The 241,578-nt window shown below is 28.7% G+C and overlaps 14 protein-coding genes across 22 annotated transcripts; 7 read left to right on the top strand and 7 right to left on the bottom strand.

The window, feature by feature from the left end:
* Nucleotides 1-3,521: 3,521 nt before the first annotated feature.
* Nucleotides 3,522-22,018, top strand: LOC109594375 (uncharacterized). The gene is made up of 39 exons (XM_049964634.1): nt 3,522-4,113; nt 4,317-4,622; nt 4,673-4,856; nt 6,005-6,161; nt 6,333-6,414; nt 6,491-6,653; nt 6,739-6,931; nt 6,984-7,449; nt 7,506-7,676; nt 7,731-7,874; nt 7,935-8,013; nt 8,065-8,520; nt 12,125-12,134; nt 12,193-12,787; nt 12,844-13,164; nt 13,234-13,417; nt 13,472-13,628; nt 13,718-13,799; nt 13,856-14,024; nt 14,077-14,263; nt 14,320-14,600; nt 14,651-14,829; nt 14,891-15,064; nt 15,116-15,259; nt 15,316-15,394; nt 15,450-15,673; nt 18,085-18,639; nt 18,927-19,232; nt 19,288-19,477; nt 19,532-19,685; nt 19,796-19,877; nt 19,934-20,081; nt 20,196-20,376; nt 20,437-20,711; nt 20,773-20,963; nt 21,018-21,191; nt 21,248-21,394; nt 21,450-21,528; nt 21,598-22,018. The coding sequence occupies exons 1-39, from the start codon at nt 3,527-3,529 to the stop codon at nt 21,901-21,903; spliced, it is 8,562 nt and encodes a 2,853-aa protein (XP_049820591.1). The 5' UTR covers nt 3,522-3,526; the 3' UTR covers nt 21,904-22,018.
* LOC109594430 (aminopeptidase N-like) lies at nt 22,003-30,906 on the bottom strand. 2 transcript variants are annotated; one of them, XM_049964058.1, is made up of 11 exons: nt 30,517-30,906; nt 30,026-30,427; nt 24,994-25,699; nt 24,677-24,835; nt 24,315-24,608; nt 24,079-24,262; nt 23,138-24,025; nt 22,892-23,085; nt 22,528-22,839; nt 22,394-22,475; nt 22,003-22,337 (listed from the first exon to the last, which is right to left on the bottom strand). In XM_049964058.1, exons 3-11 carry the CDS (start codon nt 25,665-25,667, stop codon nt 22,188-22,190), a joined length of 2,937 nt encoding a protein of 978 aa, XP_049820015.1. In that variant the 5' UTR covers nt 25,668-25,699; nt 30,026-30,427; nt 30,517-30,906; the 3' UTR covers nt 22,003-22,187. The 2 variants fall into 2 exon arrangements, with proteins under 2 accessions (XP_049820015.1, XP_019865205.2); XM_020009646.2 differs by lacking the exons at nt 30,026-30,427; nt 30,517-30,906 and adding an exon at nt 27,260-27,329.
* A 1,348-nt stretch (nt 30,907-32,254) lies between these two features.
* Nucleotides 32,255-51,395, bottom strand: LOC109594419 (V-type proton ATPase 116 kDa subunit a1). 2 transcript variants are annotated; one of them, XM_020009636.2, is made up of 14 exons: nt 51,249-51,395; nt 37,049-37,187; nt 36,789-36,965; nt 34,782-35,126; nt 34,551-34,727; nt 34,276-34,488; nt 34,073-34,223; nt 33,647-34,017; nt 33,478-33,587; nt 33,294-33,421; nt 32,983-33,236; nt 32,709-32,928; nt 32,478-32,652; nt 32,255-32,423 (listed from the first exon to the last, which is right to left on the bottom strand). In XM_020009636.2, exons 2-14 carry the CDS (start codon nt 37,163-37,165, stop codon nt 32,324-32,326), a joined length of 2,538 nt encoding a protein of 845 aa, XP_019865195.1. In that variant the 5' UTR covers nt 37,166-37,187; nt 51,249-51,395; the 3' UTR covers nt 32,255-32,323. The 2 variants fall into 2 exon arrangements, with proteins under 2 accessions (XP_019865195.1, XP_049820267.1); XM_049964310.1 differs by lacking the exon at nt 51,249-51,395 and adding an exon at nt 38,375-38,472.
* A 228-nt stretch (nt 51,396-51,623) lies between these two features.
* Nucleotides 51,624-53,875, top strand: LOC109594422 (putative lipoyltransferase 2, mitochondrial). Its single transcript, XM_020009638.2, has 3 exons — nt 51,624-52,005; nt 53,263-53,477; nt 53,528-53,875. Exons 1-3 carry the CDS (start codon nt 51,801-51,803, stop codon nt 53,831-53,833), a joined length of 726 nt encoding a protein of 241 aa, XP_019865197.2. The 5' UTR covers nt 51,624-51,800; the 3' UTR covers nt 53,834-53,875.
* Nucleotides 53,876-56,254: 2,379 nt separating this feature from the next.
* On the bottom strand, nt 56,255-58,107 carry LOC109594423 (peroxiredoxin-6-like). The gene is made up of 4 exons (XM_020009639.2): nt 57,950-58,107; nt 56,815-57,189; nt 56,681-56,756; nt 56,255-56,628 (listed from the first exon to the last, which is right to left on the bottom strand). Exons 1-4 carry the CDS (start codon nt 58,039-58,041, stop codon nt 56,497-56,499), a joined length of 675 nt encoding a protein of 224 aa, XP_019865198.2. The 5' UTR covers nt 58,042-58,107; the 3' UTR covers nt 56,255-56,496.
* A 2,043-nt stretch (nt 58,108-60,150) lies between these two features.
* LOC109594424 (uncharacterized) lies at nt 60,151-61,931 on the top strand. 4 transcript variants are annotated; one of them, XM_049964229.1, is made up of 4 exons: nt 60,151-60,254; nt 60,313-60,419; nt 60,480-61,417; nt 61,644-61,931. In XM_049964229.1, exons 2-3 carry the CDS (start codon nt 60,327-60,329, stop codon nt 61,206-61,208), a joined length of 822 nt encoding a protein of 273 aa, XP_049820186.1. In that variant the 5' UTR covers nt 60,151-60,254; nt 60,313-60,326; the 3' UTR covers nt 61,209-61,417; nt 61,644-61,931. The 4 variants fall into 4 exon arrangements, with proteins under 4 accessions (XP_049820186.1, XP_049820185.1, XP_049820187.1 ...); XM_049964228.1 differs by having other exon boundaries at nt 60,158-60,254; nt 60,302-60,419; XM_049964230.1 differs by having other exon boundaries at nt 60,166-60,419; nt 60,480-61,218; nt 61,341-61,417.
* Nucleotides 61,932-62,900: 969 nt separating this feature from the next.
* LOC109594420 (ras suppressor protein 1) lies at nt 62,901-64,798 on the top strand. Its single transcript, XM_020009637.2, has 6 exons — nt 62,901-63,081; nt 63,621-63,671; nt 63,724-63,963; nt 64,015-64,097; nt 64,155-64,402; nt 64,458-64,798. The coding sequence occupies exons 1-6, from the start codon at nt 62,934-62,936 to the stop codon at nt 64,540-64,542; spliced, it is 855 nt and encodes a 284-aa protein (XP_019865196.1). The 5' UTR covers nt 62,901-62,933; the 3' UTR covers nt 64,543-64,798.
* Nucleotides 64,799-64,884: 86 nt separating this feature from the next.
* On the bottom strand, nt 64,885-66,823 carry LOC109594412 (nuclear envelope integral membrane protein 1a). Of its 2 annotated transcripts, XM_049964994.1 has the most exons (9): nt 66,639-66,823; nt 66,465-66,583; nt 66,204-66,408; nt 65,965-66,131; nt 65,762-65,912; nt 65,476-65,665; nt 65,261-65,422; nt 65,164-65,203; nt 64,885-65,094 (listed from the first exon to the last, which is right to left on the bottom strand). In XM_049964994.1, exons 1-8 carry the CDS (start codon nt 66,712-66,714, stop codon nt 65,170-65,172), a joined length of 1,104 nt encoding a protein of 367 aa, XP_049820951.1. In that variant the 5' UTR covers nt 66,715-66,823; the 3' UTR covers nt 64,885-65,094; nt 65,164-65,169. The 2 variants fall into 2 exon arrangements, with proteins under 2 accessions (XP_049820951.1, XP_019865193.2); XM_020009634.2 differs by lacking the exon at nt 65,164-65,203.
* A 144-nt stretch (nt 66,824-66,967) lies between these two features.
* Nucleotides 66,968-68,877, top strand: LOC109594442 (tubulin epsilon chain). Its single transcript, XM_020009660.2, has 7 exons — nt 66,968-67,016; nt 67,066-67,271; nt 67,320-67,624; nt 67,674-68,054; nt 68,107-68,180; nt 68,231-68,487; nt 68,539-68,877. The coding sequence occupies exons 1-7, from the start codon at nt 66,992-66,994 to the stop codon at nt 68,695-68,697; spliced, it is 1,407 nt and encodes a 468-aa protein (XP_019865219.2). The 5' UTR covers nt 66,968-66,991; the 3' UTR covers nt 68,698-68,877.
* Nucleotides 68,696-69,968, bottom strand: LOC109594443 (charged multivesicular body protein 5). The gene is made up of 4 exons (XM_020009661.2): nt 69,790-69,968; nt 69,414-69,731; nt 69,127-69,357; nt 68,696-69,070 (listed from the first exon to the last, which is right to left on the bottom strand). Exons 1-4 carry the CDS (start codon nt 69,856-69,858, stop codon nt 69,017-69,019), a joined length of 672 nt encoding a protein of 223 aa, XP_019865220.1. The 5' UTR covers nt 69,859-69,968; the 3' UTR covers nt 68,696-69,016.
* A 51-nt stretch (nt 69,969-70,019) lies between these two features.
* Nucleotides 70,020-72,881, top strand: LOC109594440 (polynucleotide 5'-hydroxyl-kinase NOL9). The gene is made up of 5 exons (XM_020009659.2): nt 70,020-70,059; nt 70,112-71,713; nt 71,792-72,244; nt 72,346-72,470; nt 72,534-72,881. Exons 2-5 carry the CDS (start codon nt 70,122-70,124, stop codon nt 72,764-72,766), a joined length of 2,403 nt encoding a protein of 800 aa, XP_019865218.1. The 5' UTR covers nt 70,020-70,059; nt 70,112-70,121; the 3' UTR covers nt 72,767-72,881.
* Nucleotides 72,882-73,441: 560 nt separating this feature from the next.
* On the top strand, nt 73,442-75,226 carry LOC109594404 (recQ-mediated genome instability protein 1-like). 2 transcript variants are annotated; one of them, XM_020009626.2, is made up of 4 exons: nt 73,442-73,460; nt 73,522-74,228; nt 74,311-75,044; nt 75,099-75,226. In XM_020009626.2, coding segments are annotated over exons 1-4 (1,545 nt in total). In that variant the 5' UTR covers nt 73,442-73,458; the 3' UTR covers nt 75,201-75,226. The 2 variants fall into 2 exon arrangements, with proteins under 2 accessions (XP_019865185.2, XP_049820170.1); XM_049964213.1 differs by lacking the exon at nt 73,442-73,460 and having other exon boundaries at nt 73,473-74,228.
* Nucleotides 75,227-75,434: 208 nt separating this feature from the next.
* On the bottom strand, nt 75,435-107,480 carry LOC109594445 (uncharacterized). The gene is made up of 4 exons (XM_020009664.2): nt 105,140-107,480; nt 83,829-84,011; nt 76,368-76,497; nt 75,435-76,307 (listed from the first exon to the last, which is right to left on the bottom strand). Exons 1-4 carry the CDS (start codon nt 107,186-107,188, stop codon nt 76,126-76,128), a joined length of 2,544 nt encoding a protein of 847 aa, XP_019865223.1. The 5' UTR covers nt 107,189-107,480; the 3' UTR covers nt 75,435-76,125.
* Nucleotides 107,481-129,654: 22,174 nt separating this feature from the next.
* LOC109594399 (FMRFamide receptor-like) lies at nt 129,655-240,962 on the bottom strand. 2 transcript variants are annotated; one of them, XM_049964925.1, is made up of 6 exons: nt 240,733-240,962; nt 229,142-229,168; nt 211,855-211,891; nt 138,343-139,263; nt 133,386-133,791; nt 129,655-130,535 (listed from the first exon to the last, which is right to left on the bottom strand). In XM_049964925.1, the coding sequence occupies exons 4-6, from the start codon at nt 139,117-139,119 to the stop codon at nt 130,387-130,389; spliced, it is 1,332 nt and encodes a 443-aa protein (XP_049820882.1). In that variant the 5' UTR covers nt 139,120-139,263; nt 211,855-211,891; nt 229,142-229,168; nt 240,733-240,962; the 3' UTR covers nt 129,655-130,386. The 2 variants fall into 2 exon arrangements, with proteins under 2 accessions (XP_049820882.1, XP_049820881.1); XM_049964924.1 differs by lacking the exon at nt 211,855-211,891.
* Nucleotides 240,963-241,578: the final 616 nt, after the last annotated feature.

The raw sequence follows: 241,578 nt of genomic DNA, 5'->3' as shown, positions 1-241,578 counted from the left end.
TATTTTTTAATAAAAAAATTGAAATGAAAGTAAAAAAAATATCAACAAAACCAATAAAAAAATTGAGTTCCAAAATATCCGACCCACCATTCAAAGTTTTTTTACCAACATTCGATCAAGTTTTCTAGAAACTTACTGAGAAATGTTGCATTATTGTATATTATTTGTACAAATAATGAAAAAGGAACTGAAGTGTTAAATATTAATCAAATCTAGTTGGTTAAAAAACTGGCCCCCAATAAAACGGAGTATAGAATAAAAGTTAATAGAGAAAAAGTTCCAGCAGCAGAACCAGAAATTGTTAAAGCTACAAAAATCAACAAATAATAATTGAAAATAAGACAATTTGTGCTATTTTTGACAGTTTATTCCAGAGATTACTTAATTAAAAAATAAATTTCTTAAAAGGATATGATTAATTTTTCTACAGAATTACGAATATGTATATTTTTTATCAAATTAGGTACCTACATACTCATTTCAGGGGATACTTAATCTAGTGGTATAAGTGGTTTTTTATAAATATTTGCATGTATATTTTTCATACTTAAAAAATTACCCAGCATGTTTTCTTGCTTTACAACTGAAAAAAGTCAAAATCGGACAAAAAATACAAATTTTATGGGGGTATCCTGGTTTCAACGGGCCATGTATGCCTGTATATCTGAAAATGCAGCAAAACTTCATCTACCAATTATGAATATTAATTGAATATATAAAATAAATATATTTTAATAAAGTTTATCTTCATTTTTACACTTCATGTTATATCTAATATCAACATATTAACAACATTTTATCAGTTTCTGGAATAAAAAAATACTAGTTTAGATTAAAAACTAATTAATATGAGGAAGACAGAAATCCTTCCGCGTTGACTATTTCGGAGTTAAAATGTTCACTGTTGGAACTTTTTAACAATTTTAAGTGTCCTGAAATTTTTATTAAATTATTTAAATATCGTTATTTCTAAAAATGTGATTTATTTGGCATTGTGTATAAAAAAAACATTAAAATCAATGAAAGTAAAGGGCAAATGGTATAAATGGTGTTGTTGTTATAAAAAACAACTGAATAATCCTTTTGGAGCATAAATTAAATGCGTTGAATAACGTTAATGCCTTTTTTAATAATATTTCAATGATAGAGATAACGTATTAATTAATATTTAATTAATCAATAACAGCATCCTAACTTCTTGGTTTTTATTAATAAAAATATGACATTGCTTAAGTTATTGCCTCTAAGGACATTCAATGATCTTATGTGAATTTCTCAGGAATGTACATTCATTGATAGAGGCTATTCACTCTATTTATAAGTACTGCAGGTATTTGCGCAACAAATATTTAAACACTTTACTGGATTGTAAATCAATAAATGATTATTATAATACTTTGGTGCTATCAAACAATTGCGACAAAGTATAATACATAGTGATAATTTAGTTTAAAATGTATTACTATCGGGAATAATTCCGATAAAAAACTTAAAAACATTAATAATATAAAAATTTATATATATATTTATATATTAAATTTAAGAATTTAATTTGTTCCGATTAAATATAAAATAAAGCTTAATTAATTAATCTAAAACAATTAAGTTGATGTTTAATAAGAAAATTTTATGAAACTGATTTTTATAAATTTTAGTTGTTTAAATATAATATAAATTTAAAAAATAATTGATTCAATATATACTAACTATAAAAATGAACAACGTCAGGAACGCATTCAGATATTTTCATAAAATTTGGTATACAAGTAGGTACCTATTCAAATAAGAAATGATTAAAATTTGAGGTCAATCGGAAAACGGTTTTTTGTTTTTTTCTTGTCTTCATATCTTTAAAATATGTCAAGCGAACGTTTACTTAATTTTTGTCACAATTTGTGTTATTTCGTAATTTATACTAAATGGGGGCCTAGAGTTCGAAGAACAAACAGTTTTAACCAATTAAGCGAGTTTGATAGGTGGAATGGTGGGCTTGGATGAAGCAGAAATTTCATTTCGAGAAATAGTGCGGTGTTTGAACAGAAATGAGTGTTGTAATATGATGTTGGCAGTCGTGCAGTGAAGAAGGCAGAAGAGGTAGAGCAAGAGGTTCCGGAAGATCCAGAGCTACCACAGACACACTAAGAGGCAGGAGTTCAACGCGGATGTTGAATTTTTTGCCGATGGAGGTAGGCCAATTGGTATTCGATCTCTTTAATTCCGTATAAGGTCTTTTGGCCTACGAATTTTTCGTCCATTTTTGCACTTACTCCTACCAGCAAACCAACAGTGACATGATGAATGGAATCACATTGTGTTTAGTGGTGAATCACGCTTTTGCTTGGGCACTTACGATGGTCATGTGTTAGTAAGACAGCGTCTTGGTTTCTCGTTTTTCTGTGGAGAGTCATATTCATATCATGATGAGTTTAATGGTAATGGGTACTGTTGCTTATGTTAGTAAGACACCATTAGTTTTCATTAGTGGCAATATGACGTCCCAGCGATATGAGGTTGACATTTTGGAGCCTTATTTTCATAGCTATATAAGAAGAGATATCGGACTAATTTTTCAGTAAGATATTGTCCATCCACATATTGTCAGGAATACATTAAACTCACTGCCTTGGCCATCTAGATCTTCAGATCTTTCCCCAATCGAATATGTGGTGGATATGATGAGGCGACGCTTAAGGACTAATGAACTAAGACGTCAGATTCAGCTCGTGTGGGATGAGATACCACAAGAAAAAGTCGACAATCCCATCAGATCCATGCCACGACGCGTCAATAAGTGTCTTAATCAAAGAGGGGATCCGGCCCATTATTAGATTTTGACAATTTATGCTTTAAGATTTTTGTTTAATTTTTATACAATTATTATTCTGTAATAGGTTAATATTTTTCTAAAAAAAAATTGAATAAATCAATTATATATAGGTTTTGCCTTTTTTTTTGCTCGCATTATAGATATAAAAAGGCAAAATTTTACTAAAAAATCTAAAACTTTGTTCAAAATACAATCACAAAGAGTTATGGTTGATTTATATTTGAACTACCAGAGATCAGGATTAATTATTGTCGTCAGATAAGATAAAATGTTAATATAAGACAGTGTTGCGGTTCCATAAACGTAGTATGCAGTCCTTTCGCAAGGTAAGTAGTAATTTTTTTCATTTGTATATGTTAATATGTAAGGAAGTATTATTTTATATCTAGATTGATTTTTGTTGATTTATAATTATTTTAATTTTAACTTGATAATAAAATTCAAGAAATAATTCTCAGAGTCCCTTTTTGTAAGTTTAGTTTGCGTTTTTTGGATAATTAATTTGATAAAATAAGTACACTTAGAAGCTTTCAATTTTATTGAGTCACGTTTGTGAAATAAATATGGATGTAAATTATATTTTTGTAATTTTCATGTTGAATTATATACTGAACATTTTTACTTATCGAAGATTATTAGTGATATATAAATGAAAATAAAATATTAAATAATTTCCAGGGACAATTTTGCAAAATGGCAATGGGACATATACTTTTAGCACTACTTTTTGCAGCATTTGTCCGTGCTCAAGAAGTGGAGTACAGGCTTCCAAAAATTTTTGTTCCTGTCAGTTACGAGTTAGAACTGACTGTGCTTGAGCAAACTTTCACAGGGGAAGATAATAAATTTGAGGGAAGAGTAAAAATTCAAATAAACAGAGTTGATAATACTAACAGTAACGAACTTAAATTGCACTCCAGTTTTAAATACATTTCGATTAATTCTTTAAAACTTAATGAAACAGAGATTACAGAGGAAAATTATTCAGTCGATAATGTAACAGATATCTTAACAGTAAACCTGCAAGATATTGATACAGGAGAAGAATTTTCTTTGGAGATTGAATATAGAGGAACGCACGGAGACGATATGTACGGATTTTATCTGAGTAATTATCTTGAAGGTGAAAATAAAAAATATTTGGTGACCACACAATTTCAACCGACGCATGCCAGGAGAGCTTTTCCATGTTTTGATGAGCCAGAATTCAAAGCGACCTTTCAAATAACTATCAATCTTCCTGAAAATTTAAATTTGACAGCCATATCAAATACTGAATCTACAAAGTAAGTTAATTAATTTAATATTAATATAAAGGCACACTACAGTGTATTATTTAGCAATAATTAATTAGTTATTAAATTGTACAAACAATAAAGTCAAATGGCAATTTATTGAATCATTTAAATGTTAATTAACATTATTTTAAGTCTTTTTGTAGTAGTACATAACAAAGACATATTCTATTACCGCAATTATTGTTTTTCAGAAAAGGCACAAAAATTCAATTTAAAGAAACTGTGGAAATGTCGACATATTTAATTGCATTTATTGTATCTGAATTTACTTGTGACCAATCTGATGTAAACTTATCCTCGGTACCCCATTATGTTTGTTCTCGTCAGGAAATGCAGAGCTCAAGGCAACTGGCGTTAGAAGATGGGCCGAAAATTTTGACTAAACTCAGTGAATACACTGCTTTGGACTACAATAATTCAATGTCCAAATTACATCAATATGCAATTCCAGACTTTTCAGCCGGTGCCATGGAAAACTGGGGACTTGTCACTTATAGGTACTGGCATTAACAAATTATTAGCTGTCGTATTAAAATTCGTTTTTTAGAGAAACTGCATTATTATGGGACGAAAAAGAATCAACGAACAGATACAAACAAAGAGTGGCAACTGTTATTGCACACGAACTTGCTCATCAATGGTTTGGTAATTTGGTGACAACAAGATGGTGGGATACTACGTTCTTAAATGAGGGTTTTGCTACTTTGTTTGAATTCTTTACCACTAATGAGGTAAAATTCTTTTTTATTATTTATTTAGGTCTTATTAATTAATTTATTTAAGAATTTATTCATATATTTTAGAACACAATCTGTTTGATTGTACTGAATATAATATTAATTATATTATTTGGAAATATTTTCTAATTGATTTATGATTGGTATTTATGATTAATATTGGATCATCCTGATATTGAAAATAATTTAGGTTTATGACTATAATAACGGTATATAAAATCCATCTTTGATAAAAGAATGGATTAAAAGATTCGTTTTACATTTATTAGCACGTTATCTAAATCTATATCTATGCTCGTCTTTGTTCAAATAATAAGAAATTAATATTTGTATTATTTTTCTATATTTTCTATATTGTACAATTTTTATAGACTTATAAGATGTTTCTAAAATAGGTGGTCAAAATTTGAGAGCAGTTAGAACACGTTCAATAATGAAGATAAATCTTTTTTCTCCTGAAGAGAATACTGTCTCTCAAATTTAAATTTCTCATCTTTCCGTTACTTTTGAGCCAATCGTGTTAAAATTTAGTATGTGTTATCCTAAAATATATACCTAGGATACAGTATAATATAACTTTAATAAAAATACAGTAGAGCAGCTTCTGGGGGTTTCCCCTCTTTTCTACACCCCTCATAAATTTTTAAAATCATAAAGTTTTTATATAATTTACATACAATTTTGAAGAAAAATAGTGCTCTTGATTAATTTTGATTAACACAGTCATTATTGAAATATTTCAATTTTAATGTTTGATAAAAATTAAAGTGAACATTAATTAAATCTGAATATCTCTAAAACGGTTGTGTTAATCGAAATTAATCAAGTGTCTGTTTCGTTCCAAATTGTGCAAAGAATATGAAGCTTAGAAGTTTTAAAAAATATTCAGTGGCACAGAAAATAGGGCGAGGAAAAGAAGAAAACATTTCAGAGTCTACGACACTGTAACAATATGGAAAAAGTATATTGTATTGATATTGATATACTTAGAATAGGATAGAAATAAAACAATTTTTGAAATGTAAATTTGAGAGAGTAGTAATTTCCTTTGGAGAAAATTTAGGAAAAAAATATTTAGATTTTCTTCATTTTTGGAGACTTTGTACATCTGTAACAAAAAACTGACAAAAAAATTGTTTTAGGTGCATCCTGATTGGGAACTATTGAATCAATTTGTACTCGAAGAACATCAAGTTGCCCTTGAAACAGATTCATTAATTACTGCAAAGGCCTTAAAATCTGAAGCGTCCAGTCCTTCTGAAGTTAGTGGGAAATTCGATACAATATCATATTCGAAAGGTAACTTATCTTCCTTAGTAGATTTTAAAGGTTTTTAAAAAATACCCAAAATATTACTTATATTATTTATTAGAAAAATAATAGACAATGACAGATTGGCAGATATTATCCAATGCCAATGAAATTAAGAGTTATTTACAACGTAGTTTTCATAGATTTATCTTTTATTAGGAGGTAGCATACTGAGGATGGTGCAACACTTTATGGGCTTTGATAGTTTTCGAGAGGGATTACACAATTATTTGGAAGAAAGGTATCTCACAAAATTTCAAATAATAATATTAATTATAAAGTCAAAGACAATGTTCAATTTTTATATTTTCTTCCAGACGATACAATTACACTGAACCTGAGATTCTTTGGGAGCACCTTCAGTTAAAAACGTCCGAGTTACCTGTTACTCTTAAAGACATAATGAACAACTGGGTTAACAAAAATGGATATCCATTAATTACTGTTACTTTAAACGATAGCACAGTTTATTTAAAGCAGGTAACGTAATGGCATTTTAAAATAATATTATGAAATTATTCGTATGGACAATAATAATAAAACGTAAATTAATGTATTTCTTTAGGAACGTTTTGTGTTTGGCGATTCTGGAAATGAAACGGCTATTAAATGGTACGTTCCTATTAGTTTCACACAATCGAATCAACAAAATAAATTCTACAACACCAAGCCAGATTTGTGGTTGACACCAGATGCAGACGAATCAATAAACCTAAAATCCACTGACGCTTGGATTATCCTTAATAATCAGGCAACTGGTACTGCATTAAGACAAAATAAAGAAAACAGTCAAATTAATTTGGTATTTAGGTTTTTACAGAGTAAACTACGATGAAACATTGTGGAACAGAATTGCAGAAGCTTTGAAAAAAGATAATTTTGATGGAATCCACGAATTGAATAGGGCTCAAATCGTTGATGATATTTTTGCTTTAACTAAAACGGGAAAAATGACATATGGAGAAGCATTTAAAATATTGGAGTTTCTAAAAAATGACACTTCTTATTACTCGTGGTATTCGGCGTTCTCTGGTTTCAACTATTTGCAAAGAAGAGTTGGTACAGAGTCTGAACTGGGTCAAGCTGTAGTAAATCATATTAAAGAATGGATAGGAAAATTGTTTGAATCTGTACCTATCAGTGAATTAAAACCAGATAATCAAATTTACACTCACAAACAAGTTCTGACATTAGGATGGGCTTGTAAGTTAGGAATTTCGAATTGTACTGAAGAAGTTAAAACCCAGTTTAAACAATATCGTTTGACAAAGGAAAGGTAAGAATAAAATTTTGATACTTTAAGTTTACCTACTTTATTATTTACTCCTGCAGACCTTCGCCAAATTTGAGGTCACTAGTGTATTGTTATGGACTTCGAGCAAGCGACGATAAGGAGGATTGGGAATTTTTGTGGCAGGAATACACTAATACCACTATTGCAACAGAACAAATTACCATACTAAATGCCCTAGGTTGTACCGAAGATGTTGACTTGATTCATGAGTAACAACAGTTATCTGAATCATGTGAATGATCATTTATATTATTTTGTTTTAGTTTCTTGAATAAATCTATTGATTCACCTCATATTAGAGCCCAGGATAAATCGTCTGTATTCTCTGCTGTTTATACTGGTAGTGCCGTTGGAATAACTGAAGCATTTAACTTTTTGGTGGATAATCACAAGAGGATTGAGGAAAGGTTGGTTAGAATAACACAACACAGCGCCACTACTAATAATAACAATAATTCACTTTGCAGTTATAGTAGCATGAATGCCCTAGGAAACATTGTGAGGGGAATAGCTGAAAGATTCACATCTCAAGAACAAATTTCACAGGTACATCTATATAGAATTTAACAAACGTTAAATAAAAAAATATATTTTTAGTTGGAGTCACTCATAAAGTCATTGGATGAGGGAACCACGTTTAGAACAGCTGCTGAGAGCGCCCTGAAAACGGCCCAAGCAAATTTGGAGTGGGTCGAGTTACACCGAAATGAGTTGCATGAGTATTACCAAAACGCCAGTACTTCAACTTCATCCTCTAGTTCAACGACTTCAACTCAAACCCCCGTTCCAACTTCAACCTCTACTTCAACCCCTGCTTCAACTTCATCCACTATTTCAACTATTACAACTCAAACTCCCGTTCCAACTTTAACCTCTACTTCAACCTCTGCTCCAACTTCATCCACTAATTCAACTACTACAAATCCATCCTCCAGTTCATCAGATTCAACTACAACCCCCACAACACCAACTGATGCACCCGGTTCAGCTATCGATATAAGAAATTCGATTTTGTTAACAACGTTGTCATTTGCTATTATTAAAATGTTCTACTAATAGTTTGAAAGTTAATATAAGTTAATATATTTATTTTGTATAGGCTAGTTTTAAGTGATTACTGAAGTGAGTATTTAATAATGTATTTGTAGTTTCCGATTTATTACTACGCAGTAATCATTTGTTAAAATTAGTGTGTTACTAAAGATTTGTTACATCTCATATGGTTACTCAATCTTAATTGTTAACAAACAACCTTATATAAGAAGATATTAAACTGTTTTATGTTTATTGTTGCTTAATTTATCATCTACCGATATCATTGGCAGTTTGTAGGGTAAGAGTGTGATAAAGTAAATTATATAGAACAACTGTAAAACAATTATGGAGCTTATTTAAAGATATTTTTAAAAAGTCACAAAAATTGTAAAAAATGTTATTTTGGTGTATGTACCGTATTTATATTGATATGCATGTAGTAAAAAACGGTTATTTCAATATTACAAACAGACACTCCAATTTTATTTATATGTATAGATAAGTAGATATTTCAAGTTTATAAGTGGCATGTAAAATGAGATTAACAGTTTTATTAATTATATTTTTATATATAAACTATAATTAATTGATTATTTATAACTTAAATGCAGTGATAAATATGAATTTTGGCTAGACAGCTTGATTACAAAAATCACCAATACTAATAAAAAATATAGATAATATTAAAATACTATAAGTACATATCATGCTTTACAGTTGAAGATATGAGGGTGTCTCGATTTCAAATGGACACATAATTAATAATATCACTGACGATTATCATTATATACACGTTGGGGCACTATAATGTCTTGTTTATGTATTTTATTATCAATTAACATTGTTATCTTTAAACGCCTTACATAAAATAATCTAAAAATTAATTTTATAATAATGTGTAACAAATTAATTACTACATTATAACAACTTACAGAATTAAAACTATAGGTGACATAAAAGTCTAAATAACGTAGAATCAAAATAAACATTTTTGTACTCTCTATATGTAGGTAAGTTGTACACTATCGCTCTTATGTAGAGCAATTTTAGACATTTTCTTGATAAATGTGTACGTTTAAATATCCATATTATCGAGTTATACAGTTTGTTAAAAACAATATAGCAATATAATTGTTTATTAGTGGGTTTAATTAGGTGTTTATTAATATTTGACAAATATTCAAGTTTCTGTTTTTCTGTTGATGATGATCTTGGAAGTAGATACTTTAATAACCGCTTCAGCAATTCAGTAGAATTGTTCTACTCCATATGATGTGAGCCAAAAGTTTGACGCAACCCAACTTGCAGTAAAGGTACGACAATTAAATATTAAAAATTTAATATTTTCGGGACGACCGAACACCATATATAATTAATGTGTCTACAACCTACATTTAGCTTCCTCGTGTTTTCACATTGCTCTGTATGTCAAATGTTCTCGAAATTTTTTAATCAAAATCTTGACTAATTCATAAATTTTGAAAAATCCTGCGTTGATTCAGTCCACCACTATGAAAATCTAAGATTTCTTCCGAAGTCTTCTGAAAAATATTTGTTTTTACCCATCTTTGTACACTAAAGTTTAACAAAAACTGAATTCTTGTAAATTTGGTAATTTACAAGCAACGGTAGAAACAGAAGTTCTGTTGAGATAACACAGAAGCACGCGTCGATTAAGTAATTAATTAAAAATTTTGTGCATTTTTTATTTTCAGAAATGATTCATATCAGGTAACGATAGAGAATATACCGAAAGGTATATTCCATTGATCTATACTTTATCTATCGACCCTGATACATTTATTAATAGAACTCCAAAAGTTGGAATTGAATCAGACAAATCAGCTATCATAAGTCTGACAAAAAATGTGGAATGGATAATATTTAATAATCAACAAATGGATACAAATATCGACTAAATATTTAAACATCAATTTTATTAAATAATTTAATTTAATATTTTGCAGAGTAACTTATGATAATAATTCGTGGAATAAAATCAATCTGCTTAAGTAAACCTTTGAAGGAATAAATAGAACTTAAATTATGTTCAAGTATTCAATATATTTGAGTTCTTGAAACAGGATGACTCCAATCCATCTCTGTGTGCCGCTTTAGATGGATTATTATTATTGTAAGAATATTGAATAGCGATTCAACATTGGGACAAACAGTATATGTAAAGTAACGATGTACTAAGAGCAAAATATTACTTCAAGAATCCCTGACTAAAGTACAATAGTTGAATCCGTACCACTCCAATCAACGAACACATCCAATCAAATTTATACTCTGAGGTATAGTGAGGAGCTACTTCTCATTGCTCAATCGAGCATGTTCGGAACCACCTACAGAGACGCATAAGAATCCATAGTACCACTTCAGACAGTCTTAATAAGCTGGGAGACGTTTTAAGAAGAGAATGGGATATGGACTACGATAGAAATCTTATAAGGAGCCTCCACATAGAATGGGAATGTCATTAGAATCAGAGACGTTAATGCCATATTTTAAAATGATCCAACTAGTGTTAGAAGTGTTTTTTGTCATCCTAATTTTTCTCATTTTTGATGATTTACTGTTATTTTATTGTTTTGCTAGTTTTTCTTTTATTTTTATGCAATAAACCTTTATTAACCATTCCTAAGTTGTGTTACTTGACGCTCCAAAAATCAATTATACTGTATTTATATTAATAACAGTTCTACATTTTTATTGTTTCACTTTTAAAATACAAAAGCCACAAATTACTATATATGGTATTCTCCTCTTTTGAATATTCGACCTTCAAGTTAAAATGGATAAACATGTTATCTCCAATTGTTAAAAATAATCAGCCTAATTTAGATAAAAGTAAATTTATTAACACTTTTGTTGTTATTTTTGAGATTAGGTCATATTTTGTTATAGAAGGAAAAATAAATATGCATGAACACTTTTTTTAATATACCTCCTGTCCTGTTTTTAACTCATATCCACCGTAAATAAAGAAAATAAACTTAACCTAAACAAAATTCTACCTTTATAGATCAACTAAACAATCAATATTAAATTGAAAAATATTGTTGCTGATATTATAGTTTTAATTAATGATCCACAAACTTGTTAAGGTAATGTACAAATTTTGAATGATTAACTGTAAAAAATAATAATTTAAATAATACCACGTAGACACTTCATCATTTTGATCATTTTTTTTAATTTAAAGACAATTATAGAATTAGTTTTTTTTGATTTTATGCCTAGTCATATATCAGATATTAACGAAACATGTAAGAGTAATTTGATATAAACGGTTATAAATGTAAAAATGTCTGAAGATAACTAATCCATTTTAAGCCAAACAATATCCAATGAATCTAATACCACGTTGATTTATTATTTACATTCGTTATATTTTCAAATTATTTTACTTGTGAAGTATTGAAATACAAATATTTTGTAATAAAGTACAGATAAAAGGTTAAAAACTAAAATTTACTTAATTTTGATTAATTCCATCTATCATAAAGTAATAAAAATGTTTTATGAAACTGTTAATTAGAAGATTTAGATAAGATATAAATTTAATAAAAGAATATCTGTACATAAAATCCCTTTAGTCGCTAGTGAATTTTTCCAGATATTGTCCAGTAATTTATTTTACTTCTCTTGTAAATTCTTCAAATAGAAGTAATTTTATTTTTTTAGATTTCGAGATGAGACGTGGGGAATGTTATTTATTAATCATATCTCTTTGTATATTTATTGTCAATAATGTACAAGGAGAGTACAGACTTCCAAAAACACTATATCCAGATAAATACATTATAGAATTAAGTCTAGAAGAAGAAGCTTTTACAAATTCCAGTGACGATTTTTCAGGTATTGTTCAAATAATTGGTACAGTGAAGGAAGATACCAAAAGATTGAAACTGCACACATCATCTTCAATAAATATTAACCAACTTTTGGTTAATAACGAAAAAATTTCCACCTCCAATTACACAGCAAACATTACCACTGAGATTTTGACGGTCAATCTTGCTTCTGATTTAAAATCAGAATCGGCTTTTAATATAACAATATTTTACGATGGACGATTAGCCGACGATATGTATGGTTTTTACAAAAGCAGTTATAAGGAAGGTTCTGAAACAAAGTTTCTGGCGACAACACAGTTCGAGGCTACCTATGCGAGAAGGGCATTTCCATGTTTTGATGAGCCTGAATTTAAAGCCAAATTTTCAATAAAAATCACGCACCCTCAAACTTTAAATGCCTTGTCGAACACTCCAGTTCAACAGTAAGTGATTCTAATTATTATTCGACTAGAACATATTAATTATTATTAAATTTTAGGGCGGCCACACGAGACAATAGAGTGATTACACAATTTGAGGAGTCACCAATAATGTCCACTTATCTGGTTGCCTTTATAGTATCAGAATTCACCTGTTCTTCTTCGGGAACTGGGTCCACATCGGTGCCTCATAGTGTATGTTCAAGGAAGGGCTTTGAATCGGAGAGAGACTGGGCTGTGACTGATGGTCCGAAACTTTTAAACGCGCTTAATGAATATACTGGTTTTGACTACAATAATTCTATTATTAAAATGGAACAGGTTGCCATTCCGGATTTTTCTGCTGGTGCCATGGAAAATTGGGGATTGGTGACTTATAGGTATGAGCAACATCAACAAAAATTGTTACCCTTTGCTTCAGAACAAATTAAACTAGTGTTATTTTACAGAGAGACTGGGTTGCTTTGGAGTGTAACCGAATCGTCGAACAGGGACAAACAGAGTATTTCAGCAGTAATTGCTCACGAGTTTACACACATGTGGTTTGGAAATTTGGTTACCACTCGTTGGTGGGACACAATTTTTTTAAATGAGGGCTTCGCTAGATTATTTCAGTTTCTAATTACAGGAGTGGTAATTGTTCATGTTATGTTCTTTTTAATAGATACTTTAATGGTTGTTCCACAGGTTCATCCGGATTGGGAAATGGAGAAGCAGTTTGTGATTGAACATCATCAAACTACCTTAGCTTTGGATGATGTTCAGACAGCACAAGCTTTAATTGAATATGCTGAGACTCCTTCAGCAATTAGCGACAGATTCGGAACCATATCCTACAGTAAAGGTACCAAATAGTTTACATTTAGTTGTTATATCTCTGATAATAAGAATTAAATAGTTGATGTTTCTATTCATATTTCAATACTCTAATAGGAGCCAGTATATTAAGAATGGTTCAGCACTTCCTAGGCCATCAAAATTTTCGGAATGCTCTTAAAGACTATTTGCAAGATAGGTAAGTAATACACAGCGAAAATGCTGTCAATTATGTATTAATGTTCCCATTTTTAGAAAATATAATTATTCTGAACCATCAATGTTATGGACACACTTCAATAACCATGCAACGGATACTGGAATACAGACGCCCATTAATACTATTATGCAAACATGGACTGAAGTGAATGGTTATCCCTTGGTCACAGTTAGTTTGAAAGATGGAATAGTTACTTTAACCCAGGTATTAGAAATTAATATATGGAATGAGTAGGTTTTAACAAGTGCTTTTACAGGAACGTTTTCTAAAAAGTGGCAGTGAAGAAACACCCAGGAAATGGTATATCCCAATTAGTTACACACTATCAAACGAAACATCCAAATTTGAATCAACCAAACCCGGAGTTTGGTTAACTCCGGAAGAAGATAAGGAGATTGATATTGGAAATGCTTCCTGGATCATTATTAATAACCAAGAGTCAGGTAATTTTATTGTTGTCATTATATTGTTCACATAGAAAACTCATTAATAATTTCAGCGTTTTACCGTGCTAACTACGATTCAAATTTGTGGCATCAGATTGCACATGCTTTGTCGGCAACGAATTTTTCGGGCATTCCTGAGTTGAACCGTGCTCAAATTGCAGATGACATTTTCAATATTGCTAAAGTAGGGAAATTAACATATTCAAGTGCTTTCCACTATTTGGAATATTTGGCCAATGATACATCATATTACACTTGGTACGCAGCTTTGAATGGTTTCAGCTACTTGGAGAGGAGAGTGGGAAGGTCTACAGAATTAGGACAAGCTATATCTGTAAGTATTTGGTAATACAAATATTACAATGTACAAAATAAACGTTTCAGAAACATATAGTGAACTGGATGACAAAAGTGTATGACACAGTTGATGGACTCAACAATGACGACCAAATATATACTCACAAACTAGTGTTAACCAACACATGGGCTTGTAAATTGAAAATGGCAAAATGCGTCGACTATGTCTTAACGGAATACAAAAATTACATATCCACCAACAAAAAGTATGTAAATTTCAATATTTGTAACTTAAATATTCAAATTCATGAAAAAAAAATGTTACAGACCTGATCCAAATATGAGATCCATTATTTACTGTAACGCACTAAGATACAGTAACCAAACAGAAGTTGACTGGAACTTCCTTTGGGAGGCATATTCTAAGGCCACTATTGCTACTGAAAAGACTACCATTCTGTCAGCGCTTGGATGTACGGAAGACGTATCTTTACTTAAAAGGTTTGCTTAATAACCGTAAATGGGTCGCATATCTACGTTTTATTTTTATAGATATCTTGAATATTCCGTCGACGAATCAAAAGGTATCCGATCTCAAGATGCCTTATCAGTATTCAGTGCGGTTTATGCTAATCCTGTCGGCGTTGATGTGGCGTTCGAATTCCTGCGACATAACTACACAGTGATTAAAGACAGGTAATGAACTGTAATCGTTGTAGACACAATTTAGACATAAACACTATTATTTATAGTTACAAAAGCCTAAACGCATTAGGAAAATTGATCACTGGGTTAGCAGACAGATTTACAACTCAAAATCAACTTACTGTTGTAAGTATTAGTAAATGATAAACCTATTCATAGATTTTAATTAATTTTTGTTTAGCTGCGAGATTTTATAAAGTCACTTGACGACAATACGCACGGCGATTTTAAGAAGTCTGCCGAAAATGCTTTGACCAGCGCCACAGCCAACATAGAATGGGTCGAAAAACTGAGCTCTGACTTGTACAGTTATTATGGTATAGAAGACGGCAATTCAAGCAGCAAACACTTCATATCATTTTATGTCCTTGTCCTGAGTGTAATATCATTACTTTTTTTTAAATAGGCTTTAGATTTTAGCAAACGTGTATTGTTTCTAATAAAAACCCCAAGATAATAACTTGACAAGTATTGATTGATTGTTATATATTTGCTAATGCTAAATTGTGAAATAAGATAAGATTAATTTTTAGTATTTACATTAATCCTATTTTAATAAAATTTATTGGAATATTTTTATTGATTTACGTTGTAACTAATTAATCGAACTAAGAATAAATATTAATTAAAATAATTATCAGTACTGAAATAAAATATATTTTGTATGATATATGTTTAATAAATCTGTGTTTCCCATTAGTTAATTTTAATCCATATGTACTCAGTGACAAAGAAATTACAACACCAAGGGTGTTCAAATTTAATATTGATTTGGTAAAACATGAATGTTATAGCAAGGAGTAAACGATTTAAATTTGGAAACAAAATATGAAAGATTTTAGATTATTTTTAATAATTTAGTCAATTTAGTTAATTATCCATCCATGTTATCTAAACACTCCCCATCAGGTCTTGGTATTGATTCAATGAGGTAGTCTATTTCCTCTTGAGGTGTAGTATCCGAAGCTACCTGTACTTCATGTTTTAGAACCTCCAGTCCGTGGGGGCTGCGGAAAAATTTCGTAATTTTCTACTCATCTGGTTGGTTGGTCATAGCATCAGATTCACATGGGTCTCTTCAAAAAGTTTGAAGCTAGCCCTGGCAACAGGGGTTAGAGCATTATATTGCTGAAATATTTTAACGATACTAGACCCAACCAAACAGTTAAAATAACAAAATAAAACGAATATCAAAATTTATTCGAATTGTGGTAAAACATAAGTTTACATGTTTTAGTTTAGTTTACCAAATTTTAATCTTGGGATACCCCCATAAAATTAGAATGTTCGTATTTTAATTTTTTATAAATTAAAGAAATGATACCAGAATTTTTTTTATAAATACACCACTGGATTAATTCATAATTCTATGAAACAATTAAAAATCATATTCTTCCTATGAATTTATTTTTTATTCAAGTGGTTTAGGGAATAATCAATCAAACAGGGCACTATTTATCTTTTTTTGATACTACTAATTAAAAAAATAATTTCATAAGAGTTTTTCATCAAAATTATGAATTTAAAAATGTAGTTATATTTGTTATAAAGAATTGCTAGTATTACTTCTTTAATTTTCATGTCCAATAAAGTATATATTTTCATGACATACAGTTGAAAAAAATGTCGAAATGAGTCAAATAGGTATATAAGACATGAATACACTTAATTTTAATTGTTCATATTATATACATTCTTATCGCCCGTCCAAGTACCAGTTGTATAATGATTGTGTACTGTTGTTAATGTAAATGTTCTTTTAGGCCAAATTTAACTTATATTTACCGAGATTATTCTACCGCTATTAAATAATTAAAATAAAATGTATAACAAAGAGTAATTTGTATTACAACCTAACAACTGTTTATTTACTAGAACAGATATTTTAAAAATTTATATTTTATACAAGGCCAATGGATCGTTGGAAATATTTAAAATGATAGCGGAAAAATGACGATATAATACAAAATAAGTTAAGTATATCTGAGTTTATCAACGAAAAAAGGTAAAGGTAAGTCATATTTTACAATTATTTGTATTAATTGCAATAATAAACTACTCTGTAAATTTGTCATAACCGAAATTAAACAATGTATGTAATTACTCTGTTGTATTATAACGTATCATGTAATGTAAATTGGTTATATTTTAATAAAATTATTAATTAATTAATGGATTATTTTGTTTTCATTATTACGCCAAATTAATTAAAATACAAGCATTCAAAATGAGGTTTATCTATATAGATTTTATTGACAGATAATCATCTAGATAAAATTATATAAACGATTTTCTCTTAAAAAGTTATTTAGTTGTTCGTGGTTGGTTAAGTAACATGTAAGTCTAATTTATGTTTATATATTAATGTGTGTTTATTTTACAGTTAATTACGTGTTATTTGTAGTTAGTTTAATTTTTCTTCTAATCTTCAGTATTTAGATTAATATTTAAATTAAGAGAAATTTTAAATTTTTTTCAATTTTATATTAAAAAGGATATTGTTACCAAATTTTCAAAAATTTTAATATTTGTATTAAGTTAACAATGATTAGTGTCGTGTGTCATATTAAACAGCAAATTAAGTCTAATTTAGTACTTTTTATGAGTTTTAATGTTTCAACACTATCTTAATGCCAAATAATATAATTAAATAATTATTTTAACGGTTTAGCCTAATTTTTTATACCCTTCTGTATATAAAAACTTTATATTCTCTTAATTATAACAACAATTTTCTTATTTTATTACGATTTATTATTCACATTAAGTACACTTTTTAATACTAAATAATTATTTATATATGTATCTCATTTTAGTGGCACCATGAAGTCGATTGCCTTTACCTGCATATTACTATGCAGCCTTCTACTTGTTAATGTTAACAGCAGAAAATTAAGTAGCAATTTATTAGGAGTAAATAGTTATGTGATAAGTTTAAGCAACTTAGATTTAGAAAAAAAAACATTTGACGGAAGTGTCAGCATAAATTTTGCGCATGGAAGTGGAGTCATAGAAATGAATGCGGACTTAATTGAAATTACCTCAATAAAGATGGGAGATAAAGACTGCACTCATAAGATTGACGAACATAAAATAGTTCAAGTTGACTGTGGGTTAGAAGCCCAGAATGATGTAAAATTGGATATAAGTTACAGTGGCACGATCGTCACTGATGAAATGTATGGGTTGTATTTAAGTACTTTTGGAGAAGATCAAAAAGTTATATCCACTCAATTTGAACCAACTTATGCTAGAAGGCTCTTCCCGTGTTTTGATGAGCCGGAGTACAAAGCTACTTTTGAAATAACAGTCGATATCAGCAAGCTTGGTCAAGGATATTCCGTTTTATCGAACACCAAAGCCACATCAAGGTACGTATTTTTATACAGTCGTCTCCCCATTATTTTGGAAAAATCACTCAGACTTAATCGATAAGGAACAGTTTTTGATAACGTTAATCCTTAATTCTATTGATCATCATATTTAAATAAATCAAGTTGTTTAGCTATTTTTGATTATATATCTTGTCAGTATAAAATTAAATGATTGATGGTGTTTGATTAATGCTTCAAAAATGTTTGTTTCTACCCACATATATTTAAATAAATTTAAGCAATTACAAAAGTGTTGTACATAAAACAACATTATATGTTTCCAGTGAGAACTTTAAATATGTATTCGCAAAAACTCCAGTAATGTCCACATATTTGGTCGCTTTGGTTATCTCTAATTTTGAGGCGAAATCTCCTACAGAAAATGAAGGCTATGAATATTTAGTATATGCTAGACCAGACGCAAAAGATTACACCACTACTGCAGTGAACTACGGAAGGAAATTGATCGATGAAATGGGAACATACACAGGCATTAAATACCAAGATTTGGGAATCGACAAATCGTATCAAGTGGCTATTCCAGATTTCGCTGCTGGCGCTATGGAAAACTGGGGCCTTGTAACTTACAGGTATTAAATAATTCGTACCCTAGTAGCAACGATCAACATAATTATATGTTCAAAGGGAATCGACACTTTTAGATGAGGGTGACAAAACAACGACCGCTGGTAAACAAAAAATCATCACAGTTATAGCGCACGAATTGGCTCATCAATGGTTCGGAGATTATGTCACCCTGAAGTGGTGGAGCGATACATGGCTAAACGAAGGGTTCGCCACTTATTTTGAATCGCACATCGCTACTAAAGTCGAAGTAAATCTGTGAATATATTTTAAATGACATTTTTAAAACTGTGAACTTTTTTAGGACAATTTGGATATTGACAAACAATTTTTGGTTGATGTGATGCAACCAGTTCTTATCACCGACTCCGCCTCAACGGTACAGGCATTGTACACAGAACATGTGGATAGTCTTGCTGAAATTAATGACAAATTTTCGACCATTTCATATGATAAAGGTATATAAAATATATTTATATATATATATATATATATATATATATATATATATATATAGCGTTAATGTAATATTTGTAATATTTTAATTAGTAATTAATTAATGTGTTAGGTGGCAGTATTATAAGAATGATTCGATTTGTCCTGGGTGAAGAACTGTTTAAGAAAGTTTTAAATTATTACTTAACTTATTTGTAAGTACCTCAAAAACATACTATTACAGGAAATGTATCAATGAACTCTTTTTTAGTAAGCAAACGAACGCTGACCACAACAATTTATTAAATGCCATTAAAGATCATTATGAGCATTCTGAAAATTTTAAAAAGTGGATTGAGCAACCTGGTTATCCACTAGTTTCTGTTTCTTTAGACAATATGAATTTAGTTTTAACTCAGGTATGATTTAAAACGACTTAACTTCAATTTAATATAATAAAATTTAATTTTTTTATAAATATTACGTTATAATTTGAGGTTTTGAAAATGTAATTCACACTTGTAATATTTTAGACTAAATACGGAAGTAAGGAAACTAATATTGCATGGGACATTCCAATTACTATTACCACTTCATCTAATCCTCAATGGGATATCAGCAGCATTGACAATTGGTTCAAGAGTACTGATGGAAATTATATTAAAGCAGTTTCAGGAGACGAAGACTGGTATATTGTAAATGTAAAAGCATCCGGTATACAAAATGAACATATTAGGCATAACAGATAAAAAGCTAATACATATAAAATTTTAGGTTATTACAGAGTGAAATATGCATCTGATTTATTAGAAAAATTAATTAAAGCTTTGAAGAACAAACCAGATATTATAGACGAATTGAACCGTTCGCAACTTATTGATGATGTATTCAATTTGGCTATAATTGGAGGACACACTTATGAACAAGCTTTTGAACTAGCAAATTATTTGTCTCAAGAAAATTCTTATTACCCATGGGCAACAACATTTAACGTCATTTCCGCGTTGTTGGATAAAATCGGAGATGAAACTGTTGTGTCTGGAATAAAGGTAACAAATTTTTAAATCGATTCATAATTCATATTAATCATTATGTCTTATTATACATTAGGAGCGCATGATAACTCTGATGAAAAACGTTATCGTAATACCTGAAGCAGTTGACAAACTCGACGGCAACCCAACGCATATTGAAATTCTTAAAACCGTGGCAGTTCTAAAATGGGCTTGTGATTTCGGTCATCCAGAGTGTATTAAATTCGCCACAAACGTTTTCAACAAATACGTTGAAGACAAAACTAGGTAAAATCGTCTTAGGTTATTACTAAAAATAATACTAAATAAACTTACTTTTAGTATTGAAAACAACTACAGGGGCTTTTCATTGTGCTCCGCAATTCGTCACAGTTCGTCGATCGAAGCAGATTGGGAAAAGCTATGGAACCTGTACGGTGATTCGGAAACATCCCACGAGAAAGATGACATTCTCTATGCATTAGGTTGTGCTACTGACAGTAGTACTTTGGAAAAGTAAGCCATATAAAGAAATTTGACAGATACAATTGTAAATATGTCGATTGTTGCAGATTCCTTTCTTTGAGTATTGATGAAAGCTCTGGAATTAGGAAACAAGATGCTGTTAGTGTCTTTAGAGCTGTACTGAAAGGAGGTAAAGAAGGAGTTGAAGCAGGACTTAAATTCCTTGAAAATAATTTCGATAAAATACAACAATAGTAAGTTTTTTCTAGTATTATATTAGTGCTGTAGTTAATATTATTTAATTTTTAGCTACAAAGGTATGGGCTCAATTGGTGACATGGTGACACGGCTGTCAGCAAAGATTGTAACAAAAGATCATGTTACTAGGGTAAGTTTATAAAATATGTGATATTTTTAAAAGGAAAATGCATATTTAAAAAAATTTAAATTATTGCAGCTAAATGATTTTCTGACCAAAAAAGCTGATGTAGAAGAAATTAAGGTAGTTGCTCAGCAAGCCCTAGAAGTAGCTAATTCTAATCTTGTATGGAGTCAAACACATCTAGAGGAATTGCAAAACTTATTCCCCACTTCTGGTTCTTCTACTACTACGACTACCACCACTGACTCTAGTACTACTACGACCGGCCCCACTGGCCCTACTAGTCCTGATACTTCTACGCCAAGTCCCGGTGGTGCTAACTCAATCTCATATTCAATGGGAATTGTATTACTGACTTTAGGTCTTTTATTGAAACTCTAATGTCTACATACTTAGGAAGATATAAACCATATAATATTTATAGAGAATACAAAAACTTCTTCCAACTCTTTATATTTAGCTTTAAGCAAAAAAAATATAGTTATATAAGTATTTATTTATTGTTTTATTTCATGAATATTTATTTATAACATTACAAATAATTAAATCCTAAATAAATTAGGTGCATTACACTTATTGTTAATTAATACGACTATTGTCGAATTAAATATATGTTATTTATAATAAAATAAATATTAAGTATCTACATTTTTATCAGACTCCAGTTATATGACTGCTTTTGATAACCAGTTCACCACACTATTAAAATATTTGTTCATCCACTTGACATTGGCTTCACATTCTTCTAGGGTCTGTAGAGTTGATCTGAGAGCTAGTCCTAATTCATCATATTTGAGATTAAGGAATGCTTTAAACTGAAAAGAAATAAAACATATTATTCAACAATTTTATTTAATCAAATTGTACATACGTCATTTACTTCCATTTCGGTATTCATGTGCGTGATAGAAGTTGATATAATTGTTCCCAAAAATGGAGACAATGGGCCAAGACTGAAATACATAAGCTAATTAAAAATAGTTACTTTACATTATAAGAACTTACTAGGTCCGTATTCTATCCCAGTTGGTTTTAAGAAATCTGTAAGTTAAATCAAAGCCAATAGGATTTGCAGAAACGGAAACGAAGACCAGTGAAGTATCATGTTTTCTAATACCACTGTTTTCTGTAATGGACCATTCCAGGTAACGATGTAATAACCAAACCTCTTTAGTGCAACCTAATGCAGTTAATAAAAGTTCTTTTTCACTAGCAACATTTGTTTTTAAATATCTTTGCCACGTGAAATCCCATTCTTCTTGTCCTCCGTCACCAATAGCTGTACAATATACTGTTGATCTTAAGTCGCGAGGAATTCTATAAATGAATAATTAACCAATTGTTTTTGTAAAAATATTGGATCTATTACGTATTGTCAGCATCGGGATTAGCAGAGTTTTTCCAGTTTTGGAATAGTTGTACTGCTTTAATTATACATTCTCTCATTCCTAACTCACAAGCTAAGTTGATAAGTTCTAACTGATTTAACATCATTATTGGATCTTTGATTTCATTAAAACCAAGTTCTTTATAGAAACCTTTAGTTAAACTTAACATGTAGTTCTAAAAACAATTATAGTTTTTATATTAATTTTGATAAATATAATGAAACTACCTTATACTTATCAAAATGGACAGATCTCTGAAACATTAAATTCAAAAATTGCAAATTGTTCCACCCAGTTTTCCAAGGTAGATACTCTCTTTCCTGATGCAAATATAAAGTAGCGTTCAAGGCTAAATCGTAGCTGACATAACCTGAATACGCCAAATTGAGTAAATCATTTATAATTTGGGCACGATTTTTTGGATCAAATACTAAATGACCGTCCTTTTTTCTTAATTGGTCTATTATGATTTTCCAGTTGTTTATGTCATAGTTTACTCTGTAGTAACCAGTTTGATTAACGTTTACAAGTAACCAATCATCACTACTTATGTCAGTGTTAGTTATAACTGTTTGTCTTTGCTTTTCAAGCCATGTTCTTTTGACAACCCCAGTTTTATCAGTAAAAGTAATGGGAACCCACCACAGAACACTATCATTTCCTTTGTTTTCGTCATTTTTGTAAAATCGTTCCTGTTCGAAAGTAACCCTATTCTCTTTATAATTTCTTTTAACTGTTACAACAGGATAACCGGTTTGAAGGGTCCATGTATCCATTATATCTTTAACAGTTACGTTCTTGTGCAAAATGTTATCTTCATGACTTTGCTCAGTGAGACTCCTCCATAGATCATCCTGTTCTGCTGCCTTATAGAGTCTGCTGGTTAGATATTTCTTTAAACCCTTGTGGAAGACTTCATCTGTCAAGAAGTACTGCATCATTCTTATCACTGAAGCTCCTTTGGAATATGATATCGTGTCAAATATATCATTAATCTCAAGTGGGTCATTTACAGGAATTGAAATCTGGTGAGAGGTTTTTAGAGCATCTAATGAGAGGGAGGCGTGTAATTCATCCGTTACAAAAAGGTCAATGTTTTTCCATTCTGGAGCCACCTAAAATATAAATCGAAATAATTTTGGTTGATGTAATTCTATTAAATACTAACAGCATCAGCGCCCAAATATTCTACATAAGTCGCAAATCCTTCATTAAGCCAAAGATCAGTCCACCAGGTAGGAGTTACTAAATTACCGAACCACTGATGTGCCAACTCATGAGCTACAATGTGGCCGATTCTTTGGAGGCTTTGTCTGCTGGAAACTCCTTCCTTGAATAATAATAACGATTCTCTAAAAAATATATTGTGAAGCTCCCAATGAAAATTTCATTATTGTAACTAACCGATATGTTATTAATCCCCAGTTCTCCATGGCACCAGCGGCAAAGTCTGGAATTGCTGCCATGTCAACTTTCGGCAGAGGATATTTTATGCCGAAGAATTCTTCGTAGAATTTCAATACTTTTGGCCCAATACTAAGACTGTGTCTTGCTTGACTGACAGCACCAGATCTGGCCCATACTGAGAATGTACCGTTCGATATGCTCTTGAAATCCGTCACCATGAAAGCCAGAAGATATGTAGACATGGGTGGCGTTTCCTCATAATGATCCACTTCGTAATCCGGAAGGTTTTGTCTAAAATAATTATAAAATATTAATTCAACGTAATTTTATATTTTGTTAACACCTAAGTTAACACTTACACAGTTTTCGTTACTTTAGTTCTCCTCATATTTGAAACCGACGTCATATTTTTTAATCTCACTATGTTGATCTGAAAGCGGGCTTTCAGTGCGGGTTCGTCGAAACAAGGGAAGGCTTTTCTCGCATCGGTAGGTTGAAACTGGGTTGACGCTATCCACCTGAATTTCATTAAGTTTTATTGAAAACGCAATTCAAGGACGAATCAGTTTAATGGGCACAAAGCGGGAACGCGGCAAACGAAATTCACGCTTCATGTGGATTTCATGGATCTATGTCCGTGGTGAATTTACATTTTATTTGGATTCTAAAAGCTTACCGTTTTCTGTTATTTTCCGTGTAGGAACTCCTATAAAATCCTTCCATCATGTCGTTCAGCACTCCTTCGAAGACGATGGTCAGAAAGTAGTGACCTGTCTGCAACTCGGTGTGCAACTCAACAATCAAGAACTGGGCTTTTGTTATGTTTCTTGTATTTTTGATGGACACGTTTTCTTTGTTTGAATCGTGCAAAACAACAGATTTGATTTTCAAATCTTCGGAATGTAAAGTGATATTATCACAAGGTATTAGAACGTCCACCGTAATGACGACTTCTCCTTTGAAAGTGAAGTTGCCTTCCTGCAAAAACGAAACAAGTTCGAGTTTGTAATGGTGTGGAGCTACAGATTTTGGTAATCGTATGTCGAAATGTTCAGTCTTCTGTACACTACTCTCACTGGTGCTCGTGGTGGTAGTTGTGGTCGAAGATTCCACATATTGGGTTGATGTAGACACATCACTCTCTTCTTTTACGCTAATATCTTCATCAGTGTCACAATTTACAACAGGAGATTTTGATTCAGAGTTTATGTACGTGTCGCATGAGGATATATTGTAGAATAGCAGTCCTGTAGCTACTAAACAAACTGCGAACAACACCAGCAAAAATACGGCCAAGTTCCGTGATATCGTAACCGAACTTTGTTTCCTGAATTTTGTAACCGTATCCATAATTTTTTGATTTTACACCATGTAATACATGCCTGCAAAAAATACAAATTGTTGGTAAATGATAAAAGACAAGTAAGAAAATATTGATGAACTGATTTCTTCGTTACATGCTAAAAATAATAATTAAAAAGATGTTGTTTGGAATGAATTCTGATTAATTTGAACTAAAGCATATGTTAAAATTTCAAAATAAAGACTAAAAATACTTCAGATAATTTATTTTGTGACCCAGTAAGTGTTGAATTTATATTATACAGGCAATGCGCATGTTTATTGTATAAATATCTTTATCATAACTGAAACTTTGCTAAACGAAATGTTCATGACTGGCTTCATTTTAAAATTAATTAATACTGGCAAAACATCTGCTGTTCAAGCAATTAAAGTGCTATTTACCCCAATTCAGTGTGTTGAGGTCTAATGGATTAATAAATCTTACTCATTTTGAGGAAGATATTTTGGTTTTACAACATCGCCATTTCTACAATATGTTCTAAATAAATTAAATGCATTGAACGCGTTGAATGTCCTCTATTAGTTTAACTAAAAAATTTGTTTGTGAATCGCATGTGCATCCACTACGTAATACACTTATAACTGATTGTTTCCTCATTTCTTTTATGGTTAAACCTAATGTAAGACAAATGGATGATATATAGGTATAAGATTTCCAAGATGAACAATAAGTAATTTAATATTTTATCTATGAGGGTATGCCCACCCGCATTCAAACTCTGAAAATTTAAATGGGATTTAACTGCTGCGTTGTTCGACAATAAAGTAATTATAGTGCAAGTGTTCACATAAAAATATTCTCAATCAATGTTGTCTTTCAAAATAGTATGTATTCTTTACAGTATCCAGTTTTATCATTAATAAATATGAAAAACTGATTAATTAACGTAATGAGTTCAAAATTACAATAGGAAGTCCCCAAATCTGTCAACCAAAACACTATTTTAAACAAAACTGCGGATATTTATTCACACTTTCTAGTGCATACATAAAAGTGTTAAAAATAGACAAAAAAATTAATCAAACAAGTGGTTATATATTACATAATTATCGGGTAAAAAAATATTAAACTACTTTAATTTTAGACTAGTGTGTGGGATATAATAAATCACAAAAGGGTTAAATTAATCAATTTCCTTTCGGTCATTTTATAAACCACATGATTCGATTATGTGTATGCAACATCATTGAATTACGTATTAATGAATTTTAAATCGATTAAATTGCAACGTAAGATTATATATAATTTAATGTTCATTACTGACAAACTTGTCTTTTTTTTTACTGATTCTCATGTGTACCGACAATTGAATCAATTAATGAAATGAACTAGTTTCAATAACAAATTATACATTTGTAAAGTTGTGTTGGAACAATTTAAGACAGTTGTTTGTCTGTTACAATTATATTTTACAAAGTGCTGGAGGTTCGTGTTACAGATGACCTTATAAGAATAATTGTTTTAAACATTTGCATAAATGTTTAAGGGTCATGAGAATAAGACTCAAAAAATGTGCCATATTGTATCACCATTTGGCACATTTGTCCTAGTACAAATAAATGTTTGCTTTACTTACCCGAACACAATGAATTAGAGTATCTTATAAGTGATACGTTTTAAGGGTGGCACCCCAAACACAAATATCGGCTTGTACAAATTGTATAATAAGATTACTTATGGGCTAAACTCGTTCATGAATAATAAATGCCATATTAATTTTTTGAAATTACATATACTTTTTAACGTGGTGTTTATCAAAATTAAATGTACTGTATGATTGAATCATTTACAATTTATAAAAATAAATCAACAGCAATCATAGTTAAAAATAATCACATTATATGATAAAGAAGTGCGTGCAAATCTAACATTTGACCCTCCAGAATATTGAGAGAATAAAAAAAAATTAATTGAAATTAAACTACGTGTTAATATTTCTTGAGAAATATTTTCCTAAATATAAAATTACTAACGGAAAATCGATTAAGATGATTTTGAAATGCACCGGTTTGGTTTGGAGGGGTAGCTTTGTTTACTAAATTACTTGTGGAGTTTAAATGAGGAAACTTCGTTGGCATAATTGAACAGCTTGTTCGAGTACGGTCAGTTAATTTAACTTGGGAAATAGGTTAGAGTTTTGATAAGATAGTCAATATTAGCTAATTTTATTAATTATTTAATCTACATTATTACTAACAAACAATTTAATAAGAATTTTATTAAATTCTTTATTTCTGAATATAATTAATAAGTGTATGTAATTTCATAATTTTAGTATTTTTTGATTCAATTTTTAAATTTTAAAATAATAAATATTGTTTCAAATTTAATTTGTAAAATAATAAATTTATCAAAAATCTGACCATAATTAGTAAAAAATTTTCAAATCAATTAGAGGTAAAACTAAAATTTTAGAATATAAATAGTTAGTGTAAGCAATTTCATAATTTAAGTAAGTTTTTAAATGTTAATATAATAAATATTTTATTCAATTTAAATTGGGGACTCACTGTAAAATTAATAAATTCATCAAAAACCTGACTAAAATGAGTAAATATTTTCAAATCAATTAGAGGTAAAACTAAAATTTTAGAATATAAATAATTGATGTAAGCAATTTCATAATTTAAGTAAATTTTTAAATGTTAATATAATAAATATTTTATTCAATTTAATTTCGGGATTCACATTGTAAAATTCAAAAATCTGACTAAAATTAGTATATAATTTTTAAACCAATTAGAGGTAAAACTAAAATTTTAGAATATAAATAATTAGTGTAAGCAATTTCTTAATTTAAGAATGTTTTTAAATGTTCATATAATAAATATTTTATTCAATTTAATTTCGGAATTCACACTGTAAAATTAATAAATTCATCAAAACCCTGACTAAAATTAGTAAATAATTTTCAAATCAAATTAAAACTTCAGAATATAAATAATTACTGTAAGCAGTTTAATAATTGTAATATAATAAACATTTTATTCAATTCATTTTTGGGATTCACACTATAAAATTAATAAAATCATAAAAACTTGACTAAAATTAGTATATATGTTTAAATTTAAAAATAAATTAAATTTTAACAAAATAAATTTTGTATTCAATTCAATTTTGGGATTTACACTATAGAATATTAAATTCATCAAAAACCTAACCAAAATTAGTAAAAAAATTTCAAATCAGTGAGAGGTAAAACTAAAACATCACAATATAAATAATTAGTGTAATCAATTCCATAATCTAAGTAAGTTTTTAGATTTTAATATAATAAACAAATATTCTATTCCATTCAATTTTGAAATTCACACTGTCAAATAATAAGTTCATCAAAAGCCTTAACAAAATTAGAAAACAAATTTCAAATCAACGTGAGGTAAAACTAAAACTTCAGAATAAAATAATATCTGTAAGCAATTTCGTAATAAGTTTTTAAATTTTAATATAATAAATATTGTATTTAATTCAAATTTGAGATTCAAACAGTAAAACTAATAAAATCATCAAAAATCAGACTAAAATTAATAAATAATTTGAAATAATCAGAATATAAATAACTACTGAAAGCAATTTCATAATAAGTTTTTAAATTTTAATAAACATTTTATTTAATTCAATTTTGAGATGTAAAATAAATAAAAATATCAAAAACCTGACTAAAATTAGTTAATAATTTTAAAATAAATGAGACGTAGTGTAAGCAATTTCATAATTTAAGTAAGTTTTTAAATTTTAAAGTAATAATGTATTCAATTCAATTTTGAGATTCACACTGTAAAATTAATAAATTAATCAAATACCTGACCAAAATTAGTAAAAAAATTTCAAATCGATGAGAGGTAAAACTAAAATATCAGAACAAAAATAATTAGTGTAAGTAATTTCATAATTTTTCATATAAAATAATAAATTTATAAAAAATTAGAAAATAATTTTCAGAGATAAAACTATTTTAATTTATGACTGTTACAAAATATTTTTTACTTGTATTATTTATTAGATGTGTAAATAAAATTTAAATAAAAGAAATACAAATTTAATATAAAATAATCCATAATTTTAAAAAACATATTTACGAATAATTTTTCAATTGAAAATGTTTTACTTTTATTTGTTCAATTTTAAATATGTATGAATTCTTGTAATTATTTCAATTTAAAAAATTAATAGAACATACAACAGCATATTTTATATATTACTGTAAATTTCTGAATTGTGACGTTATAAAATCATTTAAATAAAAATTATATAATTTAATCTTAAAGAAAAATTTATATAATTAATTGACAAAAAAAGCGAAAAAATATTTAATACAAAATCCTAATTATTGTTGACTTACGTCGAAAGTTTGTAAGGGTAATCACTTCATGTCCGCGTATTTCGAACCACAACAAACGAAAACGTGATCCAACGGCCGGGGCCCTTGCAATACTGGATTCAAAGCTTGGCGCTTCGCGGCGCATGGTCAGGGCCGGATTAATTTTCGGCACCGTCAACCATGGGGGTACGTTTTCGAGCAGAAGACAGGATTTAAATAATGCGACGACGGATTTCTACACGCTCCGTGTTCGATCACACGCAGCTGCACAAAGTTCACCACTCTGTATCAACGTTCTAATAGGGTCACGTCGTAAAAATCTATCTATATCTAGCGTTTTATTTAATCACATTTCGTGTAAATTTCCAAGGCCCATAACTTTCATTGGACATTTAACAACCCATTGTGTCGGTCGGAGCGAATCTGAAGGAAAAAATATCTCCTCAGAAATCAAATATTTACGGACGACTTGTTAGGGAATTTCCGTAATCATGGCAAAGTTTACTACTTACTACTTAATTAATGTTAGCTCCTCAACAAAAGTCCGTTTCCTATAATTATAATTATGAGTTAATTATTAGTGGATCGATCAACATGAACAACTGGAAGGTCGGTTGAGTTAAATCGTGCTGACTCAGAACGTGTGAAACTAAAAACTGAATTAGAACCCCTAAACACATACGGTAAAACAAAAAATATGGTTTTTTGTATATAGTACGCATTACATGACCCTCCTTTGTGGTCGTAGGACCCCCCCTAGGTAACTAGATGCACCCCATTCCTTTGTGTTGGTCTAGACTTGATTTTTTAAGGTACATTGAATTCTGCATTATGTTTCAATTTCGATGCTATTTGGCACTCCTGAAAATTGTTAAAATATCATCACAACAAATTTGATTTTGAGTCTAAGACTAAGACGTTATTCAGTTAATTCAAAATGTTTTGTATCCAAATAATTCGTGTAAATATTTATAATTTACGTGTATCTAAAAACGTGTAAACATAAACACGAATTTATAATATAGTGACAGTTTATATTCCCATTTAGATGAGTATATCTCTGGGTCAAGGATTAAAAACAAAAAAATGGCAATTAATGTTCTTAATTGTGTATACACAAAATCATATTTATATTTGCTTTAATTAAGGAACCAAAATTATGGTATGACGTACGAAAAATTCTACTTATTTTACTTATTTTATTTGTGGATTGTTCCACATGTTGCAATATTGTGCTCTTAACGACAAGATTTTGAAAATGTTTAATATTCAATGTGGGAATTTGAAATTAAACATGCAATTATATGCAAAACTATGAGTGTGGGTTGCCATTTTAAATGATATAAACTGTTTAAAATATTTAAGACTTCAACGAACATGGTTCGTATAATTAATTTAATAAATTACAGTTTACATAAAGTCTATTTTTAAATATTATTTTTTTAATTTAGCACCCAGGTTTCAACTGTCACCAATAAGTCAAATTCTTAAAAAATTGGGTAGTATTTTTTGTAATATTTTAGTTTGATTTCTTTATATTGGAGTAAAAAGGTAGAACAAAATTTTAATCCATCATATTTCGTATCTTCCTGATATTAAATATCATAAAAAACAGATTCATTTTACTGAAACAGTGTGTTTTTCGTACATATTCCTTATTTCTAAATAAAACTAAATCATAAAACTTGAAATGCCATTCTCTTCTTATATTTTTACACTTTCATGTTATATTTTGATATACCAAAATCTTCTTTTTTCCTTATCACTAAGATTACTCAATGAGCAAAATCAAAATATTATATACAATAATTTGGCCAATAACAAAGAGGCTAATTCAGCTCTTATTGAACCAAGTTCAATAATAAACTAAAATTAACATAAATGATGTACCACATTGGTTGTCATTTAAGAGTGTGGTTTATGTTTTTTGAAAACAAGAGACTTAATAATTATGATATAATTGTTACAAATTTACTACTATCAAAACCACTATGTCTTTAAAATTCAGGAACTGAAAATTTAGTTAAGTAACTGAATTTATTGAAATTCTAATAATAATTCCTGGACATTTGTGAGATGCACTAAAGATCACATAAATTTCAAAAACATTTGAGAATATTTTTAATCTTTTTAAAATATCAGTTACACAATTAAAACACTGAATTTATTCTTATTTATTATAATAAATAATGATAATTAATTTTTTATATAAGTAAATAATTTATTTCATTTGTAAATAAAAGGCATATAATCTGTGAAACTATTTTAATGAAACTAAAAAGGCACAAAGGCAAACATTTTGTTTTTTAATCTCTGCTTTTAGTCTTCACTTTCACCTTCTTCATCTAAAATACTATTGAACGAAAATGGGTGGAATGGATGTCCAAGGCCACTGTAGAATTTGCTCATAAACTCCACCCTGTAAAACATCAAAAGTTAATCACGTAACTAATTTTTAACGCGACCAACATACCAGTGCAAACGAAGTGTGTGCAAGAAGGCTGACAATCCTTCCATAAGCACCAAAATTGCGACTGTCAGGACAGCCCATGCGGAGAATATAATGTAAGTCATAATGCCTCCGATGTAATCGTTTTGCAGTATGAAACTCTTACTCATTACCATTTGCCACAGTACCTCAGAAAGTTCTGAAATTTACCAAATTAATCCAAACTAAACGTTCAGCAATGGATGAAGCACTTACGGGCGTGAGCCAGAGACAAAGCCCAGAGACGGAGATAGGAGGCTGTGTGTGATACTGTACTTAGGACGTATTCAATTGTGTGGATTGCTTGATGAATGTATATTTCACTCATCGGCTCTTCTTCTTCCTCATCGTGATGAGCTACGGACTGACGCGGCTGTTCTGCATTTGCAACTTCATCAAGTTCCATACCTTGGTTAACATCTCCGTTGCTTTTTTCCTAAAATTTTATGTAAAATGTTTATGATCATGAGATGAATCAACAACCACCTACTTTTGTCACAACTTTTTGTGGCTTCTTCTTTCTAGAGAACTGAATGTACAGAGGTTTTCCCAGTAGCATCACTGGAATACACAATAGGGCACCATAGACCAACAGACGTTGAAGATCTTCTTGGAACGAAAACATATACACATCGCATTTCTCGAATGGTTGCGTATTCTCTTTGAACAACATCATATTAATGAAGTAGATTAAAACTGACGGGGCACAGAAAGATCCAATTTTGAGATCCGGGGAGCTTTCAACTAAAATTTAAATTGTGTGAACATTCGAAACCTCGAACAAATCGACAAACAACTTACCAACGTGATTGGAGACGTATTTCAACCATTTAATGAACATCATCACAACCATGTACAGGAAAAGGAAACAGAGCAGAATGACTTGGGGTGCAAATTCAAGTAGTAAACTGGATGTTTTTTTGAAGTGGCTAAAATAATTTAATGTAATTGTTATACCGTATTCTTAGGTTCATTTAATACTTACACCATGTTGATTGTGCTCACGCATACTCCGAATATCATGTGTGTAACACCAATGATAATGGAGAGTTTCATCTTGAACGAGTTCAAGAAAATAATTTTGTTTTTGGCAGTCTAAAAATTTTAACACAACTTTAACATTTAAGAATTAAAAACAATCATTTGTGCATTACCTGCCAAATAGGGTCGATACCCAAGAAATATGGATAACCTACGTACTGATAATCAGGATCAATTTGAATAAGCTCATCAGTTTCGTGAGTTAAATTTTCAAAATTATGGAAAGATGATCCAAATATGTTCATTGACTTGGAAAATATATCATTGTACAGGAAGCCGGTGTACATGGAGAAGATACCCATAAGTAGAATAATGTAACGGCCGCCGAAGAATATGGAAAATATTTCGCTCTTATTTTTCTGCGCCCCGATTTTCTTTTCTGACAACACCATCCAAAGGCCAAACGACAGCATTATTATGGCGTGGCCCAAATCGCCGAACATTACGGCAAACAAGAATGGGAAGGTGATAATTGTGTACAGTGCTAAAAATAATCGAAAATGTGTATCCAACATATTAAACTAGAATAACTGAATTACCTGGATTAGCTTCCCTGTACGAGGCAACTCCATATGCGTCGATCAAATTTTGGAAACCTCTTGTGAACTTATTAGTCCTATTGAAAGTTGGAGGAGCCTCATTTGTTTCGATGATGTTTAAAAATGATGGTATTGAACTTCCACATGCACTCTAAAAGAATATGTGATTTACTACGTAAATGTTATTTGTAGGATTATCTTACTGATCCATCCGATAATGCTTTTTGTACAATGGGGATATCTTGGGAAGGAACCCAACATTCGCCAATCAAACATTTTTTGGTAACATCCATATTGAAGAAATTCAATGTATGATAGATGGCCTTCATTTTGCTGACCATGATGCTCCAATTCTGCAATTCCTTAGCAACATTTACCAATACTCTCTGACGATGATCTCTTGTTTGGTTCAATACCTGAGAAAAACGTAGGCAACAGCGTCAAAAAATATTATAATATTAAATGATTTTGCACGTACCAAGTTAAGATCCTCCAACCTGGTTCTCACACCCTTCAACATCTCATCACGCTCTTGAAGAGTACTTGGACAGGGATACAATGATGCATGGAAACCAGCGCATACTTTCTTAATCCTGGCCTTCAACTGGTCTCCTTGGAAGAATGCAACGAATACTGTTTTATAGATTTCATTGCCCTATTCAAATTATAGTTTAATCCATAATACTCAAAATAGTATCCAGTAACTTACGGTGCTTGGGTCTTCAAGAGGTTTGGCGATTTCAGCCTGCCTAAGAAAAACATTACCCCTCGATATACGCCACAACATGCGTTCAAAAGCTGGAACTCTTTCCCGGTTTATCACTCCAGCGACGAATCCCAAACGTCCTCGGACCGACAAGTTCTGATTGTCTTCGGTGATCAGTGCCTTACTGTGACTGGTATCAACTCCGTTGACTTCATCTTGTTCGTTAAAGAACGACTGAGTTTTTTCAAGTACCTGTCTAAGTTCGGTCAGTTCTAAATAATTCACCTTTAGGTTGACCGCGCTCTCCGACAACTCCTTAATGTCACTTTCAGTTTTTTCCAGATGTGCCTAGTAAGATAAATTATCCAATAAGATTTTGATATATTCAAGTGGTAAAATAACAGAGACATTACTTAAATATTTAATATTTTCCAAAAATTTATGTCTTGTTTAACAAAAACAGATGAAAAAATTTATTTTTGGATTACACATTTTTTTAGTTACTTAAAAATACGGTAATTGTTTAAAATGTCGTCTTCATCTATTTTAACTCAATAAACCGAAAAATGAGCTATTAACAATTTTTTTTCAAAATATTCTACTCTTCAGCGCATTAAAGAGTTTGTTTTCATCGAGTAAAAAAATTAATATTTCTTAGAGAAAAAATATGTATAAATTTTTGAAAATTCAACATCTTTTATTAAAATAAGGTTTCATAAAAATATCATAAAAAATAAAAAAATCAATATTTTTTCATATAAGTTTTTTTAATATTTTATTTTTAGGCGTAATCAGATCTTGCTCAATTGAAAAAAATCAAAATTTTTTAGAGAAAAATTAATTTGAAATTGGAACAATAATGATTTTTGACGTTTTTCCTTGAAATTTTTATGAACAAATTTTTTAATACTGCATGACAATTTTTTAATAAAGCTCATCAAAAATTGAATATTTTCAAAAAAAAAATTTGTTATTTCAATTTTAAATTTTTTATGAATTTTTGAAAATTTTGTAATTTTTAAAAAATTTAATAAAAAAAAATTGAAACACTCTTTACCCTATTATTAATTTTCAATAATTTACGAAATAATTTGATTGAAAAAAAATTCTAATTTTTAATATTCCATTTTATACAATTTCTATTTTACCATCAACAAATAAAGTTCTATATATTATCGACTAAATTTACTCAAAGTTTGCGAGATATTCATTGGCGCTAATTGTTTTTTCAATTTATATCATATATATTTGAAATTTTATGATCTTGTTTATTTAAAAAAATTGTGAAGTTGTTATTATTTAAATATTTGAAAATCTTATTGTTAAAATATTTACAAATTTTGAAAGACCAAAAAAAATTGAATTAATAAATGTGTTCACAAAAATTTTAAGAAAAAACCTTAAAAAATCTGTATGTTTTTGTTGAAAATTATTTTTTTCTTTTTTGAAAATATTTTAATCTTGATGAATTTTCTGAAAAAAAAAGGTTAGGTTAGGTAAGATTAGGTTATGTTCGGTTAGGTTAGGTTGGTTAGGTTTCTATTTAATTTTTTTCTAAATATTTTATTTTTTATGAACTTTCTGAAAAAAAAACAAGCAAACAGTATAAAGAAATTTTTTCATAAGAATTCATAAAAAGTTGAAAATGTGCTATTCTTAATGAACTTTTTGAAAAAAAAAATATTAAAAAATAGCAAAAAATTTGTGGATCTTGCGATTCTAAACAATTACAATGTAATCGTTACGAGAAATGCTGAAAAATCCGATTAAAACTGACCAATATAAACCTATCTAAATACATGTTGATGAGTAATCTACAGATGTACATTTATTACCTCAACTAATCCAACCACTTATAAAAATATTTACACCAGTAAATTACGAATAAGTCAATCAATAAAATAGCAATAAATGCGCCAATTTATCTAACAATTTATTGCAAATGATTCCTAAATCAAATTAAGTTAAACTGTGATCAAGGCTCTTTATTAGCTATTAATTTAAACCTACCTCCAAGTTAATGATCTCCCTTGGAATTGGCGCTTTCGGAAGTTCAGAGACGTCGGGAATGTTAACGTTGTCTTTTTTCACTTCAGCTTCGATGTACCTGAGCTTTCTTTCCATTTCATCACATCTTCTCACTTCGTTTACGAATTTCTTTTGGAATGCATTTATATGTTCATTTAGCTGAAGTAAAACAAACAATTAATTTAATCAATAATTCGGACTTTATTGTGAAACGATTGATTTTTAATAATAATTAAACTTACATCTCTAAATTGAACACATCCGGCTTCACCTAATTCAGAAATTGAGTAATATGCAGCTTCCGGCTGAATGAAGAGCTGGGCCAAGGCCATTTCTTCACTCCGAAACATGGCCCCCATGATGGCAGGTATTTATCACACACTGAAAATTTAAAAATTAACCATTTTAATTTTTCTTAAAATTGTCTAATTAGTATTTTTTTTTAATTGTTTTTATGTACACAAAACATGATTTACAATTAGATATAATTAGATTTTGATTTATCACATCCACAGATGTTCTCGTGATCCGATAACAGATTTATACAATAGTTGTCAGGGTTTTTTTTACTAGTCACTGTTGTTTCCTGTGGTTTCAGTTTGATATTCTTATTGAAAGTTTATGGGCTGATAGAATTATAAATATGATTTCCTTAAATATTTAAACAAAGCCAAATAATAATTGTTAGTAACGAAGACTAATACAAAAGCAAATCGATATATTTCATAATCTCCTTAGAGGTGTTGAATAAAATGAACACAAACATTACAAATAATTTGAAAAAAACTGTATGTTTGAAAATGATAAAACAAATTTGCAACACTACGTTATTGTAACTGTGTAACTTAAGTATACAAACCGCATTATTATTTAAAAACATATAGTTTTCCGGCTTAATTATTATTATTAATATTGTAAAAATTTAATTTAAAAACATGGCCATTTTATTGGTGACAAAAATTTCATTACACACACCTTTTTAATTACAAATATATTTTCATAAATCTAAGGCAACGCCTTATTAAATAATTAATTATTTAATAAAAATTCCTTCAATATTCTAATTGAATATCTAAGCTCTCGTAATTCAGTTTAAAATTACTTGTAACCTCATCTCATAACATTTGTACAAGAGAAAGTTGGATCTATCACGTGAGTAAGATTTTAAATAACTTCTTCAATCATATGACTTGAATTAAACACATGGGTGCGGTAATTTAGATTTATAATTTATAAATGACAATAATGAAAAAAATTACGTGAGAAACTGACACGCTAATCACGAGACACATCACGAGTGCACCATAAGACTACAGACTCACTTCTACGCACAAATTTAATCCAATTTATTAATTTAGGGCAAATAACAATTACTACAGTAGTAACTGAAGATTTTAACTATAGATTTATAGTTGTAGCCTTTGATGTAACTAAGAAATAATGAATAAAATGTAGTAAATACTACAAATGTTCAAAAATAATTAACATTTAAATTAAATTTTCCTAATAATTATTGATTAATTAATCCTAAATCGTTATGGAAATTAATTACATAATTAATAACACACCTTTCTAAGTAAATTGCAAGAGTCTGTTGTTACACCCGCGTACAGCACAACACCTTAAACAACACTAACCGTGTATGCGATTGTTCAGTAAGTCTTGTCACATGATTTTAATAATAAATTGTGTGCTTTAAACGAACTTTGTCGAATTAGAACAATACTGATAAGGGGACCACTTGAAATGCCATTGTCTCGGACGTAGAGTAATTAAATCAAAATTCTAATCTTAAGTATCTATCAATCAATGCTTGTTTTGCTTCGATTTAACTTAATGCGTTGGATTATTGGTGTTTAAAGAAATGCAAATTACAATGTTTATCCAGTGTTACGGCTGATGCGTGAGAAAATTGATATATCCCATGGGATATACTGCGGTCCGCATTGAATGTAAATATTACTTTGCCCGTTTTGTTTTAACATATTTTAATTATAGCCACGATTTACGTTAAAGCCATCAAATGGGACCGACATGCGATGAAAGTTAATTAGGTCACTGAAGGTTAATTAGCTTAAATTGTCGTTGTATATCTTGACGCATATGGGAGTTGAACTTTATGTTTGAAACTCAAGTATTTTTAGGGAAGGAAATTTTTTATTGATTAAACTTAAAATACATGCAAGGATTATTTGATGCATTTCGTTAACTTTTAAAAAAGCGAGTTCATTATTTATTTTTTAATTAACAATGTTAGTGTATATGAAAAATTAAACATGTGTCATGTGTCTTATTTACCAGTAAGAGTTTACATTAATAATAAACATCTCGGACGAAAATTTACATAAATAATTCTCATGTATTTTAAATATTTCTGACCGGTTAACTGCAACAATTTACATAACATTAATCTTATATAATATGCCTTTGTTTTTCTAGTTTTTAAAAACAAATTATTAATTAATTGAAGAAGAAGAAGAGATGATAAATATCAAATACATAATAGTTCCCATAATTAAAGTTAACTGATTAAAATGCATTAAACTGCTACTTGAATTGCATACCAATATAATATTTATTATTGTGTTCACTCAGTAGGTGGTCAATACAATTGTATTCTATATTTTTCATTAAAAATTTTTAGCATCTAGTTAAGTTAACAGTTTCCCGAAATATTAAAAAATTTAGAGGAACTGGCCATGTGGTAGCTTCGAAAAATATTGGAAAAGTTGGATAAATTAGATATGTATTTCAACATGATAAGATGACAAAAACAATCCCAAAAAAATTATGACGGATTAACTATAGTAAACATATGAGGTAATGAAGATAACCAAATTTGATATAAATATTATACAAATTTAATCGAATTATTCACAGAATGCACATGATATATACACACAACCAAACTTATATGGAATCATCCAGAATTCACAAAAAAGAATTGTTTTCCATGTCTTTTTGATAAAAAAAATGTAAGTGCGCCCTAAGATTTGTTCCTGCAGTGTCATTTTCATTGTTCCCATGTATAGTAGTGGTGAAGTTACATAATTTTTAAATTTAATTTTAATTTTATTTAAAATATCTTATATGGGATCGGAGGGCAAAATTTGTGTTTGGAACGTCATTCTTATTGGTGAAAAGACTCTTTTGATTCCCATTAAACAACCACTATCCACAACTTTCGGGGATTATTTCCTATTTATATAGGATAATGCTCTTCTACATACTAGAAGGGTTCCCAAAAATTTTTTTGGATATGGAAGGTGTGCCCGAATTAGAGTGGCGTTCTTGTTCGCCGGATCTTAATTCCATTGAGCACTTGGGATAACCTTAAAAGAAGAATCAGGGCTCATCAAAATAACCCTGGCAACACAGAACAACTTAGACAGGCAGCTTTAAAAGAATGGGGAAATGTTTCTCAAGAAGCCATTAATAATTTAATAGAAAGCATACCACATCGAATTCGTGCTTGCATTGATGCTAGGGATGGCAACACTGATTATCAGTTTAGCAAAACCTTTTATCTCTTAAAATCTAATTTCACATTTTTGTTACTAGCTCTATATAAAATTTGTTTTAATGGTTTTGTCTATAGCTTTGTAGTAAAATTGGAAGCTTTAATGGTTCTTCTTTTCTATTGAAGTTGTTTCCATGTCTATGCATTTCAATTGTGTATTTTGGAATTTTATCTTTTGATTTCCATCTAAAAGTGTATGTTCAGCTACGGCAGACATGCCTGATAGTCCTAGTTTACAGTTTCGTTTGTGTTCCTTAATCCTAGTCCCTGTGGTACAGATATATAGTTTTCCACAAGAGTATGCGGTATATCCCAGAATCTGTTTTCTCCTATCTTTGGCAGATCTGAGACTGTGTTCTTTCTTCCTTGATGGTATAAAAACAGTGTGGATGTTATGTTTTTACTTAAACTATAATAATGATCACTACTGTATATTTAGAATTTTTCCAGAAGTAAATTTTATGAGTATGAGTGAAAATCCATGCAAATTTTTAATATGAATAACACCACCAACACTTTAGACGTGCACCAGCTATTGAAATTTGTTCGACTGCATCTTATCAATAATTAAATAAGATCAGAATTAAATTTTAATGCAAATTGCCATTGATTTGATAAACACGAACATATCTCGTTAATTATTGATTTGGTATCGATCTAATTGAACAGTTTATTGCGAACTTTGAAAGATTGATACTTTGATCATTAAACAAAATACAATTTTTGTGTATACTGTCGAATTGAGAAAACAAGAAGTACGACAACCTCTTCCTTTTGTAAATTTACTTCCGTGGTAAAATCCTCGACGACCAACATTAAATCATGGACAAGTGTTTTGCCTCGTGACTTTTATTAGCAAGGTGAAAATATTGAACGTAGTGGCCACAATAAGTCTAATCGATGGTCCTTGACATACAAATTTAAAACGGTCAATGCCTCAATAACTTATGCTCACTTAACATGTCCTGCAGCACTTTTCATTTCATGCGGTTGTCTTGTCCGACAATTAATTAATTAGTTAAAATGACTAACAGCCATAAAAATCTATTTCTCTAGAAATACCAGCTGCTTGAAACTTTTTAATGTTGAAGTAAATAATTTATTTAGTGATAAAAACGAAATGGTAAAGATAATGCGACATTAATTCCAACAAAACATGGTATAGTGTGTAAAAATAGATATAACACAAAACGAGCCTTTAAAATTCAACAGTTACAATATTAATATGCATTAAAACTTTTAATTACATACCTTCTATACCCTTTACGTAGTATTAGTCATAAAACTATAATGAAAGTAAACGTAATAAAGATAAACACAACAAGAAATCAGGTATTAACAGAAATCGCGGGCGTATAGTAAGGTAAGTTTAAAAATAGTGACCGATTCTCGGAATAACAATATCGATCTTTTATGTGTCGTTCATTAAATTTAACCGAACCAACCTTGCAGATTGGTTTGCAGTAAGTAAACTTTTCATGTCAAGGTACGTTTAATGTTTGGATTATTTATCGGTGCATGTACAGTTTCTACATTATAATTTTCCACCCATTCCTGATGAAACATTACGGTTATTCAAAATCATTTTGATTTATCGTACGAAAGTGGCAAGTAGTTTGTTGATAGTAAATGAAAATTTCAGTTTTTAGACCGTGATGCTTGCATATGTGGTTATATTTAGAAATAGTGTATAGCTTGACATGGAACAATGGACATTATACAGTTGCATCGAACAACCAAGTCGATTGGAATTAAGCCAGTAAAAACTTATTAGCAAGACCGTATCTAGTTTCATTATCATTTTAAAAATAATTACGTATTCTATTTATGAATGCGTTAACAAGCCAAAATAAAATGCACAACCTTCACAAGCGACAGTTACTAATTTGTTTTAAAGTTTTTGCTACAATTATAATACCAAATAATGTTCGAGAATCGAATTTAAACTAGTCGAAAACGGGTTTATTAATATTTTCTGGCAAACTAATCGTGAATGAATAAACACCAGACAAAACAAATACTTTTCGTCTGCGAAGTCGGTCAGTATTAATCACTGTCAACGAAATATTTTACAGGAGTATTTTGTACTGCGTGTGAATTTTTCAAAAAATTTAAGTATTTAAGTAACACTAATAAAAAATCTATCATATTGGAATTTGTGTACATAATCATTCAGTTAATATTAAAATCAAGGTTTGCTGATTATTATCATTATCGATAATTATCGCCATACTTATTTGTGCTTTGATAAATAACATGTGATAATTATCATAACAACCTATCAAGATTTTTGTATTACCACAAAATACCTTAAAATATATTCAAAAATGACACAAAATACAAATGAAATATGCTTTCAAATTTATTATTAGTGATATTTGACATTTAGTGTGTTAACGTCTGAGGAAATCATATGGGCAATACCAAAGTACAGGACCTGGCATCTCTTTGGTCTCAAGTTTTTGTCATGCAATAATAATAGCACATAGTGCATTTGGTATAAATCATGTGGCTTATGTTAAACCATATAATGTATATTAAATGGCGCCAGGCATAATAAAACGTTCAAGTATTATGTTAACAAAAATATTGAATAAATAAACTTGGTCGAGTCTCAAGTTTTAAGACGCTACATTAATTTTACAAACATGGAAAAGCTTAGTGATCTCCAACCAATTTCAAAAGCAACTTGGATTCTAATGTGAGGTAGTCTCTTCCTTCATTAACCACAGTGTAATATTGGGTGGAAGAGTTGAACAAGTTATGAAGATGAAAAGCAAGGCTAAATGAGGTAACCACGTCTGATATTGTTTAAAAAATCACAAAATGGTTCGCTTTATCTATTATTGGCCTAACAAAAATGGTAGGCTTCTCAAAATGTCCTGTACCTACACTCCTGGACAAAAGTTTGGAAACCCTAAAATTAAATTGTTTATTATTCGAAAAATAAATTATTTAATAAGATTTCCAAACGCATGCCCAAATAAAACAGTTTAATTTTATATAAAATTCTATTTTTATTAATTCCTTATACAGGATATCGATTAGTAGTTTTATTTAAATCATTAATAATTCGAATAATAAACAATTTAATTTTGTCGGGACAATATGCATATGCAAGTGTATGCGTATTGAGGAAAAATTTCGATAAAAACGATGTCCTTAGTCGATTGTTTGGCAATATGTTGCAGCAATAAAAACGAATAGGTTCATCATTTCACACCTGAGATGGAATAACAAAATAATGAACTAAAAGAGAGGAACCCAGCTCCAAAGAAGGCAAGCACAGTTTTATCTGTTTAGAAATACTGGTGCCAGTTTTTGCGAATTTATTGTAGTGTTTGACAACAATTTTATAAAAAAATAGCAACATTTGGTGAACAAAAAGGTACGGCCCCATTTCTATAATCAAGAAAATACAGAATTAACTGCCTAACCTACCCTATTCACTAGATATAGCCCAATTGATGCCAAAAAATTTGTTATGGAGGTGAACTTTGAAGATGATAGCGTCGTTTCTCATCATAAACAAAGAACCTAAGGTATTGAACAGGATTTAGTATATCGAGCTAAAAGGAATTATGAAAGATTTCGTCTTCATTTTATTCGTATTATTTTATAATTACGTTTTTGTTTATTTTTTAGAATAAATTTGATTTTTATTAATATTGATTGTATTTTGTAGTAAAGAATATTTTAGAATTCCTTGACTATAGCAAATAATGGTTCAAATTTGATTTGATAATTATTCAATTGTTATTCTACACTCAGATATTTAAGGACACTGATTAGTATTAATATTTTAATTTATATAATTAAAATTGACCGACAATTTTATTATATTTATTACAAACTGGAAATTTTCTTGTTTACCTATGACACGACAAATGTAAACATAAATAAGTAAATCATTTCCTCCTGTATCAACAACCTTTATACAATGTAACTACTATAGTGTATTATCAAAGTTAACAAACATGTATTTTGCTTTAAACCTTGAAACCACAGTTCTATTTTATTTAGCTGCACATAATTCTAGAAATGTTTTATTATTATTTGGGCAATTTATCACTTTGCCTCTGTTCTATTAAATACCAACACACACACAATTTTTCAAATAAATTGGCCTTCTTTCGTATATTAGTACCTCTGATTTTGCGTTCAAATATTTCCCACAGATTCTAAACAGGGACTTTGTTCCGATCACTTCATTACTTTCCGTTTTCCGTTAAAAACCAATTCTTAACCAATTTTGAATTGTGTTTTGGATGGTTGTCGTGTTGAAAGATACGTCTTATAGGCATTTTTTCAAACAAATACGACTCTAAAACATTAGGATGCCTCTATAAACGGACCGATCCATTCTGACCTCTATACGATGAAATGGACGTCGTACGAAGAAAAACACCCCCATACAATCACAGATCCTCCTCCATGTGTAACAGCTGGCTTTATGTATTGTTATTTAATCGTTCACTTTTCGGACGTCAAACGTGAACAATACCATCATTGTTGGACAGGTTAAACTTAGGCATATTTTAATCTGGCTGCAATGTTTTTCTTTCGTAGAAGTGGTTTGGTCTGTTATGAACCAAACTGATGGCCCAGTTTGGTTCATAACAGCAGAGGTTTGGGTCAATGATAAGAATGGACAACAAATTTGCCTTTACCCTTTTTAATGAATTTATTAACACATTCGTATAAATAAAGGTTTAAAACAAGTATTTCCCCTTAGCTTTTTTATAAAATACGTTTTTAGTCCAAAAAAGTATATTTAACTACAACTTATTTAAAATTACTCTCTGTCCCATCTGAGGAGTGGAGGAAAGAGTACTAACAGCATCCAGCATTTCCCCTGGGAAGTCTTTTTCTGTAGTGCTTGTTATACAAGATGATCATATCCGTTTAAATTATCCACAAAGAAACTTACAGTTCTATTTTAGAAACAGCAGAAAACACCACAAAACAAACAATAATTTTCTTGTTTTGTTTATTTAATTTGTGCCAAATCCAATTTACATTGTTTGTTTGTCAGATCTTGCAACGTACACTCATGCAACGTTTAAATAATTTCCTGAAGCGTGGTCATGGTGGATGGGTTCACGAATGTTGTAAATCAAGGATAAAATCAATCGTTTTCCACTGGAAATTCACGTAATCATATTTTAAACACAACTAATCAGCATATTATACTCGTAATTTAAATTTACATTGTAAGTTGAGTTATATAAATGCTACGTGATTTTCGTATTAACACGAGGACCCATTAGAGATTTTATGTTTCCTGGGCACAGTGAATTTTATGGTTTCGAATAGTGATATGATGTTGAGTTAAATAGACGTTTTGTTTCTTGATTGCTGATTAAACAGAACGGTGCGGTTTCAAGAACGGAAGATTTATTTTTATTTGCGATTCATGTTACTTGAACAAGTGTGTTTGTCATCGAATTTCTTATCAACCGCAACCGCACGTATATCTATGCCATGCAATAATAATCGCATAATGTGTCTTTCGTACAAACAATGTGGCTTTAAACCATATTATTTATATTAAGGCGCGACAGGTATAATAAAACGAAGTAGTGTCAACAATAATATTTAGTAAATGAAATCTTTAAATTTACGAGTTTCCAGAAATATAATACAAGGGACAAGATTAATCCACTAAAAACGAATTTAAATTATTATCACAGCATTTATTAAGCCAGAGATTTAAATAATCTCTGCCTTAAAACCGTGTTCAGACAGTCTGATAAAAAGGTAATAAACAAATTCTGAAATATAAATAAATATGTACTTTTTGTTATTAATTAATAATAAAAATTGTAAATAATTTATAAATAAAATGTTTGTACGTATACAATCTATTAACTAAAAAAATGTATACATACACAAATATATATATATATATATATATATATATATATATATATATATATATATATATACAAATAAATTTCCTTAATCATTTTATTTGGGACATTTATTTTTAAAAATTGATAATTAGTAATTATACTAATGTTTAATTCTGTTTGCTTTAATATTTTATATACATGGTTATTCATCTCACTTATTGTGGGGAACGAAAAAGGTATTGATTTGAAAATTTTATAGTAATTATAATTGGATTTTCATTTTTATTTAATGTAAATATGTATTTTATTAATTTTTTAAATTTAAATTAAATATAATTTTTGTTATTTAAATTAAACATTTTGATTTTTTCAACTTAAATATTTTATTATTTTTTTTTAATTTTAAATTATTATATAATTATTTTCTTTTATTAAATTAAATATGGATTTAATATTTTTTTAAATTTAAATTCAATATTATAATTTTTTTAATTAAACATTTTAATTTTTTTAACTTAAATTAAACCTTTATTATTTTTTAAATTTCAATTAAATATTTTATTTTATTTTTAATTTCAATTAAATGTTTTATTAATTTTTAATTTTAATTTAAATATATTAATTTTTTGTTTAAATTAATTTAAATTAATTACTTTTTTAATTTTAAATTAAGCACTTTCTGCATTTGTTATTTTCAATAGATCACCTTGTATATTATTATATATTTTTTTAAATTTAAACATTCTACATTTTTTTATTTTAATGAAACATTACAATTTTTAAATTAATTTTTTGTCTAAATTAATTTAAATTAAATATTTTATTACTTTTTCTATACCTAAAACCAATAGTAGCCAGTTATTATAATTTTTTTTTCCAAAAATTAATAACTTAATTAATTTTGATGCTTGATTAAATTTTGGTATTCACGTCAACCAAAGATCATCCTATAAGAAACATTATTAGTACCTATTTCCAAATTTTGTGTTTGTTAGAACCTCAATAACTTTGTTATTTTCAATGTATGTTTTACCTATTCATAAAATTAATTTTAACTGAGATTTTACATACAAGTTGTCATGTAAATTATTTTTTTTTTCAAATTATAATTACCATAAAAAATTGAAATCAATACTTTTCCTTCTTCATAAACTTCTAATGAATAAGTTAGATGAATCACGTTCTATAATAAATTAAAATATTACATACAATTATCAAATAAATGTCTCAAATTAATCGTAGAATGGAGAAAATATTTCCAAATCCAGTATTTTGATAAAAACTGATTTAGTCGAGGACATGATTTGTACTAAGATATCGAATTGTTCTGGATAATCATGTATTATAAACTTATGTGGATTACATTCCTCTTTAAAGTTAAAGATTTCAAATGTATTTATTGTTTTTTTTTTGTGCATTTTATGATGAATTGCTAAGCAAGATAATATTCTGAGCAACGTATTTTTTAATTTAGAAATCAAATATTTCTACTAAACATAATTATTTTCACATGATTTTAAAATAGATAAGATACGTGATTAAGGCGGGACTTGTTATTACCCTATACACAACATTAGTCAAACATTTCCTTAAAAACATGTTACCAAACCAAAATTTACCAAAGCATTAATAATACTACGTATAACATTTAAAACGCTAATAAATAAATATAAACTAATTTAATAACTTGTTCCCAGCAATAATCAAAGTATACTGAGAAAATGACTCATAAAATTTGCAATTTTTCCTTGACCTGCGTTACAGATACAATTTCATTTCAAGTTAGTTTTACTATCGCTAAATTAAGCAACAATATATTCCTATTAAATTGCACCATATAAAACTGAAAACTATATTAATCAATATGTCACGGCATTGACCAAACTGAATTAGTGCGATCTGTATATAATCGTGTTTAAATAAAATTATATTTTCTTGTTATCAAGTTAATTACGTTATTGATCAAGGCGAAAATTTCCATGAAATGGATTTTCCAAGTGATGAAGTAAACCGATAAAAATAGTTATGTCAATGTTTGTAGCATGCTAAACTCTATTATTAAGTTCTTTGACTTATGGTAATTGTGTGATTTTTCCGAACAACCACTTTACCATTACATTGTTACTTTTTATTCACACAAAACAAAATAAATTTTTAGTCTGCGTCTGTGAATATGGCGGATGCGCCAGGAAATTCATAGAAATTTAAAATCCTGGTTAAAATTAAGATACAAATAATCCTATTAGATGTTAATAAAAGTAATAGAAATTTAAAAATACGTTTAAAACTGTGCTTACATACACCTCATGGCAACCTTGAATAGTTTATTACATTTAATAATTATCGGCAGTGCTTATTATTCTATTGTGCTATATGGTTTCATGTAAGGAAAGTTATTCCGAAATAATTGTAATTTCTGGATAATGAGAAAACAAAGTTATCATTACAAATAATTATTAACTATGAAAATTATGGCTACAGTTTCCTGTACAATATTTATTAAAAAATATTTTGTATTTGGATTTTAATTATGCCCATGTCAATATGCTATTAACAACTAAGGTAATTTTTAAGCTGTTTCTGAAGTTTCAACTATTTAAAACTTATAAATTCATGTGAATAAGTTATAGATATTTAATTTAAACATAATTTTATGAAAAGTATGCCTTAAACACCCTGTAGAAATATAAACGAGCCCACAAAAGTCTTTATTTAAACTGTGATATATAAATTTTATCATTTATGACTTTTAAAATTTTCGAAAATTTCATAACCTACCCATTTTTAATTTCTATTAAAAATTAAATAACTTTTTAACACTTGCTTTTTTATATTAGGTTGGGTTTGCCATGGTGGTAATTTATCCTAATTACTATGTGATTCCATTAACCTGCCAAAATTACATTGTTGAAACAATTGAAAAACTGGAGGGTCATTTTACACAGAAATATATTTAGAAATAATCTGCTATTCCAGGTCCATATAATTCACCTTCCTCTTCTGCAAAAAGCGTCTGCCGAGCTGAGGGAGCTCGTTGGCTTAACTCCGTTTATTCCAGAAACCGAGAATTGAATACTTACTTGGTTAAGTTACATTTTTGTACAAATTTTACACATCACTAAATGTTAATTACATAAACAACCTAAACAAACTGAATAATGCAATATGCATGTTATATTCGATACCCAACTAATTATTTGTTTATATTATATGCAATTTTATATTCGCATTAGTATTAGAATATATATTATATATATATTGTACTTCCTTTTAATTATTTTATCATTTTATACATTTGTTTGTAGAATTATATTTTATCTTCAGTTCTTTGTTAAGTTAGTTTATATATAGGAGTCCCTTGCATTTTGTAACATTCGATTCAATTCCATTCATTAATTCAATTCAATTCAGACAATTCGACATTCAACATTTATTGATTCACTTAAAGCTGTTAGAATCATTTAATATTTTAATTGTATTAATTGTATTTGTTTAAAGTTAAATAATTTTTAAAAATAAAAATAAGTGTTGTAATTCCCAACATCCATCAATCACAATATTTTCTTCATTACAGCCCAAACAATACTCCTAGTAGTCCCGTAGTAAACATATACACCTGGACAAAAGTTTGGAAACCCTAAAATTGAATTGTGTATTATTCAAGGAATTAATAAAAATGCTTCTAAAAATTTTATTCACTTTATAAGATATTATAAAATAAAATAGAATTTTATACAATATTAAACTTCTTTATTATGACATGAGTTTGGAAACCTTATTAAATAATTTAATTTTCGAATACTAAGCCAAAATAGAAGCATTAATATTTTGTTGCATAACCATTAGCTTGTATAACTGGCGCACATCTTTTGATCTTAGAGTCAATCAATTTTCTGGTAAATTTTGGATATATTTTTTGCCATTCCATTCGAAGCTTTTGCAGTAGCCCAGACTTATTATACCGTTATGTTGGCTGACAAATTTTGTACATTACCCAGTAAGCAGTAATTCCTGATATATACCATTGGCTGTTAATCTGGAATACGCTCTTTATGTCCCTTTCAAGATTTGTATCCTTACTGCGAAGTCTGCCTGCTCTGGAACGATCCACAAGTGTCAAATTTATTCACAATTTTGAATATAGTCACTTTATTGATGTGCAGAATATCAGAAATTCAAAGGCACGACATACCCTCATTTCTAAAGTCTATAATTTGTTTTTGTAAGACCATTGGTATTTGCTTTCGCTTTGACATGATTAAAACTAATATTTTTAATTCGTACATTACGGTGAGAAGCTAAACAATACTGATAGATAGTCAAAATAAATAAAACTTGAGGGATTTTCAATGGTATATCTTGGTAAAAAACTGGGTCTTTGTCTACTTCTTATAATATTAATTATAATATCTAAAATAAATAGATACAGTATACATTGTATATTATTATTATTGTTTTTATTATTTTTATAATAATTTTTTATTTACTATTTTCAACAATTATATCCTAGGGTTTCCAAACTTTTGTCCAGGAGTGTATCTTTCTAACTGTCGAGTGGATACTTTTTAGAAGGCTGTAACTCAAAAACTATTTAAGACATTCATTTAAAATTTTAGTATGTTATTTTTGAAGTTACAGTCGGTGGAAATATGTGAACAATGTTTGACAATTTTTCAAAATTTCTCACTAGGTGTGTCCCTCAATTCCTTATTCAGGTAAATTTAAAATTATCTAAATAAATATTTCAAGTAAACAGACTATTGTCGCACTCACCGAAAACGGTGGTAAAACGACGGTTAAAAACCGACCACAACTATAACCAATGCAAATATTTGTAATAAAGCTGCATACATTCTGGATACCATTATAAAATAATAAATAATAGGAAGTAACTCGTCGTTTTAATGGAAATAACCTTGCGTCCGTATTAAAATCATTTAATGACCGCGACACGTTCAGAAAACTGGACCGCGTCAAGTCAACTATGTAAAAAAATAATTGCAAACGATAACGCCAGCGACACAGAAAAAAATAACGCACACAACGTTGGGTATTCAACAATCTTACCGGACGAAGGTGAATCTGTTGCACCGTCAGTAAGAACAAACACGTGAGACCGCCAGCGGATCAAACATTACACAATACAACAACAAATCAAACGCACAACGGAACGAGTTATGCGCGTACCATCAACTGAAACCGAGACTGAATTTGGATCCCACGTTTCGACACACAATCGAAACGATCGCGTCAAGTTTGAATGTCGAGCGAGACGCTCGGAATAGAAAACCAACACGCGACGAGACTCTAGAAACGCGATAATAATAGGAAACGCATGCGTTTTACTCCAAATATCATTCATTGTGCCCCATCGTGGTGTGTGAACGGACACTTGTTCGTTTGTTGGGGCTACACACACGCTAACCGGACACCTGCTACACTTGCGTGGCAGGCAACTCAGATTACACCCAACGATTCGGTGTTTGTTTTGGTTTTTACAAATCTATTCGTTTATTAGAGCGAATTTGAATTATCATTTAATGTTCCGACAACGTGATCATTGAATAACGCGATTATTAATTGCCCAGACATGTGCGGACATAACCTCAATGAGTTAAAATGGAAAGATTGGTAAAGATTTGGCGTGTCGGTAAAATTGATTATGGAAGAGCTTTGCGGCTACAAAAATATTTGGCGAAATTGCACAATGGGGACACGCGTATGAACAACACATTATTGTGTGTCGAACATCCACCTGTCTACACGACCGGAATTAGAACAAAACAATATACGGAGGAAGAGGAGAATAAATTGAGAGGGACAGGTAGGTGCTCCCTTCCATTGTTTATATTTAACTAAACGCTTTCAATTAAATAATTAATTAATTAGTAAGTCTGTATTTAAAAGCTATTCTGGTAGCGATAGGCTATTGTTTAATAGCGGGAAAATTAAAATATCCTAGTAATCATTATGACCAAACCTTTTTAAAATGTTAATTATTATAGACATAAATATATTATTTATTTAAAGTGAACTGTTAAAATAATAATTTTCTAATGTGGTAATTGTTTAGAATCGCGGTTTCACCTATTTTTGGCTATAAAGAAATCGAAAAAACAATATTTTTTCGTATTTTATTTTTTAAAATAGTCAACTCTTCGGCACATTAAGTAAAGTAAAAAAATAAAAATATATTCAAAAGAAAAAATCATTGTCAATAACGTAATTTTTTAATTTTTTATGAAATGAGATCTTTGTGCAAAAATAATTTTAAATTATTTTGTTTTGATAATATTCTATTTTTGATTAACTTTCTGAAAAAAAAAATGATTGGTTAAGTTTCCATTTCTTTTTTTTTTTAATATTCTATTTTAATAATCCATTAGACAAAGCATAACTTCTAGGACACTCAAAATGACATCTGGTATACGCAAATGGATGAAGAAAGGAATTTTAACATTTGTTCACTTTTAAGTCACTTCTGGTTTCACTGGCAATGGTTCCGTTTTGTAATTTTAAATGTAATACACAGTATATTTTTAGATTTTTGGATTTCTTAGACAATAACTAACTTCAGCAGACTTCCAATAAATATATAATTTTATAGCGAATTTGATTAACATCGTGTCTCCACATATTTTTTATACGGGTGATGTATGGAGATTACGTCGGTCAAGGCAAATAATTGATGCTTTGATCTTTTAACCAATCTATCACAATGTATTTGTATTTAGAATCATTATCAACATATGGAAGCATATTTTAATTTAATATCTCTCTGCAGAAGTCCCATCCTCCAGGTTGGTTTAAGATAATACACGCCAAATTTAAACACGGTGGAACCAATGATTACTGAAATGTGAAAAAAAATCAAAACAATTTTTTAAACTTAAATTTAAGTGGCCGTACTTTCTTCAAAAGAAACTTAATGTTATTTATTTAGATTTTCCAAACGTGCAATTGCTTATTACTACTAAAGATCTACTACCGTATTGAAAGTAACTTAAAAAGTATATAATTTTCTAAATTAAAAAGGTTAATTTTAATTATTATTAACTCTAAACCATTTTACGAGTTTCAGGCGCTGAGTTTTTCAGAACTGACAGGGGTGGACTGATAACGTTCCACGGCCCAGGCCAACTGATCGCTTACCCCATCCTAAACTTGAAACATTTCAAGCCCAGCATACGTTGGTATGTGTGCCACATTGAAAAGTCCATAATAGGTGTTTGCAAAAAATTCGGCTTGAAAGGGGAAACGTCGCCAAACACTGGAGTATGGATTGGTGATAATAAGGTTGCATTGTTCACAGAATATTGAAAATATTTATTAATAATTTCTTTTAGGTTTGTGCTATAGGTGTACATGGTAGTAGATTCGTTACTACTCACGGTTTGGCTTTAAATTGTACCACGGATTTGGAATGGTTTGAACACATTGTACCATGTGGGATTGAAGGGAAAGGTGTTACTAGTCTTTCAAAGGAACTTAACAGATCTGTAGAGGTGGATGATGTGATACCTACCTTTTTAGATTGTTTTGCTGAAACGTTTAACGCGGAGTTAATGGATTTTCCTCAGAGTGAAGCTGATGAGATATTAAATAAAATTGACCTAGAAACTCAGTCTTCCAAAACTCATAATATTATGTAATTATGCTATTTATTTATATTTATTATTAAATTATTAATTCTATTACTAGTTTTATTGTGAGTACATACAGTTTCATACATCTAGCAAGACGCATGAAAAAAGTCAAACCAACAAAGATATATTGTTTTTTAAAATAAAACTTAACTAATTAATTAAAAATAATATTTTGTTACTTGAGTTACCGATGATAATGGTTGTATTTATTTATAGTTCGTTGTCGTTCTAACCTATACGATTCCTGATGGCATCGATACTCCGTCCACCCCTCCGGGGAAAAGTTTCTCAACTTCTTCTTCCTTAACCCTTGGGAGAATACTTTCTCGCCAGACTGAAAAAGAATGGTCAAACTAATTGTTTCATTAATGCTTTATAAAACTTACAGTCCAATTTGCTAGAGTGGCTACTTGAGGAAGCCAGTCTACCAGTTGCAGAGAGTCAATCACTCTTAAGATTTCACTAAAAACAAATGGTAATTTTAATTTCCTAAAATTTTACCATTTTTAGTTTAAATATTGTATATTTTCTTTATTTATTTCTAAGATAAAGAAATAATATATAATATGTGTATTTCTTACGATAAAGCTTTGAAAATAAAAAATCGACAAGAATTTTACACCATGTAAAGTATAAATTTATAATATTCTGAAATACAAGTGAAAGTAACTACTTTTTTAGGGAAATGAGTTTTCCAGATAAATAGACTCATTTTTGAAGAACAGAAGAAATCCGAAAAATAAAAATTTAATAAGAAATTTGTAGCCCTAGAAAACAGAATAAAAAGGTAATGCATTAAAAGGTTGCATCAGTCAAAATAAACAATTAATGACCTTTGATGACTTGAGTTCTTTTAAATTCGAGGCTTGACCTTACACCCAAAAGTTATTTTACAGATGAAAAAACTGCATACAGAATATTGAGGAAAAATTACATATTTTATGCAGACATATTGAATTTCTAAGTATTAAAATATTGTTTAATAAAATATATAATATGTTTTTTTTATCGATCTCTTTGAAGTTCAGAAGACCAAAACATCATTGCCATTTGTTCGTAGTCTTACTGATAGAAAATATATTAAAATACATAAAAATAATTCTATATTTTTATTATTTTTATTGATTGATTATAAATTATAATAAATGATTTTAGACAATTTTATTAGACTATTGTTAATGTATCAACTATGTCAATAAAATTTATATATGTGAATGTAATATTTCAGTAAAACAATAATTATTCATATATAGTAAGTAAGTTAAATATTTATTTTAAATTATTAAAAATATTTTTCTATTTAATATTTTATTTTGTATTTAATTGTTAAGGTTTATTTTAGCATTACTTTTATATTTCACAAACCTGATATGTTATGTTGAATATTACTAGTAGGACATTTTATTAATAATATAAATATATAATATATATAAAATTAATAAAATTAATAAAGATGTTTATTTTTACTGATCTTGTTTATATCTTATTTATTATTTTCTAAAATTTGTTAAAAATGATATTCGCAATTATTTAAATTAAACCATTAATTTATTTTTCGATTTATTATATTTATATTAAACAAAATTAACCTTTTCGCTTTCACAAAAAGGAAAGTTTTCCTTGGTTAAGGGACATGATCCCCCATGGATATGTATACCTCGTTTACGTACTTTCATTTTTAAAGAAGACGATGATAGTGATAAGCCGAGATTAATGACAATATTATTTTATATTTCTAGAACAATCTTTATAAATTTTAATTTTAACTTTGCTTTTAAAATTTTTTATGGACATGCTTTATATAGACTTAAGTTTTTACTCAGATTACATGTGTGGATTATTATCTATTTATTTATTAGACTCATTTCAATTGTAATATCTTAAATTATTCGTGGATCAAGAACTTTAATTTTAACTCCAATCTAAAAACAAAATAGTGATTAATTATAAAAAATAAATATCATTATATATATTATATTACTTATTGTTAGTTGATTTAAGGAGGGGGAGGACCAATGTTTTAAATTTCAAGTGATAGGGATTGACTGATATTGTTTCATGGTCCTGATCAATCCCATCGCAAATTTTAACATTTTAACTCAAGCATTTTTTGTTATGTGTCACGTATTAGAGTCAAATCGTATTAGATGTTTTGCAAAAAATTCGTCTTGTAAGTATGGCCGAACACATGAGAATGAATTAGGAATAAAAAGGTTAAATTATTTAGTAACTAATAAAAAACACTTGTTAATGATTTTTTTAGGTTTTTTTTATATGTATAAATAGCAATAGATTCATTACAATTCATGGTTTTAATTGTACTATGTATTTGCAATGGTTTGAACAACTTATATCTAAAGGTAATGAACATATGAAGGATTTGTAGAAGTAAATGAAGCCATTCACTAAAGAAATTTAAAAAAAATGTTCAACTTATTTTTTAATTTTATTTATTATTAAATTATTAATTAGATTGTTCTACTAACAGTCTTATTTTGAGAACAAACTTTCATACAATTTGTTTGACGTTATATTACATAACTAATCTAATCAAATTCTAATTATAAAAAATGAAAAATTAATAAAATGATGACACTATAATGGATTTTAACTAATTAATTAAAAATAATCTCTTGTAACTGGATGAGTTACTGGTATAATGGATATATTTATTGATAGTTCGTTGTCGTTCTAACATATACGATTCCAGATGGCATCGACACTCTGTCCACTCCGCCGGGGAAAAGTTTCTCAACTTCTTCTTCCTTAACCGTCGGAAGAATCATTACTTTCTCGCCGGGCTGAAAAAGAACGGTCAAACTAATTGTTTAATTAATGTTTTATAAAACTTACAGTCCAATTTGCTGGGGTGGCTACTTGAGGAAGCCTGTCTACCAGTTGCAGAGAGTCAATCACTCTTAAGATTTCGCTAAAAACAAATGGTAATTTTAATTTTTAATTCCCTAAAATTTTGCCAAACGACTTACTCAACATTGCGACCGGTGGAAGCCGGATAGTGCATGGACAGTCTCAAACGATGTTTGGGATCGATGATGTACAAAGCTCTGACTGTGAGTGCGTGATCCTCACTGTTCCTGTTATTTTCATCAATCATGTCCAATTGTACGGCCAGTTCCCTAGTTTCATCGGCAATAATGGGATAAGGGAAATCCCCGGGAATGTCCCTGCAGTACGACTTGATGTCATTTACCCAGTCTACGTGGTCGCCGAGCTTGTCGCAGGAATGTGCCAGGAGTTTTACGTTCCTCTTGGTGAAATATGGTTCGTGAACGGCGATACGGCCCAATTCGGTGGTGCATACTGGTGTGAAGTCAGCGGGGTGGGAGAAAAGTACTACCCATCTAATGAAAAACAAGGAGTTGATAATAATTTTTGTGATGATCATCAAAAGGAAATGCGTATATATAGTATAGAGGTATTATCTTTTATCAGTATTGCATCTGGTAATTACATTCGTTATTCATTTCAAATAATCTTATGATTTCATTTTGAATATTGATATATTAGCTTGAACTAGTTTATATCAACTAGATATAGTTGTTTATTTGAAACTATGTTCAACGTAAAAATACTATATCTATAAGTTATGTAACATATTAACACATTCGTATTTAAACTCTTGAGCATACATAATCAAAATGTTTATTTAATTATATTCAAATTATGTTTTCAAATTTATTATTCTTTAGGCATTCCTATGTATTCATACGTAAATTGAAATAAACAAACATATGTAAATAAGCAAGTTATATTTTCTCATTAATAAAATTAAATATTTTAATTTTGTTAAGAAAATTCAATTTGTTTATTTGCAAACAGGACTTAGTTTGTTTTTAATTTTGATTCGTACCACAATATATATTTAAGTACTAGTTAAAATATCTAAAGAAACATATGGTATTATTTATTATTAATTCTAAATCAATAATTGACCCGCATTCGTGTATTTTTTTATATGTTGGAACCAAAACATACATTGGTACCGGTCAAACCACATTTTTAAATTCTAATCCTAAGGAATGTGTCTGCTTACGTATATAAGAATTTCAACAAAAATGAATGAATTTAAACAAAAATATTCAAAAATAAATAAAAACTCACTTGTCTCCTTGCCAGTCGTAAAATTTAATAGGCCCTTGGGTAGTTTGGGCACTGAAATTGGGCACCAGATCTCCAATTCTGAGGGAAGGCATTTTGTTAGTTGTTTCGAAAGCACGGTTCTCAATGCACTGGATTAATACCCAAGAGGTCCCTACGTTTTATATTCATTGTGAACGTCAACAATTAGCATGCTGATAACGACACTAGTTACCGAACAGTTTGGAACTGACGAATCAAAGGGGCGTTTAAAATTTATTTATATTATCTTTTTCATTTTTTCTCACATAAATAAATAAATATATATTTGTTGTAAATAAATTTTTAGAAAAAGAATCACCCTCCAGAACTGCATGATGTCAAATTAAAACTATTATTCACTAATGCAATCTAAACTTTATCAAATTAAGTATAAAGTTTATAAATAATTAAATTACTTAATTATAGTTCCTTTTTTAAATATAAATGTTATAGCATTCTGACATACGAATGACATCTTTTTAGAAAGTGAATGCTTTCAGGTAGTTTTATTTATTTTTTAAGAATTGGAGAAATCTGAAAAAAACAAAAATTTCATGACTGAAGTATAAAAACTTCTTTCAAAATAAAAAAGTAGTTGACTGTAAGGTTGCATCAGTCAAAATTTTGATAGATGTTGATAAAAGTTTTCAGTGTCTAATAGTTAACGACTACGTGATGACTTGCGGTCTTTCAAGTTCGAGGCTTGACCTTATAAACAAAAATATGTTTTAGAAATAAAAGATCGTACCAGATTATTGCAGAATAAATGAGTTTATTATGAGTTATTGAATAGGGGGATCGAACCATTCATTTTAAAATAGATTTTTTCTACAGTTTGTCCTTTTGAAACTAAAGAGATCTAAACACATTTTTAGTTGTTTCATTACATAAAAATGAAATTTTATTTTAATTTATTTATTTAATTTATTCTTATATTCTACCTCAAATCAGATAACACTGATAATAATAATCTGTAGACTGATCCACTAGTATTATTAAATTATAAGAAACAATCTTGTTTACATATTGATATAAAAGTTTAAATAAACTATTTTTATTTGTTAAGTATTATTATGTAACTATTGTTGAGTTCTTGTGTACCAATTGCATTAAATAAGATTTCATACCTCGTCTAAATATGTGGCATATATTACCATATGTAAAATAATAAATGTAATCGGTATGCATTTGGTTTAAAAAAGTAAAAAACATTTAATGATTGTTTCATTTTATTTTCTTATAATCTTGTATTTATATGTAGCACATTAAATAAAATTAACGTTTTCACTACCATCAAAAAAGAAAGTTTTATTTGGTTAAAAGTCATGATACCCCCTGGATACGCACCTTGTTTATGTACTTTCATTTTTAAAGCAGACTATCGATAAGATAGTGATTTAAAAGTGATTCTATTTATGGAAGAAATAATAAACGCTGACAAACGGAGATAAACAACTATATTAGTTGGAACTTCTAGAAAAATCTTGGAATTCTATAAATTTTAATTTTAACTTAATTTGAGTTGACTTTCATGGTAAACTTAAATGAATAAGAACTTATGTAAACATATTTTAAATGAAGTTATCATAAATATTGTAATAGTTTGTCTGCGGATATGACTAAATATATTATAATTTGTAAATATATTAAATTGATATAAATAAATTTAATTACTTGAATTGATGACATTTTTGCCTGATAATACTTCGATTTTTACAAATTAAGTATAGTTTTGTGTTTGTTCTTTTATATTATCAGAAGTAGTTAACGCAAATATTAATTTATAAATAGTGACACTTAATAGCACTCCGGTTGAGAACAAAACAACTGCGATATAATTATAAACAATATAAATATTTATTGCGAGTATTCAGTGCAACCAAGGCAACAAATATAGTACAACCTTGAATTCAATATTGCTAATGGTTTAACTTAAACTTTAAATATTTTGCTACTAATTTGTTCTACATATTAAAATAATAATATTAAACTATAAGAAAATGTTTTTTTAAAGTATGGATAATAATTCATACATAATAATTAATTATTATAAGCTATACATTTAGTAAAAATGTTTTAGACAAAATATATTACATATATATTAAATATCCAAAAAATTAGTCTTCATTAGTCGCATTAATTCAAATTTGCCGCCATGTTCTACGGCTGCCTGGACGCACATGCGCAGAATCATAATTCATATAGTAGTATGCTGCGTAATTCTTGTTTGTAAATTAAGAAATTACGTGCAAAAAACAATAACTAGAAGTTTAAAACATTGCCACAGGTGTTTTATATATCAATAGTTTCGAGTAACAATATAATTCCGATTGGTGTTCCAACAGTTACTTGCCAAGAGATGTCGACCGCCAAACGTTTCAGATACGTTTCTGATGACATGTCATCAAGCGACGAAGATTTTGATGCTGAGTACAGCCCCAGCAGTTCACAAGTAAGAGAGAAGGCGAAAACAACGGTCCCGGTGGGAGGTACTAAATTGTCTGCATTTCAGAAGGAAAATTCCAGTTGCAACGGTTACAGAAGAAACCCAACAAGGAAGCCCAAAGTGTTTTCCAAGAATGCTATGATGGCCCGTGAGAATCGTTTAAAAAAGAAACTTTATTTGGAAAGTCTGGAGAATGATTTAACCAAAGCAAGAGAAGAAAACAAGAAACTTTCCACAGTGGTTGACAACCAGTCATTTTTAATAGCTGACCTCAAAAAACAAATTAAATACCTAAAAAGTGTTGTTGCAAACAGTAATGATTTGGGCAAACTAATTAGAAATATACATCACAGTACAGGTATGTCAGTATCCACATCTCTGGATAAAACTTTGTCACTGAACTCTCAATATGTTCCAAAGCGAAGTCCTCCAATAGCAAGAAAAACAGCTCATCCTTGGGATGAATTAGATCAGCATCCAAACTGTATGACTCCAGAGTCAATTGAAAACAGCCCACCAGTTGATTATGGTCTGAGTGATGATTTTTCTTTAGACTTTCTCAACAGTGATGTTCCTTTGGGAATGCCAACAGATCTGTCTTGTCAAGATATGTTTAACAGTCTAGAAGACACAAATGAAAATACTTTAAAGGAACATGACTATGTGCAAAATCCCACACTTGAAGAAGATGATGATGATGATGTGGGTGTGTGCCTACATGTGTCAAAACACCGAGTTTCACTGGAATTCTGTTCAACATGCAGTGATAATGCCCAACTGGCTTGGTCATCATAAACAGTAAAATGTCTGTATCATGTGTTATTTATTGTATTATTTTTATTTTTGTATTTGACTCTTTCCTTACGCTGTTAGTTACTTAGGTTTATTTGTAAAACCTGAATACTGTTGAGTTTTTTAAATTTTCAGGAATCTACTGATTCAAGAGAAGTGCGCAAATTCAATGGAAGGCTTGCAGTATACCTTCCTTGGAATCAATTGAAAAGGTGTGGTAGATTTCAATTTTGGTTAACTTGGTCTCTGAGTTCTTTAATTAATGTGTAAGATATATATAGTAGTTTTAAGCATAAAATAGCATTTGTAAATATTAATACTATGTATTAAAATATTATTGTAATATATTATTTGTTCTAAGATTATGTATTGCTCAGAGGCTAAGGCTTAAAATCAAATTATGTTTGCTACCTACTTTCATGTTCGGTTTGGTTTCAGTCTGACCATTTGCAGTCTTTGATGATACAATTTAGGATCTACAGAATGAGTATAGTATGATGAAAATTGTATCGTTCCATTTTTCAATGAAATTTTTTTTACAGAAATCCAAATTGTGTGTTATTTAGTACACTTTACTAAATAAGTTTGATTTTGTGTTTCAGCTATCCTTAACAATGGACCAGTTGGGTGATAGTGTTGCAGAATTTAATTTTAGTTTTTAAGTTTAGTCAGGTAAAATATTTAGGTAGTGTAAGGAAAGGGTAATAAATATTTGTTATTTTGTAATTTTTGTTTTATTTATTATGTTATAATTATAAACTGAAGGCCACATCAATAAATTATTTATTTTTTGGCAGGGTTAACTCCTTATGACTAAATGTGTATCGTTATACAGATGAATTCACCTATAGTATTCGTTAAAAGTTTGAGAACTGAAAAATTATTAATTAAAATTTTATTGCAATTATAACTACTTGAAATATGTTTTTTATTTATTTTGAATGAAATTTATTTCCAATTTCTGCATATAATTGCATATAAAATTACTATACCGTGCCCTATATATAAACCCAATAGATTTTGAGTTAAGTTTTTTCCAAAAACTTTGAAAGATTGATTTTCTAAATAAAACGTCTGTAAAGACACTAATTTTGATGCTGAAAACTTCTTTTTTGGCATACACGTTAACTTAAGACTATCCTATAAGAAATCATAACTTTCTCCCTAATTTTATACAGGGTTTTCGTTATTTATGATTAATTTTGTGCATCTTAAAATATTATTAAAATTGTTAATTTGAATGGAATATCATGGATGTTTTAGTATAGTTAAATTGAATAAAGATTTAAGCTAAAATATTAAAATATCACTGGTTTTCCAATGATAATTAATTGAATAATATATAAAATTTTAATTCTTATGAAAATGATAAACCCTAGATAAATAAATAAAATATATATTATCTTTTAAACTAATGGAAATTCTGTTTGCTCCTTTTACTTATTCATTCACTACAAAAATGATGTTACTATTACGATACAGACGTCTAAAGAATTTAGGCCAATCGCCATTGATACATCTAACGCACGGTTTACATCACCGAAAACAAGAGGTACACAAACATAAATTGGTGTGTTCTGCACGGAAAAAAGTGGTAAAATTAAAAATAACCTGGCAGCTGGCCAATAGATGTATATCAGAAGAACCGGTCAGTCATTTCAAACCAGTCCGCCAAGAAGGACGGACTTATTTAAATTTGACGGGCGTCGGACGGAATTTGCGCGCGCAATGAATCAGGCACCAGTTTCCTGTTTGCCTACCAATTCTAAAATGTCGAAGGCGAAAAAGGTACTGGAAGAATCAAAGGAGATCCAGAATCCCGAACTGGATCTGGCCGACAAGGGTGTGTCCACGTTCGAGGAGATGCCCGGCTTATGTAAGTTGCCACGATCTTTTTCACAGTCTAAATGCTTTTTACCAAATTTGGTAGCTTGTTCGACGACCTCGGGATGACGCGGTGGGCGTGGTCCACAACATGTGGCTTTATTTTGTTTTCAAATGTCATAACAAACCGAACATGTGTGCCCATTTTTCCTTCTTTTCGAAATTACATAAGAAATATTAAAATTTTCTTTTCGTAGTTGAATTTTATTTTAGTGAAATAATGTTATTAGATAGTTTTTAACGGTTATATGACAGGATGTGGTCATATGATGGAATATTTAACATAAATTAAGACTAACAAACCATTTTCAGCATTCATCTAAATTAATAAATATTTTTAAATTTAATATTAAGAGAACAATAATAATTTGTTCATAATTTTGTTTATCAATTTTTAGCTAAGTATATTTAATTTCTAAAAGAATAAATTAAGACTTAAGGAACTTTTATAAAATTTGTTATTAAAACATTAATTTTTTGAAGTATGCTAAGATAAAATTATACAATTACCATTTACTTTTTTCATTTTAGTTACCATGAACTATGTTACAAGACTTACATTGAGTCACAACAAAATTAAAAGTAAGTTAATTTTCTAAATTTCTTGAGCACATTAATAATAAAACTTATTTAGGTGTTCCTCCTGGTCTTGCAAATCTTACCAATTTAGAAATTCTCAACTTGACCAACAATCAAATAGAAGAGCTTCCATTGTCATTATCATCAATGCCCAAACTGAGAATTTTGAATTTGTCAATTAATAGATTGTACACATTGCCAAGAGGATTTGGTGCTTTTCCTGTTCTTGAAGTTTTGGACTTAACATATAATAACTTAAGAGATGATTCATTGCCAGGAAATTTCTTCATGATGGGTAAGTCATTTTATGACTTTAATTTAATTAATAACTAATATAATGTTGCAGAAACATTACGAGCATTATATTTGGGTGATAATGACTTTGAACATCTCCCACCAGAAATTAAGAACATGAAGAACCTGCAAATTGTAAGTAAAACCAAAGAGTGGAGCACGTACAAAGTTATAATTAAAACATTTTTACAGCTTGTTTTGAGAGAAAACGACATTTTGGAATTACCTAAAGAATTAGGTGAATTAACTCGTTTGAGGGAGTTACATGTTCAAGGCAATAGGTTAACAATTTTACCCCCAGAACTTGGTAACTTGGATATGTCATCCAATAAATCTGTTTTCAAGTTTGAAGGCAATGAATGGGTAGAGCCTATAAAAGATCAGTTAAGACTGGGTCTGAATCATTTAATGGACTACCTTAAAAGTGATACCTACAAAATGTAAGAAATTATGGCTATGTGGTAGATGTAATTTTTTTAAATTAATTTGTTTTAGAATGTACAAGAGATATCAGACAAATAAGCCTCCACCTCCTCCTCCATGTGTGGACAAGAGCAAAAAGATTTCTAGAATTCGTTAATTCTATCAAAATTTTAATATGAAAGCTTTAATATGTGTGCCTAGAACTGCCTTATTAGTGGTTAAGATAATAATATTATAGATATGAATATTTATATTGTATTGTAAAATCTCTTTTTTTATACTTACTGTTTGTTTTGTCACTTAATGATAATAATGTCTATAATTTTGAAAGTATTAAATTACATTACTAAAATATTAAATTTTAAATTGACAAAATTTATTTATAAAAAAATTAATAAAGTATTTACAAAGTATATATTAACTATTTTTATTATAAAATTTACAATTCATTTTCATATTAAAATACATTTTATATGTTGAGAAAGGACAAAATGTGAAGTCAATTTTTTTACAATTTTATATTCACAATAACAATTTTATATACAAAGTTTGAAAATAAATATTTAACTCTTAAAATAATCAGTCTTCATCTTCATCCGTAAGATCGTCATCGTACTCTTCATCTGTTAGTTCCCCGTGAATGGACGTTTCATATTCTAAAATTTCTTCATCACTCAAATGTGAATTTCCTTCGATGAAAGATGCAAATCTTAAAAAGACATGAAAAATCATAGAAGACAAAATCGGTATTGTTTGGAGGGGTCTTAGGGGCACTTACATTAATTTAGTCAGTTCTATTCAATATGAATTTGTTTAAACTAAAAGTTATTTAACATATGGATATATTGATACAACAATATAAATAAGTATTTTACCGTTTTACGTTTTGAAGTTTCAAAGCCATTTTCCATTGGTTACACTCTGGACTTGAGCAATATTGTCTTAATTCTTCTAAAGCTTTCTTAGTTTCCCTTACACCTTCTTCATAATACTGATCATTGGTTAAAAGTTTAACTTTAGGTGGAAATCTTCTGACCCTATATATTAATATAAACTAATTAAGAGAATTCAAATAGAATTATCTACCCACCAATATGACTTTGGTGCAGACAACCATTTTTTAGGAATATAATGGAATAGAACCAATAATACTATTTGTCCCATGGCAGCTTCCTGGAAATGACTGCTAAAGAACACCAAAGTCAAACCAATTATTTGTAAGGTCCATTTTATTAAGTTTTTAGTTCTATCATCTTGGACTGGTCCCCAACGATAACACACTATAAGTAAACAATTTATTAGTTTGGATAATTTTGTAACCTTGATAATTATTATATATATATATATATATATATATATATATATAATATACTTACATATAAAACTAATTAAGCCTGTAATTAATGTATAACCAAGTAAATATTCTCTGTAATTTTCAATAACCATTCTTAAATTGTCCCAGAGAATCTGGGTCAAATACAATACAACTGTCCATCCACAACCAATAACTCCATACATCAATGGTTTCTAAAAACAAATTAATTGTAGATAAATATATTTCATGTAAAATATGTCTTACCCTGGGAATAATTTTACTCAACAAGTAGATCAATACCAAAAAAGATGCACAAATTCCAACAAGAATTCCACAAGAATAGTAAAACAAAGCATTTGTACTAAGCTTGTTAGCAGATAAGTACAACAGAATTCCACATGCTAAATACAATAACTTCCATAAATCAATTCCTATAAAATACAAATAAATCAGAACAGATTTTAGAATTTATATTCTTTATAGTTTATTAAATATGTACTTACTAATGACATGTAGACTAATATCATATTCATGTTTTGTTTCTAGTCCAACACATGTATCATTAAATGGATTTAATTTTATATTTTTATCTTTTGTAAAAAAGTTGAATGTCCAACTATATTGTTTGTTCATATACTTCCACTCAACTTCCTCAGGAGTTGAACCATCATAACGTACATAATCGGAATTTGGATGGTTTATTTTTAGCTAAAAAAGTATATGTTGAATATTGAGATTTTTAACACTTATTTAATATTAATTACTAAAACACTTTGCCAAAGATGTATTATGTATTTTGGTTTACTATCATAACAAAATATAGTCAAATGCTTTGAAAAATGCGGATGAAATCTGTCGGTTCTGCCTTCCTCTAATTGAAATACTAGAAAATTCAAATTTATTTATAAATATTACACACTTATAACCTCAAAACTTACCGGGTGCAGTAGTTTTGGCTGACGATGAGTGTAAATGGAGGAATAAAACAATTGGTAAAAAATATATAAACTGCATGATAAATAAAGTTTTATGCAATAAAATTAATAAATTGAAAACACTACTTTAAATTTTGAACGACATTTGTTTTGATTTAAGTCAAACATACAGTTCTTCTTCTACAAAACGGTTTATACCAGTTTGTCCAACCTAATAGGAAATAATTCTTAAAATGTTCATGACGTAATTGGTTACAAAGTCACTTTTAATTTTTTAAATGTTGGTGTCATTTTTGAATTTAGTCAAGATTTGTTTGTTATGTTGTTGGTTTTCTGTGACTTGTTTCAGCTTATCTATGAGTGAATTTATTATAATACAAGGTTTGTCATAAATTTTAATTATTTTTGGATACATTTATGCATGTTTTAGTTGGACAGTGTGGAAATCAAATTGGCAGTGCATTATGGCCATTAATTTTACAAGAATATAACATAAACTTACACGATAATGTGGAATCAAAGGGAAATTACGACATTCAAAAGTCTATATCCAGTTTTCTCAGTGTCAGGTCGAATAAAATCCAACATCCATATAGAACCTTAAGTGATTTACAAGCAAATAATGTTAAAGCAAGGGTAAAAATTATTAATTACTTTTGCTATATATACTTACTGAATTTTTAGGTAATTTGTATTGATATGGAGGATAGTGTAGTGAGTCGTTTCAAACATGGCATTTTAAAGAATATATTTGACAGAAAATCCTTTATCACAAATTATCCGGGATCAGGAAACAACTGGGCTGAGGGATTTTGGGAACATGGACCCAAATATAAAAATAAAATACTAAATGTAATTCAATATGTAGCAGATCAGTGTGACAGTTTACATGGGTTTTTCCTTATTTATTCTACTGGTGGTGGAACAGGTTCTGGTCTTGGTTCATATATTTTAAATTTATTAACTGATTATTATCCTAATATTGAAAGGTATTTAGTTTTTATAAATTTTAGCTGATATATAACTTCTAATTTCTAGATTTGTGTCATGTGTGTATCCTACTGGAACTGAAGATGTGATTACATGTCCATACAATATGGGCTTTGCAACTCAAGAAATGGCCTCTTGTGCTACCTGTATTTTCCCTGTAGAGAATAGAGCTTTACTTGATATACATTCTAAAATAAAAATGCCAGTGAATTCAAATAGCAATATATCAATGTTTAGGCCTTTTGAAGACTTAAATAGCACTATTGTTCATATGTTACTGCATTTAACCAGTGGTTCCAGATTTCCTGGTTCTTTGAACTTTGATTTGAATGAACTTAATACAAATATGGTGCCATTTCCAAAAATGAAGTTTTTGTCAACTGGTTTTAGTCCTATAACTTATAATAACAATACTTCCAGACAATTGAGGTAATTAATTAAATATTATTATATCTGATTTTTTTATGCTACCAATTTTCAGCAAGCAACCAAAAACTGAACATTTCTTGTCTTCATGCAGTAGAAATAACCAACTGATTAAAGTTGATCCATTAAGTAAATATGTTGTTATTTATTATATCATTTCCATAACTGATTATTTCCAGGTAGTAAATCAGTTTTGTTGGGTACAACTTTAATAGGAAGAGGTGATTATACAATCACTGACATGAGGCAATATGTGGATAAAATTCAAACAAAGGCTAACTTTACTCAGTGGTCTAAAAAGGCTGTGAAAATTGGATTGTGCAGTGTTGCACCACAGAAAACTAACATTTCAATGTTTTCTGTGTTTAACACAACTTCTATTTCATCTCTTTTTGAATATCTTCATAAACAGTTTAATAAACTATACAATAAAAAGGTAATTCAGAAGTATTTTTTTAGAATTAATTCAAAATTGGAAATTTTTTAGGCTCATATGCATCACTATCTTAAAGTTTCTGGTTTTCCTGAAGATTCATTCGATGAGTGCCAAAGTACTTTGATGGACATTATTGAAGTTTATAAAGATATTGAGCAAGCAGAACCCGTGGATATCCCAAGATTACCATCATTACCTCAAATATTTTAACATAAGTTTTTATTCATTGCTATAAAATAATCACAGTGACATAAAAAATAGTTATATATAATGTAAAAGAAACATATAATGCCTACAGAGAACCTAGGTAAAATTTACATTTTTGTCCACATGCAAAACTAAATCTAATTTCATATATTTTACCTAGGGCACCTTGCAATAAATTGTGGTGTACATACTTCAGTAAAAAAAGTTAATGTTAAATAGATATTGCAAAGGCATAAACATTTTTATAATACTATTACTAGATTTAGCTCAAACACTGAATGGCTGTGTTATTAATAAATTGTTTTTTATTATATTTGTGTTTTCAATGACGAGTGGGTATTTGAGGCAAACCAAATTCATCAACTTGAATACCATCCTGAAATGTTAAAAAACAAATTAGTAAATTAAATTTGTGATATTAGGAAAAATTACCTTATTTTTATCCTTCTCAGCATCCGGTTTGTTGGCAGAAGGCACCTCAGGGGCATTAACAATGTTATCCAAGTAACTTTGATCATCATCCAAGGCAATTTCATCACCTAATGCATCCAATTCAGCAGCAAGTTCATCATCATCAATTTCTGGAGTGTTGTATGTCCTTCCGAGGGCTTCTTGAACCTCATCAGCTTGTTCCATCATATCTGCCAGTTCATCTTGAACATCCTAAAACAATTTGTTTTATTTTATTATGCACTAGGAATTGGTTGTTTATATATTGCCTCAATTTCATCAATGTTGATTTTTTTAAATTCTTTTTTCATTTGTTTCATTCCATCTCTCATTGCTACAACAGTAGTATGAGTATCCTTTAGAGCCTGATGAGCAAAGTTTGCTTGTTCCATGTTGAAAGATTGGCCCCTTAAATTGTCCAATTGGTTCTCATACATTTTCTTTTGCTTGAGGATTCGAAGTGCTTTAGCCTTGACTGCATTCTTTGCTGGACCTTCTCGCATTTTGGACATTTGCTCTCTAAACTTCCTTAAGTCATTTTCTAAACCTTGAATTTTCTTTTCGACACCTTCAGCCCTTTGGTCCACCTACGTATGAATAATATGAGTAGTTATTCATTTCTAATTAGACTAGGTGGTTACTTACACCTTGAATGCAGTCCGTTATGCTCGGGCCAGGTTCTTTAGGTTTTGATTTACCGAATAATCTATTCATTATGTTTTAAATCACGAAGTTTACAAATAACAAATATGATGAATAATAATTTCTAAAAATATCCTAATGTCAAAGCAATTATATCGAATTCCTAAAATTTACATACAAGTAGGCCAAATGATATAAAACGTAAATGTAAGTTGGCAATTCTGTACTGCAAAGTTTTGTAAGGATATCGCGCGACAATTCGTGTTTGTAAAAGTGAGGTTATTTAAGTATATCGTGTGTGTGTTTATCTGAACATATTTTTTAGGTGACCAAAAATGCAAAGTTACATTAAAACAGTTCGGAAGGAGATATCGAAACATTCCAAGAATAAAAGTGAATCAAAAGTCAAAATACCTTTTGACAACTATAAGTCAGAAGACGTTTTCACTGCAATTAATGGAAAGAATTCTAAACCAGAACGAGCCCCTCGTAAAAAGATTTCTAAAAATAAATATAGCTTGGATTTATATAAATCAGAGGAGGCATTTGTAAATAATGATATTAAACAGAATGGATCCAATAAGTCACATAATGTGCAAAAGTCAAAAAAGAAATATTTATTAAGCCCTTCAATATCAGAAAATGACAGCATCAGTTCTCCAAAATTAAAGCTAACAAAAAAGAGGAAGCTTCAGAAAATAAACTCCATAAACTTTTCTTCAGAATCAGCAAATGAATTAAAACCAAAAAAATTAAAAAAGAAGGCTTATGAATCTCCATTTCAAACAAACAAAAATGAATCAATAGACTCTGATTATGGTATAAAATACATGTATGATGATGAATGGAACAGTGAGCAAGAAGATTTCAGTTTTGAAGAGTTTTCACATAACTACTCTGTAAGTGAAGACAATTATGATATATCACCAGAAGACACATTTAAAGATTACATAGAATCTTCTTCAAATTTTGGTAAAGTTAAAGGATTGAGTAGTTCATCAGGCCTACTTGATTGCTCTGATAAGTCATTGTCTGAACAAGAATCTGTTGATGAAAGTGGACCTGAAAAGCCATTGACTGAACAAGAATCTGTCGATGAATGTGGGTCTGAAAAGTCTTTGACTGAACCAGAATCTGCTGAAGAGAGTGAACCTGAAAATTTACCTGATACTAATGATGATGCATCAGAAATGCGGGATCAGAGTCTAGAATTACCTAGTAATGTTTTCCCTGATAGTGTACAATCATTTGATTTACACAATGCAACATTGTTGATAATCAAGAAGGAACAATATTTAAATGTTCATGGATATGGAAAAGTTGAAGTGATCTATGGATCTATAAAAGTATTTGGAAATGTTTTAGGTGTAAATAAGATCATAAATTTATTTTCACCAAGGGGAACTGCTTTATACTCATTAGAAAATGCCAGTGAATCAGATAATTTCACTGTCATGTCATTGCAAACCCTAGTGCCAATATTACAAAAATACTCCAATTTAGATGATATAACCATACATAAAAATGATGCTGTTGTATTAATTACTAAGATAGATAGTCCAAAAGTAACTTTCATAGAAGAACATATATCACAACAAATATTCCCAACAGTTGCACCAGGTACTCCACAAGTTTCTTTCAATCCAATAGGAAATTGGAACAGTATTAAAATCAGTCCAATATGGGATGAAAAATTAGAAAAGATAAATACGACATCCAAATGTATGCTGATAGGTGGAAAAGGAGTTGGAAAAAGCACTCTTCTCAGATATGCAATCAATAAATTACTAATGTCTTATAAGGAAATACGAATAATAGATTTAGATCCTGGACAATCAGAATTTACTGTTCCCAGTTGTGTTTCTATTGTCAAGATAGATAAACCTATCTATGGACCAAATTATTTCCATCTGACCAGTACTGAACGGTAACTAGATTTTTTATATTGGCATATAAATTATTTACTTTTTTGATCATTATCATAAAATTAATTTTTGTGCTTCAGATCAATACTGTCCAATATAAATGTTGGAAATAATCCCAGCAAGTATATAGAGGCTGTAGAATCTTTAATGACCTTTTATAACACTCTATCTCCTCTACCAACACTAATAAACTCTATGGGATTCACTACAGGAATAGGCATAAATATTGTATCATCTATAATTGCTGCAGTACAACCCACAAGTGTGGTGCAAATTGTAAGCAGGAATCGAAAAAAGAATTTCCCTTGTGTTTTGACTGTAGATAACGTTCTTGGAAATTTAGAACTGTTTTATAGGCAGAATTTGCCTCATTTGAGTTATCAGCTAGACACTGTGCCATCAATGACTGATATTAATGATGGCTGGAGTCTTGAGCCCAGACAATTGAGAGAAATGTGTATTTTGAGTTATTTTGGTCAGTTGGTGAAAGATGGTAATAAGCCAATTACAAGCTCTGATGTTCTCAAATACCAGTAAGTTAGTTGGATTCAATTATATCCAATTTACATGATTTATTACATGAGTATAACTTATGCACTTTTAAAATGTTAAATGAAAACATTTTTATTTTTAGGAGACCTTTATCATCTTTACAGATTGTTGATAGTCAGGGTAAAACATGCCCACCTTCATCTGCCAATGCTAATCTGGTAGCTTTATGTGATATGGAAGAATCAAAATTTATATGTTATGGGTGGGGTATGTATATTAATTGTTTAAATTTGTAGTGTAACTTAATCCTGATTGTGTATTATTTTCCAGGAATTGTTCAGGGAATAGACCCACTGAAAGACAATCTAGTATTGATCACACCAGAGCCAGTCAGTGTTTTAGAAAAAGTTGACTACCTGGTTGTTGGCTGCATAAATCTTCCTCCTACAATGTATATGAATATTAAGGGTGTTTCAGGACTGATACCATATGTAATGAATGGAGAACTTGAAGCCCTATCACAATTTACAAAGCGAGTGTATAAGCCGCCAAATAATCGTTAATTATTATAGGATATTCATCATGTATCCAGATTTTCCTATGTTTATGCATATAAAAGTTGTAACGCGTTTAATTTTTGTTATTAATATCTTGAAATTTAATAAATTGACAAAACAATTTCTTTTTTATTATATTCTATTGCCATACCTTTATATAAAAATATTCCTCAATAAATTAGAAATTTAGAATGTTGTTAAAAAATATTAAATCACACACTCAACAGAACATATAATATAGACAGATAAATTGGAAGAATCTGTAAACAAAATGCTTTCTTGTCTTCAAGGTAAATAAAATATGACAATCAAATATCGACTGAATGAACAGAACATATACATATATATTACTGTATTTCAGTATGGAAATCAATGACATCAAAAAACAATATTCATCGTCAATTATTTCTTGTTTTTTTAATTATAAATTTGAATTAGAAGGGAATAATGGTTCCACAAAAATCTTATTTTTAATGAAAGACAATGACAGTCTGTCACTAATTACAAGATTAATTATTGAATTCATTTAAAAGTTCTATTTATTTCGAAATATTATCAAATCCATATATATTTATATTTTTCCTAAAAATTCAGGTTAAGCAAAACCTAAAGTGAGAAGTATTTGAATATGCGCGATTGGATGCGCCAACCCAGTTGTCAACGAAGAAGTTTCCTGTTTTATTTTTCTCTGGTATTGAATGTAAACAATATGAATATAAACATATGAATTTGGTAAATATATATTAGCTTTAATATCATAGGTTATGGAATGTTACATGTATAGAAATGAGTGAAATTCAACAGATTAAAAGTTTCTTTGACTCACATCAAGTAATACTGTCTCCAGAATGGTTGGAAAGCTGTATTGAATGGTGTAAAACTGAAGGTCTGGGTCACAATTGGACCATAAAAGATTTACAATTTAAAGTTTATGAACAATGGCTTCTCTTGGATTTGAGAGATGTAGAACTTGCTGCATTACCACCAAACATATCTGATCAGAAAAAATACACTCTGACTGGCAGTTATTCATTACAAATTATGCAAATAATTGATATATCTAAACCAAAAATGTGGCAATTACAAAAAATAAGAAATAACCATGCTTTAACAAGGAATCTAGAAAGTGATAACCAAGAAGTTGGTTCGGGCAAAAGGGTGTTATTGCTCACACTTACAGATGGTGTACAAGAAATTGAAGCAATGGAATACAAACCCATAAAATCGCTAAATATTAATAGCAAACCTGGTATGAAGTTAAGAATTACTGGGCCAATAAGTGTGAGACGTGGCCGATTAATGTTGGAAGAGCACCATGTAAAAATTTTGGGAGGTGAAGTTGAAGAAATTCTTGTTACTAATGCTGCTGAAAATATTCTTGCCAGGGCACTAGGAGTAGAAGAAAATCCTAATCCTTTTGTGATAGCAGAAAATATGTTGAGTACTAATAATGACATAACCACACATGGTGTGTATTTCTTTCGCTTTTTATTTTATAAAAATCCATATATTTGTGTAGTATTTGAAGGATAATGGTTTTGACTTTGTAGGAAATAGAGAAAATAATCCGCCTTCAAGAAGAAACCAGTCAACTACCATCTTGAATCCAGTTCCAATTCAAAGAAATATTCAATCAAATAATATGAATCTCAACAGTAACAAACCTCAAATAAAGAATGATTACCCAAGTGAAAAAGAATTGGAAGAAATGGAATTAGATGCTGAAATAGATATGCTCATGGAAACTGAAAGAGAAATGACCACTACCCACACAAAAGTACAAACTCCAGATATGTTTGATGATGATTTTGAAGATATAAATGAGGAAGAGATTCTCAGAAATGCCAGAATGGAAACAAATCCATCAAAATCAACAGTTTCACATAAACCTGAATGTACTTCAGTTGTGAAAAGTTCTTTAGAAAATGACTTATATGAATTAAACGATTTATGCGATGACGTATTTAGCGATTTTAATTTAGATGCTACCATAAATAGTCCTGACGAGTTTATCTCTATAAAACGACTGAATGAAATTAATAGAGAAAAGAAAACTGGTATTTACAAAGTTAAGGCCAAGTTCAAAGCAATTGTAGAGAAATTAACAGTGAATGAACATGAGCTCCTTCTGGTTATAAAAATTGAAGATCCAACTGGAGATTTTGTAGTAAAAGTGAACAGTGAAATTATTACAGGGTTTGCTGGTTATACCCCTGCTGCTTTTATGAACCTGAAGGGAAATATACAGAACAAAGATCAAAGTGCAACACTTAAAGTTATTAAGGTATATTTTTGATGTTAAATATATAATTACAAATATATTTGCGTCAATTTTTAGGCTCTAAAAGAGATAAAGGAAAACTTAATGAAACTAGATTCAGGAATGGAAATTAAATTGGAACAAAATGGAAATCAAGCATGTCTTGTGAAACTGTTGTGATACTATTTAAAATTCAATTACATTTATTTTTTGTTTTAATTCAACTTAAACCTTCCAATGATAAATAAATTTATTTTATATTATCAATAACTTGTTGCTAATTATTTTTTGGAATGTAAATGTCAGAGAATCTGTAAAATTATACAGAAGTCTTATTATGTATACTGTTATTTATTGTATATTGTTTGTAGGTTGAAAAGTTTGAGTAATATGAACTTGTAAATAAAACTTAAATTCAGCTTAAATATTCAATACTGTATATTATAAAAAAACAAGTTATACAATTGACAATACATACTAAGAATAAGTTTTTAGAGGCATACTGTCACAGAATTAATCCTATTTTACTTAACATTAGAGCTTATTAAGAACAACTTTCTGATAATTGTTCAATGAAAATAATTTAAGCTTTTAATCATTTAAATTGGCTGCTTAGACAATACATTATGCAAGTAAAAATAATATATGCAATAAACTGTTCTTAATAAGTATCTTTACAAAAACATGCACTTAAAATTGAATGGATTGAATTTTACAAAATTGGTCCATTAATAATTTCAAATCACAGTTATATAAATTAACATTAACTAAACACTAAATTCCTAAATCTAAAATATATATAATACAATTGTGGAATATATTCAGTACGATTAGCTCCATTTCAAAGTATACTACAAATTGGCAAAAACAAAAAAGTAAATAAAAAATAATCTAATACCACAGTATAATGTATATATAGTACAGTGAACTGTAATTCCAAATAACAATAACCAACGTTATTTATTAGACATTTGTTATTGTTATTATTAATTACCTCTTACACAGCACAGTTAAGGATTTACGACAGGTCTAAAATAAATCTTTGACTGTACTAATACACCTCATAATACTAGAAAAATGTATATCGCAATACTGGAATGCATGATTAAAAAAGCATGTCCGAATTAGTACCCGCGCTAAAAACAATGGGTTCCTGGGCTTCGGTCATAATTTCATTTTTCTCCTGATCCTCGGCGTCTATCGTTTGAGGGATGCTAGGTGCGGGACGTGTAACACCCAACTGGAAATCTTCAGTGCTTTTTGGCGTGTAATTAGCCAATGTCGACCCTATAAAAAAATTTAATGTTAATTAACCAATAAAAGATCACTCAAGATTGATGAACTTACCTGCCAAATTAGGAACTGTGTGCCCCAACGTTGAATTGGACGTCGGTGATGGAATGTCATCTAATAAAAGGGACGTTTCCGAAGCGTATTCGAAAATTTCGGGCTGGGAGTCCACGAACGACAGGTTCAACTATCAAATGAAAACAAGCAGTCAGTAATCGCAGAAAAATATACATTTTTAGAGCAAATAGCATTAAGAATGTGTTCGTATAGTGTAATAAAATGGGAGTTCCCGTATGCTGCATGTATTAAAGGGTAATAGCATTCATAAACAACGAAAACTGCTACCGACATATTGCTGTGGAGCGAGCATTAATCAAGATAGTAGCCACGAGACACGATTGCGTGAGTTGGAATGAGGGAAAAAACGAAGAAAAACGTTGTTTACACTGTGGAATGCCGGCGGGCCCGGAGGCTGCAATCCACTCGTGGTCTATTTGACCTACCTAGAGGAGAGTCAAGGAGTCATCTACCTCGTGGTATGTGACAAGTTCACCTCTCTGGTCACTGAGGAGATGTCTTAAAAATTCATTTTCATTATAAATACAAGAGTACTATAAATCTGTCTTTAACTGTGGTGTGAAAACACATGTAATTCTCTGTAAAACTCATAATACACATATAAGTATGTAGTTTCTTCGTTATTAGTTTCTAATTTCTATTTAATACAAATTAATCAACGGAATGTTAACTGGGAGAAACTAACGTTTTTAATAAAGAGTGCATCTAACACTGTTGAAAAGTGAATGACTTTTTTAAAGAAACAGTTTAAAGCTAACTTTTAAATAATTGGCGAGGTACGTAATCATAATTACAATAACTGTAATATTAATAACAGATTTTTACTCTCCGTTGCTGATGAAAATAATCATCGCAATTTACTATTGCCGCGAAGAAACCAGGAAATCGACCACAGCAAGAAAATATTATTAAAATAAGGATTAAAAAGACAAATCATTTAATAGCATGAATGGATATTTAATCAGATTGTGCAGTTCATTGATTTCTCCATAATTGACTCTTCTAATTGTTTTTAAAAATGACTAGTCCCATTATATAAATGAATATTCTCTATTTATTACATCACAATTATTTCCTGTTAAATTACAAAAGACATTTTTTTAGTTTGGGAAACGTTTAATTGTTTGGTTAATGGAATGAAAATAATTGGACAGACTCTGGTGAAATACAATTAATAAAAGGGTTTCGATATGTTTTGCTGATCAATTTCAGTTACCAGAACACATTAAGATTTATCTTCCGTGATTCATTTATTTAATTTACGTACCATGAGTAAATAGTGTCGAAATTCGAATATTTTGTTTCACTTTTACTCATTTCCTCCATCGAAATAAAAGTTTGCATGTATGCACGTACGTACGAAAAAAATAGTTTCCGCAGGAATGCAGTTGTTGCAAACGCGTAACTCCGTTTAATTATTAAATTTCTTATGGTGTTTAACATTCCACAAAATTACATTATCGGCGTTGCTCGTTAGTTATTTGTAAGTCTGTTGTTTTCCTTATGTGGAAATATTTCGATTAAAAAACTTTTTAACGATATTACACATTTTTAGTGAAACTACATTTGCTGGAGAAGTTTTTATGTATATATATCTCTCGCCACGACATAAGTATGTATTGCGACTTTGTTATTTCAATAAAAATTATTGGAAAAACTATTTGTTGTCGGTTTCCTTACTGATTATTTATTCCATGATTAAATAAATATATGTATTTGTCACCAATTTATATAGAAATACTTAAAGATTATATTTATCACTCATTCAAAGTGACTGAGCCATTAAATTGATTTTTTTAGATAAAATGGTTTGTTGTCGCAAGTTAGTAAATAAAATATTATTGAAACTGTCAAATTAAATGGTCATTTTGAACATTGTACAAATAAGTGTAGGATAAAAAATTGAACTTGGCATTAAAAATTAAGCAGATTTTTTTGACCTTATCTTATAGTTTCTTCTAAAATATAAATTCATAATAAATTGTGTCATTTCTAATTTTGATGTATTTTATGGTTTACTGACCAAAAAATGTAAGATTATAAGAACAATGTGATTTTCAATTTTAGTACGCACTTAATTGTGTATATTATACTAATAGTAATATATTATTTGTATATACAGTGTGGTCCATTTGAATGCGGGACATCCCCCATAAAATTTTTATTTTTTGACCGATTTTAACACTTTTTTTTTCAATTGTGTTGTCAAGTTTTTTGGCTCTGAAGTGAGTATATACCAAATTTCATAAAAAATTATGTATATTTATAATTTATGAGCCACTCTTATATTGCTAGTTTTATATTTTATATTATGATTATTAATTTGTCGAATTAATAGTATACTTTTCCAAAAAGCAGTCTAAATTTGGCGAAACCTAAATAATAACCACAAAAATGGTTTCTCAAATTTCATCGTGCACAAATAAATTTTGAGTGAAGACACAATTGGAAATCACAACTAGTAAAAGTGTTGAAAGTGGCGACGACAATATGTATTAATATTTTTATACCACAAACGCCTCATTAAACATCAGTCTTTACAATAAATGGTACAATTTTCTTGAATACAAAACAGTGTTGATGAAACTTATTCAAGCGTTAAACTCGTTAACTTTTCCTCTAGATTAATGCAATCATAGTGAGAAGATTGCAATGGACATGTTTTTGTTCAGTTTATTTAACTGCGTATATTAAAACTAATGTGATTTCTATCGCATATTATTATACGTACAGACATTTACATTTTATGACTAATATAAGATAATTTCTGTTCATTTTAGGTAATGTCAAACATCAACAAATATTATACAATCTGTTCGGCAAAATTAATTATAACTCGAGTGTGTAGGTAATGTGTAGGAATGGGATTACTGGCGTTTTCATTTGGCACAAGTGTGTCCCACATGTACTTAATTTATGTGTCTCGCTTTCTATTATACTCACTAAGCATTTTGCGTGATTCACTTCCCCGAGGTATAAAGTGAATAAATAATTGTCACTATCAAGAACCGTAGTTTCCTATTTACGAAATGAGGTTTATCAAGCCAAATAATTGTTAATACAAATAATGCATTTTCGGCTCAATTCTCTAACAAGAAAGAAAAACCATATGATATTTAAGCCGTTAACACTTCCTGCTGCTTTTCGATTGACTGCGTGAATTGCGTCATAGACAATAAAAAAATCCTTTTTTAACTAGAAAACGGTCGATTAAATAACGCAAATGAGTAACGTGCATCTAAGCGATTCGCTTGCGGTCATACGGTTCAACACATTTAATATTCTTGGCCATAATTCACAGACAAATTATTTATGGAGTGTCACGCAATGAGCCAGCAAACATGTGTTTGATTCACGAACACGAAATACAAGACTGGCTTTGAATAACAACCGAGACACTGGGGGAGTGATGGGAAGATTCAGATCTATTAGATATCAAAGCAATGCGAATTATTACGTCAGTTTATTGGAAAAATATAGAAACTTTTATTTACATATTTTTAGGAAGTGTTTAAATTTTGTACGAATAAATCCAATAACCCAAGTTTTATATTTTTAATTGTTTGGTTTATTCAATTATAAACATTTCAAGCTCTGGTAGACCAAGATCTGATAAGATATGAAAATTTTGTTATGGAATGTTTAGATTTACTGCTATATTTATATATACAGTACTGGCTATAATTATTAATTAATTTATTAAAATATATTAAAAATATGAGATAAACTACTTGAATTGAATATAAGTACCTATCATATTTATTCTTTTTTCCGTTATTATTGTGGTCGAAGTAAAACTGTAAGAAAATTACAAGGACTGAATTTGATACTTGAAAGAAAATAGAATCGAATATCAAAAACCAATCCAATCTTATCGTTAACTAAAATTAAACTAACCAGGAGGAACTCGAATTTGCTGAAATTAGTTGAATGACTGTGAGAAGATGGTTAATGGATGGGGCCCCAGATCTACATGAGAAACATGGATTTTAACAAAAATATGTAAGCCCAATTGTGACTTGCTTATGATCACAATCACTGGATCACAAAAGAGGGGATGAGTAGTTTTTTGTGATGGGTCTAAACATAAAAGAATGATATTTTTGCTTATGTTAAACATTCTGAAGGGACAAAATTACAGTTTGTTATATCCACAGAGAAACTTGGTGGCACTTCAATTAAGTTATGGGGATGGTTCAATTTTTATGGCATAGGTCCTCTTAGGCGGATTTATATATAGTGATATATTAAACAACAAGTTGTTTCCATATATTGAAGAAATGAAGTTCGTAATAAATGTGTATCAACATGAAAATAATGTGAAAATATAATGAATTAATAAAACAAATGCTTTTACTAATTAAATAAAAAATATGTTGGAAAATGAGGTTACAACCCCTTCAAAAATTAAAATAATATTACCCATCAAATATCCAAAATTCTACTGTGGCCTGGATGCATATCTTTCACGTCATTATACTCATTTTAACGCGTCTCCTGTGTTCATTTAACGAACCACTTTACGTTTAAAGATTCACCCTCTATCTTTCCTATTGCTCTTAATTTTTATTTGTTACTTAGATGGCGCCATTCCATAATAATAAAAGTATGTTATTTTACAGAATAGAATATATAGGCGATCACGTTTATAACCAAACTCGTCATAAAAATTTGAACTCATCACAACAATTAAAGAAGCTTGAAGGAAGATGGCTCCTAGTTCTGCTAGGACTTAAAATGTTTATAACTGAATAATCTATCGATTAGAAATGTAAAATTTGGGATATTGTTAAGTAAAGTTAATTAAAAATTACTTAAATGGTGAAAAAAATTGAAATTCGTCAATAATTGCTTAATTATAATCTTTTCACAGCTTGAACCTTTCCAACGAATAGTATAATTCATCTCAAATAGGCTTGTCGTTAATTGATAAATGTGCAGAAAAACTCTAATTAGCCATGATCTAGGTGATTGGCCTCAATGAAAAAATGAATGCGATTTTCGTGTTCAGCACACCCGAAATTTAAGATAAAAATGTCTGTATTTCAAAACTTGAAATTTCAAACCGGCGTTATTTATTGTCACGTTTTACCATTTGATATGTTTTTAAAAGAACAGACACCATATAGGAGGAGTTCACTAAATATATCTGATAGAATTAGTTGGCAGTTTTATTGCAAACTCACGACCGTACCGAGAAGGAGCCAAATGAACGGTTGTCGTGAAATTAAAAGAAAATAACGGTTCCTCCGGAGTTCACATTCCTGATGTCGATAAAAATTCGAGTTTGTGTACCGCCAATGGAATTCACATTGGTACGCGTGAATGGGCTACCACCTATTAGTGGACCAACACGTTTTATTTATTTTGATTCCGACGCTAAATGTGGAGCGTACGATTTGACCGACATTTGTCCACTATCACCGATGAGTTTTTGTTACACAATTTCACTGCGCCAACGATAAATTATTTATCCCGAGGACAGTATTTTTCGAAAAATGCAAAAGTGAACGGTGTCAATTTCACTTAATATGCAACCTTAATTCAGTCAATAATAAAAAAATGAATATTTTTCGTATCCTGTATAAATTATTGTGTGCGTACGCGTGAGTGCGTTTAACGGAAATTGTAATTTTATCAGAATTTAAAGATAATCCATGACACACATATTTTAATAATCAATGTTATTTTACGCTGTGGATGTCGTGTTTATGTTTTTCCTACAAATTATACAGTATCATTAAACATGATATGTTATTAAATTGTTGTGTGTTGCATAAAATTTGGATAATTAATTACTTGAGTACACAATATATCTATCTACAATAATAATTTAAACTTAAACTAAAATATCTCAGTGACTAAAAAAAGACAAAGATTTTACAAAGATTTTAGATTTTAAAAAATTCCCCAACACGTTTTGGCATTGATTCAATGAGGTGGTCTATTTTCTCTGGAGGTATAGTATTCTAAGCTAACTATACTTGTCTTAGAATCTTCAATGTCCAGGGGGATTGGGATAAATTTTCTAGATTTCTACTCATCATATCTCAAACATGTTCTATGGGTGAAAGGTCGGAGGATCTGGCTATCTAAAAAAATCTAAATTAACTCTGGTAATTTGGACAGAGCATTATATTGCTGAAATATTGGAACCTTGTGTCGATTAAGGTAAGCAAATACATATGGCACCACTACTTCCTGAAGATAACGTTGCGCTGTCATGTTGCCTCTAATAAAGACCTGTAACACCCCATAACGCCCGTTATCCAGTGTACATCTCGCTCAACATCAAACTGAGGTCTTTCTCCCCGACGACGTCTGACTCTTTTTCGCACGTGATATTCACCCAAGCAGAATCCAATGTTGTCGTTCTCTACACCACTCTAGTCGTTGTCTTCGGTGCTCAGCGGTCAGAGGTAGCAAAAGATTGGGCCGATAATGCTGCAGTCCAAATGACGTGATACGGCGGTAAACCCTTTGGACACTCTCCTAACCACTCAAAGTCAAAGATCTAGTTGTCAAAAAACGGTCTCTGAAGGCCATAAATCTTAGACGTTCGACCTTGAACGACATCTGTGTCCCTTCGACGTCCGGCCGAACATCTCAAGAGTTGTTTTGGACATTCTAGAAGAGCAGGTCCAAAATTTCTACTACTGCAGGATAATGCACGACCACTTACAAATCATTTTGAACAATATTATCTTGCTGACGTTGGGATGTCTGGGACATACTTCAGAGACTTTCAAGGGACCATACTAACCGTCCGAATAACTTAGAGGATGTGGAACGAATTCTACTTGAAATTTGGGAGAATTTGAGTATGAACAGAAGATGTAAGACTATCTGTCATTCGTAGTAAAGGTGGAAATACCTCATATTAAATTCAAATTTTTATTTTTTATTAACATTAAATTTTGTTAACTTTTAATTTTTTTTAGAAAAACTATATGTTTTAAGATTTTGTGTAAAAATTATAAAAAAAACCTATTTTTAAATAAATATTCAAACAGTGTATATATTTGTTTTTCCCTCGTTTTCAGAAAATATTAATAATAATCAATTATTATTGGTGTGATGCGTTAATTTCTTGAAGTTTTTTGAGGTGCACGTTATTTAGCTGGTATTATATGTAACAATTAACATTTATTAATTTCCATAACTGTAGGATATAATTAAAAATTTGTTAATTAACAATCAACGGTAACAGTATTTTAATAAAACCGCTACCAAAAAAGTATACAATTAAAAAGTCAATTAAAACAGATAATTATCCATAGAGCTTTTGTTTACTATAAACCAGGTGACAAAGAACAAACAAAATAATAAGAAATTTGTTCAAGAACTAATTACGTATTGAGAAAACGCTAAATGGTGAGAGTGAGAAATTGTTTGATTTTGGCAAAATCTTTCATTACCAGTTCTGAAATGTTTACTTACTTTCTTTCGCTTCTGCTTTTTACAGTTGAGACTAGATTTTCCATTGATTAGAATGTTGTCGTTGATAAAAACTACATCACACGGACTAGGCGGACCTTCCAGCAGCCGAAGCTCTTCCTCCTCGTCTGCGAAATCGTCCAGTATGGTGGCTCCGGGTATAAGTATGATGCCACCTTCACCGCTCTGTAATTAAAAAATATATATGTATAATAAAACAATTGGGACATGTTTACTTAAATTTAAGGAGCAATACATGCGGAAGAATTGGAACCTTATTTGCATCAGATTCTTGCAGACGAAGCATTAGTCACGATTGTTTTGTAATCTGCATTTGGTTTATTTATTGCTTGGAAGTAATTATGAGTAATGTTATTGTTTATTTATGCCCGGGTCTAATTTCCATTCATACATTAATTGCTGGCACAAGTCGACTTCCACCTCCGATTTATCTAAACGATGACAAGCACTGTTTATGAAGTAATATGATTAAAAGATTTGTTTGCAGTATTTTTGTGTCGTCAATAAACGTTTATTAATAAACAATGACGAGCTTGCATAGACTTTATTTTATTATTCCATGGGACCAGAGTCCACGTCTAATCGAAATAACGCAAACGGACAATTATAGTTTATCATAACAATTGTCATTAATTTTCAATTAACAAATCGTAATCTATATTTGTAGTTGGAAATATGTATGTAAATAATAATGCTGATTCTAAGTTTCCACTAACCCAAGGCGAGATAACAGAACTATAAATAAATATATTGACTGGTTTATTATTTATTTTCTCTTCAATTATATTTTAAAAAAATCGCAAACAAGTTGTAAAATTTATGCAGCATTCTTTCGTTTTAGTTGTATTGCACAATTGTCTTTGCATTGGCGATGCGGTGAAAGTGCAAAACCGAAATAGAAATGAAAAATGATCGAATAATAATGGATGATGCGGTCTATTTCTGGTACCGGAACGATGTTTCCACCGTGGCAATCGTTGTAGCGAATACGATTTGTAAGGTCGCGAGTGTTCGATGGCGAAGACGACGAGTGAAAGCGTCGCGCAAAGCTCCCATTGTTTTTGGTCGTGAATTTGAATAATCAACGTTCTTCACAGATTATCGATTTGTTACGTAACCGGATAAACACACTCCACGGAGTTAATGACATAGAATACTAAATTGGCCAGACATTGACATTATGTTGTTAATTGGATGGACGTCATTTTGGTGCTTCTATTCTTCAATTCAAAAAAAAATATTAATGTATATTTGATGGACATAGAGTCTAATTAGTTTATAGATATGGCAGTATAATATAAAATAAGTTATTAACGTTGCTAAAAATATGAATAGTTCATAGTACAGGTGGGAAAAATAATAGGAAAACAATTACATTGTTTAATTGATAAACTCAATTGGGTAAACAAATTGATTCGATTCGATCAGCAAATTCGTTGCTTTTATTACTATTACATAAAACATTTTTCTACAAATTACAAACTTTATTCGCATTAAAATCGTAAAATACTCATTACTTAAGTATCTGCGCAGGTTTGTTTATAAGATTATACTGCACAGACTGTTAAAAATTGCCTCAATAATTAAAAGTTACTTAGACTTACTTAGGAAAAAAGTAATTATGTTTTTGTTCGTGTATTATTTTTGAACACATTTTTATCCTTTAACAATTTAGTCTTAAATTATTTGAAAACTTAGCATGTAGCCTTTGTAACTAGCTATTTATTTTCATTATAATATAATATTTTTTGGAGAAGACGTTGAAAGTGATGAGGTATTGTCAGCAATGTAATTTAAGTTAACAGTTCAATGGTAAGTTTCAATTAGATGGCTAACAGAAATATTTATAGAAAAGTTATTGGATGACTCAGAAGATTATTTTAATCATTATTTTATCTGGTTTAGTAATTTGCAAATAAAGTCCTTTTTAATTATATATTTATTTTCTTCCTACGTTGCATTTAATATGGTACATATTTATTGGACAAGGTCACCAATGATTTAAGTATAATAGTTCAATGGTAAGTTTCAATTATATAGATGACAGAAATATTTGTTAAAAAGTTATTGAATGATTTAGAAGATTATTCACATCATTATTTTGTAGATAAGTAAGTATTGCCTTTCTCAACTATATACTTATTTTCTTTCTACATTGTACACTATTTTTTGGAGAAGATGAGGTTACACCATTTTGGTTTTGTTACCAATGTATTTAGTCTAATGGTTTATAGGAAAATTATTGGATGACTCAAACATTATTTACATCACTTTACTCTACTTTAGTAATTTGTAGTATATATTTTTTTATATTCTATTTAAAATGTATTTTTTATGAGATGTTGTAAATGATGAGGTTACAGAATTTTATTTTCGTCACCAATGTTTTTAGTACAATGGTGTTTATTAATTAGATTGTTGACATAAATATTTGTAGAAGAATTATTGAATGTCTTAAAAGATTATTTACATCATTATTTTATTTTGTTTAGTCCTTTCTAACTATGCATTTAAAATATATTTTTTGAAAAAGATGCTGTGATGATGTTACACCATTTTAGTTTCGATGATTTAAAAATGGCAATGAGTGCATTGAACATGAAATCTATATCGACGCAGAAATTAATTAATAATCCTCGTATTTAGATGTAGGTCAGCCATTAAGTTGTGATGCATCAACCTTTAGAATGAGACTATCATCGAAAAATTGGAAAAATAGATTCCACATAAATTTAGTGAGAATAACATCCTTGCACACAATTCAAATCAACTTTTTCTTGATCGTATTGTTACGTGGGATGAAAAAACGGTAAACCTGGTGGAAAAGATCTTAAAAAAAGTCTTAATCCAACAAATATTTTGATGATTATGGTGAACTGAGCTTCGCCTACATATGAATTACCTACCAAGAGGCCCAATGATTAAAGCAAAATGAACAAATTTGTGAAAATTTACTCAAATACGAAATTATTTATACAATATACCATTTATTTTGGTATGCAATATTCTGCTTTATTGCGAAGATAAGGTCACAACTGAGGTCGATATTTTCAGTCATTTCAAAAACCTAAGAACTAACAAAAAATTGCTGATTATAATTATGAACATTTTGTTCAATACTCGTTAATGTAAAGAAATAAAGAAAATGGTGAAAAAGTTAAACGTTAGGAACATAATTATATACATAATACTCCATACTCAAATTCAGCATCGTTACATGCTTAATGAGCACGTTTAACATTAAAATAAAGAAAAAATATTTTTTGCAGACTTAATGATAATTAACTGGCGTCACCTAAAACCACTTCGTGATGTATCTTCTGCGAACGAAACGAATCATTTCGCTGCGGAAACGCGAAAGATTGTATTCAAATGAAATGCGGAGGGTCGATTTTGCAATTGAATAATTAATCTCGGATTTTTACGACGCGACCTAATTTAATATTACACCGGAAACCGCACCGTTTTGTTTCGACGATGATAATTCGCACGTCCACGTATGTGTCAATTTTCCTGTCAAATATAAACAACGCGATTCCAATAAATGGTTGTTTACATTACATTGCCCGTTCGTTTGTGTATTTAGCCTTAATCAATCGCACGAACAATGTGTGTTATTAATATTATTGGGCGAGTTGTAATTGATTAATAATTAATGTGTTATGCGTTCCATCAAGTTCATTAACTCGGAGTCGTCGTTGTTTTTAGTTTAATGGTTCAATGGTGAGTTTCAATCAGGTGGTTGACAGGAATGTTTATAGAAAAATTGATATTGGATGACTCAGAAGATTATTCACGTCATTATTTTAACTGGTTTAGTAATTTGAGGGCAAAGAATGTATTTTTTTTGGAAGACAAAATCTAATCTTAGCCTAAGTTATATTTAATGGTAATTGACCTTATTTTGAGAAAAATAAAAAAACTATATTAACGAGAATTAACATAGTATGAAACTGACTAAATCAACAGAAAAATATGTAAAAATTGAGATATTATGATGATATGGTTTGAAAAAATGGTGAAAATGAGTAAAAAGTCTCAAAAATTACTGTAAATTTAAACATTCTACATTTGATTATAATAACATTTTTTAATAGTTCCTTCCAATTACACCCTAAAAAATGATTCCATCGTATATAACATGAAGCTAAATAAGTGATTTCCAACAACCTGTGATGGTTGTGTGCAGGATCATAATTAAACGGCAACCGTGGTCGATTATTCGGGCGGGCGCCCACAAAAATTGCGTCGCTTAGCGGCGTCAGACAGGGTGACGAAAGAGGCAGCATCGTGTGCGACATGTCGCCCGTTGTGCCGCGATGCGACCGCGTTAATTAGTTCCTGCATGGCGGTACAGTTAAGTCTCATTTCTTTTTACTAACAACACAAGAACCGACAGAAAAGAAAGCGCCCCTCCGGTCGACGCACGTCGGTGACCATTGTAAACACCCGGACGATTATTCGGCGTTTCGCTTTTTGATCCGCAGACAGATGTGCAGTTCAAAAATGTTCAGTTTGTGATTTATTGTCTAATTAATTAATAATTAATTATTTAAAATCATTTAGTCCATTTTTGGAGATACACAGATAAAATCTTAATTATTTTATTACATTATATTTTTCAAAATTCGTCCAAAAATATTCAGAAATAACAGGAAAAATTAAAATAAATTTCGTTTCAATTTTTTATTATCGAATTACCTACTAAGAAATGTTTGGAAAATAATGTTTCCTATTACATATTAAATATATATAGTATAGTATATAAATATATTAAAATTTATATAGTTGTTATTATTTAACAATTAAAAACGAAATCTCACTAACTTATTTGTAATAATCAATGAGAAAGCTTAAAAAGACATAATGTTATTTATTTCATAATATAAAGTATTTACTCTATTATCTATATTTTTTTCGTTTTAAATTATTTAATTTCATAATAATAGTTTTAAGGATTATTTACAAGATTTTTTATCTTATAGTTCTTTAAAACTATATATAATATTTTAGAAATAAGCAAAATAATAATTTATTATCCAGACAATTAGGAATTTTGGATATCTATTTAATTTCATAATATTACTTTAATAAATTTGAAAAAAAAAGAAAATTTAAGATTTATTTTTATCTAAACATAGTAGAATATTTAAATTTCTTAAATAATAATTTATTTTTTATTAATGAAACTAATTTTAAGGAAAATTAATTTAAGAATTATTTAAATCTTACACTTTTTTGATAAACATGTTATAACTATTAGATCTCTTTAAAATGAGCAAAATAATAATTTATTCTTTATCTTATCTTATTTCTGTTGATTTTTTAAGATAGCATTTTGTTTTTATTCATAATAAAGTTAATTACAATTTTAAAAACAGAAAATTTAGAAATTATTAAAATGATTTTTTATAGTTTCTCACTATGCTGATAGTTAAAATTTTATTTTATTGTTTAATTTTTTAACCTTTACATTTTTAGTAATTTAGTGTTAAATGTTTAAAGTAATAGTTTATTTTTAGTAATATCTTATAACCATGTAAGATTTCAATAAAATGAGCAAAACAATAGTTCATTATTTGGAAAAGTAAATTTGTAAATTTCTTTAACTAAGCCTGTTTTTTGTTGATGAAACTGAATATAATTTAAAAGAAGGAACATTTAAAAATTATACATTTTATTATTTAAAAATTATTTAAATTTGTTTTTTCGTTAAAAATAAATTAAAAATTATTAAGAATTATTTAAATAATATTTTGTTTCACAATTTCTTATAACTATGTAGATTTTCCTTGAAATGAGGAAAATAAGAATTTATAATTATGATTTTCTTTAATATTTATTATTTAACAATTTAATTTAATTGATTTTGTATTTATCTAAAAAACTAAGCCTGCTTTTTGTGGATGAGACTGAATATAATATGAAAGGAAGAGAGGAAAATTATTTAAAGCATTCTTTATAACTATTTAACTTGATAACTATGTAAAATTAGCAAGATAATAATTTAATATCTATATAATTATGAATTTTTGATATTTATTTAATTTCATATTATTTTTGTTGAATTTTTTAAATAACAATTTGTTTTTTTTTGTTAATATTATAGCCTACTATAATTAAAGAAAAAATAAAATTAAAGAATTATTTAAAATTTTTTGTCTTCTAACTATGTAGATTTTTCTTAAAATGTCCAAATAATAGTTTTTTATAGATAAAAAACTATTATGATTATAAAACTTTAATACTCATTCAATTTTTTAAAATAATTATTTAATTTAATTATTAAGGCTAATTGAAAATTGAAAGAGACAAAGATTTATTTAAATGAGCTAAATAATAATATTTTTTGGATAATTATGATTTTTAAATAATTATTTAATTTAATAGTTTTATTCCTGTTATTTTAAAACTTATTTATGTAATGTTTCAATTGCTTTTTATCAGATATTTACACAATCTAATCATTATTCTACCATAGCTCAAAAAGAAATTTGATCTTCCTCCTTCCTCAATTACATCATTTGAAATATCTGTGGAAATTAAAAAAAAAAAAACGTGAACGCAATTGAATTATATCTCCGACAGCTTCAACTGAATTCACAAGCAGAAATTCGATCGATTCACTTTCATCGACCAAAACACATAATTCCATTGATTAACATAAATTTCAAATAAGGAAGATCAACGGCGTACATTCTCCCGATATAAAATGCAGCTCCGGTCACCTTTGGGCAATAATAATTGACAATACTTTCACTAACGAAGCAAACACTAATTTGACACTTTGATTGATACCATCGCAATTTCTAGAGTTAATCAAAAATTCACCGAGCGCATTACAAGAGTGAATCTCTCACGTGTTACGTGTACGAATAACCAGAGCCTGACAGCCAAATAATCAATTATTTAGTAGTGCTTGCGCAACAACTATTTATTTGCAATATTGATTTAGGGTGTGCAAATTTTTACGTGCCATCAAATCACGACTAATTTAAACAATTTCTTTATTGGTTGTTAAATGGTGTACCTGCAGGGGTTAATGACAACTATTATTATATCACTAGAGAAATGGAAAAGCAGACGGAAATGCGTTTGTTTACATTATAAATAACCGCATATAAAATACTCACGATCCAACGCCCGATACCTACTTAATTAAAATGTATTTTCTACTATTGTAACATATTTATGATACACGATTTAAATAGAAAGTCGCTAATAATTGTTTTAATGAGATTTGCAGTATTTATACAATTAATTAATCAAATCGGCGGAATTATATGATAATTAGTTATTTTACTTGTTAAATTTGCAAATTCACTATGTGTGTTATTTCAATGGGGTAACTGACATGAACAATGAAAAGTAAACTGTTCACATGAGTTTTCACTAAAACTTATTCAACTCCATTTACACATATTTATAAATGAAATTAGTAATGTTTCTGTAGGATTATGTTAAAACTAATTTGGTGTGTTCATAAAAACAATGCAGGCCAATTAATTCAGTTTCTGAGGGTGACTCTAAAATGTGTGATCAAATTTGGGAGCAATTAAACAATGTGAAAAAATTAAAAAATATAAAAAAATAAAATATATAAAATATAAAAGATATGAAACATAAAAAATGTAAAATATAAAAAATATAAAAGATAAAATATGTAAAATATAAAATATGTAAAAAAGTAAAATATAAAAAATGTAAAAAAATAAAAATTGTAAAATATAAATAATGTAAAACATAAAAAATGTAAAAGATGAAACATATTAAATATAATAAATTAAAAATATAACAAATGTAAAAAATAAAAAATGTAAAATATAAAAAGTATAAAATGTAAAAAAATATGGAAGATAAAAAGTGTAAAACATAATGAATGTAAAACATAAAAAACGTAAAATATATAAAAAAGTAAATTATAAAAAATATAAAACATGTGAAAAAATAAAAATATATAAAAAATGTAAGAAAAAAAATATAAAAGAAAAGAAAAGTAAAAAAATAAAAAAATGTAAAATATAAAAATGTAAAACATACATAATGTAAAACATCAAACGTATAGAATATAAATACAATAATATAAAAGCTAAAAAATGTAAAATATAATAAATGTAAAATATAAAATATGTAAAAAAGTAAAATAAAATATAAAAAATATAAAACATAATAAATGTAAAATATAATAAGTGTAAATTATAAAAATGTAAATTATTAAAAATCAGGTATATAAAATGTAAAATATGAAAAAAAAGTGAAAAATGTAAAATATAAAAAATGTTAAACATGAAAAATATAAAAAATGTAAAATATATAAAATGTACACCAAATTTACACACGATTGAATAAAAGATTATAAAAATAATAGAGAAATTTTTGAGGGGCTGTATTTGATTCCGGAGAAACCCCTAGAGAAAAAAATTATTATATTAAATTTGGACTACCCCCTTTACAAAATCCTTTGTATAAATTAGATTGTCATTAATTAGACAGAAGAAAGTGGACGTTAAATTTCAGAATACAGAAGACAATAAACTCTTGTTGGTACAGCACAAAACGTCTCGGCATAATCATAATGATAAACACGTTAAACGCACCGCTGCGCATAATTAAATTAATTAAATTAATTTCTCGCACATCAATCTCTCAAACATAAATCGTTTGGCGGAGTCAAAATGTTTAAAGTAACGGACCCGATGGAATAATTGGTTATGGTTTGTTTCTTATGGTGAAATAATTATTGGTCTTTTACTTGTGGTCGATAATATTCGATTTCGATTTGACCGAAAAAAATTGAGGTGCGTTTAATGAACGTGATAAATATTCAAAGATTCCGTCCTGTTATTACGGTAAACGCCGTTAAATCTCTTATGGTAAAATGTGTGCCACAAATTCCAAACTTACGCGGACATAAATAGGAATATTATCTGTTTATGGTAATTCGTACATAAATAAATATTATGCTGTCACTTGTGAAAATGCAGCTGCTGTTTCTGAAAATCGTGCTGTGAATTTGTTGTGCAACAGTTTTTTTTTTTTCGTACACGATCTTGAAAATAATGTTCATTCACTGTCATTGACCATATATAATTTAATGATCATAGCGGAAGTCAGCTTCACGATCATTTTGTCCCGTTGGTCCACACTCATGCAAAACGAAGGTAAAACAATGAGTCAGTTCCAGAGTGAAAATCCTTATTGCCAAGTAAAAATTTATTATAATGACCTTCCACCCAAATATGTCAGTGATGCTGATGAAGTCAACTATTACCAAATAAATCGTCTATAATTAACAATAAATAACACCTGGTCAGTAAAATTATTATTCCAAAGCTGAACCTAAATATTAAATACTATTTGCGGTCGCTATTAGCAATGTTTTGTTGAATTTTATTTGTGATACCTTATGTAAGCAATGGATTTAATGTAACGGAATCATATGTAAATGACATTTGGTCTTAATATCTATTAGTTGAAAGTAGAGAAGGAACTTATGAGCATAATATTGAGGCCAGCCTACAGATTTATTGATTATAAAACGACTTATTCGATTTAATAACATTGTACTATTTTAAAGCAAAAAAATTATATTAATTATCGAAATGAATTAAAATAATGGGAAATAATTATTGCCTTTTTTATTGATTTTTTATACCATATAACAGAGGTGGCCAAACTGTTGCTCACGAGTCACATGCGGCTCTTTGAAGGATTATTTGTGGCTCTCGATAAATGTATCCCAGTTCCTTTTTCATTCCAGAATTATCAAGCAAAGTAAAATAAAAGTGTTTAATTTTTAATATTTAAATTCAGTACACATATTTTGTACTTTTATTTATGTTTTCCATAAATATAATTTCTTAATCAATTTTTTTAATGCTTTTTAAATACTGCGGCTCGTAAAACATTTCAAATTTTGAAAAATGGCTGGGACTATCAAGGAGCTGGCCACCCTTCTGACGACTCTTTCCCATGTTTAACAGTTGTCGTTATGTATATTTTTTATTCAATTGTTCACCTTTCGGTCGTGTAACATAAACACATTACTGTTAAACAGGTTAAACTTGGATTCATCACTCCAAACAATTCTTTTCCAGTTATTCACTGTCCACCCAATGTGCCCTTTGGCAAATTTTAGTCTGGCTGCGATGTTCTTCTTTCGTAGAAGTGGTTTCTTTGCTGGCCTACAAAGCCAGAATCCAAAAGTCTTCGACGTATTGTCCTAGTAGAAATCCTAGATGGCCCAAATTCGTTCATAACATCAAAAATTTGAGACGATGATAAGAATGGATCGACCTCAACAATACGTACAATTTTTTTATCCTGACGTAGGGTGGTTTTTCGTGATCTACCTGAATATTTACCAGGTCACTGACTTTATGGAATAATCTGGGGCCTTACTTAACTCCAAATACTTCAAAATTTCCACTTGCTTAACACCTCTTTTATAAAAATCTAATGCTTTGTTACTTCAAAACTCTAAACCAACAAATTTGCCTTTACCCATTTTAATGAGGTTATTAACACATTCAGACGTACAAATAAAAGTTTAAAATATTTATTTTGCTTTAAATATTAGATTTTGTCCAACCAAAAAATTTAAATTTCATACAATTCTTGATATATTATACAGAGTAGGTGTCAATCATTATAGAATACAATATGTCAATTTTATTTTAAAACATACATGTACAAATTTTTAAAATATAAAAAAATAAAGAATTCCAATTATTATGGCCAATACTGTATATATTTTTGGAAGCAATTTACTAAGAAATATTAAATATGAGCTGTACTATTTAAATTGGAAGCAGTATCTATAATGTTAATTGTTTTTTCTGTTATTGCTGTATAAATAACATTAAAAATTCCTTTCAAAATTAATGTAGCTCAATTAAAAAAAAAATACTTGTAACATTCTATAGAATGAGAATATACTTTTTATAATACTGTATAAAACAATAATAGTAAATTAATATTATATTAACAGTTCACATTAAATAACATATAAATGGCTAAAATTTTTAACATTTTAAAAAGTTGCTGTAATAATGACTATTACTGTATATATTTCACATAGATAATTGAATAAATTGTCAAATTTTCTTTAATACTAATTATATTCAGTTTAATTAATAAAAAACAAACATACAAAGATTTGTAAATAAGAAAATAAAATGATACAGATAAAATATAATAATAAAACTAACTGTTAAGGAAAATATAAATGCAGTACTGTGATCAGAGTAAATATAAATAGTGTATGATAATTTTATCATTTATATTTAATATATAAATCTAACATTATCAATATACTCAAACACTATTGAATATTTGTGATTATGAAGTTGAAGAATAACAAATATTGATGTCACATTTTTTCATTTTTATCCTTATAAAGTGATGCAATAAACTGAACTTTACAAATAGGCTAACGCATTATTATCGATTGTTTATAAAGATAAGTAGAATATCATTAATATGAGAGATAAACCAGTGAAAGTGGTTATTAGAGAACAGATTGTAGTGCGATAAGCCTTAAATTGAAGCCGTCTCTAATTGCACGGTGCACATATGAATCATAAAAGCTGCGTGATTCACTTGCAGGGGAGCATTTCCCTCCGCGTTCGTTTGTGAGCTTGAAACAAATCGATGTTTTAAAACTTCACAAACGAACCCACGGATCGTTCAACTTTCCATGCAGCCAAACACGGTTTCTTGAACTAAATAAATCACGAACGCACAAACACACGATGATTAATAAAATGACACGGTGAATATTCGGTCCAATGCCAAATAAACAATCGGCCGGCGATTATCATAATAATGTACGGACAAAAATGTAAGCGAATATACCATACACGCATCCGGTCGTGTAAAACGTATACAGCGATGGGTTTGTAAAAGCCGAACGTGTGTGTTTTGTACGTCGCACATATATATGTGCAAGGCAACCCAATTTTTTTGGCCATCACGAAATTCCATTGTGTGAAACCTCTGCTCACGCATAAAACACAGGATGCGAGGTGTTTGGTTGTTTCGAGACAATGATTGTAAAATTTTATTGTTAGTCGTTTAATTTTCTCTTCGACTTGGAAAAGTATCTTGATTTTTGGCAGGTTGCTCAAGAGGTTCCTTACGTCGATTCTGTTACACTACATAACAGTAAACTTGTAACAATTATTTATGTTAATCGGGTGTTTTGAAGACGAAAATAACATTTTCCATTTGGACCATTTACCTAGTAGATAATAGTAAACTTAAAGAAACTGAATAACCGTCTGTAAACGGCCAGGCATTGTCTAGTTTGAAATTGGCCATAATCAGAGTGATCAAGTTTTTTGTCCAACTACAAAATTTAAATTTCATGCAAGTGGATAAAATACCTAATTGTTATAATATTTTACAACCTTAATTATATTGATAATATCGTAAAAATTTTCAAAATTAAGAAATTCCAAGTATTATGGTCAATACTGTAAATGCTACGAACCTTCAATTAGTAACCAGAATTCATATGGAGTGCCTTTACTAAAAAATGAAACAAGATAATGAATCGTAATGTGAACACAATGATTTATTCACATTCACATAAACACAGCTTTCTATTTGATCAATTTATCATACAATCCTCATATTTATTCTGATCAGAGTATTGAATTTGTATTTTCCATTTCCATTTCATTTATAAATATTGTCTTGTAGACTCTACAGGAATGAAAGTATTCGTTGCTTAAATTAAACAGAATTTAATTGAGCAAACAATTTTACTTTTAAATTAGTATCTTTCAAACTCAAATCACTGATTTGAATGGAATATCGAGCAACTAAATATTATAGAATAATTGGACACAAATCAACCATAAAGTTTATTGTGGGCGTCAAAAATATCGAAAGTAATAGAAAGGTAAAATAATTGCTGTTTCTGGAAAGTGTGATAATTTACATACACATCCTCGTTTTGTCAATAATTGCTCTATTTTATAGTAAAACCAATCAAAAACGAGTCCCAGGTCGTATTTTATACTTGCATTTTCTATTGAAAAATTTATTTAAATAAAACCGTGTGTATTTATGGTACAATGAATAATATAAATAAGCGAGACAAATTTTCCCAAGTACTTGCACTGCTCGTGCCTCAACGTTATACAATGCCATTGAATTTCGCAACGTCTTTAGAAAAGCTATAATTTATAAAGGAACATGACAAGTGTCTGAAATGGGCAAATATAAAATGCAAAACGGATGTTATGTAAGTGAATCTTTGAAAAAATTCAGTGGCTATAACAACAGTTAAGTTCCAAATTGTTATTTTCTATTTTTATAATAGATTTAAAGTGAAAGAAATTTCTTAAATTTTTTCATGATGATACTAACTGAGAAACTATTTCACGTTTTTGTTAGCCACAGTTAAGTGAATTTATCATTGGCTAATTTTTTAGATCCTAAAGAATAAGAATTTAATGTGAACTGTTAAAACTATATTAATTTACTGTTGTAATTTTTCTTGCAGACGTTGGGATTAATGCTATGGCCTGGCTATCTCACAGTACAGACGTGAATCCACTTGGACACATCTGGAACATTCTTGGGTGGCATTTAAGGGACGATTCTAACCGTCCGAATAACTTAGAGGATGTGAAGCGTCTTCTACTCAAAATTTGGGAGAATTTGGACCAAAATGAAATGATATTGAGTATGAACAGAAGATGTGAAAATGTCATTCGTAGTAGAGGTGGAAATACCCCATATTAAATTCAAATTTTTATTTTTTATAAACATCAAATATAGGGTGTATACATTTATTTTTCAGTTTTAAGAAGATATTAATAATAATAATCAATTATTATTGGTATGACGTGTACATTTTTTGGAACATTCTATATTCTTTCAAGCTTCTTCAATTGCTGTGATGTGTCGTTTAAACTTGTAAAATTTTTAAGATTCTATTGTTTTTTGACAAATTTTTTCGCAGCTTCCACTTAGCCTTGGTTAACTCTTAGCCTTCTTGTTTCTTTCGGTCTTGGTAATGCTGAATTATAATTTTCTTACAGTTTCACATCGACTAATGATTAAATAATTATGATAAGTGTAATATAGCTAGTCAATAATCGACTTAATTTCACAGAGAGCAATGGAAGACCATAAATTAAAAAGATGCTATAATTTTGTCCATTGTAGAATAAAAAAGTACAAAATTTTTTAAAGAAGAAAATTAAGAGAACCAGTTGCGAAGTAGACTCAACAATAACAAAAAAAAAAAAAAACAATAAACATTAAAGTCAATTCAATTATATATTTTAATAAGTTTCTATAATTATGGCCACTATTATAAGTTCCAAAATGTTATACCAATTTTTATAACAAATTTACATTTTGGAAGTTGTTACTTAAAAGTTCTCTGGTGTTATAATACCAATTAAAGAGAAAAGTCACGTTTTTATTTATTATAGCTTACTGTTTTTATTTTATTTATAATTAATTTTCTGAATACTGGAGAACATGGGACTGGAAATTGTTTTTTAAAATTTCTCTTATATGACCAACTGAAGAGCAGTGTCCACTTTTTTGTTTGTTTGCTCAGTATCCCACAAATAGTGTCAGAACACCAAGAAAAATGAACATTTTAACTGCTTATCAAATCTTATTCATATTAAATTGTTTTAAAAATAAGTGTGTCGCACGTTGTTAATTGTTTTTACAGCAATTTCTTCAAATCCTAAAAAACCACCAGCGGTCGAAACCGTGCACTACTTAAAAATTAAATTTATGCACATGTTAATTTCATGTCGGGCAATTTTAAGACATTTAAGCCAATTTAGACGAAATATTTTAACATAATACTTCTGACGGCCGTGAATTTTAAAACCAGGAAAACCGGTCTACATAGCCGGCAAATCCGGTGTCGACTCTTTCTTGTTTTGTGCATTCTATTTTTGGCTTGTTGCTCGGCGAATGGTGGAAAATGAGAGAAACTAACGAAGGTGTACATCGACGAGATGGATGGAAAAAATCGACTTTCATCTAAAAATAATAAATTATGGTCCGTAATGCGTTATTAAAAACTGACTTTCTCGATAACACGGCATCAATTACAGACGAAGGACGCATTGAAAATGTAAACAAGAGTTGCTCTCTTACGTTTCTGAATAAAGTCAAAGATTTCTTTCAATTGAACACGTCTTAAATCCACAAAATAAAGTGGAAATAATGTACACTTTGTGCATTCATTCAAGTGTACACCACGTTAATGCGATTACACTCGTACTCTTGGCGAAATTGTGTTAGTGGTCAGCATGTCTATTGTCCTAATAGAAAATCTAGAGCAAATATTTTGGTGAAACTCATCAACGCTTTTACGTTTTTGGTAGGTGAAAATTTTAATATTTGCACGGGTGAAAAGGAGTAAATACTAGTTTGTAACAGCTCGGACATGGTTTTTTTAATGGTATTGACCTTTTTCGGATAATTAATATTTTATGGCATTAACCTTTAATTGACTGCCAAAAACTAGACTAGAAGTAACCTTGGCGTCATATCACAGAATAACCTTCCGGTAGAAGATTCGTACAAAGATAAACTGCACAGAACTAAGATAATGCAATTATGATTCGAATTCATTAAGTCCATTATATCATGTTGATTTATAACTGTGAGTGTTTTCTAAAAATATATGCGTAAATTTAATTTCAATGTAATAAACAATTTAAAATTAAATTTAATGAGTGAACAAGGAATCATATGATGATAAGGATTGCAATTAAATCAGGGATTTTCTTATTTTACAACTTAACAAGTTGTTTGTAATTGGCATTGAATTCTCTCTCGGTCATAAATAATCTACGAATTGAACAATCAAAGTCGTTAAGCTATTCATTTTAAATTTTCAAAATTGTATTTGAATACTTTTTTATAATTTTAAAAATTTTAGAATACAGAAACTTAATTTAAAATAAAAATATATAAATTATATTCAAATATATAAATTATATGTAAAATTGTTAAGTGTACCATAAGTAACTATTTTAATTAAAAAATATATTTATTTGAATTTATTGCAATTTTACATTATTTTTTAAATTGACAAAATCAATCTAATAAAATAAAATTTAAACATGATTGTACACTCCAGTTTTATTTTGTATAATCTGAATTAAAATTTTCATTATTACTATAATTGACAGTATTCTTAATAATTGAAAAACAATGTAAGAATAATCAAATTTTATACGGGGTGTTAGTTATTTACGTTTAATTTTTTGCATCTTAAAATTTCAATAACTTTGTTATTTTTAATGGAAAACTATATCTTTTAGCATAATTAAATTAAATATTAAAATATATTTCGTTTATAATAAGGATTCCCTATAATTAAAATGAATACTAACAGAGATTTACCAAAAATTTAAGTAACTACATTACATTTTTTGAAAAATATATCGAGTTCTCCATTGAAAATAACAAAGGTGATGTCACTGGAAACAAAATTTTGTTCAACATTAAATAGAAAAGTAGTTCGAGTCAAGTTATAATTGCTGTAAAAATTTCCATAAATTTCTAATGAAAAAGTTAGGTGAATCGCCCTGTATAATAACAAAAGTAAAGTGATTTCCTAATATTTTATGCAATTATTCAAAAACGTAAGTAATGCATACAATTATCAAATAAATGAGAATCGCATTTAATAAAATGTATTATACAACTGAAAAAATTTTTAAAAATCCAGATTTTTATAAAAACTGGTTTAGTTGGAATGATTTATATTAAGATATTCAGTTGCTCTGGATAATCATGGTTTATAAACTGATGTGGGTTAGATTCACCTTCATAGTTAAAAATTGCTATTTTTAACGAAACACCCTGTATATTTTTTGGGTTTTTAAATTCTACGTGCAGTTGCAATTAAAATGACCATATCATGTCCTATTCCTAAAGCTAAGAGTTTTTGAGTTATTAATTTTTTTCCAAAAATTTTGACAGATTGAAGATCTAACTAAAATGTCTGTAAAGTCACTAATTTTGATGCTGAAAAATTCATTTTCGGCTTATGCGTTAATTAAGGACCATCCTATAAGGAGTTATTATTAACACTCCCAAAGTTTATACGGGGTGTTCGGTATTTACATTTAATTTTGCGCATCTTAAAACATCAATAACTTTGGTGTCTTTAATGGAACACCATATATGTTTTAGTATAATCAAAATAAATATTAAAATTCCTTTCTTTTGGTATAAGAATTTTCTATACAGAAAATAAATATAACAATTGTTTTGTATTTCTCAAAGTAACATTACATTTTTTGAAAAATATAAAGGGTACTCCATTGAATATATATAATGAGAAATAATGAATTGATGTCTCTGGAAATAAAATTTTGTTAAAAAATGAATGAAAAAAGTAGTCAATTTATAATTGCTGTAAAAATTTTCATAAACTTCTAATAAATATTGCTATTTTCGAATAGAATACCCTGTATATTTATAAATTTTTAAATTCTACATGAAATTGTAAATAAAATGGCTACATCACATTAACAATGTCATTTTTTTTAAATTCTAAAGGATTGTCTATAAAGCCACAAATTTCGATGCTGGAAAGTTTACACGTTAACCAAAGACCACCTTAAATGAGCCATAATTAGTACTCCAAATTTTATACGGGGTGTTTGTCATTTACGATTCATTTTACGCATCTTAAACCACCAATTACTTTCTCATGTATGTTTTAGCATAATTAAAACGAGCCAATTTCAAATTTGCAAAGTACAGGTTCTCAATTTAACGTAAACATGTCAGTTGTGTAAACTGTCCATCAACCCGGTAAACAAACAAGCCAGCCAAAAAATAATCGCCACATTAAACCATTGAAAAAAATGTACAGTTTCACGTTCCATATTTTCGTGTCATTACCGACGCGAGACGCGCTAATTGCGGCCAGCACGCATTTCTTCGCGAAACGGTAAAAGCGGTCCATATATAATATTAAATGTGATGAAATAAAGTCGCATTTCGGCTGTTCCGTTGTCCTAGCGTTCCGTCGTAACGAGATGCACAATGGCAGTTTGGTTGGCAGGTAGCGATGTTTGCCACCGCGTAAAAACAGGTTACTATGGCCCCGAGGGGCTCTCGCCAAACCTCGACCACGGAGGTTGGTGGGAAGGACAGGTGGTGGTTCTGGGTTTTGAAACGAACCTTGGAACAATGAGGACCAATTAACCAAATCCTCAACAAGGATCAACGCGACTGGCTTCTTGGGTACTCGGAGTTTTTGTTTAAAATTTTAACAATGGTCTAAAGAAAGGGTAATTTTATAAGCATGCATTCATCAATCATATTTGTTGAATATTTAATTGTGCTCGTAAAATTAAAAAAGACTTGGCATATAAGAAATAATTTGACGAACAACAATATTATTAATTATTGGCATTATTAAAATAATTCAAAAATAATTTATACAATTTTTTGAAAAAAGAATAAAAACTTTGAAATCTATGTTTTTCTAACTCATAGTAATAACTTGTTTATCTCTAGTATTAATATTCTAAACAAGAAGGACCCTTTTATGATAATAATATAATAATAGATAAGATAAACGATGAGTTAATTGCTTTGAAATAGTTTTCTCGAATATTGATTGTATTAGCAATTCTTGTATTCTAACTCGAAGTTATTAGTTTTTGAGGATATAAAACTGTACAAAACGATCATTCATAAAATATGTTAATTTCTGTAATAAAATTAAAGATAAACAATTTTTAAATCAAATTAGAAGAAATAAAGCTGTAGTGTAAAACATGTTTAAGATTTATTAAAAAGTAATTAATACTATTTGATTTGATTTTATCAATTAAAAACGTTAATTATTGCAATAAAATGAGATAAATATAAATCTTTAATTAAAATAGAATACTTATAATAAAAAAATTTACAATTTAGATATTGCCAAAATACATTTCTTAATGTAATATAAATTAAAAATATTTTTAATTTATATATTATTATTTTGAATCATAATATTTCATATTACATGTGATTTGGGATTAGAATTATGTATCTTATATAATGATTTAAATTAATTAAATTATTTTAAATATCACTTCTGTGTGCTTCGGTCTCAAGAAATGAGAAATTGACTAAAATATATTAAAAATCAAAATATAAGCTTTTATATGTTAAAATGTTAAATTTTACAGTTAAAAAAATAATTAATAGAAAAAATGTTTTTATATATTAATTGATTTCAAATTTTCAGTATATAAGGTAACATATATGATGCAGCTATTTTATTTGCAATTTCATGTAGAATTAAAAATTTATAAATACATAGGGTGTTCTAATGAAAATAACAATATTTATTAGAAGTTGAAATAGAGTTGAACTACTTTTCTAATATACTTTAAAAAAAATTTTATTTCCGGTGACATCAACTCTGTTATTTTCAATGGAGTACCCTTTAATTTTTCAAAAAATGTAAAGCAATTTTGACAGATACAAAACAATTGCCATCAATGACACACTACTATCACTACACATAAGAAAATGGGAGTTACTTTTACAATTTTGGTAAAATCTCTGTTAATATACGTTTTACGTATAGGGAATCCTTATACCAAACGTAAGGTATTTAATTTAATTATGCTAAACCATATATGGTGTGAAAATAGCAAAGTAATTGATGTTTTAAGGTGCACAAAATTAAATGTAAATAACGAACACTCCGTATAAACTTTGGGTGTGTTAATAATAGCTCTCTAAAGGATGGTCCTTGATTAATGTGTAATCCGAAAATGCATTTTTCAGCATCAAAATTGGTGACTTTACAGACATTTTAGTTAGACCACTTATCTGTCAAAATTTTTGGAAAAAAATTAATAACTCAAAAACTCTTAGTTTTAGGAATAGGACATGGTATTGTCATTTTAATTGCAATTGCACGTAGAATTTAAAAACCCAAAAAATATACAGGGTGTTCCATTAAAAATAGCAATTTTTAACTATGAAGTTGAATCTAATTCACATTCATTTATAAACCATGATTATCCAGAACAATTGAACATTATACCAACAACTAAATCAGTTTTTTAAAAAATCTGGATTTTTAAATATTTTTTCAGATGTATAATACGTTTTATTAAATGCTATTGTCATTTATTTGATAATTATACCAACAACTATATCAGTTTTTATAAAAATCTGCATTTTTAAATATTTTTTCAGATGTATAATACGTTTTATTAAATGCTATTGTCATTTATTTGATAATTGTATACAATACATACGTTTTTGTATAATTGCATAAAATATTAGAAAATTAGTTTGCTTTTGTTATTATACAGGATGATTTACTTAACTTAGAAATTAGAAATTTATAGAATTTTTTACAGCAATTATAACGTCAACTTCGTTATTTTCAATGGTGTATCCTATATATTTTTCAAAAAATGTAATATAGTCTAATCAAATATAAAACAAATAACACGCACTACTCTCAGAACACATGAAAAAATGAGAGTTACTTACATCTTTGTTAATATTCCTTTTAATTATAGTGAATCCTGATTACAAACGAAAGATATTTTAATGTTTAATTTAATTATGCTAAAATATATATGGAATTCCATTGAAAATAGCAAAGTTATTCATTCAACACCCCATATAGTAGTATGGTCCTTGATTAATGTGTAAGCTGAAAATGAACTTTCTAGCATCAAAATTGGTGGCTTTACAGACATTTTATCTAGACTATCAGCATTTTTACAAAAAAATTAATTCAAAAACTATTTACTTTAGGTATAGGATGTGGTATTACATTTTATTTTAAATTGCATGTAGAATTTAAAAATCCAAAAATATACAGGGTATTCTAGTTATAATTGCCATAAAAATTTAATTTTTATCCACAAACTTTTAATAAAAAAGTTGAACAACCAAATTGATTATAAAAATATTGTGACTGGTTAGGTTAAGCATAAATCTTGATATTTAGTTTTGAGGACATAATAGAAAGAGACATACTAAATGACTTATATCACGAATTTATCTTATCAAATTACAAATGTTAAGAAAATTCTTTAGATTAAATCAATATGTAGAAAATTCTTTCTTAGTGTGACGATAATCCAAGTTACTTCCAATTCATCACGTTTGCATTTGAACCCAATTATTTATCTAATTCATTTCTCGACATAAATTAAACCAATTAATTATCCAATCCAACAAGAGTCATCCTTCCACCGGCAACGGTGGCCCCATTTCGTTTAAACAAACTGAAATATAGGTCGCAACAAAATTACCTTGGGTAACTCGGGCCGTCCTGGGTTCCGCGACATGTCGTTTGAAATGTAATCGGGAACATCCTTTCGGTTCGTGAAATTGAACACACTGGTAGTGGATACCGGTTCCTTTGTTCTCTTCACCTTCGGCACCACAACTTTACTCACTTCCGCACTGCCATTACTGATAGCACTCACACTGGCCGGTTTCGCCTGTTGCTGCGTTTTCGCCGTGTTTTTGAGGTTCTTTTCGATTTCAGTCGTTGTCAGATTGACTTTGGGCTGCGGCGGATTTGGTGTTTGCGCAATCGATTCTAGTTTTGGTATGGGCGAGAGCTTAGGTGATGGGAGGTCTTTGGAGATGGGAGTTGGCTTGGGTGATGCTTTCCTGACTTCCGGATTGCAGAAGCCGTTGACTTCGATTTGTAGTGGTTGAGATGGTGGCGTCTTCTTGTTGGAGACGTTCTTGTTGACGGGGAGGTGCGATTGGTCGACTTGAGTATTGGCAAAGTTGAAGACGGCAGTCTCGGCTGATTTGGTTATGTTGTTTAGGCTGGTTGGACTTACTCTTTTGATGCCGGGGCTGTCTGGAACGTCGTCGGGGAGTTTGGGGCTTGACTGGGATGTAGGGTAGAATGAGTGTCCGTTGGTGGAGTTGTTTAGGATTTCGTTCTCGATGAATTTCTCCGTGGTTTTCTTGTGGGTGGGTGAAGTCGGTACGAGGGTAAGAATTAAGTCTGGAGTTTCCGAAAGGGCGTTGTCCTTTTCGGACTTGTTGTTACTTGGATCTATCCTAGATACGTCCGGAATGGGACTGAGCAATTTGTTGTCTTTCAAGGCAGGTTTAGGCACTTTGTTGACGTCGAGTTTTTTCGGTGAAGTTTTATTGTTTATCACTTGGTCGTCGTTGTTAATAATTACGGGTTTAGCAACGCGACTCACTGGCGGTGAGGGTTTCTTCTCGTTATTAAGTACAGGTTTGTGCTTGATAAGAGGTTTCTTACTCGATTTCGTTTTTCCTATGATGCTATTGTAGGTGTCGACTTTGGCAGCCACATCACCGGTAGAAATCGGAGCCTTGGTCCGCGACTCTGGTCTCCTCTCGAAAATCATTTTCTTCTGCTTGACCACGTCGGCGGGTGGCTTCTCCTTATCGTTCATGATGGGCGCAATTCGTTTCGGCCTGTTGATGCGACCGACGTTCGCGTATTTGTTGTTCTCGTTCGCAGTTTTGATGATCTTATCGTACATTTTCCTGTAGGGTTCGTCATTTCCTTCCGTGATAAGCATGTCCTCGTGAAGCGACTTGCGATCCGGGCGCACCTCCACACTAGGGATGTGGTCGTCGTGATGATGGGACAGCGAGATGGCCTCGACTGATCGCGCTCTCTTCATTTCAAGACCGCGTGCTGCATTACGGTACCGGTTCGGCACATTCTTCGCGGTGTCATTGCTACCGTTGAGTCTGGACGCGAATAAACGGTTCTCCGTCGAACTGGTGCCGTTTGGAACGTCGTCGTCCAGCATGTTCTCCAAGGAGGTGGCCTTCCTGAGGATGGAAGGTCTGGAACGGGACGCATTCTCGCGAAGGGCAAGGCTCAGGTATTTGTTCTTCAGCTTGTTAACGATGCCGGGACCGTAGCTCAGGTCCTCGGATGAGTCGGAATCCGAGTCCCTGCGGTGCAGACCGTTGGTGTACTTTTCGGTCACCATCACGTTTTCGAACCAGGGCTTGTCTTGGACCATTTTCGATTTAACTGGCGAGCACGTTGGCGATTGATACACGTTACATTTCTCGGTGATCTGTGCAGACGATGACGCGACGACCGCTTCGTTACTACTGTTGCACGTTAGGCTAGGTTGTTGTCCCGCACCACGGACGACTGCAGCCGACGTAGACGAGGAGCGCGGCGGCGAATGGCGAGGGGGGCTGTTGCCGTTGTTGGACAGCTGTTGCCCGTGTTGTTCTGCCGGTGAGCCGCTCCGCTTGTTTTGGTTTCGCAGTCGGGCGATCAAATCCTTCTTCCATTGAGGAACGTCGGAATCGGGCGTTTTAGGTGTCGGTTCCATACTTCGCTTATCTATAATATCTGTCACATCCAATGACGAAATTATAAAAATAAATATCGGGTCCTAAGCCGCTAATCCTTTTTTGGAAATTACTCATGGGCTACTATGATTTTGCACATTGTAAATTATTTAAAAACTTACGGTAGTCAGTCAGATAAACATTCAAATGTCATAATGACAACACCGGCCCTTTTGAGTCGTATCGATTGTTGCGATAATTGACACCTGACACTGAACACTTAAATATCACAGTGAACTGAAATGCATATGGTGTGTGTGTGTGACTAGATACCAACTTATTATTTCATCAAATATATATATCTACTTTCTATTATACAATACACCATAAAAATGCAAAAACAAGTAACCTATTGGAGTAGCGTGACGTAATGTCAGTCAACTAAAACTTTGCACGTCTGCGCCATCTAGATGCCGGTAGTCAAAGCGTTACAACATCCCAACAGTTTTCTAATATTTTCAATATTTATGTTTCACTTATTTTATGCAGAGGATGCAAAATGTAACATATATTTGAAGTGTGAAACCCCCAGAGTTTGTGCTACTGTATCATTATGAAAAAAGTTTATTTCATTGAATTATAGGATAATGCATATCAAATTTGAATGCAATAAGTACAAAGATTATGGAAACATGAGAAAGAAAAGCAATTTTTGAAATTTAAATTTAAGGCAATGTATTTACTGCATTAAAATAATTTACTTAGATTTTTTTCATTATTGGATGTGTTCTACCTGTACCAAGTTTTGATCACCTATTTGAGTAGATTTTATCAGAGACTGTTGGATGCTGAATGAAGGTTCCTGAACTTGGATTTTTGGTGTTTTAATTTCAAATATAAAATAGATACAAAAAATAAAAAATACCAGAAAATAAACCCAGATATGAAAACACTTTAATAGAAATAAATCGTTAAAATTTCTTAAATTGAGTTGAGTTCAGGAAAAAGATTTAACATTATTATCTTTGTCCTGCATCAGCTACTGACTCATTAGTGCCTTTTTCTAACAGTACAATCATATACGGCATATAAACACAAATGTATTCATGGAAATAATATTGTCAACATTAAACGTATTTTATCTTTTGTTACAGACAGCTTTTGCCCGTGCACATTTCAAAGGCAGATTTTTTGACATTGTCAGGTTTACCACCAGTCCTTTGTGAACGGATGCACTTTCGAAATAAACTGACGCTCCGACCATAAATTAAGCAGGCATATTTATTAAAGGCGAGTATGACTGAATTTTGAATAATGATTCCTCTTTATGAAATTAATTTTACATTAAGACCGGCGACAAACATCGCATAAAATTGAAGGTTTCATGGATAATTTATTACAAGGACTTGTGCAAATATTAATAGGTTGGAACAGATACTAGCAACGCTTTTAATAATATTTTGTATCTTGATTAATCGATATTAGTTAAGTAAGTTAGTTTGATACATTAGTATATATAGAAATATTTTGTTTGTATACAAACATACATATGTCTAGACTAATTTTTTATTATACTATTATGCAGACTTTGATTATTATATCAGTGCTGGCTAATTTAAAAGTTGCTCTTAGAATTTCCGACGTTACCAATTTAACAAACAAGAAAGCTAGAAGTTCTCTTTATAAAAGAATGTCTACTGATACCCTTTATGCTACCTTTTTCAAACTTTACGACGACCTCCCCTTTGTCTTTCAAATTTACATCTATACTCCCTCTTATCGAGGCTGTTGACATCTGCTAGACTATCGGCGAAATCGTGTAGTTTTTTCCGTCGACAAGAGAATGTTCCATTTGGTTTTTCTTTGTGAATACTAATGAAATGTTTAATTTGTTTTGTTAAATTTTATCTATAAATGGTTTCCATCTGAATCCTAAACAACTAGGCTTTTTAATGAATAACAGGAGTGTAACATTAAAAATAATCGTCAAAAAGATATACTGTTGAAAATATATATATGAGAAGATTAGACGTATAAACATGTGTACAAAAACGTTTGGTACAGAATTATCATGTCATGTTCACCGCGAAAATATGATTTACGAGAACGGTCTACTTTTAATGGTGGCATAAAAAACAAAAACATTCATAATATCTATATACTTACTTCTGATCATTATTTTTCTCAGTATTCATAATGTAATTTCCATCGTTTTCTTTATCACATAATTGAGTATATTAAAAATGTGAGTTATTTCGTTTTTCTATATTATACACTGTTTGAATAGGTTGACACAAATATAATTTTTGCTAAACTCTTAAAAAACACACACTTTTATTCATTCACAGTGTAAGTGATATACTGTCATGATTCTGCAGAGGTAGAAATTCTAACAGCTCTTGTTTGGAGAACCCTTCAAGAGCAGGTGCTGTATGCGAATCATGCACAAGAAGTATTGACCATAATTCCACTTGATCATCAAACATTATTCGATTTTTGACGTTTATTTCATCACAAAAACGCTCGTTTTCGTCCCAAAATTCTATCTATGGATTAGACCGAAATTTAGTTTATATTATAATTCTCACTGTACGATAATTTAGAACGACGAAAATCTCCAGGTCCCATGGAACTAGAACACAATTTTCATAAAACCTTTGTATTGTTATTAAGATTTTCTACCTAAACTTTTTGCAGAACGGAGTAAGTGTCCTTTAGATTTCTTTTTATTGTGTTCTAGCTTCATTTACGATAGATCAGAAACGACAACAAAACTGAGATAATATAGAGGTTTTAGAAAAACCTTTGCACCTGGATGTCGTGTCGGCTTAAACATCTTTCATAACTTTGTTTTATGTTTTTCTTGTTTGTTTGAAAATAATAAAGTAATAGTAAAATATATGTAAATATGCTTATCTTGGTCTTTTCTATTACACCTAATATATATTTTATATATTTTTAACACCCTGTATAAATTGATTCCAAAGTTTACTTTATATTTGATTTAACAACTTATTAAAATCCTTTATGAAATACTTCAAATTTATAGAAATAGTGAAACGGATCGTCTATAAAATTATTTTTATTACAATCGACATTGGGGAATTTTTACGAGCAATTTCGTGAGAAAACGCATTGCCTCTACCATTTTCGCCGAACGAGAACTACATCAAAACGCCATTTAGTTTGTGATTTTGGTTTGACCTGAGCATTATTTCTTTACAAAACGACTAACAAAATCAGGTTATGCAATCGATTTTGTGTGAACGAAGAGTATTAAGATATAAGATTTTGTCTAAAATGCATTATTATGGTCATAATGAGAAGACGTTAAAGATAAAACTTACTTAATGACTCTGATAATTGTGTTTTTGAAATCACTTCAGATTAATACCAATTATATTTATTATGGTAGCGTTCATTAATTTGAACTGCCACACTAGAATCTAAATTTGAAGTATGGTTTATTGTTAATAATTATGTTGCCATTTTAGCCATGCTATTAATAGCATGGTACAATTATTGTGGCGCATTACAATTTACGCTCGTAAGCAATTTTCATTAGAATGTCAGCTATGTTTTAATAGAATTGTATCTCTATTAGCCGGGGTACGATGCATGTTTAAGAATATTTATGTATAATTTCAAAAAATTCATTTTCTTCATTCAAATTATTTGGCGATTTAAACAATACCAGTAAATTCAAACAATGTACAATCAGATATGTTGTACCAGCATGTCAGTTGACAAAAAGTTAATTTTAAATTTCTACAGAAAAACCTTATTATAATCTAAAATTAACGTTCGGAACATACCCTAACAACAAGCTTATCCCCCAATACTTAAAAGTGCTGCCATGTACTGAAACGGGGTCATGGAAAATGAGCTGCAGGAGGCCAACATCCTGGAACGAGGATCCCGACACCCACATGAAGTAGTAATGGCTTAATTCATTAGAATTTCCATGCCGTTATAAAACGAACGCAGTTTTTAAATGACCGTTTCAAGCTTAATTCTCTAGTGGGTGGAGTAATGTCCTCCAACATTATCTCACACTCTTTCATAATTACTTAAATATAACACGTATGTGAAGATTTGTTTATATAAATAAATAAAACATAAGATCAGCTCCCAAATTAATGGTGTTGTAGAGGTGCGGTAGCCGTTTGTGTTGGTCAGAAGGGAAAGTGTTCCTTATTTTCAGCGGTCAATCCTGTTCGGGGTTAAGCTATTTGTTATGGACGTGCGGTTTGCTGGAGTCCGGAAATTAATATTAATGTTTATGTGAAGTGGGAGACTGTATCAGAAAATTCAATTTGCGGGGGAGTCAATAGGGGGACAATAGAGTTAAATGATCTGCATTGCATTACTTTCTAGGTATGTAGGTTAAAAATTAATTAAGCGAACCTGTTGTTTGCTTGTTGTTCGGAATAATGTTTTGTAACAGATTAATTTACATTTATTAAATCTGAAAATCTATTTGTAGAAGTTACAGTTCAACTAAATTTGTAAAATTTAGGTGTCAATTTCCTGAACCCTCAAATGCTTCTAAAAATTATTAATTAAAATAAGAATAAGAAATTAAACTTTATTTTACATGAAATTAAACTTTTTTATTTGGACATAAGTTTGGAAACCTTATTAAATATTTTAATTTTCGAATAATAAACCAAAAACAAAAAGAAGCATTAATATTTTGCTGCATAACCATCAGCTTGTATGACTGCTTTGGAAGTATTTTGGGCCATTCCATTTGAAGCATTTGCAGTAGCTCTGACTTGCTGTGCTACCATATATTCGTTTTTAAATAATCCCAAAGATGTTCTATGGAGTTTAGATCCGGTGATTGTGATGGCCATGGCAAAACTTGTACTTTTTCTGTTCGAACCAGTCTTTTATACACCTGGAAGCATGCTTGAGATCGTTGTCCTGTTGAAACAACCATCTTAGTGGCATATTATCCTCCGCGAAAGGTAGTATGTGATCCTTTAAAGTGTTTCCATAAACAAATCGATTCATTTTTCGGTAATATGGCCAACGCCTTATCGATTGAAACTTCCTCATACCATAATATTGTCCCCTCCGGGTTTAAATGTCGGTGATTGGTATTTTGTAAAAACCGTTTGCCTACTGGTCATCTTACAAACCCCTTACCATCATTTTAGAATAAATTAACGCTAAATAACACCAATCCCCACTTTTAGTTGGAACACGTAAGATACTCACTTACAAAACTAAACCTGTTCTTTTTATTTATATAATATATAGATGATATAAAGACCCACAAGTGTCAAATTAATATTTTTAATTAGTACACTACAATGAAAAGCTAATCAACGGTAGGTGGTCAAAATAAATGAAATTTACGGGATTTCCAAACTTATGTCTTTGTAAAAAACTGGACCTTTGTCTACTTCTTATAATTATAATTTTTTATATAATAGCAAAATAAAGTACAGTATACACTGCGTATTATTATTATTATTTCTTATTTTAATGTACCGAGCGTTTATATATTTTTTATAATTATTGTTCATTTATTATTTTAAACAATTATCTTAAGGTTTCCAAACTTTTGTCCAGGAGTATATAAGGTTGAGTGATCCCAAGTTAGTCAAAATACAATTATTTTTAGTAGAAACCATGGATGATTTTACTTGTAGGTCTGAGGAATCCTCATCCTTTAATCATCTCTTCACAGTCCCATTTGTAATGTAATCTCAAGATTTAGATTTAGATTTAAATTATCCAGTTAATAATTTTCTTTCAAGATTTTTGAACTCACACAAATTTTTTTGGCTTGGCTCAAAATTTTTTCTTTTTCCTCGGACTTGCTGATGTTGGACTGTAATTTTTTAGTTTCACATCAACCATTGATTAATTACTTATAATAAACAAAAGTATAGTAAATATCTATATAAATTCACCTCTGTGCCAATTCAAGATCGTAAAGTAAAAAGTTACTACAATTTTGTCCATTAAAAAATAAAAAGATAGGCAATTTTTCAAAGTATCCAATTAGATTGCTAAACTTTATAGGTATTGGCATCAAATTCAAGTAGAACATCTCATATTTTTAATTAATAATAATAAGTTTCAATAATGATGACCACCACTGTATATCTATTGTTCTTTATGTTCCTTTGAAAACAGGACTCAAAACAAAGTTCAAATCAAATTTGCATATCCAGTTAAACAATTTGAATGCGTACAATATCAATTTAAACATGAACCGTGACACGTACGGACCGTGTGTCAGCCGTAAAATTCTGCATTGATTTCTAGTCGAGTGGGTAAATTAGCAGTCCGAAATAAAATGGTGTTATATGCAGTCAGCCAAACTGTCTGCCGATTTGCGTTGGCGTGCAGGAGACTGCCGCTGGTGTGACGTCAAAACGTCGGGACGCCCGGTTATGCGAAATATGGGATGACGATTTGCATCTTCGATGCCAATGATCCGGCTACTCCTGAGTATTTAGGACGACCACAGGGACGCTTCGTGATTAGATACTTTAATCTTATTAACACGAGAACGATATGGTATGATAAATGTGGAAAATGGTCACAGATAATTATAATTAACTCATTTTCAAATTGTTCGTATTTATAAACATTTATAACCTTTATCGCTATATTATTACTCGAGCACGGTGTGTTTATTTGTTTAAATATTATTAATAGCTTTGTCTATATAAATTTTGTATATAAACAAGGCTAATATATTGACTATTTATTAGTACAAGTTGTATTTAAATTAGAAAAATCAATATTATTTTAAATTGTAGTGGGTAGCCACTTGTATTTAAGATGACTAAAATCTATAAATTCCCTCTAAAATAATTTATCCATTTAAATGTTTCTGCAGTACTTTCAAGTACAAATTGCTCTGCTTTGTTTTTGTCCAACCCTAATAGTATTCTGCAGATGACAAGATAAGATTAAAGGCATGTGTAGCCTACTAATTTGGGTTCAATTTTCCGGTATAAAGGAATCAATATATCAAAATGTTTTAAGTTCACTGTCAGTGACTACGCTTTTTATGATAAAAATTTTGTCTATTAAAAAGCTTTAATGTTTCTTAAGCAGAGATGAGTTTCTTAAATTTTATTAATTTTTTAATGTTTATTGATTTACTGCTGACATTAAATGTCAAAGCTTTTATCCTCATAAAGAGAAGAAAGTTTTTAACTCTTATTCTATAAACTAGTTCTAATACATTATCTTTAATTTGAATAATCGAATATCTTAATATTGGTAGTATAATATTTGTGTAAAATGTAAGAATAATGTGATTAAAAAATTGTAAGTATCGTAACAAATTCTAATTAATACTCATAATTAACCATTATGAGATAATATTTTTAATTTTACTGTTTTAAATGTAGGATTTAGACTTATACATCTTAATAATAATATAATAGAACAATTATTGTAGAATGAACTTGTTAAAATGTTGTGAAATACTAAGGGTATATTTATTTTAATATCAGATTGTTATTATTATTTCTATTTTTATGACAAAAGGATTCTAGAAAGGAAACGAGGTCTAGTTCACTTGGAAACATATCTAAAATAATTGGAATGTGAAAAAACTATACTTTACATGTGTTTATTTCTCTTCTTTTATCATTGATAAATGTAAAATAACAAAAAGTTGGTTGACTTTCTTTTTGAGCATAACATAGGAGGATCATTGGATTTATGTCACAATATTTCCTCTCAAAGGGAGGTGTTGTTTCCATTTAGCCTAAATGATTTAGAGGCTAAAAAAATATTTTACAGGAGAATCAAAAGTAATTAAAAAATAAGTCAAATGAAAAACATTAATAATTTTTGTTACTTGTAAAAATATAGTGGTGGCCATAATTATAGCAACTTCTATAATGTTCCTTATTTAATATTATTATATCCACTAAGCAACTGTTTAATCTAATTTTATAGTTTCAAAAATTGCGTACTTTTTTGTTTTTCAATTCAACAAAATTATAACAACTTTCTATTCTATGGTCTTTCACTGCCTTCAAAAAAAGTTGAAATTAAATTGATAACTAGATAATTTGAATATCAACTAAAATTAAAGCCAACCTAGAGGAAATGGGACTTACTGAAAATTGTTCAATTTAAATTATAAAAAATGCTTGTTCTGCTTATGAAGAACAATAAAAAATATAAATCAAAAAAAAATTGTTTAATATTTAAGTTAAAAGCTAAATTAAATTAAATAATACAGATTTAACCATTAAATACCCATTTCAAAATAAAAGTTGCTATATTTACAGTACCGAGCAAAAGCAGATAAACATTTTTATTTTAAAATTTTTTCTTTAATTTTACTATTTTTCGTATGCTTTGCGTGATTGTCATGTTGGAATCGCCATATAATTGGTATGTTTTCCTCCGCTTACGGTAACATAGTATTGTTGAGAATCTCTAAATAATGGTGATCCATTATGGCAAGTTGTTTAATTTTATTGTTCACTTCGTTGGGCATTTTTCTAGGTCTACCCGTTTTAGGAGGAATAACTACAGATCCTATTTGCAGAAAATGTTTAAATATTTTCGAAATATCTGAGATATTTATTTCTAATTATATAGAAAACTATGTATTTCTGTTAAAGTACACAGTGTTTCTTTTAACTACATGGATGTAAGTATAGAGGGCGGTGTGCGTAATAATAATAATAATAATAAAATTATGAATTTGTTGAAAAATGTAAATTTGAGAATTTCTTTAATATTTTGTATTTGTTTCTCTACTTTTGCTCGGTACTGTAAAACCCGATTCAGAAAAATATGTGTAACATTTTATAGATTAAAAATATATTAATTTTTATAATCCTTTATAAAACAGCAACAGTAAATTAATATTATTTTAACAGTTCACACTCAATAAAACAGTTATGGTTAAAATATTTAATATGTTAAAAAGTTGCTTTAATAATGTTTTCTACTGTGTATATTATTGAAAGTAATTTTGTACAGTATAGAGAAAATAAAATAAACGAGTCAAAGAAAGTAAAGTTGACCTTTATCGTGTAATGGCTTAGTCACTTACGAAACTTCTCGTTAACTGAAACTAATATAATTTCAGACCTTTCCTGGATCCAACTCTTAATTAATTTCCGAAGTAACCTCCTCGAATTTGCCAATTACCGTTCCTCCCAGATGCATGCTGCTTAAGATTACAAACAACTCGTGCGAAAAAGTAAAATTGAATATTTCCTTCCACCCTTGATAAAAACATTTTTATATATTGTCTTATTGCTCGTTATCGAGACATCAACAAATGTGGCAAAGTAACAATATCGTTTACCAAGGAATATAAGACAGCTGTTATGAGTGCATTTTTGTTTTTAACTCATTTACTAAAAGTTTAGTGAAAGTGTAAGTGGACAGGAAACAACTTCAAAATGTAATCAAAACTTCGTAAACTTTTCAGCTGGATCGAATTATTAGTTCACTTTTGAAACTTCTCCACTATTTTTTGGGAATTTACTTTTTGCACGTTTCTATATAATGATAAAAATTAAAACGTGCCATTGCAGTAATCTATTTTTTTATCGTTAACGAATGTAAGTGTTTTTTTTTTTAGAAAATTGTAAATTACAATAGTATAATTTAAATCCGGGAAATAAAAACATAAAACCGGCATAAGCTTATTGCCGTCATTTACGTTGTCCGAGAAAACGATGTGAAATGACCCTAACGTCCAGACTGGTCTTCTTTATTAAACCCTATGGGACTTTTCCTTATTGAAACACATACGCTCAACTCTCTGCAAAGTTGGATGTGTGTAGTTAAATTATGGGATATATTAATCCTGACCTACCATCCAGACAATAATTGAGATTGTTCGACGTGTGGGCCAGATCGATTTTCGAACACGTCCATGTAATAAATTCACGGCCAGACACACTCACACACACACACACATTCTGTGGGTGACACCGGCGACTCCAAAAATTACAAACTTTACGCGTATATAAATTTGGTACTTTTATAATGTTCGTATGTGACATTTATAGAAGTTAGTCATCAAAAAGCAATCATGTTCTTTTTGTAGAAGTTTTATACTCCGTTGGAAACTTTTGGTCTTATCAACTGTTTCTACGTGATTCTTTAAATTTTATGTATCAGATCCAGTTTTTGAGATGACTATATTTATCCTTTTAATTTTTAACTCAAATGCTTTTCTTGTTCTTACTATAATATTTCTATTGACACGACTGTTAATTAAAGAACAACAAAAGTTAAGTTGAAGAAGAAGCCAATAATGGGTGGGACATTCATTGACGCGTCGTGGCATCGGTCTAGTGAGATTATCGATGTTTTTTTGTGGTATCCCATCCCACACGAACTGAATCTGACGTCTTAGTTCATTAAGACCATGGAAGGCGCTGAAAATTCCTTATGCATCACCTCATTATATCCCATACATTTTCGATTGGGGAAAGGTTTGAACATCTGGGTGACCAAGGCAGTAAATTCACATGGGAAGCTTCCAGGAAGTTAAATGTATTCCTGGCATTATGGGCACGGGCATTATCTTGGATGAAAGAAAGGCTCCAAAACGTCATCCACATATCGCTAGGACGTCGTATTGCCACTAACGAAAACTGAAAGTGATCTGTTTCCATAAGCAATAGCACCCCATACCGTTAAACTCATGGTGCTCTAAATTTGACTCTTCACAGCAAAGTGAGGATCTTTCTCTACGTTGCCGTCTTACTAACACATGACCATTGTGCATGCCCAAACAAAAGTGTGATTCTCATCCCAAGTAAGTCCAAAAAAGGGCGATAACTCCGTAGTCCAAAAGGCCTCATACGGAGGTAAACAGATCGAATACCAATTGGCCTACCTTCATTGGTAAACATTCATCAGTAATCATTCGAGTTGAAATCATCCTGTCCCTTAGGAACAATAATCTAAGACGACGGTCTTGTGGCTCTGAGGTAGGTCTGGGTCTTATCGAGTGATTGTTTTTTGTGTAAGTACCTAGTTTGTGATTTATTTTTTTTTCCTAACAAATAAATCTTTACTAATTGTAAATTAATTGATATTCAAGATAATTTTTAAACGTTTGAGTCGGGAGTTAATGAACGATTTTAATTTTTTACCTTCTTTATCTCGTTATACTTTTTACATTTTATCCATGTGCGAAGAGAAATATTTAACGACCGCCATGTGATATTCAGATTCAACCTTATAAAGTTACACTTTAACGAAGTTTCAAATTTGTTTATTTATAATGATGAGCAAAGATAATCAATACGAAAAAAAAAAACACATCAAGGTCAACCAACCATTATTCATTTTTTAATGTAAAAGTAAAATTCATTAATAATTGTTAATAATTGTTAACATTCCAACTCGTTTTGTTCCTTCCCTCAATTGTTTGACATGAACAGAAATATTACATGTAGATAGATATGTTTGAACACAAAAGATAAATGTACTAGTGTTTGTTCATGTATTCTCTGGATCACCTGACTCGTTACTTTTAATGCTCACCCATGTTTGAAGAGAAGTTCATATAATGCTGAACGTAGTTTCATGAAGTAATTATGAATTTTTAACAATGGAATAACAATGTCACAATGAAATAACACACGGTTGGTCAATTTTTTGTTATTTTAATGTTATAATTTATGTGAATATACGTTTAGATAATTCAAATTTCTAGTGTATTTTGTATTCAAACTAATAAGTACCACTTCCAAGATATGTATTTTAATTTCCATTGGTATTTTTATATGAGTAGGTAATAAATGTAATAATTTAGTTGAAATAACATTAATTAATAACAATATTATAATATTGTTGAATGGAATTGTTCAGTTATTATTTAAATTTATTCCTGCTTGAATGTTATTTTATGAAATTACATTATTTTTGTATCATGACCATTTACAAACAAATAAAACAGGAAAACCACTTAAAAACATTAATTTGAAAATCATGTGCTGAACTGTGACTCATATAATTTATCAAACTGTTTTTGTCAGTATTAACACTGCAGGATTTCAACATCAATTTATGGCAGGACAATGTCTGACCCTACGTAATGTATGCACGAAGTTGCCAATTCATTTAGCTTGTCTACTCGCATTTCTTACTGTGTTTTTACTCTTTCCGAGTCACCGGACTGAAATTTCTAAAGCGCTCGTGTAGGGTTGAGAATCTTCCATGTCATCGTTCAAAGTGATTGTTAGAGTGAAGTGTAAAAACATGTAATAGAATAACGCCTCCGTAAAGTCGCAAACAAAGTTTTACATGCAATTGAATTTTTAACATGGGCTTTTTGACTATAAAATTAATATTTTTTTATACAAAATTTATTTAATAATGTACTTTTATAGTTAAATATAATTACTTCGTTTTTTTGTAAACATTGACTTTTTTTGCTTGAAAAGAGGCCTGGAGTTTTTTAATATTCATAAACGTAATTAAATGAGCACAAAAATTAATTTAATGTTTTGATAATTAAAAAACTGAAATATTTGTAATAATATTAATAATGATAATCATGAGAACCATTCTAATAAAATATATTCATTTAAATTTCATACAGTTTATTATTACTTAGTTCAAGATTCAAGAAGAGTAGTATTTAATTGGTATCGTTTATTAAGAAAACTATTGTTATCGTCTGAAAACTTTGAAACTGAAAGAAAAATTATAATTCAGTATCAAGAACAAGGGAAACAAGAAGAATTGTCTAAGAATTTTTGGCTAAAAAAACTGACCAAGAGGAAATAGCTACGAAATCCTTGAAAGAAACTGTATAATTCGAATGTCAAAAAACAGTCCAATTTTATCGTCAACTGAAATTAACCCAACCTGGAGGAAAATGGACTCGTTCAAATTAGTTCAATGAGAAGGGAAAGATAGTTGATAGATGAGAGTTTGATTGACCTCAGATCTACGGTAGTAGACGAGTAGTTTTTAATGATGAATCTAAATTTAATTTATAAATAAATGGTTCCGTTTATTTTAAACATCATCCAGGGACAAAACTACATAAAAAGTTTGTAATACCCAGTGTGAAACATGAAAAACTGACAATAGTGATTGACACATTTTACAGATATTCAAAAGATTCTGAACCACTAACCACACACAGCACAATAACCACACTATTTTCAAACATATAAATAATCAATTTTAATGGTCAATGAATGAATCATTATTAAAATAATTTTATAACAATAAAGTGAATCTATACATATAAATAAAATTGGAGTGTCCGATTGTAAACAGAAGCATTAATATTTTGATGGATGGAGTCAACCAATTTTCTCGTAGATCTCGTATTTTTTGCCATTTTATTTAAAGCTTTCTCAGTAGCTTTGTCTTATTTTTTATTGTTTGCTTCCGTATATTCCTTTCTAAATAATCTCAAAGATGTTCTATAAAGTTTAAATCCAGTGATTCTGAAGGCTATGGCAAAACTTCTTATTAGAACCAGTCTATTATTATTATTATTATTATTATTATTATTATTATTATTATTTTGTATTTTAATATACAGAGCCTTTATTTTAATATTATTTTTTATAATTATTGTGTATTTGTTATTTTAAACAAATATATTCTGTTGTTTCTAAACTTTTGTCAAGGAGTGTATATTAACAGTGTAACACTGGACGTTAAAGTTTATACCTATATTATTTGTCTCCACCCTTATTGTACTTTTCATTTCATATTTCAACAAATAATTTGTAGTTCTATATCAGTAAATGTACACCTACCTATTTCGTGTAGGTTTTTTTTTAATTTTGAAATGAAAAACATAAATATTTGTTTAAGGAACATTCTTCATGGAAACTTTTTATCACCACATAAAAATAAATTTATAACATCCTAAACAAACTCATCTCTTTTAAATTTCAAGCGTTCTGGTTCACCACAACTATTAAATAATTTATCCAGTTTCATACCATTTTTATCCTAGTTTTCAAACAATAGAATGGCTCTATTGTTCATGTGTGGGAACCGACCATTACACTATCCCTTTTAAATTTATCCTGCAAGGAACTTCCGGAAATATTTATTGGTTTTGGATATTCCAAGGAAAATCGTTTATTACACCCCGGGGATGGATCCTTAAAAATAACTTTCCGCATTCGACCTTCCGAAGGGCTTTTATGGCCAGGGGCGTGCGTTACATATGTTTTCGAGCAATCCTTTGATCTTAATGTGCAGTTTAGATGGTTTATCATTGAAGGGATGACTTGATTTCTTATTTATTGAGTTTTGATGGAATAAAATATATAATATTTGAACGTAAAACACAAAAACCTACATAAACATTTGTGACATGCACAAGGCAACAAAGATTATCAACCAAAGGTTAGTTTAGAGCACGATGGCCCATATATTTTACACGGTTGGCTTAACTTACACTCCGTATTAAGCTACAAACATTGCAAATTAGGATACATTCCGTAATCCAGTAATGCTTCCGACTTAAGAATGAAGCTGTAACGGGGTTGTGAGAGAAATAAAAGAGTTTCCACTGCGTGCAGTACAATCAAAATTTATCAAAACATCTTTTTGTTTTCGTTCTCATTAAAAATGTTTCAATTAATTTTACGCGAAAGTGAGGGGTCTTTGAAAATAAATGTGTCCATTACTGTAAATATTTAATTAAAAGGTTCGTATTGTTTCTTGGAGGGCTAAAATTTAAACACAATCATGGCGCCAATTTTTAACGACAACAGGATGTATAATTGCACAACTTCAACAGAAAATTAAATTGCACAATGTAAATCCGGTGGTTACTCGTAAATTCCACGGCAAGTCTTTCCGTAAAAAAAAGATAAAATATAAGCGGTCTTTGCTCTTGGTGCCTTTTGCTGATATATTCAGATATACGACCGACTCACAGGATAATGAACTTCCTTATGACTCTCACAATCTTATACTTATCGTACGTTCCTAAAAAAAGCAAAAGCCTTGATTATGTCTGATTCAAGAATAATTTTCATTGAGACAAATTTTGATTTTATTTATCTTATTATTAATACTTGAAGTTTATGGTGATTGATGAACGGGGCAATAATTAATTTCAAAAACATGCTTAATTTATAAAGTTTTTGTAGGTTTCTCTAGAAAAACATGTGACAAATTGTAATTGTTAGATTGTTTTTAATCCGATTAAGCTATAATTAAAAGTGTCAAGATAATGTAGGCTGAGATGTGCAAATCGTCAGAATAAATAAATTAATTAATTACAACCTAAATATTAATTTTAAAGGGTTGATTAAACTTTTTAATTTATTCACCCCTCAAGTACGTAATGGCAACATAAAATGAAGTTAAGAGTGTAACAGCTTTTATTTTTATTCGAGACAATGAGTACAATGCAGTCATTTTTGTTTACGTTATGTTTTTAAATTAAAACATCTTAAAATGCTTTTTTAAGGGTTTAATGATTTACATTAATTAAAATATTTTTTTAGGCGAAAGTAATTTTTTGTATATAAATTGTTCGCATATTACCTTATTTTTAAACTAAATGATTATTTATTAAAATTAAAATTGTAATAGTAGAAGTCTAATAAAAAATAAATTGAACTATACTCCATTCGAACTAGGTACAGAGTAACATATCATAATAAATTTAATTAGGTGATTAAATGAAGAATATGGCCGCAGGTAACTGAATGGTAACAGTTCGGAAGGGTTGGCTAGTGTTGATACCTACTACATACATAAATTTTGATAGTATTAAGTCATACAGAGTATCGTGTCATTCAGGTTGCATATTTATTTACATTTAATTATTTTTTATTTAAAATTACGGTAAATAATACCAATTATAATGTTTATTTTTTGGTTAAACTATTGAGTTCAAAGAAATATTTTTTTTTAAATTATTTGGATATCTTAAAATGCTTTTAAAGTTTTAATAGAATATTAAATAAAATCAATTTTTTAGACAAATAATTAATAAATATTTGTATAGGTTATGTTATATCAATAATTAAAATATGATATGATGAATATTTAAAATGATGTGATTGTAAGTACTTTAAATTAAGGGATACATTGAATTATATTCCAGTCAAAGTATACTCCCAGACAAAAGTTTGGAACCCTAAAATTGACTTGTTTATTATTCGAATAGTTAAAAAACAATGAATACTTTTATATATTAATATATAGAGAGCTTATTTTAATATTATTTTTTATAATTATTGTTTATTTGATATTTTAAACAATTGTATCCTAGGGTTTCCAAATTTTTGTCTAAGAGTGTAGGTACGGAGTAATATAAACAAATTAATTAAAATTACGGCAAATAATACCAATTATAATGTTTATTTTTATACTAAATTATTAATTTATTTTTTTTTTAATATAATATTTGACAAAATATATTATTTGGATATTTTTAGAGTTAAATACTTCATTCGCTTTTGTGAATACACCATAGTTATAACCGTATATATTTTTTAACTTATATTTAATCATATTTAATTGTTGTGATTACATAAATATGATTTTGTTTGTATCCATCCTTTAAATTAGAACTCTAACTTTTCATTAATAAATTTCTAGCAAAGCTTCTAGCAAAAATAAAATGAAATCTAAAAGAACTGGAACGAAAATTGTGTAATTCCAACTCGCATTTTTTAAAAGTTAAATTAGCCAAGAACTGTGTTCATACTCGGAACTAATATTAACTCTTCAGAGATCTTGTGATTGGATTAACCTTAACTAAGAACTAAACTTCAACGTGTAATCGCGTCTTGCGAGATTATGCTGTTTATTTCTATCCAGCTGCGAATATTCAATATCTCTTTGATCTTAAGTAAATTATGTGATATGATCTTTTGTCTATTAAATTCCGTTTTCAACATAAATACATAAATCCAATTTATGAAATATTTCGTCTTCCTGGATGTCATTTAAACAAATTTAGTAAACTTTATGTGAAACTTCAATGGAACCAAATAAATGACATTTCTTTGCCAAATGTTATCTATGCATTCTAAGTGGCCCGAGGAAAATCCATCCGTACTGCTAATAATCCCCAAATTCCAAGTAACGCCTCAAGGCAATTTATTCACGGGGGACCTTCGTCAAAACAAACTCAGGGTTTTTCTGAAAAGATTAAATTTGAATTTAATTTGGAAATATGTGGGTTTATGGGTTGCACAAAAAACGGACTCTGGTATTGATTGCCACGAGTAGATTTTTCTCAGATTAGTGCTGTATTTAACAACAATGTCGGTAATAATCCAGCCGTGGCCCAAATTAAAACTGGAACTTTTGGCACAAATAATACAGACTAATAACTTACTTCGCATCCCCCTCATATAAGTTGAATAGGGGTTAATGAAAGTGTAGAATTATCGTTTGTTTTCTATTTAATCTATTCTTGACATTTGCTGCTACTAGAAACTCGTGCCGAAGATGAATGTTGAACACTTTACTTAAGAGCTCTGTAGAAGTTTCAGATTTATCGTTGTTCAAGTTACTGGAATTGCATGCAATAACGAAAACGTATCTGGGGGATTTGCCGTTATAACTAAAAACTACACCACCTAATGGAATTGTCTCGCAACTAAAAAAAAAATACACAAAGATGGTAATAAACGAATTAACATCTGCACAAAACTTGAAGAACCTCATATTCAACGGTTTAGGGTGGCGCTACGACGGCGAAAGGTAAATTAAATTTTTCCGAAAATTTATTACCTGCAAAATACGCAAGGAACAAAACATGATAAATAAAGAAGATTAGCCTCGTTCAGCTGCATTCGGAACAGCACGCCATTTTAATAATGCGATCTCACACTGCGAAATAAACCTGACAAATTATCGAGCTTTTCACTTTCATAAATCCGCGAAAATGCAATACCGGCAAAAAATAAACGTTTTTTATAGACACATGTGAAAATCGCACGTATGGAGTACACCGTGGGAGTTTCCTCTTCATATTGGGATATGTGAATTATTGGAGGATTATGAATATCCCGACTTTATTTAGTTTAGCGTCTTTCAATTTGGATGTGAATAAAATTGAGATTGGAAAATTGAATATGCAATGAGGTATGTGGGTTTTACATTGTGGAACTCAAATATGTGGCTTGCAAACGATAACAATACATACATTTATTATTAATATAGAAATTAAAATGTCCATTTATTTCTACTCTTTATGTACGTACATATAGAGAAATAAATTGTAGTAAAAATTTAATAATATAAATTAAAAAAAACTGGAGTCGAAGCTTTTTTTGGAATGTTTGAACATTGTCTGAATAGGTTCAGGAAAACTAGCTTTAAATCACTCATGCAATGACCAATAAGTGATTAAGAGAAGAGAGAAGGCTTCTTACAAAGAAAAGTGTTTTATATAGAATCCAGGGAATGGAAGAGCTTATCTTTATCTACTTCTCAGAGACATCACTGTGAAGACTAAAATCCAAGTTTTTTGTGGGGTGATCTCTAATTGTAAAACCTTAAGAAGCTCCAAAATCCTGCTTTTCAGCAGGATATGCCCGTCTATATATTGCTAATATTACTTTCAAGTCTTCTCAGCATTTAGCAGGTATAAATTTGTTGTCATTGCCAGTAATTTTAAGGACTTTTTGTCGATTGACTGATGTGGTACAACATAGACAAGATAGTTCATACTCCCTTCACATACACACTACCAAACTTATATGGAATCACTTATGGTATTCACAAGAAAGAATTGTTTTTCATGAAAAAAAAAAAAAAAAAAAAAAAATTAGTCATCAATAAAATGCGAATATTTTTTTGATAAAAATATGTAAATGCGTGGTAAGATTATTTCCTAACAGTGTCAATTTGACTGTTCCCATATATAACAGCAGTGAAGTGAACTTACTTACTTTCGCAAGTTTTATTTAAAATGCCTTATCTGGAGTTATCAGAGTGCTCTGCCAGACAAAGGCATGTCGTAGAGGGACATTGTACAAACGGTACAGGTCACTCAGGGAGTAGTTTTGAAAATCTATTCAATGTTCCTGGAGTTGGGAACCCTAAAAAATAGTCCCAGAAGAAGTCGTAGAAAAGCCACCATAAAAGGTCTGGACCGTTTTTTAGCTAACATAGCAAAAAGAAATCTCCCAACATTCCATCCCGAGCTTCAAAGGCAATTTGTGCAAGTTACAGGTTTTAGTCTTTCGGTCGAAACTGTTAGGAAAAGACTGCGCTCGAGAATTATTTAGCAGAAGACAGCAGAAGTGTTTGGAGCACGAAAAATGGAGAACTGAAGATTGGCGAAATATATTAATTTCGGATGAGACCAGAATTGCCTTTAATGAGTCGATCAGAGGACGCGTGCTTGATTTCCATTAAACAATCACTAACTGGTCAAAGGTATGTGGATTTAGTGCTACAACCTGCAGTAAGCCCTGAAGAGGTGCTTTCGGGAATTTTTTTCTATTTGTGTAGGATAATGTCCCTTCAGATAACAGCAGAGTTGCCAAAAATTGTTTGGAAGTAGAGGATGTGACCGAATTAGAGAGGCCTTTTGTTCACCGGATCTTAATCCCATTGAGCACTTATGGGATAACGTTAAAAGAAGAATTAGAGCTGATCAAAATATCCTTGGCAACTCGGAACAACTTATACCGGCAGCTTTAGAAAAATGGGAAAATGTTCTCCAAGAAGACATTAATTCGTACTTGCATTGCTGCTAGGGATGGCAACACTGATTATTAGATTAGCAATAATTTTATACTTAAAATCTAATTTACCGTAAAATTTATTTCATAAGAAATTGACATTATTGTTATTTGCTCTATTTAAAAATTGTTTAAATGATTTTGTGGTAAATTTGGTTTGGATAAACACCTTTTTGTTTTGAATATATTTTTTTCCCAATGATATACCGTTACTCCTTATTAATTTCTCGTAGGTGATTCCATATAAGTTGTGTCTACTTCGTCAAGTAACATATTAAGTATCATAGAATGAGATACCTTAACCAAGACACAGTTTGTAGATCATCATTGAGATTCTACTTATTATATAAAAAATTGTTACTGATTAATATATTAAATATTTTTGTCAGAATTTTTATCATTTACTACTTTTTACTTTTTTTCACCACTTGATGTATGATTATCAAAATCAATACTTACCTGAAGACAGTAAGAAAATGGGAAGGAGGACAATTAAATTTGAAATAAAATGTAGACATAAAACATACTTTATTTTTTAATATTAAGTATAAAGAAAAAATGTCAGATAGACACAGACGTGCAAAACTAAAATGCACTTAAATATTTACAATAAAAAAGGTTGAGAATATTGTTTCACAAGTGTCGAAGCTACAATTTAGTTGATTTTGCAATTTTGTTTTTGGATATTCATAACCTTTTTTTCTTAGACTACACAAAAATAATTTTGCTATATACAAAATAGTTGGTACAGTTAGTGTACCTCACATCGATACCACGTATTTATTTTATGTTTTTGGTATTTTAACTTACAGTTAGATTATTATATACAGTGTGTGTCGACATATACTTGATATACCAAAATAGTCTTTTATGCTTGTCAAAGATAGCGTTTATATTTCCCCAAAATTTGAGAACATTTCCAGTGTTAAACCGAAACAATAAAAAGTAGGTATTTCTTTCAGCAGCTAAAATAACTTGTACATGTTTTTGCATAGAACTTTACCTTTTTATTGTTATCGTTTTAATTTATCAGCGACATTTTTCACAAATGCATGAAATATCAAGGTAATCAAGCTGATTTATAACTTGACAAAAGACAAATTACCAAAGATTTAGTGTAACAACCAGATCCAGAGGTCTTATACACGTCTTAAATACCTTACAGCTAAAAGATAAGTTTTGATTTATTTTTTTATATTACAAGACGCAGTCGAGTGGATACCCTGTGAAAAATTGTGTGATGATGTACAGTATACGTTATTGAAGAAAATTATGGTTTCGTGCTGGGTACAGTAAAACATTTTTCCAATCCTGTCAAGAAATTTGCTTTATTCCACCATTAAAAATAAAAAACGGAGTAAACTCTTTTGCAACAACTAATACATGTAGAAGTATTAAACATTTCTATTATTGATCCACGTTTATTTGTTAAATATTACATTATAGCTTCCTCTATTTTAAGATGGATTAACTCCAAAAAGTTTCAATAATTCTCCCTGAATTTCTTGACAGAATCACAAACTAAAATTAGATCTACTAATTATTCAATAAATAAATATAACTAACTAGCAATGATTCATCAACAGTGGTTGTGACTAGAAGGGAAATTGCCCGAAGTAATGAACTTGGTCCATAAATTATATACAAAAATCTTTAAATTTAAGACTACTTACACAATAAATCAGCTCATTCTACTTTTCTATATTTACAAAAGTACTACAATATCACACTTATTATTATATCTAAATGCTCGTGTGGATTGATTTCAAATAATAATTGTTGTTCGTGAGTTACACTCAATTTGCATTAATTTGATTAATTCCCACACTGATTTTGTATAATTTGTAACATGATAAATAATCACCAGAACGTGATAACCTGATAGATGCCATTGTTATGAAACGAGAAAGTTTTCAGGTTACATACATAATGTGCATGCCATTAGTTTGAGAAAACTAGAACGGTCGAGTGTAAATAAATTTTCGTTTAGTAGTCATTAATAATAAATTATTGTGATGCTAATTCATTTAAAGCAATTAGAAAACCTTCAAAATTATAACTCAATTCGTTCACTTCATTTTCATTTTAATAATCCTTACCATTGTCGAGGGAGTGGTGTTTACAAAATGTGGAAAATTTAATTTAAATCCCTATCATTGTTGGCTTTGTGGAAATCTTTGTTCCGACAAAAGTTCATGAAAATTAAGGGTTTCTATAAATAAACATTCGAAAGTAAAAGCACGACAACTGGTACGTGCAAGTTTAGGGTTGAGTAAAAAAATCAACTATTTTTTTTAACTTTCGACACTGAAAAATTGGTTCCTAGACACCTTTAAAAAATGCTCTCAAAGATAAGCTATTAATTTTAATAGGAAGGTCCTCCCTCATCTCAGTTTACAATTTCTTCCTCAGTCCCATATGTCGTTATAACTTGGTGGTACAGAAAATTTCTATTGTCACTTTTTGTAGAAAATTGAACGCTCTATAAGAAAGGTCTCCTGTGATTATTTGATTACTCTGACTATTTAGAAGATATGCGCATTCGAATCTCAATGTGTATTGAATAAAAATATATTGTTATAAAAATCGACTTTTATTACATTAGAATATATTGCTCGAAAAAAACTAGAACGACAAGTTATGAAGTCCAGAACTACCAACATTTGAAACTAAATTCTTAAAGTTTTATTTCAAATAAACCCGTTGAAAAATATTAAATCATAATACTAAATTGTGATAAGAGCAACATTATGAAAGGAAAACATGTTTAAAAAAATATAATGTAATATAAGTTCAGTTTGTGAATTTTGTATTTTCGTCAAGAGTTCTCTGTTCAATAGTTTGATATTTTACTAACAATTTTGAGCCTTTTGTCGCTAGTAATGATGTTCAAATTAAAACAATAGAACGTATGTCTCTTGTTAGAGAATAAAATGAAATGGTTGACAACCATTTAAAAGCAATTTTATCTTGGCATTTCAACGAAACTTTAACACCTCAAAAACTTTTTATTGAAACATCTGCTGAGCATATGAGGCTTCACCGAACCTGTTAAGCAAACTTATAAATTAATCCAGGACAGAATGGAAATAAAATAAAATGCTAAAAAATAAAAAAATACTATAATATTGTTTTTTTTTTGTGATAGGTTGAATTGAAACGTAGACCTGAAAAGACCAAATTTTAACCTTAACAGACGAATTTAAAATTTAATTCAATCATACACTTCGAATGTCGTAGCGAGAACACCAACATGAAACCGGTGTACCCTCGATCTCAGATACAAAGACCTCTAATTACGTCGTTCCGAAAAGTAAACGCAACAAGACCATCCCCGAACTGCAAAACTTCATATCGTTGTCATTTATACCCGGGTCTCGCATACCGAACCGGCATTTCCTTAATGAACCGACCTTCAACCGCAGGGAGCCGCTCTAGTTTCCTCAAAAGTGGATAATTAAACCGCGACGATACAGGCGTCGCACTTTCGGTATGTTACCTCGACGCCAGAAGGATATCGGTTCCGTTTAGTCGACGACGGCGAAAGTGCCGCACGTTCTGCGCTGTCAGTCGGCGCTCGGTATCGACGTCTGCGTCGTGTACGTGCTGATCTCCTTGCCGGCTCTGGCGGCCGGATAGTAGACGCACGGGCCGGGACTAGAGGCGCGACATCTGGAATTCCTATTCTCTCTGCCCGATCCGTTCATGCGGCTGCCTGGAAATTAATTTACACCATGTCAAGTTAATCGATTTGAAAAAATTGCTCTATTTATTTTTTAAGCGTTGAACGATTTATTTTTTTATTAAACTGAATTTTGGCTTGTAGACTTGAATGTACATAAATTGACGTATTTGCTGTTGTCAAAGTTTGAAGAATTCATTTTTTGTTATATTTATATTTCAGTCTTGATTTATTTTTTATTTATTGTGTATTTTATGTGAAGTGAATATAAATTGCTTTGTGCTTATATATTTCATTTAAGAAATATTCAATTTGATATCGTTGAAAAGTGGGGAATGGTTTTTTATATTTAGGACCTTTATTCCTTAAGATATTAAAATTTTGACATTTAATTTATTAAATTATTATTAAATTTTAAATTAATTTAAAAGTGGTGGATGCGCCATTTAAAAGTGTAGGATTCCAAATTAATTACATTCGTAATTTGTTTAAATTTTAATTTACAGGTAACATTTAATATTTTATATTTTAATTCAGTTCATACAAATAATTAATATATTTTAATATCCGATGCTTGAATATTCATTTATTTATTAAATGTAATTTGTTTAAAAGTGGCGAATGCGTCAATTTTCAGCAATTATGTAAATTACTTTTTCAATTAAATCATTTAACATTTTTAAATAGCATTTATAAATAAATCAAATCAAAATTTGATCTAGCAACAATTAAAGTTACTGGTACCAAATAAATATTTTATGGGCAACGAAATATACAGAATATCTATTTAAAAATTGATAATAATGGATCTCAAAACTTTCTCAAAACCATTTTTATGATATATAGACTTTAATCTATATGTCTTTATAATAAACTTTCAAAATGCATCTCAATAATTTCTAATTCCCTTCAAACGTTTTGAAATGTTTGACGTGGAATAGCTCATCATTCTTGAGCAACTTATTGTAGGAGATAGAATAAGACTGAGTTTTATAAACTACATATTTTGTGATCTAGAAGGCTATTATGTATTTTAGTAATACATACCAAATTTAAACACAATCAGATAAAAATATTTAGATTTTCTTCATTAATGGACGTGTTCCAACTATACCTAAATTTTGACCACTAAATTTAGAAACAATCCTTACTAATTTTTAAAACAAACACTCATTACATTACATACATTTAATCCATATCACCAGTTAGAAAATAAGAAAATATTTTAAAATAAACACAGTTAAAGAGTATAAGGAACACCTAAATATTTTTAAATTATTGCAATAAAACAAAAAAACTAATGTGAAAATATTATGAATTAATAAAAACAAGCGTTTTTTATTAATTAAATAAAAAACCTATTGTAAAATGATGTTACAATCCCATCAAAAATTAAACTTCTAACACCCACCAAATATCCAAAAATTTATTATTTTGTTATTTATAATACTTATGCCATATTTCTTTTTTATTATAAACTAATCTGCTTATAACACTCACAGAAGTGTCCACACAAATTTGATTAATGTAATAATACAATATATAAATAGTAAAATAGTATTTTTTTCATTAAAAATGTGTTATACAGTGGTTGTAATATATAAGTTAAATTATTTTTGAAGTGAAAACTTTTTTAGCTGCCTTTGGCACTTTTTGGTAGGGGAATATCTTATGGGTTCGCGTCACCGACATGCTCGTTCATCAACTGTTCAAAGTTTGTTTAGAAACCAGTGAATCGTGTTGATAGTGACGCACGCGCAGTGTGCTGGGCGCCTTAGACACTCTTTGGATGGATGAAATCTCATGTATTCGCGTCACCGACATGCTTATAGCAGTATACCTGTATCTATACAGCTGACGTATAGTGCTTGTATCTTATAAGTGAAATTGAATGGATTTAATGAAAAGTTCAATGTGTATATACTGCGCATTGTTGAAATAGTGTGTTTGTTTGATTATTATTTGAATGGCTATGTCCAATGATCGAAAACTCAATTCCATTTTTACGCAATACTTAGATGAATCAAACATTTTCATTTATTACTTTAGTTACTATGAGCCTATTGTGTCTCTTTAGAACAAAATGAAATAATTGAAAGAACAAAAAGTGCATTGAAATTTAAGTAAATACAAATACTATCCATAAATAATCTGATTGTATATTAACACACTATAGGCGGGCAGCAAAATAGTCCAAACTAAGTTGTTGAATGATAACAAAAAATAAGAGATAATTTTTCCAGTTCCGTATGTAAACCAATAGAGTAAAATTATTTCACCCCGCTTTTGGAGAAAGTACATTCAAAAAGGTAAAAATTACCCGACTAGCTAACAATCAACAGTTTTCGAGACGGGTATTTTTACCCGACCCGCTTATAGTGTGTTAATAAAAATTGTATTTATATTTTATCATTATTTTGTACAGCCCATAATATATTTGAATAATAAAAAAACACATAAACATGCATATAATTGTTGCTCGGAGATGTGATAACCAGATTGATGTTGATAATTTTATTTCAAACATTATGAAATTTCAAATTTTAATACTAAAAGTTTTTACTTCTATCGGCAGCCAATTTTAATTTTTTTGAGAGGCAAAACGGCGAAAAAAATAAAAGATAAGTTGGACAAATATTTTAGGACTAATGCTCTTTCAGATTTCACTGTGAAAAATAGATCAATAGATGTGAAAACCAGATTGATGTTGATAAATTTAATTCAATCATTATGTTTGAAGTTTTCACTTCTATCGGCAGTCTCTATAACTGCCAATTTTAATTTAATTTATGTTGAACGTGCCCTAAAAGTGTATACAACCATGTTAAATGTCTAGATTTAAAAAGATTAAAATTTTAAAGCTATTTATTTATAATAACTAACCTGATAATCCATTTCTACTAATACTTGTGTTCTGTCTGTGAAGCCGTAGACTTTGCCGGTCGCCGTTGGATATGAAACTGTCGTCGTGAGTGTCCGGGGAATCCCTGCCGCTGCCGAACAGCGGATTGTTGCAGAACAACACCAGGAACAGCCTCTTGAACTTCTCGCCGAAAATAACATAGATGATGAAGTTGACGCTGGAATTGATGGTGACCAACAGGTTGCTGGTTTGTATCATGATCGACAGGTCTATGTTTATGTTGAAGGTGTCGATGATGTTAATGACCAGCGGTAGGAGGTTGCACAAGAAGAAAACCACCACGACACACAACAGCATCGTTGCCAGCCCTATTTCCCGTTTCTGCAGTCTCGAGAGGCGCTGTCTTTCTTTGTTCGCCTTCAAAACCTGAAATAAAATTTTTAATTAACTTTATGATATTATTATTGCTTATTAACTCAGGTACTCAGGACAGGTTAATTAAAGTTCGGTTGGAAAAATGTATAATTATGTAGTGTTTAATGAATTATAAAATACGTTAAGACAATTTCCGTTTCCGAATTTTTAAATTAATATTCAGTAAATTGATATTATGGATTCATTGAAAGAATTTCGAAGCATATATAGAATTACTGTTTAAATATGTAAAGAGTGGTTACCCTAATTATAGTTTGTGTGTACTTTGCGAAAACATGTAAATAGTTACGACCCTCATATTTTGTGGCAAGGGCCATTAACTGAGCTATTGATGTTATTAATGGTTATTGGTCTGACCTCAATGACATTATACACATCTTGTAAGCGACAATATAATGTACAAAAGCTGAACCTTTGTTTCGGGAATTATTTTACGTAAAAAAGGGGCAAATCTTAATATCTATATAGCTGTCCTCTTTCGGAATGTATTTGTCATTGAAGGCAAAGTAAAATATTTTAAGAAATGAGGTGGTGAAAGCAATTAGGATGAAATAATGAAAATCATTTGTGAGTGATTTTGGGGGTGGTGTGAATGAAGTGTTCTTAAAGCTCAAGGAATATAAAGTGGCTGACACAATTAGCCAATAATTGACCTTCGTTTTGGAAGTCAGGCGATCGATTTCTGTGAATATAAAAACTAAATTCGACAGCTGGTGCGAACAGAATGCGATATCCACATGTGTCCTTAATATTAGCAGACATTGACAATAGAAAATCTCATTAAATTTCAAATTAACTATTAGGAATTTTCCATATTATAAAAGGCAAATTGGTTGTTATACAAAGAGGAAGCAATAACAACAACAACATTTACCACAGCAAATTGTTCAATATTAGGAGACATGTTACAATTAACAACCGATTGTCGTGTGATTAGATGTGGGCTTATGGGATGTAATTCGCAAGTAATGACATATTTAACGTCAACGTTTACGTATGCAATTCTAGGAGTGTCATAAATATAGATGCAAACCGCCGAAATAAATTAAATATCTGTCAGTGAGAAGTTTTAAACTCGTACAAGACTCACTAAAATAATACGTTCCGTTATTAAATTTTTATAAAATTTACCCCAAAACACGGAAGATGTTAAAAAATGCGGATTTGACTACTTTTGTTATCAAGGTTTCATAACGTGGGTTTATGAGAAACGAGATTTCATTTGGTGAAATGAAAATAATCTTATGGTAATATATTTGAGACAATATTTTTGCATTACGCTTAACGATCGTATTTTTGTTGAAAGCGAGTTTTATACAGAATAATTTTATTATATTAGTATATTGAAATTACATTTTTGACTACAGCCTTAATATTAATATTATTTTTTTGACCAATTTATTTTAATTTCAATTAAAATAAAAAAAATAATTTTTTCATGTTTAATTAGATTTTTTTATCATTATTTGAATTCTTTAAAGTTGTATTATTGTATTACAATTATATTTTTGAAATTTTTTAGTTTTTATATTTTTTTTGCAATATTATTCATTCAATTATATATTTATTGTGGTAATTGAATAATATATTAACGATTAAAATAAAAATATATTATTAATTTCATCACATACAACAAATTTTGAATTTTATACAGCCAAACATATTACGGAATAATTTAAATAAAATTTCTGCTAGTCAGGTTATAAGCAGGATATGTGTGTGTTTTTTTTTTAATTATGGTAATTGAACAAAATTTTAATACAATAAATTGTAACCTTTATTCAGTTAAAACTGGCAGGTTACATCATCCTATTTTCAATTGCTAGTGAAGGATAAAATGTATGATATGTTGTGTATGACAATGAATTTGATAAATATTTAATTATACAACAAACTAAATACACATGAATAATATTTATAACCATAAAATTGTGTTAAATGTTTTGTTAGAAAATTATTAAAAATAGTAATAAAATTGATAAACACATTTAACTTACATTATTATTTTCTTTGAAGCAAGGAATACTGTTGCTTATTAATAATTACAATATTTAGTATATTTACTATATATTTGTAGCTAATAATAATAATTGTAAATGAATTATATGTTGAATTTATTTCGTTTATATAAATTCAATTTACTTTTTTAAATTAATTAACTTATTTTGAAACATTCAATTATTTATTTAATTAGAGTAATGGAACAAGTATTAATAATATTTAATCATAACACAAATAAATCATAAATTATATCCCACACAATAAATTTTAACCTTTATGCAGAAAAACATATAATGGAATGGATTTAAATAAAATTCTGGATGGACAGGTTACAAGCAGGAAAAAATATTTTATATTTTTTATCCCATTGTAGTATTGTTAATGCAGAATAAAATAAATTACATAGTGTTACAAGTGACAATGAATTTAATTAATATTCAGTTATATTACATATTAAATATAATTTTTTTATAAAAATATAAGAATTACAATTTATGAAATTAATTGATTAAAAATAAAAATTCATTCATTTCCATGAAGCATTTATTTATTATTGTAGATCGATGAGAAATATTCTATATTTTTTATATCATTGTGGTATTGCCGTTGAAGAATACAATAAATGACATATTATATGTGAAAATAAATTTAATTAATATGCAGTTATACAATATATCGAATACAATTTAAATTTGTAAATTGAGAAAATATTTTTCAGAATTTTTTTTAAACTAACTTGTTATAGTAATATACAGTATTACAAATGATGAAAATAGTCATAAAATTAACAAATAATAAACGATTTAAAAAAATTACAGTGAAGCATATATTTATTATTGTAGATCGATTATATATTTTTAAAACAAAACATAATAATAATTCGACTGCGAATATATTCTAAATAGTTAGAGTAATCGATTAACCACAAAAGACCTTTTCTATAGAGCGTTTAATTTCCTACAATTATATGTTGTACATTTTATATTTATTTAATAAGTTTGAAATTGAAATTTTGATAAGAAATTTTTGTTAAATTCTTCAAACTTTGACTTCCGATATCTTCTAAAAGGTAAGAGTTATGAAAAAATTGTAAGATACTTTTTTTAAAGAGCGTTCAATTTCCTGCAAGAAATGTAAATAGAAATTTTCAGTTCGATTAAGTAATGACGAGACATATGGAACTGAAGAAAAAATGGATAATTGAAACGAGAATGTCCTTCCTATTAAAATTAAGAACTTATCTTTGGAGAGCAATTTCGGAAGTCGATTTTTTGGCCCACCCTATTATACATATGTATTTATTTTAATTGATTAGCAATATAAATAACACAAAAAGTACTAATAATTCCAGATAAATTATTTGCATGAAACTATTGTAACAATATAAATTCAATTTACTTTTTAAATTATTTATTTTGAAGCAGCCAATCATATTTTTAAAAAATATAATTTAATAATATTCAACTGAAGTAATAATAATGTATATTGTAATTTTACTATGTCCAATACGAAGTGATTTAAATAACATTATGGATAAACAGGTTACTGTATGTGAAATATTTTATAATTTTTATCATATTCTGGCATTGACGTTGGAGAATAAAATAAATGACACACAAAAATTAATTGAAATTCACAAATATGATAAATTTTTTATATAATTTATGAACTCGTCAATTTTATTGTTAGAAAATTGAAACAATATTATAAATAATAAAAACAATTAACAAATATATTAATATGTAATACTAATAATAATATATTATATTATAAATTTTATCATATACAATAAATTATAACCTTTATGAAGCAAAACATATTTCAGAATTATTTAAATATTTTATAATATTTAATCGTATTTTCGCATTGTTATTGCACTATAAAATAAATCACAATGTATGACAATGAATACAACACACTAAATATAATTTAAATTTATGAATTTGTCACATATTTTTCAGAATTTAATATATGAACTTATCAAATTATTAACGAAATTAATTTAATATAAATTCAATTTACGTTTTAGATTACATATATTACTTTGCATAGTCAATTTTTTTAATTATGGTAATGCACACAAATATTAATAATATTCAGTTAAAATAATAATATTCATAGACATATTCTAAGTAAGAGAAATATATATTAATATTATATTTAATGCTGTTGTAACATTATCATTGCTGAATAATATTAATGACACTATATTGTTTGTGAATGAATTTTATATTAATTGAAATATACTGTTTCAAGAAATTAATGTACCACCTATAATTTTGTAGATAAATTTTTCTATTTAAGTAAATAGTACATTGTTTGTATAATTTTGAAACTCCCTAGTATATGACATTTAAAAAGTGTGTAAACGTTTTAACAAGGTGTTTAGTTTATATGTATATAAATTTGGCAAATATTTTTCAGAATTTATTATATTAACTAGCCAATTGTGCTGTTAGAAAGTATTATAAATAATAAAATCAATAAGTTAAAATCAGTACTAAAATAACCATACATATTTAACTTAATCTAACAACCCACCTGTCTATAAATACAAGCGTTGAGAACAGCAAGGGAGATGAAAGGCAGCAAATACAGGAAAATCAGATAGAGCCAATGTATATAAATCCTCATGTACAGCTCATTGTTCCTGAGCTCCGAAGGTCTGGGACAGTAAACCGTGACGTTGAGTCTCTCATACGTGTCCGTTTTGACGCTGCTCTCGAACAGTCTCGGCAAATTGTACAGAATCGAGAAAATGATTATGCCAATAACGTACACCCTTGCCCTCCCGTACGTGCATAAAGAGCGGGCCTTCAGCGGATGACACACCGCCACGAACCGTTCCAGAGAAACGGTCAGCGTTAAATACACCGAAGCGGTCTGTGCCATCATTCCCAGGGGATAGACCACGGCCGCGATGTGCGGATACACGCTGTAATAGTAGGTGAACAGCAGTCCGCTGTAAGGATATATGCCGGGCAGCCCGAACAACAGGATGCTGGTGATGATCAGCACCGTGTCGATGCGTGCCAGTCCGATCAACAGGTAATTGATGCTGGACCGCATTTGCGGTCGCGACAGAATAATCATCGATATGATGTTGCCCAAGATGCCCAACAGACCGGTCAAATTGAGGAGGATGCCGTTCGTGATGAACCTGTAGAACTGTATGTGGGGTGGGTCTTCCCGCAAGCATGACTCGTCTTCGTCTGTGGCGTTGCTGTTGTTCATCAGCGAAGACACGATCGGTCCCATCGTGGAATATAGGGTGTTATTGTCGAGCATCATGTTGGCTACGGTGATTGCGGTCACCATTGTCGACTAGCTTAACCGTTTTGCGTTTTAATTTTGAACTTTTTTCGAGAGAACTGCCACGACACGCATAATTTTAGTTTAAACACTCGGGGCTGGGGACGGTTCTCTTGACGCATATTTACTGGCTTTGGTTTTTCTCATGACCTGTAAAAAAAAACAATTACTTTAGTAAATTTATTACTATTATTATTTGTAATCAATATATACATTTTTGTATTAATTTTTTCATATGTATATTTTTAATTAAATATTTTATATGTGGATATTTTTTATGGATACTAAAATTATTAAATTTATTTATAAAATTTATATTTCAACCATTTTAACCATAATAATAATAAATAAAAATTATCTGTTTATTTGATATAATATTGTAAGACATATAGTTATTATAAGACATAAAGTTACTATAAAATTCTGATGGAATATAAAACAGTGATGGAAGTATAAATAATAATGACTTCAGTCTTTTATTTTAAAACATTTTATATTATATTCATAAAAGTTATAACTATTACACTTATCAATGTGACAATTTTTTTGACTCAAAAGAGTCGTATGTCAAGTTATCCCAATTTTTGATATTTTTTGACATTAACGATTAATATAAAGTGATATAATTAAATACAATCAAAATATAAAATCAGAGTGTGATAAAAGGGAATGGCCGATGATTTATGTGGACTTAAACATGGTAAGTTCCTCCATTGAATAGCAAATATATCCCAAGTACTCTTATGAGCCTGGATAAGATGGACAGATGGCTTTAGATATGTGAAGAAATTGTAAAAAGAAAACTGGATGCTCAATTATAATGTAAAATCATACAATAGAGAAGATAAGGAATGATAAAAAAGAATGGTGGATGATTTGTGTGGACATAAAGCTGATAAGCTTCTCCATTGACATCTCCAAGTGACTATCCCAAATAATATTGCTTCTTGTGCGCCTGGATAACATGGACTGATGGTTTTAGATATGTGAAGAAATTGTAAAAGAAAAACTGGATGCCCAATCAAAATATAAAATCCTAAAATGGAGAAGATAAAGTGAGATAAAAGGGAACGGTGGATTCTTTGTGTGGACATAAAGCTGATAAGCTTCTCCATTGACATCTCCAAGTGACTATCCCAAATAATATTGCTTCTTGTGCGCCTGGATAACATGGACTGATGGTTTTAGATATGTGAAGAAATTGTAAAAGAAAAACTGGATGCCCAATCAAAATATAAAATGGAGAAGATGAAGTGTGATAAAAGGGAATGGTGTATTCTTTGTGTGGATTTAAACATGGCATCTTATGCGCCTGAATAAGATGGACAGATGGATTTAAATCTTTGAAGAAATTGTAAAAGGAAAAACTGAATGCTCAATCACAATGTGAAATCGTAAAATGGAGACGATAAAGAGTGATAAAAGGGAATGGTGAATAATTCGTGTGGACTTAAACATGGGAAACCTCTCTATTGGATAGTAAGTGGCTATGCTAAATAATTTTGCTTCCACGCTACTTATGAAAAATGGAATACCAAATCAAAATGTGAAATAGGAAGATGGAGAAGATGGACAAGTGTGATAAACATGAATAAATGATAATGAAAATGTTCATACATACATACACAATACAAATATATAAAATCAAATCAGACAAAAGACAACAAATACAGTTTTACACAACTCAAAATACAACAAAAATCCGACGATACCATAATACTCTTTGCCTACATTTGAAAAAGGCTGACCTACATTTTGTTTTTGATAATCCTCTTGTTTAAGTGGTAATCTTATAAAGTTGATTAGTTTAATGTGTACTTTTGTGTGAATTTTGTTATATTTCATTGTGTGATATTGGTTTTAAGATTTTCAGGGTATTACAATTTTAAATCCTACTTTTTGTACAATGGAAAATACTCTCCTTAAATTACAAGAGAGTCCTCAATTCAGCAAAGAATAATTAATACCAGATTCAAACAAAGAACGATAAGCAACAAATAGCATCTTCAATTCACAAATACTCTTCAAATTTCTTGTCTGGAAAACATCTGTATTTAACCTCCAACATACTTGGTAAACAGACACTGTAAGGTCAAAAAATTGTTTGACTTATTGGATATATTACATCTATTCAAAAACATCTTCTGTTGTGTCTTGTTTTGGCTCAAAACCAATATATTTCATGATTATCATTATATATTAATTTTTGACTTTTCATTGAAGGACTTACATCTGGAATCGTCTTTAATAAAGAAGTTATTTATAATTATTATTTATTTATATCATCACATAGAACACAAAAAACAATTTGCCCAATATTAAAACTAATATGTTCTTCAGTAAGATAATCTGAGAAAAAAAAAATGCAATTCTCAGGTACACCATAATAATTCAACTTCTTTAAGAGTGTCGTAAGAAACATTCAGTCATTAGTATAGTAATATTTTAGTTATATGTTAAGTGAACAAGGGATCTATGAAATAGAAGTGTTTATAACTTTCTTTCTTTTAATATTTTCTTATTAAACCTAGATAATTTATGACTTAAGTCTTTGTTATTTTTCAAGCTGTTAAGGACACAATTCTGGCATAAGCAAGGCAATTACCACTCATTGAAATGAAAAATCAATAGTATAAGTTACAAAAACTAAAATAATATATACAGAAGCAAAAAGGAACAATAATGTGGAAAAATTCTAGAAAAAAATCTGAACATTTCTGAACTGGGTTAGCAAAAGTGGCATGAGAGAGAAAAGATATAATGTTATTAACCACCCCTGGTCTAGCTTTGGCGTATATCCGGAAGTCTAATAAAACAGTTTGCAAAGGCTTTTGATAAGAATGGATCAAGCGTATACATAAAAAAATACCTCAGTTTGGGTAAAGAAAAAGATCCTCTGTCACTGCCTGCTGGCCAATAATTTATTCATTCTATAATCGACCTCACATCGTCTCCACCCGGACACACCAAACCGACAAACAAATAATTGAATTTCCCGCAAACATTCTCGGTAATTCCCCGCTTCATCGCCTCAGTCTTTAAAAAAGAAAATATCTCTAGACTCGTTTTAAACACAAAAGAAATACGTACTTCACATCGTGAAATAATTAATAACAAATTTGATGTACCACATATATCCACGATAATAAATTATAATATTTTATAATCGTATTTTATAGAGCAAAACAGGCTTGTTTGCTTCAAAATAATAAAACGTCTGGCATTTCAATATTAAAAATACTTGAGACAAACATGTATTTTTTTTAATAAATAAGTATGCTCTCAAACATTTAATGAGCGTTGCTCCACTCGTAGCAAAAAGGATGATGCCCTTTATACTTGCGGGGTCAAATGGCACACGGTCTTATTGTGTCGTGTTAGTCGGGAAATAACCGATAATCACATAACCACTTGAGGTTACGGACCACGGTCTCATTTATCCTGCAAACGATACACGGTGGTAATACCGATCCACAAAGTGAATATGTGGATGCAATTGTACGCCGACATGTGCGATACAATCGTAATTGTTAGAGCCGGCAAATGGTCGGTTTCTGCAACTTTAACTGCCTATTTGTAGTGAATTGTGGGTGTGTGCAGGATATTATTTAATTAGCACGTGTGTGTGGGAGAACTACGAATGAAGTGATCATAGCATATAGTTTGTGTACTGCTTTTAAGGAGAATACCAGAGTAGTGGAATGACAAAAGTAAGACTTTTACAAATTAAGATATACTTCAAGCTGGATATTTGATGGAATAATGTGGACCTTGGTTTGAATTCACAGTTTTTCTCAAATTTAAAGCCACCACTGGTTGAAGTGGTTTAAGTCGAGTCTAAATTTAATTTATAAAAAATGATTCTGTTTATGTTAAACATCCTACAGGAACAAAAAAAGTATACAAAAAGCATTGTTGTACCTAGAATGAAACATGGTGGAGGTTCAATTATGCTATGGGGATGCTTTAATTCTTCTGGCGTGGGCCCCTTTAGACAGATTTATGTACAAGGATGTAATAAACAAAAATTTGCTTCTATATATTGAAGAAATGATGTTTCAACATGAAAACGATCCCAAACACAAATTAAGATGGATTGGTTAAAAGAGATTTTATTTGACCCGTTCCAATCTCCAGACATCAACCAAAAAAGATCCTTTCCTCAGTTCCAGCAAAGTAAAAGGTCTACTTGAGACACAACGTGGTATTAATGTTTCTTTAAGTACCGCAAGAGATAGAATGCTACAAGAGCGTCATCATGCGAGAAGGCCAGACTAAAAAATCACTACTATCAGAGAAGAACAGACGAGACAGAGTTGAGTTTACCAGGTCCCGTTATACTGGACTTTAAATGATTAGAAACAGCGATCTAGAGTGAAGTTAAGTTTTAACTGCAGTGATGGGATTTTATATGTTAGGCGACCTATTCATGAAAAGTTTAACCGAAAGTTTACCATACTCACGGTTAAATACGGGGATAATGGTATGCTTTGCGGGATTTGGAATGGGTCCTCTCCTTTGAATAGAAGGTATCATGGATCGTATTATGTATAAAGAAATATTGAGGAACAACATGGTACCGTATTTAAATAAAAATATGCCACTAAAACATTATTTTAAACAAGATAATGACCCGAACCACACTTCAAAATATTTGGAGCAGTGGCTTTTAAGGGAAAAAATGAATGTTATGAACTGGCCATGTCCCGATCTAAACTCCATTCAAAACTTATGGGATATAGTGAACAACAAAGTAAGACACAAAGATCAGCAATATTTATTCACGGTTCTGCAAGAGGAAATATGGATTCAAATATTATTGACCATCTGTTACTTTCTGCCAATACTGTATATGTAACATTTTCTAGAATAAGAATATAGTAATTTTTATAATGCTCTATAAAGAACAATAGTAAATTAATATTATATTAAGAGTTCACATTAAATAAATGAGTTATGGCTAAAATATTTAACATTTTAAAAAATTACTATAACAGTGACAACTGCTGTATTTTAACTAAATATTATAACAAGTTACTTTTAACTAAACAAGTCTAAATGGTTAATTTTTTTACAATATCCCTAACTTTTGAACGTGAGTTTAACTTTTTAATTTTTATTATTAAATGACACAATTAAAATTTAGATTAAACATAAAACTCCTCCAATTTATCAGATTCTCCAATTCCCAATTTTAAAACTTTATTAATTAATTCCATTATTTATAAGACTCGACTGAAAACTTGTACAAAAAACTAGCCACAGTAGTTTAATTTAAATTGAATTAGTTACAATCATCCACTAAAACTTTTAACGAAGTTAATTAAAGTATTTAATGAAAAGTTATGACAAACATTTTTTTAAAACTTTTTAATTATTCGATAAAAAATTAATATAATTTATTTTTAGTGTTCCAAATATAAGCGGAAATATCACTAGACGTACGATAATATGGGAAAAAGGATTAAACTAAATATGTAATTTGTATGGGTTGCAAGCGTGCACTTTAATTAATTTATTCCACACATTTAAAATTCAAATACCAGAATTAAAATTGATTTAATTAATTGCCAACTTCCACGATATATTCAAAATAAATTGTTTTCGGATTTAAAATCACTAGATACTGTTACTCGATATACTACGTCTATTAATTAAACGAATTAAACAAACATTTAAATAAAGGGAATGAAGTTTATAAACATAATTTGTATCTGTGATTTTTTATCTGTAAATTTTTGTACATCTTTATACTTATTTAACCATAATCAGTTCATCAGTTTATCTCAAATTAAAAATATCTGATCCGGATACGGGACGGCTCTATAAATATTAGAGATAGAGGTCGAAGTGAGAAGTCGGAAAGTTAGATTAGTTGGTGCCAGGGGTGTAATGCAACGCTGACACGAAAATCTCTAGATTTACTTTGAATTTGGTCCCGAATGATGCGTGCATTGATCTCAGGAAATTATAAAACTTTTTATTATCTTTAGATAAAAATAAAAAAAGTTGACAGTTTCTACTCGAAAATGTGGAACTATCTAACTTTAACAAATCGATGAATTTTATCTATGTATCAATTATGACCACTACATAAATGTGGGTGGTTATTTATAATGGAAACCAAACAATACCACATGATACAATGATAGTTCAATTAATATTATATATTGTTGAAACGTAGTTAATCGCTTTTAAATTTGCAAAGGCTTTCACATGAAACTAAATATTATGTTACATGCTCATTGTAACAACTAATATGTGTACATACATTATAGCTCACATCTAGAGCAACAAATTCTTTTTAATTTCAATTATTTTTATAATTATTAAGTGTCGTACATTTCGTACCCCTTTTTATATACGAGTATCGCATCCCGCATAAATCAAGAAATAAACGAGGTCAGTGTGTCGGTGAGTACCATAAAACGAAGAAGCTGGTTTCTGTCAGAGAAAATCAGCAAAGAAACCCTTCATTTCTGTAAAAAGTAGGGCAACCAGACTACTTTTTGCAAGAAAATATGTGAACTGGATAGATGGGCAATGGAAAACAATTTTGTTTTCCGATGGAAGTCGGTTTTAATTATTCAAATTTGATGGCATTTCACAGGTGAGTAGACCAATTATTGAAAGATACAATCTTAAGTACACTAGACCTACTGTGAAGCATGGTGGAGGAGGCGTTATAGTCTGGAGATCTTTTTCTGGGTTTGGTATGGGCCCTCTGGTTAAGATAGACGGATAATGGATCATTTCGTTTATTGTGACATTCTGGAGAATCATATACTTCCATTTGCCGAAGATAACAGTTGAATGTGGGCCTGCCAGCACGATATTGATCCGAAACACACGTCTAAGTTAGTTAAAGAATGGTTTGCTTCTCAAGGAATAAGAGTGATATCTTGGCCAGCACAAAGTCCAGACCTCAATCCAATTGAAAACTTTTAGGATGAAATTTATTGGAAATCCATGTAAAAAGACTACTAGAAAATAAATAAAAGAAGGTTAATTGCAAGTAAGGTTGTTTTATTTTATAGTTACTCTACTTTTGACCTTTGTATTTTTTTCAAATATTAATAAATACCTAACTAAACCCACTAATAAACAATTATATTCCCGTATTATTGTTATCAAACACACTATATTACTGATAATAATATGGTTATTTAAACATACACTTTTATCAAGATAAATGAAAATTTCTAAAGTTGCTCTACATACAAGCGTCAGTGTATGATATGATTTTTTCTACACATTTGAAATAATAAAATATGATAAATGTATGAAGATCCAGAGTATTATGATACTGTGTCATAAAGTAAATGATGTTAAGACGTGCACGTTTCTAGAATAAAAGAAGTCATCAGATAACCCTTCGTAGGGTAGGGACAACTGGGTCTATTGACAAAATTCTCCCTTGTAAAACAAATGCGTATTGCGAATCTGAGAAATTGGACTGTGTGTTTGTGTATTTAATGTTCCTCTATAAAACTATGTAGTTTAAATTTTTTAATGAATAAATTGAATTTAAAAACTTTTAACTAAACAAATTTTGAGTTTGATATTTGCATAAACAAAATAATAGGATAACCAAACAAAAGAAGCGTCTGTTAGACTCACACTTGAGAAAACGAACTTAGATCCGTACTTCGTGATGTCAGGTCTTTTGGAGTATATTCATCCCAGAAATCTAACAATTGGCACGTCGGCTTTGTCAATTTAAATATTTATTAAAGTTAGAGAAAAAAGGAATTTTCGACGCTCATCATAATTCCCCCTCGTCTATGGCTTATTTTAACGTAAATAAATAATGAATGAATTCATTTGAATGAAAAAATACGAAGTTTTTGTGTTGTATCCCATTGTTACACAGAAATGGAAATCTTATTTAATTTAATTTTTTTACCCAATCCGTCATGTTGCAATAATATTCTATTATATGTGTTGAATGGTTCTTATCGTCTTGGGAAATATGGAAATGGGAGTCACAGTGTGGAACTATTATGAACGGGAGATGACAAATAAACTGGGGGAAATGGGAGGCTGTTTGGAGCTACTAAATGAGGAAATGGACAAAATGAACTGGGAAAATACCAACAATGTTGGTTTAACATGTCTAAAATATCCTTCATACAAAAAAATTTAAGAAAACTGCATTTACTTTTTAAATTACAAACTTACAAGGTAACACAAGAAAATAAACAAATTTGTAAGCAATTAATTGTTATTAATTTTCTCTCAGTTTTTTTTTTTATTATTTTATATTTTATTTGATTTTCCTCGAAAATAATTTGAATTTCTAAGATTAATTGGATTTAAAAATATTTTCAATGTGTTTTACTATTAAAAGAAATACCCTTTAAGTTTACAACAAATGATTTAAATTTTCCTTAATTGAATTGAAGGCAAAATATATCGTTGTTACTATTTGCGGAAATTAATTTGCCTGTAGATTGAATGTTTCAACCAAATAACGATTCAAAAAACACATCTAAAAATTGATTTTTGGATCAGATTTTGGAGAATGAGCAAACATTTCTGTGAAAGTGTGTCTCAATCATTCCAAATTTTATATTTTGTATATGATATTATTCATGAAACACAGAATATATTTCATACTTTGCTCATTTATAATATATAATTACAGTATTGGTCATAATATATTGAATGAAAAATGTGGATATTGAAATTGTTAATAATTTTAATAGTGCACCCAGATATGTGGGCAAAATGTTTGGAATTTAAAAACAAATCCTTAACGAATTTTGAGGCGTCGTTGATGTATTGAAAGATACCTTACAGGTATTTTTTCAAACATCCATTATGCCGTCTATACGGTCAATTAGTTCAACGCCGTACGAAGAAAAACACCATACAATCACATATCCTCCACAGGTTAAACTTCAATTCATCACTCCAAACAATTCTCGTCGTTCACAGTCCACCCAATGTGCCATTGGGCAAATTTTAGTTTGGCTGCGATGTTCTTCTTTTGTAGAAGTGGTTTCTTTGCAGATCTACATTTTAAGCCAGAATCCAAAAGTTTTCGACATATAGTCGAAATTTCCACTTGCTTAACACTTATAAAAATCTAATATTTAGTTGCGCAACTCCAAACCATCAAATTTGCCTTTACCCATTTTAGTGTGGTTATTAACACATTCAATACTAATACTAATTTCGCCTTAAATTCTAACTAAATTTAAATTTCATACAATTCTTGGTATGCCATACAGAGTGGGTAAAACACCTAATCATTATAGTATACAATATGTCTACTATATTTTAGAACATTAATAATACTGATTTGATAGAAAAAGGTTTTTTCATTTTTTTTTTATAAAAATATTTGCAATATTCTATAAATTAAAAAAAAATCACAATACATTTAAGTTTACATAATTTATGAATTTAATTTAAATAATCAATTTGTAACTATAATTAAATATCTATTATTTACAATTTAATGTAAATGAGCAACCTGAAAGATAAATCACATTTATAATATATAAATACAAATAAATCTAATGAAAATTTAATTTAAAATTTTTACCATAATTTTGACCACCGCTGTATTTATTGCTACATAATAAATAAGTTATTTTGATATTTTTTATAAAAATATTTGCAATATGCTATAAACAAAAAGAATCACAACAAATTTAATGTTATATAATTTATATGTCCAATTTAAATATTTGGTTTGTAACAATCAAATATTTATTATTTACAATTTAGTATAAATTAACCACCCAAACATTTTCATTTGTTTGTTCGTTGCACGTTGATTTGTTTTTTTTCCAGATCATTAAAGCGAAATTTTCGTTTGAATACACGATACAGCAATTCCCTCTAATAGAATATTCGTGCGCCACCAAAAATCACAGTCGTCGTATTTCACGCGGTTCAACCCGCGAAAATCTGATACGATGGCAATAAACGACGGAATTTTTTCGTTCTGTAGCTTTAGCGAATATTTATCGCCCTTTCATTAGCACGGTTTTCTGCCGGGTGGCGGTGGAAAGAAATAAAAATTATTCGGCCTTTAATAAGCGAACTTATATGACATATCAACAATGAATTATTAGAGAAGTTTGTAACAGTTGCGGTTCGTGTTTTCTTATCGTCGACAATTATCCAGTGGCTGTTTTAATCTAGATTGTTCCATTAAAAAAAAAAAAAAATAGCTCGTGTAATCATCGTATAAAATAATAAAAAAATACGAATGCAAATTAACTGGACTTTAATCGTTAAAAGGAGTGAGTTGCGAAAAGATGTGAAGGTTCTCTTTACTGACATAAAATAAAATTCATTTGTGAACAGCTCGTTTTATTCGTTTTATAATGCTCGGTTATTTTTAATCATGTGTTCGTATCCGCAATTTGAAACAGCTGCTTTATAATTCAACATGCAAATTAGTATGCTAACAAAACAAGATAACAGCCATCATTCATCATTACGAATTAGGTGTAACTGAAACTAAATTTAACAGATATGAATAAATCTGTAGACCTTGTTGGTATCATACTTCAGTGCTTTAAGGGTTTTTCAATTTTAACAAGTGAAATGTTTTGTGTTTGTTAATAAGCTAAATTTGTATTTTGTACTCATTGGGATTTGCATATGAAATATGATTATTCGTTTAAAAACTGTAATACTGGAAATAACACACTGGTTTTTTTTTTAACTGAAACCAAGTTTTTATTATTAAAATTTAGTATATCAATGTTTCAAAAGATTCGATTATATGGACTGTTAAAATGTTCAGTTTTTCATTTGAGCAGAGCAAAAAAGCAAACAAAATATATGAAACAATGTACAGGTTTTGGTTTATACTCATACTATACTCATACTATACTTGAAATCCATTATTTTTTTCTATTTTACTTATAATACTTATTAATGAATAGAATATATCAATAAATGAATAAAATATGTTAAAAATTTTAGTCTGAAAAACAAATGTTGAAGAGATAGGTGATGGTAAATGATCTAGTTTTGGCATTCATTCGACGTGAAACTAAATTTTTCTATTTTCGAATAAATAAATTTTAATTTATTCTAATATATAAACACTTTGTAAGTGAACTGTTAAAAAGATAAATTTTGTATTGAGTAAAGATGAAAGAAAAACTAGGTTTAAGGACCTAAAAAGGCAGATGAAATAATGATCAGGTATTGACTTTCATTCAAAATGAAACTAAGTATATTTATTTTTTAAAATATTATTATTATTATTAAATTTTAATAAATTAATATTAAAAAAGTCATATATGAAGAATTGTTAAAATTGACTTTTTTAACAAAGCTGAAAAAGAAATCAAATAATAATTTATATGATATTATATATCTTCTAAAGAATAAAGGACTGTAAAAAAGATAAATCTTTCATTTGAGCAACGTTAAAACAAGAAAAACAAAAGTTGTAACAATAATTGCTAATCTTTTGACAGTTTTCTGTGGGTCACACAATATTAATGCTCCATTAAAAAATATCAATGATTTAACTACATTTTTACAAAAATTAAATTGGAATTATGAATAATAATTGCAAAAACTTTCAGTTGACGACATTATTTCACAGAAGCACTTAATGAGTAATGTCGATTTTGATGACTACAAATGAATATCTTTACTGACAATAAAACAAATAACTGTTCTCTTGCATGTTCCGCGGGGAACAAGTACTGCAAACCAAAAGCAATTACCGAGTGCTTTGTGTGTATTATGTACCCTCTGACATCGAGTACAGTGATCCTCTAAATACGTTTGTTTGTCGACGTATTCGGACCAACCAATTCCACTAACGCTGTATTGTGATTAGGGATCTTTGTCCTTACCATAAAACAGTGGGACAGATAAAAGGAAAATATAAAAACAAATATAGCGGGGTTGAATAAACTCGAAACAAGAATTTTATTGCTGTCTCAGAGTTATCAGTGGAGCGATCAATTTTGTATTTATTGTATCAGCTAGCCGGTTGCGGTGTCGGAAACGATCCGTTACGAAAAGAGAAGAAAGAAAGAATTGGGTGATCAATTATGTCCATTTTTAAATGAATAATTACACTGGTCTACAAAAATTCCGACACAGGATTTTTGATAGACTTTTTTGTACAGTACCGAGCAAAAGTAGTGAATCATTTTTTATTATAATTTTGCGTTTATACAAACAAAAAAAATTAGTTCATTTTATGTCAACAGAACACTAAGTATAAAGTTTTTAAACATATATTATATTAATGATTTCATTCAATATCAAAGATAAATTTGAAAGGAAATTAACATAATATGGGGGAGCAAATTATGTTAATATTTGGTGGCATACCCCTTATTTTTTATAACCTCTAAGCATCTACTTTTAATAGAGCCAATAAGGTTATGAATGTAACCCCCCTGCACTAAATAATTCTTCCAAATTTTTGAATTTTTCGTTTTGTTTGGATGGAATTTCTTTATCCATCATCTCCCAAAAGTTGTCAATGGGGCTAAGAACGGGACTAACCTAACCTTATGTAAGTATAGGGAGTGGTATGTGTATAACTATAAAGTTATGAATCAGTTGAAAAATGTAAATTTGAGAATTTCATAAATATTTTGTATTTGTTTCTCTACTTTTGCTCGGCACTATACATACAAAATTGAATGGGGTTAAAATAGAAAGTCAAATAAGTAAAATCCTAGTCAAGACTAGATTTTGGTTTCTTATCTGAAAAAAGTTTACTTATTTTTGCTTCAAATAAAAAATTCACAGTTGTAACAAAATTTATTCTGAAAATTTGCTGAAAATAAGGCAAAAATGTAATTTATAAAACAAATCCAAACCTAAATTTAGAATATTGGAATAGCACAAAATATTTTCTTCTAACTGCTGAATTTATATTCAAGTTCTTCCTGAAATAAATGACTTAAATTTGATGTGTAACAAAGTGTTCAAAATAACATTATTCATAAAAAAAAACAATTTATAAATCATTTTCTTAATTAAGTTTGTGTTATGTAATTTTTTTCACTGGGTAATTAATTTATCATTTCAAATATAACAATACCATCAGAGTACTAACTCATAAAAGCATTTCAGCTAAATAGCTCGACCTACTTACAACATCCCTGTCCAGATTATTCAGATAAAAAATGCGTAATGTCTTAGAGCTGAATAATAAACAAATCAGCCTTTAGAAAAACCAAGTTCCTGTTAAAAAAAACTGAAATCTAGATAACAATAAGTTCAAACAAAAACCAGACAAAGCAAGAACAATGTAAGAGCGAGAATCCGCTTATCTTGACTTCTAAATGTGCGTCTTTGTCATCTGAAGCTCATTAGAACGATCCCACGTCTTGAGTCTCTCAAAAGAGTATACAAAGTGGAAACATGCTCAGTAGATTGAAAGTACATGTGTGTCTTAAAAAAATCGGAACCTAATGTTTTAAGACGCCATTCACTAAAATATCTGTTTGAATCATATGCTGAAAGGGTAATTTGATCAAAGACCCCTAAATAATATTTCAGAGCTTTGTAAGATAATACGTTGTAACTGGGATACTACAAATAAACTTTATAATAAAAAAGTTACCTAACTTCTTGTTCACTAATAGCTTATTCCTTTGAAATCCTGAATCCTGTTTCGTAATCAACCGGCTATAAATTCCAAAACGCTTTAGAAGCCGACATATCCGATGAAATACACAAATGCGGATAAGAATCAATGCGGTTCTTTGAATATGCAAACCGGATTGTAGTTTATACCTAACCTACGGGTAGGCGCAGCAACGACTAGAAAATGTAAAATTGCGTTGGAAGTTTTATGGATAACTAAAGTTAAAATTACGATTCAACTTTAACGGAAACATAATAAATAAACTAACTTTTGAGTTCGGGTAAATTTCATTTTTGCAGCCAGGTAACATAAATGTAAATCAGGAAATGTAATTCGTTGCAGGTTTGAAGAAGTCGAAACTTCGTTAAAGATTCATCTCCAACTTCATTCTACCCACTTCGAAGGTAAAATAATATTATTCTTGTCTACAAAAAAAAATGAATGCTGAAGATTATGCTTTTTGTTGTGAACAGCAGAAGTTTGTTGTTTGTTTTCAGTTCATATTTTCTTGCGAGCGTCTATGTCAATTCTTAGAAAATCCAAAGATTTCTGTAATGGAACAAGAAATTCAAATCAGAAATTGCATTCCCACCTCTAGAAAGTGCAAAACTATGTTTGAACTATTTAAGTATGCATCAGACAGTGTTATTTTAATAGTTTCCAAACTCAGACAAATAAAAGCACTTGAAATAAAGTATAAAATAAGGTTATCAAATTCTTTTTGCTCCAAAGTAATTTGCTTAATTGTTCAATAAAGCGTTTGGTCAGGAATATTTAATGTCACACGTTAAAAAACTAGGTTTTATCTTAATTAAAATCATTGATAATGGTATATTGTAATTTAAATGAAAATCGCTTAATCTCTATTTGAAATATTAAATAATATTTTATTAGGGCAATCAAAGTTTTTTTAAACAATTACAAAAAGTTTCGAAGTTATTTCTTTCCTAAATTTCGTATTTCAGCATCAGCATCTATTTTCATTCTATAGTAACAACTGTTTAGATTTAATTTAGCATAGATGTGAAGGATTAAATTAATCATAAATTATAAATTACAGCAAGTGTAGAAAAAGTTTTTAATCCATATAAATACCCTATAACATTTGGTTGGGAATATTAAATGTTACACATCAAAAAAAAACTAAATTTGATCTTAATTAGAATCGTTGATGACGGTATTCTAAAATATAAATAAGTCACTTAATCTCAATTAGAAATACCAATTAATATTTCACTAGAGCAACTTAAGTGTTCAAATATTAATACAAAAAGTTTCAAAGGTACTTTTCTAATTAAGAAATCTCTTCTTAATTTTCTTATTCCATCATCTATTTTTATTCTATAGTAGTATATATGAAAAAACTGGATATTTTCTTTATTAGAATGTTTGTTGACTGTATGTTAATTAAAATCAAGTAATCTCAGTTTGAAATATCAATTATCATTTGATTAGGGTGACTTCTAACATTCGAACCATTTTCAGACTATAGTAGTAACTCTTTAGATTTAATCTAGCATAGTCATAATGGAATAAGTTAATCATAAATTATTAATATAATAACCAGTGATAGCAACTCCAAGAAAAAGTTTTTAATCCATATTAATACACTAATATCTTAACTAATGGGGTCGAAAAATATTTATGAGATGCTAAATCTTTTAAGGCAATTTAATGTTGCTTAATATTGTTTCTAAAGTTGCATCTTCTATTACTTGAATAGGCCGTTGGTAGTTCGTTGATTTAATTCCCTTTTTTACTTTAGCTCAACTTCTATTCCCAACACAATCTCTTAACTTTGTGAAAATGTACCTAATCCTATAAAACAAAAAAAAGTTTTGAAATGTAAATATCAACTTTTCACTTTGATGAGACCACACAAGCTTAACATTTATATTCAAATTCTAAGTGACAGCATTTTATAGTTTTAGTACTTTGCTAAAGTCGTGAGATAGAGCGTACAGTTTTTAACTGTTATCCGCGGATTACTGAAAAAGGATTGGGTTAAACTATGTCACCCATTTTTAAATCTTATTGGAGTAGCGTGCCACCGAAAGTTTCGTTAAATGTCACGACATCCTTGGGGATTGTGTTCTGGAACATAGATTCTGGCCACATTAAAGACGTGGCTTTTAAATGCAACCAAGTATCACGGTGTAGTTACACCAAACAAGGAATTATTCACTAGATTTAATTCTGTCATCAATCTTTTAAAATTATGGTTGTTTGGGACTCGTTTTCAGTTCGTGGAGTCAACGAATTGAAATAAATAGGAAAAATAAATCCTAACGGATATTTTAAGTCATACAACCCGATTCTGTTGTTGCCAATTTTTTAAAAAAATTAAATATTGATTTTATTGATTGATTGTAATGAGAAATGACTTTAAATTTATTCATATTTGTGACTTATGATTTGTAATTTATGAGATACATTGATAAACAGATTTTACTTTACATTTGTATCTGATGTAATTATTAATTATGTATTGTATTGTTTTCTGGATATGTCAATGAAATTGGTAATTTATTCAATCATATTAATTATTTACATATTGTTATTAAAATATGTATTTAGAATAATGTTTGTAATAAATTGTAGCTGACGCACATATTTTAAAATGCCTGCCTTTCGCATACTTTTACATATTTAATTTTTTACACATGATTTTAAAATGTCATTTGTAGGCTATTTAAATTTTTTCCTTTTTAATCGCTTTGGTTATATGTTTGCCAGTAATTTTCATGTTAGTGCATTATTAATTTAACATAATTTCCTTTGTTGACATTGGGTGCAATCTGTCATCAAGTCTATTTTTACAATATTTCCAAGAAATTAATTTAAATAAACACAGTTAAAGTGTCTAGGGAACACGTAAATATTTTTATATGATTGCAATAAAACAAAAAAAAAAACTAATGTGAAAATATAATGAATTAATAAAAAGAAATGTTTTTTATTAACGAAATAAAAAATATATTGTAAAATGATCAAATATTCATTATTATTATGTTATTTATAATAATTATGTCGTATTTATTTTTTTAGTTTTGGTCCAGATTTCGCCATACCAACTGTATCTCCAAAATTAGCTGCTGATGGTCTCCACAATGGTTTTGCCGATTCAAAAGTCTTCTTTTCATAACATCCAGTACTTTATCTATTGGTTTAAGGTCTGGAGAGTTTGCTGACTAAGGATATTGGCTCACACAAGATATTCTAAGTTGCACCGTTTAACAGGTACCCAAAAATACGATAAATAGTAAAAAAACACTATTTTTGCATTAAAAAATGTGTTATACAATGTATTTTTTATATGTAGTTATCTTATTTTATAATTCAATGTTTCTGCTAGTTCTCTACACACTTTGATTATTTATATAAATAATTACTGTTAATAAATTTTTTAGATGTAAAATTACAAAGAATTTTAAATTAATTAATGATTAATTTTTTCTAGATTAATGGGAATATAAAAATTATTAATGTCCAAAAAAATTTAAATAATATCACTCATTCAATTTAATTTGGAAGGTGAAAAAGCCTACGGCCTAATTCGATCATTTTATGGTTGTAAAACCTACCCTCGTTCTCATTCGGCCGTAATCCTTTTATATTGTTTGCCTAAAAAAACATTAATTGAATTACAAGCCTTTTATAGAAACGCAACGAAACACTGAAAGCGAAATTTTTAATGTCATGACGGGAGCTTTGTTGTGCTGATGAAAATGTGTTTCTTTCAATTATTTTTTTCAACGTTATGAGAATGCAATTGTGAAAATAAAATGAATTAAAATCCATTTTATTCTCGAGTGTTACAATACTTGGTTATAAATTAAATGGAAATCTTTCTTTGGAACATTAATTTACCCTGTAATATGATACTCCGTGTAGTTGGACTGGACAGATTGCACAGCAAGATAAACACTTGACGTTATTCCAGTCGTTGTATTTGCAGTTTCACACATTTGTTTTCATTGGAAACTGAAACACAATGACTTGCATAAAATTCAGTTTTATTAGGTGGATCGTGGGTCTGAATGAAATTATTATAAGTGTTATCGCAACAAAGTAGCTTTCGAAAGACGATATATTTTCATGAAGAAACTTCGACGCGAGTAATCAATTTCATTTCGGTTTCAACATTGATAAGTGTAATAAATAGATAGGTTCATAAATCAAATGAGCGGCAGGGTGGCGATAAATTTGTAGCCAGTAACGTGGAAAAGACTCTGCAGCGAAATGCATTGCGTGAAAGTCGACACATTTCATGGACGAGACATGTGTAGTTTCGAAATGTTTATTTTTCCCTATAATCGATCGTCAAGGACATTTTTATATAATGCGGTATTTTATTTCTTCAACGGTTAAATACAAATATAGCCTTATTGTTACAATTTATATAAAAATCTATGATAAAACATCGCATTTTTATTAAATACAAAGTGACAAAAATACAACACATACTTTTCTACTATAAATAGTAAAAGAATTTTTCAATTTAATATTTCTTGTGTAGCAAAACTCATATTTGAGATTGTAGTTTACGTTGAGCATTTGTATGCAGTTCCAGATGTGAACAATACTATAAATTCTTAGACTTTAAATCCTGGCTGACAATTATAGATGTCGTACAAAGGATTATAAACTTTGCTGGGGATTTTGTTAAGAGAATATAAATTCATTACTGCACAAATATAACTAACTAACTTATTATAGCTACTTTTTAAAATTTTAAATATTTTAGTTGTAACACTTTTTTAGAACTAAGTGATTATTTATTACAACTTAAAATTGTAATAGTAGAATTTTAATAAATGATATAAATATCAATAAGAGATTAAATCAAAGGCATTTTAAAATTTATTTTACAAAATAAATAATAATAAGAAGGAATTTTGTTATCATGCACTATTTTTCTTAATATCGAGTAATTCCCCCTCTGCTTCCTACGTAACATCTTATCAGGTCATCCAGATGATTTTCACCCAAAGGGTTAATACCTATCTGTAATAATGGGCATTATTATAGCCTATATAATTTTCTAAAAATGTTTAAATTATTTAATTCCAAATGGATATGGAACATATTTTAATCCAAAATGAATTGATTTACTAAAAAAACCTATTTGGACATGTTACTGATTATTTTTTTGAACAAATCAATACTCATATGAATATATTTTTGTTGTATACATATGGAAATACATTGATGAAAAACTTTTTACACATAAATAATATATTTTTTCATTTCAAGTCTGCTTTTGCTGTCATATTTTCACACTCATCCCAAAATTATACTTTAAACGGTTCAACGTGTCAGATAAATCTTATGGCTGCTTCTCGCCAAAAATATATTGCTGGAGAATCTCGAGATTAACGGAGTTGGTTGTAATTTCCTAAGCGGGGTGGAATGATACCACGTTGTAAAGGAAGCTTTATATATTTTTTATGTTTGGTTTAATTTTCATATTGAATTTTGGCATTGAATAATAAATATTAATATAGTAATATTTATTCATTGTCAATATTGATAATAAAATAATAAAATACCTTTTGCAGTATTTACAGTCAATCCACTAATTGAAAATAGAATGATATATATACAATATATATATTTATTTCTAAAAATTCGGATATATCGTTTTAAAAAAATGATAAATTTAGACAAAAATATCTACTTTAATTACTTACTATGGATAGTTACGGAGGTTTTAAATCCATTCGACGCTTTTAAAATTTTGATGAAATTAAACGAAAAAGGCTAAAAATATAATCTTATTACAAGTTAAATTCATTTTTAAGTAGCACCAGCTCCGTAGCCACGGAAAACTTTAATTTATCATGAGAACTTTAACAAAACTTACCCCTTGAGTTACGGAGTAAGTTCCTTAGATTTGTCGACTATCACATTCATTTAATTTTTACGGCATCCTCCCCTCACCCAACACACAAGCCGTTATCTTCCCTTTGTGCTGATACGTTTCAACTGAAATGAGAAGTTGAAGTGTTCTGTCTCTAGATTTTAATTCAACATTCCCGTAGTAGTACGTAATGAATCGAACATTTTTTTAGGGGTATTTTTGATAAATATTCCACGCTACTTTTCTTTACGATTATGTATATTAGATAAACGTTACCCTATTTCCATGCCAGAATAAAAATAGATCAAACCCACGAGTTTTGAATATTCAATACGTGTTATGATAAGGGCAACTGACACACGAGATTTTTTATTCATGGCGTGATATGTGAATATGGTAGGTAAAAAAATAGATCTTTTATATAAAAAATGAACGACGTAAACATTTTTGTAGTATAGCCCTTCGTTATATTTTTATTATTAATTAATCTCTTTGGTATTAGTAAAATAATGTTTGTTTTATAAGTTACACAGATATTTAAAGATAATTGCTTTCTAAAAAGTAACACCAAGTAAATTGGCGACAAAGTGTTTAGAGAAAACCCAGAAAAATCGAATTAAATTTAATTCAAAATAATTTAAGTTATTTCTGATACATATCTGGAGAGAACCTGCTCGTGAGGTGGAGAATTTTGGAGGAGGTTCATTGATGTTTTGTGGAGAAATTAAAGAATAACCGAGCTATTTTTAATGGAAACCATTCTGAATGCAGTTCGATATTACAACAACATAGTTTTACCCATTGTGTTACCCTATTTAATCAATATGAGCTCAAATTCCATTTTCCAGCAGGATAACGTTAAATTATGATCTAGAAGCATATTAGTTTTTCTAGTATTTAATAATAATACTAACAATGTCGTCATCAAAGAAAAAATTAATTTTTAATTTACAGGAAAGAATGCGTCCAATTCAAAATAAGACGGTAAACGTTATTAATATTGGAGTGGAAGTGATAAAGAAGCGTGCAGATCATTTTTCTTGTGTGTGACGTGTATATGACAACCATTTGCCCGTTTTATCTACTATTTTTTCTTCCAGACGTTTCCCTGCGAACATGCTAGCCTTCACAGCAATAACCAAATTTTAATCACCCATTGTTTCGTTTATTTTCTCATTTACAAACCTACATTAAACAGATTTTATTTATAACGTTGTGCGTGTGTCAGCAATTCACGAGTGAGTTTATCTTGACTCCAAACACAATAAAACCGGAGTCGCAAACTTACTTTTGTCTGTCCTTGCAAAAAGAAATATATGCCACTCTCATCTAGTACAAACAGCCACCATTAAATACACCGTACGGGTAAATTGAAATGAAATTTCGAGAAAAGCGTACAATTCGCCACTGTTTAGATATCTACTTTGTAGATAGATCAATTGAATTGCGCACTTTTTCCCTTAGTTTTTTTTTTTACTATTACACTAGATTCCGTCATAAAATAAGGGGGTGTTTTGTATCTTCTTTCAATATTCGCCCTTCGAAAACCGACTTTGTCTACGAGATGCGCCATGAATATTCAGAAGTTTAGCCAGATAAATCCGTCGTGATATAAAAGAGATGACTAAAGTTAATTATTCCCAGTCCCATTTTAAGTTTCAAATTATGTCTGCGTTAGTTTTGGACATAACGAATTATAATCTAATTTAAAGCATTTCATTAATGTTAATGTATGTATGATTTTCAAGGTGCCCTGACCTTACAACTCTTATTTCTGTGGTCTAATTTGAAATTTAAACATAAATATTTAATGTCCCACAGCAATAAAGAAGAATTTTAATGTGGGTACTAAAGAAGTACACAAATTAAAACAATATTTATTACTGCCCAAGTCAACATAAGACGGTTCAAAATTAAAAATTTCAAATTTACATACACTGATCCAAAAAAGTTAAGCATGTTGCCTACTTTAGAACTAAATGATTAATTATTAAAAATTAAAATTGAAATAGTAGAATTTTAATAAAAGAAATAAAAATAAAACCAAAAGCAACATATAATTTATTTTACAAAATAAATAAGAAATTTTGTTCCCACATATAAAATGAAAAATACACATTTTTTTTTTAAATATCAAGTAATTCCGCTTCTGCTTCCTATTATATGTAGCTTGTTGCATATGTGGCACACTTCTTATCAGGTCATCCAGAAGATTTTAATCCAAAGAGTCCCATATATCTGGAAGTAGTTTTAATTCTCTGACAGTATGAGTACGAAGCAATTAATGATCCTCAAACATATCCCAGGTATGTTCTATACAATACAGAGCAGGTGACAAGACTGGTAAATACAGACGCTCAATTTGGACATTTTCTAAGTGGTTGAGGACAACCCTAGCTCTGTACTGTCTGGTACTGGTAATTTGGTTCCAATCTGTTCTTGGGCTTATAAGTCCAATAACCAAAATTAGGTCATGTCTGGGAAGTGTACAGTTTCTTATTGAGTCCCCTCATGCTCCTCTGATTAAAAATCTTCTCGGTCAGATGTAACTCTTGGTCGGCCTTCTCTAGGCCTATCTCATACATGTTTAGTCTTTGGAAACCGTTGGTAGAGTTTGCACACCGTGGATTGGTCAACATGAAAAAATGAAAGCGGCCACATCACGTTTTGAGCCAGGTTGAAGCATTCCTACAGCACTATGTCGCTCAGCCTCTGATAAATGACATCTCTGCATAATTTAAAAAAAGGCAGTAGAAATTGGTTGTTAATTCTTGAACATGATGCATCTTTTCGACCTCGTTATTTGCAAATAATCAATATATATATATATATATATATATATATATATATATAGGGCGTATAAAAAAGTGTATGACTAAATTTATATTTTGGTCCAAATATGTTAATATGCTTAACTTTCTACGACCAATTTAATTACACTTGGCCATAATCCTCACACCATTTTTATTACTGGCATAACACTCTGAAAATCGGTATGTACATATATTAAGCAATCAGACTGAGGTCAAAGTCCGGAAATGAAAAAAGCAGAGGCGTTTTATGATGAAAATTCATAATGAGTCGATTATACCTTACACTTTACGAACAATGTTTTCCACCAAGTCTTGTGTTTTCACCAATGTAACGAGCAAAAAAAATTAAAGATCAGGACAGACAAGACATAATTTATTTCACGGGTTCGCCATTAAAAACAGTTTGGCTCAAGGCAGTCGACTTTTAGTTGATGGTTGGGAAGTGAAAAGGAAAAAAATATTATCTAAATAATGTCTTTTTTATTTACCCGTGTCATTCAGTTTTAATATAAAACTCGAAGTGTCCAGATTTTATTAAATTTTCAATATTAAAACACGTCAAAGAACCTTCGTCTGGTCCTTTTATCCATTGTTGAGTTGCCAATGAGAATAAGTGGTTATAATCGTTGCACTCACAATCAGCTGAAGGTGCTTTAATACAAGACAAATTTTTAATAAACCTCTAGAAATTTAATTAAATTCCAGGGTGCCATTGACATTTTAAAAGCGCTTCATTATTACATTAAATTTCAAATATTGACGTTAGAAATAGAACAATAGTATGTATAACTACGATGCCAGAAATTCTACTGAATTTGAGATCCGTTTCAGGAAATTATTGGAATTAGGTTATTCAGACGAAAATTGTTGATGAAATATCTCCCCCAATTCCTTTTGATTTTATATAAACTTGGAAAGGCTATTTCGAAATGTTGGAAACAATGAAAAAACGCTTTGTAGAAAATAGAATTACCTGATTCAGTTTACTAATAGTAATAAACAGAATTTACTTAAAAAGTAGATTGGATTTTAATGGATGCTTTTTAATAGTGAAGTTCAATCATCCAAAGTGTTCAAATATAGAAATTAAAGCATTGCGTTGTCAAGGTTTATGAAGTCTAATTAAAATAATCTACACGTGTTCACTGCTATTTTATTAAATTAATGGATAAATTATAAACTCAAGCGTAAGTATATTAAATATATACGAAATATGTTGATATAAATTTTACACAATTAAACTGTAAATATTCGAGATAAAATTATTTACATTTCAAACTACATCACAGAAAACTTTCTCAATTATTTTCTCATTAAAATTACCCAATTAGTTGATAATTAATGGAAATTTTAGTGGAAAATGGATAATTATAAGTGTTCATGTCCTATGAATTAATTAAGTGAAACTTAACATATCAAAAAATACTGTATTTTCCTAACTTAACATTCATCTTTTATCAAGTGGTTATTAAGATACTAGAAAACAAAGGGTTTATTTAATTTCCGTTAATAAATATGTAAGTGCCTAACTTCATTTCACAAGATGACTTATTAAATGGTTTCATGATTTTGTGGACCTTCTCGGACTTATTTCGAGTGGAAGCATCTCAGTACTTTCCGGCTGTACTATTGAGATTTCCGACGTTTTATTCTAAAGGGAATAATACGACTAAATCCAGGTTCTGCACATAGAGAAACTACAAATACTGAGAATTTAAATCTTTAAATAGTAATACTCAGTTATATTTGTAAAAATGACTTTATTTCTTAGTAAAATCTTTTCTGAACTTCAATATTAAATATTTAAATAATGATACTCTGTTATATTTGTACAAGCTACTTTATTTTTTAGTAAGCTCAACATAGCTGTCCCAACTATTCTCCAATTTATTTATTGTTATTTTTTTTGTCTACCTCTTCGTTTCATGGAAGATTTTTTGAAGTGTGAGTCAAACGTTAGAGCTAAATTTGTTGTTGGTTGTTTCTGCATTTAGTACTTTAGTTCAACTGTTTTAGCGATGACATTTTAGAACTGTATGAGGAGAGGTGTTAACTTGATGGAAGATGATTTTTTCTTCTATAAATCGTGTCTTTATTTATTGATTTACAGTTTATTTTTTTGAAATAATCCATAAATAAAATTCTTTTGTATACCAAAAAACTGTTCAAGATTTCAAAGAAAGAACACGCTTTGGAGACGCAGAATCAATTTCCTAAGACTCTTTTATTTTGATTCTGGACCTTAGAGGTAGATTCAATTCTCATTCATAGTAATATAACCTAACACAATGTTTTATCTATTCTAAAAAAATCTAAATGTTACTGACAAAATCGTAATAATTTTTTTGTATCAATGTCAACGCCTAGAGCCTTTGTTAAATCTTTATATATTCTGTATTAATCGCGTGATAAGCATATGATCGAAGTTAATGATAATAGATAATGTGTATCTTAGTGGTAGATTCGGAATAATTAATTAGTATAAATAATATCCATAAAAATTTTTCGATTTCGTGCTTACCGAGTCCAAAAGAATATTTTTATGAATAAAAATAATTTATAAAAATATTATTTATATATCTAGTTGTCAACATGTGAGTAGCACTGTCTATTGTTTACTTCACCTTATGTGAATACACTATAGTACATTTATCATTTCAGGACGATTTTTCATTAAACCTTTTTTACAATGAATCTAATCACTGAAACACGTTCAATTTGTTCCATTGTTAAACATTGTGCAGAAAAACTTTAAGAAACACGTAAACAATGTTGATTAGACCGTCAGAAACTAAATTTTGGCTATTTTCTCATGAAATATGCGACATTAAAACGACCTCGAAGTTTCAGTCCTACTACTGAAAAGTAGTTGGTGCTTACTGAACAACCCAGTAATTTCATTGGTTAAACCATTTTTGACAGAGTTACGTATTAAAACTTAACGGTTGAAAATTTTACGTCCCTCCTAAGACATTCGATAAAAAATTCACCCATTTTATACGTGATAAATTTTTGATGGACTGTTAAATAAAACCATATTAAGCCTAGTAAAATAAAATGTTTATGAACCCTGGATAATTTAATAGACAGATCCATTTTTTCATGCCACCGGTAGATTTTATGGAATAAAATGTTTTAAAAATTTTAAGCCCACAATTTTAAAAAAGGATTTTTTTAATACTGGTTCGTTTGGAATTTATGTGTGTCAAACTCAGATTCAGCCGCTGTGACATACACACAAAGTAAATGATTAATACAGATTTTGATTAGTCTCGCCCATATTCAGCACTGATTAGATAATAATTTACAATGAGATGATAAGCTGTCAATTCATTTATCTGAATTAGGTATTTCATTTAAGGGGTGCTTTTGCCTTTAGCCTGGAGAAACTGGCAGCTAATAGATACTGTAGCTCGAATTAATTGGATTTTTAAACGCTTGAAGTTTGTTGGGCCTTTACAAATGTTTTATTTGAAGACAAATTAAATACTTAATTAATTTTTTAATTAACTACATGGAAACTAATAAAATGTTTAACTCTTTATGATAACAAAATGTTTCTTACTAAACTTATTGTTAAGTAAGTTCATACAACTGATTGATCTAATAACCTCAAATGTACATATTCATTGAAATACTGAACAGAAGCTTGTTAACTAATGGATGGTAACTAAAATGGCGATCCAACTCAACTAAAATTTGCAACCGTTTCAATTAAGTTAATTAACAGTGCTTGTCTTAACAGTGTTTTTGATTTTAACGATTCCGTGTCTAATTAATTTATATTTAAGGTTGTATTCGATAATGATAGAAATTTGTTTAACAATTATTTAATAATGGTTACATTTGATGTAACACGTGACATTTAGATTAAACAGATTTGGTGGACTACACTAATTGGTTTTTATACGATTTAAGCTTGTTGGAGTTGTTGAAGTCGTGGTTTAATTGAGCACTAATTAAACCTTTAATTGTACTTTATGTTTACGTACAAGTTTGTCGATACTAGTCTCTCTAGGGATAATTGTCCTAAATAATTATTTGTGTTTTGAAGGTTGGGGTTATCTGTAAGCATTAATATTATACACTTTGACGATTTCTAAAGGGGACAACAGTTAACATGTATCACAGTGCCACATGTGTACAGTAAGGCATTCCCGAATGTTTATTATTGTTTATTGTAACATTATATTTGACATTGAGTTGGATTGCAACACATGTTGAATGGTCAAATCACCTGGGATATGTTTGGGAAACAAACATGTACTGTGTTGTTAAATAAATGATAAAAGAACTGGAAATTGGAATGGACACCGCCAGGCAAAAGACACGAGATGGATCTTCAGCAAGTGCAGCCTAGTGGCATCCTTATAGTCAACTATGATCCAGTTATTGGCATTTCTAATACAGGTGATCAAATTTAAGAAGTGATATATTAATATAAAAAAATAATTACACAATTTAATTTTGACTATTAATAGGAAAAATGTATAAATAATTTATAAGAATTTTTTCATAAAGGGCTGGACATTTTTTGAATTTTATTTATTTATGATTTTAAAAATAGGAAATTATCAAAAAAAATTTCTTAATTTTTATAATTTTAAACTTATTATAAATAGATTTCTTTTTAGAATTATTTTTAAACAGGCTAATTAAAAGGGGAGGTGAAGTAAATATGAAGTCCATAAATAAATAAAATAATTTTTACTATAATAAAAATTATGTAAAATCAAATTTATAGAAAAATTAATATAAAAATAAAATAATTACATTATTACATTATTATATATATATATATATATATATATATATATATATATATATATATAACTAAAAGGAGAAGCAAATTGGGTAAGAAGTTTTTAAATTATAATTATCTAAAATAATTTTCAATCAAATTTATAGAAATAAGAATATAAAAATATAGATAAGGAAAATATTTAGATTTTATTTGTTTTTAGTTTTAGTTTTAAAAGGAGAAAATTCTCAAATTATTTTTCTTGTTAGACATATTTTTAATTTAAGTCTATAAATGATTTATTATAATAAAATTTGTGTAAAATCAAATTTATAAAAAAAAATAAGTATTAAAATAAAATAGTTCCATAATTAATCATTTACTATAAATAAGTCCATAAACTATATTATAACATTGTAAAATAATTTTTACTTTAATAATAAAATACTTAAATAATTTAATTTTTATCATTAATCATAAAAATATATAAACAATTGAATATATTTATCAAACATTTTTTAATATATATTCGAATACTTAAATTTATGGATATAGTTTTAGTTTTAAAAGGAGAGAGTTCTCAAAATATTTTTCTTAATTTTAATTAATTTACCCTTATTATAAATGATTTTCATGTTAGAATTATTTTTAAAGAGACTAATTAAAAGGGGTGGCGAATTTGATATTAAGTCTAATTTGATAATTTTCTAAAATAAAATTTATTATAATGAAAGTGTGAAATCAAATTTATAGAAAAATAAGTATAAAAATAAAATAGTCAATTATTAATCAAAGCTATTTTCATAAAGATTTAAATACTTTTATTTAGCATGGCTAAGAAACATTTTTGAACTTTATTTGTTTGTAGTTTTTAGTTTTAAAAGGAGAAAATTCTCAAAATATTTTACTTAATTTTTATAAATTTATCCTTGTTTAATTATTTTAAAAAAGGCTAATTAAAAGGGGTAGGCAAATTTGACATGAAGTTAATAAATTATAATTAAAATATTTTTTTAGAAAAGTAAATTATCTCAGTTGTTTTAATGTTTGGATAAAAGTTAAAGTGATTTAATTTCAAACAATATTCAAAATACTAAAATAATGAATTTGTTTCATTTGGCTTTTCCACACTCTATGTGTTTAACTGAGTAGCTCCCGAGGCCCTTTAAAGTTGCAGCTGTGATAACGCAGAGATATTACTTAAGCAAATAACACGAAACTTCGGGTATTATTTGCTTTGTACGTTAATTTACCAACATTTCGATTATTTTCGCAACAATAGTTAGATTTCTTTATTATTAGTTTGTTGCACAGGATTGCATCAGAATAGTCCAGATTAGACTCTTTGAAAGTCGCAGCCGGCACGTTAACTGAAACCGGTTAAAATCCATATTGGACAGGATCTTATTTGCCGATTTAATTGGGACAAAGGAATGGACTGCGTCATCAAGTTCAGTCATTCATTTTGGTCCCGTAAGTGTTCTGTACCCAGGAATTGGCTGATTTACGCTCCCGACTGATCCTTTTGCTTAATTACGAAACTTCTTTGCCGACAGTGTGGCCAGAGGCTTCTCGTTGCAGCTGCAGGGAATTAAGTTAAATGGATAAAACATCTGTTAGCACTGTGCACACGGGACGTTCGAATCGCGTGGAATCAGATTTGTTAATTATTTTTAGGACTTTTGTGCATTTGGACGTCCTTGCGAAATTGCAGGATTGAGTAATTAAATTAAATAATTTTATGTCTGGTTAAACTCATTTAATACCATTAATAAGAGGTAAAAATAATTTATAAGATCTTTTCAATGGAAACCACTTTGAATTCAGTTCGATACCGTGACAATATAGTTTTAACCATGGTGTTCTATTTGATCAATATAAGCCCAAATTCCATTTTCCAGCAGGATAACGCTAGGTCACATAGGATCATTCAAACAGTATTCGAAAAGAATAATATAAGAGTTTTATCTTGCCAGCAAACACCCCAGATTTTAATTCAGTAGAAAAAGTATGGGATGCTATGAAAAGAAGACTTTTGGATCGAGAAAACCATTATGGAGACCATCAGCAGCTACTTTTTGCAGGACTGGAGGTGTGGCGAAAACTGGACCAAAATTTATTCGATAAGCAGATATTGAGTATGCCAAACACTTGTTTTTATTAATTTATTATATTTTCACATTTTTTTAGTTTTATTGAAATAATTTAAAAATATTTAGGTGTTCCCTAGACACTTTGACTGTGTTTATTTGTGTATTAATCTGTACATTACTTGAAAGCCTTTATACCTAAGGTCTTTACTTTTTTCCACTAAAATCCTCGTGGAACGTGTTTGGAAACAAGCAGGCATTAAACTGCCATAAATCAACAATTTAAATGAGACATCATGCAATGAATTTCAAATGTACAAATGGGTTCCATATATAGTCAGGATAATGAAATTAGACGTTTGACAATTGTCAATTCTCTCCTTTCATGCAACGCAAATAACCTTTTTATCGATGGTATTGTTACATGTGATGAACAATGGGCTGATTAGGGCAATTCTATGGACAATGGGTTGAAGCTAGCAAATGTGGTGGAACATTATAATAAAATTTTAACCAAAGAGAATTTTGATGAATGTGCTTAATAGAGTTTCCACTATTTAACAGAACCGAACAATGAGCTGTCTACTGCTCACAAATTGAAAAACTTATTCAAATATGAGCTCCTTTAGTGGATGCAAACAGTCTTCTGCTTTTACATAACAACGGAAAACCATATACTGCATTAGAAAGTTTCAGAATGTTGAATGAGAAGTTCCACCTCATCCACCATATTCTCCTGATAATTTTCGATTATTACAATCATTTTTTTTTTTGTTTTTACATTACAAACTATATATTTTGAAGACGTTAAAACTGAGGTTAACTATTAATCAACAACTTTTTGGCTAAAAGTTGTTGATTATAAACGTTAAAGAAGAAAAAAATATATTTTTCTTTTCGTTTTGAATGGGCTTAAACAACAATTATTATATTACATAAATTTGGACATTTGCTGTCAAAATAACTAAATTAGTCGTCATATTCACGTGGAGTGACATAATACATAGTTAGTTAAGACTAACTAATCTTGAGTTCCTTGTTTATAGCCCTTCTATATTAGGGTGAGTTTTTAAGGCAGAACGTTATCTTTCCACGCCATAAATAGACTAAATTACACAGCCCTAAATCTATTCCGATTTACAATAAAGGAGGGAGCCAAACAATTAGTTCAATTATGTAATCAATTTTAATTACATAACATTATTTATTGATTATTGTATATTGTATGTTGGTAATTACGTAACTGTAATTTATAGGCGGTAAACATTTTACCTTATTAAAGACTTTGAAAGAGGTGAAAAGTAAACAATATCTTTTGTAATTTCGTAATTCATTAAATTTACTTATTCATTTTCTTTGAAACTCACTTTGCCGATAACAAACGGTATTTTATTTTACTGTATTTTAACATTTACTAAAGAAAAATATTTTTGATGTTTAGTAATTTTCATGTAAATATTCATGCATATAGGATATGCTACAATAGAGAATAAATTTCTGAGTTGAATGGTATAAAATTTTATGGTATTTCCATTTGAAATAAGTAAGTTATTCCCATTGAATGGTAAAATGATAAACGAAGATAGTAAATACACTGTACATGTCTGTAAATATTCATTTTAGCTATACAAATCTTATCACTAAAGAATAAAAGAATAAAATTCAGCTTCGAATGGTATGATAATTTTACGGTGGTTATATTTGGAATAAGACATTTGAAGTACAAATATAAAATATACTAAATGATAAAGAAATTGAAACACAAGAAAGGGGTGTTCAAATATAAATATGTTTTGGTGATGTTATAGCAAGGAGTAAACGGTTTTCCTATGTAAAATTATTTTTAACCACAATTCAAATAAATTTTATTATATGTTTTTTTTGTTATTTTAAAAAATAACTGTTTGGTTGGATCCAATATTGATGTTTAGAAATGCTAAAAGGCCTAGAGCTCGAGTACGTGAAATTTATCGCCAGCTAAGTTAATTTGAAAGAGGCCCAATTATTGTTCTACTGAAGGCAGATTTTTCATTTCTACAAATCGGTAATCGCACTAACAGAACTCCAATTACAATTTAGATGTTGTCCAGCTTGGTATGATAGTACTCAAAATCGGAGAAGAGTAGGCACTGAACATCGAAGGGACAGCTAGATCTTTGGCTGATGAGTGTCATAAGGTCATTTGGATTGCAACATTATCGACCTCATCTTTTGTTACCCCTGACCGCTGAACATCGAAGACAACGACTATAGTGGGGTAGAGAACGATAACATTGGAATGTGGAATGGCATCCAGTCGTCTTCTATGATGAATCCCGATTCTCTTTGGTTGGATATGATGGGCGAAAAAGAGTCAGACAACGTCGAAGAGAAATACGTCAACCTCACTTTGATTTCGACCTTTAGTCTTTATTAGAGGCTACATGAGAGCACACCGTTATCTTCAGAAAGTGGTGGAGCCGAATGTAAGTTTAAACTTTTTTGAAGAGACACATGTGAATCTAATGCCATGGTTAGCCAGATACTCTGACCTTTCACCCATAGAACATATTAGGGATATCATAAGTAGAAAGCTAAGAAATTTTACCCAGCCCCCACGGACCCCAGAAGTTTAGGGTTATACCTCAAAAATAAATATACCAACTCATAGAATCATAGACCTGTTTGGAATTGTTTTGATAACATCGATAGACAAACACATAATTAACTAAATTATTAAAAATAACATATAACATATATAACATCCATGTTTTAACAAAATAATATTGAATTTGAACACCCTCTCTTGGTGTTGCAATTTCTGTGTCATTGAGTACATAAAAATTTCAAAATAATCTAAACTTATTTAATAAGAAATAGATATATGAAATGTAAATGGAATTGCGAAATCTAAATTGCAACACTTCTCAAAGCATCGACTCTACTTTATCAAGGTTTTATTTTAAAAATAGGGAGGTGATTATTTGTCGCTCATCAGTTTCAAGTTCCAACTATTGCGTCTGTGTTAAGGCGCATATCCGTTAGATAGGATATTTTATACTTCATATTTAAAAAAATATAAAGAAATATCTGATGGAAACGTAACTTTTACGTAACACCAAACGGAAATGTCACTTGCAAGTTTTATATGAAACTACCTCTCATTTACTATTAAAAAATTAATTAACTGCTTTTGATCTTAAGTAGTAAACAAAACAAACATGTATTGGCTCTTGAAAGCTTCAACCGCTTCAATTCGCAGACAATCGAAAAGAAATTTGTATGCTAATGGAAACTTGAAACGGCTCAGATGTTACTGTTGATGTTTGCATCGAAGGGTCGTATAAATTTGACGATTCACGCGAAATTACTGCGTGCCAGAATATAAAGTAAATGGGGAATAATAGTTCAGAAGGGGAAAATTTTATTTTAATCTCGAAACGTATCTATTCGAGACAACCGAAATGCTCGCATTAAACGGGATGGGTTGAAGCCAGACCATGAAATTTTTCATTTGCGTGTCAGACGTTAAAAGTATCATGGTGTGTTTTAAAAAGTGTGTAAATAAATTTATTTTTTGAATTTCTTATTTAAATTTATATAGTTTCGGAGAGGGTTCTTGACTTGGGTCATTAATCACCCTAAAGAAAATTCGCTAAATTTACGTAATACGTGAGGGGAATTTACAATATTTTAATGAAGGCTGCGAAATAACGAAACGAACCATGGTTAATCTACTGATTTGTTTTTATGTTTAGTTCTAATGTTCAGGTTACAATTAATCAATATAGCAATGTGTTAAATGCCAATAATCCACTTGAAATAGTAACCATTCAACAGCATTGTTTCGTAATGGGCACATGTGGCTGCAGTTCACAATTATTGTCAATGAAAGTAGACACAATTCTCTTCAAGTTAGATATAAATTTGAAAAAGAAGCTACAAAAAAATTGATAAAATTGATAAATGTTAACTGGACAAAAAAACTGATATTAAAGCCAACCTGGAGGACATGGGACTGAAATTAGTTAAAGGACTGTGGTGGGATGGTTGATGATATCTACAAGAAAAACTGGTTTCTAATAAATATGTGAAAGTTCAAATTTGATTTGCTTAGGATTACATTCACTGGATCACTGAGCAGTGGGGACGAATAGTTATTAGTGACGAGACTAAATTTAATTTATAAAAAAGAATGGTTCTGTTTATGTTAAATATCTTACAGGGACGAAACTATCCAAAAAGTTTACTATACCTAGAATGGAATATGGTGGTGATTCAATTATGCTATAGGGATGCTTTATCAACAATTTGCTCTTAATAAATGTTTTTCAACTTGAAAATGAAACCAAATATAAATCCAAATGACGGTGGAGAGATCAAAAAAGCATCAATTTTCAGAGTAATTCGAAAAGTTTCAAGGAATACAGATTTGTTGCATATTTAAAAACTTATCGAGTCTAGATTACGTGGATGGACCAACATTGTAAAACAAAAAGAATATTATAATATACAAAGTGTTAAATATGTTAAATAAAATAACACAGATTTAGTTATTAAAAATATATTTCAAAATTAAAGTTAATATATTGTCCAGCTTAATTTAGAAAAATATGTGTAAAATATCGAATAATATGAGATAATAATAGTTTTTATAATACTGTATAAAATAACAATAGTAAATTAATATTTTTAGTTAACAAAAATAAAAAACATAAAATGGTAAAACTAAGAATATTTAATAAATTGCTTTAAATGAAAATGAACCAAATTTACAAAAAAAAAAAAAAAATAATGGCGCAGTGATTAAAATTCAGACACATTATAAATTAAATTAATAAACGCCATTTATTTAAGTAATGCAGATATGGAACTTATGAAAGCAAGCAACTGTGCTTACTTTATGATCTAGTAGATTTACACTGTATTGTGTGAATAATTAAACAATTAACCTTTTCGAGCGCATTTACTGGCTTCAGCCATGAAAGCGTTTAATACCACAGTATAGCCTGTCTGCTCTTGACTCTAAAATGTTATGATAAAAAAAATTGATTTACTTAACTTAACCGACACTAACTATACGAAATAGTTTTTAAGCGCATCCGCCAATTTCTTAAATATGTAGTTCTTGTATATAAGTAAAAAATAAAGATATTTTTTGAGGTCAAAATATAGAGTTCAAGTTTAAAATTTTAAATCGAACTAGACAGATATACTCACAACCAAAATTATATGGAATCACCCAGTATTCACAAGAAAGAATTGTTTTTCACAATTTGCTAAAATTTGTAGCTTGTGCTGGTGTGGGGATTATTTCCTATTTATGCAGGATAATGCTCCTCCACATACAGAGTTGCCAAAAATGATTTGTAAATGGAAGGTGCGACCAAATTAGAATGGCCTTCTTGCTCGCCAGATCTTAATCCCATTGTGCAATTATGGGTACGTTAAAAGAAGAATTAGAGGTTCTCAAAATATCCATGGCTTTAGAAAAGTGATTCCAAGAAACCTTATTAAATTAATAGATTGCTGCTGGGGATAGCAACACTGATTATTAGATTGTTAGAAACCTTTTATTTTTTCTTAAAATCTAATTTTAACATTTGTTTTCTGAAAAATTATCATTTTTGTTTTTTGCCCTATATATAATTTATTTTAATAATTTTGTCTATAGTTTTGTAGTGTAATTGGTTGAACAGAAATGGATAAACAGCTTTTTATTTTAAGAATACTTTTTCCCCAATAAAACAGTTTGGTTGTGTGTACTTGGAATAGTCTAGCATTTATCGACCTTTTTATACTTGTTTAATCTGCTGGATCATTATATCCATCTCGTGTTACCCGGTATAGTAAGTTATTTAACTCTTGTAAGTCACAATGACTACTATATTTGTACCATAAATATGAATGTTGTTAAATTTAATCTTGAATCAGTAATAAGAATACATCCTTCATCAGTCTTCCTATAGTGCAGGAAAATGACATAGAAACAACAAAGTCCTATGAAGGAGAAAACAGTAACTTCAACAATTCTTCAATTTTTTAGTCCAGTTGAACTGAAATATCTTTTAGAATATATGGAAGTAATCTATGAAATAATTGAAAGAAAATAATCTACTTTATTAAGGTACCAAGGCACATTTTATCCTTTTATTTTATATTAACGTATTTTATTGTTTTTTTCTATAATTGGCAGTCGGAACTGACAGAAACATAATAATGTATAATAAAACAATAAAGATTAGATCGATGAAACCGACTGCCTCTACACCCAACAATTGCTCAGGAAGGATTGAAGAATCAAAAATATAAGTCATATTTATCAGAAGCTAAGAAATGATATACTTTGTTTAGTTACTAGCTTAATTTTAGAAATTAATTAAAATAAATTAAGTTTTTATCACGTTGATGACGATGACTATAATTTTACTGTATTTTGTACTATATAATTATAATTATATTCCTTGTTTGATAAGAGAAAAATATTTATAATATAATAATTTGACTTGTATGCCAGCTAATGTAGGAATTAATCTTTAAAAGTAAAAGTAAGTAAAATCCTTTTAAAAGTTTATCTTTTTTGTGTATTATGAATACAAACACGAGAAGATAAACACGCTTTTAATTAAAATTTAATTGAATCCCCCGGATTTATTTTTCACTACTCTACTCGTAAAATCAATTTGTAACATGCATTTCGCTGAGGACTCTTCTGTACTAATCAAACATTTTCTCACGTTATCGGGAAGACGATTTATGAACAAATTACCCTGAATTCACAACAGCATTAAAACCCTAAACCATTTGATTAGAAACACACATTGATTATCCCGTAAATCTGTGAGCACCGAACGCTGTATTATATCCATCCCAAGTCCAGTTTTATTTGTCTTTTATCCAATAAACGAACCGTTTGTTGTGGCAAACTGTTCGAATTTAAATCTGAACCTGAAAGTGGTAATTGAGTAGGGTCTTATCGATTCCTCGGATGTGGTCTGTTGTGGAGATGATGAGTGGACGGATTCGGGCGTTCTTCAACAAGTTTTCAGGCGGCGACTTGTTTATTCATGGTGGTTTATTCCTTTTTACTGTCTTTGGCGCAAGATTGCCGGAATGATTGGTTTAACACACTGTTACGTCTAACATCAACGTAAGTAATGGAAATTTTATTAATAATATCATTATTCGAAAAAGTTTCAATAATATTCTGCCTGTAAAAAAACACCCAGAACGTATTAAAATATTTTTATAAAATTTGGTAGAAGAGGTACCTATTGAAATAAAAAATGATTAAAATTTGAAGTCAATCGGAAAACCTATTGTAGGTTTTTACTTCATTTTTTTAAGGTATCGCAAATAAGGTTCTAAAATGTCATTCACATAAGTTTTGCTGCCTTATTTTCTTCCCCATATAAGAAGAGATCTCGGATTAACTTTTCAGCAAGATAATGCCCGTCCACATATTGCCAAGAATGCATTAAACTTCCTAGAAGCCTCCCATGTAAATTTACTGCCTTGGCCACCCAGACCTCCAGACCTTTCCCCAATCGAACATTTGTGGGATAAGATGGGCAACGCTTAACGATTTTACAACGCCCTCAGCAGACTCTTAATGAACTAAGACGAGGGATTCAGTTCGCCTGGTATGACGCGTCAAGTGCCTTAATCAAAGAGGGGGTTCGACCCATTATTAGCTTCTGACACTTTATGCTTTAAGATTTTTGTTTAATTTTTTAATCAATCATTATTTTGTAATAGGTTGTAATATTTTTCTAAAAAAAATTGGAATAAATTTTTGCACATAGTATAAATACATTTTAATTTCATTTTATGATTTGCAATTATTTAAAATTTACACTCGGTAAGATTATGTGGTCTTGAATATTTACGAAGCAAATCCCCAAATGATCCGAGTTAATGTACCATAAAATTCCGTTTACGTTTTAAATGTAAATTGAAACTTCCTTAGGAAATTCCAAGATTTAATGTTAATCTCTCTTTAGAAAGAAAATGTAATCGGACTCCTTAGCACCTCTAAAACAGTAGTAGTAGCGATTTTACATATTCTATTATGACATAATTCAGAATATTGTTATCAATTAAATAATAATAATAATAATAATAAATTAAACAGAACAATGTCATTTGTGTTTTGTTCAACTGTCATATAAATTATGGTCCCAACAGCGTCATAAATTACATTTGAAAATAACAATCTAAAAATGTCTGTTTTCAATTACGATTTATTCGCCATTTTCACAGAACTAATCGAGGAAATAATTTCAATATAGAGCATCCTTTTTAGTGGGATTGTAATAAATTCCACACAGAGTGCTTTTTCGCACAGAATTTCGTGCATAAGACAATACTGGCCTCCGGTTGTGCAAAACAAACCGGAGAATTATTGAGATAACGAAAGAAAGTCTGGAAATGAAGTGACAAATGTACTTCTTATAATAGAAAACGAAACGAAATGTTACGACCCTTGAAAATTTTACATCTAATACCTAGGCTTGTTTCTAACTTGTTAAAAATAAACTTTAATTATTTTTGTCCATAACTTTAGGAATAGTATTGTTCCAATAATAAATTTTGGTTTTAAACAAACAAACAAACTTTCTTAGTTTACATGAATTTAATGGTGAATAGTGGAACTGGACTAAAAGCGAATTAATCATATTTATGGGCAATTTGTTTTAAGGACATCATAACAGTGAAGATTTATATAATTATTACAACATTAACGTCATGTGATTTATTCCGTAGAATTTGGCAAAAAATCGTGTTTATTTAAATTGTACAGCTGTTTATTTTATATAAATAGAACCTTCAATTGCCAGAACACTAAAATTATTATGCTGCCGCTTTATAAATAAATTGCGGCCTATTAACACAAGGAAGAACTAAGTCTAATCGGTCATATCTCCTGTTTTTTATGTATTTTGGCATGAGCTTTGTATTTTTTAATAAATATTATGGTCTTTGAGTAAAAGGTATATTTTGTATTATTTTGCTGAACAAAAGGCAAACAAAGTTAAGAAAGCAACTTCAATATTATAAAATAAAATATAATCTTACTTACAAATAGGATACTAAATCTGCTGCTTACCTGAAACAAAGTGATAATGTTTAGTTTAAAAGTTTAGAAATATATTTATTTAAAATTTATTTTCATAAGCAACATTTTTGATTCGTTTACAATTATAACTCAAATAAGATTTCAGAAATAAAATTCTTAGAATTATTAAAATCAAATATGTAAATTTCGATAATGTAACATCAAAAGGAAAGATGATTAGTAGTATGTAACATAGATTACCGTAGTTAGCAATTTCCAAAATCATTTTAAGCTTTCATTAAAGCTTTTCTTGGAACTCTATATGTGATCAAATGCTTTCCAACTTCAATGTAATGGTTCAACATTATCGTATAATTTAGAAGCTTCAATTACCAGAATATTGAAATTATTACATTATCGCATTATATTGTAAATATATGCATATATATATATATATATATATATATATATATATATATATATATATATATATATATATTAATAATGGATGAACTAAAACTAATCGGTCAAATCTTTATGTATTTTGGCATGGGATTTGTATTCCGTTAAAAAATGTTTTAGTAAATACAAAATTTCTTGTTCGGTATACAATTATAGCTGAAATCTTAGTTACTAGAATATGTTTTTTAATTAAAAAAAGAAATACGTATTCATTCATCAGAAACATTCCAGTAAATAATAATTTTAAAGAATTATTTGAACAATTTGTTTTCGTATATATAAAAGGAATCAAAAATTCAATTGAACTTGAATCAGACACAAAAAAAAACAATATTCAGAAAGTTTAAAAGTTGTTTAAAAAAATGTTTTTATAATCATGAAACTTTGGTTCGTTATACAATAATAACTGTAATTAAATTCTTAAAATAATAAGAACAAATACGAAAATTTTGATAACATGACAATAAACAGAAAGATTAGTAAAGTTGATTTATCTAATTTATTCATTAGGAATTTATGAGGAACAGAAAAAAAGTATTGACGTAAAATTTTTATAGCAAGTAACACTTGAACTATTTTTTTAATTTACTTTAAACAAAATTTCATTTCACCTTCGCTAGAAGCGACATCAACTCTGATATTTTCTATAGAACACCCTGAATATTTTTCGATATTTATATTCAACGAGTCATGAACCCAATAGTTTTTGTACTATTAATTTTTTTCCAAAAATATTGACAAACACTGTTAGTACTCCCAAATTTTAAACAGGGTATTCGTTATTTACGTTTACGTTTATGTATCTTAAAATACCAATACTTCTTATTTAGACTTTGAACACTATGTATATTTTAGCATAATTAAGTTGAATATTAAAAAACCTTTGAATTGGTATAAGTATTCCCTATACATTGAATGAATATTAACAGTTTTGCTCAAAACTGTAAATAATAATATATTGATGATTTAAGATTCACAAAATAAAATGTAAATAAAAAACACACTGCAAAAAAATATGTACAGGATGTTCTGTTGAAACTAACAAAGTTGATATCACTTCCGTCTAAACCGGATATTTCGTTTAAAATAAAGAAGAAAATTAGTTCAAGACAAATTATAACTGCTATATATTATAGGTTTCAATCAATATTTAAATATTCAGTTAAATTTTCGATTGTTCAGTACCCCCATGATTATACTACCAGAGAATTAAAACTTCTAGAATTATAGGACTCTTTGGATTAAAATCATCTGCAAACAAAATTTCTAATTTGTAAAATAAATTTTAAATTGCCTTTGGTTTAAACCAATCATTACTGATATTTATTTCTTTTATTACAACTCTACTAAAAAATAAGAATATACTTAACTTTTTGAAATCAGTTTATTATCGTCTATTCGGAAAAATATTATATTTTACTGTAACGTTAGTTGAAAAAGACGTTAAGAAAACTTCCAATAGAAATGATAAAACAAATAACTAGATAAATATCCATCATAAAGTACAATAAATAAATTAACAAACAGAATAATAAATCTGCTACTTACATGAAACAAAATATAACATTCAGTAAATACTTCGTTTTAAAAAAAGACGTTTTCATAAACATAAAACTTTTGTTTGTAATAAAATTATGATCGTATTAATTTCTGGAACAAAATTATTAAAATATACAAAAAAAAAATATGTAAATTTTGATAACTTTACATCCAGCAGAACCAAGCTGTTATATAACAAGTATTACCGTAGTAGTTACATCAAAGCTCCATGACCATTTTAAGCTTTTATTGAAGCATTTCTTGGAACTCTTGAAATGTATCGAACGCTTTTCCAAATTGAATCGGTCGGTCCAATTTCACTCTATTATTTGTGTAAGTACCATTAAAATACAAAACGTATGAATCTGTTGGCAAATGGCAGCAGAAACTTGCATTGTGAATACATTACCGGGCAACACATGCTCCACGAACTACGCGACATCTGAATACAACGGTTCCCTGCAATATACCCAAATAAAATTTGTCCGTGAAGCGAACAAACTTGTACTTGAACTGTTTTAGGTCAAGGACTAGGGGAAATCGTTTTCCGATTTGCACTAACAGTAAATATTGTTCTGTTTTGAAGTGGCGGACTTAAGTTCAGTTGAACGCGATTCATGCCTTGACAAAATATAAAATTCAATGTTTATCCCGTTCGTCGGTTTAATAGTCTCGCCTTTCATGGTGTTCCATTCGAATGACTCTGATTCATTCTATTCGAGCAATGTTTCGGGCGAATTTTTCGCAGACACTTCCTAAAATGTTTTAATAACCATTTGGAATACTTTACATTTTATTAGTAAGTAGAGTTTAAAAGTTCAACGGGTTTGTAAGGCGGAATTAATCTCCTATTACGGGAAGGCTGGTCCGGGGATCGTTTCATTTATCGGATTTGTATCAGTTAAGTTTTGCAGGAAATTCGAATAATTAAGCCAATAAAACTTTAAATTAAACATCGTTCATTCAAACGATTTATTGTTTTATATACTCAATGACAAAGAAATTGCAACACCAAGAGAGAGAGGGTGATCAAATTGAATATTGTTTTGGTGAAACACACATGTTAGTGTGTTTGAAAATTTCCTAGCTTTCTATCCATCATATTCCAAACATGTTCTATGGGTGATTTAAAGAGATCTCTTCAAAATCTTCTCCCTGGTAACATGGGGCAGAGCATTATCTTGCTGAAGATACAGCTCCACTACCTCCTGAAGAAAACGTTGCACTGTTATGTTACCTCTAATGATTCTTTAGATTCCTCAGCTTCTTTAGATTCTTTAATTCTTTAGATTCTTTTGATTCTTTAGATTCTTTAGATTCTTTAGATTCTTTAGATTCTTTAGATTCTTTAGATTCTTTAGATTCTTTAGATTCTTTAGATTCTTTAGATTCTTTAGATTCTTTAGATTCTTTAGATTCTTTAGATTCTTTAGATTCTTTAGATTCTTTAGATTCTTTAGATTCTTTAGATTCTTTAGATTCTTTAGATTCTTTAGATTCTTTAGATTCTTTAGATTCTTTAGATTCTTTAGATTCTTTAGATTCTTTAGATTCTTTAGATTCTTTAGATTCTTTAGATTCTTTAGATTCTTTAGATTCTTTAGATTCTTTAGATTCTTTAGATTCTTTAGATTCTTTAGATTCTTTAGATTCTTTAGATTCTTTAGATTCTTTAGATTCTTTAGATTCTTTAGATTCTTTAGATTCTTTAGATTCTTTAGATTCTTTAGATTCTTTAGATTCTTTAGATTCTTTAGATTCTTTAGATTCTTTAGATTCTTTAGATTCTTTAGATTCTTTAGATTCTTTAGATTCTTTAGATTCTTTAGATTCTTTAGATTCTTTAGATTCTTTAGATTCTTTAGATTCTTTAGATTCTTTAGATTCTTTAGATTCTTTAGATTCTTTAGATTCTGTTGATTCTTAAGATACGTGGTATTCTTTAATAGCGATAAATTTCACGTACATGAACTCTAAATATTTTACTATTACTAAACACCGACATTGGATCCAACCAAATAATTTAAAATAACAAAAAAACAAAAACAAATAACACAATTTATTATGGTAAAAAAAAAGTTTACATGAGAAAACATATACCAAACATTATCAAGTTTCAATCGTTTACTCTTTGTTATAAAATCTCTGTTTTACCAAAAGAATATTAAATTTGAACACCCCCTTCTTGGTGTGGCAATTTCTTTGTCAGTGAGTTTATTTAATAGACCGAAAGTTTTAAAACTGAACTGCAATTAGTAAGATTTTAGATTTATTTTATGGAGTATTCCCAATAAAATGTAAAACAATATTTTTTTCGTTTTAATTAAAATAACCGACAATATTGACAGCTAACCCACAAAAATGTTCAGTTGAAGAATAAAACAATTGTTACATTGTTAACATGATGTTTTTAATTTAATTTTCTGAGTGACATTATTAATTCAATTGTATGTTCACGAATTAATTCGAAAATTGAACATTTTCCTCTTTAATTTAGTAATTTATTCTGTTCGTGTTAGGCTGCACAAAAATACAATAGTTCGTGATTGGTTAAATTATTCATGAGAATTACATTTTTTTATTAGTTTTTATTTCCTTACCTAACAAAGTATAATTTTAGTAATTAATAATTCCAGATAAAATTTACTTAATTATATTCAGACGACTTCCTCCAACACCTACGTTGTGGCGAATCGAAAGGGACGTGAAAAGATAGATCATTTAAAGATCAGTTTGCATTCTATTAAGGTCCCATGAAATTAAACAGTTAAATACATTTGATGCCTCCATTCACCGAAAATGCACTTCTTACATGAAACGGCTTAACTCGAATAAGAAAACGGGAGGAAAGTTAATGCTAATGCATTTATCTGGCAAGTAGTACTAAATTCTCTAACAAAGCTCCCTTCTCGGTAATTAACTTTGCGTGATAACAGATACAAATAGCAAAAGCTTGTAATTCCGCTGTATCATTGCTAATAGAATAAATTACCTTGAATAGAATGTTTGTTATTTGCTGCTTAGATATTCTATAATTTTCGCAATTATTTAAATTTGAATTTCTTCGAAGTCGCCAGGTTCTAATTAAGGATGTGATTATTTTGGATGATAAGACGTGAAAAGCTTATTTAATGTTTTATAATTAGGATTGTGAAACCTCTAGACACTGACAAACATAGTTTTGTTTCCCTTTTTAAAATTATTTTCCTGTACTTTTTTTTGTATTCAAGCCATTGCTTCAAATATTTTGAAGTATGCTTTGGGTCATTATCTTGTTGAAAATAATGTTTTAGTGACATATTTTTCTCTGTATACGGTACCATGTAATTCTTCAATATTTCTTTATACATAAAACGATCCATGATATCTTCTATTCAAAGGATTGGACCCATTTCAAATACCGAAAAGCAGCCCCATATGATTCATTTTATGTGTGGGAACAAAATTTTTTATTTATGTTGTAAAATAAATATTAAGTTGCCTTTGGTTTAATTTTTTATTGATTTTTTTTAAATTATTAAAATTGTGCTATTACAATTTTAATGTTTAATAAATAATCAGTTAGTTCTAAAATAAGACAATATGATTAACTTTTTGTAATCTGTTTAAATAACACACATTTAATTATTAAAAATTCCTTTCAAAATTAAGGTTGCTATATTTATGTCCAGTTTAAATATATAAATATTATATCTTATATATATTTATATAATTGTATAAAACTACAAATGTAGATTAAGATTATTTTAACAGTTCACATTAAATTAAAGAGTTGTGTTAAAAATACGTAACATTTTAAAAAATTGCAGTACAAGTAGGTACATTTTATATAACAGTATAATAACAAGTAATTATAATAAATGGTAAAATTAGTGCATATTTATTTTGAACTAATTGAATGTCCACAGAGCTACTATTAATAGCTTGAAAACAAATTAAGTCTAACTGTACTTATCAAAACGTATTTACGATTCGAGGAAATTATGGAGGCCTGATTGATTTTAGTTCGTATAATAATAGACTTTTAAAAAATAATTAAAAGCGCTGAAATCTTTTTAATTAAGAACACAATCTTATTTGTTGGAGAGTAAATTAAATCTAAAATGTGAAACTCGACAGTTTTGTCGACCTATAAAAAATTTTTTAATATTTGTTATCATAACATATACTTTAGAAAAAACAATTGATGGGAGATGATTTCAAATGAAAACTGTAATTAAACGTCTAAGTCATTAAATCTGTTTCTGTAATTTGTGAAATTTAATAGATTATATTGGAAGCTTCCTAGAAATAAATTTTTTCTTATTTAGTTTTCTCCTTTAGAAATGTGTTGTTATATGAAGTTTATTTTAAAAATAACTCCATTTTGCAATTACTTTGGAGATTACGGTATTGCGATACCGTACGATAGGAAAAATGTTTGTACAAAGTGGCGTAATATGAGTTTGAAATGGTTATCAGCGGAAATTACGTAGTTTAAGCTTGTCTACTGCCAGGAAAATAATATTCGAACAACTTTTACTTAGAAAATAAGTATTTTCATTTTGCGAACTGTTAATTTCCTCTGATTAAACGAAATATAAACACAAATCCTTTATCAGAGAATAAACGTAAGAATAAAGTCAACATGACAATCGCAAGAATTAAATTTGTTTCTTTTACTGGACCGCTAAATCCTACTTCGGTACTTTTTGATATTTATTAAACATGATAAAGTGAATTCAAATTGAATGTGCTCTCATCAAAATCCCAAGTTGAATATGTTTTGAAATGTTTTCATACGTTAGATGCTTCAACTAAATCATTTTGTTTACTTTTTCTTACACTATATTTAATTCTGAAAAGCGTAAACGCGTATCAATGATATAAAAAATAGACAATCCAGTGATTCAATTTAAAACAAAAGATGTAGACAGAAAACGATTAAATTTTGAAGGTTGACAAGAGGAGACAATTTCTTCTACAATTTTTGTGGGTGCTAAATTCTCACAACGTAGACACAGTTGAGGATTCATTAAAATTTTGTTATTTATAAAAGATTCTTCCATTTATTTCCATTAGTAGGAAATCGACAAAGGGCGAATTACTGACTTAAAGGAAACAGGAGTTGTCCATCCTATTAAACTGAGTCGAAGCATAGACTGGAATTGTTGGAAAGTGTTGTCCGCGGAAGATCATGAACGACGTGTGAGAGGTTCAGAAAGACCTCAAGCAACAAATGCTGCAATGTAAACTGCTATTTTGTTTGGTTCAATAAGTATAGAGTAGTGATAACTCTTACTGTTGACTTCTAGTTTAGAAAATAAAGAAGAGTACCTAACATAACAAACAGGGTAACAAGTAGGGTTGAACCAGTTGCTTTATTAAGAAGGATTACAAAAGAGTGCAAAACGTTTTATTAAGTGATCTAGTATCACTTACTAACAGTTTTCACAAACCACACATTGATAAACGTATCAGTTGCAGGAACCAAATTCTGGCAATGAAATGGTGCATATTATTTTTACTGTACTAATAAATCACGGTTAGATTAAAGTTTTATACTTGTAATATAGGAAAAGAAAGTCGTAAATTTTGGACAATAAAAAAATTCGTACCGCATTGAAATCGAATTTAATACTGGACTGTCGCCAAATGTAGTTTTTACAAATAAACCAGATAAATCCCGTGGAAAGTTTAAATTTATGTTAAGTGTCCTTTTTTATTTCCACGATGTTAAAATAGTTAAACCGCATATTGATGGTCTATAATCTGCATTTAATGTCCCAATATTGACTTAGACACTAGTAAAACAATCATGCTCATAAACAGCATCACTTTTATGAACAGATAAAATTAATTTTATGAAAATCCATTTACCACGCCGTAAAAATGCCAAATTACAAAAGAAAAACGTGCATATTTTGCTTAAAACAATAATTTTAAGTATTCTTAACCAAATATAGTGTTTGTTGATTCATTGTTTGACTCACGTATTGGACGTGTGTGTTAACTGTAAGGTTAACCTATGTTAAATTTGTCCCGGTGTTTAATATTTACTGGCTTGTTCTATTTCGAGTTCGACCTCAGTGAGTCAACAGGTGTTTGTACGAAAAAGCAGGAATATTATTCGCTTTAGCTGTGGACAATACATAAAAATAGATTTGTTGAAAAATGTAAAAGTAAATATTCGGAGTCGCGTCGAAATTGTTTATGCTCTATATTTATTGAGAGTGCTATAATTTACTTGATACGTTGTGTAAAAATAATAATCGATTAGTGTTTTTTAAACGATGTTTTAATCATAATAAATGGAAGAGGGAAACATTTTAATGGGGATATTTAATTGAGTGATTAATATGTTTTTGTTTTCACTTGATGAGCATGTAGTTCATTATTTCATATCTAACACAATATTTGTGTTACTTGCAGAAAATTATTTAATAATGGAAAATCAATTAAATTATATTATTTCGTAATAATTAGCAATTGCTAATTAACTAATTTTCTGTTTATAATGTTGACTAATAATAGTTAATTCCTAACATTGTTGTGATTTATTCAAAAATAAATAAATAAATAAAATATAGAAAAGAAAGTGCCGAAATATATATTTTTCATTTGTTTTGCACAAAAAAGGAAAATGAATTAACCATTTAAATTGAAATTTATTGGGTAGATAACTCGACAAGTCATAACTCAAACTTTATACAGTTCTTTATCCCACACTTGATTTATACACTTTGCAAGTTTGTCCATAAATATCATTCTAAATATACAGTAATGTTCTACTAGAATACTGATTTTTAAAATAAAGAAAATATATCTTAAATTTATCCTTATAATTTAATATTTACATACTTGCAGTCAAAAATAAAGCAACAAGTATAATTTTAATAAAAACATATGCAAATAGGATATTATCAAGGAACTATATTTTTGTCAAATAGTGTACTTAATAGTGTAAAAATGCCTGCGGGACGAGCTTTGTCGAATTATCTTAAAAAATCTTATTGTTTCCAAGTACAGATGGGGATTTTAACAAATTTTAATTGCATCGCAATTAAATTTAAATCGGAGTATTGTGTCAAGTACAATTCAAGCCTGTAACACCAGAGGAACAGTGAAGAGCATTTAAAAGTGACTAGACTAAAACTGCCGAAGATCTTAAGAAAAAATATTTATATTTGGGAGTGTCTGACAGTACCGTAAAACGTAGGCTAAGGCTAAATAATTTACGTGGAAAAAAGCCCGCCAAAAAATCTTTCGTTTCAAGAAAAAATAGATCACAGGAGCTTTTAGACTGGTCCGAAAAAAAAATGGAAAACCGTATTGTTTTCTGATGATGGATTAGACGTTCATTTAACAAATTGTTTGACAATAAGTACACTAAGGGAACAATTAAGCATGGTGGTGGAGAAACGATGGTGTGGAAACGCTCACTCAGGCAAATTTCAAAAACTCAAGTGAATTATTTGTAGCTATTAATATTATTTGGAATTCTGTTTCTAGGCTAGAAATTGACAACCTTGTTTCTTCCATGAAACGACGATGGCAATAGGTAATAAAAAATACTGGCTATTAAATACTTATGTTAAAAAAAGTATTAAAAACATAAGTATTTTATTTTGTTGCTTTACTTTTGACCCCTTATTTTACTTTACTGCTACTATAAAAGGTAAGCATAAATATTGTTTTTAATTTCATGTACTAATTTGGATATAAAAATATATTTAGAATTTTTTCTTAAAAATAAATTTATTGCTTTACTTATGACTGGTACTGTACGTCGAGGGATGACAGCTAATTTTATAAATTTTATATTAAAATGAATTCCAATAACAATTTGTCTTCCACTAACTTTTGACGTATCACAAAAAGTTAAGTAATATGTTTATTATAATGGTTCTGTAAATTTTATAAAACTTCCCAAGTTGAGCAGTGCTTTATGGCGCTCTTGAACGTGAAAGTAAAACTTTTTCAAGTTCGCGATCCGTGAATGTGAAATTACCTATCTATTATTCAACATTTTTAGCATAATATCAATAAAGCTAAGTTAAAACTGTTGTAATTGGATTTGTATAATATTTTCTTTAAAAGAAAAGAAATGATGCGGTAGTCAATTATAAATTGTTTTGTCTCAGACCATTTTATTTTCTAGAGTGCTTTGATCTTTAAAGCTGGGAAACTTTGATGTGATATAAAATGTCTTTGTCATTAATTATATGGGTCTTATTATATCATTTTTGTAAAACAACAAAAGGACATGTAGTGTGGAAGTTAGTGATGGCTTATAAATTAATCAGTACACAGGAAAATAATCACATTATTAAAATAATCTAATATTAATAGGAACTATAAATCAATAACCATAAAGATAAAATTTTATATGAACAGTATTTTAATTAAAATACATAGATACGTTTAGCAAAAACTATATTAAACTATATTAAAATTGTTATTATGTGTATGTTCTATGCAAGCTACTTAAGTCTCAATAAAGCTGCTTTAATCACACTTAAACCTAAACAACATTTAGTTTGCTTTACATACTCTACTATATTATGCAATTTGAAGCTGATGGAAGGATCGTCAAAGTTTCAAAATAAATCTCCGAGGCGCAAAACATGATGCAAAGACATCAAATATTTCATTCAACTTTGTCTGACAACTAATCCCTCCTAAAACGTACACTCATGCACACGGATTAATCGACAGTGACCTATACTTACTTTTTGTTAAAGATATTTATAAATTTAAGCGACAAAAAAAAGTAAATAAATTTTACTAAATTTTATTTTTATCACTTCAATTATATTCTATTTCAATTTGGACACGGTGACATAGAAAATAGAATTAATGTTTCTTGAAGATCAGTAAGATATAGATTACTACAAGGGCGTTTTCATGCGATAAGGCCAACACTACTATCAAAGAAGAACAGACAAGCCAAAGTTGAGATTACCAGGTCCCTTTTACACTGGACTTTAAATGATTGGGAATGAGAGATTTGGAGTGATAAAATCAAGTTTAATCTGGTTAACAGTGATGAGATTGTATATGTAAGACGACTTATTCATGAAAAGTTTAACACAAAGTTTACCATACTGTTAAACACGGCGACAGGTCGGTAATGTTACTCGGTCGGGATTTGAAATGTGTCCTCTCCTTTGAATTGAGGGTACCATGGATCGTTTTATGTATAAAAAAATATTGAGGAACAACATGGTACGTATTCAAATAAAAATATGTCAGTAAAACTTTATTTTCAACAAGATAATGACCCGAAGCACATTTGAAAATATATGTGATATGTGATAATAGTGACTTTTAAGTAAAAAAATTAATGTTATGAATGGCCATGTCAATTTCCCGATCTAAACTCTATTGAAAACTTATGGGAGGTAGTGAACAATAAAATAAGACACAAAGAATATAGTAATCTACAAGATTCACGCTTCAGCAGGGGACAAAATATGTTTCCGAAAATTATTGACCATTTGTTGCTTTCCATGAAAAAAGGTGTTTGGAAGTTATTCATAATAATGGGAAGTTTACAATATATTAATGTACATTAATGTAAACTTTAAACAGCATAAGTTGCTCTACTTTTTGCCAGCCTAAAACAAATAATTATCAGTAAAATAAAACTTTTTATTTTTTTTTTTATTGTTTAACTATGTAATTGTTAAATTTATAAAGGGAAGTTAATTTTCAATATACATTTTTTGAACATAATAACCAGGACAAAAATTATTTGAATTTTAAAATAGCTGGTCTACTTTCTGTCAATACTGTAGGTGTACTAGTAAAATTATTAACAATGTCAAACTCAATTCAAAAAAATATATCTAATATTTCATAGAGTAAGAATAACAGCGTATAAAACAAATATTTAACATTTTAAAAGGTTGCTATATTAATGATCACTACTGTGCATAAACAATTATTTATTTAGAATATTTATGTCAACAAGTAGATACACTATTTATTTATTTATTTATTTTCCTACTTTATCAAACCAGAGCACAATCAGATGAAAAAAAAACAGTTGTATTAAATAATACCCACTACAACTGATGCAGATAAAACATAACGCGCCAAGGTTAATGATATCTAAACACTATACAGATGATAAATTTCTTTTTTCGGCATTAGTTAAATCTAATGCGCCATATGTGGTAGCCCGTAAAACCAGAATTTTCATACAAACGGACCTTTTATGCAAAATCATTAACAAGGATCCGTTCGTGCCACCTAAACCGACAACCAAGACAAATTAAAACCGATCCAGATATTAAAATGTCTGTGCCGTGAACTTTTAGCGGCGTCTAGACGACAGATCTCGAATCCCAGAAAAGCATGTACTTAATGTTTCATTCCTTATTCAAAAATATCGCTCTTACACGAATTGAATTGCTCATTTTTATCGCCGCTTTTCGTTTAATCTTGCCGAAATTTAATACTTTTGAAGTACACAGTTTGAATTAACGCAGACATTTATATAAATTACAACATATAGAGGCAAATTATTTTTATAAATTAGTAATGTTATTTTAGGCCTGTGGCTGTTTATATTAATTAATTAATTTTGGTTGTTATATCATGGGTTTGATCAAGTTTAACCTTTATGAATTTTACCACGAAATAGAGCACAACATTTCTAAAAGTGAATTTAGGTAAATAATTTAATCATTTGGTGAATAATAATAGCAAGTAATTATATTACCAAATTATAAGTTTATCAAAAAAAAAAAATAACAATAAATGTCAATTTTAAAGGATTTTGAATTTCAATAGAAAATAATTTCACCTTCATAAAATCTCAGTAAATAGAGAAGATTTTTTTAAGATTTACTATAAATTTTGACATACATACTGGTACAATTATAATCACAAATAATTCTGATGGAGGCACATTAAAACACCAATTCACTCGATTATTTTGAAATGATATTTCCCATTTAATTCACGCGCTGTCAACGGAGCACAACACCACGATATTCTAGGTTATTTTTTATTAAATATTTTAAGACCGTTCTAAATTTAAAAATGTGACACAACATTTATTGGATATAAACGCGAAAAAAACGTGTTTAAGTGAACCGATCGGTAGCTGGTTATTTGAGCGATGAGTTAATTACTCCACATTCCCAACGTGACACGGACGACACCGACAAAGATAAAACAATGAAGGTTGAAGAAAATGTTGCTTCATGGAGTGTCTAATTACAAAGAACGTCAGTACAATATAAAGAAATATTCGGGCGCAAAAGACGAAAATATATTTAAGTATACGTTAAATAAAACTAAAGGATTGCCACAAAATCGATTAATATTTACTCAGTCTAATTATTGATGATAAATGATTATGTTCGACTGTAAAAGTATTCATTAAAATGGTAATTACGGTTTTTTTAAAATCTTGAAAATGTAGTTGAGTAAAATTAAATATAAAATATTTATTTTTTTATTAATTAATTAATTATAGCCATTATATTTTTAATTAGTTGTTAATAAAATGTTATTATATTGATAAATGATTTACAACTAATATATTAAAAAAAATCAACGAATATTTACTTAATTTTATAAAAAATATTGTAAAACACACAGCCATTGAAAAAGTAGCAATTAATTCTTCATAATCTTGTAAATATAGCTAAACTAAAATTAAATATAAAATAATTAACAATTAAAGAACTATTTTAAAATAACTGAATTTTTAAATTGATTTCATATCGAGAATATTAAATATGAAACAAATAATGACTTTAAAATAATCATCATGTTATTATTTAAATTAGATTTTGTAATGAAAAAATAAAAAATATATTTTTAAATCAATAAGTACTTATTTACTTTATTTTAAAAAAGTAAATATCACTTCTTCAAAACCTTTCAAATATAATTATAATATTTACCTAAAATTAAACATAAAATAGTTAATAATTAATGTATATCTTTAAACAAAAAATTACTTAATTATAACCGTTATATTTTTAATATAACTTTAAAATAAAATAAAATTATAAATAATATTTTCAAATTAATTTGAAAATGAAATAAAGACAATATAGACTTCATATAGACAAAAAATTAAAAAAAAAATTTTAAATAAATCAATGAATATTTAATTTAACAAAAATTGGTATAATCGTCTAGGTAACTTGTATTAATTAAAAGAGCTACAATATATTCTTCAAAATCCACAAATACAGCTAATTAAAATATTTAACAATTATTGTATTTTTTTAAATAAAAAATAATTAATTATCACCGTTATAATCCTAATTTTAAAATAAATTTAACATATGTAATACTGAAAGAGATTTCATAAACTATAAATAAATAAAAATATTTATATAAATCAATGAATATTTATTTAATTTAATAAAAAAATAGTATATTCAACTGGGTAACTTGTATTAATTAAAAATGTTTAAAAAAATCAATTCTTCAATATTATAAATATTGCTATATTGAACAATTAATGAAATTTTTTAAATAAATTATTAATTAATAATAACCATAATACTTTTAAATTATTTTGAAAATAAAATAAAATAATTTATATAATACAAATATTGCAATTTCATAAAAAAAATAAAAAAATAATAAATAAATTAATGAATATTTAATTAATTTTACAAAAAATCTTATATTTGAAAACTTGTATTAATTAAAAAAACTACAATAAATTCCCTAAAATCTACAATTATAGCTAATTAAAATATTTAACAATTATTAGCAATATTATTTTTAAATAAAAAATTAGCTACTTGTCACAGTTGTATTTTTAATTTCATAAATGATAAATAAAAGACATTTATATAAATCAATAAATATTTACTTAATCTAATAAAAAGTGAAATATTGGGCTGTGAAATTGATATTCTTTAAAAAGTGACAAAAAATACTTTGTATATTATATTATTATATATATAATTTTGCCCATTTACCTAAAATTAATAATAAAATAGTTAACGATAAATATAGTTTTTTTTTTTAAATTAATTATAACTTATATTTTTAACATATATAACATTGAAATATATAATACTACAAGATAAGGTAGAATTTATAAAAAAAATAAAAAAAAATAATAAAATCAATGAATATTTACTTTATCCAATGTAGTTTTTTAATGCATGTAGTTTTTACTTAAAAAATAATAAATTATTGTCCTTATATTTCTAAATAAATTTTAAAACAAAATATGATAAAATTATGCAAAACTGAAATGATTAATATTTACTTAAATAATAAAATAGTATATTCATTTGTAAAACATGCGTTAATTAAAAATTAAAATAAATTCTTTAAATGCAATATACATGTAGATATTTAACTAAAATTAAATATAAAATACTATTAATAATTAATGTGTTTTTAAATAAAAAAATAATCAAAATCGTTGTTGTTGATTATAATAAAATTATGTTTCATAAGAAGAAAATAAAAAAACATTTAAATAATTTAATGAAAAGTATTATATATATATAACAATTACTCACGGCACGGAACTGTCCTGTGTGTACGAGGCTTGTATATGTAATATATAATTTGTATAAGACAAACCGTGTTGAAATGTTTCCGAAACAGCAAAATCCAATATCTACCCTCTCCAAAACTGCAATTCTGAGAATGCAAATGCCACCTGCGAATAAAAAAGTGCACAGCCTACTTAAACGGCACAAATCTTTCGTCTTACTCTAACTCCCGTAATTATGTATTTCTTTCTTTTTTACTCGCGGAGACAGATGCAAAACTTGAATTTTAATTTGAATTTAGTGCATTTTAGGTTCAGTTGTAAAATTGTCGTTGAAGTACATCCATCACGAACGAGTGAGTTGTATGAAAATTAATTTAATTTAAATATTTTTGGTTTACGGTTTCATAATATGTGTGGTAAATATATATATATATATATATATATATATATATATATATATATATATATATATATATATATATATTGAAATATAATAGAGAATTATAGGTAGTACTAATTAAAAATAACGGGTTAATTTGAATTCCATCTGATGTGCAATGTTGTTAGGTTTTACTGATATTTACAACTACGGTACTCTATTGTACAATATTATACTTGTGTTTAATTTTTGTATATTATATATGTTTTATATAAGAAAAATAAGTAAATGCCACCGGCCATTACAAACACACAGCCTACTTAGATGGTACAATATTTTCGTACTCTTTTACTCTTGTGGAAACAAATGCAAAACTGGAATTTTGATTCCAATAAACAGTATTTAGTACATTTAGGTTCGGTTACAAAATTGTCGTTAGAGTCGATGCATCACGAACAAGTAAGTTCTTTAAAAAGTAATTTAATTTATATATTTTTGGTTCAATGTTTTACATTATGTATAGTACACTACTAAATAAATAGTTTACAGATATTGAAATATTAATAATCTATTACTTAAATTTAATTTGTTCTTAAATCGTTTTAATATATTTAATTACTTGTTCAAACATTTCAAATAATTATTACGAAAAAATTCAAATTAGCTCACACAAATATACGAAATATTTAAGAAGAAAAAAAAAAAAATAAATAAAAAATTGAAAAATAATAATTAATTTATTTAATTAATCAATAATTAATATTAATTATCACATTATTGAAATTATTTCGAAACATCAATAATCTAATATTTTTACCACTTCTCATCAACACGACAATTCCAACAAAAACTATTAAATGCATAGCTCACTTAGATGGTACAAGATTTTCGTCCTAACTCCCATACACATGTATTTCTTTCTATTTTACTCTTGTGGATTCAAATGCAAAACTGCAATTTTGATTCCAATAAACAGAATTTAGTACATTTTAATTTAAATATTTAAATAAATTAGCATTTTAAATCAAACGTTAAATGTAATTTGGACGCCTATAGTTATAACTATCACACATCCATTCCATTTTGTAATTAATTTTTGATATTTGAATATTGATATATGACTTTGATAGTAATGGATTAAAAGTTGGCGTTTTACTTAAATAAAGTACAAATTTGTATTTTTTGGTTCATCATTTTACTTAAATTTAATTTGTTGTATATTTTATGAACTAATGAAATGAAAAAACTAATAAATAATTTTAGTTTATTTAATTAACAGTAAATATTCTATTTTTATTCTGTTCCGAAAAAATTCAAATAACGTACACAAGTATAAGAAAGATGTAAAATAAGATAATTGTCACTGCTAACTGCATTGAAATTATTTGGAAACATCAAAAATGCACAGCTTACTTAGATGGCGCAAGATTTTCGTCCTTCACCAACTCTCATAAACACGTATTTCCTTTTCTTTTACTCTTGTGGAGACAAATAATAAACTTAAATTATGATTCAAACAGAGAGGAAATGGTACATTTTTGGTTTAGTCGCAAAATTGTCTTTAATGCCTATCCATTACGAATAAATAAATTGTATAAAAAGTAATTTAATTGAATAATTTTTTGTTTACTATCACTTCTTTACATTATGTATAGTAAATTAAATAAATATTTTATACATATTGAAATATAATAATAATAATATAATTAATAACCTGTTAAATTTAATTAATTTTTTGTTATAAATATGGAGACAAAAATATTTAATAAACCGTTTTAATTTGTTTAATTAACAATAAAATATTCTGTTTTTACTCTGATCAAACATTTCAATTAATAATTATTTTACTAACCTATTAGTGCAATTCATAATTATGAAGAAAAAAAATCAAACAAGTAATTTGTATAAAAATTAATTTAAGTAATTTTGGTTTACGATTTTACAATATATACAATATGTATATAGTAAATTATACATATATTTTATACATATTGAATTAATAATAATCCACTGATGGGTAAATATATTAGCATTATAAATCACATGTTAATATTAATTCGGACATCCACAGTTACAACTACAACATTCACTCTAATTTGCGTTTCATTTTTAAGATTTAAATATTAATATATTTATATCAATTGATTACATGTATTTGGAACATAAAAATGTTCTATTACGTTTTTTTAAAATAATTCGTGTGCACTAAAACTCATATTAATTTTATTTTTCATTTGACGTTTTATTTAAATAAAGGTAAATTTATGTTTTTTGGTTTATTACTTTACTTAAATTTTATTTGTTGTATTTTTTAAGAAATAAGAAGACGAAAAAAATTAATAAAAACTTTTTAATTTATTTAATTAACAGAAAATATTCTATTTTCCCTTTTCTAACTCCCATAAACATGTATTTCTTTCTTTTTTACTCTTGTGGAGACAAATGCAAAACTGCAATTTTGATTCCAATAAACAGAATTTAGTACATTTTAGGTTCAGTTGCAAAATTGTCATTAGATTAGAATCATCACGAACAAGTAAGTTGTATAAAAATTAATTTAATTTAAATATTTTTGGTTTACGGTTTTACTGTATGTAAGTTACATAAATAGTTTATACATATTGAATTATTAATTAGTAAATGTATTAATAATTAAAAATCACGTGTTAAATTGAATTCCGGCGCATCCACCTGACATACAATGTTGTTAGGTTTTATTAATACTTACAACTACGGTACTTCTATTATATTTTGTGATTAATTTTTGTATTTATATGAGAAAATTAAGTAACTCCAACTCTTATAAGCACGTATTTCATTTTCTTTTACTCTTGTAATACAAAAAACTGAATTTTGATTCAAACAGAGAGGAATTGGTACATTTTGGGTTCAGTCGTAAAATTGTCTTTAATGCCTATCCATCACGAATAAATAAATTGTATAAAAAGTAATTTAATTTAATAATTTTTTGTTTACTGTCTTAAAATATGTGTAGTAAATTATCTGTTAAATTTAATTTGTTGTATTTTTTGAGAAGTATGGAGACAAAAATATTTAATAAACCCTTTTAATTTATTGAATTAACAATAAAATATTTTGTTTTAATAATTATTTCACTAAACTACTAGTGCAATCCACAATTATGAAAAAAAATCAAATTAACATACAAAAATATACTAAATATGTAAAACAAGATAAAATTAAAAAATGAAAAATAACAATTGTCACTGCTAACACTGAAGTAATTTCAAATAAGGAAAATCTAAAACACACAGCTTATTTAGATGACATAATATTTTTGTCCTTTTCTAACTCTCAAGAACATGTATTTCCTTCTCTTTTACTCTTGTGGAGACAAATGCAAAACTGCAATTTTGATGCTAACAAACAGAATTTAGTACATTTTAGGTTCATTTGCAAAATTGTCGTTAGAGTCGAAGCAACACAAACAAGTAAGTTGTTTAAAAATTAATTTAATTTATATATTTTTGGTTCACTGTTTTACATTATGTATAGTAAACTAAATAAATAGTTTATAGATATTGAAATATTACTAATTTATTACTTAACTATAATTTGTTTCATTTTTTAAGAAATAAGAAGACGAAAAAAATTAATATTATTAATTTATTTAATTTACAGAAAATATTCTACTTTTACTTTGTTCAAACATTTCAAATAATTGTTATTAAAAAATTCAAATTAGCTTACATAAATATACGAAATATTTAAAATAATAAAAAATTTAAAAATAATAATTAATTAATTAATAATAATTATCGCAGTATTGAAATTATTTTGAAACGTCGAAAGTCTAATATTTACCACACAGCATCACGTAATTTTGGTTTACGATTTTACAATATGTATAGTAAATTAAATATATAGTTTAAACATATTGAAATAATAATAATCTACAGATGCGTAAATATATTAGATTTATAAATCACACGTTAATATTAATTTGAACATCCATAGTTGCAACTACCACATTCACTGTATTTTGCGTTTAATTTTTTAGATTTAAATATTAATATTAATAACTTTTTTAGAGTAATTCGTGTGCACTGAATATGAAACTCATATTAATTTTATTTTTTATTTGGGGTTTTATTTAAATAAAGGTAAATTTGTGTTTTTTGATGTATCACTTTACTTAAATTTAATTTGTTGTATTTTTTAAAAAATATACATACAAAAAAAAAGTTAATAAATTGTTTTAACTTATTTAATTAACCGTAAATATTCTATTTTTGCTATCTACACACATTTCAAATAATTATTACGAAAAAAATCAAATTGGGTTACACAAATATACGAAATATTTAAAAAAAAAAATTAATTTAATTAATTAATAAATAATAACACTTATCACAGTATTGAAATTATTTTGAAACATCGAAAATCTTCTCCTCATCAACAGGAAAATTCTATGAAAAACATGTATTTCCTTCTTTTTTACTCTTGTGGAGACAAATGCAAAACTTGAATTTTGATTTGAATAGAAAGAATTTAGTGTATATGAAATTTAGTTGTCGTAAAAGTCGAAACATCACGAACAAGTAAGTTGTATAAAAATTAATTTTATTTATAATTATTTTTTATCCAATTTTGCCAACATTTTTTTCAATTGTAAAACATGAATATATGTGCTGATAGACAAAATGTCCAAAACCAAAATTTACAGGATAATTTTTTTTTTTTATTATTTTTTAGGCGTATAAATCAATGAATAATTTAATAAAAATATACTACACCGTAGGTAAAAAACGAATGTACTTTTTAAATAAAATATTAATTAATTATAACTTTTATTTTTTTAAATTATTTTTTAAAATAAAAACAATTATTTAAGATAATTGTTTTCATTACGAGAAAATAAAAAATATTTAAATAAAACAATGAATATTTATTTAACCGAATAAAAATTATATTCAACTATGAAAATATTAGAAGAAAATAAACAATTTATATCAAGTATACCAAATATTTATTAATTAAATCCATCAGTTATTTGTATTTTAGTTTTTAGTGTAGACATACTCCATTATCTTCTTGAAAAATAAATCTATTATACCAAATATTTACGTAAATGTTACTTAGCACATTCGACTAATTAAAGCAAAATACCTGCCATATTTTCGATAAACAAGCGAACCGTTACCATTTACAGACAGAATTTTACAAATCGTCTCTCTCCATTTACAAAATAATTATTGAATATCGATTGCCTTTTTAGGCCAAGTAGTTTAATCCCGAGGAATTTATTCAAAACCACGCATCATTTAATGGATGGGAAAACAATTTGGAGATTTCCATATAAAAATATCTCGACATTGCCTTATAAGTTTTAAAATAAACATATATTTAGATTGAAATCGTCAGCAGAAACGCTGTTAGAAACTTTACTTTTTAACATTTAAAACATTTTTATGAACTTTTATTTTACTGCTGCAATTTCCTGGTGACATTTAAATTAAGGAAACATTGATTTATTGTGGACAAAAAAATATACGCTACACTAGTAGTTTGTAATTCAAATTTGTTCGTAATTTAATTTGCGTCAATCCATTTTCGTTATTGCCTTATAAAGCAAATTCATTCAGAAGAATATTAACAGGGTAAATCGGATTGGTGGAAATTGTATGCAATTGATATTAATGTTGATTGAGGAAACAATATTGATTGTTTGCCATTAATCACTTCACACAACAAGTAAGTAGATTATTACTACCTACTTCTTATGCACAATAAAAATACTTATGCAAATTATCTATGAAAATTATTCTTTAAACAACGCAAATATGGTAGAAATTTTAAAGTTTAAACTTTGACGAATTATCAAGGATAAATGCTTTTACACATCAAATGAGAACGATTTCAGGCGTTGATCTATCAAATCAGATGTGCGAGAAACAATTCAATTTAAAATCAAATTGAAATTGCTCCATTTATATGTTATTTTCTATTGGGATATGTACATTTCAATGTACGACACTTTTGTTGTAGACATTCGAAAAACATTACCACTCAATTGCAGGCACATATTTCAATCATAAAAGCACAAACACAAAACGACAACATAAATGGCGACGGAAACAATTTCAATACCACCGGAAGATTTAAATACAACAGGTGTGATGAATGAACAAAGCACATATGTATACGCACACGATCAACAGCTGATCGCATTAATTCACTTCGCCGTTTATGTTCCACACTGTCGGGCAGAAACACTTATTTGGGAAGCTGGAGAAATATACAGGTGTTTCCAAAGTGGGTGGTCAGAATTTGAGAGCAGTTGGAACACGTCCAAATAATGAAGAACATCTAAATATTTTTCTCTTGAGGAACATTGTTTTTACCATAAATTAGTCACAATGAAATAGATATCAATATTTAAAATGTGAACAGTTTGCATATTTTTTGAGATAACAAGGTATAATTGTACATATTACTTACACACACTACACATTTTAATCTTACAAAATATTTCTATATATTTTAAATATATGTAAAAAAACTAAAATAATAGAAATTTATCACAAAATGCTTCAGGATAGACTCGTTTAATTTGGAATTATCGGTCGTCTTCACCATGCTGTCATGAACAACGATGCACTTGGAAGGTCTATTGTACAAAGAAGGCATCTTAATCAAAATGAAGTTGTTAGAGCCTTTGCACTTCTGCAAAATGATCAATCGCAGTCAAGTCAGCTGGTTACTCATATTCAGGAATCGGTGTAGATAAATTGGTATCAGTCACAGGATACCATATACAGCTTGTCAGAGACTCACTACTCTTCGAGAAGATCGACATTTAGTTCACACATCACTTCAAGAGCGTATAAGAACAGTTCGCCATTTAAGAAACTTTCATTTTATGACCAGAGGGGTACATTTATCTACTCAAACTGTACGTAACAGACATGAAGTCAATTTACATTCAAGAGGTGCAACTATTGTTTCTGAATTAACTAAAGCACACAGAAGAATGAGAAGAAACTTTGCTAAGTAACACATTAACTGATACATGACACAATGGAGTCAGGATCTCTTTACAGATGAATCCAGGTTTTGTTGAAGATCCAATGATGTACGACAAAGAATCTGTAAACGCCATATTTAAATACAACTATGGCTGAGAGAAGAGCTTTTGGAGGAGAATCTGTAATGATATGGGGCTTGGCGAATGGTTCCCTAACGGCCAGCGGATACATTGATCATATTTTGCAACCTGTTACGTTTCATGAATCAGTGTGGTCAAAATTTTACTTTACAAGAAGATAATGCAAGACCACACACGGCCAGAGTTGTTTAAAATTTCTTTGAAGTGCATAATAAAACAACTTTGAGACATTCTAGGGCGACGCATAAAAAATGTGGAACCTGTAAATAACCTTTAAGAATTAGCTCAACAGCTTCAGAGAGAATGGAACAATGTACCTCAAGACTTCGCCAGTTGATACCATCAATGCCTCAACGTTGCACCGAACTTCGAAGAAGTAGAGGGGGACATACTCACTATTAAATATAGGGATGAAGTTTTCGTTGTCGTGTTACAATTTTGTTAGATATTTTTATATAAGTATCAGCTATAAATTAATCAAAATTTCATTTCGATATATTTATTAAATAAAAAGTTACAGACACTTTTTGAAGTGATACTTGGGATTATACCTTTCATTAATTGGTCTTCTCACCCATGACATATTATCAAATATTTGATTAATTGGAACTAACTTTCAGTGGAAAACAAAATTGTTTTCCATTGCCCATCTGCCCAGTTCACATGTTCTCTTGCCGCTTTAATTTTTGAATGGGTTCTTATGCTAATTTTGTACTATAGAGAGCAACTTCTTTTAGTTTTATTTTTATGGTACTTACACTGACACACTCACTCCGCTTCTTGATTTATGCGGGATACGCTGATAAAAGGGTCGCTAACAGCAAACATTATTATTTTCCTGTCCATGATTAAATATTTAGAAAACCTAAAACCCTAAAACTTTACGAAAAATACGAAAATCATTAAAATTTAAGATTCAGTATAAAAAAAACAAAATTTAAAGAAAAATCCGATTCAATAACGGATTAAAAATATTTAAATTTATTTGTTTCTCCTTACCTAGTTTGAATGGAGTACAGATAGGTTTTTATAAAATTTCAATAAATCTATCAAATGAATAACCCTGTATATTCATTCTGTTTCTGACTGTTGCGGCAATGAGTGGGAAAATGCAAATTGGATAAGTCAGAAAAGGCCAGTGCAATGTCGTGATGTCTGTTGCGTAAAATGTAATTGGTTCGATCCTGAACCTCAACGTCTGACGTCGGTTAGTAATATTCACCAGTTTTTTTTATAGAAATGCAATAAAATTTAATTCGCAGAATGAGTGCATTGATGTCGGCAAACAAACTTCTCGGAAAACAGGTTGAAGGAAAATTTTTCAATTATTGTGGAAATTGATTTGCATTTTAACCTTATCCGCAGCTGTTTACAGCAATTGAAGTGGTTGATTTAAAAATAACTGATAAAATTTGTTGCAATATTAAAGCATCTGCTATTTGAAGCTGTTAATTTTAGTTCAGATTTAACGGGTGAACGGTGACCTCAAAGAGAACGAGATACTTTAACACGATATAATTTGATTTCATGGACCATAAATAAATCAATCAAATTAAATATTACATTTAATAAGATTGTGTCGCGTACGCTTTTAGCACGCTATATTAAACAGGGTTAATCGGTGTTAAGTTTTATGGCCTCGATTATTTGTCTGAAATTCGGATGATATTTAACGGCTACCCGGGGAGTATATTAAATTGAACTTTGCCACGTATACCGTGTTTAGAAACATATTATGTTATATTTAGACCGTGTTATTCTTAGAAAAATTGTGCAACATAAAAATATTTTTGTATTAAACGGTAAATATGAACAATATGTGTATTTTTTGGATTATCCGTCAATTAAGTTTCTGTTTACATGCATCGTCATGCAGTGAATGAACGAAAAATGTAACAAATAGAAATCGCTGATCAAACAAATTTTTCTCTTTACCCTGTTGTTTTATTCAACAACTACGGTTATATGAACTATTTATTTATTTATATTTAAAATTGGAATTAAATTAACAAACATAAGTTGTCATCAATATTATAGCAACTTTTTAAAATGTTAAATAAACACTCTCAAACTGTCAAGGGAACACTTATATATTTTTTAACTATTGCAATAAAACCAAAAGAAAACCTATTGTGAATTAATAAAAACTAATTAAATAAAATATATTGAAAAATGATGTTATAACCCCTTCAAAATTTAAAATAATAACATCCACCAAATATTCAAATAATTATATAATTATAAATAATATATAATTATATAATTTTTTTCTTTATTAATTACTAATTTTCTAAGCAAAATTGGACTTTCAGATAATAGAAATCAGAGCTTTTTGTAGCACTGGGCTAAAACAAACTTTCATCCACCAATTATCTTCTTACAGTTTTTGGACTAATTTCAGCAAATTCCATTTGCTCCAAGTTGACTTTAATTTCAGTTGATGATAAGATTGTAATATTGAATTGACTGTTGAATTATTCACATATCTGAGTTTTTCGAGCATTTTTTCCCAGTTAACCATTTGGCCGTTTTCTTTAATTTTTTTCATAATATGGGAGACCATTATCAATTGGCCACTTCCATATTATCCAGTCAAGTGATACAACTCATATTTTTAATATATTTTAATAAGTTGTTATAATTATGGCCACCACTGTAGATCGATAGGTCAGAATTCATTAATTTTTGGTGTACAGATTGCGGTAATTGAGAGTAGTAAATGATTTATGATTATACTGATCAGATTTTCAAATTAATGGGCCTCTATGGTGATTTCAACGACTCTGTACGGCGTGTACAACCGACATTTGAAATGAATGAAACAAAAATGTGAGTGAAATGATACGTGAACTGTGTCTGTTTTAACGTGTAAAACAATTGTACAAAAATAAATTCGATACACACACTTCGATGTCAATCAGTTGTCCTTAAATGGAAATTTTTTAAAATTGGACCTTTGGGTCAACATGTTCTGTATTACTGAGTATATCACAACAATTAAGTCTTGATAATTATTAGTACGTCAATTTTTCGTACTAAAACAAATAAATTATACGAGTAAGTTAATAATTATAGTTATTCGTAGAACATTTTTATCAAATTACACAATTATTTACAACGATTTAACCAAACTGGAATTTATTATTATTTTATTTATAAAATATACGCAGAAATTACTTAAATCGAAATGTTATACACCGCCGTCCTACTTGGGATATATGACAAATGTAATTTCAGGCACCGTTACTCATGCGGAATCAATTTAATTTAGGCGGAAATCTGTATGATACAATTTTCTGCTAAGTACGTACTCGCATAGCCACAAATTGTACTATGTTAAATTTATGACGATGCAAATTTTAACTCTTTATATTTTAAACGTAATTCCTTTATTATGTCAGTAACGTTAAGTTCAAGAACAAACATAAATCAAATTTAAATGTGACATATTTAGCACTAAACTATGGCATCTGTTACTTGACATCTTAAACCTTTATAAGTACAAACTTCATGTTGGTATTAAATTACATTTACGTTTCAAATTATTTTGTATATAGGTGGGTGGATAATTGAACGTCGATGGAATTACAATTTTGTAAGGAAAATTTAATTTCATAATTACTGCTAAATTAAATTTTCTAAGGAATCTGTTTTGCTTGTTGAGTTTAAAAAAATTAACTGAATTCAAAGGCTTTTTCCACTGACTGCAATAATGTCTATTAATTGTATAAATTTACATTTGCAGTTTCTAATAACAAATATACAATTGCAAATTATGTTTCAAATAAAATACTTCGGTTGTATCATATCAAATTTATAGTTTAATCAATAATATGAGTATTTTGTTATGAGATGCTGATTTGCCCATTAGTCTTACAGAATTGTTAACTATTAAATTAACTAACATCAATTAATGTATTATCAAAGTTAAATTATTAATGTATATTCTGACTATTTGATCTATTTTAGTTTAATAAGCATAATTTACATTGTTAATGATTTCAATAATTAAAGGTAAATATTTAAAGTATCAAATAACCGGCACCACAAACAATAAATACAATTGAAATTTATGGAGGAAAATTTGTTTTGTAGAAAACAAAACTGCGTCACAGAAGAAGCACAAACTTACTTTACCTTTCAGTAATATTTTACATTCTCGGGTCATTCATGAAATTCTTTAGTAAACAGATAATTATTTCAATAACAACTTTGTTTGATCTATCCTACATATCTAAATAAATCAGGAATATAAACAAAGTTCATGGATAAGTAGTTGTTTTATAAAACAAAATTAAGTCACTGAGTTATATTAACTTTGAATTTCAGTATTACTGTAGGTTCCCTAATCATTCATTAAATTCTTTGATCCTTATTTTCTGAATAGATAATCACATTTAATATTGAATTGAAAGTTCAGAAGTAGTAATAATTTAAAGCTTATTTAATGTAAACCTCTAATTTACTTAAATGTGCATTTAATCAAAGTTAAAAGAGTTTAGTAGGTATTATTTTTAACTATGAAGTAAAGTGAATTACTCCTTAATAAATCTAACTTAAGAGGAAATCTGCTCTTCTTGTTCCAAGTTGCATAATAAGCTGACCCAAAGTCCAATTTTTAAATTACCCTCATTTATAGCATTTTAAATATTTTTTTTCTTTTTTATTTTTATAGTGGAAGAAGAGAAAATACCACATTTTCGTTGTTTTTTATTTTATCTATTAGAATGCCTTATTTGAAATGTTGAATCACTTCAAACACAATTTCTGGTACGAAGAATTTGACAGAAAGTAGAGCAACTTCTTTAAAATTCAAATAATTTTGTTCTGGTTGTTATATTCAAAAAATATATATTAAAAATTAACTTCCCTTACAATTACATAGTTAAACAATAAAAAAAAATAAAGAATTTAATTTTACTGATGGTTATTTGTTTTGAGCTGGCAAAAACTGGAGCAACTTATGCTATTTAAAGTTTTATTACTACAAATAATTTGTAATTAGTATTTTAATTAATTCTACACAAATATATTGTAAAATTAACATTATTAGAATAACTTCCAAACACCTTTTATTCATGGAAATCAACAATTGGTCAATAATATTTGGATTCATGAATAAATCTTCCTGATTACTATACTCTTTGTGTCTTTTTTGTTCTTCACTATCTTCCATAAGTTTTCAATGAAGTTTAGATCTGGAAATTGAGGTGGCCAGTGTGCTTCGGGTAATTATCTTGTTGTTTTAGTAGCATATTTTATCTGAATATGGTACCATATTGATCCTCATTTTTTTTATATTTAAAACGATCCATGATTCTAAGAAGAGGAACAATTTCGTGTTTAACAGGAAGTATGGTAAACTTTGGGTTTACTTCTCATGAATAGGTCGTCATACATTTAAAATCCTATCACTAGTAACCAGATTAAACTTGATTTTATCATTCCAGGTCATTTAAAGTCCAGTGTAAACGATATCTGACAAACCCAACTCTGACTCACCTGTTCTTCTCTGATAGAGGTGTTTTTTTGGATGGCCTTCTCGCATGATGACCCCCTTGTAGTAATCTCTTACGGTTCTCAGAGAAACATTAATTGAAAGTTGTGTTTCAAGTAGACCTTTTATTCTGCTGGAACTCATCATTTTGGAAAAAATTCGTTTATCCTGAAACCTATTGGTTTTTCATGGTCTTGCAGTTTTATTTTTTCCTTCTACATTATCAAATCTTGAAAATTGTTGTAAAACACGCTCTACAATCAAGCGATATTGATTTTTCTCTCATCGTTTTGAAAGCATTATATTAAGTCAGTTTACTTTAGTGTATAGTGTAAATCCAAAAAATTTTTGATTTGCAGCTAACAGAATTAATATATTTTTGTCCTACTTTCCGAAATTTTTTAATCAGATATGCAAGTTTAACAGAGTAGAATGGAATATAGAGTATTTTCTCTGAGAATTAAATCATTTACAAAATTCACTCACACAATTTTCTAAACCGTATACTTCTTAGTATTACCTTAAATTTTAATCCAGCCAATCTCTTATATCGCGTTACGATGTTGTTGAGGAATTTCAATATAACACCGTGTTCGTAATAATATTTCAAAGAAATCACAGATGAAACGACCCGTTTTCCTTGATATGGATTTACGTTCCTCCAAACTTTTGGAGTACACACACATGGACTTAAAGTAATATCAATAAAATTAACTAATAAATCAACAATAATATAATATTTGTTTTTTTCTAGTATTGATGTCTATTGTGCTGTTATTGGATCAGCATAACTGAAGATATATTAATTATCGCGTTACGATGTTGTTGAGGAATTTCAATATAACACCGTGTTCGTAATAATATTTCAAAGAAATCACAGATGAAACGACCCGTTTTCCTTGATATGGATTTACGTTCCTCCAAACTTTTGGAGTACACACACATGGACTTAAAGTAATATCAATAAAATTAACTAATAAATCAACAATAATATAATATTTGTTTTTTTCTAGTATTGATGTCTATTGTGCTGTTATTGGATCAGCATAACTGAAGATATATTAATTATATTAACATATTAACTGGAATCACCTAATATTAATTTTAGTAGTTTTGGGATCAATTTATTAGTGGGATGGGTGAAATAGGTAAGTTCATATTAAATTATTGTATAATCCCATGTCAAAGTTAGGAGTGTATAATGCAATGGGTCTGAATGCTTGCCCCAACAATCGAGATCAAACAATCTTTGATTTGCTAAATAACATCAATTCTATGGAAAATACGTCATTTCCTGGGATTAAGAGGAGACGAACTAGGTCGAAACGCTAAACCTGATGCAGAAATTATATGTGAATAATTTTCCTGTGCCTTCATCAAAAATGTAGACGTATATAATACACTGCGCTTATATCGAAGTTTTACAATGTTAAATTTTCAAACTCATATGTTCATTTTCTTTGAGGTTTTGCGATAAATATCCTTGAACGAATTTTACAGCCATTCGCAAAATCATTTCAGTTTAGATTAGCACAAGCTGTAAAATTTTTATAGTGTCCTAAAACTCACTCTTTCGGATTTTCCTGAAAGGCCTTCTTTACGAGCTTCGGTAGATAAAATGAATATCATGTAACGTAATTAAATGTATTAAATGTGGCGTGGTTTGATTTCTTATTCGTTTTTTTTTTTGGTATACTGGATATATATTTTTTAAGTAAAAACAAATGCATGCTAAGAATATGATTACCAACTATGTTTCTTTTTGGGATTGGAATATCTTAATTACCCACATGCAAATATATGCAAATTCTAAAAGCACACTGAGAAAATTGTTAAAAGTTCCTAAAATTTCGTTGCTTTTTTGCTAAATAATATTGTGGAGATACTAAAAATGAATATAAAAAATAATATATTACTATTGTTCTTTTATACAGTATTGTAAAAAGTAGCATATTATGTTTCTATAAAATAAAAACAATATTTATACTTATTTATATATATATATATTTCATTTAAAATAAAAATTATTATGAAATACCATAAAACATCAATATTAGTATTTAATATTTTCGTGGAAGAAACAAGGTTATCAATCTCTTGCTTACAAACAGAATTCCAAATAATATTAATGCTTCAGACAATTCATCTGAGTTTTGAAATTTGCCTGAGTGAGCTGTCCTCATTTTAAGATTTATCATGTCCCATACATTTTCTACTGGAGTTTAGATCGGGACTTTGGGCTGGTCATCTCATGTCACTTCCTGTAAGTATAACATAAGTAAAACTATCATCTCTTTTGTGAATTAAATTAAGAGTAGTCAGATAAATCTAATTGTCCCCACTGTTCTGTGGTTCAGTGAATATCATCCTAAGTAAGTCAAAATTGAACTATATTTTTAGAAGAAACCTCGGTTTTTCTTGTAGATTTTGAAGTCAAACCAACCCAGATCTAATAACTATTTTCTCACAGTACTTGAACTAATTTCAGCAAGTCCCATTTCCTTCAGGTTGGCTTTAATTTCAGTTGGCGTTAAGATTGGATTGTTATTAACATTCGAATTATCAAGTTACTGATTTTCTTTCGTTTTTCGAAGTCAGACAAATATTTTCGTCACTATTGACTTATTTAGCCGTAATTTATTCTTATTTCTCTCAGTTTTGGTAACGCGGAATTCTAACTTTTCTTACAATTCCATTACGAACAATGATTACATAATTATAATATACAAGACCACAAATAAATAATTAATTTTAATTCACATAGAGCAGTGAAATAAAATAAAATAAAAAGTTACTATAATTATTACCATTAAAAATGAAAAAGTAAGAAATTTTTTAAAGAATAAAATACTACCATTGCAATAATTACAAATAAATATAAAAATATCGATAATCCCGATAATAATATTTCGTTAGAGAAGCGATTAAATTACGCGACCAACAATAATACAATTCTTTTAGAATAAAATTACAGTTCAAGCTCAAATTTCATACAATTTTTAACGAACTTTAGTCACATTCATTCAAATATCCCAAAGTTTACATTTTAATGGGTAGTTTATTCAATTGTAAACTATTATAATAAAAAAAAAAATTAATATTTCAGTTTATTGCTAAATTTGTTGATTTTTATTGTTTCATTCTGTTGAATTCTGAAAAGAGTTTCGAATTAAACTTTTACCTGTTGTTCTGGTTGTGATTTAATATAAGAAACCAGCGATAAATTGTCAATGTGTGTAAAAAAATATTCAAATTATTAGAAAAAATGACATTTAATACACATTTAAAAAATCATAAAAGGTAAAATAATTTAGTTAATTTGATTTCTTTATAGTTTTAACCTTTCATAGAAAGGAAAATATAATTATTATCATATTGGAAAAAGTTTAAATTATATAGTTCAATTTCCAAAGGCTTTCAAAAACTGAGTTAAAAGAATATATCCACACATAACCAATTTTCTTAATGTATTCTATTTTTATTTTAAGAATCCTGACCTTTAATAAGATTTATAAAGTTGAATGCTTTTACCTTATTATATTTTATTACTACTACTGTTATAAAAGTACTTAATATTTTATTTTAACTCTTTTATTAACGTTAATTAGTGATTTTATTTTAATACTAAAATACAAGTATAAAAGTAAAAATATTAGCTAATAAAAATGTTTATTAATACGTAGAATTTAGTACCAAATATATGAAACGCTGAAACGAAATTAAATACCGTATTGAGAATAAAATATTACAATAAAAACTTTTAATTAAATCCTCCACACTGAGTAAGTGGTGCAACTAACTAAAGTGATTTAGTTCACACTGCACATTAAACGAATTAAACTTGTGCATGTGTAATTTAAAACTGGAATACCATAGTAAATTGCACATACACCAAACAATGTTAACTACAATACAAACTGTTTGAACAAACGTATTTATTCTTGATGACATTACTCGTTTTATAACTTTTCAAATATTCACGTTTTTGCATTGGTGCATACATCAAACATTTATTCAAATCAATGATCCGGAAGATTATTGAATTTGTCGTAGGACACGTATAAATTAATCTAATTTATATTCAAATTGGTCCACATCCTGACTCAATTAAGCTGTAATTTAAAGAGGGTCAGAGTACATCTTGGAGAGCAATAAACACCTTGAAGATGGAATGAAGCGCATGCAAATTGTTCATTGAATTGTCCGAGGGCCGCGCATAAATCATGTGAACTTCAAGATTTCACATGGCTTGTGCGATTACACGATAAAAATTCGTTTAAAAACCGACAATTTTTTTTATCAGCATTAAACCTTGACGTACTTACTCAGAATTAATATACGTATATTTTTTTATAGAAATAGAAAATAATATAATTGAAAAGTTCAAATAAATTGAACGATTTAAGTTTTCTATTTTCTGCAGTGAACTGCTTTAGTGCACAAACCAAACTTTTCAATCGTGTCTTTGATCGTAAAAGTTTTACACAAATCGACCATAAAATTGTTGAAACTGGACCAAGATCAATTACCCTTATTGAAATAACTCGGGCAGATAAATATTTCACTTTGCAGACTGCATATGAAACAAACCATCCCGCAGTTATCGAACAAACAAACGAAAACGGAACAACAAATTTTCTTTTATTAGATATACCCTCGGACATAAATTCTACACGGAGAAGCGAATGGAGCAATAATAATTCGCAATCACATGATGTCAGTCCAACAAATAGAGCGATATTTTGACGATCGGAGTAACGAAATTGATTGATTCTAATTTGATTTTCTACCACTCCCTTTTTGTACATATATATATTTTTTGAAGAATGGACTTATTCTTATTTTTAAATTGAATATTTTTTTAATTTTAAAATGAACATTTTTTTATTTAAATTAAATATGTAATAATATAATATAATGAAATATTTAATTTAAATAAAAACTTAAAACACTTTAAAATTAAATATATATATATATATATATATATATATATATATATATATATATATATTTAATTTAAATTTAAAAAAATATATTAATATTATTATATTATATTAATATTATATATAAAAAACACTAAAATATTTGAAAATTTAAGATAAAAAATGCTTTTAATTTAAAATTAAAATATATATTTGTATTTAATTTAAAAATAAAAAATTAAAAACATTGAATTTAAATTAAAAAATTAAAATATTTAATTCAATTATAACTTAAAATTAAAAGAAAATTAAATAATTAATTTAAAAACTGAAAAAAAAATACTTTCAATTTAAAATTAATAAAATATATATAAATATTTATATTTAGTTGTTGAGTAAAACAGTTCGTCTTTGAGTAATTTGTGAGCAATAGAAATAATATTGATTGATGTTATATTGTACTTTAATAGAAAATGTTAAATTATATATATTAGATAAAAATTAAATACATTGGTATTGTAAATTAATTAAATGTTAAATATCAAAAATGTAAATTACTTAAGTACAAAATAGATATCGTCTAAGAATGTCTTCGTTCTTTTGGAGAAACTAGTGTTTCCGGAGGCACTTTTCACTCCCAAAAATACAAATACTAAATGCAATTGAATGTTAAAATTACACGACATAAGCTCGTTCGCGGAATTACAACCCTGCAGCATGCCGGGGAATTTCGTCTAGACAACTGCCAACAAATCGAAAGTTTAATGCTATATGAAATTAAATTCAAGTTCACAACTTTTAATGCAAAAATTCTATGATTGCAGATAACTATTTAATTAAGCCTAATCCATATTAAACGAACAAAGGCAAAATGATTGGTCATTCGTGACCTGAAATTTACTGCATGTTGGATGGTTGGAATTTTCGATAGAATTTAGTAAAAAAAACTGATTTATTCCGGTCGGGATGGAATTTGAGGGTCCAAATTCAATTCGACAAAGGCTATGTAAATTTATTTTTGATATAATTCAATGTTGGGGTTTGTCCAGATGATGATACGGGGTTGGATAATTGATTTTATTCTTAATCTGTTTACACCACTCCAAAACTGTTATAAACAAATTGAAATGTTTAAGAATTGAATCTGATGATAAAAATAATCTATGGTGATTTTCAATCGAATATTTAATCTGCTTACGGTTTCGAATTCCCTTCAGGATCAACAAGGAAAGGATCTGTAAAAATACGAAATCCTAAACAAATAGACCTTTATAAGCTTAATCTGATTTTAAGGGATGAATATTATTCAAATATATGTCAAAATTTATATAATTGTAAATAAACCAAAATAGATAGCACTCGTATGTGAATAAATAAATCATGGGTAATAAAACGAAGTAATATCAATCAATTATTCAATAAATTTCTTTTTTATAATATAAGCGTTCTGATAAAATGCATTGTGAAATTAGACAAACACGTTTGTTTTATAAGAAGAAAATGGAAAGCAAATATTTGTAAATCTTAAAGCACACAAAAATGGTTGCATAAAGTCAACTTTAAAATATATAAATCCTTTTTTAATATTTTATTTTATTATACTTAAGTAAACACAACCACTTTACGAAGATCTGTAATTTATATTCGTACCGTTTTTAATTGTATTAAATTTAATTGCTACTCCTACGTTCCAGCTTTGTACAATATATCATTAACGTATCTCACGCAATTTAGCTAGCTAATTTAAAATTCATATTAATTAATTAAACATTGTCACTTAGTTCTATTATTACAATTTCAATTCCCCCATCATAACAAACTTTGAACTTTCAGTAGAAAATATGTTATTATTCGACCAAGTAAAATAGTGTTATTACTTTTACTTATAAAAGAAAAATATTTTACCTTTTCTTCAAGATTAAAAGTTGAATTTTTTACATTTAATTAAAATTACTATTTTTAATTAGGCATTAAAAAAATTAGCTTATTGTTAACATTATTAAAAATTATGAAAACCCTGACTAAATAAATAACTTAATGGTATTTTCCCTTTTGAAGTTTACTTTACCTTTGTTGAATGCTTCATTAGTTGAACTTTATCGGTGAATTGAGAAAAAAATTATCAAAGTAAATTTATTTTCATTTCTCTGGAAACTTTAATTGTTAATTCTTGTACAAAAACGTCGTTATATTTAATATAATTATAATAATATTAAAAAATGTAATTCTTCTTAAATTTCTCCGCAAACATTAATTTGACAATTGTAATTTCGGAGTATAAGGACCATTGTTGAAGTTTAATATTCTGTCTACCAAATGTAATTGTTCTTTCTAATTGGATCTGTAACAACATGCCAAAGTTATTACACATAATTCAATTTTGGTACCAGTCGTAAATTAAGAGAAAGTGACAAAGCAAGATAATTTCACATTAGATTGCCACTTTGTGGACATTATATCAACGAGTATTAACTTTTGGAATTTAATCACAGCGTAACATAATTAAGGTAAGAAAAACGAATTATGTGATTACATGTTGTTAAACAGAAACCTATTTTTTATTTTGAAATTCTTCCAAAGGTTATCTTTCTGTCGAAAACACTTTACTGATTTATTTACTAAATTCAAGAAAATGTATTTAAATTGATAATAAATAAATAATGTCAAAAAATAAAAGTGAGCGTAGCTGACAATATAAATGTAACCAGTTAATTATAGGCGACAATATTATGAAAGAAGAGCCAAATACTTGTTTTAAAAGTGTGTATTCTATTATAAGCACAGTCACAATTACAACAGCTGCTACATGTTTTCAAAATCGATGGTGCTTTATTGTTTTAAAAAGTGTTTCAGGTAAATTAAGCTTATTGGAGGTTTTTCATGTGACAATACAACAAAAGACACTTGTATAAAAAGTACTTGTGAGGGATTAATTAAATTTGAACAATGTTTGTCCTTAAAATGGAGAAATAAACACCTTTGATTTAAAACTGTATGTTTGTTATTAAGGAATATTCATTATTAACTTAAATTTGAAACCAGAAAATTGTAAAGCTGTACTAAAACTATGCGATGCAAAATAGTGGGTGATAAAGTTAAATTTACTACTACTTTACTCACTGGTAATTCTTAAATTTAATTATTTGCCCTTGGCTTTCAGGCTCGTTGTAAATACGTCGCATCTCCGTATTTCTAATTTGCTTATCTATCGTAAAATTAAGTTAATTGGAATTTCTGAAAGTTCGAGTTGTCTATTTCTAAAACGTTTGTAATATACTTTTCAAGAATGCAAATTGGGTATTATCTATGAAATACTTGTTCGATAAGTTATTAGTTAATCAAATTTGAGGAATTCGTCTATCAGCAAAATTTAAGACCTGAAAGCTAAAGAAATTAAATTTTGGTCATTATTTTGTAGTAGATTAAAGGTGTACCAAAGACGTTTATGTAAATAAAGAAACGAAATTTAATATTATATACAGTGGTCTAAAGTATGGAATAAATTTTTCATTTCATTGGATTTATTTGTATACATACCATTTAGAAAATGCCAAAATTGAGCGACTACCCTTACCACCCTTATCGCCTTATCTATATTGCAGAACACGACTGGGATATGCTTGGAAGATCGTCACCAGCCCCGTGCTCATACTGCCAGAGAATTAAGACAACTTCTTCCAGAATTATAGGACTCTTTGGTTCAAAATCATCTGGATGACCTGATAAGTAGTATGCCACGTAAGATACAAGGTGTAATAGAAAGCAGAGGCGGATTTACTCGGTATTTAAAAAAAATTGTGTATAATTATTACATTTTATTCAGATTAAATGAACATACACTGTTCTAATGAATTAACGTTTTTAGAAGATGTTTTTAATTTAATAAACATTTTTATAAACATTTTGTTAATTTTAAATTTTTTGAGGAAAACATCCAAAAATTTGTAACAATTATAAATATGATAAAAATATTTTTAAATAAATATACAAGGAGTGTGTACGTTTACTTTTCCCCTTTAAAAAAAAAAATATTAATAATAATATGGTCCGTTAACTTCTTGAAACTATGTATTTTAATAACCTCTAATTTTGACAGATGCAAAATAGTGGGTGATAAAGTTAAATTTAAATTGTGTATTATTCATTTTACATGTGGAAACAAAATTTATTTTGTAAAATAAATTTTAAGTTGCTTTTGGTTTATTTCCTTATTGATATTTATTTATTTTATTACAATTCTACTATTACATTTTTTAATTTTTAATAAATAATCATTTAGTTCTAAAATAAGGCAATATGCTTATCTCAATTTCTTAAAATTATTCCACACTTTTGACCCTTCAGTTGAGGAACACTCTTTATAAAAATAAATTAAAATGCTCATTGCAGAAAATTTATAATAAACATTATGGTAGAATAGAAGATTCAACCAGTTAAATATTAAAATATTGATGCTTTCATGTTATCATTATAATGAGATACAAATATATGTGAATAAAAAATATTATTTCGACACTAAAAAGTAGCAATTTATTTTGGATTCTGGCCAAATGCATTTATCTTGATCGTTTGATTTTATAAATTTGATGTGAACATAGCTCAGAAATATCGAGCTACACAAAACTGTTAGTTCCGTCCTAAAATACGAAGTGATAATAAAACCAAATTACTGTAATAACACACTGTGACACTTCAGTGACAACGGCTTGTGAACCAGTAATCCTGAGATCAAAGACACTCGCCCGCGACGAGCAAACCGCCACATCGTCCTTCAAAGGTGGAAGCTCTTTCACACTCGGGCTTAAATTGAACGAAAAACATAACGTGATCCATTTTCCTTGGAGGAAATTTTCAGAAGCACGAACGGTAAATCGAAAACAAAGAAATAATAACTGGTTTCGACCCCTTAAATTTTTCCATGTACGTCTTAAGTTAATTAAATGGTTCGTAATTGTTTGAATATCTAATGGAACCTAAAAATTATTATCGGAAAGCTTTCGTAATCATTATTGTAGGACGTCTAGTGTCAACCACTATCTAATGGATCAGATAAATGAATTTTTACAGTCGAATATATTCCATAAGTGTTCGATGGTGGATGAAATTTAAATAGGACGTTGAAAGCGTGTCCCTCTTACCATCAGGAATCTCTTGTTATGTTACCGTAGGAGATTTTATCGCATTCGCGTTTCTACCCCTTTTCGCCGTTCGATTCGAATCTGGCTTGTTGACGGAATTATGTGGAGGAAGTTCCAGGACTACATTCCGGAATTTAAATTTCGGCCTTTTACTATCGGTATGTTTAAAAATTGATGCCCGCGTTAAGATCGGAAGACATGTATAAAGGGGAACTTTGATGCCCCCGGAACTGAATAAATCTGGAAATTGTATTGAAAGATTTCAATAAAATATTTTAGAGAGTTCCAAAATTTAGGTTTCACTATAATTAAAATAAATATTGGACTTTGTATAGAAATAAAAGTGACTTAACTTTCTAATCAATTGCACTCGAAGTTACAAAAAGACTAATAAATTATATTGGCAATATAAAACCTTTTAAACTTGTTTGTGCTTTTTGATTTTTATTGCTCATTTGCGTATCGTATTAAACAAGATTTCAATAATGATTTTATCTCCTTTGCGAATATGTCAATGGTAATAAAATTGCTGTAGGAGGCCAATTTAATTTTAAATTTAAAAATCAGTCAAAATTATTAAGTTATTAAAATACATAGTTCCAAGAAATTAACGCACCACACCAATAATTATTGATTATTATTGATATTTTCTTAAAAAGAGGAAAAATAAACGTACACGTAACTTTTTATATTTATTTAAAAGTATTATTATTATATTTATAATTGTTACAAATTTTTAGATGTTTTTCAGAAAAAAAATTAAAATTAACAAAATATTTATTAAATTAAAAACACCTTCTAAAAACGTTAATTTATTAGAACAGTGTATGTTCAATTAATCTGAATAAAATGTAATAATTAACTAAATTAATTTTAATATAATTTTACGTAATTTATTTTAATCTCTGGAGGAAGAAAACTACCAAAATTGTGTTCCGAAACCTCCAACAATTTTTTGTGTCGGTTGCTTAATTATTTTAACATTAATTGGAAACATTAACCGGGCGCCAATTAATTAAATAAAATTAAAACCTAAATTTATGAAATAATGAACGTCCCTTTTTATGTATTTATAAACGCTGTCGCTCCTCGTAAAATGTATTGCCCATTTTATCTTTTTAGTACTTATTACGGTATGTTAAAATTAGGTATTGTTAAAAAACAGATACACAGATTGATGTCTGTAATTTTGAAATTGGGTTGGAACGAAGACTAATAAATTACTGCCAATATTTCAGTAATTAAAAACCTTTTAAACTGTTGAATCTATTCATAGTATTTCACGTGTACGAATGAACGTGTATTTCAGAGATAATAATTGCCTCCTGTAATCACTTTATCCTCTTTGCTAGACATAAAAGTCAATTTTGTTTGAAAAAGGATATGAAATGTACGCTAATTGTTGAAACATGAACGGATTTTCTGTTATTATGTAAAATCATGTAGGGGGAAAGACAAATCTATTTTTGGTGAGGCGATTTAGCTTATTAATGTTGGAAATTACATTCATTTAGTATTAAACACGCACAAAATATCGGAGTTTGCATCTTACTATACATTTATAGTAAAAAAAATCCATAAAATTTTTGGCAAGACAAAATCCCCTAAAAATTAACACAGATTTGATTAAACGTGATAACTGATTTGGAACCAGTTTTTTTGGGTGAAATTAACTAACAGAATATTCATACTTTCTACCTTTATCAACAGAATTAATCAACTCAACTTAATTTACTAAATTACAACTTTTTATGAATATTTGTTGAAACGCATCTGGTGGTGATAAGTGGAATTGACACTTTATATATACTCAGTACAGCCCTATTATCCAGATGATTGATTTTTTAAGTTATGTCAGAGGCAGTGATAAATTGTATCATGCAAATATCCGTTAATTCTAGGCTTACACAGTTACACTTTAGCATATAAAAAGATTTTTTTTTAAATTGTTCTAAACTACGATTCTACTTTAAATGGCGCTTTGAGCCATCACGATAAAAATTTGTCGACGATTACAAAGTAAATTATTGGTGTCATTACTGCTTAATTCTTATGTAAATTGTGCAATTTTCAAGTTTAAAGTGCGGTTTGGAACAACGATTGTTGCAATTCTAAAACTTAACATCACTTCTAATTAAAACTTTTTACTGATCATTTCGGGACGAATTTTTGTGCTATTTCAGTGTAAAAAATCGAATGACGTCTTTCTTTGGTTATTTTAATTAACGTAATTGGCAAATTAAGTAAGATCAACATTTTTTATGTTGTGTCATTTATAACATTTATAATTAAAAACGAACAGTTGCTAATCCGTCCTCTTTTTTAGGGTCTTGACAGTCTTTATTAATTTATTTACTTTTTAAGTATTATATATTAATGTATAAAGTATTATACATTAATATATTTTAAATGCATGTTTAGAAAAAATATATACACCGTAGGTAGAGTCATTATTATAGCATCTTTTTAAAATGTTAAATTTCTAGCCATAACCCTTTTATTTAATGAGAAATATTAAAATAATATTAAAGTACTATTGTTGTTTTATACAGTATTATAAAAACTACTATATTCTTATTTTATAAAATCTTACTTATATTTTTCTGAAATGAGGTGGACATAAATATAACCACTCCTATTTTGGAAGGGATTTTTAATGATTAAATCTGTGTTATTTAATATAGCATTAACACTTTTATAATATGTATTTTCTTTTATAATTTTGGCCAATCTCCATGGCATAAACTAGACCAAGTTGCCATAATTGTGGTCACTACCGTATATGTAAAAGTGTGGAATGGTAATTTGGTAAGAGACGTAATAAAATGATTTTTATCTATACAAAAAACTTAAAACTCAATAACTAAAGAAATATTTCAACATTCCAATCTTTTGGACATATGTATAAGAAAAGTACTATCATATTAAATATTTGTCGACGATTATAAACTAGTTATTAATATTCAAGTTTAAACTGCAGTTTGGAACTATGATTGCTACAATTCGGAAATCCCTCTTTGACAACTTTTTATGACTTATTTAATTTTCAATATTTTAATTGTTAAAGGAGTACCTTACATATTTGTATATTTAAAATTAAATTTTCTGCAGTGGGGTCATAAAAATTCATTGACCTCAAATGAAAATTCTGTAAAATATCGTTAAAACTAACTTGTACCAAATGGTGCAGTACTAAAATTTCTTTTTATGGAATTTAAAAGAAATTTTTATTCTCTATTTAATAATATTTTGTTAATTAAAATCACATGAATAATTTCAGAGTTATTGATTTAATAATAAATAGATACTGCGATAACTTTAATACATAGAAAATATCATTATCAAAAAAATATATATTGTCAAAATCGTGAAAGGAAAAAATCAGAATTTTGTTCTTGTCAATAACAAACCAATTTGAACCGAAAAAATACTACTCCTTTTTCTTTAACATGCACTATTTCTTAATTTTTCTTAATTAATCAACTAAAAATTTAGTATTTCATTTGAAGAATCCTCAGAAATGATTTTTATGATATTGAACATACGTGTATGTACTAAACATCAAAGTTTAAAATACATGTTTACATTTTATTTCCCCCTTATTTATAATCTCGTAATATAAAATTATTTATCTCGTTAGCTAAAGAAATTGTACAGATTAATTTCATTATGTTGTTAATTTTTTTCAGTGAACTAAAATGACGAAAACTCGCATTTAAAATTTTAAAACTGATTTTATTATTGTTTTTTTTTTTCAAAATAGAATGTAAAATTTGTAATTCTAGTGCAGCTGTACTTTAAAGCCACTTGCATTTTTTACAACCCATCAGGTAAACATATTCATCACTGCAGCACATAGAGCTAAACTCTAATAATATTTATGATGCCCTAAGCGGATCCAGACACACATTTTCAATATCCTGCCGTTGCCAAACATATGCGCATACATAAAACCAGCCCATGGGCTGCGTCGTAGATCAGGAAACCACTTTAATATGTTTATCACCCACTGCAATGTAACCCCTTAACGAGATCTTCCAATTTAAGACACGCAATGAATTACATTTGTCAAGGCACGGTCGAGTACCGGTTTACTCAACGGCATATTTACTTCTGATTCAATTAACCATGTTCCAGCCAGAATCAATTCGAATTTACTGGTTAAACATCTCCGCCAAAGAACCTAATCGTTTGTGAATAATGTATTCTAATGGATTTTGCGATCAGATTGAATTTTTAAAAAGGCCTTGCTCCCGGCTTGAGTTTGGAAATTAATAAACTAATGACAGTATTAACATAATGGGCTCCAATTTATGTGAAATGTATAAATGGTTATCAAAATACAGATTATTTGAAATAAAACCATGATCAAGCCTATTAATTGATTCGATTGATCCAATTTAGCCAATAATTTAAGAGTTGACAAACAATTGCGCCAATATTATGGTTAATGTTTTGAGTCACGTTTCACAATTACATATTTAAATTTAAACTAAACGAAAGCGAATATTATTACGCAACAAAACTGTTATCAATGCAAATTAGTCGCAATAATTGCAATAAAACATACGCCTCCATCTATCCTTATATTATTTATATATATTTTTTTATAACAGACCGATTAAACTTATCTCTGTGAAATTTGGTTGCAGTATAATATTCGCGTGCCAAGGTTGTCATATTTCGATTATTGTATTAATATGTTGCCACAGTTTTTATTTTTAGCCGAAATTTGTTTGTTTTGTTCAAAATTTTGCTCGGTAAACACAAATTTAATAAAAACCATACACTTTAGTAATTCACGTATTTAATTAAAATTATTTAGTACAGTGTTTACAACACAAAATAAATTTCTTTACGAGTCGTTTCTTCGAGTGCCTGGCGTGCAATCTTCTATACAATTTTATCAGAGAACTTAGGTGTTTATTCAATTGTTACTGTATTTACCCTCGCTATTGCTGCTCAAGTATAATTTGGGCGAGTTAATTAGATTTAAAGTAACAGGGGCAAAAGGAACGGAACTGATTTAAACATGTGAATCGTAAAGTTCAAAGTTCTCACACAAATCCTCGACGATGATTTGCGTGTCAATTTGTAAAAAATTTTGTGAATTCAATTTTACTAGCTCACAATAACCTTTTGTTGTAATTTACTAGTTTTTAATTAATACTGTCCGTACAACGCACCTTTCTTCTTGACTGTAAAAATGGAAAAGTTTTTAATTATGAATAAAGCACTTGCGGAACGTATATTCTCTTTTCACTCTCACGTAAATGGAAGTGAATTTTTAGTGTACTCAGGATGCTTTTTACTGCGACATCTAGACTAGGTATGCAAAGCTTTTCTTTGCAACAACATGATCCAATACATTGTTGAAATGAAAAACAATCACGCAGATGAACTTTTTTCAAGAAAAATTTTGTGGCTCCAGACGGTAAATGTATAATTTTTTGTTAAGGTCGGCAATACATTTAATTAATCCAATATGAGTAATAATTGTAATCTTTTTTTCAGGGCCTCCTGATCTTAGTTTTCCATTTTTTTCTTCAGTCTCATATGACAAAATCCATATCTCACCATTATTTGATTATACAGAAATTTTCTATTTACATTTTTTGTAGGAAATTGAACGCTCTCCAAACAAGGTATCTAAAAATATAAAAATTTTTTCATAACCCTTACAGTTTAGAAGATGTCAAAGGTCAAATTTTGAAGAATTTAACAATTACTTCTTTGAACAAAATTTATTTCCGATTCCGGTCCTCTACATAAATCCAATAGTTCTTGACTTATTAATTTTTTTCTAAAAATTTTGGCATACTGATGCTCTAACTAAAATGTCTGTAAAATAGTACCACTTTTGGTACTTGAAAATTCATTTTTGGTATAGGCGTTAACCAAAGATTACTTCTCCCAAAATTGATACAGGGTGTTCTTTATTTCCGTTCAATTTTACGCATCTTAAAACACGAAGTCGCGGGTACAGCTGGTTAATCATAAAATTAATTTAAATTAAAAAGAATTGTTCTTTTAATAAAATGATTATGTCTTTTAGTTATTTCTTACGTTTTTAGTAATTTTTTGTGAATTCAGGAAGAATTAGAATTACTTATTTTTACTTTTTTAATGATTTTTCTGAAAATTAGTATTACTAAATAAATAAAAATAAATTTAAAAGTTATTAAAGTGAAACTATGTAATTTAATCAGTATGAATTTAATAGTATGGATTTTAATCCTACTGATTTTAGTTGTATGGAAATTTAGCGAATGGATTTTGATCGTATGGAAAATGATCGTAGGGATTTTGATCATAAGGAAAATGGTCGATGGATTTTGATCGTATGGATTTTGATCATATGGAAAATGATTGTGTAGATTTTGATCGTATGAATTTTGGTCGTATGGAAAATGATCATATGGATTTTGATCGTACGGATTTTCATCGTATGAAAAATGATTGTACGGATTTTAATCGTATGGAAAATGATCGTATAGAATTAGGTCACTTTAAGTTTTTAGTAATTTCTCACGTTTTTAATGAATTTTTGAGATTTTAATAAATTTTTACGTTTTTCGTAACATCGGGAAATTTTCTTCGAAACTAAATTGTTCGAGAGGACCGAAATTTCTTCCAATTTTGCTTTCACAAGAAATTTATTTCACAATAATTTTTCACGAAATTTTTATAATTAAAAATTTTTTGGTTATAGAAGTGTAATAAACAGCTTGTTTAAAATAAATATCTTGAGAATCTGTAGTGAATATTTATTAATGAATAAAATGACGTAAAAGAAAATTTCCATTACAATGTTATATTTTCACGTTTCCCTTATTTAAATAAAATGGTGCCTAAAATTATAAACGAAACGCGAGACCAGAGAATTGTCCGTTTCTTTTTAGGTTAATGTGTGACCGGCTGGTAAAAAATTTCCTCACATGAAATTGGTCCCAAATGGTGCATTCATCTAATAAAATCTGCGGTTACCGGGCAACGATATCGGGATGAAAAAACTTTACGAGAAAAACTTTCCTAGATCATATTCCCTCAGTAAGTAAAAATGAAGAAAATTGAATATCATCAGATGTTACGGTTAATTGGATTAAATTTTAACTGGAACATTTAAATGAACAATTTCGTGGAAACGTTCCTGCGAATAAACTTGTTAATCCTATAATGCGATTATTTATGAATGTCCGAACTGCTTGGCAATGGCCTCCAATACTACAAACTAGAGCATCACCCACATTCTTATTGTAACGTATTTAATTAAATGAGCTGTTCTGGCGTTTTAAAATAATTGTAACCTATTTTTCAAGAGTTCTAAAAATATAAAACTGACAAAATATACGACTTTCTGATGGCTCAGTTACAAATATGTATTTTTATTTCAATACCTGCAGCTTCCTTTCGGCGAGGCAAAGGAATTTATACGGCACAGGTGGCTTTGATCAACAAATATGTTGGATTAAATGCCGTGACCCTTTTTAAAATCACAAAACGGGGTCAATTTCGTTTGAAGTCGCGTTCCAATTATGGTCGACACGCATGCATTGTTTTATTGGGTCCGTATACACGCATGTGAGAGACATTAGGCACAGTCTGAGGGCACAATTATTCATTTCGCAGTTGATATCTTTGCCAATAACAGACGGTAATGGAAATTAACAATCTATTGGCAGATATTGGCTCGTAATTCATTCGTATTCTACTGGGATTTGATGACTTTACAACCATATTGCGTTATATACAAGTTCTTTGTACTAAACTGATCGAAAAATGTTAAGCACGTAACATTTTTCGACAAAATATAAATTTGATCATACATTTTTATAGGCCCTGTACACGTTGATTATTTGTCAATAGAAACGTTAAAAAGAAAACATAAAATCTTAGACAAAAAATAACGAGGGTGAAACATGGGGTTCAGTAGATATTTAAATATTCAGTTTAAGAATTAACAACCAAAGAGACGTCATTTGTCAGTAGCTGACCTACATCGTGCTGTAGGAATGCTTCAGGTTGGTTCAAGACATGTTGATGTGTCCGCTGCATTTAATGTTGGCCACTCCGTAGTGTACAGACTCTATCATCGGTTTCTAGAGACTGGACATATGCGAGATCGGCCTAGAGAAGATCGACCAAAAGTTACATCTGACCGGGATTATTTATCAGAGGAGCACGAGCGGACCCAATAAGAAACTGCATACTTCTCAGATAAGACCTGATTTTGGCTACCGAGCGTCATATAAGCCCAAAAATAGTTTCATATTAGTTAAATGTAGGAGAACATTGTTGAACATTATCATTATTAGATTTTTTGACGACAACGCCAGACAACACTAACCTAGGGTTGTCCCCAACCTCTTAGAAAATGCTCCAATTGAGCGTCTGTCCTTACCAGCCTTGTGGTCTGATCTGAATTGCGTTGAACATGACTGAGATGTGCTTGGAAGATAATTGGTTGCTCACCAGCACCGTGTTCATAGTGTCAGATAATTAAGACAACTTCTTCAAGAATTATGGGATGCTTTGGATCAAAATTATGAAAAGAAGTATGCCACGTAGGGTATAAGCTGTCATAGGAAGCAGAAGCGAAATTACTAGTTGCCTTTGGTTTAATTACTTATTGATATTTATTTCTTCTATTACAATTCGATTATTACAATTTTAATTTTTAATAAGTTTACTTCTAAAATAAGGCAATATGGTTAACTTTTTGCGGACAGACGAATGGACTTAGTATATGACTAAAGCTTAATTTCATATTTACGACCATTGAAAACAGCATTATATTCAGGTCCTACACAGAACTGCAATCACAACACAACCACATGTGTTATTGTAACATAAACCTTGTTGTATAAAAACAGGACTTCACAATCAGCTGTAACGTGGTATAGTATATACAAGAGAAATTCCAAATATTTCGAATTTATGTTTCCGTCTCGCCAATGCAAACACAAGCATTCCAGTATTTGGAATTGGCATGAAAAAACGCGTAAATGAAACATGTTTTGTTCCACAAAGTTGCAGGGAAATGTTGAAAAAAAGATAAAATTTAATCGTTCTGTTTTTGTATTTTGAATCGGTTAGCCACAATCCGATGGAGGAATATCATTGTGTGGTTTGGGGTAACGAAAAAGTTTCTTTTTGCGATGCAGGAATTAAACATTGATTTTCGTACAAAAGCAGACAAAATAAAATGGCATTGTTGAATTCGGTGAAATTAAAACACCTTTCAATTATCAAGTATCGATTTTGTAAATTAAGCCACTTGACTAATTGAAGTGTTTCAGCTTTTCCATTCTCGATTGTGCTGAAATTAATCTTGACGTAATTGCGGACGCTGAAGGATTTTGTTAGAAAGCATATAACTTACAGAAAAATTGGAAACGTCCTAAAAACAATCAGGCAAAACTAGTTTCGCAACACTTTGAAATTTTGCGGTGAACCAATTACAATTTTGATGTAGAAGTTTCAAGGAACTAAATATGTTTCATCCCGGTTATACAAACGGAAACTTTCTTTATTATTTACTTTACAAGACGAAAATAACAAATTAATTTAATTTGCAAAATAAGCTCCAGTTCCAGAAACTCGTAGTTTTTTTAATTATTTAACATAAAAAAATGTGAACGACTGAACACTGAAGTCAAATTATGAAATAATTTTTATATTCTCAACGCGTTTCATTCAAATCAGTTTTAATTGGATTATATGAAATCGAACCGCGAATATTCCTTTTTAATGAACAACGTTCCAAATTATAAAAACTAATTACACCCAAGCTATTTTCGCCAGAACTACTCAAGCACAAAAATCAATGCGCAAAACTTATCTAATCTGTTTTGTACGACAAACTTGGATGATTTAAATATAAGTCGGACTCTGTGCGAACGAAAATATGAATGTTAGACAGCTCACTCTATATTTGGAACTTATTTGCATATTGTTTTGTACTTATAAACCCATTAGACGACGTTAAAAGATTGATCTGACGTGTGATTCGAATGAAACGTGTTTACCATTTTATTTTTATTATATATAGTATATTTTATATACTATAAAACTTTAAAATAATAATAACTTTCTTAAAAATAATTTCTGATAAACTATATGATCAACAGTTTTTTTGTCAATGTTTGTGGATATGAAGAAAGTTTTGATCTCCTTTTTGAAATTCGTTTATTATGTAAAAAAATGAACAAAGACAAAAATAAATGTTTCATTTCCCATATCCATCTTACCTTTAATTTAATTTTAATTTAACGATAAGTTTGTATTGCTTTTTGACATTCGAATTATCCAATTATCGATTTTCTTTCGATTCATTCGAATTTTTTTTTCGTAGCTGCCACTTTGCCAGTTTCTAATAAGCAAAAGATCTCTTGTAAATAATCGATTTAAATTCGATTTAGATTTAAGATTTAAGAGCAATGAAAGACTATAAAGTAAAAAGTAAAAAAATAATTTTGTCCACTGAAAAATAAAAAAAAAATGTAATTTCTTAAAGAATAAAGTTAGATTCATCAGATGGAAAGTGGACACAAAAATAACAGAAAAAATCAACATTATAGGTAAATTGTTAATATATTTTATTAAGTTGCCACAATTATGACCACTACTATAAGCATTATTAAATATCAAAAATATTTTTTCGTTCAACCTATTATTAGACTTCAAAATACAAAGATAGATAAGGTAATTTAGGAAGTCTTTCATAAAAGTTCCTATAATTACCCATCGTTGAACTCTCTTAAATTAATCCCGATGGAATCTAATTAATAATTGATCATCTCTAGCATGATTTCATCTTAAATAAACGTTCTTAAAAATTTTTAATTTAAATTTAACTAATTAATAATGTAAATTACCGAAAGCTTTTCAAACTTAATCGCTGACCAGCTTAGACCCAAATCCCGACTAATTAACCATTTATAAATTTAAAGTGGATAGATTTAGGTTATACTATATATTCGAAAGCTCGCAAGTACTAAAAGTTTAATGCTTGATGAATACTAATCCAATTATTAATATACATCTATTTAGCCATTTCCATGAAAACTCTCCCTAAATAATTAATAATTTTTAGTTAATTCTCGCTTTTACAATCATATATAATCCAACATTTATTATTATCGTTAAATCTTTACGTAAAAACTAATTCAAATTACAAAACATATAGTTTCTGATGGTTATGATTTATTAATGTTGTTTGATGGCTAAATTAATTAATTAAAATTAACTATTAGCATCAATTTAACCGTGATAGTTTATTATATTGATTAAATTTTGTTTGAATTTCATTATGTGGATTAATTATAAGCGATTAAAAACCATACTATTTACTTAAAACTAAATTTAAATTATTTTGATTATTAATCAGAATATATTAGGAATCAATAATCAATACCATGTTTTCAACGCCATGACGTCAATTAATATTTCTCTATCATAAAATTAGCCTTTCTAATGTTGGTATAACTAGTAACATATTACTGTTTTGTCCCCAGTATGAAACTTTCATTTTTTTAATAAAACGTATTTATTATTTTAATTTAACATTTCACATCGTGGATTATTAATTTTTAAATTAGAAATTAATGATTGAAAATACGATGTATAACAAAAAACAAATAATTAATTAATATATTATTAATAATTTGAATTCATTCAATTCCATTAAGTTATATAAACTAAATTTAAACCTAATTTATTAAAAAAAGTTGCAAAAAATACGGAAAATAGATTCATTTTCGATTTCATGTATAACGTCCTTTATGTACATTCTATAAAGAACACTTCCAGTCTTTTATCGTAAGTAATTGATTACAGCATCGTGCAGCAGGGGATGATTTACCTCATTGTTTATGCATTAGTAATTTCCATGGAAAGCAGTTGGGCAAGTGATTAATTATTACCCTATCAGTAAAAATCAACTAAAACGGAGTGCTGCAAGTGGAACAGTTTTGTGCCCCTTGCGTTTATTAAATTATAATTTCCGCCTCTGCCGCCACTTATTTCCATTTGCACACGAGTTAATCAATCATTTTATGTATTTGCATTGGGCGCATATTTGAAACGTTCATTGGTTTTTTTGGGGATAACGTGTTTGCAAAGATCTTTTCATATTTTAGACCGGACGAATTTTCCATGACCAAGAGCGTAAACATGCACGTGAGCTGAAAAAGTCGGTGTTCATTTAAAATGCATATCATCGCAGAATGTAATCTTGGGTGTGCTTCGGAGCTTCCATACAGTGGCGGTGTAAAACTCCTTCGTACCAGGAAATTATTTTCAAGCGTCAAAAGAATATGTTCTTAATAAAATTGAATTTAGATATCGAGTATCATTTTAAAATATGGAATGCGTAAATAAATTTTGTTTGCATTCAAATTTTGTTTGTTAAAAAAAAAACTTACATCGATATATGAAAAAATTAGTTTTAAAATAAAAAGCTGTTTATCCAAACCAATTTTACTACAAAATCAATAGACAAAATAATTGAAACAAATTTTATAAAGAGCAAATAACAAAAATGTGAATTTCTCAGAAATAAATTTTACGATAAATTAGATTTTAAGAAAAAATAAAAGGTTTTTGCTAATTTAATAATCACTGTTACCACCCCTAGTAGCAATGCAAGCACGAATTCGTCGCATTTATATTTTTCGCTTTTTATTCACCACTAATTTTTTATCATTAAATCAATTCTTTCTTATAAATACTGGATGATTCCATGATGGTTGTGTGTATTTAAACGGTTCTAGTCAAAGGTAAGTTGGTTAACGTAGTTTGTATATGAAAATATAGGTATTTTCATTTGTGCTCCACAGGTTTTCCTAAAAATAAACAAATGCGCCTAAATTATACTCTCGTAGACCAAGACTAAATAAACGTATTCATTCTATAATTTTTGGAATTCGTCCAATTAAAATACGAATCTATTTTTAAGTAAAATATTTTTTTTTAATCACATAATTTATATTTAATATGTTTATTTTCATGTAACCTCTAGTCTTATCGAGGTCTGAATTGGAATAAAGCTTCGTCCCTGAAATTGGTACACGAACAAAAACAAAAAAAGGCAATTCTTTCTCGGTTATATCAGCACACACAAAATTAAATCTAATTCATCAATCCAACCGAATACGCGACAAATAAAATGTCAAGTACACTCATCCCCCGCAATTTAATACAAATACAAATTTACAAACATTGAGCAATAAACACAATTAGTCCTACAATAGAAACCGGCGCGCGATGTTTAAATGCCTGTTGAAAGACCCGCATTATTGTCAACCTGAATTTGATAATACGTAACATTTCCAATTTAATACTTACCGAGTTTACATAGTTGTTCAATTAGACCTGCAACCAAAAAACAAACATGTAGTTAATTGGAATGGATTACGGAAATTTGCTTTGGTTAATTTTGATTTGTGTCAGAACTAGAAACAGAATAAAAAATGTTGATATTTATTTTTACCTGCCAAATTTTATAAATTATTTATTTAATTATTTATTTATTTATTTATTTATTATTTTCAAAATTTAAATGATTATTTTTTAAGTTAATATTTCAAATATTGTAAATTTAATTCTTAATTATATTTATTTAATTAATAATTTATTTTTATTTTTTAAGCTTATATTACAAATTTTATAAATACCAAATAAAGATTTATATTTTTTTAATTTAAATGGTTATTTTTAATTTTTTAGGTTAATATTTTAAATATTATATATAAATATCAATAGCCTTTTTCAAGCTTAATATTTCGCCTATTACAAATTCAAAATAAAAAATTTATTATTTTTTTAATTAGTATTTCACATTTTATAAATTTAAAATGGTTATTATTTCTGTATAATATATTTATTTATACATAATTTTATAAATTTTAATAAAAATTATTTTTTTTTTAATTTAATTGTTTGTTTTTAATTTTTTAAATTTAATTTTTATTTTTTTAATTTAATTGTCATTCTTAATATTTCGAATGTTATAAAATTAAAATTAATATTTTTAACTTTACAAGCTGCATATTTCAAAAATTATGAATATATGAAATATTTTTTTATTTAATTGTTTATTACTAATTTTTCAAGCAAATTAATTATTTAAATAATTAATTTAATTTAATTACGTCTTTTCAATTTTTTAATCTTAATATTTCAAATATTACAAATTTTAATCAATATTTTTTAATTTAATTGTTCGTATTTAATATTTCAAACGTTATAAATTTATGAAGTATTTTATTATTTAATTGTTTAAAGTTTAAAAATTTAAAATTACAATTTTATTTGTTTATTTTTTTTTAATTTAAATAAGTATTTTCAATTTCTTAATATTTCAAGTATTACAAATTTAAAAAAAAAAATTATTTAATTATTTATTTTTTTAATTCAATTGTTCATTTTTTAAGGTGTATATTTCAAGTATTATGAATTTATGAAGTATTTTTTTAATTGTTTATTACTAATTTCTCGAGCTTAATATTTAAATTTATAAATTTATTATATTTTTTTAATTTAAATGATTATTTTCAGTTTTTTGAGCTTAATATTTCAAATATTATAAATTTAAAATAACATTTTTTTATTTTTTAAGTTTAACAATTTTATTTAATTTCTTTAATTTAATTGTTTATTCTTAATATTTCAAATGTAATACTTAAAATAACATTTTTTTTTAAATTAATTATTTATTATTATTTTTTAATTTAATTGTTCAGATTTAAATTTCAGATAATCACAAAATTATTTTTATTCATACTCGATTTGGATTCAATGACGTTTTTTTACTAAAAAAAAACTTTTGCATCATTTTTATCAGATCTGACGTAAAGTCTACATAAAAAGTGTGTAAAATCTATTGACAAAACTAACTTCAGAAACAGAATTTATATATTTCGTTCTCACTTGTTTAGTCTCTCTTGAAACTGACAAGAAATCGTTCACATACTCGAAAAGTATACAAAGATTTTTTTCCTTTACAATAATATTAATAGCTTACAGTTTTTTAAAATCAATTAATTCCTTCAAAATTTATTAATACTACAACAAAAACAGAATGTCATATCCAATTTGAGTATGAACAAAAATAAATTTCAGTTTTCAAGTTTCATTCTCAAGAGTTAAATACCATGGATACATTAAAGTGGTACCCCTATAACAAGCTTGCTGTACATACAAATATGTACCTTTTAATATTGTGAAACTGAATTACTCCCACTATAATTCCTAAGCAAGGACAATGAAATATCGAATTACACGGTCAGGTGGACATATGCAATCAGCTGTATACTTTGAATGTACCTAATTAAAAGCATACAGATCATAAAGTGTGGATTTAATTGGCCTCTATGATAATTGCTTTATAAACAGCTGTCAATGCAAAAATTGAACTAGTAACGTAATTATAGTGCGTGTGGTGAAATCCAAGTATTTAATACTGTAAAATGGAGCAATTGAAATATATTTATCTATCGGCGATCATAATTAACAAATATACTCTTTCACGACAACATAATAGAATATATCCAGTATTAAGGCATAGATTGTTACATCAATATGACTAACAAGACGTCACCACTCAAACTTGATCATCGATCATCTTCCATACCTAATGTCATCACTTTCGAAAACTTAATGCCGCGTTGTATTAGATTAACTCTTCATTAGCCGTACTAAAGGCGGCATCAATTGCTTTTGAGTGATTCAACTACAGGAACGTGTTTATTTATAAAAATTCGAATGGAAGCCACAAAAACCGCTGTCAGAAATAGTATCACGAATAGTTTGGTGCATTATAGAATGTTTATTAATAACTCGCCGAAAATATCTTTTTGAACTTGTTAATTAATGAAACAGGTGCTAATAAGAACAGCTTATATTAATTGGGTTAAAATATAATATTTGTCACAATCATGCTAAATATTAATAATAATTTGAACTAATATTTCACTAAGCCGACGAATTATCCGCCAAAAAATTAGAAACGCATCTGTTAACTGAAATTAACATCGTTTCCGATGTCAGCTTAGTGTTGATAACAATCTTGAAACAACTTAAAGTTAATTACTAAAAAAACTGAATGAATAATTGCTTAATACACTTTTTGACGAAAAAAATCCTTTGATAAAACACTTTTTTCAACCTCAATCAACCTGTGACTCTTTTACAAGTCCATGTTCCACCTTAATTATCAACACTGCTTTTACTTTGTTTTTATAAAAGGGAATAATTTTAAAGTCCCGCCAAAGGTACAGCACGATGACTTGGTACATTTTCCGAGGTCACTTCTGATTTACAAAAGTTTTCTTATTTGAAGTTGTTCATTAACAACTTGCTTAATTAGTATAAAAACTATATTATATTAACAGAGAAACAAGTCTTTCAATTAGTCAAATTTATATTTTAATCTTCCTGCAGTACATCTAAACCAAACTGCTCTTTTACACTGAATGCACGTACAGAAAATTCAAATGTATTGAGGACTCATTTGTAAAAAAGTTGTTGAATTACCTTTGGAAAACGTGGTTTATTAGCTTTTTTGCCCTAAAGCCATTAACGCTTTTGAAATTCATTTGAGGAATGTTTGAATTTCAACAAATTCCACCCAAATTAATTCTATTGTCAGTCGAGTGCATTGTTCACAAACAAAAAAGTATGTGCGATTTTTATAGACTAACTCTGGTTATTAGTAAGTGTTACTGTAATCACTTGGTTTTGATATTTGTGATGAATTTAATTAAAATCCATTTAATTGGAAAACTTGATGTTTTTTGAATGAATCAATACTATAATACTTATCAAAGATTATCCAAGAATCTAATAATCAGTTCTAATTATAAATCTAGACCGGCAATGAAACTTTATGTGTATGTTTATTTTAATACTTTGCAAACAAGTTAGCCAGAATAATTATGTAGTTTGTGTCAAGATTAAGTGCTTAGTTAAGACTGTGCATATGCAACACAAATTCATCTCATGAGTTTACAAATTCTTCGATTATCGTTGCAAACTTTCCTTATGATCCAGATGTTCTGCTTTGAATCTCTCACCTTTGTAAGTTAAATGAAACTATCATAAACATAGTTCGTAAGAAACAAAGTTATCCTGTTCTAACAATCACTAGATTTGTCTTACCACATAACAATTTTCTGAAAATGAACAAGATCGAATAAACTTGTTAGTTTTTTTGCACATTTAATTTACAAAACAGAACAATTAACAAGTTTGAGATCTAATTCCTAATGAGATTAGATTAAGTACATTCGAAAATCTTAAACACTAATTTAATCCTGTTCGAGAAAGTTGTAAACTTTATTAGTCTTGTGAGTGATTAAATAATATTTCGGCTGTCCCCCTGATAAATTCACAAGGATCTGTACGCTAATTAACACTAACCCTTATTGTGTGTAATCTTAAACTGAAACTTTAGTAAACCTACATATATTTGACATTTTAAGTAAAAATTTATTCAATGGTAGATTGTAATACATATTCATTAACTGATGTATAATAAGAAAAACTCTAATTAATATAAAGCCACCCTCAATTTCTTAATCATCATTAATCAGCATATTTTCTTTCTAAAAAAAGCAATAGAGATAAAATTACGTTATATTCTTATCCACATATTTCTCAAAGTCATTGTAAAAAGATGTCTAGTAAATACGGCTTACTCAACATTAATACCTCAGAAAACATTTTTTGTTCTTAATTACCAAAAAAACGTGCTCATTTACGTCTAAAGAGCGGATATTAGGGGCAATTAGGTCTCACGGAGAAAATTTGTTAACCAACGTAGTGGGATTGGTCGAATTAGGGTTTCGATGGTGGAAATTCCTTTAACACTTTTAAAAAATGTAACTCACAAATTACTGATTAATTAGTTTTATTAATATTAATAGTAATATAAAAAAAGTAATGATAGTAACACATGTTTACTGATATTGTGAAATTTCACACGTACGCCTTGATTTTCAGGGGTAAAATTGTTGACCAATGACATATTTGACTGTTATTTATTTATTATTAAATTATAGAAAAATATAGGAAAAAAAGAAAAAGATCAATGTTTTAAACACTTTATCAGTGACTATGAAAAGTTGAATTCGAAATATATAAGTATATTTAAATTAGTGAAACTAAAAACAATATTTATACTTACCTTTTATCAGCTATATATAATTAATTTAAAATAAAAAGAATAAGTATTGTAGTATTTTTATCTTCTGTTCATGGAAGTAATAACGTTGACAATCCCATTCTTAGTAAAGAATTCTAAATAATATTCATAACTTTAAATAATTCATCTGAGTTTTGAAATTTGTCTGAATGAGCTTTCCTCACTTTAAAATTTATCATATCTCAAAGACTTGTTAGATGGGGACTTTGGGCTGGCCACTTCGTAAGATTATTGGAAGCAAAAAAGTCTTTTACAACTTTGACTGTATCATTATTGTGCTGGAAAATGGACAAAGCTTCATTTCTCTCAGCTCACGACAGCATTCAATTGATAAGCTTATGGTACTGAGAAACACCCCTAAATGTGAATATTTACATTTAGGGGTGTTTCACAGATTCACACACTGTCACTTTTACATGCTTGTACAATCTTCCGATCGTCAGGATTGTTGGTTTTTCTCGGTCGTTCAAGTTTAGGAAGTACTACTACACTTCCCCTAGTGTTAGAAGCTCGAACTGTTCAATACTTCCACTTAAATTTAATTGCGAAGCAATTAAAATTTGTGTAAGTCCCGATCTGTACTTGGAGACATTAAGATTTTTAATATCCAACAAAACTCGTCCTGCAGGTAAACTACTAAAGATAAACTAAAATTAAATGATTTACAACGATGTTGCTTTACTTTTGAGTGTTCAATAAATAAATAAATTCATAAAAAGTATAAAAACGGTTTGTATTTAGATTCAATCAAGTTATAAGGTACTATCTGACAAAAATATGGTTGTTTGATAACATCCTCTTTGCATGTTTTTATTAATAATATGTGTGTATATGAGGCACATTACTCAATCATTATAAATTAGAAAATTTGGAAATGAAATAAAAATTACTTTTATATTTATGTCCAACCACCTAAAAATGTCAACTATAACTTTGAAAGCTTTCAGAATTTCAAAAACGTGGCTTAAACAAAAAATTTATATTATCATTTTCGAGTCACATAAAAATTTTTGTAGTAAAAATTTTTACAGTAAATTTACACGTGATACCTTTGTTCCTGTAAACTTATGTAATTAATGTTATTCATTTTAATATCATATGAAATAGTTTTAATGAAAATGTGCACTTTCTTGATGATTTATGACCTGTTATCAAAACCAGATCGTTTTGATAACACATCGCTAAGGATTAGTTAGCATTTACATTCGAACTCATCGTTGGGAAGGATTCCTGCAGTTCAATAACGTGCAAATCAAACCCCTCAACGGTATACCAACCGGAAAGCTAAACGTGACATACATTTTCAGATCAATTAGTGCATATGAGATTCCTTTTCAGTTGCATTTAATTTACACAGCCGTGTTATTGCTTTTGCGGTTGTATAATAAAATGAAATTAATAATATAATAAAATTACATTTACACGTTACCTACCTGTAGCTCGGTAAAGTCGTTTATAACGAATGTCTGGTTTACAGCAAGATGAAACATTAAACACAAGTTCATTAACTGATATGCAGTCATAAATGTTATCAATCATGAAGCAGTGTAGAAACGTTACTGAATATGCAAACCATCATGTCAAACTTCTAATTGCACAATTTGCATAATAAGGAAAGTATAGATTTTCAATAAATCCTGTTACTCCGTAACTACACTCAAAGTTAGATTGAGGTGCATTCTGAAAATTAATTTGTCATTTCGAAAACGATACGATTTTCTAAACAAGCAGTTACTCGAATTTTATTCTACTAAATAAAGGTTATCAAATTATGATTATTATTATGATAAAAATTTTTCTTAAATTGTTAAATTTTTATTTTCAAACATTTCGACTAAACTACTGTACAAATTTATATTAAAGATTATTTCTTCATTGGTGGGTGTAATTTTAATATAAATTTAATATTTAATAGTTACTTTATGGATGAATAACAAATATTGTTTGTGTTTTTACGCTTACTCAGACACCGCATACAACTAGTTTTTCCATGTTATTCAATTTCTTTCAGTTAATTAACTCCAAACACGACGGATATAAAAAAAAGTAATGGAAGGCTTTTTCTGAGCAACCAATATTTATTTCCAATGCCACGATTCCTTTAAGAAATTGAGTTAATTGATTTAAATTGAAGCTACCATCCTTTTAATTAATAAAAATTGAAAATTAAATAAGCACTTAAAAAATTAATTAGTTAAAATTAATATGGTTGAAAACTTACCGATTATTTTAAGCAATAATCCGCCTCCGCTAATTTATTAAATGTGTATAATATACATAAAAAATACTTTGAATATTTATAATATACAGTAGTGGCCATAATTAAGGTAACTTATTAAAATATTTATGTCTAGTTTAATAAAGAAAAATATATATATAACCTTTTATAGAGTAAGAATATAGTTCTTTTTATAATACTTTATAAAACAACAATAATAATATTAAATTATTTACTCAGTTATGGCTAAAATATTTAATATTTTTTAAAATTGCTATAATAATAACCACTACCGTATATGACTCACTTTAACTTAACCGATTTTAAACATTTATCTCTACGAACACGTTTTTTTAGTATTACATCACAAAATTATTTTGTTACTATTAATTTTGATTAATAAAATAACTTTATGTGACTGCAACCTTTTAAACATGCCTGCGATACGAAGGACGTAGAAATAAACTTTCATTTAATGCCGACCTTTTTAATCCTAACGAAACAGTTTTATTGCATTTTTATTGCTAGTCAAGCTAGTGTTTGTTAACTTAGGACCGCTGTGGACACCACAAAAAAAATGCTTGAAGAATTGACATAAAATAACATAAAATATTTTTTCAATACAAGTTATGTTGCCACTGCAATGCGGAGATCAAATCCAATAAAGCCAGCATTTTTGTCTTAACTCGATGTCACAATAAGAAATTTTTTTTAGGGAAATTTTACGCAAAAAAGGGTACCGTAGAATATTATATTGTTTCATTGACATGCGGCCCTTCGCTTTTCAATAAAGTGGCTCGTGATAAATATGACAGCTTTGCAACCACTGTCAACGACGCAGAAAACGCAAAAGCGGTGGAAAAATATGTTTTGACTCCTTTCATGTGTGAAAAACGTTTGAAATAAAATGCGGAGTAGGTATAGATAAAATTATTACTTTACGGATACGTATGGATTTGAAGGGTGGCTCAAAGGAAAGTGATTTGGAATAAACAGGATGTTAACTGCTTAAGTGAGCCAAAAAACTTCATCACACCGCATAATTCTTTTTCAAGAAAAATCATTAAAATAGGTAAATTTAGAATGTTAATTTTTGTTAGTTAGGAATACAAAAAAAAAACAAACAACTAGTAGCGTTAATGAACTCCATATTTATAGATCAAAGAGCCTGATCTTATCATTAGGGTTCTTAAAATACTTCCGTGTTAAGAAATGTGGAGCTTAAGAATGATAAAAAATCAACACGATACTCCGAATAAACAAAAAAATATATTCATTTTCTTAAACTTATACTAGTGGTCAACTTTTTTTAAAATTGTAGCCATATTTTTTTTATTTAATGTGAACTGTAAAATATATTAAGTTAATATAATTGTTTTATACAGTAATATAAAAACTTCTATATTCTTATTCAATAAAATGTAACATATATTTTTCGGTATTGTGCTGGACATAAATATAGCAACTGTAATTTTGAAAGGGATTTATAATTATTAAATCTGAATTATTTTGTTTAATATTAACACTTTCTATAATATTCTTTTTGTGTTATATTTTTTTTAACCACCTCTCTTAATTTCACGGTCTTGGTATTTTTTCTTATAGTTTCACTTCGACCAATGAATAATTAATTATAATAAGCAAAAGAACGCTAGTAAATAATTTATTTAAATTCTTAGAGAGAAATAAAAGACCATAAATTAAAAAGTTACTATAATTTTGTCCAATGAAAAAAGTACGCAATTTTATAAAGAATATAATTTATACTATAATTATTACTGTTTTACTTATGAAACTCATTAAAGTTCCGCAAATTTTATTTAAAATGTCTTATGTGTGGTTATCAGAAGTCCACAGGAAAAGAATTATTGCTCTGTTAGAACAAGGCATGTCGTAGAGAGAAATTGCACGAGCAGTTGGGAACCCTAAAAAAAAGCTCACCAGAAGACGTGAAAGAATTTATTGGTAAAAAGCCCCATTTGATTCCCATTGGACAATCACTAATCGGTCAAAGGTGCCTTTTTCCTATTTATGCAGGATATTGCTCCTCCACATGCCAGCAGAGTTGCCAAAAATCGTTTGGAAATGGACGGTGTAACCGAATTAGAATGGCCTTCTTGTTCGCCGGATCTTAATCTCATTGAGGACTTATGGGATAACTTTAAAAGAAGAATTTGAACTCGGACTATCGAAATATCCCGGACAACACAGAACAACTTATACCAATAACTTTAGAAGAATTAGGAAATGTTCCTCAAGAAAACATTAATAATTCGTTCTCGCATTGCTGCTAGATAATTAGGATTAATAAAAATCCATCTATTTTTTATTAAAATCTAATTTATCGTAAAATTTATTTTCAGAGAAATTCACATTTTTGTTATTTGCTCTATATAAAATTTGTTTTGATCATTTTATCTATAGTTATGCAGTAAAATTGTATAAACAGCTTTTTATTTTAAACATACATTTTTCCCAATGAAACACAAATTTTAATGGTAAGGTATATAATAAAAAGCAAATTTTTTACAATCACAATTAATAAATGCTAATAAACAGGATGATGATGATAAGGAAAACATCTTCAGAATTGATGGAAATTGAAAATATCCGGTTTTATAAAGCACTTTTTGACCGGGAGTTCATGAAATATTCAACGTTCTTACCCTATGGCATTCCAATTTCAGAAGAATAAATTCCGAATTAGGCCGCTTAAAATCCTATTTGGATTCATCAGGAAAATCAAATAAAATAAATATTTATAATTGTTTAGACTTTCAATTTTAGCTCGTTATTTACCAATAACCAAAAACAAAGATAACTGTTATTTAAAACAATTTGTATTAATGGAAATTCATTTTTTTCTCAATTAGTACATTATGTTTTTTATTGTGGACACTTTATTAATTATTGATGGTAAATATATATTTAAGGAATAATTGCAATAACAACTATAGTTTTTATAATTACCCTCGCAAACACTATTATAAAATATAGACATAATTAGCCCCAATCAATATAAAATTACAAAAGAATTATTTACTTTAATTAGATACAATAAACATTTACGTTTAAACCCATTTAATAATAGGTTGCTATCTTTCAATTACGTATTCCAATTCCTATTAATATTTACATATACGTATTAGAGGTTCTCCCAACTCTTTAGTCATATTGAAAAGTCAATTGTGAATCCAAAATGTAACAATAGAAGGAAGTTTACATCAATTTTTCTCTAGTATGATTTATATAATACAGAATAAACTTAAGGTACCCCACGCAAATACCTTCGAAGTTTTATTTCAGCAATTTTATTTACGTAAAAATTGTATTTTTATCACCCAAGATGCACGTTGTTAAATAAATTGGACAATTACTCCTGATTCCATCCCATTTGTCAGTGTATGCATTTCCGGGTAAATTACATCGACCTTCGATATTCCTTCCTCGGATCCCTTGGGATATGTTTCTGTTTAATCCAGATTCATCGATTTGGTCAGATCGTTATTTGCTAGATTTAAGAGTATAAGTTTGTGAAGGTGTTTATCTTACATAAGGAACTTACTTTTATTTTAGATTAATAAATTTCAGTTGATCATAAGCTTTAATTAAAACCAATGTCCGTTTAATGAAACATCAAAGAAGATCCCGTTTTTTTAACTTTTTACAACATTTTGTATCAAATGACTTTAAATTTTAATTGGTCAGGAGGAAGATGAAAAAACTGTTCAATTCTTACCTTAATTAAAATCTATGTCCATTTAATCAAACATCAAAGAATAAGTTCTTGTATTCTTTTCAGTTTTATAGAATGGTGTGTATCGAGAGACATAAAAGCTTGGCTCTTTTAATTGGGGTGTAATCTTCATCTTAGATTTGTTTACTGATATTTTAAACAATTATTAATATTTTTAAAAAGTACAATATGACCTTCCATAAACAATGTCACCGAAATAAATTCTTTAATAAACCTGCTTAATTACTTTGGTAATTTTTTGTGATATGTTAAATGTAGTTTTTGTTTGATAAAAATATTGTTTATAGTGGTGATATTATGTCACAAAATTGTTAATTAACAAGTGACAGTTAAAGTGCTTCCATAAAATAAATTTGCTATTAATATACGTAAAACATGTTCCAGAGATAGCGCAAAATAATAAAAATTTATAATTGATTTAAATTTATCTCTTCTGAACAGAACAATGTTTACACAAAAGTACATTGAACACAACCTTGTTATGATTTATTTCTCAATAGAACAACACTATTTTCTATTATTTATGTATTTTAGAATTAAAGTGATAAAACTATTTAATTAAGTTGCAGTATCTTGCGTTTTAATGTATAATCCTTGTAATTAGTTCATTCACAGTCCTTGAAAGGTATTTAAATTAAACATTTATCAAAAAAAACCTTATGCAAATTTTTTATTTCAATAAAAACTTGTTAACTATTTATAAAAAGCATCAATAAATTACTAATTATCAAAGAAAATTGAACCCATTAGGGACTTACCAAAAAGAACACAGTCGAAACCACTGAATTTAAGTGAAAATTAAATTACAATCATGTCACAAAAACAAACAGAAAAAAAACAACAACCACAGCCCCCTGTCCCCACAGACGTCCACCAAAATGAATAACCACTGTAGAAAATTTTCGAAAATAAAAATTAAAAAACTCGTAAATGACTCGAATCTCGTATAAACACGCACGACGCGACGCGCTACTCGCAGGAACCCATGAGCGTGTTGCCGCTTGTGCGAAAGACGGATCCGTACTGAGCGACGCCCCCATGTTGGACGTCGACAGGCGTCTCTTACGCGTCGCCAAACCATCTCGTCCACATCACTTGGGCAAAAGTTTTTAATTGTCACTATTAATAATTGATTACCAGTTTTTTCTGTGTTAAAAATATATATATTTTCGAAGTAAATATATTAACCTATCGCCACCAGAATGCGGCAGCGACATAAAACTCGGCAATTCCATGGCACATAATATAATTTTTTCAAAGAATTATCATTGCATTCCGTACACATGAACTAAAACTGCACATTCCAAAAACATGTACGTTTCAATTGAAACAAGTTCGTTGGTCTTTGTTTGTCATTTTCAATCATTTCAGTTTAATGCATTTTTGAATAACAACAATATTTATTTTTTACACATGTAATATTTCTGTTTCCATAAATTCAATCTGTGATAGGCCTCACTCCCTGAATCACATTATTTTTATTAACAATTCAGAAACGTGATAAAATCTCTTTGTGTGAGTTGTATTCAAAAAGAAATATGTATAATATTCTGAAGGAGTCAATTTGTAGCCCGTAATAAGATATCGATTATTTTTCAGCAATT

This window comes from Aethina tumida, chromosome 3 (genome assembly GCF_024364675.1).
Source record: "Aethina tumida isolate Nest 87 chromosome 3, icAetTumi1.1, whole genome shotgun sequence".
NCBI lineage: Eukaryota > Metazoa > Arthropoda > Insecta > Coleoptera > Nitidulidae > Aethina > Aethina tumida.
Note: the sequence above shows the minus strand (reverse complement) of the source record. Positions and strands in the feature narration are given on the sequence as shown.

Coding starts and splice junctions, on each gene's coding strand:
- LOC109594375 (XM_049964634.1), top strand. CDS start 3,527: ATGGGACATATACTTTTAGCACTACTTTTTGCAGCATTTGTCCGTGCT. Junction 6,415..6,490: donor CACAATTATTTGGAAGAAAG/GTATCTCACAAA, acceptor ATTTTCTTCCAG/ACGATACAATTACACTGAAC. Junction 13,800..13,855: donor AAAGACTATTTGCAAGATAG/GTAAGTAATACA, acceptor TCCCATTTTTAG/AAAATATAATTATTCTGAAC.
- LOC109594430 (XM_049964058.1), bottom strand. CDS start 25,667: ATGGATACGGTTACAAAATTCAGGAAACAAAGTTCGGTTACGATATCA. Junction 24,609..24,676: donor ACTAAAGTAACGAAAACTGT/GTAAGTGTTAAC, acceptor TAATTATTTTAG/ACAAAACCTTCCGGATTACG. Junction 24,026..24,078: donor AATATTTGGGCGCTGATGCT/GTTAGTATTTAA, acceptor TTTATATTTTAG/GTGGCTCCAGAATGGAAAAA.
- LOC109594419 (XM_020009636.2), bottom strand. CDS start 37,165: ATGGGGGCCATGTTTCGGAGTGAAGAAATGGCCTTGGCCCAGCTCTTC. Junction 36,966..37,048: donor GATGTGTTCAATTTAGAGAT/GTAAGTTTAATT, acceptor GTTTTACTTCAG/CTAAATGAACATATAAATGC. Junction 34,489..34,550: donor GGTTGGAGGATCTTAACTTG/GTACGTGCAAAA, acceptor CGTTTTTCTCAG/GTATTGAACCAAACAAGAGA.
- LOC109594422 (XM_020009638.2), top strand. CDS start 51,801: ATGGAAAGATTGGTAAAGATTTGGCGTGTCGGTAAAATTGATTATGGA. Junction 52,006..53,262: donor GAATAAATTGAGAGGGACAG/GTAGGTGCTCCC, acceptor TACGAGTTTCAG/GCGCTGAGTTTTTCAGAACT. Junction 53,478..53,527: donor TATGGATTGGTGATAATAAG/GTTGCATTGTTC, acceptor AATTTCTTTTAG/GTTTGTGCTATAGGTGTACA.
- LOC109594423 (XM_020009639.2), bottom strand. CDS start 58,041: ATGCCTTCCCTCAGAATTGGAGATCTGGTGCCCAATTTCAGTGCCCAA. Junction 57,190..57,949: donor TACGACTGGCAAGGAGACAA/GTGAGTTTTTAT, acceptor GTTTTTCATTAG/ATGGGTAGTACTTTTCTCCC. Junction 56,757..56,814: donor TCCACCGGTCGCAATGTTGA/GTAAGTCGTTTG, acceptor ATTTGTTTTTAG/CGAAATCTTAAGAGTGATTG.
- LOC109594424 (XM_049964229.1), top strand. CDS start 60,327: ATGTCGACCGCCAAACGTTTCAGATACGTTTCTGATGACATGTCATCA. Junction 60,420..60,479: donor ACAGCCCCAGCAGTTCACAA/GTAAGAGAGAAG, acceptor TCTGCATTTCAG/AAGGAAAATTCCAGTTGCAA.
- LOC109594420 (XM_020009637.2), top strand. CDS start 62,934: ATGAATCAGGCACCAGTTTCCTGTTTGCCTACCAATTCTAAAATGTCG. Junction 63,964..64,014: donor AGGAAATTTCTTCATGATGG/GTAAGTCATTTT, acceptor ATAATGTTGCAG/AAACATTACGAGCATTATAT. Junction 64,403..64,457: donor AAAAGTGATACCTACAAAAT/GTAAGAAATTAT, acceptor AATTTGTTTTAG/AATGTACAAGAGATATCAGA.
- LOC109594412 (XM_020009634.2), bottom strand. CDS start 66,714: ATGCAGTTTATATATTTTTTACCAATTGTTTTATTCCTCCATTTACAC. Junction 66,584..66,638: donor AGCCAAAACTACTGCACCCG/GTAAGTTTTGAG, acceptor TGAATTTTCTAG/TATTTCAATTAGAGGAAGGC. Junction 66,132..66,203: donor TATTAGTCTACATGTCATTA/GTAAGTACATAT, acceptor TGTATTTTATAG/GAATTGATTTATGGAAGTTA.
- LOC109594442 (XM_020009660.2), top strand. CDS start 66,992: ATGAGTGAATTTATTATAATACAAG. Junction 67,017..67,065: donor TGAATTTATTATAATACAAG/GTTTGTCATAAA, acceptor TGCATGTTTTAG/TTGGACAGTGTGGAAATCAA. Junction 68,488..68,538: donor ATAAACTATACAATAAAAAG/GTAATTCAGAAG, acceptor GAAATTTTTTAG/GCTCATATGCATCACTATCT.
- LOC109594443 (XM_020009661.2), bottom strand. CDS start 69,858: ATGAATAGATTATTCGGTAAATCAAAACCTAAAGAACCTGGCCCGAGC. Junction 69,732..69,789: donor TAACGGACTGCATTCAAGGT/GTAAGTAACCAC, acceptor ATTCATACGTAG/GTGGACCAAAGGGCTGAAGG. Junction 69,358..69,413: donor TCAACATTGATGAAATTGAG/GCAATATATAAA, acceptor AAATTGTTTTAG/GATGTTCAAGATGAACTGGC.
- LOC109594440 (XM_020009659.2), top strand. CDS start 70,122: ATGCAAAGTTACATTAAAACAGTTCGGAAGGAGATATCGAAACATTCC. Junction 71,714..71,791: donor CATCTGACCAGTACTGAACG/GTAACTAGATTT, acceptor TTTGTGCTTCAG/ATCAATACTGTCCAATATAA. Junction 72,245..72,345: donor TCTGATGTTCTCAAATACCA/GTAAGTTAGTTG, acceptor TTTTATTTTTAG/GAGACCTTTATCATCTTTAC.
- LOC109594404 (XM_020009626.2), top strand. Junction 74,229..74,310: donor TAATGACATAACCACACATG/GTGTGTATTTCT, acceptor TTGACTTTGTAG/GAAATAGAGAAAATAATCCG. Junction 75,045..75,098: donor CAACACTTAAAGTTATTAAG/GTATATTTTTGA, acceptor GTCAATTTTTAG/GCTCTAAAAGAGATAAAGGA.
- LOC109594445 (XM_020009664.2), bottom strand. CDS start 107,188: ATGGAACCGACACCTAAAACGCCCGATTCCGACGTTCCTCAATGGAAG. Junction 84,012..105,139: donor GACGGCCCGAGTTACCCAAG/GTAATTTTGTTG, acceptor TTTTAATTACAG/AGCGGTGAAGGTGGCATCAT. Junction 76,308..76,367: donor CACAGTTCCTAATTTGGCAG/GTAAGTTCATCA, acceptor ATTTTTTTATAG/GGTCGACATTGGCTAATTAC.
- LOC109594399 (XM_049964925.1), bottom strand. CDS start 139,119: ATGGTGACCGCAATCACCGTAGCCAACATGATGCTCGACAATAACACC. Junction 133,792..138,342: donor ACGCTTGTATTTATAGACAG/GTGGGTTGTTAG, acceptor ATTTTATTTCAG/GTTTTGAAGGCGAACAAAGA. Junction 130,536..133,385: donor TAGTAGAAATGGATTATCAG/GTTAGTTATTAT, acceptor ATTAATTTCCAG/GCAGCCGCATGAACGGATCG.